This window comes from Mustelus asterias, chromosome 15 (assembly GCF_964213995.1).
Source record: "Mustelus asterias chromosome 15, sMusAst1.hap1.1, whole genome shotgun sequence".
Taxonomy (NCBI): domain Eukaryota; kingdom Metazoa; phylum Chordata; class Chondrichthyes; order Carcharhiniformes; family Triakidae; genus Mustelus; species Mustelus asterias.
In genome coordinates this window covers 40,956,314-41,174,785 of record NC_135815.1, presented here as the reverse complement: position 1 = coordinate 41,174,785, position 218,472 = coordinate 40,956,314, and the positions used below count along the sequence as shown (strand labels likewise).

General features: G+C 42.9%; 1 protein-coding gene and 1 pseudogene across 6 annotated transcripts; both read left to right on the top strand.

Moving 5' to 3' along the window:
* Nucleotides 1–10,815: 10,815 nt before the first annotated feature.
* Nucleotides 10,816–178,132, top strand: rps6kc1 (ribosomal protein S6 kinase polypeptide 1). Of its 6 annotated transcripts, none has more exons than XR_013499639.1 (17): nucleotides 10,816–11,073; nucleotides 12,101–12,136; nucleotides 17,201–17,321; nucleotides 37,900–38,015; nucleotides 46,906–46,999; nucleotides 53,023–53,070; nucleotides 76,259–76,642; nucleotides 107,931–108,055; nucleotides 119,788–119,880; nucleotides 129,387–129,434; nucleotides 134,842–134,974; nucleotides 141,669–143,414; nucleotides 143,701–143,790; nucleotides 147,478–147,611; nucleotides 170,074–170,156; nucleotides 170,253–170,348; nucleotides 175,144–175,750. XR_013499639.1 is itself a non-coding variant. In XM_078229800.1 (17 exons), the coding sequence occupies exons 1-17, from the start codon at nucleotides 10,972–10,974 to the stop codon at nucleotides 175,944–175,946; spliced, it is 3,474 nt and encodes a 1,157-aa protein (XP_078085926.1). In that variant the 5' UTR covers nucleotides 10,816–10,971; the 3' UTR covers nucleotides 175,947–178,132. The 6 variants fall into 6 exon arrangements, 5 of the variants coding, with proteins under 5 accessions (XP_078085926.1, XP_078085927.1, XP_078085930.1 ...); XM_078229800.1 differs by lacking the exon at nucleotides 147,478–147,611 and adding an exon at nucleotides 175,895–178,132 and having other exon boundaries at nucleotides 175,144–175,250; XM_078229801.1 differs by lacking the exon at nucleotides 147,478–147,611.
* A 1,042-nt stretch (nucleotides 178,133–179,174) lies between these two features.
* On the top strand, nucleotides 179,175–179,486 carry LOC144504720 (large ribosomal subunit protein eL33 pseudogene; annotated as a pseudogene).
* The last annotated feature ends 38,986 nt before the right edge of the window (nucleotides 179,487–218,472 follow it).

Here is a 218,472-nt window from a genome sequence, read left to right as displayed (position 1 = left end):
ACACTCCATGGGTAGTGCAGTGTATTTGAATACTTGCTAAATAGTCATTTACCTTTTTGACAACAGTACAATGCTGCCCTTGAAAGCATTGTCCGTGCTTTTCCAGTTTTTTCAAACATCTATGGTATCTTGCTGACTTCCCCAGATTTAATCTTCATAAAGAAGTACTTCGTTTCTGAATTGCCTTGTTGTAATTTTATGATTGTGTCTCTTGATTTGGACGCTTCTGGATGACAGCATGTCAGGATCCATGGGTAAAGCCATCATTCCCCCTTATCTACAAGCAGAAGGGGAAAAGGGATGAAATTAGACCCATTTCACTGTTGAATGATGTGGACTATAACATTTTGGCCAATCGGATCATGTCTGCTTTGGAGTTGGTGATCCATCCTGACCAGACCGGTGCAGTACGCAAGAAATAGAAGCAGGAGTAGCCCAGTAGGCCCTTCAAGTTTGCCTGGTCATTCAATACAATCATGACTGATCTATACCGGCCTCAGCTCCTTTTCTGTTCCATTTCCCCATAACCCACTATTCCTTGATCTATCCAATATTTATCCATTTCCATTTTAAATACTTCTAATAGCCCAGCCTCCACTACAGCAGGAAGATCCCTGATAGCCTTGAGCTACTAAGGGATATGATCGCCTATGTGCAGGACAGGAGGGTGGATACCTGCTCCATCAGCCAATAAGGCAGTTGACAGAATATCGCACATCTACACGATGGATGTCCTCTCCAAAATGGGGTTTGAGAAGGGAATCTGCAATTGGATCCAACTGTTCCACACAATCATCAGTAACGCAGCTTCAATCAATGTGTGGGAATCAGAAAGCTGTCAGATCAAATCTGGAGTCAGGCTGGGCTGCCCTCTTTCCTCTGTCCTCTTTGTGTTTTGCAAACAGGTCAAAGCCTCCCCGTTAATGGACAACGTCACTGTCTTCTGTACAGATCTGATCTCAGTGTGCAGGCTCATGAATGTTTGCGACCAATTTGAACAGGCATTCGAGCCAAGGTAAATCTTTGCAAGACAAAGGTCATGCTGTTTGGGAACTGGGCTGACCAATCCTTTATGCCCTTCACCATCAAGTCAGATTACCTGAAGGTGCTGGGGATATGGTTCAGAGCAGCTGAGGAATGTGTATGTTCAAATGTTCTCTAAGTGAACCAAGGTTTACGCAGATAAATTGGGAAAGTGGAGTTGAGGTTATGATTGAATGGCAGAGCAGACTCAAGGGGCTGACTGGCTTACTCCTGCTCTTGGATCTTAAGGTCTTATAAAAAGGAGAATATTATATACTGACTTTACATTCATGTTGTTGTACATTTTTCACAGGATATGTACTAGAAGAAATGCACATTGTAAGGTGTAATGTGGCTCACATGCTTTAATATTGTGTTCCTGCAATAGTTTCTAGACAGTTTTATGTTTAATTTACACAGTCAATAATCATTACAATAGAGTGGGCTAAATGAAATTACATTCTTTGACATTATTTACTCGTTCTGTGCTTTGGAATGGGCTGGTAGATGTACAAATGTTTTAAATGTCACATAAACAGAGAGGAAAATAGTATGAAAATTTGGGAAAGACTGCAATCTACATGGAAATCTACATGTATGTCAGTATCTGTGGATGTATATCAGTAGATCTAGACCTTTCCCACTGATGAGGCTTGTTTGTTTACTTACTATTCATTCAGACTTCTATCCCAACCCTCAAATTTTGACACTCTAGGTCATGCACTGGCCATGTGCATCTAGAAGATCTACATGATCTCTCTGTTACACTTTTGGAGATTGAATATAGATTGCCGTGTACCTCTACAATGCATTAGTCGTATTCACATTTAACTATGGTTCAGAATCACGAATGTGCACCTAAGAAATAAACAGGTGAATTGATGGACTCAATTCTGGATCACTTTGCACACCCAGAGACACAATGGCTGAAATAAGTCAATAACAGCAACATTTTCATATAGGTAAGATCCCAGATTACGACTTGGACTCTACCAATTTCCCTCTGATTTCCATGCCAAATATTTTAAATATCCAGACAATGTTGTAAAAGTGTGGATAAAATTTCCTAGAATTTGCAAGCATCAAATTAACTATTTCATGTATTTTCCATTAAAATATGTACACTTAAAAGACTACTTTTCTGTTAATCAGATAGTTTTTATTTTGAAGTTTATGTTAGCTAATCTTTTCTTCCCCTGAACTATATTGTAACCTGAATTACATCATCTCTTGTATGGCAGAATTGCATAGCGGGATTGTCCTCAGGGATCAGAATCTATATGTACTGAGGTCTCACATGGTGCATGATGTAATTCACCAGGTAAGTAGCTGCAGAGCACTATGACTTATATTTGACCTCCTTGTGGAAATAATTAGTATTCTCTTGACTTCACCCATTGTGACATGGCAGCATGCTCTTGTCAGGTGGTGACTATATAAGAAACTGCAGACAGAAAGTTCACCCTTCACTTTGTCAGAGTCCCTGGAGAAGCAGTTCAGTGCCCTTACCTGTCAGATTATTTTATTCATTCGAGATCATTCCCTGTTTCTTTCTGGTTGTCTCTTTTCGTTTTGTAATGCTAACGTTTCTTTTAGTTGCTCTCTTCTTTTGCATGGGACAGGGGGGACATTTTGTAAAACCTCCGCTCAGAAGATTAAATTATTATGTAGAATACATAATCATTTTGCACCACTTGTAATATCAAAGAGAAGACAGAATAATGGTGTTTTTATTTCACACATTCTTTATGTTTACTTGCCTCCAGACTGTATATCAAGAATTTCAATGATTGCAGAAAATATAAACAAATTCCTTGTCCTGCTCATTCAGAGCTGAAGCAATGAGAAAATAACATTAAGGCTTGAGGTCAGATGGATAAGCGACACCTGCCACATCTAAAGGGAAAATGTGATAACTAAGATTCACAGATAGAGCAAAATGCATACAATGCATATAGGAGCTAACTTCCTTTGTTCTGCACTATGCATTTGTTGCACAATGCAGTAAATTCAAGATTGTTGCACTGTCATGCATGGACACATCTTAAAGGGAATGTTTGTTGTGCACAGTCTATTCTTGCACTGCGCAGTATATTCCGAATTCTTAGAATTAGTGAGGCCAAGACCTCACTCTACTTTTAAAATAAATATACATGTTATTATGGCTAATTTCTAAAATTAAAAAAAAAATGGGCAAAGATTTTTCAATGACTGGGACCATGGGTGGATATGACTCAAACAAAATAAACTTTCTGGCATTCAGAGAAGCTGTGACCTTGTTATTCCTGAAGATATAACAACATGGTGAACTACAGTAGAACAAGTTTCAAGGGAATTGTACAAAGGTAATTTACACTTCCTGAGCCAGGCCTGACAAACAGTGACAGCCAGTCGGCTAGAACAAAGGACGCTTGAAATTCTTAATGGTTGAAATATTAACACTCTCAAGAATCCAAACTAAGGAATATCCATCCTTTGTCAAAACCAAGGTGGAGAAATAGGAGTCATGTCACAAGAACGCCCTAGATGGGAGGACAGTTACGCTGTCTTGCTATACTGCCAATCTGTCTGTCATTATTCCATCTAGCAAGCAGTGCTCTGGCCAGGTTTAAACAACTGGCCCCATCTACACAGTTTCTACTGGAACTTCTGAACTTCTGTAGCAACGCCTACAAATTCATCTCCACATGCATATCCCATCATGGAAGTCATATCTACTGGAAAAGTGAATTACCTAGCACTCATCTTCAGCCTGCCGACTTTTGCGAAAGAATACACCATTGAACTTTGATTCTGGTCTCTGGGCTCACACAAAACAATCATTCTTTATTCTGTGATTTGTGCCCTGTAATCCTCTTTTTCTATTCCCCCTCTTTTATTGTATGAGTGTAAAAGGAGGCTATGTTGCAAGTCCTCCTCTCATGTTTGATGTGTGCAAATAACCTAACCCTCTGAGGTTACCCTATCTTGAATTTGCTGTGGGGTTACTAATAGAAATTGGAATAGGGAAAATACACTACCATTTTATAAAGGGGAAAATAAAAATCCAAATATACCTTTCATATTTATGGACTGATGAAGAGAGGAGAAGTCAAGCCTGTTTAAATTTAACCCCTGCCTGTCTGTAACAGGGAACATTGAACACTACAACCAGCACTTCTTTTGAACTGTGGGAGGAAACCAGAGCACCCGAGGAAACCCATGCAGACATAGGGAGAACAGGCTCAGTTAGGGCGCTTGAGAGTTACAAGTTAGTCAGGAAGGACCTAAAGAAAGAGTTAAGAAGAGCCAGGAGGGGACATGAGAAGTCTTTGGTGGGTAGGATCAAGGAAAACCCTAAAGCTTTCTATAGGTATGTCAGGAGTAAAAGAATGACTAGGGTAAGATTAGGGCTAGTCAAGGACAGGAGTGGGAAGTTGTGCGTGGAGTCTGAAGAGATAGGAGAGGCACTAAATGAATATTTTTCGTCGGTATTCACACTGGAGAGGGACAGTGTTGTTGAGGGGAGTACTGAGATGCAGGCTGTTGGACTGGATGGGATTGATGTTCATAAGGAGGAGGTGTTAGCAATTCTGGAAAGGGTAAAAATAGATATGTCCCCTGGGCCAGATGGGATTTATCCTAGGATTCTCTGGGAGGCTAGAGAGGAGATTGCAGAGCCTTTGGCTTTGATCTTTGTGTCGTCATTGTCTACAGGAACAGTGCCAGAAGACTGGAGGATAGCAAATGTTGTCCCCTTGTTCAAGAAGGGGAGTAGGGACAACTCTGGTAATTATAGACCGGTGAGCCTTACTTCTGTTGTGGGCAAAGTATTGGAAAGGATTATAAGAGATAGGAATTACAATCACCTAGAAAGGAATAATTTGATTAGGGATAGTCAGCATGGTTTTGTGAAGGGTAGGTCGTGCCTCACAAACCTTATTGAGTTCTTTGAGAAGGTGACCAAAGAGGTGGGTGAGGGTAAAGCAGTTGATGTGGTGTATATGGATTTCAGCAAAGCGTTTGATAAGGTTCCCCATGGTAAGCTTTTACAGAAAATACGTTCACATGGGATTGAGGGTGATTTAGTGGTTTAGATCAGGAATTGGCTAGCTGTAAGAAAACAAAGGGTGGTGGTTGATGGGAAATCTTCATCCTGGAGTTCAGTTACTAGTGGTGTACCGCAAGGATCTGTTTTGGGGCCACTGCTGTTTGTCATTTTTATTAATGACTCGGATGAGGGCGTGGAAGGATGGATTAGTAAATTTGCGGATGACACTAAAGTCGGTGGAGTTGTAGACAGTGCGGAGGAAAGTGCCAGGTTACAGAGGGACACAGATAAGCTGCAGAGCTGGGCTGAGAGGTGGCAAATGGAGTTTATTGCGGAAAAGTGTGAGGTGATTCACTTTGGAAGGAGTAACAGGAATACAGAGTACTGGGCTAATGGTAAGATACTTGGTAGTGTGGATGAACAGAGGGATCTGGGTGTCCATGTGCATAGATCCCTGAAAGTTGGCACCCAGGTTGACAGGGTTGTTAAGAAGGCGTACGGTGTGTTAGCTTTTATTGGTAGAGGGATTGAGTTTCGGAGCCAGGAGGTCATGCTGCAACTGTACAAAACTCTGGTGCGGCCGCATTTGAAGTATTGCGTACAATTCTGGTCGCCGTATTATAGGAAAGATGTGGAAGTGTTGGAAAGGGTGCAGAGGAGATTTACCAGGATGTTGCCTGGTATGGTGGGAAAATCGTATGAGGAAAGGCTGAGGGGCTTGAGGTTGTTTTCGTTAGAGAGAAGAAGGTTAAGAGGTGACTTAATAGAGGCATACAAGATGATCAGAGGATTAGATAGGGTGGATAGTGAGAGCCTTTTTCCTCGGATGGTGTTGGCTAGCACGAGGGGACATAGCTTTAAATTGAGGGGTGAGAGATATAGGACAGATGTTAGAGGTAGGTTCTTTACTCAGAGAGTAGTAAGGGCATGGAATGCCCTGCCTGCAGCAGTGGTGGACTTGTCAACGTTGAGAGCGTTCAAGTGGTTATTGGATAAACATATGGATGATATTGGAATAGTGTAGATTAGAGGGGCTTTAGATTGGTACCACTGGTCTGTGCAACATCGAGGGCCGAAGGGCCTGTACTGCGCTGTAATGTTCTATGTTCTATTATTGTGGGTTAAAATTACACTATTGAGGCACATACAACTGTGATTCCATTGGGGAGGAAAATAATTTCAGGTGGTGTAACACATCATCTTTCAGTTCTCGTCCAAGCTACCCTCCATCTTGATTGGAAATATATCACCGTTCCTTCGCTGTCACTGATTCAAAATCCTGGAACTTCCTCCCTAACCGCACTGTGGGTGTATCTGCACCACAAGGACTTCAATGGCGCAAGAGGCTCTCACCACCACCTTCTCAAGGGCAATTAGGGATGGGCAATTAATGTTGGTCTAGCCCATGATGCCCATATCCCATGAATGAATAAAAAATGATATGGCGACTGGACTTTGTCATACTCATGTGATCTATGATGTTGGTTTTTGAAAAGAAAGGTTTTGGGCAATAGTCATTTTACACACAATATGGAACATGATGCCAGAAGGGTGTAGCTGGGATTCAGTAGATCTTGATAGCTGTAAGAGAGGCAGCAGCTGTGAAAAACAACAGAAAATGATTAAAACTTCAAACTACTGATTCCCGGCTCGGGTCACTGTCTGTGTGGAGTTTGCACATTCTCCTCGTGTCTGCGTGGGTTTCCTCCGGGTGCTCCGGTTTCCTCCCACAGTCCAAAGATGTGCGGGTTAGGTTGATTGGCCATGCTAAAATTGCCCCTTAGTGTCCTGAGATGTGTAGGTTCGAGGGATTAGTGGGTAAAATATGTAGGGATATGGGGGTAGGGCCTGGGTGGGATTGTGGTCGGTGCAGACTCGATGGGCCGAACGGCCTCTTCCTGTACTGTAGGGTTTCTATGATTCTATGATACTGCTTTGTATAGGACATCGACAGCTGGGTGAGTCATTATGACTTCAAATATTTCAGTGCTTGCTCTTGTTGAGATGAAGAGTTGGTTTGAGAGTGAATCAGAAATTCTTCAAGTCTCAATAGTAGTATTATTAGGTTTCCACAGAGTTAAGCAAGAAACCTGAACAAATAAGAGTAGCAACTCTGTTATCCATGTTTGGTGAAAAAATGCTGCAAGTTCTATTGGACCCTAGATCTCACTGAGGAGCAGAAAAGCCAGACTTGTGAAATTTTAGAGGCTTTGAAGACCAATTTGTGCTCTCTATTAATGTTATTTATGAACGCTATGACCTGAATTTTCGCTACGACAGGCTTTCTGTCATAGTGAAAACGGCAGACACACCCCAAAATCAGATGTCCTATCCTGAACAGGGCACCTTCCATTTTGGCAGGGGTGGAAATGGGCCTAGGGGGGGTTTGCACATGTGCATTTCACAGAGGTAGCTGCTGTATAAATCAATGGCCATCTCCACATAAATCGAATTTTGGTCTCACGGTTGTCTGAAACATGGCATGCTAGTAGGCCTGGTATGAGCAGGTTTGAACTTTGATAATTTCTTTGGATAACCAGGGTACTTTGAAGATGTGCAGGCACTCTTGTGGGATTTGCTTTAAAATTGTAACAGCCCCAGAATTGGCAAAAAGTCAATTCAAACTGTCTTGCTTTTACCGAAGATGCAGGAGGGTGGATCTGCTGGACTCGCAAGATAGTCTTTTTTGCTCCTACTGATTCATGAACCCAGGTACCTGAAAGAACTTTGAGAAGGTCACATTGCATTTTGTGCAAAGGAAAATACAAGATGGGCATGGCACCTTCACACAACGATAAAGCAGTTGGGAGGCATGGCCATGTACCCAGGGCACACTCTGTACAGGAAGGGCTCACTGTCCATGTGCAAAATCAATTCACATAAGGTTCTCATATCTAACAATTGCCATCAGCCAGACCCTGGTGACTAACAGTTCAGTAAAGAATCTTTCACATTGACACCACAATTACGCGACTGGAAAAATCCTATGCAAATGCCAACCCTCCAGCAAGTGCCTTCCTCTTAACTTTGACACTGTGGACGAATGTCCCCCAACAAGTGTCCTGTGATGAATGTTATACACTGGAAGGTGCAAAGGTCTTAATAATGCATGCCTATTTTTTCCCTTTATGAATGTAGCTTCGCAACATTTAACCCAGCTTTGTATCCCTGTTTAACAAACCTAACAATTTCTTAATCAGCTAATGGGAACAGTGTCCCTAGCTTTCCCACAATAAATTAAGCCAATCAGCTTGGTGTCTCTCTTCTTTACATGCAAGTGTTTTACTAGAAAGAAGCAAGCAAGACTATAAAGATGGTTGCTGGAGAGATGCCCAATAATGATTCTGAAGAATCACTCTACACTCTAGAACAGTTTGGCACTGTCAAATCTCAAGATAAAATTGGTTTGTAACTGATAGATAGAATGATGACTGCAGAAGGAGAACATCAAGTGAATGTGAAATGTCAGATAGCCACGTGCAACATCATCAGCTCCACAGACTTATGTGAAGTTGCTGAAGATGGTGACCCGAAAATGAAGCACTCGAAGGTAAAGGCCCAATAACGGCAGGGTGCTCACCCCAAGAGGACAAACTATAAGAGAGTCCAACACAATGGGGAGAAAGAAGATCTGCAGTTCCGGACACTAAACAAAATCTCTTCATCGTAACTCAAACAAGCCAAAAGCTTCGTCTGGTAACCCTTCAAAGACCAAAAGAGATTTGTTGTGTTTTGCATGAGATCAAACATTGACTATTGAACAGATCCTGACAGATAAGCATCTTGCTCAGATCAAGCAATCTGAACAACAATATACAACTGGCTTGAGACTATCAAGGACAGATCTGTTGCTGTAAGGTAGCATTGGGCATCAGAGATTAAGTGGTTGCCCAAGATGGCCTCTTGTACAAAGAAACCAAAGTCTTTATCCCTGAACAGGTGAGAAATGAGATGCTGAACTGCGTCCATGCAAACTATCAAGGAATCAAATCCAGGCTGGGAAGGCAAGAGAAATGCTACATTGGCCAAGAGCAATGGGACTAAAGACCACATCAGCCAGTGTAGTGCTTGTAATGAACATCAAACTAAGCAAGCTAAGGAGCTGCTCATCACATCCTAGTAAGAAGTCTCACAACACCAGGTTAAAGTCCAACAGGTTTATTTGGTAGCAAAAGCCACTAGCTTTTGGAGCGCTCACTGCTTCTTCGTCAGATGACGAAGGGGCAGCGAGCACTCTGAAAGCTTTGGCTTTTGCTACCAAATAAACCTGTTGGACTTTAGCCTGGTGTTTTGAGACTTCTTACTGTGTGTACCCCAGTCCAACGCCGGCATCTCCACATCATTACATCCTAGACAGGCCATAGATGAAGCTTGGCATAGACTTCATCAATCTCAGAGGAACTGCTTATTTAGGTTTTTTAGTTTATTTATCAGTGTCACAAGTAGGCTTACATTAACATTGCAATGAAGTTCCCTGTCAAAATCCCCTAGTTGTCACACTCCGGTGCCTGTTTGGGTACACTGAGGGAGAATTTAGCATGGCCAATGCACTTAACCAGCATGTCTTTCGGACCGTGGGAAGAAAATGGAGCACTGGGAGAAAACCCACACAGACACGGGGAGAACGTGCAGACTCCACACAGACAAGCCAGGAATCAAACCCGGGTCCCTATAGAACTATTTAGCCAGAAGTAGAAATAGGAGTGAGTTAGGGTGGCCCAGTGGTTAGCACTGCTGCCTCACAGTGCCAGGGACCCGGGTTCCTTTCTAGCCTTGGGTTACTGTATGGAGTTTGCACATTCCCCTCATGTCTGCATGGGTTTCCTCTCACAGTCCAAAGATGTGCAACTTAGGTTGATTGGCCATAGTACATTGCCCCTTAGTGTCCCAGGTTCGGGGGATTAGTGGGGTAAATAAGTGGAGTTACAGGGTTAGGGTCTGGGTGGGATGCTCTATTACAGAGAGCTGGTGCAGACTTGATGGGCCAAATGGCCTCCTTATCATAGAATCCCTCACTGAAGGGATTCTATGATAAGATTAAAATAAAGTGACAGCCAAATTTCACTTTGATAAAGCTCCCAAATTATTGTTAGAGCTGACAGCTGGAGAGCCAGTCAGCAAATATTCAATGTACTCAACAAAGGTTACTCCGCATGGCAATTTAGTACCTGTGTAGAGAAGTTGTCACCTCAATTGTACATGGATAAATTGAACAACCAGATCTATTGTCGCAACTGAAGACATCTACTTGCAATTGGAGAACCTGTTCCTTCACCGCAAACAGTTGATGAGGCAGATTTGATTTCGCCAACTGAACAAGGAACTGATGGATCATCAGTCCTAGAGGTCAACTGTTCCCCAACAAGTGCAATCGGTCAGCAGCAACAATTACCACAGCAGTAACCACATTCCCCAGGGAGGCAATGTCACCCCTGGGACACCAATTGAACAGCCAACAACTCACATGTGTACCATTATAAGACTTGAATGCTTTAAAGATTAAATGTGCAACGCATGCATTGGGATAAATGAAATTAGAACAGACTAGAAAGAGCACAGTTTTTTGTTCATGCAGCATAAGTTATCTTTATGGTCTTTGCATGTTGAGTAACTTGCAAATGGTAGGGCATGCAATAGTGTTCCTTTTCATGAAAAGGGAGGTGTTTGGGTGAATACCTTTGTACACTGTGGCTTGACACATTCATGTGACCTCTGGCATTATTTTATGTAATTAAAGGTTGGGGGGCCAGTGGCCATTTTACACACAACATAGGGAACAATAATATTGGAAACTGCTCTCTACATGAAATCACAGGACTAGGGACGTACAGGAAATGGGCGGCGGGGACAAGAGAGTGAGGAAATGATGTAAAAAGAGTACTTTAATACAGACGTTGCGGGCCGGGGGTTGACAGATCATGTTATCACAGAAAAACAAAGGGGAGCTGGCTCGCTTTTACACGATAACCGATCCGAAGAGACACAGGAAAGGCTACACGGTATACAAAGTGACGGCACGGGTGAGTTTCACCCTTTTGAGCACGGAGGAGCTTTTAGTGCAACCGGTTTGCCTTGGTGCTTTGTGTCTGCAGAAAGGTGTTTGCAGCTGGGGCTGGGTTGGGCTGCAGCTCGAGCCGGGGGGTCAGGCTGGGGCTGCAGCTCGAGCCAAAGGGTCAGGCTGGGCTGCAGCTCGAGCCGGGGGTCAGGCTGGGCTGCAGCTCGAGCCGGGGGGTCAGACTGGGCTGCAGCTCGAGCCGGGGGGTCAGGCTGGGGCTGCAGCTCGAGCCCGGGGGGGGGGGGGGTCAGACTGGGCTGCAGCTCGAGCCAAAGAGTCAGGCTGGGCTGCAGCTCGAGCCGTGGGTCAGGCTGGGGCTGCAGCTCGAGCCGGGGGTGCAGCTCGAGCTTACCCCGCCAGGTTCTAAAAAGGGACAATTAGAACACCGCCCCTGCGAGACCGTGCACTCTGTAAGCCGCAAGAGAGAGGGTTAACAGCAAACCCAGTCATGTCAGATTATTGCCTCACTCCCTTTTATAGAGAGAACAGCAAACCCAGGATGCCGGATTTCTGCCTCACTCTCCCCTTTTTATATCGAGAGAGAACAGCAAACCCAGTATGTCAGATTACTGCTTCACTCTCTCTCCCCTTTATATAGATTAAAAAATCTCATGGTAGTTTGTTTATGGCACCAACAATTAATGGTACAAGACATAAGGGGTTTGTGTCTGTATCAAAATGTTGGTCTCAACACTTGCTGCTGCTTATAGCATATTTGTTATTTTACATTGGTGTTTCTGTGTCACTGTAATACAGCAATTTACACCATCTACAAATGCTTCAAGCCACAAAATGCTTGTTTGATTTCTGCAGCCGGGTTACAATCAATTTTATTTCTGGATGTAATTATACAGGTTCACCCAGATGAGGTGGTGCTGTAATGCACCATATGTATTTTGAATGGATTTGCAATTGGATATTCTTAATTGATATTGAATAATTTACTGAATGTGTGCTGTTTTTCACTCATTGGTTTCTTTATTTTTAAACAGGTTGTTTCAAGAAAAAATCCAGATGAGGTCCAAGAGGTAATGAGCTATCGAACATCGACTCTGCTGCTGAGTTAGACATTGTAGTTGACAAATCTGATGTAGTTATTTTTATGGAATGAATGATTCTGCACAGAAGAGTAGAAATAACAGTTGATTTGGACATGTGAACAAGCTAAAAATAACTTGTCTTGCATTTGGGGGTGGGAATCATGAAAACATTTGGTCATGGCAGTTTGGTATTTTGTGCGTGCAGCTGTAAGGAAATCAACTATCTCCATCAACTGAATGTACAAGGGGCCATAATTTAACAGGCAACTATTTTGTGAGCCCTCCCTAAACTTGGTGCAGTACATTTAGTTTTTTTTTCCTTGTCTATGAAAGCCAATTGTTCAGAATTATTATTTTCTAAGGTATTTTTCCACTAAGAAGCAGTTAACGAACGGTGTAATGAACCTCAGTAGCAGGATATCATATACTGGCACAAACATGCAACATATCATCATTCTGTCAAAACATTCAGTATGTTTGGCCCCCAAATACATACTTTTGGATACATGTTTTTTCTTGCTATAGCCTTTTGGTAAAAGTCCGCACTTCCCACTCTTGTGGAGAAGCAAAGGTGCTTATCACTGAGCTTGAAGAAAGCTACCAATGAAGGTAATGTCTGTGGCATGGAGTTTTCCTTTCCTGGCAGTTGTTTGAATCTGGTGCTAAGGGGATTTCCATGCACCCAGCGAGAGTGATAGAATCAAGCAGGGTAAGGAGTCAATCACATCAAAGTATCCTAACAGACAGCAGGACGGAAACAGATTATCCTTCACTTTCAATTGAATTTTGCAGAGAGTGAAATAAATGAGGCAAATGCATGGTTTAAGCTGGAAGCTGAAACATCATAACTTAAAAATAAGATTTATTTTTATTATAGCGGAGAAATTCAATAGCGTACAAATATAAAATTAGTTTTTCAAGTCTAGAGATTTTCTTCCATAATAATGATGAACTTAGTGTGCCATTAAAAACCCAGTTAAACCTTATACAATTAGGTTTTTATTACAGTGAGGCAAATAACATAAAAGAACAAGTTCTCATCAGTTCAGTGATTTTTAATAGGTAACAGTTTGCAGGGATTTCAACAGCATGCAAAGCAAAATTGTAGGATCACTGTAGGCATTTCTGGATTTCCTTGTTTAGCTGCACATGTATGGACTCCCGACATTGCTGTCCGGTTCAGAGGAGTCATGATGGTGAATTTTAACCTTATCACTACTGCAAACTCTGGGCCTTGCATTTGCTACTGCTTTCCAAAAGGAAAACTGCCTAAGAGAATATTAAAGTACGTGACTCAAGTTTGTATTCACAACAGACTTTCAATATTAGCCTCGTTTCCCATATTTATTTCTTGTCAGCCTACTTGGGGATAATACTGGTACAGTTCATTCAGAAAAAATGTTCAGATCATTATATTGTTGATAAGTGTACAGGATTTTACTAAAATTGTGTAAATTCTGTTCTCAAATTATCTATGTTCTTTGTGCCCTTTAATTGATCCCTGGTGTATTGAATACCTTGTATGCTCTTGCTAAGAAATTTATTTCCATGTTTCTGCTGAAACGTTTCAAATCTGAGGTTGAATGGCTGCTGATCTCCGCAAAGAAATCAGCCAGCAAGTTTCTAATTTCCAGTTATTCATAAATTAGACTACAAAGTAGATGCAACTCCTCATATTCTTGCTGAAATTAATTGTCTCCTCTAATCTTCATCCATTTTCTTTAAACATGACCAATTTATGATCAATTTGAATACTAAAAGAAAGAAAGACTTACATTTATGCGGCACTTTTCATGCCCGCTGGGCATCTTGAAGTGCTTTACAGCCAATGAAGTACTTTTTAAAAATATAGTTGCTGTTGTGATGTGGGAAGTGAGGCAACTAATTTCACCCTCAACAAACTCCCAAATGCCCCAATGACCAGATAATCTACAGCATTCTTTAAACTTCCATGAGTTGGAACAGGTATACACTCTGCTTGCTTTGCCACAATCACAAAGCATTGATGCCAGAAACGTCTCCACTGTGGGAGTTTGTCTGGGCCCAGAAGGGCAAATAAAATTCTGTACTCTGTATTCTGTAAAATATAAGCCTGGATTCCAAGCTTGCCTGACTGCGTTTGTCAGACTTGAATTGTACTTTTATCAGGAATTTTCCCATTCCATAAAAAATAAGATTTGTACATCACTGGGGCTTAATCGTTAGGAAAGCAATGTAAATCATTAAAGGGGTAGGGGGGGCAGAAGTCAAATCTACGGAGGTGAAAAAAAAATGTAGATGGGTTACAGTGATAGATTAAACTTCACACAGAGAAATATAAAATAATGCACACTGGAAGAAAAAGTGGGGCTGTACATATCAATGGTGTTAAAATAAGAAATGTAGGCTTATTAACTGAGCCATTACTTAATCCAGTCACTATGGAACAACAAAGCAACCAGCACTGAGGACAGGTCAGAACACTCTCTGAATCCATGATGGTGCTTTGTTTAAATCCCACTTCTAGTTTTGTGTTGCTGTGCTCACCAATAAACAAAGGAAAAAGTCAAGTCTTGGATGCAGGTGACTCCGGGTTTATCAGTTTTGAGGGAAAATAAAGATAGTTTTGGACGACGTTATAAGTATACAGACCAAAATATGAATTAGGAATGGGTTAGCCCTCAAATTGGTATGATTATGGCTGATCTGATTGTAGTCTCAACAAAACTTTCCTGCCTACTCCTGATACCCTTTGACTGTCATGTCAGTGAAGAATCTTATTTTAACAATGTTCAGTGGCTGTTATGGTGGCCATGAAGGACACGGGCGAATCATCAATAGATCTCACTGTGGGTTTTGTGGAGTATGAACTCCCCTATTGAGCGAGCAGGGGGTCACCCTATGCGAAACAAACAGTAGGGGCTTAAAACTCGCTTCGTCAACCCAGACCATTATTTTGTGGGTTCCAGGGCTTGGACTTGTGAACTGTAAGCCATATATGTGGCTGTTTTACGTTTTGTGAATAAAGAGATTTATACAAGATGTACAAGATGATGGAAGAATGGCCTTGGCGAGATTATTATAATGGCCCTGTCTGCACCGCTGTCTAGGGAAGAAAGTTCCACAGACTCTCAACCCTCGAGGAGAAAATAAATCTCATCTCTGTCTTAAATGGGGAGACCCCTTATTTTTAAAATTGTGTCCTCTAGTTCAAGTCTTTCCCAAAAGAGGAAATATCCTTTCAGCATCCACCCTGTCAAGTCCCCCAGGATCTTGGTTGTTTCAATGCGATCACCTCTCAATTCTTCTAAACTCTAGTGGATACAGACCTAACTTGTCTTACCTTTCCTGAGAAGATAACCCTTTCAATGCAGCATTAGTAACCCAGAATAATAAAGATAAACCAAGACGTTCTTTCAAAGACTGATGAACTCATGGAATTGGTTTTCATGAGTGATAGCGACATGTGCTGTGTAATTGTTCAAAAAACTGCTGGATTCTGTGATAGGTTGGGGCTTTCTGATTGGTTCTGTTAGGAAAACTCTACTGTTATATTTAGAGCGAAGGAATCCTCAAATGCATAATACATTGACCTATAAGTTTTAGTTTCCTTAACGATACTTTTGGGGGTTGAGGGAATGTTTGGGTGATAGTCTGCCAAGCTTACAACCAACAGGAGGTGATGGAGAGTGCATATGCTTTGCCATTTTCTGTGTCTGCCTTGGGAGGAAATGCTGGCTTATGTTTGGTTTTGGTTCTGACAGATCTGGCTGAATTTAAACCCAGCTTGATTTGGGGGGGGGGGGGGACCTAGCTGATTATGGTTGTACAGACCCAATGCACTATGACAGCATCTTGCATATTTTATGCATGAAATTCAAGCAGTACTTCAGTTACAAAAATTTAGGTTTTTAAAAATGTTTCATGCAAAAATATTACCCGTGAGAATTTATTACAATATTTATTAGATTATTTCAAAGGCCAAGTCATATCTGTAATTCACTCTCAATCTGAAGCCACCATTCAATGAAATTGTCCTTGTACAAACTATGATGCTCAGGGTTCATTTAATTAACAAGCTGGAAGTCAAAAGTCACACTGCTTGTTTGCTTATATCTTGCAATTTAATATTGAACTACTTTGTTTGCTTCAAAATGGTTTGTATAATACGTTTAAGTTTTGAGTTGAATTTTTTTCCCAAATGCTTTGATTTTCCTATACATTATTTTTAAATCCTTTTATTTCACATACAGTAGGTATTGCAGATTTAAATCACTCATGTATGTTGTTAAAAGACAAAGACTTAAAGTTTCTAGTTTTTAGCTGATTTGTTAATCAATATAACTTATTTCCTAAAATATGTGGTGCAATTCTTGACCGAGGGACATTTTTGTCATTGAGGTTTATGGGCTGGGCACAGTAAGTTTGGAAAAACAAACCGGCTGTTTGCACTGAGGCTGATGTGCTGTCAGCTGCAGTAATCATTTTTTCTGTGCAATTTTCTTTCAGTTTCAAATGTATTCTAGTAGCACATATTGTTACATTACTAGCACCGTAAGGGTCCACTCTCAGATTTGGGGGGGGGGGCAAATATGTCATCTCAGTTTTATCACTTTCTCTCCTAAAGGCAATCATTCTGGGGTATGGTTCGGTGAGTTCTGCTAGCCACTTTTAACATATTTGTCTCGACGCTGAATGGCACTGACTATTTGATCTCGGAGGAAATCTCCACCAAGTTCTGTGTTCACCGGATCTTCACAAGTGAACTTGTTAACAGGGGTCAGTGATAACATTTGGCAGATTCTTCCCCTACACTCCAGGGGCTGAGGCCAATTGTAGTTTTAAGTCTGTTCATGATGAACTGACTTGACCACAGACCAGGGATGGAACTGACCTAGATGGCATAGTACTACATTGTCTGGTACACTTAGCCACTGTTGGGACAACTCTAGAACCATGTATTTAAAGTATTTTTTTTTCTTTCTCTGTCAATGTAGCTGCTTTAATTTACTGTGTTAAAGTGCAAATAGCCATATTGGTTTGCTAATAACTGACTTTCCCCCCTTGTTTCAGATAGTAGTTTGGAAACGTTACAGTGATTTTAAGAAACTTCACAAAGAGCTCTGGCAGCTTCATAAAACTTTATACAGGCATCCAGAATTATTTCCACCTTTTGCTAAAGGAAAAGTTTTTGGTAAGGCAGTTATATTTTATTTCTAATTGTTTCAAAAATGCAGTGCCAGAATTCTGTTTCTGCTTTTACTGCAAAAACTTACAATGTCAGCTAGAGTGATCCTTCAGTTTATAATCATAGGGAATACGTTGCTCTATATGCATAAATTACATTAGTCTTGACTACATAGAACCACTGTGTGTGCTTTTGAGTTTTGAAAATTTGTTTTGTGTGCTATGGAAATGCAGTACCGTAAGGCCTGAGGATGTGGAGTCAGGAGACAAAATAGCAAACTGGATAGAAAGCTAGCTACAAAACAATAAAGGGGGGGGGGGGGTTGTTCAAGGTAGTTGATTAAATTGGCAGAACGTGGGCAGTGGTATTCCACAGGAATCAGTACTGTTGTTTATACACAATCTGATTCTGGAATCTGAAATTCAATTTAAAAATTTGCAGACTACACTAAATTGAGGGGTGTGGTTAATACTGAAGAAGGCTGCAGCAAAATACAAGGTACTGATAGACCTGCAGATTAGGTGTATAATTGTCAAACAAAATTTAACATTGACAAGTACGAGATGGTGCGTTTTGGCAGGAAGAATAAGGAGGCCCAAAAAACCTTGGCAAATTTGTAGGGTAGAGGACAATGGGATCCAAGGATACAAATTAATAATGTAGATTAATAAAGTCATAAAAATTGCGAACAAAGCTCTGAGGGCCATAGCTAGAGGTATAGAATTCAAAAGCAGAAAAGTTACATTCAACTTGTATAGAACCTTGGTTAGACAACCCTTGAAATATTGCGCACATTTTTGGTCTCCATGTAGCAAAGCAGATATGGAAACATTGATGGCTTCACAGAAAAGATTTGAAGATGATAACAGAGCTGAGAGGTTATAGCTATCAGGAAAGACTGAACAGGGTGGGGCTTTTTGCTGAGGTTGAGGGTGACCTAACAGACATCTTTAAAATTATGAAGGGGTTTGATGGGGTAGATGTAGATAAGTTATTTCCACTTATGGGGAAGTTTAAAACTAGGGACGCGATCTTACCGGCTGTTCATGCCCCGCTGCCGCTGCAAGCGAGGAGAGAGAATTTGACGTTCAGCCAAATCTCCGTTCACTGCAGCAGGACTAGAAAATCCCGTCGGCGTGAACGGCTGGAAGATTCCGCCCTCGGGGTCAAAAATGTATAAGGTCACTCACAAATCCAATTAATAAACCCAGAGAACCTGCTTTTTGTATATAAAGAGTAGTTATAAGGTGGAACTTGTTACCTAATGGAGCAGTTGAGACAAATGTATTTGAAGGGAATCTAGCTAAGTACACTAGGGAGGAAGAAATGGAAGGATGTGCTGATGGAGTTAGGTGCAGTATGGTTGGGCCAGACTTGAGCAGAGCATACGTACTAGCATAAACCAGTTGGCCTCGTTCAGTACTGCAATTGTTCCATGCGGTGTACTGGTACTTGGGAATTGAGTGACAGAAGTTGCAGGATTGAATTTGTGTCTCGCATTCTGAACATAGTAAACATCGTATTTCAGTTGTGCCGTTGAGAGGCTGCATCAAATGCAGATTAGGCAGATTCCACGAGAGAGAGAAAAAGTAAGAAGATCAGTCACCCGAGATTTCACTTGTGCTATCTCGAGTGGGCAACTGAAGACTGGCCAAGTAACAATTTCAAATTTGATCCGAGAATTATGCATTACTTAGGACACTGAGAAAGGTGGAAAATTTTATTTTAAAACCATTCTATTAGTTGAAGTAAGTTTACAGAAAGGTTGATTTTTAAATCCACTGACCTAACTTTGTGCTGAATTGTAGTGGAAATATCTAAACCCAAGTCTAATTTCACCTTGGTAAGAATAGTACAGTGTCTATGCTGGGACAAATGCCATTTTTCACTTTTTATTGCAGTGCTAATGCCGGGATCAGGTATGACAGTTATAACATTGATGTATGCAGGATTGTTATTCCAAAAACTAACTATACCTTGACTCTAGTTTCAAGAAAAACATTGCCTCTTGCACCAGTGTGTTGCTTTTAGTTTCTTGCCCTACTCATTCTGTGACAATTATGGCATGTTTAGGTTTGCTTATTGGAACATAATTGCAGTGGATTTGTTTAGTAGCCTATGTTCACAAGAAAATTAAGACCGTTCAAACACCGTTCATACGGGCCCCGCACACCGTCAGAAGCCGATGTCTTTAATCCATTTGTTTAGATATGATTTAGGTCGTGGGCTTACGGCCGAAAGAACTGTGGTGGAATCCACCAGTTTGCCCCAGTTCTTCAGCTTTGTCTCTTTTTACTGTTGGTTTGATAACTGCAAAAAAAAAAGCTCCAAGTGAATTTTGCAGAAAGCTGTTCAATTTCTAACCGATGATTCCTTCTCTGATTCTTGGCTTCCTTAAAATTCACAGGAAATGTTTGAATACTGCTTAGTTTATTTTAATTGCTACTTCGTTCAAGAAGAAAGAATGTACTGTTGCAAGTTATAAATTGTGGGCTTACATAATGAATTAACGATTTCACATCCTGTTTACTTTTATATTGCTTATCCATCCTGAATTATCCTCTCCATCTATGGGCTAAATGCTTCAAACTTTGTTAATGTTGCTTCCTGGACAGCTATCTAATTTAGTTGAAGATATGTAATTACAGTTTTAACAACAAAGATGGCAAAACTGCTGATTTGTAGTCTGATACTTTGGATAACGTATGTAAAAAGAATTACGTTATTTATTTAAGCTACCTGAAAAAAGTACATCTGATTTTGTAATTATTCACAACATTATCAAGTAAAGCTGCTATCCTTGTGCAGCGAGACTTTCTATGGAGCCTCACTGGGGATGGGATCCTGAATTCTGAGTTCTCTTTCTGTTGAACAAATGTTAATTTAAAATGTAAAAAAAAATGGCTTCATGTGAGACATAGACAATAGGATTGCATTTTAAAAACTGTCTTTTTAATGTTCAGTTACACTAGAAAAAAATTAAGAACACTAGTTCTCCACTTGTGACGTTGCAAATGGAGAGTTCAAACCAAGTCCCAGTGTTCAGGTTGAGGATTTAGAAAGCTGAGGGATTGAAGAGCAGAGAGTGCTTATTTCCCAACTCTGTGTATCTGACTTGGGCGTGAAACTTGCCTCTGCAGTTCCCAAAAGTGCTCTTTGTTTCCTATCTTCTGTCCCCGAATTCACATTGATTTTGGTGTTACTTTGAGATGTTCATATGACGAGTATAGTGTCCTTTCAAAGTGTGATTTGCTCCTCGCCAATGCTAAACGTTTTGGGTTTCAGAGTTCAAAAATTTCCAAAGAATGAGAATCTGACCACCACCCCCCCCCCCCCTCCCCCAACAAAATATTCAGCCAGATGGTGAATGCTTGAGGTGGATTTTAAGGAGCAGCCTAAAGGAGGAAAGAGATTTGAGAGGTGGAGCAATTTAGAAAGGGGACCTTGGCAATGGCTGCCTGTAATGGTGCAATTAAAATTAGAAATGCTGAAGAGACCAGAACTGGCAGAGTGCACAGATCTTGAGTGGGCTTTAAGTCTGGAATCCAGAGCCAGGGTTTGACTCAATACCAGAATGAAGGAATCAACCTTCCATTTTTTTGGAGTTTTCTGAACTTGGAAACCCAAAAAGCTTAACATTGGCACAGAGTCAGTCAGGCTTTGACCTCCAGAACTGAGAAGGCAGACCAAGATTGTGTTGGAATAGTCAAAGACATGAACAAAGGATTCAGCAGCAGAAATGTTGAGGCAAGGCAGAGTTGAGTGATGGTATGGAGGTGAGAATAGGCCATCTTAGTGTGGTTTATGTAATTTGGGTCAATAGGTTTAGTGGTCTAGTCTCTATCAGCCAGGGAGAGAAACTGAGTTAGTGTCAAAGGGAACTCAGCTTGTAACAGGAACCAAAGACACTGGCTTCCATCTTTCCAATATTTAGTTGCAGCAAACTCCTGTTCATGCAGTTCTGGATTTTGGACTGTGGAGGGAACAAGATAGAGGAGCTGGGTATTGTCTGTCATGAAAACCTGCTTTATATCAAAAAAATGACTTTTGAATCTACCGGCTGGTGGTAAATTCTGATGGAATTTTTTTTAAGAGATTGAAGCTGCACTCCAGTGACTTGAGCTGGCAGCCTAAGGAGGCTTCTATTTCTTCAGATTTGTACTTGTTTGCTTGTACAATTATTTTTCTCTTAAGGAATCTAATGGGTATCCACACTCCCTCTTGTTGAAATGTACCCGTAAAGATTCTGAGAATTGCCACGTGAGGCAGTGGGTTCAATTTAACTCTTTTTGTGAGAAGTCATCTTGATCTAAATTTCAGAGACCTCATTTTGAGATTTCCGTTGTCTTTTCAAATGGGGGGCACAGTGGTTAACACTGCTGCCTCACAGCACCAGGAACCCAGGTTCGATTCCCGGCTTGGGTCACCGTCTGTGTGGAGTCTGCACGTTCTCCCTGTGTCTGCGTGGGTTTCCTCCGGGTGCTCCGGTTTCCTCCCACAGTCCGAAAAACGTGCTGGTTAGATGCATTGGCTATGCTAAATTCTCCCTCGGTGTACCCGAACAGGTGCCGGAGTGTGGCGACGAGGGGATTTTCACAGTAACTTCATTACAATGCTAATGTAAGCCTACTTGTGACGCTAATAAATAAACAATAAAATTATGAAATTCTTACATTGATAATCTACTGAACCCAGTAATGCAAACCTGTGTACAAATCATACAATTTGTAAACCTGTGTACAAATCATACAATTTAAAGGATTGGAAGAAATGCTGAATTATAACATATTTTAAAACAATTATTTGATCATTTGTGGGTGAGAATTGACATTTACTCAATTGAAGTTTCAAAATGGAAGGAATCTTTTGAAAAGTACTAGAGGAATAATTAGTAGCTATTAATTTCCTGCTATTAGAAGCTGAAATCAAGTTGAACATTAAGTAATTTTTAAACTAGTTTTGTGGAACTCGCTTGCGTATTCTCACTTTTATATCAAAGCTCATGGGTGCAAGGTTCACTCTAGAGACCTAAGTACATAATTTGACATTTCTGAGACATTCAAGTGAGACCCATCTTTCCTCTTGGGGACATACAAGATTCCATTACACCATGTGAAGAAGTAGAGGGATGTACTGTGTCTTGATCAGCATTTATCCCTCAACCAACATCATTGTTGGAACCACTACATTTTATAACTCATTTTGTCCATTACTTGGAGCCATACTCTGGGTTTCCCACATTACAATAGTGACTAAGCTTCAAAAGTATTTTATTTGGCTTTGAAGCCTTTGGGATGTGCCGAGGCAAACACGAATATTGCATAAATAAATGTTCTTTCTATTTAAAACAATTAATGTAGAAAATAGATTAGACATTGGCACCAACAAGTGTTAGAGCTCTGGCACCTGATGAGGTGAAAAAGACTCTGGAACATCATTGGCTTGTAAATTTCACACCTAGACCAAAGTATTTGTATAAAGATGTTTACAAGCTAATTGACAAAAAGAATGTAACATATCTGCTTTAGTGAGCCAGCACCGTGCTTAAATAAATCATTCCAGACTTTTGCAATTTATTTAAATGTTTAATTCAATTAACAGTAATTCATTTAAGAGGGCCAGTGAGAGGATAGATTCTCTCATTGCTTTATGAATTTTCACCAAGGAGACCCAATTGTTCTCTGTCTAGGTTTGCATCACCTCATATATGTGACGTTAAACCAAATCTAAATTTGCAGATCTGATTGCAAATATTGCATATGAAGTCAGTATTGGAGGGGTGGTTAAAGGCACTAGCTTTGTGGGGCGTGCTCGCTTTTCCTGTGGGGACCTGACTTCAACTTCCTCAAATATTGAGATTACTTGATGACGGAGGCTACTTCTTCATTTGGATCTATCTCGAGTTGTTCATTTGCTATGTTACAGGTCTTGAGATTGGCTTTAAGAATGCCTTTGTGTCTGAGTTTGGAATGTCCAATGGTGCAGGTTCCCATGCTCAACTGGCTGTCGAATACAACCTTTGGTATGCAGGAATCTTCCATGCGAACCATGTGACTGACCCAGCAAAACTGAGCTCTGATGAGCATGTTCTCAATACCAGACATGTGGCACATTAAACCGACCACGAAATGTTGCAGATGAATCTTGAGCAGTTGAGGTAGAAGATATCTAGCTGCTTTATGTGACTCTGGCCTGAAATTGTTTATTCCTCACAGCCATAGAGTAGTGATGTGCCAACTGCTACCTAGTAGACTTTGACCTTTGTTTCTGCAGGAAACTATGCCTGCTCCAAAGCCAGTGGTTGAGCCTGCTGAATGCTAAGCTTGCCTTTGCCAGACGTTGGACGATTTCGCCATCCAATGTGATGTTGTTGGAAAGGATAGCAGAACTTCTGAAGTGAGTTGTAAGGGGCATTGTCAATTGTGGGTGTGGTTACTGGCACAGTCAGAGAATATGGGGGGAGGGGCAGAATTCGGTTTCGTGCTGGCGTGAATTTACAGCGGAATCTTCCGCAGGTGGTTGCCATGGCGGGTTGGAAACCCTCTAAAGGATGGTGTGCACCTCATTTGCATCCCATTAATGGGATGCAGATAAAGGCCCAACTCCCATGCCAGATTCTCCGCAATGCTGGTGGAAAATACGTTTGTTCAATGTGGCGTGCAGATGTCGGGACTCATCTGGAGAATGCCTGGGGCTGCCTCCGGATGTCGGGATGGAGGCCACCTACGACCCTGGAACACTACAATAGTGAAGCAGAATTGTATCTGCAGGGGGACCTTGCAGATCAGGTGTCCTGGAGGGAGTCCATCTTCCAGCCTCAGAATATTCCTGGAGATCTATCTTCATTCTCAAGAGCTCCACCTTCTTTCTTCAAAGGGGGGTCAGTGATGTTGGGCACTTTTTCCAATATGGCGCCTGGACACTACAGTGCAGTACGCTCCATCCAGGCCTGCCCCGCCACTGAATATGGCGTAAAACACACGGATGCGTAATAAATGAGGTTGGGGCTAGAGCAATTGGCATATTTTCTCACCAGTTCCTGCAGTGGGAAATGCTCCACATTCCTGACCCTGCATGATACTTAGGGTGGAATTCTCTCAATTTGAGACTGCGACTATGGGTTCTTGGAGTTGGTGATCAAGGCCTGGTTGGTAAAAGATCTTTGTCATTTTCATACTGATTGTAAGGCTGATGTGTTCTGAGGCTTGGGCAAAGCACTAAACAAGCAGCTCGACGTCCTCTGGTGTGTGTGCTGTGAGAGCACAGTCGTCGGCAAGCAAGCACTCACTTGGTGGCTGCTCTGTGATCTTTGTGCAAACCTTCCACCTTTTCAGATTGAAGAGGTTGCTGTCTGCCCTGAACTGCACAGGCAGAAGGGAAGCAAGTCCATCTTGAACAATCATTGTGCTATTTCACTTCAATAGGAAGAATTTTTAAAATGGTTATTCCCCACAGGATTGTCCGCGTGTTTGACAGACTCTGCAGCCAGAATTATAGTGTGTCTTTTGTGCTGAGTGAGGAGCAGTTGATGTGATCAAGAGAAGTTCTGCAAACAGAATAAGGACCTTTTACGTAATGTTTGTTGACCTGACAATGGCTTTTGACACAGCACACCACAAAGGCCTGTGGAAGCTGCTGTCTAAATATGGCTGTCCTGAAAGGCTGATCAGGGCCATCTGCTCATTTTATAATGACATGATGGCCAGTGTGATGCAGAGCGGTCCCTTATCAAGATGTTTTTAGCAGCCACCAATGGCACCAACAGTGCTGCGTAATGGCTCCAGTTCTGTTTGCCATCTTGTATGCACTCAACAATCTTAATGCATTCGGAGGGACAGTAAAACACGTGATTTATGATTGGAGATTATCTTTTAAGTGAAATTATATTCCCTGCCCCTCCCAACATGTGGAGGTGGAGCTTAGCATCATGGACTACCATTGGCAGGACGCGTTTGAGAGAGAGAGTTTGACAAACATGTGGCACAAAGAGGCAAGATGGAATATTTCTGATTTCTGAAGCATCAGCAGACATAATGTTCCCTCAGTTTACTGTGACCCTGTTGCTCAGTGGAAGATCCTGGAAAGCTCATTGGTGAAAAGCCTCATTCATATCAATTACTTTGTTGTCCACCCAAATGAAATGCCTCCAGATGAGCTGCTGTCATGGAGGAGGGTGAACCCTGCCACTGGCTGCTGCCCTGCTGATATACTATCACTTACACTCATTCGTTCTGTCACTTCCAGAGACAAGCAGCTGGGAATTTCAGATTAGTAATAGAGAATGGAAAGCAGTGGGTGATGCACAATTCACGTGATTGTGAGGATAGGGTGACAGGGAAAGGCGATAATGTTATGGAAGGAATTTAAAAAGGCATTGGGCACTGATTGCAGATCTTTCGAGCATTATATCTCATGGGCCCTACTTTCAAATGAACAGTACTAATGAAACATTTGACCCTTGCCTAGGCACTGCAGAATGTTTCTCAATATCTGTAGCTGTCTGGTTTACTGAAGTTCATCAGCTATGTCAGGCTATTGGGTGTTCTTCTCACTGCAATAATCCCTCGAGAGGGTGACACCAGCAGCAAAGATGAAGTGCAGTAGTAGTGACCATGAAACAATCTTCGGTTGTCATAAAAACCCATCTGGTTCACTCATGTCCTCTAGGAAAGGAAATCTACCATCCTTACTTAGTCTGGCCTACATGTGACTCCTGACCTTCAACTATGTGCTTCAACTATGTGGTTGACTCTTAAGTGCCCTCTGAAATGGCCTAAGAAGCCATTCAGTTCAAGGGCAGTTGGAAATAGGCAACGAATGGGCCACATCCCCTGAGAGAATAAAGAAAAACCCCCCTGAAAAATAGCAAGATTCAAGGGTTAACAGACTATTCATTTTAAATGATAGTAAGGAGGTTTGCAAGTGTGGCCCTTTGGACGATTTACCTTTGCACATTATCATGCAACAGTGATATTCTGTACATGGTCTCGAAGTGAACTGTTTACATTTTGCGTGGAAAATACTCTTCCAATGTTCCATCGGCTTATTTAGCATATTGGTACTGGAAAGATAGAGAGGAGTATTCTTAATTCATCATTCAAACCGACCCCCACTCCCGTGCCAATACCAATGACATGATGTATAACCAACAGCATCTTCCCATGACATTGTAGTTTACTCTTCTTGGTTCCGCGGTGCTTCTGATAATTCAAACTATTTTTAACATTAGGTTGCTGTTTTATTTGCATTGCTTAACTCAAATTATTGGATAAATCAACATTTCTAGAGCAAATAGGCATAGGCAAGCAACCTTTACCCAGGTTGTTTCCTTTAGATGCGGCCCAATTTTGGAAGGATGAGATTTATAACTTGAGAAATGTTTAGATCAACCATATATTTAAACAACTTGCGTGCCACTGTTACTGAAGACAGTGAGGAAAATGCACAGCTGCATAAAAACTGTTGTAGGCTGCAAAGAGACATAGATAGGATGCAAAGCTGGGCTGAAAAATGGCAAATGGAGTTTAACCCTGATAAATGTGAGGTGATTCATTTTGGTAGGACAAATTTAAATGTGGATTACAGGGTCAAAGGTAGGGTTCTGAAGACTGTGGAGGAACAGAGAGATCTTGGGGTCCATATCCACAGATCTCTAAAGGTTGCCAGTCAAGTGGATAGAGCTGTGAAGAAGGCCTATAGTGTGTTAGCTTTTATTAACAGGGGGTTGGAGTTTAAGAGCCGTGGGGTTATGCTGCAACTGTACAGGACCTTGGTGAGACCACATTTGGAATATTGTGTGCAGTTCTGGTCACCTCACTATAAGAAGGATGTGGAAGCGCTGGAAAGAGTGCAGAGGAGATTTACCAGGATGCTGCCTGGTTTGGAGGGTAGGTCATATGAGGAAAGGTTGAGGGAGCTAGGGCTGTTCTCTCTGGAGCGGAGGAGGCTGAGGGGAGACTTAATAGAGGTGTATAAAATGATGAAGGGGATAGATAGAGTGAACGTTCAAAGACTATTTCCTCGAGTGGATGGAGCTATTACAAGGGGGCATAACTATAGGGTTCGTGGTGGGAGATACAGGACGGATATCAGAGGTAGGTTCTTTACGCAGAGAGTGGTTGGGGTGTGGAATGGACTGCCTGCAGTGATAGTGGAGTCAGACACTTTAGAAACATTTAAGCGGTTATTGGATAGGCACATGGAGCACACCAGGATGATAGGGAGTGGGATAGCTTGATCTTGGTTTCAGATAAAGCTCGGCACAACATCGTGGGCCGAAAGGCCTGTTCTGTGCTGTACTGTTCTATGTTCTATGCATAAAAACTCTATGGGTCTTCATAATACTTCACTAAATTTCTTGAGAAGTAGGATCCCTCTTTTCAGGGGAAGTTCTGGGAGGGCAGGACCTTTGGATGGATCTCCATACCTTTCCCCACTTCTGACACATTTTCAGAGGTTGAGGCTCATTGCATCTGTAAGGCAGGAAGATGGAGCCTGCTAGTGAGAGTAAGGAAACTTCAGAAGTGATGGAGGGAGACCCTCTAAGGATGGACCCTGAAATTCAGAAGGAAGACTTCCATTAAAGGCTTTGGCTGTGACCACAACCTTCAGTAATTCTAAGTGTATTTATTTAATGTTTATTTATTAATCACAAGTAAGGCTTACATTAATGTTGCAATGAAGTTACTGTGAAGTTCCCCTAGTTGCCACACTCCGGCGCTTGTTCGGGTCAATGCACCTAACCAGCCTGTCTCCTTGATTGGCAAGAGTAGCCAGTCCAGAGTCTTCTCCCTCCATTGAGAGAATTCTACATCATTTTTATCACTGTTCAGAGTCTTTCCATTTTGTAGCACAGCAAAGTAGTGGTGATCTGGGCAAAAAGAAGGGGGATCTGTGATTTGCATGAGGGGAAGAAATGCTCAGTTGTGTGTAGAGAAAAGGGAAATTCCTAATGTTGTGAAGTTGAGTTTGTGAAGTTGGAATTTGATGTTGGTAAAGATGTAAAGAATTGTAAAAATGTTAGAGGGGAAAAAAGATTGCGTGGTCCCGTTAAAAGCTGGTGTTTGCTTCAGTGCTTGGCGTTTTAAAATGCAGAGTACGTACAGAGTCCAAGCTGAAACATTTGTCTCAAAAAGTCAAGCAGTAGTCTTGACAAGACAACCTGTTTTTTTTTTATTTAGCCCAATCAATTTAAAGCAGGCACTCACGTACCAGGAACCTATAAAATTTGAATTTGATGATGTTGACGACATCAAACCAATCCTACTGTAGGAAAATTGATAGGTTATCACAGGTATAAAAGAGTGCAGGGGGGAAAAACAGAGAGCAACTGAAGAACTGCTACCTCTCGAGCCTCGAGAGGGAGAAAGCAGCTCTCAACTCTGCCAGCATCAGATATCTCTTAAGAGAATGCACCATCTAACTAGTGAAAGTTACCAAATCCAAAAGAACTTACAGACAGAAAATTCAACAGAAGAACTCCAAAAGATTCTGAAAGCCACAAACCTGGTTGTATTTTTGAGAGTGACAGAATTCTATGATTTTTTTTTGGTTAATGAATGAATATTGTATTTATTTGAACAGCATTCCATTAGAATCTTATTTGATTTGTTACTTGTTTGGTTAAAGTTCCCTATTAGTTAAATAAATAAATTAAGTATTCATTTTAAAGTGAGTGTCAGGCATTTCTGTTAGTTAACCACTAAACGTTACTGAAAAACAGTTCACACCTTCCCACATAGTTTTAATAGATTACGAGGTGAGGTATTCCTCTTTGGGGACTCGGCGTTACTTCACAAAAGTAACACTAAGCCATGCTAGTGTTTTTCTAATTTGCTAATTTTCTTACATTCTGTGTTGTGATCATGGATGATTTCTTATTTTCCCCTCTGAGTGTTTATGCAGATGTAGAATGAAGCTGTCAGTGAATGTGTGTATATTGGTACAATGATTGGAATTAGGAATTTGAAAATGCCATATATTATAGGCTTCTGATGGTTCAGTTGATTGAGTCATTGAATAGCTGAGCTATATAAACAAGGATTTTTCCAGATTTCCCTCCCCAGTCTGTTCTGGATTAGCTGATCTCTGTCTTGACCCTAGTAATATGAGGATTATAGTTGTCCCCAGTATTCCCAGTTTAGCTAATGGAACAGTCGTCCGTACTCCAATTCCTGACTCTTATCCAGTGAGTGGTGAAATGTTCTTCTGCATTGACTGAATTGGGCTTGACTGTGTCTCCTGTGGCTGATGTTTGCTTTCAACTCGGACATGAAGAATGATGAAGAGTCAGGATATCACAGGATATCTGGCAGTTGTGGAACCACAGGGAATCCATATGCTCATGAGCGGAATAAAATTTGTAAGAAAATAAATGTTCTATGGCACTGCCCTTTTTTTATTTTGCACCATGGTGGCTTCATTCTACTTGAGTCTTGATGGTCCTGGTTTTGCCTTGTGATATTTAGGTTTTTATCTCCTTGTTCCTATCTTAGCTCTAATATTTCTAACTTTAGGTCTGTCCTGTCATTGTTTTCCTTCATTCTCATAAGCTCATCTTCTTCAGGATAAAGATGTGGACCATTCAGCATCTGTAGCAAGGCATCTTTATATAAGGCATCTTTGTATTGCTGCTAACATGAGGCAGATGGATTCTTATTTGTATTTGATGTAAAAAATTTAATTAAAGATCTCCCCATGCGACTATATTCCTTTTTACAGACTGACACAATCAAGTGGGAGGGAGGTGACTTGCTGAGCAAAATTCAGGACTGAGAGCTTGGTGTTGCTTGAGAGTTTGCTCGTCATTTCTTTGCAGGCAATCTACCAAGAGGCATTTGTCTCTGTTTGACACTGGAAGTACTGGTGTTCAGTGCCCTATTCAGTCAAGGCCAGCCATTGGCCAAATATTGCCAGCAAGTCCCCAGTGATGGCCGTTTATACTTGGTGTTTGTTTCAGTTCTCACAAATTGGTTAGTTTGTTGCCCAAACACGATAAATGTGTAATCAGACGTGACTCCACTGTCATTATGGGGCAGATCACTGAGAAGGATAGGCGATAAATACCTGCTTTGCTATTGATGCCCACATCTGAGAGTGAATTTAAAAAAAACCAATTAAATTGTCCGTGAAAGAAGCTGTAGTTGGGCTGAACAATCATTTCTTGTTACTAGCTTTCTTGTGCTTTAAAACAAATCTTTAATTGCTTAATGGTAGAGCTGTGTTAACTTATTGGACAAACACGAGTGATTTCTATTTGTTTTTAATGACTGCTTGTAACATTTCCTTTACCTTCATCTTGTCTTTATTACATGGATTCCTTTGCTTCATTGCTTCTGTTTGTGTTTGTCTCTTCCATTGCTTTGCCTTCAGCCTGCTTGAAATCTCTGAATCTTGCTGAGCAGTTTGGAATGTGGAGACTGTGATGAATGTTTGAGTCTGTAACAAAATGGTATACGCAGCCTTACTCAAGGTGATCTTTTTTGTTTCAGTTGCCCCTTCATCATGATCCTTGTAATGACTGCTGATGCGTAAGATACAAGAGTCAGTACCCACTTGCCTGATCTCAAAATTTAATTCAAGTCAGACCAATGAGATGATAGTAGTGTTCAAAAATAAGCCAATAGAATGAATGAGGCTATGTAAAGCGCTCCAAGATCTTTTTAAAAATGTCCATTAAAAAGAAAATCTGTATTGTTCTTAAATGAAAGGATTGTATAAGTTGTACTGTTCAAAAGCATATTATAACTTCTTTCCTCTCTGCCTTCCTAATTTAGGTATAGATTTTAAAAATAGATTCTAATAGTTCTGAATTCTTGACTTTTCCTAAATGGAGGTAAAGTGTTAAAAGGTAAAAATGGTTTCAAATAACAATTTGAAGAAGTGTTCCAGCATTTTGGCACATTATTTTCTCTTACCTAATCTGCTTGTTGTTTTTTTCACCTTGAAGGATAAATAACCATGGCTTGAAGATTCAACATTCTTTTGCTAGTTTCAGTGATTTGTTGTAAATTGTGTCATTATGCTGAGTGAAGTGTACTTGAAAGCTGCAATGTTTCATTCAATCTATTGTCCTTCCACATTGACCCTGTATTGGTTTACCTGAGTTATCATTAACCAGCATCCCTACGATGCATCAAATTTTAGTATACTTCATTTAAGGTTTAAAGATGTAAAGGCCTATTTTAGCGAGGTGGTTCATGCTTTTTGTCTTTTTAATGAATCAACAGTGATTCCAATTCCAGAAATGAATAATCATTACAAAACATGCAAAACAAGCAATATATCACAGTTCATCTTCTGTTTTGTGCTAAATCGAATGTACTGTTGCAGTGAAACCACAATGCATTAATGCATTCCATCACTTGCTGCGGAACGGTAATTTTTAAAATGGATACATTTTGGGTTTGTGTAAAAACTGACTAACATGATCTGATATTGACGAACTTGACTGGTTGGAAAGGCATTGCTGGGATGAATCCATTAACCTTTGAAACCATTGATGTTGGTCTGCAAGTCAACCTTTGAAGCTGCAAAATTGCACCCAAATCTGGGTTCGACTTGTATGCCAAGTATAAAAGTGAATCATCGGCGTGGGCGTAGTGGTTGCCATTTTGAAAAGTCATCAGTAGTTTACACAAAATTTCCACCTGTCTTTGCAACGCAGCCCTTATTGCCTGTCAACGTTTAATTAGTGCTGTTGTGACCACATTTTATTTCGCCACTCTTGAGATATGGGTATAGTGCTGCTTCATGTACAGTAAAATGTGTTATCCTGACCGAGAAGACTTTGAGGGCAATATTGTGAATAACACACTCATCAGTAGCGATTAATTCCAAACCTTTCTTTAAACTAGTGCATTTGTGAGCCAAATGAAGGTCTGCATCTGATTTACATAGCTGTGTGTCATTGTTGAAATCAGTAATTTGATTCTAGAACCTGCTTGAACAACCCATTTTGTTTGTTGATTTACAGTAGTCATTTCATTTGAGTTGACTTCCCTTAAAATTGCCAGCATTGTCCTTAACAGCAATCAACTGTGTAGTTTGTGATCAGGATCTTTATTACAAGATCATAATTGACCATTTTGTGGTGGTGGGGAGGGGGGGGGGGTTGGGAAGAGAGAAATCCTGTTGCTTAGATAATTAGACATTAGAAACAGTAAGGGTTTAAGTCTTCAAACAGTTCCTCCTTTAACGCATTTTTTTTGCTGTTTTTTCCCCTTTCCTGGTTGGAGCATTTTGTGATATGCGCCACACGTAGAATTGAAACAAGATGAATGTCAGTTCAAACACAGATATTGAGCCATTTTCCATGAGCGATCTAATTTACGTAAAGAACATGTTGGCTGCGAGAAGCCAATTGCGTACGGTGCCGATCGTGAGATTTTCTTTGTGTTTAACTCCTGTTCTCTCAGAGACTAAATGCAAGGCCAGTGAGAATTAATTTGTTTAATTTTAAATCCAGAGGCGAAAGAAACTGAGTCTAGTAATGACGTGAGTTGGAGGTAACCTTATGATTCATATGACAGGTAAGATTTGGAATATCCTGAATCAGCGGAATATCCTGAATCAGCAGAATTTCCAGAATGAATGTTCACACGTGAAGCATTAGAAAGTTGTGTTGTTTGAACAAGGGAATGGCTGAACTTGAGGACCAGTTGACTATACTTGAAATATTTGTGGGGAGGAAAGATTCCTGGAAGATCCGTTCCAGAAGGTGCTCAACCCACACATAGAAATAGTGACACGGAGAAGAAATGAGTGATGCTGGAGGAGGAGGAAACGGGAGGATCCTTTCCCAGGACCCTGATTGGTAGCCCCTCCTCTGTCCAGCCATCTCTCTTGTTCCCTATGATGAGTACAAGAATGGAGATACGGTGACACGAACCATTGTATCACGAAGCAAGGTTACCCCTGAGGCAGAAATAGAGACAGAAAATGGAATAGCGAGTTGTTATGGTGAGCGATTCTATAACTGGGCGTGTAGATGGACTATTTGTTGCTGCTATGAACAAGGCTGTCTCGTGGCTTCCCCAAAATGCGAGTTTAAAGGATGGAACAAAACACTTTCCTAGGTTTCTCAAAGAGAGAGGGATACTAATAAGTAATTGTAATTTAGGAAGGATCCACTCGAGTGGGAAAGAGACTTTGTAAGAGAAATGTAGACTTTAGAGAAAGATTCATTGAGTCAGGCCCTAGACTAAAGTGCAAGACTACAAGGATAGTATCGATCCTGTTGCCACGTACTGGATATGTGAAAGAAATAAACTAGATATGGTAACATGTAAAATGAGTTAAATAGTGTATATTTATATATGACCCTTCATTGTCCGTGGGAAGTTCAAATGCTTTACAGATATTGAAATATTTTTTAAAGTTTGGTCATTGTTGAATTAAGAACATGAGTAAGTCATTCAGCTCCTCAAGCCTGCACTGCCATTCGTGAAGACGAGGCTGATTTGATCGTGGCCTCCAATCCACTTTCCTCCATGCCTCCCATAACCTTTGATTCCGTTGAGATCAAAAATCTATTCAACTCCGCTTTGAATATATTCAATAACTCAGCCTCCAATTCTCTCTGGAGAAGACAATTCCAAACACTAACCAGAGATTGCCCTGGAATTTGGCTTCCTGTACTGTGTCCTGGGCATGGTCTTCCCAGGGCAGCATTTGTCCTGGATTCCTCCTGCAGCAAGTAAAGAGACAGTGTGTCTGCGCATGTGCAATCAAGAGCCAGTCACGAGTGAGCAGCTGCGCTGACTGACTGACACTCTTTCCTGAGAATTTTCTGGCTTTCAGGTGGGGTGTTCCTGATCATAAGGTTCAGCCGTTGCAGCACTCTGCGCCGTGAGTCCAATGGTTTCCAGCAAGCCTGATGTTGGATCCAGGCAGGCCCGGGGTAGATGGAGGCTGTGGAATGGGGGATGGTGGGACTTCAACAGGTATGAGGGGAGGACGGCTCTGGGTAGCCATGCGAGGAAGGGTGGTCATGGGTGTGCTCGAGAGGGAGGGGAAGGGTGGTCCGAGTTGGCTGTCTTGGTCTTGTCAGCCATGCACATCCCCACCCTTCCCACCACCCAGTTTCTCTTGTCACTTATGCCCATCCTTTAGTCTTATCAGCATCTTGCCCGTTCCACTGGTCTCTCTCCACAGCCCCGCTCTGACAAAGGGTCCTTATTTCTTTCCCCCAGAACTAGTCATCCTCACACTAACAACCCTCTAAGAAAATCACTTCTTCCTCATCTTTGGGAGACCCTTATTTTAATACTGCACCCTCTAGTTCTTGATCTCCCCATGAGAGGGACCCATTCACTCACCATCCACACTGTTGAGCCCCTGAGAATCTTGTACGTTTCAATGAGATCACCCCAATTCTTCTAAACTCCAATGAGTAGAGGGCCAATCTGTTCAACCTTTTACCATGAGATAAACTCCTAATCTCAGGAAACAGCCTAGTGAACCTTCTCTAGCTGCACTGTGGTAACTGCAACTGTAGGGAATGCGGCAGCTTGTATGTGCACAGCAAGCTCCCACAACCAGCATTATGTAAGGACTGAATCTGTATTAGTGATGTTGATTGAGAGACAAATATTGGCAGGGGTGCTGCTCCTCTTCAGATAGTGCCATTGGATTCCGTACATCCAGTTGAGAGAGCAGACGGGGGATTTAATATCTCATCTATGGTATTGTACCTTTGACAACACAGAATTCAGTCAATGCTGTGCTCGAATGTCAGCCTCAGATGTGTGTTCAGGTCTTTTGATGTGATGCTTGAATCCACACCCTTCACTCAGGTGACAGTAGTGCCACTGAATGAGGCTCACACTCTGCTGGAAGGGTGGCTTAGAAAGGAAGGCTTCATGTCTTTTGATGATTCGAGAACGTTCTAAAGCAGGAAGAAGTGGTGCTAAAGAAAGTGACTTCATCTGAATTGACATGATGTCAATATCCACCCAGGTAGGATCGCTAGGTAGTGGGGGAGAAATGAACCAAGGTGGTGGGGGATTAAAGAGAACAGACCCAGAAAGAGGTGAAAAATAAATTGTGATAGAGGTAGAACAGATTCAGTAGTTGGATGTTACATATAGAACAAGGGATGGCGATGACTGTTTATATACTGACTCGTGCAACAGGTAGATGTGTGATTCCCAAGGATATGACCATATGTGAAAATAAAACAGACAAAACAGTTTGCAGTAGGTAAGGGGAATGGATGCCTCCAGGTTTAATTATGTAAAGTCAGAGGTCTTTGTTAGAAAAGAAGAACTTGTATTTACATGGAGCCTTTCCTGTCCTCATGATGCCCTGAGCAGCTTTACCTGAAAGGTTGGGTGGAATCTTTACTGTTTTAAGATAATTGCAGGTTGAAACTGTGTCCTGACCCAACACAGCCACTAGCACAATCTTCCAGGAGATATGTGTACATACTAGTTGCCGCATTCCCTACAGTTGCAGTTACTACATTGAAATCCAGTTAAGGATGACAGATGGGTTCCTGAGGCTGCAGGCCCAATCAGAATTTGATTTGATTTATTATTGTCACATGTATTAGTATACAGTGAAAAGTATTGTTCCTTGCGTGCTATACAGACAAAGCATACCGTACATAGACAAGGAAAGGAGTACAGAATGTAGTATTACAGTCATAGCTAGGGTGTGAAGAAAGATCAACTTAACGTTTTAAAGTTTATTTATTAGTGGCTCGAGTGGGTTTACGTTAACACTGCAATGAAGTTACTGTGAAAATCCCCTAGTCGCCACACTCCGGCGCTTGTTCGGGTACACTGAGGGATAATTTAGCATGGCCAATATGCCTAACCAGCATGTCTTTCAGACTGAGGGAAGAAACCGGAGCACCCAAAGGAAACGCGCAAACTCGGCACGGACAGTGACCCCAAGATGGGAATTGAACCCCGGTTCCTGGCCTGTGAGACAGCAGTGCTAGCCACTGTGCCGCCCAGTTAAATATAGCTTTTGGGGCTAAAGGGATCAAAGGATATGGGGGAGGGGTGGGGAGGAGGCAGGACAGGTTATTGAGTTGGATGATCAGCACTGATCATAATGAAAGGCGGAACAGGCTTGAAGGGCTGAATGGTTTTCTCCTGCTTCTATTTTCTAGGTTACTATGATTTTCATTCACTTGTTGAAAGTGTCTTGATGCCTATCCCAGGGCCAGTGTACCTGTCCTGGGAACAGTTGGGATATTCCATCATGATGTCTGGGGGTGTGGGAGGGTGAACTGCATTCTACATGAATAAGATGCAGAACCAATATTCCATTTACTTGTCCCCATAATTGATAAAGGCTTTCCATGCGCTATTGTAAATATTACAGCGATTTTCCATTTACCGCTTCTCGATGAAACTGGCCCAACATCCCTGCAAGGCTCTGATGAGATGTGCAATTTAATTAGTTGCCAGGTTATATGTTTCAAATAAATAATAGTAATCTGCAAGAAGAAAATTACATAATGTAACCCATTTTGATTAATACAATATTGGGATTATGATGATTTTTACAAAATGCATACAGTTGTGATTTGCTGTGCACTGCTCACAGCTTGTGGCATATTGGGTTTGACGCACTGTTTGGTCATGTGACCTGGCCATGTCCTTCAGAATGTGGCTATCTGTGTCTCATGGGCAAGATACTATTTGCTTAAAATTAATTGATGCCATTTTATGTTTGTGTTGACTGGACTAAAGCAACATCTGTGACTGCAATAAATCTAGCCCAAACAAAATCAACGGATGAGTTTGAATCATCTCACTCATGTTTGCATTTAAGAATGAATGCCCTTTGTAAAGTGTGTGCTGATATATGAAAAAAAAATTGTGGGCAGAATTTTATGCTGGCGGGTTTGCAGATGTTCTTTGACGGGGTGGTGGTGGTGTGGTAGTGCATGGCCTACCCATTGCCTACGTGCCTGCCCCAACCTGTCACCTGTTTATGGGAGTTGGTGGAGGTGGCAGGCCTGAATTTGGGCTATTTAATGGCCGCTTAAGTACTCCATCCCCAGCTGCTATTATACAATGCAGGGGTGACCCTTGCCCGGTGGGTAGCCTAGCAGCTTTTACTGGGCGAGCTGGTGTTGAACAATAGGATATAGGGTCTCTTTTTTGGGGTCCCTTGTGTCTATCAGATGCACTCCCTCACTAGGCCATACCCTATCCTTGATCCGTCTTCTCATTTCCACCCCCACCCCCCCAAGGCTCCCGAAGCTGCCCACTCTCTCTCTCACTGGATTGACACCCGCACCTATCTGAGGTCCAACCTCCATTAGCACCTCTCCTATGGGAACTGCCTGTAGCCCCAGCAGTAGCCAGTGCTTGAACCTCATGCTGCTGGGACTACACAACTGCTGGCTAATTAGATTGGCCAACAGCTCTCGATTTCCCACAGAGTGACGTTGACCCAGATGAGGGTGTTAGTCTCGCCCTTTGCAAATGAATGCTCCGCAAAGCCTTAGAATGGCTGTGAGGCAGCTGGCAACGGGTCTGCCCTTTCTGTTGAATATTTGATTCTATTTGAGGAAAATGAAATGTAACTAGAGAAAAGGTGATAACTGCATATTTGGTTGCAGGTCGTTTTGATGAGACTGTGATTGAAGAAAGAAGGCAATGTGCTGAAGATCTCCTGCAGTTCTCTGCTAATATCCCAGCCTTGTACAACAGTAAACAGCTCGAAGATTTCTTTAAGGTATAGGCTGTTTATGTTCTGTTTTATTTTTGAACGGGAATTTTGGGAAAGGAGAAAACAAGCTGAAACATGATGCATATTTTGTAAAAGGAGGGCCTTAAAGGAGAGTAGCGAGGTTGAAGAGACACTGGTTTAGAAGGGCATTCCAAAGAAGGGGTCCCAGGTGACTGAAGGTGTGGTGGTCAGTGATAAGCTGAAAGTAATGGTGATACTGGCCAAGGGGGAATCGAAAAAGTCAGATTCAGAAAAAGCTGTGATTGTAAGGGCTGCAGTAATCAATTGTATGGATCACCAAGGTGTACAATGCGATGATGGTCATTGGGAAACATCAGCTATATCTGCGAATAAAAATGTTTAATCCTATTTTTCATTTTGGATGTTAAAATAGATATTTGATCTTCATTTTTTAAAGTGGTCCTTCTTGTGTCTGTGCTGCTTGCACTCCAGCCTTTGATCACAATGTGAGTGTGCAGCAAATCAGGAAAGCAAACCATCTGTTCTTTTAGTGAGACTGTAGATCACGTGTGTCCCATGCTCCTGCAGCACACTGCAGACTGTGCAGCAACTTCCAGTTTCAGTCAAGGTGAGCAATGCTACTGACAGTGAAAACTGTACAATGGTTTGAGCCTTTTATTAATATTTAGCTGTTAATTTTGACACCAAACGCTCTTCTCTTTAGTGTTCAAGGAGGTGACTTCAACTAGAGGTGGTCTGTTCAAATCAAGTTGAGAACAACATTTTACTGTCCCTTTAATCTTTTTCCATACAGTCGTTCATTTTAAAGACCCCACGAGATTTATAGATCCGAGTGCATCTGGAAGGCTCCTCTATCTTAGATTTCAGGGAATAAACGTGAAGCTGTTGTTTTGAAAATAATGTAGAGGTGATGCTTTTTGCATGGATTTAATTTCCTAATTGTCTTTATTTTTAAGCAGGAGAGTCTACAGCAAGTATTAACGTACCTGTTTAAATAGCAATATTATTTTGGACCTTATTTTGGATCACGGAAGCTCTAGCTCTGAAAATGTGAAAATCCAGGCATTGCTTGCTGAACCTGTAGTATTAATCTCCCGGCCAATCCTACCTTCTAGAATTTCAGATTAGCCTATTCCTCTTAATTCAAAGCAGTTTTTTTTTTGTTGAAAAACTTCCATTGTTAAGTTTGAGTAAAATAATACAGGAAGAAGATTTAAATTCTAATGTGCAGAATTCAAATTTAGAAACTTTGAGATAACAAATAGCCTGCAAACAAGTGGCTGCAGAAACATTTCAGCCAAGGTTGTACCTTGCTGGTGGTCAATTTGCTAGCAGATCCAGACGGAGGAATGCTCTCCTTTGGTAGATTGGAGTCAAAATGATTTTCTTTCAGCTCACCATTGGGACTAAAGACCAGCTGCTTAGATAGCTCTTGGTCTTGCAACTTTGAAAGAATCCTATTTGATGAGGCAGGTGATTGAAGGTACAATGGTGGAATCTTCCAATTCCGCCGAAGTCAATGGACTTCTGAATGGCTTGCCACATTTTCTGGCCCTAGCCCTGCTGCCGCTGCAACAGGAGTGTAAAATTCCGTCCTATGTTACAAAAGTTTTTCCCCATTCTGAGTTGTATGAAGCTAGCAGCAACACTCTGGTTGTGTCATGTGTGGCCCGGCTCGGAGTAAGAAAGCAAGTATTGTAGTCCCTCAACCTGCAGATTTGCATTAATCAGGCTTTGTATTTCAGCTCTGAAGAAGGGTCATACGGACTTGAAACCTTAACTCTATTTTCTCTCTCCATAGACTGTGCCGGGCCTGTTGAGCTTTTCTGCATTTTTCTGTTTTTGTGCTTTTAATCCTTGAGGTTACAGTTAATATATACATTGTGCCAGTTATATCTGAGTTGTTTTTGTGCCTATTTTAACCCGGTTGGAACGGATTCACTTCTTTGATATTGCACCATGCATTGTGGTTGGTATGACTTGTGATGTTAGTGTACCTTTAAGAGTTTTTAAAAAATCATTTTCTCTGAAGCTCTCATTGTGGCACCGGGTTGTCTACTAAGAGCCCTTTTATTGCTCCTTCAGTGGTTTTCATGGAGGTTGTTTACTTGTATTTTGGGAATTAGTTTTATGACCCTGCATTGTCAGGAGGAAGAGTGTTTGCAGGTCAGGTGACAGGAACTCTTTCGTTTTCAGTTCTGAGCTGCAGGTTTTAGTTTTAGAAGGGACGTCAAGCGGGGAAGAAGTGTCTTTTTCTCTCTCCCTGGTTTTGGGCAATTCTGCTGGTCCGCTGTGAGTGTTCCTGGAGTAGTTGATGTTGTTGGCTCGACCAGAGTCTCTCCCTGATGTTCTGGGAAGCTGGTCTGAGTGTATGCAGAGGACAGCTAGAAGTTACAAGCTGAGAAGTCAGGGTTATCAATTTACCAACCAAAGAACTCAGTTCCAGTATCACTGAGCATTAGCCTTTGCTGTGTTAAACCTGTGGAAGGGTTTTGTTCATGGGATTGATTTCATTGGAACCTCTTAGATATATTTGTTAAGGGTTATTCATTATTGTGGTTGTTTTGTTTGTAGTTGATAAAAGTTATTGTTAATTTTCTTTCCATACATGTTAACTATATTCTTAAATAAACTTTGTTTGATTAAAGCTCCCTAGTGGGCTATTTGAAACATACCTGAGGTGAAACCTATCATGCTTATCCTAGCCAAATTCAAGGTGCAAAACCTATGATCCCGGTGGGCTCCATAAAACACTCTAGAGTTTCTGACCTGAACCATAGCAGACTTGATTTGCATTTCATGTTGAGCATTGATTTGTGATTGTTTGTTTGGTTTATTGAATATATTACAATGTTTCTGTATTCTAATCTTAGGATGTATAAGTTTAGTGGATCGCATAAAACTTGAATGTTTTTAGTCTTGTGGATATTTGAAGCAGCTATTATAAATGTGTGTTTATGGGTGATGCATGCTACATTGTTCTCATATTTGAGTCTTTTAAAATCTACTTGCTCCGTGGTGAATGTTAAAGTTCAGTGGCCTGTTTAAAGACATTCTTCATATGTCTTCCCTACTATTTAATACTTCCCAAGCCTGCTGCTCTTGCCGTTTATCATGCAGCGAGCCGTGTGTGGTGCATCAACTTGACTAGGTTCATACTTCCTCGTTTCACAGGAATTGAATTTAGCGTTAATTATAAAACTATCCCCCACCAGCCTCTCTAAGTTGAAGGAAAGACTTAGAAGAAAGAATGCCTTTAAAAGGCCACTTGACTTTAACGTGCACCACCTAGCAAGTAGATTTTAAAGGTGATTTTGCCAAGTAGTGCTCAACATGGAGGACTACAGATTCATCAGCTAAGGGAGGGTGGTGAGTGGGTGGTAATCAGCAGGAGATTTCCTTGCCCACATTTGACCTGAGGCTGTGTGAACTCGTGGGGTCTGGAGTCAATGTTGACACTCCAAAGGCTGCTCCCTCCTGATTGTATACCACCAAAAAGATGTTGCGCAGGTCATGGTGAAAGAGGAGGTAGTTCAGAAGGATTTAAAATTGATGAAAGAGGAATTGGATAGGATGTCTGTACTTAAGAGTTAAAAAGGCAGCAAGACCAGTTGAGATGCATCTAAAGATTCTGATTTTAGTTTACTTATTAGTGCTACAAGCAGGCTTACATTAACACTGCAATAAAGTTATTGTGACAATCCCCCAGTCGCCGCACTCCAGTGCCTGTTCGGGTACACTGAGGGAGAATTGATGGAAGTGAGAGAGAAATTGCAGAGGCACTGCCCATAAATTTCCTCTGTTCCTCAGACTCTGGGTGGTGAATTGCAAATGTTACATCCTTGTTCAACAGAGGGTGTAAAGATAAAGGTATTTGCTACCAAATAAACCTGTTGGACTTTAACCTGGTGTTGTGAGACTTCTTACTGTAAAGATAAACCCAGCACGACAGGCCAGTCAATTGAACCTTAATCCTGGGGAAGCTTTTAGAATGGTAATTCACGATTCCTGCTCTTCCTGGTATAAAGAACAAAGAACAAAGAACAATACAGCACAGGAACAGGCCCTTCGGCCCTCCAAGCCCGCGCCGCTCCCTGGTCCAGGATTGAATCCTGAATCCAGGATCCCCGCCCAATTTTCCAGCCTATCTACATACTAATATCCTATCCACCGAGCTGTCCCTCACAGCTACGATGCTTTGTTCATCACAACCTAGTAACTCACCCCCACCCCCCCATTCCAGATCATGTGATCTCCAGGGAGAGGCGAAAACCCAGAGTGAAAACCCCAGGGCCAATATGGGGAAAAAAAAATCTGGGAAATTCCTCTCCGACCCCCTGAGGCGATCGAAACGAGTCCAGGAGATCACACTGGCCCTGATCGGAAAATGCTTCCCAACCCTACTCATTTCCACTTCCACGAACACCATATGAATTCCCTGCCCCCGAGACAGGTTCCCAACTATCCGCAGTCTCGCTCTGTACTGGCACCAGCAAGATGATCATAGAATGAAGCCTTGAAACGAGAAACAAAGAACAATTAGCCCGTGCCGCTCCCTGGTCCAAACTAGACCACTCTTTTGTATCCCTCCATTCCCACTTCGTTCATATAGCTGTCTAGATAAGTCTTAAACGTTCCCAGTGTGTCCGCCTCCACCACCTTGCCCGGCAACCCATTCCAGGCCCCCACGACCCTCTGTGTAAAATATGTCCTTCTGATATCTGTGTTAAACCTCCCCCCCTTCACCTTGAACCTATGACCCCTCGTGAACGTCACCACCGACCCGGGGAAAAGCTTCCCACCGTTCACCCTATCTATGCCTTTCATAATTTTATACACCTCTATTAAGTCTCCCCTCATCCTCCGTCTTTCCAAGGAGAACAACCCCAGTTTCCCCAATCTCTCCTCATAACCAAGCCCCTCCATACCAGGCAACATCCTGGTAAACCTCCTCTGTACTCTCTCCAAAGCCTCCACGTCCTTCTGGTAGTGTGGCGACCAGAACTGGACGCAGTATTCCAAATGCGGCCGAACCAACGTTCTATACATCTGCAACATCAGACCCCAACTTTTATACTCTATGCCCCGTCCTATAAAGGCAAGCATGCCATATGCCTTCTTCACCACCTTCTCCACCTGTGACGTCACCTTCAAAGATCTGTGGACATGCACACCCAGGTCCCTCTGTGTCTCTACACCCTTTATGGTTCTTCCATTTATCGTGTAGCTCCTCCCTACATTATTCCCATCAAAATGCATCACTTCGCATTTATCAGGATTGAACTCCATCTGCCATTTCCTTGCCCAAATTTCCAGCCTATCTATATCCTTCTGTAGCCTCTGACAATGTTCCTCACTATCTGCAAGTCCTGCCAGTTTTGTGTCGTCCGCAAACTTACTGATCACCCCAGTTACTCCTTCTTCCAGATCATTTATATAAATCACAAACAGCAGAGGTCCCAATATACTTGAGTGTTTTTTGGCAGTGGGCGGGACTTCAGTCCACCCTTGGAAAGAGGTCACTCCTGCGAGAGCTGTCAGCCGATCTGTTTGCCCGACAGTTCTCCAACCAGTCTCGGAACAGTGCTGCAGTGGCTAGAAGAGGTACTGCGGTGCCCTGCCTGGAACCAAGTCCTGGGACCATCCTCCAGATCGGTACCAGGTGTGTGAGGTTAGGGGTTGCCCTGGGGGATCAGGAGGGGGTGATCGTGGCATTGAGAGGCAGGCCAGGTGGGAAGGGAGGGCTGGAGCTCCAAGGTCTCTGAGGGCACCCCAAATCTGAAGGGGTCTTCACATTGTTCTGTAGAGGGGGTCACATGGACTCAAAACATTAACTGTGTTTTTCTCTCCACAGATGCTGCCAGACCTGCTGAGTTTATCCAGCATTTTCTGTTTTTATTTCAGATTTCCAGCATCCACAGTATTTTGCTTTTATTTGGGAACAAGCCTGTTCAGTATAATAAATGTTAGATTTTGAGAGTAATTAGGTGTTTTTTTTCAGATGTGCGCTGTATGCTCTGCACTATTGACCAAGAGCAAGTTGATGCTTCTTTCTAAGTTACTTGCTGACAGCGACATTGTGAGAACTGGGCATCATTTTGGGAGTGCAGGGAGGACAAAGTCTATCTATTGTTAACTACTGCATAAAAAATATAACAGTTGCATCCAAATATTTTTAACGTATATGTTCTTTGTTCCTCTTCGTTAGATTGGCTGATTTTATATCAATGAATGCATCTGTTTTTATTTGAAATGCATGTTTGGCTTCTAGAATTTGGCTGGTGGCTCTGTTGATAAAATTAGGGAGTTGAATTAATACACATGAATGACTAATTGGGAGTAATTTTGACTGCAGTAGTGTAAAATGGGGGTCGCTAATCAACAACCAGTTCACATCTCTTCATTTTTAATTTATATTAACTTCAATGGAATTTCAGTGATAATGTGAAAGATTTTGAATGGGCTGCCTATAGCCTGTCATCGCTAAAGTGACTAAAATTAAAGTTGAATTCCAAAGAAGAGTCATACGGACTCAAAATGTGAACTCTGTTTCTCTCTCCACAGATCCTGCCAGACTTGCTGAGTTTTTCCTGCATTTTCTGGTGTTTAAAATCGTTTCTCCAGATGGCAATGTAACTGAAAGTGGTAAATTAACTATTTTATCCATGTGAAAAAACATATACCAAGAAACTATGTTTTTATATAACTGGCTGATCTTGCTGGTGAATAGGTCAGATAAGTTTCAAATGAAGTGCTGTGCTTTATCTCTGTCTAGTTGATGGAAAATACTTGGGTGCCACCAGGTGACTAGGGAAATTATTGCAGGCACTAAAATTTCAGTGGAATTTTCAGAATAGTGTAAAACAGTCAATCTGTTACAAATATGGGGTTCATAAGATTGTAATGTTTTGGGATTATGTCCTTAACATTGGATGAATAAAGGGCGGTCGTGTGACCTCTTCTGAGGTCTGCCTAACAACAGGTTGGTTGATGTGGCCGTTAAAGATTTAAGGGGAAGCCTTGATTATTTAGGTGTAAGGTGTTCACACTCGGAGGCAATGGCAGAAGCATCTGAGTTCTGTTGAAAGATCGTCAACCTGAAATGTTAACTCTGTTTCTCTCCACAGATGCTGCCTGACCTCCTGATTTTTTTCCCAGCTTTTTCTTTTGTTATTTTAGATTTCTAGCATCTCTAGCATTTTTGTTTTTGTGGTAGCATCTGTTTTTACAATAGTTAGACTGCTGGTTTCCAGTGCCCTCGTACATTGTCGAGAATGTAGGGTTGTAAACAGTTATGCTTTAAACTGCCCATTTTCTTCTAGGATAAAAGAGAGTTGGGATCTCAAGGATAGCTAATCAGCATTTCTTTCTGAGTACAAGGCCCATGTGATTCATGTCGCCATGGAGATGGGCTTTGAGAAAGAAAAGGTTTCTAAGATATTGCTGAAAACTCAGAGACAGTCTGTCTGCCAATATCTGAGAGAGAGAGAGAGCAGCTAGAGTCTGTTAGAGCTAGGCAACGCTGGCGCATGTGTTGGAGCATGTGCTAGAATTTAAAAGAGTACATTTATGAGTATTTATTACAAGGCTGAAGATTTTCGTACCTTGCACTAGAGGGAGAATTGCCAGGAAAAACCCTCACCACGAAGGACAGTTCTGGGGTTGAGAGTTACCAGGCTGGGAAGGGAAAAGAACAAAAGTAAACCCTCTAGCTAAGAATCACTTTGGATTGATTCTGGGAGAATTGAATGTCTACTTAAGGGGCAATTTAAAGTATAAATTGTAAGGTGGGATTTTCAGTTGTGCTAAAAATAAAATGGGGAAGTTCTGTTCGTAGTCAAACTATAAGCAGCTTACACAAATAGTATTTAGTCAATGTTGCTTCTGTTTTTCCTGTTACAGTAGAAGTCATGAAATGGGAAATCATGTCATGCCATCCTGATGGGAATCCAGGTCCATCTACAAGTTGGTGTTTAGAGGGAAGGGATGGGTATCCTTTCTGATTTTCCCTCATCTCTTTTATTGCTAATTGTTCCAAAGTTTATCCCATTATTGGTGCTTTTTTTTTGTTGCAAATATTGACATTTGAATATTGTTCAAAGGTTTTGTGTCTCTGAAATTGGGGTAGAGAGTAGTTTGAAAGTACAGATGCTGAAGGGATATATGACTGCCACTGCACAGCATTAATTGGGAACTTCGTCGACAGACCAGTTTGGGATTGAAGTTGCAATGGTTCGAATCGTTCAACTACACTAAGGGGAAGTTTATTTTTAAATGAAACTGCCCGAGGTGTAATACCTCCTCCATTTATAGCTGGAATTTTCCAGCTGTTTACGCCTGTGGAATCTTCCGGTCCCGCTGATGCACACCCCCATCACGGTGCAGTCAAAGGGAAACCCTGTTGAAAATGACGGGACTAGAAGATCCCATCGGTGGCCAGTGGCGGGCTGCCTTGCTGCTGCGAAACATGTGGCGGGGTTGCATGGAAAATCCCGCCCTCTGTGTTTGGGGTCAGGTGTGAAAATTTGCCCTGTGGGTGAACCACTGAAGGGCACCTGCATCAATGTGACCCAAGTTTGGATCAACACTTTCAGCAAAGAAGTTTATTTTAAACAATGTTAGTAATAGTAAAATAGTTGAAAATTTATGATAGGTATTAGGATTGTCTCCAATCAATCTTAGAGTTCTTTTCCGCAGCATATAAGTTTTTCATTTTCAGACATGGTGGACCCCCAACCAGTTCAGGAAGAGCACTGGTGGAGATCCTATCATCTTGGTTAGAGAGCCTCTTATGCAAGGATTTAAACTTGGTTAGAGAGCTTTTCATGCAAGGATCTAAAATGGCTTCCTGGTTGTTTAAAAAAAAGAGAGGATTTTTGTTTGGTCATATTACATTTGAAAGTTTATTTTTCAGGATGGTGAAGTTCATGATGGATCAGAACTTATCGGGCCAGTGGATCCCTCTTCAGAATCCCTGATTGATAGTCTATCAGATGGCAGCACTGAAGGTGAGCACCACTCAAAAGTTAAGACAATGTATGAATGTTTAAAAATGGAACCCTGATAACATTCATTTTTTTTACTGGTTAGGTTGCTCCACTCCTAGTACCATTGGATGGATTGTACATGGTCTGCAGCTCAATCATTGGCACTGAAAATTGCAGATGGGTTTCTGCAACTGGCAAAGGACCGTGATTTGCTTAAGTCTTTCAGCTGCTACCTGTTTTTGATGAGAGTTCTGGCCACTTATTTCGAGGCCCTTGTGAAAATCACATCGTGTGAGCCTTGCATGGCCAATTCTGGAGAACGCTGAGTGATGGCTAAAATTTATCCTGTATTTATACCTCCGACTGTATTTCAAATTCACTTTAAAGGGATTAAGTCTCTTCTGTCTGTAGGCCCATTATGTCAGCCTGTTCCTGTCCCACGGAACTCATTTCTTCCTATCTAGATTCCATTCTGTCTCCTCTTGTTCTGTCCCTTCACACCTACATTCATGATTCCTCTGATGCCCTACATCATAGCAACAATTTCCAGTTTCCTGGCCTTAATTCCCAGCTCTTCCCTATGGAAATCCAATCCTTTTACACTTCCATTCCCAACCAGGAGGGTTTAAGGGCTCAACATTTCTTTTTTGACAGGGGGGGGTGACACACGATGGTTAGCACTGCTGCCTCACGACGTTTTCCCCATGTCTGCATGGGTTTCTTCTGGGTGCTCTGGTTTCTCCCCCACAATCCAAAGACGTGTAGGTTAAGTGGATTGGCCATGCTAAATTGCCCCTTAGTGTCCCAAGATGTGCAGGTTAGGGGGATTAGTGGGGTAAATGCTTGGGGTTACGGTATAGGGCTGGGGGGATGGGCCTGGGTAGATGTCCTTCTGGAGAGACGATGCAGACTCAATGGGCCGAATGGCTTCCTTCTACACTACTTTCCTCTGTCTAGCTGAACTTGTCTCTACTCAAAAATTTCCCTTTTAACTTATCCCACGTCCTGCAAATAAAAGGTGCGGCTATAGGTACCCGCATAGGCCCCAGTTATACCTGTCCTTTTGTGGAGCATTCCTTATTCCAGTTTTACTCCTCCGGTCCCCTCCCACAATTATTTTTTCGTTACATCGATGACTGTATCCGTGCTGCTTCATGCTCTTGTCTGGACCTGGAAAATATATCGTTTTTTTTCCCCCACCCCATTCTCACCTTCACATGGTCCTTCTCTGACACTTCCTTTTCTTGACCTCCCCGTCTCCACCTCTGGTGGTAGACTGTCAACCGATATTCATTACAAGCCCACCAACTCCTACACCCTACCTCGACAACAGGTCATCACACCCTGCTTCCTGTAAGGACTACATCCTATTCGCCCAGTTTCTCCACCTCCATTGCATCTATTCCAATGATGCTACCTTCCAAAACAGCACTCCTGACATGTCTTCCTTTCTTCTGAATCGGGGGTTCTCCCCCACTGTGTTTGACAGGGTGTCCAACTGTGACTGACCCATCTCCCACACCTCTATTCGCACTCCTTCCCCTCCATCTCAGAACCACAATAGGGTTCCCCTTGTCCTCAGAGCGCTGACCCTTACTCTGTTATTAACGCATTCTGCTATCTTTTATACTGCTATCAGCACCATTAGCAGTTCCTTTCTCTTGAGTTCCATGACACCTTTGTCAAATCTCTCCCTCGTATCCTTGACCTTCCTTTTTGGTCCACCTGCTGCACTCCCTCTTAAACAGTATAAAATCCATCACATTTCTCTCTCTTTTCAGCTCTGAAAAAGAGTCATACAGATTTGAAATGTTAACTCTCTTTCTCCGTCTACAGATGCTGCCAGACCTGCTGAATTTTTCCAGCATTTTCTGTTTTTATCTCGGATTTCCAGAATCTGCAGTATTTTGCTTTCATTATTGGAATTCCTCAAGGATCTATCTTTCTGCCACATGCTGCCCCCTGGCTGATGACACCCAGCTTTACCTCACCACCACCTCTTTAGAGCCGTCCACTCCCTCTGATGCCCCCTTGCTTGTCGGACATCCAGTATGGGGTGAGCAGGAATTTTCTCCAATTAAATATTAGGAAGACTGAAGGCATTGTCTTCCCTGGCTGCTATCTGCAACTCTCTACCTGACCACTGCCTGAGGCTAGGTTAGCCTGATTACAACCTTGGTGTCCTATTTAACCCTGCGATTTGCTTTCAATACCATATCCCCTCAATCACCAAGGGTGCCCACTTTCACTTCTGCAACATTGCATGTTTCTGCCCTGACTCAGCTCATTTGCTGCTGAACCCTTCATCCATGCCTTTGTTACCTCCCAAGATCCAAAGCTCTCGGCCTGACTCATTCCTTTGGCCATCTGTAAACTTCTTACCCAAAGCTTTGATGCCTGTGTGCTGATTCACACCAATTCCTGTTCACTCATCACCCTTCTGCTCGCTAACGTACACCGCACACAGCAATGGCTCTATTTTAAAATTCATATTCTTGTTTCAGATCCCTTCATGACTTTGCTCTTTAACCTCCTGCAATGCTCCCAAACATCAGTGCTCCTCCTATTCTGGCCCCTTGCACATCCTCTATTTTCTTGGCTCCACCATTGGTGACCCTGTGAATTCCAAGCTCTGCAGTTCCTCTCTAAACCCCTCCATCTCTTCTCTCTGTTCTGATATCTCCTTATGTGACTTGGAGCCACAGGCGTTTGATAACATGCTGGAGCCAAACACGCCTGTGACAAGCTTTGGAATGTTTTACTCCTTGAATGATGCTATATAAATCCAAGTTGTTGTTGCAACATGCCAGATCAGCTAGCATCATTGGAGTGTGCAAATGAATCATTATTTCTGATGTGGGCCCTTTGTCAAACTTGTTCCTAATTACTGTTGTAGGATTAGCGTGCAAGGATTGGCACTAAATGGGCACTTTATTATGAGAAATTAGACCTTAGAGTTGACACAGGAAGGGTTAAGATGCAGCTTGCAGCAGAGCACAATGTTTCAATCTATGCTGCATCTGAACAAGGCACTCTTGACCCTGATGCCTGATCTAATAATGGGGAAAAAAAAATCCAACCCTCTATTAATGTGATGAACTAACAAACTGTGCTGTTTCCCTGCACAAAAATGTAGGATTCTTGTGAATGTTTGTAGCTTTGCAGCTGAGATTCACAGATAGAAGGACTTTACTGCCCTCGTGTGGGATGGAGAGAGAATTTTACTGCAGCAGCATAAAAATAGGCTTAATGAGGAATCGAGGGATGTTTATTCCTCCTGCTGTAAAGCAATGGCTTCCTGCAATATTTTACAATAGGTTGGTGGTGGGGCGGGGGGGGGGGGGGGGAGGTGTGGATTGTAAATGAACTGGTTGGATACAAACATAACTTCAAGTGAAACTGACTTTTTAAAATTCATTCGTGGGATAAAGGAGTTGCTGCCTGGCCAGCATTTATTGCCCAACCCTAGTTGTCCTTTTCAGAGGAGGGTAGTTGAGAGTCAACCACATTACATGTGTCTCCAGAGCCGCACTAAGCTCGACCAGGACAGCAGATTTCCTTTCCTAAAGGATATTAGTGAACTAGGTGGGTTTTTCCGACAATTGACAATGGTTTCATGGTCATCAGTAGATTCTTAATTCAGATTTTTTTTAATTGAATTCAAATTCCACCAGCTGCCGTGGCGGGTTTTGAACCCGGATCCCCAGAACATTAGCTGAGTTTCTGGATTAAATAGTCCAGCGATAATTCCACTAGGCCATCGCCTCCCCATAAATGCTCGCATTTCTCTTGTTGCAAACTATTCTGAAAAGCAAAGCTGACCCTATTTCTCTCCTTTTTCTTCTCATACTGGTCTTGATAATATTGGTAAACAAATCTTTCTCCAGACCTTCATTGTGTTGTTTTGAAATAGTGAAAGTTAAGTTTTATTTTGCGGCGTTTTTAGGCTCTGGACACCAGAGTGGTCAGGCCGCTGGTATCATTATCATCATACTCGTATCCCTTACCCTTAACCCAGAGTTGCTTGGAAATATGTTTGTGTTCATTTTAACTTGGAGATGAATAATTACTCTTTTTCTTCAAGCGGTCATCCTATTGCCCATTCTTTTGTATTTTATAAAGTGATAGGAGCTACGTTTAACTCAAATTATGCATCTCTGGAGGAAGTTATAGCCTAATTTACAATCTCTAGTGTGATTTTGGCATGTTGTGGATCTTGTACCTTTTGGAAACCGATTCTTTGAACACATTGGTGAATTATTTTTCATTGCCTTGGCCATTTCCAAATTTTTGTTAGGGCTTAGTACCATTAATTTCTAAAGACATTATCATGTGATTTCTCACCAAGCCTCTGTTTAATGGCTATTAAATATCTTGTAAAGCTTTATGGGAATCCTTTTTCCATTAATTTGCTGATTTCTGAATTTCTATCAGAAATTCTCTCCTGAAACTGAAAAGGGAGGAAACATGACCTCTGCTGACCTTTAGTGTTTTTCCCTAGCAAGACAGTTATGAGTAAGAATTCAGTGTGTGATATTGCCGACAGGCTCCGATTATACCCAGTACAGACTGGCCTATCATAATTCTTTTCAAATGTGCTATTTTATCCTGAAGTGATTCATTGTTATACTGTAATTGCATAGATTTCAACAGCCTTCATGTACTCTGATGGTGATTATGGTATATGCTACCAAATAAACCTGTTGGAATGGTATTTGCTACCAAATAAACCTGTTGGAATGGTATTTGCTACCAAATAAACCTGATAGAATGGTATTTGCTACCAAATATACCTGTTGGACTTTAACCTGGTGTTGTGAGACTTCTTACTGTGTTCACCCCAGTCCAACGCCGGCATCTCCACATCATGGTGATTCCTTAAGCCATGGGAAATTCAAGACTATTTATATACAAACATCAGCTCTCTCCAGGAAGGGTCAGTGAACAATGATCAGAAATGGAGTTGCTGGCTGATTACTCCCCTTGTCCAGTAACATTCCAGCTGAGATCAGTTAACGGTGTAGGTTTTAATGAAATAAGTGTCAGTGGTTCACATCCCCTTCAGCTTAGTGACATTCCAGGTTACTGTTGCTTCCCTGACAATAGATATGATTATCTGTGCAAAATAAAGCCAGCTTTCCAAGATTACTTTCAAAACCTTTTGCATAAAAGATTTACAGTTCATTACCTGTTGATTTTCTCTCCCCTTGCCATCCTACCCATACTTGGGTACACCTTCTCAAATAAATGGATCAAATCTCAAGCATTTAAAAATGCCCCCAATAGCTTGCTATTCAGTTTAATATGTGGACCAAAAATGAGTGACTTCAGTTCCAAGAGAGATTTTAGCACAGTCAGTGGACTGAAATGGATCCTGTATTTATCCTTCTCCCTTAACCTTATTGCTGCTATGTGCTTAGTTCGGGTCGTATCACTTGCCCCGTTGGAGTTTGTAGAGGATGTTAGACCCCAGTTGGTTTGTGAAGGGGAGAAAAAACACAAGAAAAGAAAATTACAAAGATGCTTTTCTTACCAGATATCATTACTCATCTCAAGATGACTTTCATATAATGGGCATCTGCCAGCTAGTGCTTTGGAGTAGCAGCAATCACTACTTTGCTTAAGACTGGACAATGCAAAGGCATTGTTAATAATGGCAGTGCATCATCTGTAGTTTACTATTGCAGGATGATTGTGTATTAAAACCTTGAACTGAAGAACGGTAGGATGATGGAATTGTGTTTGAGATTTGTTTGCTTTATCACACTGTTAAAATCTCATGATGATCATTGGAGAATTTGGAAAGTCTCGCATGGTAGGAGAGTGACTGGTTCAAGAGAAGCAGATGCCTGAGAACAGGCAGCTTGCTCATCCTTCGCAGGAGTACAGAATGATGAAGACCTCTTTTAGAAAAAGGGGGAAGAGAGGAATAAGAAGAAATCATGAAATATTTATCTGTGGATAGTCTTTAATGATATTTGAAATTTCATGGTCAGTAAGATTTGTATTTGAGTAAATGGCCCTTTTTTCTGTATTCCTTCTAGCTCGAAGAGACTTGAGTAGCATTGATGGTAGTCAATCAGAATGTGGAGGTAAGATACCAGAAATTGCTTTGTTTTTTGTCGACAAGCTGCCTACCTACAATTATTCTTTGACTGATCTCAGAATGTGATGACAAAGCAATTAGATCTGATGACTTTTACCGACACAGTTACATCAAGCAGAATAACACTCCTATTATAAAACCATGTATCCATTTAGTATGAACAACTCTGTGGGAGATCTGCTGGAATTTTTAAATAAGAGAATGACTAGAGGTAGGAATTAGACCCCGTGAGTTCTAATTTAAGCTGTAGTTATACTTGAATTAGTGGCTCAACAGTAATCACTGGCAGTTATGTATAATCAGCACATCCTGTTGCAGCGCAGATTCACCGTTGTTGTGTTTTATGCTGTAAGCAACCAGCGCTCTGCTTCATAGAATCCCTACAGTGCAGAAGGAGGCCATTTGGCCCATCGAGTCTGCACCGACCACAATCTTCCCTCTGGCCCTATTCCCGTAACCCCACATATTTACCCTGCTAATCCCCTGACACTAAGCTCAATTTAGCATGGCCAATCAACCTAACCCACACATCTTTGGACTATGGGAGGAAACCAGAGCACCCGGAGGAAACCCACACAGACACTGGGAGAATGTGCAAACTCCGCACAGACAGGTTCCGAGGCCGGAATTGAACCCGGGTCCCTGGCACTGTGAGGCAGCAGTGCTAACCACTGTGCCACCGTGCCGCCCCTGGACGTTTATTCTGAATCCATACATACCCTTCTAATATCAAAAACATTCTATTTAAAGTTTTAAAAGGCCACTGCAGCTCTCTTGAAATGTTAATTTCATTGTGTACTGAGTTCAACTGTAGTCAGTCTGGGCTTGGTGTTGTGAGGGACAGAGAAGTGTAAAAATGATAGGGTAATAAGATTAGAGGATTTCAACTTCCCCTATATTAATTGGGAAAGGCAAAGTGTCAAAGGCTTAGAAGGGGCAGAATTCTTAGTATGTCCAAAACTTTTTGAACAACATGTAGAAAGGTCCTGCAAGAGAGGGGGCGGTACTGGACCTAATCTCAGGGAACGACGCGAGGCAGGTGGTAGAAGTGTCAGTAGGGATGCATTTTGGTAATAGTGACCATAACTCGGTAAGATTTAAGGTGGCTATGGAAAAGGACAAAGATAGACCAGAAATAAAGGTTCTGAATGGGGTGGGGCAATTTTAATAGGATAAGATAGGATAAGTCATTCAGAATTTAATAGGATAAGTCATTCAGAAAGGAAATGAGTACAGGGCCAACAAGTTCCTCTAAAAGATGGGACCAAAAAGTCCAGAGAACTTTGACGTCAAGGGATATACAGGATTGGATAAGGGAAAAAGGGAGGCTTCTGGCAGATGCATTGATCTCTAGGGCAGATGCCCTAGAGAAATATAGCGGGGGGTGGGGGGCATGAAAAAACACTGGTGGACAAAATAAAGGAAAATTCCAATGTGTTTTAACAAAGCAAAGTACAACACAGGATCAGGCCCTTCCGCCCTCCAAGCCTGTGCCAATCACGATGCCTGCCTAAGCTAAACCCGTATGCACTACGGAGTCCATATCTTTCCATTCCCGTCCTATTCATGTATTCGTCTAGTTGCCCCTTAAATGCCACTATCGTACCTGCCCCCACCACCTCCCCAGGCAGCATATTCCAAACAGTCACCATCCTCTGGGGGGGAAAAAAAAACTTGCCTCGCACATCTCCTCTAAACTTTTCCCCACACACCTTAAACCTATGTCCCCTACTACTAGACTTTTCTACCCTAGGGAAGAGCATCTGACTGTCCACTCTGTCCATGCCACTCATAACCTTGTAAACCTCTATCAGGTCACCCCTCAACCTCCGTCATTCCAGTGAGAACAAACCCAGTTTATCCAACCTCTCCTCGTAGTTAAAACCCTCCAGACCAGGCAACATCCTGGTAAATCTCTTCTGTACCCTCTCCAAAGCATCCACACCCTTCTGGTAGTGTGGCGACCAGAATTGTACACAATCTTCTAAATGAGGCCTAACTAAGGTTAGAAATCATAGAAACCCTACAGTGCAGAAGGAGGCCATTCGGCCCATCGAGTCTGCACCGACCACAATCCCACCCAGGCCCTACCCCCACATATTTACCCGCTAATCCCTCTAACCTACGCATCTCAGGGGCAATTTTAACCTGGCCAATCAACCTAACCCGCACATCTTTGGACTGTGGGAGGAAACCGGAGCACCCGGAGGAAACCCACGCAGACACGAGGAGAATGTGCAAACTCCACACAGACAGTGACCCGAGCCGGGAATCGAACCCGGGACCCTGGAGCTGTGAAGCAGCAGTGCTAACCACTGTGCTACCGTGCCGCCCAGTTCTGTACAGCTGCAGCATGACCTGCCAATTTTTATACTCAGTGCCCTGACTGATGAAGGCAAGCATGCCGTTAGTTTTCTTGACTACCTTATCCACCTGTGTTGCCCCTTTCAGTGATTGGTGGACATGTATGCCCAGATATCTCTGTCTGTCAATACTCCAAAGGGTTCCACCACTTACTGTATAATTCCTACATGCATTGGACCTTCCAAAATGCATTATCTCACACTTGTCCGGATTAAACTCCATCTGCCATTTATCCGCCCAAGTCTCCAACCAGTCTATATCTTGTTATATCCTCTGACAATCCTCCTCACTATCCGCAACTCCACCAATTTTTGTGTTGTCTGCGAACTTACTAATCAGACCAGCTACATTCTCCTCCAAATCATTTATATATACTACGAACACCAAAGGTCCCAGAAGTGATCCCTATGGAACACCACTAGTCACAGCCTTCCATTCAGAAAAGCACCCCTCGACTGCTACCCTCTGTCTTCTATGGCCAACACAGTAAGAAGTCTCACAACATCAGGTTAAAGTCCAACAGGTTTATTTGATAACAAAAGCCACTAGCTTTCGGAGCGCTGCCCTTTCATCAGGTGAGTGGGAGTTCTATTCACAAACAGGGCATATAAAGACACAAGCTCAATTTACAAAATAATGATTGGAATGCGAGTCTTTACAAGTAATCAAGTCTTAAAGGTACAGACAATGTGAGTGGAGAGAGCGTTAAGCACAGGTTAAAGAGATCTGTATTGTCTCCAGACAGGACAGTTAGTGAGATTTTGCAAGTCGTGGGGGTTACAGATAGTGTGACATGAACCCAAGGTCCCGGTTGAGGCCGTCCTCATGTGTGCGGAACTTGGCTATCAATCTATGCTCAGCAACTCTGCGCTGTCGAGTGTCATGAAGGCCACCTTGGAGAACGCTTACCCGAAGATCAGAGGCCGAATGCCTGTGACCGCTGAAGTGTTCCCCAACAGGAAGATAACACTCTTGCCTGGTGATTGTTGAGCGGTGTTCATTCATCCGTTGTCGTAGCATCTGCATGGTCTTCCCAATGTACCATGCCTCAGGACATCCTTTCCTGCAGCGTATCAGGTAGACAATGTTGGCCGAGTTGCAAGAGTATGTACCGTGTACCTGGTGGATGGTCTCTCTCACGTGAGAACACCATCCACCAGGTACACGGTACATACTCTTGCAACTCGGCCAATGTTGTCTACCTGATACGCTGCAGGAAAGGATGTCTAGAGGCATGGTACATTGGGGAGACCATGCAGATGCTATGACAACAGATGAATGAACACTGCTCAACAATCACCAGGCAAGAGTGTTCTCTTCCTGTTGGTCACGGGCATTCGGCCTCTGATCTTCGGGTAAGCGTTCTCCAAGGCGGCCTTCATGACACACGACAGCGCAGAGTCGCTGAGCAGAGACTGATAGCCAAGTTCCGCACACATGAGGACGGCCTCAACCAGGATGTTGGGTTCATGTCACACTATTTGTAACCCCCACGACTTGCCTGGACTTGGAAAATCTCACTAACTGTCCTATCTGGAGACAATACACATCTCTTTAACCTGTGCTTAACGCTCTCTCCACTCACATGGTCTGTACCTTTAAGACTTGGTTACCTGTAAAGACTCGCACTCCAATCATTATTTTGTAAATTGAGTTTGTGTCTTTATATGCCCTGTTTGTGAATAGAACTCCCACTCACCTGGCGAAAGGGCAGCTCTCCGAAAGCTAGTGGCTTTTGCTACCAAATAAACCTGTTGGACTTTAACCTGGTGTTGTGAGACTTCTTACTGTGTTTACCCCAGTCCAACGCCGGCATCTCCACATCATGACTTCTATGGCCAAGCCAGTTCTGTATCCATCTTGCCAGTTCTTCACTGATCCCATGTGACTTCACCTTGCGTACCAGTCTACCATGCGGTACCTTGTCAAAGGCTTTACTGAAGTCCATGTAGACAACATCTATTGCCTTTCCCTCATCCATCATCTTCATCACTTCCTCGAAAAACTCGATCAAGTTAGTGAGGCACGACCTCCCCTTCACAAAACCATGCTGACTACCACTAATAAGTTCATTTGTTTCCAAATGTGAGTAAATCCTGCTGCTAAGAATCTTTTCCAATAGTTTCCCTGCCTCTGACGTATGGCTCACCGGCTTATAATTTCCTGGATTATCCCTGCTGCCCTTTTTAAACAATGGAACAACATTGGCTATCCTCCAGTCCTCTGGAACTTCACCTGTAGCCAATGAGGATGCAAAGATTTCTGTCAAGGCCCCAGCAATTTCCACCCTTGCCTCCCTCAGTATTCTGGGGTAGATCCCATCAGGCCCTGGGGACTTATCTACTTTAATGCTTTTTAAGACGCCCAATACCACCTCCTTTTTGATATCAACATGACCCAGAATATCTACACACCCTACCCTGGGCTCCTCATCCATCAAACCCCTTTCTTGTATAAGTATATTAAGAGCAAGAGGGTAACCAGGGAAAGAGTAGGGCCCATTCTGGACCAAAGTGGCAATCAGTGTGTGGAACTAAAAGACATAGGTGAGGTATTAAATTAGTGTTTTGCATACGTACTCACTATAGAAAAAGATGGCGTAAGTATAGAAAGCAATGGCATAGCTGGACAGATTAGCATTCAGAGCGGGGAGTTGTTAGTGATTTTAGCAATCTTAAAAGTGGATGAATCCCCAGGCCCAGATTAAGTGTATCCTAGGCTGCTGTATGAGGCAAGGGAGGATATTGAAAGGGTTCTGACGCTAATTTCCAAATCCTTTCTGGCCATACTAGAGATGCCAAAGGACTGTGAAACAGCTAATGTAGCTGGGTCCCTTGTTGTTTGTAACGTACATTAATGATTTAAACATGAATGTGGCAGGTATGATCAGTAAGTTCACAGATGACACGAAGGTTGATGGTGTGGTAAATAGTGAGGAGGAATGTCTTCGATCACAGGATGATATAGATGGTTTGGTCAAATGAGCAGAACAGTGGCAAATGAAATTTAACCCAGAAAAGTATGAGGTGATGCATTTTGGGAGGACTAGCCATGCAAGGGAATATACAATGAATGGTAGGATGCTAGGAAGTACAAGGGACAAGAGGGGCCTTTGGTACATTTTCAAAGATTCCTGAAGGCAGCAGGATGGGTAGATGAGGTGATTACGAAGGCATATGGGATACTTTATTAGCCAAGACACAGGCAGGAGTTCTCCAGCTGTTCACACTAGTGGGATTCTCTGGTCCCACTGTAGTGATGATGTGGAGATGCTGGCGTTGGACTGGGGTAAACACAGTAAGAAGTCTCACAACACCAGCTTAAAGTCCAACAGGTTTATTTGGTAGCAAAATCCACTAGCTTTCAGAAGGAGCAGCGCTCCGAAAGCTAGTGGATTTTGCTACCAAATAAACCTGCCCCATTGCAGTGAACAGAGATTTGGTTGAGTGCCAAATTCTCGTGTGAACGGCCGGAGAATTCCAGACACAGAAGAAAAGAGCAAAAAGATTATGATGGAGCTGTATAAAACACTGGTTAAGCCTCAGCTAGAGTACCGTGTGCAGTTCTGGTTGTCACACTATAGGAAAGATGCGATTGCACCAGAAAGCGTGCAGAGGCGATTCACCAGGATGTTTCTGCTATGAAGAGAAGCTGGTTAGACTGGGGTTGTTTTCCTTAGAGCAGTCTGAGGGTGAACTTGATTGAGGTGCAAGAAGGGCATAGATAGGGTAGATAGGAAGGAACTTTTCCCCTTAGTAAAGAGATCTGTGTGATGAAGAGAAAGGAAGGGGAGCACAGTATTGGCATCATTGGGAGAGTGGAGAATGCAAGCTGAGATATATGATTTGAGATGAGGTATATAGATTTAAGATGAGGGGCAGGAGATTTAGATGGGATTTGAGGAAAAACCCTTTCACCCAGAGGCTGGTGATAACTGGAACTCACTGACAGAAAGGGTGGTCGAGGCAGGAACTCTCACAACATTTAAGAAACATTTAGATGAGCATGTGAAACACCATAGCATTCAAGGCTACGGACCAAATGCTGGAAAATGGGTTCAGAATATCTAGGTGCTTGATGGCCCACGCAGACACGATGGGCCGAATGGCCTCTTTCTGTGCTATAACATTTTATGACTCGTGTTTGGCTTCAAGTTGCTCAGTGCCAAATTGAAATCAATTGTACACAGCTAAAGCTCAAACTCTGAAGATCAAAACCTAGTCCAACTGTGCTTCACACTTGTATCTTCCAAATTGAAAGAGAAACCACTTCCACTAAAAAAAAACTTGCACTTCCGAATTTGCTAATCACAGTTCGACATTTTGTGTGCACTTATGTGAAATATATTTTCCTGTATGGAAGGCCTATCAAAGGATCACTATGCTGTTCAACAGCAAGTTATATGGGACCTGGCAAAACATCGCTAATGGTAGGAAAAGAGTTTCAAAGAGTGAGGAGAGGAACTGGGGAGGGGTGCGGGGATGATACTGACTGAAGGAAAAGGCAAGGATGTAGGCTTCGACAGTCTTTGAAGGTAATATCAGTGTCTGCGAAGAGGCCGTTAAAGTTTAAAAAGCAATTTGAACACCCAGTGATTAGCTAGAAGAACAACACAATATTTCACATTTTTAAACAAACTTTATTGCATATTTAAAAAAAATGCAAGAACTGATAACCGTATAGCCTGTCAAGACGGTTCCCATTTTACTTCCAAAAGATGTGCGAGTTAGGTGGATTGGCCATGTTAAATTGCCCCTTAGTGTCTTGGTTCTAGCAGGGTAAATATGTGGGGTTCTGGGTTAGGGGCTGGGTGGGATTGTGGTCAGTGCAGACTTGATGGGCTGAATAGCCTCCTTCTGCACTGTAGGAATGCTATGATTTTCACCCAAGAGTTCCTTTGTACATTATGAAATCTTGAGGGTTAATTTACTTTGTAACTGTAAGACGAGATATAGCAAACAGGATGGTTTGGGGAAGAGAATTCTAAGAGGTTCAGATGCAATGGCTGAAGGCTTTGTCAGCTGTGATGAAGAGAAAGGAAGGGGAGCACAGTATTGGCATCATTGGGAGAGTGGAGAATGCAAGCTGAGATATACGATTTGAGTGTTTTGTGGATAGGGTGGGATCAAGGCATGGAGTGTTGGTATATATGGGCTTTGAAATCTCTCCATTGGGGTGGAGAGAGAATAAAATTCAATGATAAGAGAGAAATTGGACTTAGTACCAGATAGCATGCAGATGACGGAGATTGGAGAGTTAGGATGAAGCTGGGAAGAGAGACAATATTACTATCTAGCCTGGATGTGAGTAAAGAACCATTTTGTTTGTGCTTGTATGCAATAACATTTTTAAAAAATCTGGGGTTAAAATATCCTTTTTTAAAAATCTTACTATCTCTTCAGTTTTCTTATCGAAATGAATTTAAGACTATTGAATAGAAGGCATCATACGACAAACAGGTTACTTAGATTTGTCACAGGAGGATATAGAAGATTATTCAGAGAGTGCATTATATCTGTGCAATGTATGTACCTTTGTCTATTGGATAGCATGTAGATCTTACTTTTCCCAATTCCCTGAAGCACACGGTATAACGTTAGAATGCTCATCACTTCCTATAGATCCTTTGATAGGTTTGAGTTGACATCTGTAACAAATCTAAATCATTGTAATAGTTATTTATATTTTATTGCTGTCCTTTCTGTTAATTTGGACTAATCTGCAGATCACTCGCTGGTTAATGACATTACCACATAATTGACATGATAATGATTAAAATCTAGTTACACCCATTTTGATTGCAGTATTGAAATATGAATCTGTGATGAACCAAAACCTTAATTATTGTGCATTTAAGAAGTAAACTGTCCATCGCAACCGTTCACCCTGTGAATGTTAATGGTGCTCGGTTGCTTCTCCAAGTCATCAGTTTTGTTATATGAGCATCATAAAGAGCCATCTGGAATTCCTAAAATGTAATTTAGTTAAAGATAGGACAAGGCAGAAAAAATGAGGCAGCACCTGAAAGGACAAGACATGTTTCTTTATTTTTTAAATATTGTGAAACTTTAATTTTTTTTTAAAGCTTATTTATTTTAACCGTTAATTTGCTGGATTGCTGGACAAACGGCTTGGGAGCAATTAAGCATTTTTCAAATGACTGACCGTCTTCTGTATAGCTTAGAAATGACCCTGTGTAATTTTCAGTTCCTCAAAGAGGCAGTATTGTTCAGAGAGCGAGAGAGAGAGCAATACCATGGTTACCAATAATGATATGTTGTTTCCATTTGCTTCTCCTGACTTACAAATTAATTTTAATAGACTTGCTGGCATTTACACAAACCAAGTCTGCTCTGAATTCCCTATTCCAGCAAAAACATCATCTTAAATTAGGAGCTAAAATAAAGTATAAAGGTATAAAAAGTACTTGAGCGAGGACTGTGATGTTTCAGGCGGAACGGTGGCACAGTGGTTATCATTGCTGCCTCTCAGCTCCAGGGTTCCAGGTTCAATTCCGGCCTTGGGTCACTATCTGTGTGGAGTTTGCACATTCTCCCCGTGTCTGCATGGGTTTCCTCTGGGTGCTCCGGTTTCCTCCCACAGTCCAAAAATGTGCCGGTCAGGTTGATTGGCCATGCTAAATTGATCCTAGTGTCAGGGGGATTAGCAGGGTAAATGTGTGGGGTTGCAGGAATAGGGCCTGGATGGGATTGTGGTCGGTACAGACTTGATGGGCCGAATGGCCTCCTTCTGTACTGTAGGGATTCTATGATTCATTTACAAGACTCATTAGCAGATGCATCAAAGTCTGGAGAGTTATTCTTAAAGCTTGGAGGAATTAGATATGTTGGAGGAGGAAACTGCATCAGTGGTTAAAGGTTTTGGAGAAGTTTTGAGGAGAGGTTTTTTGGTTTTTAAGGTTGAAGCATATGCAGTAGTTGAGCAGAAAGGTTTAGGGGAAGAGTTACAAAGAGTAGGATCGCGATGAGTGAGGGAGGCCACAGTTGGACAACTGATGGGCATGTCTTGGAGGAGCTGCTTGATATGGTGGTCCAAAGCCGTGGAGGGATTTCTAAATGAAGTCCAGGAGTTTGAATTAATTACATCGCGGGCAGAGAGCCAATTTGAAGTCAGGGAAGACAGTGGTATGGGTAAGTGGGGCCTAATGCAGGATAGGATTGGACAAGCAGAGTTTTAGAAATTGTTAGAGTTTATGTAGGGTGGATCTTAGTTTGCCAGTGAAGAAGTGTTTGGAAGTAACAAGCATAGTTGGGGATCTCTGTGTCAGTAAAAGAAGAAACAGGTGAAATCGTGAAGTTGGAAGTGAATGTTCCTGGTTATGAATTGTTTATAGGGTTCAGAATTTAGCTTGCGATTGTTCAGGACAGTAACATTTCTCACCATTTGGTTCAGTCTGAGGTGAATATAGTCAGTATTTTAACTGGAACTGACTTCAAAGCATTAATAGATTGCCTTTCATGATCACTGAAATTCTCAAAGCACTTTAAGGCCAGTGAAGTATTTTTGAAGTATATTCACTGACATAACACAGGAAACAATAATTTGAGAAGAAGTTTTGTTCAATTCAGTGCTTAGATATTGGAGAGTCTTTGACAACATTGAGACAATTCTGGAGTTGAGAGTACTGGTTGTGATGAGGTAGAGAGAGAGGTCATCAATGGATATGAATGGAAACTGACTTCATTCTACAGATAATGTTTCTGAGGCAGAGCATATTAGCAAAAGGAGAGGATCGAGGATAGAAGCCTTTGGGTCTTTAGAAGGAGATTGTCAGAAGAAGCCATTTCTGTAGACATTTGGGACAAGTATGTATAAAAAGAAAGAAGAACTTGGCATTTATATAGCACCATTCATGGCCACCAGATGTCATAAAGCATTTTACAGCCAATGAAGTACTGTTGAATTGGAGTCAGTGTTGTAAAGTAGGAAATCCTGAAGCCAATTTTGCACGCAGGGAAGTCCCACACAGCAGTGTGATAATCACCAGCTGATCTGTTATTTTGTGATTCTGATTGAGGGATAAATATGGTTAGAGCACTATTCTTTGAAATAGCATCACGGTCAGAAGTCTTTCCCCCGCCTCCCTCCCCCAAATCCCCATCCCCAGGTGGGTTCTGAGGTGGGAGAAGCATAAAATTGTATGGATGGGATTTCCACTGTGATGAACTATCAACACCCAGAGACGGAATCTGGAATAATACGCTTTTATTAACTATAAAAGGGAACTAACTCTACAGTAAACTCTAACCGAGGGACCGGACCAGAATGAGGCGAAGGGGAGGAGCAGCCACCTTTATACCCCAGTGAACAGGGGAGGAGCCTCAGGCAGCACCAGTAGGGGTGTGTCCAGTCATCAGAACATAACAGTGGTTATCAGAACATACTGGAAATCTGCCCTCTCTGACCTGGTTGCGGTTTTGTGCAGCGGCAGGCAGGGCCTCAGATGGGAAGTTCATCTTTGCCCCAGTTAAGGCCCTTCAGCCAATTAAGATAAGGGCCTATTCCTCCCACCTCCAACTTTTAGTCTGGTGGGTGGATGATAGATCAGGAGGGGAAATCAGAAACTGAACAAAGTTCGATCTCGGGCAAGAAAGGGCAGGAGGCACCTTCATTGGAAGCCCCTTCTGACTTGGGGGTGGCTTCCCCATAAGACCCATTGATCTCCATATCACCCCCCTTGTGACCCCTCCAGGTCTTTCCTTCTAATTGGCCGGCAACTTTCCAAGGCGGGACTTACTCCCGGTGATGGGCAGAAGTCTTGCCTTCTGTCAGTCAATGCTTATTGGAGCATGAAATGGCATTGGGCCTACTGGAGTTGGCGGGGATGCATTCCCTACAGACTCCTGGGGTGGCAGGGACTGAGCTCACACCATCCTTAAAATTCTGGCCCATGCAATTTACCCAACCAGGCAGTTGGAGCCTCAGTTTAATGTCTCAGTGTCAGCCTTGCCTTTTTTGATCTGGAACCTTGTTACTCAGAAATAAGAGTGCTACCAACTGGGCCACAGCTAACAGTGGAACTGTGTAGGGCAGCCAAAGACCACATTGATGGAATGGTTTACAGTTAAATGCTGCAGAAACCTTGGGGAGGATAACAAGCTAATGCTCATAATTGCAAAGGTTGTTTTTGATGGCATTGACAAGTGTGGCCTTGGTGTTTTGAGCCAAGCAAAAGCAGGAAATCCCTTGGAGATTTGTGGTAGTGACAGTGGCTCACACAGCCATGTTAGTTGTAGTCACAAACCTAAGTGATGAATGTCCCTATGCTCCTTATACTTGGCAAGATTAGTGAGGAAACTATAACTTGGCTCGGATGTGCATCAATGATTTTTTTCTGTTGCTGTTAAAGAACCTTCATTTTATTATCAGGTGCAGCAACACGTTGAACATATTTTTGTGGAAATATATGTAAAAATTCTGTACAACGTCCATTTATCATAGAATCATAGAATTCTACAGTGCAGAAGGAGGCCATTTGGCCCATCGAGTCTGCACCAACCACAATCCCACCGAGGCCCTATCCCCATAACCCCATGCATTTACCCTAGCTAATCCCCCTGACACTAAGGGACAATTTAGCATGGCCAATCCACCTAACCCGCACATCTTTTTACTGTGGGAGGAAACCGGAACACCCGGAGGAAATCCACGGGGAGAATGTGCAAACTCCACACAGACAGTGACCCAAGCCGGGAATCGAACCCGGGTCCCTGGTGATGTGAGGCAGCAGTGCTAACCACTGTGCCACCGTGCTGCCCTTTACTTGAAAGACAGGGAATGTCATTGGAAGCAGCCAGAAAAATAAATACAGCAAATACCGGTTCTCACAAAGGCATTCAAGACCCTGCTTTTTTTAAATTATTGTCATAAGTAGGCTTACATTAACACTGCAATGAAGTTACTTTGAAAATCCCCTAATCACGGTGCCTGTTCAGGTACACTGAGGGGGAATTTAGCATGGCCAATGCACCTAACCAGCACGTCTTTCAGACTGAGGGAGGAAATTGGAGCACCCGGAGGAAACCCACGCAGGCACAGGGAAAACGTGCAGAATCCGCACAGACAGTGACCACTGTGCCACCGTGCTGCCCCAGGATTTTGCTTTTTATCACTGGGTGCTACCAAGGGCAAATGTATAAATTGTGGTTGGTGATAATAGTACTAATCCTAGGTGCACCATCCTTTCGAGAGATGTCGAGGGAAATCTTGACCAAACCATGTATGTACATTCATTTTTTCTGATCACAGGCCTGTTTCACTTATCTGAGCCTTGGTCCCTGCAGCTATTGGTTGAGGAATCCAGCTGGAATAGAAATGGGATAAACTCAGCAGCGAAAGAATTGACCATATTACAGAACCACTTGTAGCGATAGTTTATCTGGCAAATTCCACAAAACAAGATCTGCTCAAAAGCTCCAAATGGGGAAGGTACCCCATTAACATGACCTTGAGTTCAGTTCATAATGACTCGATTGCTAGAGTGGGCCTGGAGAGTGCTTTTATTGCGAGACAAATATGCATTAAGGTCAGGGACAGAGACTTTTAAGAGAACACAATTAGCTGTAGTTTCAAGAATCATTTGTGGAACAGAAATGCAATCCTCAGCTCTCGTATCTGGAATGGCAATTACTTTAAAGTCACCTTGTTCAGCCCTTTTCTCTGCTAATGACTGAGTGATGTGTGCACCTGTCTTTTCCAGATGTGTCAAAACAGTTTCTAATTCAGGGAACATCAGTGTTTATTTATCTTAACCAGTGCAGTAAGTACAGCAGGACTGAATTAATTGTGCATCTCTTCAAATGAATGTACTTTCAGCTGTAACTCTTAGCCATTCTTCCTCTCCTGCTTGCCAAAATATTTCAGCAGCTCTGTAGCTTGTAATAGTTTCAACATCCAAGTTGTTTAACTGCTAAATGGCAGAGTATTTTGCTGTTCATTATTACATCAATGTGCTTGAGAATACTGTGCAAGCATCTTCTAATGGCATCTTCTCTGCACTATTAATGAGCATATGGAGCAGAAGACCTTGACTCCTAATTACAGTCCATCTAATTGAGAGAGCAGCATGTTTCCATATTGATGGACTGAGCATGATTTGATTAACTGATGACCAATTAGTCTGCATAAATTTGAGCTGAGCTTAAATCATTTTCTGACCATCCTTAATTAGATATAGTTGAATATTGTTCAATTTTGGGGCGCTTTTTTATTTTAACACTGCCTCATTTTCCTGTGGTTATTTTCCCCAGATTCTCCCTCCCCTCCTATTCATTGCCCTCTGGTGAAATGTGCAGGAAACTGATTTTCTCTTATACATTTGTAACTAGCTGTTTGGAGGTGTTGGAGAAAAACTTGGGTTCTTCTCTGTGTCACAAAAAGAAGGAATCTTGCTTTAAGCGGATTCCTCCTTGGCCCTGACTCACCAGGAACGAGGAGTTTACAATGCAGGGGGATCATAAAGGAAATGGATTTTTTTTAAACTCGAGACTATATGGTCTCTAAAAGACTGTACCATCACGCATACCTTTAGAAAACAAGAAGTCTCTCTCAAGCACATCACTGAATGATTACTTCGGTGTAACACAGAGCCTCAGAAAAAAAATATTGAGTGGTTTGCAACTAACCACTTTGGAATGAAGTGATGTGTTTCTTAGAACCGTACCGCACCAAGGGAGGTCATTTGGTCCATGATGCTTGTGCTGGCTCTGAAAGACTTATCCAATTCATCCCACTCCTCTGCACAATTCCCTGTAGCCCTGTAATTCTTCTCCCTTTGGAGCAAAAACGCAATTTCCTTTTGAAAGATATTATTGAATCTGCTTCCACCACCATTTGCAATTGTATTCCAGATAATAACTCGTTGCATCAAAAACAAATTCTCCTCATGTCCCCTGTGGTTCTTTTGCCAACTACATCGCACTGGCTTTGCCTGGTTGCCTAACCTCCTATCATAGAAATCATAGAAACTCTACAGTACAGAAAGAGGCCATTCGGCCCATCGAGTCTGCACCGACCACAATCCCACCCAGGCCCTACCCCCATATCCCTACATTAGTTGCAAGTACATGAGTTGCATGAAGCAAGTTGCAAATAGTCTCAATATTAAGTTAGCAACTGGTAAATAAAGGAGTAGTAGTTTATTTGTTAGTCACAAGTAGGCTGACATTAACACTGTGAAGAAGTTACTATGAAAATCCCCTAGTCACCACACTCCAGCGCCTGTTGGTGAAAACTGTTTCTTTTCACACTGGCCCCTCGCTATAGTGTGGCACTACTGGGTCCACGCTATAGCATGGAACTCGGTCAAATGTGGGACCCCTATGTTTTCACATCAGTATATTTGTCCAGTGTGGCGCAAAACCACACAGGGAAGGTTCCAGTTTAGTGAGTTCTGCAGAGGCAGCTTTAAACTATTTCAGTTGACCTTTGTGCCGTTGTTAGGAAAGAAGTAAACCTCCCAGCTCTGTTGCTGCTAGCCGTCCTGTAACTCCTGCTGGATAGTTTTTTTTTTACATATAGCCTGAGTGCTAGACACTGGTAAAAGACACAGCTATGAGTGGGCCCAATGTATACACATCCTCTTGGGCTGGAAGGAAATGCTGATTGATCTTGGAGATAAAAATATGCACATACACTTATCTTTTATACCCAGCCAGATGTATTTCTGCAAAGTACGCTGGATTCTACTATAATATGGTCTCATTTACAGTGCAATTTCAAGATATGACCCCCGTGAACTGTTATGGTGGGGGTCCTAGTGTATCCAGTCTCTTAAAATGGTCATAATTTTGGACGTCGCTATTAAATCTCCACCAGCCTTCTCTACACTAAGGAGAACAACCGCTAGGCAATTCGCGAGGCTCTTCTGCTTTTTTGAACAATGTTATTTCTGGACTGCAGATTTAATAGCAATAGTGTACAACCCCATTGCTTGACAAAGCAAGTCCAGTATTGTTATATGCAAAATATTGTTTGTTTGTTATATACATAAATGATGTAGATGATGCTGTGGGGGGAATGATGAGCAAGTTTGCAGATAACACCAAGATTAGTAAGGTGGTTAATAGTGAAGAAGGTCATAGGTTACAGGAAGACAGATGGGCTGGTCAGATGAGCAAAGCAGTGACAGACAGTATTTAATCTTGATAAGTGCGAGCATTTTCACTTGGAAGAAGTAACAAGACAAGGGAGTATTTAATGAACGGCAGAATACTGGGAAGGTCAGAGGAACAAATGGATCTTGGGGTATTATTCACAGATTCCTGAAGGCAGCAGAGAAGGTGAATAGGGTGGTTAAGTGCCTTCTTATCAGTCATTGCATAGAGTATAAGAGCAAGGAGGTAATGTTGCAGCTGTACTGAACGTTGGTTAGGCCACAGCTGGAGTACTGTGTGCCGTTCTGGTCGCCTCACTACAGGAAGGATGCGATTGCACTAGATGCGGCACACAGGAGCTCACCAGGATGTTGCCTGGGATAAAGCATTTGAACTATAAGGAGAGACTGGGTGGGCTTGGATTGTTAAGGTGTATAAGATAATGAGGGGTATGGGCAGGGTGAATAGGAAGCAGCTGTTCTTCTTGCTTGAGGAGTCAATCACAAGGGGGCATAATTTTAGGGTAAGGGAAAGGTGATTCAGAGGGTGGTGGGAATTTGGAATGCACTGCCTGGGAAGGTAGTGGAGGTTGGAAACCTTACAACCTTTAAAATATGTTTGGATGAGCACTTGAAACATCATAACATTCAAGGATATGGGACAAGTGCAGGAAAATGGGATTAGAGCGACTTTGCTGGTAGTTATTGTCAGTGCAGACTCGATGGGCTGAAGAGCCTTTTTCTGCGCTGTACAACGCTATGTTTCTATAGGTGGAATTTTCCCATCCCGCCCACCACAGGAATCGTAACGGGGGTGGACCATGCAAAGATCCGTTAATCTTGGGCGGGATTTTCCGGTCTTGGGGCGAGCGCGGCCGGAAAATCCTGCCCCACGACTATAACTCAATTGCCAATTGTCCTTTGGCATTGCTGACCCCCAGTGGACCCCATCATTTTGTACTGTTACAGCAAGTTACAGTTAAAGATTGATTTGTGTGCCATAGAAGAGTGGTTCATTTTTTCTGGTGGTTGAAGGAAAGGAGTCTCTGAGCCAGCCGAGAGTGCAAGCGATAGAAAGGGAACTGCGGGAGGAAAGGGATGAGTGGGTCAAAAGGCGAGAACTCCCATTGCAAGGAAGCAACACCTAAGGTGAGGGGGGTTTGAACTCTGAGTCTGGGGATAGTGTTGGCAGAGGTTCAAGAAAGCAGTTCAGGAAAAAGGTTTAGGAGAAGGGCTGAATTGTGGCATTTGCAGAGGGATTCAGCAGTGTTCAACATGAGTTTGTTGCTGAGCTGCTGATATGGATCCGATTACAATAATGATTTTTAGTTTGAACCTTAAATTTCTTTTGGAGGCTGTGAATTGGAGGACGGGTGATGATGAATATTCTTGAAGCCCATGCAAGATTAAAAATTAATGTCTTTAATTTTTCAGCAGGAGAGTGTGACTGGTGTTAAAACAAAATCTCCTTGCATGACTTCTGATAACTTGTCAATATTAAATATATAGATTCCACGCCAAAATATGCTGCACGGGGAGCCAGTTGCACGAATGAAAGTTAATTCAAAAGGCCACCATACTCAACAGTATTTTTTGAATGAACGTTAGTGTGACAGGCTCTTTAACATTGTGAAGGCTTATCAGAACAGTCCATATATGATGTCTGAGCATGTATGTGCAGAATTTCTTTTAAGCTGAGCTCAAAGTAAAGGGCAGTCAGTAATATAACTTAGATCCACAAACATGTAATTTAGTTGCACCCTAAGGCCACATTCAATTGTTTTTGGCTCATAAATGGCTATTTATATATAATAATTTCCTATTTACTGAATGGCATTTTTCATGATATCCTCCAGTATGATATGCATGGTTGGCAGTACTAATGTTATGATGACCTATGAACTTTTGAACCCATGTGGGAAGTTTGTAATGTTAGTAATGAAATTACAGCCTTTGTAATGTGACAATTTTTGCACACTAATTACTTAATTTTCAACATATATATGAACTGCATGAAATGAGTTTGGATGCAGTGGGGCAATTAAACTTTGTCTGAGGGCAGCGCAGTACAGTATTGGATGTACCATCCAGACATTATCGACATATAAGGGATAATGTTTGTTTCCTGGATGAGGATTCCAAAACAGCCCTGGATGACTTTTTTTTTGAAAGGTATTCAAGGCGAGGGTGTTAATGTTTGTTTAATTTTTCACCAAATGCCCTGTGTGCTGGAAAGATGTCACTTTTGAATTCGGCGAGAATGGGCATAAATGAACCATTAGGAAGCATTTGAAGAAAAACCGAAAGCTTTCTGCTTTGCTCCTGCAGAAACTGCACTGTAGACAGCCTCCTTCATAGACATGTAAAGGAGGCTGTGAAGAAACTGATTTTACTAGTGTTTTGTCAAATTTGCCAAATTTATGAAAAGTTGTTACTTATGCTAAATATTGCACCCAAAAGTATACAGTTCAAATTTGACGCCTTCACCATATCCACTTGACTATCTTCTATGTGTAACCCTAACATTGAATGCTGCCAGACTTTCAACTGTGGAGGATTTCCAAAAAGCTTCTGAGAAGGTACCGCACAAAAGGCTACTTAAGAGCCCATGGTGTATATGAGCATGGATAGAGGATTGGCTAACTGATAGAAGACAAAGAGTTGGGATAAGAGGGACATTTTCAGGATGGCAACCTATAACTAGTGAAGTGCCACAGGGATCAGTGCTGGGGCCACAATTATTTATAATATATATTAATGATTTGGACGAGGGAAGAGAATGTACAATTGCCAAGTTTGCGGATGACAGAAAAATAGTTGGGAAGGCAAATGCTGAGGACAATACACAGTCTACTGGAGGATTTAGATAGATAGGTTAAGTGAGTGGGAAAAAACTTGGCAGATGGAATATAATGTAGGAAAATGGTAAGCACTTTGGTAGAAAGAATAAAGGAGGTGAATATTATTTGAATGGAGAAAGACTGCTGTGATAAGTGGCATTCCTCAGGGATCAGTGCTGAGACCTTTGCTGTTTGTAATATATTTAAATGATTTGGAGGAAAATATAACTAGTTTGATTAGTAAGTTTGCGGACGACACAAAGGTTGGTGGATTTGTGGATAGCCATGAGGACCATCGGAGGATATAGCAGGATATAGATTGGTTGGAGACTTGGGCGGAGAGATGGCAGATGGAGTTTAATTCGGACAAATGTGAGGTAATGCATTTTGGAAGGTCTAATACAGATAGGAAATATACAGTAAATGGCAGAACCCTTAAGAGTATTGATCGGCAGAGGGATCTGGGTGTACAGGTACACAGGTCACTGAAAGTGGCAATGCAGGTGGAGAAGGTAGTCAAGAAGGTATACAGCATGCTTGCCTTCATTGGCCAGAGCATTGAGTTTAAAAATTGGCAAGTCATGTTGCAGCTTTATAGAATCTTAGTTAGGTCACACTTGGAATATAGTGTTCAATTCTGGTCGCCACATTACCAGAAGGATGTGGAGGCTTTGGAGAGGGTACAGAAAAGATTTACCAGGATGTTGCCTGGTATGGAGGGCATTAACTATGAGGAGAGGTTGGAGAAATTTGGTTTGTCCTCACTGGAACGACGGAGGTTGAGGGGCGACCTGATAGAAGTCTACAAGATTATGAGAGGCATGGACAAAATGGATAGTCAGAAGCTTTTTCCCAGGATAGAAGAGTCAATTACTAGGGGGCACAGGTTTAAGGTGCGAGGGGCAAGGTTTAAAGGAGATGTACGAGGCAGATTTTTTACACAGAGGGTGGTGGGTGCCTAGAACTCATTGTCGGGGGAGGTAGTGGAAATGGATACGGTAGAGACTTTTAAGGGGCGTCTTGACAAATACATGAATAGGATGGGAATAGAGGGATATGGTCTCCGGAAGGGTAGGAGGTTTTAGTTAAGTCGGGCAGCATGGTCGGTGAAGGCTTGGAGGGCCGAAGGGCCTGTTCCTGTGCTGTAATTTTCTTTGTTCTTTGACTGCAGAAAGCTGCTGCAAGAGAGATTTGGGGGTTCTTGTGCATAAATCACAAAAAGCTAGCATGCAAGTTCAGCAGGTAATAGGATAGGCAAGTGCATTGTTGGCCTTTATTCCAAAGGGAATGGAGTATAAAAATAAGGAAATCTTGCTAAAACTATCCAAGGCGCTAGTTTGACCTGGAATACTATGAACAGTTTTAGTCCCCTTATGGAAAGATAAGCTGACATTGGAGGCAGTCCAGAGAAGGTTCACTCGGTTAGTCCCGGGCATGGAGAGATTTTCTTATGAGAAGAGGTTGAGTAGGTTTGGCCTGTATTCATTGGAGTTTAGAAGAACGAGAGCAGACCTTATTGAGATATATAAGATTTTCAGGGGGCTTTATAGGGTCGACGTTGAGATGTTCTTTCCCTTGTGGAAGAGTCTAGAATCAGAGGGCATAATCTCAGAATAAGGGGGTCACCCATTTAAGACAGAGTTGAGGAGGAATTTCTTCTGAGGGTAGTGTACCTGTGGAATTCTTTACTGCAGAGAGCTCTAGAGGCTGGGTTGTTAAGAATGTTCAAGGCTGAGAAGGACAGGTTTTTAATCAGTAAGTGAATCAAGATTTATGGGGATAAGGGGGGGAAGTGGGGTTGAGGGTCAGACATGATGTAATTGAACGGCTGAGTAGACTCAATGCGCCAAATGGCCTACATCTGCTCTTACGTCTTATGGTCTTTTGGGTACCACATCTAAACTCTATTCTGCCCTCATTCGATGTTTGTATGAAGGCTTTCAAGCACCAGTCACAGGTGAAGTGGGAACCCTTGCATTTTATCCCCTCACCCTAATAGCGAGCTCCTGAACTGAATCATCTCCATTGTCACTCTGGCATCAAATGACTAGTTCAGCATAGACTGGAGCTGGAATGTGCTGGAACTACACTGTGCAGTGTGTAGTGTTGAGCCATCATTTTATTTGAATGAAAAATGAGTTTTAATAGTTTTCGAAAATAATTCTTAACAGTTTTTATTTTAACAGTAAATTTAAATTTAAATTTGGTGCAGGCAAAGCCACATGGGTATATTTGATGGCACCCTGTGCCTGGGGAAACTCACTATGCTGAAACCACTTACCTGCTCCACTTGCTTCTCTCTGGTCAGAGTAAGTGTACTCTCTTATCCTGCCAGAAGAGTGTCAGCTACCTCCCTTTATACTGCAGTGAATAACAAACTGGGACATGTTACAGATATCACCTGCCCCAGCCTGAAAGGTTTGTGTGATTGTAGACTCATCTACTTTGTGGAAACAGACCACAGCCTAAATACTAGTCTCCAGGAACATCAAGTCTGCTTCAAACACAGTGAATGGGACAAGTCAGCTATTGCCACACACACTCAGCTTAATAACAGCCACATCGGTGATACAACTCTCAACATCCCACCCATCATGGACTGACATATAAGTTGTTTCAGGGAGGCCATAGAGATTTGACAACCAAGTATTCCCCCAAAACAGTGGCCTTCTCTTCAGTGACGTACCCTTGCTCAGGAAACACGCTATCATGCATTCTACAACGTCGACCAGTCAGCAGCAAGAGTGTTAATGCATTGACCAGTCAGCAGTAAGATTCTGCCCATGTTCCCGTTCTTCACCTGTTTCACTCACTGCTCCAGACAACAGGCAGAGTAGGCTGCCTGAAACATTGAGGCATATCAGTTCTTCCACGACTGTGCTTTTGAGAGCAAAATTCTTACATGGTGTAAATTTGCCTTCCTCAATTCTCTATTTGTGTGCATTTTTCCACTAAAAATGGAACTCGGTGGAATTGGAATTGTCTTTTTTCTTTCTTGTTGGTTTAGTTATTTCTTTACCTAACAAGTGAAGGATAAAGATGCGAGGGAAAATCATATAGCAGCACTGGCGAGTGACTGGGCTCAGGAACAAAAGAGGAGGTTGTGAGTTTGTTAGAATTGGCACTTTGGAGCTTCAAAGGACTTGCTGGGAATTTTGAGGATTGAAAGCTATGTGAAATTTTGCAAGAGGGACTGGGATTTAATTCTAGCTTGGACGGCGCTAGGATCTAACAGAAATAGGGACGAATGTGGTGTGGAGGAACTGTGGATGAAGGATGTGTGATCTCAAGACTGAGAGGGAGATTCCTAGAGTTTGAGTGAGAGTTTAGGTAGAAGTGGGAAGTTGCCAAGCAACTTGTTGCTAAACACTCACATCAGCAAAGTTCAGGGTATTAACCTGCTTTCCTCTCCCCCACAGATCTGTGTAACATTTGAAGCCATGCTTCTTACTAAATTCTTCAGTGTTCAGTAACTATTTTTTAAAAATTGACCTTGTTTGATCACTCCACTCCGAGTATACTTGTTGACCATACACAGTCTGTTACTGAGTGGCGGTCAAGAATTTGGTGCAGAAGCAGTTGTTGTGTTGGGGAATAAAATGTGATCAGACAGGTGGAGGTAGGTCGGGCTTGCCATTGGAAGGAGGCAGCTTTGTTTGGGATAGGAGGTGGCATAAAAAAGGGTAAAGGCAGAGATTGCTAAATGTCACATGAAGGAGTGCTGGGCCAGAGTCCTGATCTTCTGAATTTTAGTGGGATAGAGCTGTGGAGAACAGGCGCCAAACTTTGGCAATGGAGCTCGGTGAAATATGTATAATGCGCTAGCGGTGACCAGGAGTAAATGTTTCACACACCGGGGTGTGATGAACAGGACTTTATTTAGAAAAAAAATTGTAGATACTTAATATTTAATGCATGCAAGAAAGTATAAAATAAAATGTTTGTGGTTTACATACATGTTTTCAGGCCTCATTTCTCATTGAGATGTAACATTATCGGAAACCAGGGACAATAAATGTGTGGCAGACATATTGTATTGGGATAGCTGAGACCTTTGCCCTCTTCTTCTCAAATTTAATAAGAAGTCTCACAACATCAGGTTAATGTCCAACAGGTTTATTTGTAATCACGAGCTTTCAGAGTGCTGAGTCACCCGATGAAGAAGCAGCGCTCTGAAAGCTCGTGATTCCAAATAAACTTGTTGGACGTTAACCTGTTGTTGTGAGACTTCTTACTGTGCCTACCCCTGTCCAACGCTGGCATCTCCACATCATGGTTACCATCTCAAATTGAATGTTCAGGTTGTAACACATTTGGGAGTGGTGTGCTAAATTGTTAACTTTGGGCAAAGATAGCAGATGTTCTTTAGGTTATAATCACCGTAGCATGCAAAAATCCATGGTTGCTTATTTTACTATTCAACATTAGGGGTGGAATTTTACAGCCCCTCCTGTTGGCAGGATCTTCCATCCTGCTGAAGCCAATGGACTTTGGATGGTTCACCACATTTTCCAGCCCCGACCTTGCTGTGACAGGACTGTAAAATTCCACCCTAGAAATTCTTTGTGTCTGATGTCACCAGAAAATTGAAAGGACTAACTCTGTTTCTTCCCTTGGAGGTGTATTGTTCCACTCATGAGGAGCCTCTTGAAAAATACACTCGATGAATTGGATTTTAATTATAATCACCATTAGAGTTCTGGGTCTTTAAATCTTAGTTAAATCTTTTCCTGTTAAAGTTAATGTGGGTCAATTCCCACATGAAAATGTTTAAAATATGAAATATATTTAAAATAATGTACTTCATTCCTCAAACATATTTACTGAAACTTTTCCCCTTCCCTCATTTGCCATAGAACACGACCAACCAGGTTTATCCAGTGATAGTGACCTGCTGTCACTGACGGTGGACGAGGATTCTCTTACTGAATGTGATGATGGAATGGCATCAAATAGAAGTTCCCCAAGCAGATATACAAGACTTAGTTCCTCCCCTGAACCTACGAGATCAGCCTCCTTTCCTCGTCAGGAGAGGAGCAAAGATGGAGCAGAAGGAAGCAAAGGCTTGTGGTCACAACCACTTGGAAGTCTGAAACTTAGAACAGGGAGAGGAGGTGACTACTTGGCAAAGGCAGGAGAGCAGATAAAGCTGGCCCTCCAGAAGGAGGCAGAACAAGATTATGAAGGTGCCTTCAATTTCTACAGAAATGGGGTTGATCTGCTTCTTCAAGGAGTTCAAGGTATGTCAAGCAAAGATTATTGTCTTTTGGAGGCTTCTTGATTACAAAATACGTATATGCCATTAATATTATCTGCATACGATTTTGTTTTTATTTTGGAACTGTTTCTGTTTTCAACCAAGACAATGAATTACAGAGATCTCTTAAATGTATTAAGTGTTAACTTCGGAATATTTTAATGTGTGAATATTCATGTTCAAACTGGCCGGGATGTTAAAATGTAGCATTTTCTATTTCTGCGGTGGATGCTCTCCTAACACAATTATATCTAGAGTAAAGCACCTCTTCAGCTCCAACAAATGCCTCGGCCCTAACTAGGAAAGAGCATCTCTAATTGCATCAGTCAGCATGTGGCCTCTGTGGGCGAGATCATCAATTCTGTGTCAAATTAGGAACAATTTATTTGTGTGTCAAGCCAACTAAAACATAATTGAGATTGTCCAAAGTTATTCCACGTAGAACCCTTGGAGCTAACTGAGATAAGCCAATATGGATGAATCCTTTTTGCCTTCAACACTTCAGTTTCTTTGTACAAGTTTTTGATGCACTTGCAAACATTACCTGAACTATACCCACAAAATGACAGTCTGAATCCGGGCTCACATATTGTACAAGACCAGTATAATGCAAGAAATCAGCTGAGCATTATTATGCCTTGTTATCTCAGCCAAAATAGCCTCCTCCCATCTACTTCCACCCCTGTTGTCTCCCACCATTTGTCCTGATCCCTTGTCAGTTTGCAATTTCACTACTATCTCCGATCCCCACCTCCGTTGCTATTTTCTCAAATTTATTATTTCCATGAAACCTACCTGGTGCTTCCTAATCCCCTCCCCATTCAATTACCTCTCCTGGAGCCCCATGCTAGCAGGCATTGTTTTTGTCTCATTTTCCGAGTCAATGTTTCTCTTTTGCTTTGAAAACAAATCTTGCCATCACCATCCTCAAAAGAAATGACCTTCAACCTACTCTACAACACAAAAGTAAAATACTGTGGATTCTGGAAATTTGAAATAAAAACAGAAACATGCAGCATCTGTGGAGTGAGAAATAGAGTTAACATTTAAGACCTGTGACCTTCAGAACTAAGATAGGTTAGGAATGTAATAAGTTTTGAACAAGTGATAGGGCCCAGTGTTGGAAGAAGAGCAAAAGGGGAAGTCTGTGATAGGATGGAGGGCAGGAGAAGTTAAATGGCAAAGGGGTTATGGTTTTAAAGCCAAATGGAGGGGTAATGGGACATTAGTGTCAACAGGGCTGCATCTTTGTGGCCCAGAGAAGCGTTAAGAAAAAAGTCGAACCAGCAGTATAATCTAATTTCTACCTGTCAAATATAATGGGCCTGATTCTCCCCAAAAAATTCTAAGTGTTGAATTGGCGGGAAAACTGGTGTAAATCATGATTGTTTTTTCAGTGGGAGTTCAGATTCTAATCTCCCACACTCTGTGCACTGCAGAGGTCACAATCGTGAATATCATTAAAAGATCGGGGGGGTGGGGCCTATTCACGCTGGGGTCTGACGGTTCCAGAACTCTGTGCGTGCGCAGTGGCCCTGAATTGTCAGACTGCTGTTTGCTGGCCAGCTCAATCGCTGGCCAGCCCGGGACCCTCGCAATGCTGCCCCTCGCGACACCCAACCCTCCCCAACCCCCGTCCCAGAGCACTGCAATCTCCAGCCCCCCTCCAGCATCTCACCCAGCAGACCACCCCCCATCTCCCCCGCTCCCCAGCCTGCTCCGATCGCTGGCCTCCCTCCAGCACCAGTTGACCCCGTGCAGAGTGGCAGCAGGACCACCCACTCCCACCGATCGCCCCCTAGGCCCTGCTGCCTTGGCATTGCCTGATGCCCATTGGGCAGTGCTAAGGTGCCCCCTGGGCATGGGCACTTTGCCTCTTGGGCAGTGCGAGAGGTCACAGGCTGGTACTACCAAGGTGCCCATGCCCAGGGGACACCAACCCCTCTGCCACCCAACCCGCGGGGGGGGGGGGGGACCCCCTATTGCCCCCCCCCGTTCACTCCAGTGGGGTCTTCTGCTGGTTCCCCGAATGTGGGGAGCTACTCTAAACCCCGACGGAGTGAAATACTCCTGGTGGGGTGAGAAATGCTATCGGGTCTGGAGAATTCTGTCCCGGGCCTGATAATGGCATTTAAATTACATGAAAAATAGATTAAAATCACTTGCCTTGTCTTCCCGCTGGTTTCCAGCATGGTCCTGACTGGGCCTGCCCTCCTGCTGTGAGAGATGCACATGCATCGGGAGCGCATGCACGAATCCCGCGAAATGGCCGACACGCGCACCTCCCAACCCAACGCGTCAAAAACGTGCATGTTGGGATGGGAGAATCGAGCCCAATGATGCTGAAGTTTTTCAACAAAAACAGTTTGCGGAGTCTGGAGTGACTCATTTGCATCTAGACAAACTCATTCAAAGTCAAGCTAAAGCAAATACTTGCTTTTGAATGGTTTAATGAAAGGATAGTGAATCAAATATCCCAGGGGAATTGTTCATGAAAATGTCCTGTGAATTCTACAGGATTGCTTGACCAATTCTGGAAGAATTTTCCATCTTTCCCTAATCAGAGTTCATGAAATGGTGGATTTTACAGGCTGTACAAAAGAAACTCCATCAGTGTCTTTTTGTTCAGTAGTTCCTAAGATGGAAAATAATGCCTGGCTCCATGGCAGGTTTGGTGAAGTGAGAGGTTAACAGTTGGAGACCTGCTGCATTCCCGCCTCCGGGCCAATTGAGTTCCTTATCTGGGCAATTAAAACCCATTTAAGGATCTCGTCCTGCCACTGCTGGTATTAACCCACTAGCAGGGAGCACGACAACCAAACCCTGTTGGGGTTCCATTGCCAGCTTCTGGTAGGGGTGGGGTCCCTCGTTCAATGGCATGGTGCCCGATTGAGTGATCAGCAGTGGGAGTTGGTTTGGGGGGGGATGGGTACACTGAGAGCCTTCTGAGAGTATTGCTGACCCTCCCTCCTGTGGCCCTGGATCCCATTAACTGAGCAGGCCTTGCCAGAGGGGGCAAAGTGGGGCTCCAGCTGGCTGTCTAGCTGGTGGGCGAGATCCCTGTCACTTTCATTAATTCCAGCCCCATGGTTTTTACAAAATATTTTTTAAAAACTAATTTGTTAACACGAATATAGTAGTTCATACTTTGGCCCTGAAGATGTATGTATGTATTTGAAATTTCCAATGTTTTCAAACATCCCTAACATATTATGAACCACAATTTGCATGCTGGTTAATAAATGTTTAGTTCCTAAAAAATGGGCTCTCTGTTTATTCCATTTAAGGATTGAGACTTCCTCTTTTTAAAATAGTTTTTCTTCTTATTATTGTTTAGTGCCTGTTCTCAGTTCTAAGCAGTTTCTCGTTTCGTAGTTTTTCTACTGCTGTCCTGAAACACCAACCACTGGGAACTGCGTATAAATCTTCATATTATTTTCCCGCTCCCATTCAAAATTCTTTGATACCCAGTGCGGAAGTGCTCAGCTTTAGTTTAGTTCCTCAACTCTGATGGAAGGTTAGGGCGTAGAAAATCTTTCATGCCAGGTGAGGATAGTATTGGGTTGAATTGTAATGCTCCCGCAGTCCTTAGTATATTTAACATTTGGATAACCATAACTCACCAGCAAAACTTTGACGTAGTTTCAATTCAATGCATTATAGTGGGTTGTCTTCAGCCAGACTTAGTTGCTCGTAGGGATAGCACGTAAATACGTCACCACGTTGCTGCGATGTTGGTCATAGCTGATCAAAGAAAGCTTAAATCCACAGCGTGACAATGTACAATTACAGATGTAGCGTGTTTAACTTCATCTCAAGACTTTTTACAAGACTGAGGGAGTTGTGAGAAGGGGGCAAAACTAAAGGTGAAATCGAAGGGGGAGGTTTTCAGGAGCCATTGGAAATTAAGGAGAATTAGCAGATTTGGAGAGTTTTGAGAGAAAATTCTAGAGTGGGGGTGTTATGACAGCTGAAGACTCTGAAAAAGATGGTGGATGAAGGGGGGCTATGCACAGTAGGGTCAGACAGGGTGCGAGAGCTTTACTGTGGAATTGCAGAGTTAATGTGGATTTCAGTGGTTTCATAATAGGATTGTCGCATTTTCATGTCATGTGTTTTTAATTTTCCCAATTAAATTTTAATTGGATAAGTTTCCAATTTTTTTTGCAAAAATATATACTTTATTCATGAAATACCTGAGAGAAACATTACAAAACATTTCAAATTGTCATAACAGGAAAGTGCAATGATATTCATCCAGAGATCAAGATGTACTCTGAGGTGCTTCAGATCAGTAAGGAGAACATTACAAACATTTCAATATTTTTGTTACAGTGAGCACAATTCTTTTCAAACTATACATTGATCATGTTGCATTCTTGAGGTGTTTCAATACAGTTTACACACAGTTAGCATCAAGCACACAGTCTGAGGAGTTTCACATGGTTACCAGCCCTTTGGTGTACATTGGTTGAAAGGCCTTATATAGTGGTCTTTTCCCATTGTGTGCTCCGAAAGCTTGTGATTCCAAATAAACCTGTTGGACTTTAACCTGGTGTTGTGAGACTTCTTATTTTTCCCATTGTGCCATAAGTTTCGAACGCTCTGATTCAAGTACAAGTTGCATCAATGTATACCAAGCAAGGTGTGCAACACTACAATAGGCATGGTACTTTTCATAGACTGGTTCATAGAGTTCAAAAAGATTTATGTGCTAATGTATTTTTACACATTCAAGAAAAAAAAATGACTGGGGCACTTTTATTTTAATTGCAAATAGAATACCTGATTGTCGCCGCTGAAAGTTGATTTAAATATACTGTTGCGGTATGTAAATGAGTAGTACTTTGCCATAAATTAACCAAATGAGTCCATTTTAGAAGGAGCGCCAGGCTGTACAGTACATTTCAGAAAATGTTTTTCAATTAATAGACTAATTGTAATCATTAGTATAACTACTTGAAAGTAAATGGGAACACTTTCATAGAAATTTACTGGAGCTTTTTGTAATCCTGCGTGTAGTAATGATAGAGGGAAACATTGTTGTGTGCACTTTGTGAAACTTGAGTTGTGTGAGATCTGCATTAGTTGAACCATGGCAAGTTATGGCTGCCCTTTTTTGTACTGAATACACAGAAAATCACTACTTGCACACTGTATCAAACATTAAGCTACAGTATCATCATTTAGAAGAAAACAGCTATAATTATGATCGCATGCATGGGCTTAGTATTAAATGCGTTAATTTGGTATGACATGTTAATTACCTGCTTCTCCAGATGTTTAGTGCATTGTTGTGCACGCAGTTTACAAAATAATTACAGTAAAGTTGAATGAAAACAAAATAAGCGGGTGGTTTCTTGCCTTAATATTTTCATTCAAGTGAAACCATATGAGTCGCAGCTGCACAGACGCTAATGTAAGCGAATGGTTACAGAAACAACAAAGGTTGCCATTAGGAGGCTTTTGTCCAAATGTGTCCCCAGCTGATTTTATTCCATCATACATTTATTTCAATCCCACCACCACACACATACTCCCTGAGATCATTTCAAAAGACCTTGTTTTTGCTTCATCATGTTTGGAGTAAAATAACTAGGGTTTGTAGGGGAATAAAACAGCATAGTTTGAAACCAATATAATGCTTCTTCCTTTTGCTCTGTAAGCTAACTTATTTAGCAGGTTCCAAGTCTGCTGTGTGATCTGTGTGGAAATTGGCTTCTGTACATTTCAGGTAATGAAAGGAGTAGCTACACAAATATTCTTCATCTAGATTGTAGACAACCTTTGTGTTTTGTTCTTTGAAGGGATGTGAGCATTGCTGGCAAGGTCTAATTGCCCTTGAGAAGTTGATGGCGAGCTGCCTTCTTGAACCTCTGTAGTCCGTGTGGTATAGGTGCACCCCCAGTGCTGTGAGGGAAGGAGATCAGATTTTTGACCTAGCAAAAGAAAAGGAATGGTGGGATATTACCAAGTCGGGATGCTGTGTTACTTGGAGGGAAACTTTACTCTTTAAACAAGTAACAGCTTTTATGACTCACTGTGTCGCTTAGTTATCTGGTGATCTTGCCCAAGTGAGCATTCATGATGTCTGAGCTTAAAAGGTCAAGTTTAGCAAGTTATTTGACTATTGAGTGAATCACAGACGAGCTCAGACCCACCGTCATCGAACATACATTATGGTTCCAGCACTGGCCACTGGAAAGTGATTTGGAATAGGAGCATTAGATTGTGACCCCAAAGATGCTAAGGAAGAGTGCAGTGCTCCAAATTATTTTTCTGGCCAAGGTCATTGAATCGGCACTGACTGAGAATTGAACCTGGAGTTTCTAAACAGTATGCCTTTGTACCACATGATATGGTGCAGTATCCACAAGCCATTGGGTGCCTCTGTGTCTGTAAATGTAACATTGCCAATCCTTAATTTGCACCACAGTAATTTAGTTTGAATATCGGTAAGACTCTTAAACCTACTTATTTTCTTACAGAATCCTGTTCTCCTGAAATATATGATGAACTGAACAAGGCACCTGCATGCAAATAAACAAATGTGTCATTGCTCCTGTGACCTTCTTTCCTTATACAATTTAAAGTTCAAATATGCCATTCTATAGGCTTTTTGAATGATGCTCAATGCATCCTCAGAAAATGTTTATGGATAATATTTTTCAGTTTTTGGTTTCTAGCAAACAGTTTTCAAATAATTGCTTCAGTATTAACTACAGAGGTGTGCAACAGAAGCTTGCAGTATTTATATAGCTCCTTTCACATAGAAGCGCATCGGATATGAGGAATATGAATGTTATGACACGAGCTGGTGAGATTAGAAGGAACGTTATGACCAAGAACTTGGTCAGAGAGGTTGAGAGCCTGGAAGGCAGAGAGAGGGAAAGAAGCAGAAGAGTTAAGGCTAAACATCCAGAGTGTATGTCTAGAAGACTGAAGGCACCATTGCCATTTGCAGGGCCAAGGAGGAGATGCACAAAGGACTGGGAGTTGGAGGAATGGGGAGCTGGTTGGGACAGAGAAGACTTGTGTTATAAGGCTACTTGTGGATATGGGAGGGATAGTGCCAGGAAAGGATGTAAAGATGCAAATGTGATCAGGACAGTTTATAACTCAGCCTTAATGGAGGGAATAGGAAAGGAAAAGCTGAATGCTGAAACTTTATGGAAAATGTTTTCAAACACACAGCAGCTAATTCATCTGAAAAAAGAGGTTAGTCCCACTGGTCTCGGCTGAAATGTCAACTTGTTTTTCACTTTATGTAATGACTGGCCCATTTTATATTTTCCAGAAATTTCTGTTTTGATTATATGTGTTTATTTCGTAAGCAAGATAGATTGGATGTTTTAATCAATTGAAGGAAGGCTGAGTAACTTTTGAGTAACTGCAAGGAAAGTGAAAACTTTAATTGTAATGCTTGCATGTAAAAAATGTTTAATTTGCATATTGTTTGAAAACTATTGAATGTTTAATTGTCCCCTTTGCCTCTCTGAGTGTATCCTGCGCTCAGAGAAGGGTTTATTTTGAAATTCTATTTGACATCGGTGGCTCATTGGTAAAATACATATGAGGTTTGAATCTGAGAATGGGTTTGAGGCCTCCCAACTATGGCCTTGAGCTGAAGTTGATGCGTCCCCCCCTGCTTTGTTACTCTGATGACAAACTGGAAGTTCTCATCAAGTGCCAAGGGTAAGCACTTTTATATCCCCTTAAGGTAAGACACAGCATAGATATAGTAATGTCCAGTGTAGAGTTGATCTTTATACAGGTAATGGGGAGGAGGGGGGGAATATTTTGGTTCAGGGTGGGGTGGTGGATAAAAGTCAGAATCCTGACCCAACCATTATTGTTAAGCATTCCAAATCTAATTATAGATGGCTGGATTTCTCGAACATCCATAAACCTGACAACTACAGTGAGGAAAGGACTTCAAATCAAGGAAGCAAGCACCTTAACTCCTACCCCTGGATTTATTGTTTCTGTCTGGGCGACTCCTGTGACCAGGCACCCCTAACCTTCCACGCCAGTTCTCTAATCCTCTCATCCATCTCATTTCCTGAGACCTCTCTGATCCCTTTAGCTCTGAATTTTGTTATCCCCGTCCCAACATGGGAACTCCACTGGTCCGCTTTTGCTTAACTAAAGGCCATTAACTCAATTGATCTGATTGGCTTCTGGGTGAGGAGCCAGTTTGCGAGGAAATTCAGACTTCCTTACTCGTGGTATCTTACTGACCACACAACCCCTTCCCTCCAACTCTGCCGGGCCAGATAAATAAAAAATCCTGGCTATTGTGTCCCTCATTTGGTTGAACAAACACGTAGAAAGTGCACAGCCTTACCTTGCCAGGTTACCTCATCTTTGATGCCAAAATAGTAGGAAAGATTACAATGTCAGACTTGCATTTTCGTGATATCAGAAGCCTGTAGTTGCAATCATTCTCTACATAAAAATGAACATTTTGATTTGATTTATTATTGTCACATGTATTAGTATACAGTGAAAACTATTGTTTCTTGCGTGCTATACAGACAAAACATACCGTTCATAGAGAAGGAAATGAGAGAATGCAGAATGTAGTGTTACAGTCATAGCTAGGCTGTAGAGAAAGATCAACTTAATGCAAGGTAAGTCCATTCAAAAGCCTGACAGCAGCAGGGAAGAGGCTGTTCTTGAATCGGTTGGTATGTGACCGCAGACTTTTGTATTTCTTTCCTGAAGGAAGAAGGTGGAAGAGAGAATGTCAGGGGTGCATGGGCTCCTTAATTATGCTGGCTGCTTTGTCGAGGCAGCGGGAAATGTAGATAGAGTCAGTGGATGGGAAGCTGGTTTGCGTGATGGATTGGGCTATATTCAAGACCTTTTGTCGTTCCTTGCAGTCTTGGGCAGAGCAGGAGCCATACCAAGCTGTGATACAACCAGGAAGAATGCTTTCTATGGTGTATCTGTAAAAGTTGGTGAGAGTCGTAGCTGACATGCCAAATTTCCTTAGTCTGCTGAGAAAGTAGAGGCGTTGGTGGGCTTTCTTAACTATAGTGTTGGCATGGGGGGAGACCAGGACAGGTTTTTGGTGATCTGGACACCTTAAAAACTTGAAGCTCTCGACCCTTTCTACTTTGTCCCTGTTGATGTAGACAGGGGCATGTTCTCCTCTATGCTTCCTGAAGTCAATGACAATCTCCTTCATTTTGTTGAAATTGAGGGAGAGATTATTGTTGCCGCACCAGTTCACCAGATTCTTTATTTCATTCCTGTACTCTGTCTCATAATTGTTTGAGATCTGACCCACTACGGTGGTGTCATCAGCAAACTTGAAAATTGAATTGGAGGGGAATTTGGCCACACAGTCATAGGTGTATAAGGAGTATAGTAGGGGACCAAGAACACAGCCTTGTGGGGTACCGGTGTTGAGGATGATCGTGAAGGAGATGTTGTTGCCTATCCTTACTGATTGTGGTCTGTGAGTTAGGAAGTTCAGGATTCAATCGCAGAGGGAGGTGCCAACGCCCAGGCCGTGGAGTTTGAAGATGAGTTTCGTGGGAATAATAGTGTTGAAGGCTGAGCTGTAGTAAATAAATAGGAGTCTGACATAGGTGTCCTTGTTATCTAGGTGTTCCAGGGTTGAGTGCAGGGCCAGGGAGATGGCGTCTGCTGTGGACCTGTTGCAGCGGTAGGCAAACTGTAGTGGATCCAGGTAGTCCGTGAGGCTGGAATTGATTCGTGCCATGGCTAGCCTTTGGAAGCATTTCATAATGATGGATGGGCCGATAGTCATTAAGGCACGCTGCTTGGTTTTTCTTAGGTACCTGGATGATGGTTGTCTTCTTGAAGCAGATAGGGACCTCAGATTGTTGTCAAGAGTGTTTGAAGATGTGTGTGAATACCCCTGCCAGCTGATCCGTGTAGGATCATATCTTTGAGGTTGCATTAAGGAGGTAGAATATTCATTGGTGGATCTTTATGTAGTAGATTCCCAATGCTTTGCAACAAAGGTTATTCCTTTCAAGATTTGAGCTGTATTACTGTTAATGATATGGCAGGATAAGTTTGAGGATGGTTTCAGTGTTATAGCTAAACAAATTTTGCTACGTTGTAAAAAATGCTGATTACGTTTCTGTCTGGACCAGCGAGACTGAATTTTTCTCCTCCATGTTTGAAGGAGCTGTAGGTATATATGCTCACACGTTAAATTTGAGAAGATGGAGGTTCATTTTTATCCTCACTGTCTGGATTAAAATCTGACGGGGGAATTGTCTACTTATTGCAGAATCTTATTTTTATTGTAGATACGGCTCGGGGAGGGGGAGCGGGGGTGATGGGGGGATTTAATTGTGTTTTCAATGAATGGTAAATTGTAAGTATTATTCACACCACATTTTCTGACACAACAATATTAACCCTGTAGATAACCTTGTAACAGGATTGATTTCTTGATTGAAAGGCGTTGAGATGCAAGTTGAGTGTCGTAATTTTTGGGGATACCTTTGGGAAATTGTGAGTCTGTGCTTTCCGTGTGGATCATAGGGGAACAGACCTGCTCTTTTTGGTGTGCAACGCAAATCAAAAAATGTACCTTGACTCCTCTGACTTGGTGGGGAGAACTACAAGCAGCTTCCGCACCAGGCCACCAGTTAAACCCGCAGTCTATTTAATTGAGACCCTGCCTGCATAATGAAAGACCTCTGGCTTTGGGTGGATGTCCTTGGTGTTTGGCTAGCAGGGTAGGTTTAAATTTAGAAAGGTGAGTTCCTGGCACCTTTCTGGTGGGGTAAGACCGAGGTAATGTTGTTTAGCAGAGTGGACCACAGTGAAATAAAATCCATATTAAATGTGTAGTGGTCCATTTTGGCAGGTCAAATGGGATGAAGGAGTATAATATCAAGGGTAAGACTCTTAGCAGTGTAGAGGATCAGAAGGACCTTGGGGTCCGGGTCCATAGGACTCTTAAATCGGCCTCGCAGGTAGAGGAGGTGGTTAAGAAGGCATATGGTGTGTTGGCCTTCATCAATCGAGGGATTGAGTTTAGGAGTCAGGAGATAATGATGCAGCTTTATAAGACCCTCGTCAGACCCCACTTGGAGTACTGTGCTCAGTTCTGGTCGCCTCATTACAGGAGGGATGTGGAAATGATTGAAAGGGTGCAGAGAAGATTTACAAGAATGTTGCCTAGATTGGTTGGCATGCCTTATGAGGATAGGTTGAGGGAGCTTGGTCTTTTCTCCTTGGAGAGACGAAGGATGAGAGGTGACCTGATAGAGGTGTACAAGATGTTGAGAGGTATAGATCGGGTGGATTCTCGGAGGCTTTTTCCCAGGGCTGAAATGGCTGCTACGAGAGGACACAGGTTTAAGGTGCTGGGGAGTAGGTACAGGGGAAATGTTAGGGGGAAGTTTTTCACACAGAGGGTGGTGGGCGAGTGGAATCGGCTGCCGTCAGTGGTGGTGGAGGCGAACTCGATAAGGTCTTTTAAGAGACTTCTGGATGAGTACATGGAACTTAATAGGATTGAGGGTTATATGTAAGCTTATATATAAGCCTAGGTAGGTAGGGACATGACTGGCGCAACTTGTGGGCTGAAGGGCCTGTTTGTGCTGTATTTTTTCTATGTTCTATGTTCTATATGCTTTAGCTGTTGTCTTTCTCTGGTGATTTTGTTTTGGTACAGTTTCAGAACAGTGCTTTTTTTTGCTTTCTATTGTCTCTTTTTCTAGTTTCCTTGCAGTGCTTTGACATCAAACTGTAACAATTCAGGCTCTTATTCTCTTTAAGAGAGAAATGTCTTTTGTCATAAGCTGTGTTGTAAAATGTGTTGCAGAAATAACCTGGGAAACTGGTTATTATTTGTATCCATTATGTCCATGTTTCTATATTAAATTCATTTTATTTTTATGTAGCAAATAGTATCTGACTAATTAGAGTTGCTTGAGGAAGTAACAAGCAACATGGATATAGAGGGGAACATGTGGATGTATTGTATTAAATTTCTGGAAGACATTTGACAAAGTGCCACATTAAAGGTTATGGGCTAACATATCACATGGATAGAGGATTGTTTAGCTAACAGCAAACAGTGAGTAGGCATAATTGGGTAATTTTCAGATTGACAAGATGTAACTAGTGAAGTGCCATAGGGATCAGTGCTGGGGCGTCAACTATTGAGAATCTGTATCATTGATTCGGATGAATGTACAGTTGAAAAATTGCTGATGACACAAAGCTAGGTGGAAAGGTAAGTTGTGAAGAGGACAAGGAGTCTGCAAAGTGATATAGGTAGATTAAATGAGGTGGGCAAAAAATTGGCAGATGGGATGTGGGAAAATGTGAACTTGTCCACATTGGTAGGTAGAATAGAAAAGTAGCATGTTATCTCAAAAGGGAGAGAGATTAGAGAACTCTGGTACAGAGGGATCTGGGTGTTTTGGTACATGAATCATAGAAAATTAGTATACAGGTACAGCAAGTGATATGGAAGACAAATGTAACGTTTATCACAAGGGGAATGGAATATAAAAGTAAGGATGTTTTGTTATGGTTGTACAGAGTATTGGTGAGACCACATCTGGAGTACTGGGTACAACTTTGACCTCCTTGTTTAAGAAAGGACATAATTGCATTAGAAGCAGTTCAGAGAAGGCTCGCTTGACTGATTCCTGGGGAGGGGAGGTTATCTTCTGAGGAAAAGTTGAGCTTGTAACCAGTGGTGATTAGGAGAATGAGGGATAATCTTATTGGTGATCCTGAAGTTACTTGACAGAGTGGATGCTGAAAGGATGTTTCCACTTGTGGGAGAGACCACAACTAGGCAGCGCAATTTAAATAAAGGTGCCTCCCATTTAAGACAGAGATGAGGAGAATTATTTGAGGCCATAATCCTCAGCCATGATGTTAGTGAATGGGGGAGCAGGCTGCTGGGGCTGAATGGCCTACTTCATATGTTCGTACGTAACAGTAAGTGCTTGAATCATGGTAGGAGTTTGAGCTTCGAGAGCAACAGTAATAATTACTGAAGTTACACTTTAATCCAGTCCTTCCCAAATTTTTTTCTGGTGTGACCCCATTTTAATGCCTCTGACTTGGTGTGACCCCAGAGTGAAAATTAGGGGCACAGGGGGAGTTTGTTTTTTGTGGTGGTGATGGGTGGCTCTCAGTTGTTGAGTGGGGGTGGGGGAAGTGGGGCCAGGATAAAACAAACGAGCAAGATGGCAACCGTTATTATTCGATCATTAAAGTGCACACTAGCTTTAAACATATGAAAATAGTGTGTTTTTAAATATAAGCTACATTGTGAAATGTTACCTTGTCTGCTGTCCTAGTGAGAGACACAGACATGCATGTTGTGGTAAAATTTCTCAGTCTCGCAGTGTGGTTGATAGTGCACGTCAGATCTCTGATGTGACATCCAAGTTTAATCAATATCCAGATTTGATGAAGACCAATATGTTTTTTAAAAAACATAAGAGGTCAGATTCCCCGGGCCCCCCTCAGCGTTTTTCTCAGTGGTGGGAGGTGGTGCATTGTTTGTTCGTGTCAATGGGAATTCCCTTTGAAGCCACCCCACGTTGTCAGGAAACCAGTGGCAGAGGGTGTGCCGCTGGCAGGACCAGAGAATCCCACCAGTGTGAACGGCCAGAGAACTCCTGCTAAGGTGCGCTTAAGGCAGACACTGAGGCTGCCTCTGGGAAGCTTGTCCCCTCCTCTCCCTGCCCTGTCAACTGAAAGTGGGGAAAACAATTTGAGCATGTGTGCGATGGGACCTCAGAGCCACTCCCAGGCCTTTCCCAATGGATTTTCTGCTCCACAATCACTATAATGGCCTCAGGACCCAAGATCTCTGACCCACATTTTGGGAACCCTTATGGGCAGCACAGTGGTTAGCGCTGCTGCCTCACAGCACCAGAGACCCGGGTTCGATTCCAGCCTTGAGTGACTGTATGGAGTTTGCACATTCTCCCCATGTCTGCATGGGTTTTCTCCAGGTGCTCTGATTTCCATGGATTGACCATGCTGAATTGCCCTTCAGTGTCCCAAGATGTGTAGATTAGGGGGATTAGCAAGGTAATTGCATGAGGTTGTGGGGATGGTAGGGGGGAATGGTGGACCTGGGTAGGATGCTCTGTCAGAGAGTTGGTGCAGACTCAATGGGCTGAATGGCCTCCTTCTGCTCTGTAGGGATTCTTGTGATTCTATTCTATGATTCTTAATCACCAGCAATGGAAAAATGCTGTTGTTGGCAACCATGAGATCTTGCAAAACAGTGTTGTTTTTTGCCACATGTCTCACTGTTCAGAGAAACTGTTCAAAGGTGTGTGCATTGAGTCACATATTCCTGTGGATGGCAGTAAAGTGCCCATAATTAGTGTGTGCGTGTGCTTGACATTTGTCAACGACAGAACAGCCTGATCTTTGTTTCCAGAATTCAAACAAGTAAAAGTGACTGCTGGAGCAAAGATAACTATATTGTTGTTGATCATATTGTGCGGTGCACATGCCAGGGAATCTAATCTATTCTTCAGATCCCACTCTCAAAGCTTACCTCTTGTTTGAGTGGTGTGCCAACCTATAAAGCTTGGAAAGCAAAGCAGTCAGCTCAAGCGCTGTACAATTGAGGGAAAATAAATGTGAATTAAAGGCAATGACCAAGGCCCAGCGCTGCAAGGTAACTGAAGTTTTAATACGTTGAAATTCAGAATTCTTATTGCGTGTTTTGGTATCACATTCTGCAACTTGTTCATTTTCCTAGTAAAACAGAAGCTCTGTAGCTTCATGTGTTCATCTGTGAAAATAAGTTGTTACAATGGGAGTAAACTGGGCCTTGTAACTTTAAGCTGAAGTGATGACCTTGTATTACATCAGCTGTATAACTTGGAAATGAACATCGAGGTACATATAGGTGGAATTGCTGCAGTGGTGGATCTAACGAGGGAATGAGCACTGATGCTTAATTTCTTTCCAGGTGGGTATTGGGAGATGTATAATCTTAAGAAAAACTTGGATTATTGATATTTTTGTTGTTTTCTTTACTCCCAGTGCTTTGAAGTGTAGTGGGACTCCAAAATTGGGTTTTTAATTATGGCAATGGTGGTAACAATCAATTCTCGCAGTCAAAACCTAGTTGCATTTAAAATCCACTTAAATGTATAAGATTTGTAAATATTTTAAGTTTTTTTTGATTATAAATAGTTTGCCTAACGGCTCTGTGCCATCAGATGATCGTACTGAATGTCTGTTGTTGCCAAGCCACCCACTCTAGCAGCCAAGCTCCTGTCTCCGTGCGGCACTGTACAATAAGCTTCCCCCATATGGAGCAATTGGTGATTGTTTCTCATTGTTCGCTGCTGTGGTTATCTGGTATCACCAAAGCGTCACATACAATTGCCTTGGAAACTCATTACAGCAAATAAATTTAGTTAAGCCATGATTCGCTGATCGAGAGAGGAAGGCTCTCTCCAATGCAGTGTCTTAATTCAAAGTATTTGGTAATAGTCAAAAGTTTTTAAAAAAATAAATTACATGCCCTTATTCTGCCTCCAGATTCTCAATTCACTAGGTTTTCGAGGCAGCAGAAGAGAATCAGTGGATATTATCGTTGTCACGCATTGCATTTAACCAGACGTTTTACTTTATCCGCCCATTTGCTCTTATGCTCCACCCTCTTCAAATTAGACTGCAACAGACTCCAAGATTGTTGTTTTTTTGAGCTACTTCTGCTTAATTTCCCCACTCAAAAACTCTCAGCTGAGAGTAAGGCCAGGTTTCCCGAATATCTATTTATTGATTTCCATCCCCCCGCCCCCACCGCCCCCCCCCCGAACCCAATACGTCACTAACAATCAACAGTCTGACTTCAAAACAGAAGGTGGAGTGTTGAATTCCCAAAGCTGCCTGCCGTACCAGTTCAGTTGTCGTTCATCATCCACCCATTGAATGGCTAGATGAAATAGCGCATTCAAGTCATGGCTTCACCTGACAAGGAAACAATGCTTTCCTTTTAAGATCCTGGGGGTAGTTTTTGTTCAGGGTCTTATATCACATGGAAACATACACCACAGAAGGAGACCATTTGGTCTGTCAAGCTTGTGCCAGCTCTTTGAAAGAGCTTTCCAATGTAGTCCCACATTGCAGTTTTTTCCTTGTACCCATGAAAATTAATCTTCAAGTACATGTCCAATACCATGTCAATGCTTAAATAATTGCTATGTTTTAAAAGCACTTCCAATTCATAGGTAACACAAGGCAAACTATGTAATGTAAAGTTTTAAAGTTTTTTGCCAAACCTGTTTTGCAAAACACGTTTGTAATCAACAAGTTTATGCCAGGTGCTCTGCATTGTATATATTAACATGCTGATTAATACACTATAACTTTAAAACAGGAATGCAACATAAGAATGTGTTCTGAATATGTTCTCCAACCATACATAAGAGATCGCACTGGAGATAGTCTTTATTAAAAAAAGTTAACCACTTGAGTCTCTATCTCTGCCTCTTTCTCAATATCTGCTAATATGTAATAGGTCTAATTAATATCCACAAACATATTTTTACTTAGCCATTTGGTAGTACAGAACTTGAGTATCGCTGAAACAAGAAGACATGCTATCAAAGTTTTTCACCTTGCACTCACCAGAATAGCTGACGAGAAATTACCAGCAGTAATGGGGGAACAATTTATGCTGCATGAGGAGAGAGTGCTGATTGGCTGGCAAGTGGTCTCTGGTGGAGGCATTGCCATGGAGAATACAGAATGGAACGGTAAACTGCCCAGCTTTATCTCAACAATTGGCAGATCATATCAAACAACATCCCTTTGGGCAGCAGGCGAAGTACTGACCATACCCAACTAGCCCCTGCTTGCATACTCAAAACGTATTGTCCAGCATTAGATGTGATTCCATGATTGGACAACACTTACTAAACAATTCTGATTACACTGAAAATTTATTTAAGATCGTCATTGGTTTCGCAGTGAGGCTCACTTATGTATGCTAGAATCCACATATATTCACGCATACAGCCCTGTCTTTTGCATAGGAACATAGAATCCCTACAGTGCAGAAGAAAGCCATTCAGTCCATCGAGTCTGCACCCACTCTTTAACAGCGCATCTTACTATCTCCGTAACCCCATGCATTTACCCTGCTAATCCCCTACCTTACACATTTTTGACACTAAGCGGCAATATAACATGGCCAATCCACCTAACCTTTCCATCTTTGGACTGTGGGAGGGAACCGGAGCACCCGGTGCAAACTCCACACAGGCAGTTGCCCAAGGCTGGAATCAAACCTGGGTCTCTGGTGCTGTGAGGCAGCGGTGCTAACCACTGTGCTGCTACACGTGTCTGCACATTGTGCCTCTTTCAACTAAACAAAAGCTTAAGGAACTGTCATTCCCTGATTCGTTTCCCATGGCAATGCCATGACTAATCAGAGTGGACCCTGGCCAGTTTGAATTTGAATAAAAGTGGGCAGGTAACTATTTCAGGCTGCATTCTCCATGGCAGCACCTCTACCAATCGGAGTCCACTTGCCAACCAATCTGCACTATCTTCTCAGGCAGTATCAATTGTCATTCTGCTATTACTGTTGATAATTTCCTGCTGGCTATCCTGATGAATGCAAGATGAAAAGCTTTGGTAGCCTGTCTCTTTTTTCAGCTGTATATATATAAATTGGTAGTTTGCTGCATATTTATTCAATAATTACTTTTTTTTTCAATAATACAGCTTCTGCTTGCATCTATTTTGATACCTGCTCTAATCTCCAATGTAAGAGGATATGGAAGATGAATGAAATTGCCCCCAAACACCCCTTGCATCGTATATTTCCAGTTGAGATAGATAGCCCAAGGACTTGGGCAGTTTGTGGTCCTGAAGATGATTGGGCATTTAAAAGGGTGTGCAGTTCACATGAGCATCACTTTGTGGATGGTTGGCAACAGTGCATGCGATTAACGACAAGCTCACTGTTTTAAGATGTTATATCATGTACATAATGCAGTGAACGTGGGCAAAATTCTCATGCAACATAATGAAAGCTTATGTCACTAGTACGGTTCCTGTGATTCAATCAAGGAATCTTGCCCACAAGCACGGTAACTTTATTGTCCACCAGTATCCAATGACAAGAAACAAAACGGGTGTAAAATGGATTAAAACTCTAAAATTTCACCTCCTGTGCAGGTATTTTATACAAAATAGCTGTAACGTTTCTAAAGATTTAATGCATTGAAAACATCAGAGAACGTTGATAAAGTGCTAAAATAAGCTTTCATGTTTATAGACATCATTTCAGATCTTATAAAATACTCAAATCCAGGGCTCCCCTCAGCCCACCCCCAATTCTCCTGGACTGTCATAATTGTTGGCAAAACATTGGATTTTCCCAAAGTACGGCCAAACCGCATTTCTTCTTCCCACTTAATGACTACCTCTAGAGGGATATCTTTAGTACCATTTTGATGTGTGTTTTCTGCTTTGATAACATAATATCAGCTCATTTACATGTTTTTCACAAATAAACTAATGGATGGAGTTGTGGAGTTCAATCCCCTTGCTGTTTAATGAAAATGGAATTTGACTTTTTTAATCACTGTGAATTAGTGGTCGGAAGTTTCCCTTCCATGGCATTAACATCCTTCAGTATACACTATCTCACTATGAACAGCATCTTGGAAAATTTATTAGTACCCTTAATATTTGTATTTAATCTCATTTTTAGGGTTCACTGATGAGAACACACTCCACATTCATTGATACAGTTAGCATCAGAATTTCTCATTCAGGTTAGTAGCAGATAAACATTCCTATCTAAATTGGTTCTGAGTGTTGATTGACAAGCAAATCAAAGGATATAGGGGGTAGGCAGGATAGATTAGTCAAGATCTTCTTTCATGGTGGAGCCCTGATCCTAAATTAATATGTTCTAATGTAAGTGGGTTAAAATAATTAAGTACATGCACAGCTTAGTTTATTTTGAGTCTTGCAGTCAAAACTATAAATTTTGCAGATTAGCTCAGAAGTGTGTGTTGTGCCCAAGTCCAGTCAGTGGAGATAAAGTTTATGGATGCAAATCACTCAATTTCTCAGGTACTGTGCATGTACGGCTCTACTAACGACCCAAGGAGTTGTGTGTGATGTCACCATCATTATGACATCGTCAGAAGTATTGACTGGTGAATTTCAGCACTCAAAGGATGTGTGGATAGGAGCAGAGTCATAGCAATGATATGGAGGGGTAAAAATACACAGTGAAATGTATGCATTATACTTGAGTTTATTAATAGTGGCCAGACTATAATTGGGCTCAGTAACATTATAGGGGGAGGGGGAGGGGGGGGGGGGGGCGTGATTTTAATGGAGCTCACAAGCATGGGAAATGTGGCATGCTTAATCGGGTGGGATGCGAAATATCCTGATGGCGGGTTGAGATGCAGAGATAGTCAGTCAGCAGTTTGCATGCCATGTATACTCACTAACATGAAATGGTGTTCAATAAGGTCCTACACTTTGTTGTAGGTGCACAAGAATCTTGTGGCACCCAGTTCAGATTGTTTAAAGGTGGCCAGTTGTGTCTACAGTGAGTGTCCATTTTCATGCACAAGGCAGTAGGTGTTGAGAGGTTGGTGTTTGGGTGCAAGGAGGAGCAGGAGAGGCAAGGGCCTAGTGTCCTGTGTATGGTGGTCCTTTAAGGGGTTGTTGGGCAGGTCAAGGCAGGATTGAAAGATTGATATTGGATCTAAAGAGCTATCAATGCTGGGATCCTAAGGGTCGAATTAAGGATGCTGGGTGCTGAAGGGAGCAGTTATAATCAAAGGGGGAACGTATTTGATATGGGAGCAGGTCCAGAATCAGGGCCAGTTGTTGGGTGGGTCACTGGAATGATCAAAAGCATGGGGGAGGAGGATAACAGGAGGGTTCAGGATCAGAGTGAGCATTTGGAAGGTCATGGGCGCAATCCCAGTGGGGAGAGAGATGATATGCGAAGTAATTGGTAGTAGGGTCTAGGGGTATCAGTAGGAGGTTCAAAGTTAACCGAGGGGAGAGGATAATGTACATTGGGTGGGTTAGGGGTGATGAGGGCAAACATAAGAGTGACAGGGAGAGTGGAAGGTACAGAATCGGGTTTTAAAAGTCATGCACCATAATTTTAAGGTCTTTTTCTGAATGCAAGCTCAATTGGAAGTGGGAGGAAGGTTGTTTTGGGTGGGAGGGAATTAATGTTGCGCATAACTGACCGACTAAAGCGATTTCCTTTAGGAATGAGAACAATGTACGAGTGTGTTCCCCCATGGATTAGTGCCATCTTCACACAGTGCAATTACTGCCGTAACTATGGGCCTCATTCACCTGATGTTCTTGCAACCTCTGGAGCAGGAGGAGAGTATGGGAGCTCTTTCTGTCGAACAACTGAGGCCAACGGTAGGCTGCGCCAGAGGGGTTGGCAGGCTCAGCCGGACTCCAGCATCCAGGGAAGGCATCAGCCAGGATGGGCACTGGTGTATGAACACATCCAGAGACCAAAACCAAACTACCTCCAGATGTCAGAGCAGCAATGTCTGAAGATATCCCGGGAAATGACCGTCGAGATATGTTGGATTGTTCATCAAGATGTGGAAAACTGTTTTAGTGGGAACCCCATATCATTGTTTCTCAAAGTATAGCAGCTCTCAATTTCTATACCATCAGTGGCCTGCAGGGTGAAATTGTGACATGTGGCATCTCGCAGGCTGCCCAATTTCATTGTGCTGATGATTTTATCAACTTCACCACAGATGAAGTCAGCCAGACTGTAAAGTCAGTCACATTTGGTGTCGATGCTGGGTTTTCTCGAGTGCGAGTTGTCATTGAATGGAGCGGGGGGTGGGGGAGGGGGGGTGGTTGTGTGAAGGAGTTGATGATGTTTTGGAGCTCTGCCTCGTGAGTGTGTGTAGATGCAAGCAAGTCTGCATACTGTAGTTCAGTGACCAAGGGTGGGACGATCTTGGATCTGGCCTGCAGGTGGTGGATGTTGAACGGATTCCTATTTGTTCAGTAGTTTAGCTGCACTCCAGCAGGAAGCTTGCTGAGGGTGAAATGAAGCATTGCAGCAAGGAAGATCGAGAAGAGCATTGATGCAGTGACACAACCATGCTTGACCCTAGTCTGAAAGTGAGTTGAATCTGTGTTAGATCCTCTGGTCAGGATCATGGCTTGCAGGCAGAGGATGGTGACAAATGTTTGTGGGCAGCCAAATCTGAAGAAGATGCTCCATAATATCTTGCGATTAATAGTGTCAAAGGCCTTTCAAGTCAAACAAGAGTTGGTGGTGTTCCCTGCATTTCTCCTGTAGTTGCTGCCCGGTGAAGAGAATGTCCACTGTGCCCCTAAGTGGGTGAAATCCACACTGGGACTCTGGGAGGAGCTCTCCAGCTACAGGGGAATAGCAATTAAGGAGGACTCTTGTGATGACCTTCACTTTGGCCGACAGCAGGGAAATTCCTCTATTACTGCAGTTAGGTTTGCCACTGTTTTTTGAAGATGGTCATAATTAAGTCATCGCTGAGATCTCCAAACAGGTTCCCCTCCTTCCAGACAGGGGAAATGAGGTGATGTAATTACACCAGTAGTGCTTCACCTCCATGTTTTAGTGCTTTAGAGGGGATTCCATTTGCTCCAGGTGCCTTGTTGTTCTTTAGCTGTTGGATGGCCTTTTCTACCTCCTGTTATGTTGAGGTTGTGCTGAGATGGTGGTGTGTAGCATACTGTAGGATGGCATGGAGGAAGGACGCTTATGTTGAAGACCGAATCTCTGTTATGGAGGTCTTTGAAGTGCTTCCTCCAGCAGGCGCCCTGGGTGCCTGGGCCTAGGTGGTCTTGAGGTAAAGAAACCTCATGTGTCATGGTTGTTGGCTAACTGCTGGATCCCCTGTGCTTTCTCCACCCACCATCTGTCTAAAAGGGGGTAAAAAGGCAGAGGTACCTGGGTTTATATGTCATTGAGGTCGAAGGGCATGTTGAAAAAGCAGTTAATAAAGCATACAGTGTCTTAGACTTTATTTATAGGGGCATAGAGAACAAGAGGCAAGGAGGTTACGGTGAACTTGTTGAAACAGGAGGAGACCACTAAGTCCTTCAAGCCTGCCCCGCCATTCAGTGCGATCATTGCTGATCTATGCCGGCCTCGGTTCTTTTTCTGTGCCATTTCCCCATAGCCCACTATTCCTCGATCTATCAAATATTTATCTACTTCCACTTTGAATACTTGTAATAATCCAGCCTCCACCACCCTCTGGGATGTAGAATTCCAGTGATTCACCACCCTCTGTGAGGAGAAATTTCTATGCACCTCAGTTTTAAATGACCAGCCCTTTTTCTTGTAGCTCTGTCCCATTGTTCGAAACTCTGCCGCTCGTGAAAACATCTCACTGTCTGCCCTGTCAAACCCCCTCAGGACTTTGTTTGATAAGGTCACTCGTCAGTCTTTTAAACTCCAAGGAATACAGACTCAGACTATTTAGCCTCTCTTGATAGACAACCCCATCATCCCAGGAATTAGTCTGGTGAATCTCCTTTGGACTGCCTCCAGTGTTGCAAGATACTTTTTTAGGTAAGTGGACCAAAACGTCTATACTGTATTCCACTAAAGGCCTCACCAACACCCTGTACAATTACAACCAAACCTCCCTATTTTTAAACTCCCAACTCCTTTGCAATAAAAGCTAAAATGCTGTTTGCTGTCTTATTTACTTGTTGGACCTGTTTGCTAGCTTTTTGTGATTCATGCACCTAGATATCTTGGTTTCAGATAAAGCTCGGCACAACATTGTGGGCCGAAGGGCCTGTTCTGTGCTGTACTATTCTATGTTCTATCCCTCTGTACTTCACTCACCTAAATTATCAATTTAGATAATCTGCCTTTTGATTCCTCCTACCAAAATATATGACCTCACATTTCTCCACATTAAACTCCATTTGCCAGGTTTGTGCCCAGTCACCTAATCTATCTATTTCCCATTGCAGAATCACAGTATCCTCATCACAATATCTTTATTATTGAGGTAGGCCCTTACGCCTATCTTCGTATCATTGTCAAATTTGGAAACCTTACATTCTGTTTCTTTCTCCAGGTCATTAATGTAAATAGTGAACAATTGCGGTCCAAGAACTGATCCTTGTGGTACTCAATTAGTTGCATCTTTCCACTCTGAAAAGGACCCATTTTTTTCTAACTCTGTTTTCTATGTGGCAGACAGTTTTTAATCCATGCTAATACACTTCTTCCAATTCCATGGGCTTTTACTGTATGCACCAGCCTCTTATGCAGCACCTTGTCAAATGCTTTTTGGAAATCTAAATACATCACGTCTACACGTTCCCTCTATCTATTCTCACTGTGAGATCCTCAAAGAATTTGAGCTAATTTGTCAAACATGATTTACCTTTCATAAAACCATATTGATTAGGTTGGATTATATTCAGCTCTCCTAAATGATTAGCTATTTCCTATTTGATTATTTGACTAGCATCTTGCCAATAATAGATGTTAAACTAACTGGCTTATATTTCCCTGCCTTCTGCCTGTGACTCCCTTTTTTTGAACAAGGGAGTCACATTGGATGTCTTCCCATCTTTGGTACCCTCACAAAATTTAGCGAGTTACAAAAAATTTCAACCCATGGGCCCACTATCTCTGCAGACACTTCCATTAAAACCTTAGTGTGCAGTTCATCGGGTCCTGGCAACTTGTCTGCCTTTTTAGCCCCTCGAATTTCACTCCTACTCTATCCCTTGTGATTGGGATTTTTGGAAGTTCCATCATGTTATTTGAAATCGGCCCATCTGATATCTTAGGGATATTTGCAATGTCTTCCATGGTGAAGACTGATGCAAAAGATTTATTTAGCATATCCTCCATTTCTTTGTTTGCTGTTATCAATTCATCAGCCTTGTTCAGTAGAGGTCCCGCATTTACTTTAGCCATCCATTTCCTATTTATATATCCATAGAAACTCATTGTTTGATTTTATGCTACATGCAAGTTTTCATTCAAAATTTATTTTCTGCCGCCTTGTGAGCTTTTTAGTCTTTTGCTGTTAGATCCTAAAAACGTCCTCATTCTCTGGTCTACCATTACCCCTTGCCGCTTTGTATATCCTGCTTTTCAATTTAACATTATCCTTGATCTCCTTTGTTAACCATGGATTTTGCCTCTTTCTCGTGGAATCCATGGAATAAACTCCTGCTGAGCATTTTGGACCAGCTGTTTGAACATCTGCTCACTTACTGACCTGTATCTTACTTTATTTACCCAATTCACCTTAGAACTCCTCCTTCGTACCATTATAATTGTCCTTATTTAAGTTGAAGACACTGGTTATGGGCCTATGTTGTTCACCCTTTAACAGTATTTGGAATTCTATCATATTGTGGTCACTACCACCTAGGGGATCCTTAACCACAAAATTCTTTATAAATCCTCCTTCACACAAAACCAAATCTAAAATAGCTTGTTCCCGATCGGTTCCACAATGTACTGCTTTAAAAAGCAATCTCTGATGCCCTCCACAAATTCTTCTTCTACGCTCTTCTTCTTCTACCCTTGCTGGTTTGGTTTATCCAATCAATATGCAGATTAAAATCTCCCATGATAATTGCAGTTCCCTTCAAACATGTCCTTGATATTTCCCCATTTTTGCTCTGACGCCTTCAGAGGTCACATTTTATGGGTGTATGTACTACTCCCAACCTTGACTTCCTTCCCCTGCTATTCATGATTTCAACCCAAAACTGATTCCACTTCTCTATCCAATGCCTTTATATCACAACTCAGCACTGTTCTGAAACCTTCCTTGATTAACAATGCTACCGCACCTCCTTTCCCCTTTGGCCTGGTCTTTTGTAACATGGTATACCCTGGGATGTTGAGCACCCAGCCCTGGTCACCCTGCAACCACATTTCTGTAATAGCTAATACATCATACTCATATGTTGCAATCTGTGCGATCAACCCCCCAAGTGGGTTTCCTCCGGGTGCTCCGGTTTCCTCCCACAGTCCAAAGATGTGCGGGTTAGGTTGATTGGCCAGGTTAAAAATTGCCCTTTAGAGTCCTGAGATGCATAGGTTAGAGGGATTAGCGGGTAAAATATGTGGGGGTAGGGCCTGGGTGGGATTGTGGTCGGTGCAGACTCGATGGGCCGAATGGCCTCCTTCTGCACTGTAGGGATTCTATGATTCTATCTATGAACTCCTCTATCTTGTTGCACATGCTTCATGCATTCAGATAAAGAACATTTAGCTTTGATTTTTTTTTACAGTTGTTTACAACTCTGGATTTACTCTGTGTTGCAGATTTTTGTTTATGTTTCTTGCCCCGGCAAGTCACAAAATGACAGTCAAGTTCCCCTTCACTATCCTGTGCCACTGCTCCCTCATATTCTCTCAGCTAGAGTATTATGTCCAGTTCTGGGTGCCACAGTTCGATTCATTGATGAAGAATAATGCAGATCTGTGCTCATTTCTCAAGGAACTGTCACAATGTATACATCTTGTGCATATCACGGCTGCCAGAGCCTTTTGAAGTCCAGATTGATGGATGGATCCTCTATAATGCATTCTAGCCCCTGCATACATGGCTGATGATGCCAGCAAGGCAGTCCTAGAATGAGGCAATCAAACTTCACGATATGTACCCCAGAGGGTGTCATCAGTAGTAGTGGTCTGCTGTGCATTTCATGACTGATGCTGCAACATGAACAGATGTTGCCAGGAAAAGAGCTTGAGAAAGACCAACCCTTCTTAGATGAGGAGGATTTCTTGGAGCATGAGGCAGAGCTCACAAATCCAAATCCTTTTATGGATGCCAGAGCTGAAGAGACTTTAAAGGCATGTCAGGAACAATCTGATCTATACACGGTTTGCACGAAAGTGACGCTTCTGCATGACCACTGCCTCTTTGTATGACCTCCATTGCTTTCCTGGGGTCAAGACCTTGCCCTGCCTTTCTCCCTTGCCGCGTAACTCATGTCCTCTGCCACCCTGACTAGAATGGGGAGTGGGAGCTTTGTTCTGTATACACTAGCCAGTGAGTCGTGGTACCAAGGGCATCTCGTGGGTGCATTGACATCCATGTAACAGTTTGCCTTGCCCAATTATTCTGTTCCAGCAACTTTGCTCAAGTGCTTTGAATATACCCACCGAGAATTAAGTGGGTCAATATCCTTGGGGGTAGGGGGAAGGGGCCGGGGGGGTGGGGGGGTTGTTTAGAGTTGTGGGAGCGGATCTGATGAGCTTGCTTTTCAGAACAATGGTATGTTTATGACACAAGCACAGTACAACATCATTTACAGTAAATTAAATGTCATATAAGCACAGTATTTTAGTCCTGCTCATCCTTGAAATCATCAAGCTTTTAGTCAAAATGTTGAATATGTTCTGTTGAGGTGGGTTAGGCTACATTGATGACTTGCTAACTCGTTACCTAATTCTTTGTTAGTGTTGTATAACATTTATATACCAGTCTCAGTCTGGTGTCATTGATATCTACATGATGTCACATTCGAGATATTTGCCATAGATAATCATGTTTTTTCGGGAATTACATCAATTCTACAGTCCAATAGAATAAATATTTGTGTTAGCGAGAATACAGTCAGTATTCCTCCATGTCCTGCCCCCATTGTTGAAGAGACTAATTGCAACGTGGCAAGTTTCCATTGTAAATATTGACCGAGGAATTCATTATGGGGAAAGTTGACAGGAGGTGTTCACAAATGCAAGCTTTAAAAATATTTTACATAGAAATTACAATATCAAAACAGGCCATTTGATTAGTGTTCAGCGTCCAACCTGAAAAAATAACTAACAATTTAAAGGACGGATGAAAGTACTCTTCAGGTAAGCCAACAGCCTCAACTTGTCTTTATACAGCACCTTTAATGTAATATGATATCCCAAGGTGCTGGGACATCATAGAACAAAATATAACCAAGCCATATAGGGAGATATTGGTGGGTAGGTGTTAAGGTGTGTGTGAAGAAAGAGAGAAGTGAAGTAGAGAGGTGATGAGTTTTAGGGCCTTACACAGCTGAAGGCTTTTTGATTTGATTTATTATTGTCACATGTATTAGTATACAATGAAAGGTATTGTTTCTTGCGTGCTACACAGATAAAGCATATACCATTCATAGAGAAAGAAAGGAGAGAGTGCAGAATGTTAGACACGGCCACCAATGGTGAGCAATAAAAATTGAGGATGCTCAAGCCAGCATTAGAGTGTAGATATCTCCGGATTGTGGGGCTGGAGGTGTTTACAGAGATGGGGAGGGCAAGGCCATGGAAGGTTTTGAAAATGGGGATCAGAATTTTCAAGTTGTGATTTTGGTTAACCAGCAGTGATTGCAAGTATGATGGTTGGATGGGATTTGATGAGAGTTCACTGGACTCCAGCTTACAGAGGGTAGAATGTGGGGTGTGAGAGAAGTGCATTAGGATATTAGAGTCCAGAGATAATAAAGACATGGATTTTAGCAGCAGATGGGCTGAGGCATCGTCAGACTCGGCAGTGTTATGGAGGGAGAAATAGGTGATCTTAGTGATGGTGTGGACATGTGGTTGGAATCTCATCTTGGGGTCAAATATGGCAGCAAGCTTGTGCAAAATCTGCTTCAGCCTCTGACAGTTGGTAGGGAGAAAGGTCGAGTCAATAGCTAGGGAATGCAGTTTGTCATGGGGATCAAAGATAATGGTTTCAGTCTTCCCAATATTTAATTTCTAGAAAATTTCTGCTCATTCAGTAGTGGATATTAGACAGTAATCTCACGATTTAGCAACAGTGGAGGGGTTGAGAAAGGTGATGGTGAGGGAGAACTGGTTATCATCAGTTTAAATGTGGAACCAAATGCATTTTTAGATTAAGTTGCCGAGGGACTGCATGTAGATGAGCAAATAGGACGCCAAGGATAGACCTATTGGGGGATTCCAGAGGTGACTACAAGAGCGTAAAGAGAAACCATTGCAAGTGATTCTCTCCCTAGGATAACAATGGAACCAAATGAGAACAGTCTAACCCAGCTGGACAACAATGGAGAGACATTGAAGGAAGATAGTGTGATCAGCTGTGTCAAGTGCTTAAGACAGATTGAGAAGGACAAGGAGGGGGATAGTTCCCATTTGTCACAGTTACTTGGGGGTCATTTGTGACTTTGACAAGAGCTGTTTGGGCACTGTGGTGGAGTGAAAATGTGGTTTGAGCGATTCAAACACTGATTTGTGGGAATGATGTGCTAATTGGGGAGGTGACAATACGTTCAAGGATTTTGGAGGAAGCAAGATGGCGTGGCCATTTGCAAGTACAGAGGAGTCAAGAATGGCTTTTTTTGGATAGTTGGCTGATAGCAGCTGATTTGAAGGGGTGGGGGCTGCCTGTGGAGAGAGAGAGGGAGAACCATTCCGATCAGCTAATATTGAAGCCAGGAAGGGAAGTTAAGTGGTCAGCAGTTTCTTCAATAGTGTCGCATGCACAAAATGAACTTTGGGTATGAGGGGAGATGGGAGGGATAATAGAGAAAGATTGAAGTTCAGAGCTAGGATTGGGGAGTGGGGTGGGCGGGGGGGTAGTTATTTGGACGAAGTTTGGCCAGGTGGACTAGGAGAAGCAGAGAATGTGTCACAGGCAGTGGATGAGATGGTCTCATTCTTTTAAATAATCCATGAGTTCCTTGCACTTGTTGTTGGAGGAGATGGAAGAGCAGTTTAAGGATAACTTTTTGTAGAGAAAATAAGTCAGACATTTATATTCCAGAATGATCCTAGAATAGTGAATAAGTTTAGCAGGGGAGAGTTGGACCCACAAGTGCTTTATGTAGTCCACCCAGATTTGGTGGTGAATGACTAGACCTCATTTTTAGTTATGCCTCGGTGTTGCTCCTGGCAAACCCTTCCTGCACTCTTCCTTCAAACAGGGTTGATCCCCCTGGCTTGAGAGTAATAGTAAGTGGGATGCCTGGATTTGTGTTGCTAGATCTGTTTTATCGAGTTTAGCACAGTGGCAGTGCTGCACAACACAGAATCACAGAGAATTATTACTGAGCAGAAGCAGGCCATTCGGCCCATCACACCAGCTCTCCAAAACAGCAGTTTACCTCGTGCCGTTCTCCTGTAACCATGCACATTCTTTTTCTTCAAATATCAGTCCAATTCCACTTTGAATGCCTCAAGTGAACTTGTCTCCACCGCGCTCAGTGAGTGGTTAAAGGTCTGAAATGCACTGACTGTGTGAAAAAGCTTTGCCTCCTGTCGCTTTTCCTTCTTCTGCAAATTGCTTGAAAATCTGTGCCCCCACGCTCTTGACCCTTTCACGAGTGAGAACAGTTTCTTCCTACTTACTCTGTCCAGACCTCTCATGATTTTGAACATCTCTATAAGATCTCACCTTGGCTTTTTCTTCTTCAGGGAAAACAATTCTAACTTCTCCAGTCGATCGTCATAACTGAAGTTCCTCATCCCTGGAGCCATTCTGGTCATTAACAGGATGGAGGGTATTCTCAATGTGGAAGATTTAAGATTTTGAAAATGGACGCAGGGCCTGATTAATAAGATGCATATGTCCTAGTGGTGAATGGGGAATTGAGGGGAGACAATGGGGAGGATCTGGAGTTAAAGTCATAAGGCCTGCAGTGAGATAAAATAGACACAGGTAGATGGAGTCAGTGGGAAGCATCAGTGAACTGCTGTCTAAGTTTGGATACAGACGACAGCAATTAGAGTGGATTCACATCCCACTGCAGGGCTTGAGGCTAGAAATTAAGATTGACCCTCTAGGACTGAGGGAGTGCTGCACTCGCAGTGGTGTTATTTTTCAGATGGGCTGTAAAATCGTGGCTCCATCTACCCCCTCAGGTGGATGCAAAAGATCTCAGCACTATTTTGAAGAAGAGCAGTGGAGTGATCCCTGTTTTGTTTTGATCAATATCTATCCCTCAATCAACATCACAAAATCACATTATCTGGTTGCCATTTGTGGGATCTTGCTGTGTGCAACTTTTCTGCCATGTTTCCGACAGGACAACAGTGACCACACATCAAAAAAAGTACATTATGGGCTGCAAAGCGATTTGAGATGTCCTGTGATAAAGAAAGCTGCCATATAAATGCAAGTTTCCCTGCCTTATTTTTGTTAATTTCTGTGTTCACATAGGAACCCCACAGTGCAGAAGGAGCGAAGAAGGCCATTTGGCCCATAGAGCTTGTATCGACTCTCCAAAACAGCATTCCACCCTGCCACCACCATCACCGCCCCGCCCCCCCCATAACACCGTGCATTTACCATGGCTAATCCACTTCACCTGCACATCTTTGGACTGTAGGAGGAGACTGGAGCACCCAGAGGAAACCACCCCCCCCCCCACTCAGACGTGGGGGGAACCTGTAAACTCCACACAGTCACCCAAGGCCGGAATTGAACCCAGGTCCTTGGTGCTGTGAGGCGGCAGTGCTAACCACTGTGCCACCGTGCTGCCATCTATAATGGAAACTACCTTTACAAACTTGGCACACTGTAATTGCACTCTGTTGACAGTAAAGAACGTAATGACAAGCAGTGCAAGTTTACATAAATGTGCACTGATGAAAGATCTCTCTCTCTCTCTCTCTCTGAACCTCACATGTGCTTGCCTTTGCCATAGATTTACTGTTATCAGACAATAATTTACAGTCACCAGGACATTTCTTTTGTGCTACCTACTGTAAATTGATCTGTGCATAAATTTGCAGTCATTTAATGTGTACCCTATCACGCAGGATATATTGACTTTGTTTCAAAAACTGCTCGGCAGAGGTATTAGGCAGGAAAGAATGAATTGTGTCTATTGCCTTTTAGTAACTGCACATGAGAGAATGGTTTGAAATATTGAGTCGCAGGAGAAACAGTTGACATCTATACCAGTTGAGAACATAATTGAAAAGAGGCAGTGTAGCATAAAGAAAGTTCTACTCCAATGATTGACAGATGAAATCTTTGTATTTTGCATTAATAAACCTAAATACTGTAGCCAATATGTGGTGATGTGGCCAAAAAGTATATTGTTTTCACAGATGGTAATTACTTGTGCCATTTGTGACATTAGCTTCAATTTGAAAACTGACTACCATATAATCCAGTGTATAAGCAACTCCAGTAATTTTCAGTTGCTGTATTAATTTTAAAAATCTCCCAGACGTAGTGGCGTACAAGCTGCAACTCTCACTGTGCATTTAAGTGTCTTTAACCCGTCATCTTTTGCGTTTCTAGGCGAACCAAGCCCAAGTCGCCGCGAAGCGGTGAAAAGGAAGACTGCGGAGTATCTGATGCGTGCAGAGCAGATCTCCACTCAGTATCTCAGGCCGTCCGTGGAAAATGGTTCAGTTCATTCGACGGTATGTCCACACTTTCATTGTGTTTGGGAACAGTGTCAAAATATACAGGGGGTGATTTTCCGTCTTTTCCCGCCGGTGGGATCTTCTGGTCCCACCGATGGTGACCCCCCCCCCCCCACCCCCTCCCCCTGCTGTTGGTTTCTCTGCAGCATAGGGGTTGCAGTCAATGGAAAATCCCATTCACAGCACCTGGACCAGAAGGTCCCACCGTGGGCCAATGGCTCCCGTCGCGGGTAAGCCAGAGAATCCAATCCATGGACTTTAAAAATTCATCTTATCTATGAAAATCTATTGCCACTTCTGGCCAAGGTAATTTTCTTTCTGCAGGAACGTGCCCAGTAATTTATTTATTTTTGTGTATGACTTAACGAGTACAGTTTGTGTCGATAAAACAAAGCTTTTAAGATGTAAATTGTTAACTATTGAAACAGACGCCTGCTAAGTGATAGCTATTTTTCAAACTTTAATGTCTCCATGTTTTCAGTTCTTTTCGCCGAACCTTTCTCAGGTTATCAGCCTGCTCCGTCCCATATTTATTGGCCGAGTGGCAGGCGGGCGACCTGTTTCTCTGCCTTTGCCAACAGTGTTCTGGAGCTTGCTGTTGGGAAGGTGCCTGGGTAATTTGCCCACTGAGGATAAGCGCCAAACAGCCATTTGCAGAATTTGCCATTTTATAATTAGTGATACTGTGTTGCCAGTTTCCCATTATTATTTAGCATTTTAAAAACCATTAAAAATATAATCCTAGAGTGGAATGTAGTGAAAGTCACAATAGACCAAACTGAACTGCAAGATAAAAGGGAATATTTTATACAGTAAGCAGGAAATGTCTTTGTGTTTAGCGTTAAGTCATTATAATATGCGGACACATTATTTGACGTCCTGTATTTTAAGTCTTTTCAAGTGAGTGCTTCAGGTCTAAGCTTTGTATTTTAGAAATACCTTGTGAGAGCAGATTCTGAAATTTAATTTTGGTCTTCTTTGAGAGGATATTTATCAGGAAGTATTTACAAGAACGAACAGTGTGCTCCTTATGGAGTACACCTGATCCTCTAGCTTCACGTTAAAGGATAAACTGAGTTTCATTCCCAATTTTATCAGGAGATGGCGTCAAGGATCATTTCATACAAGAAAACACATTTTCTCCCACTTACTGCTCAGAGCTGAGGGATTTTGATGCAATACAATATCTCGGGAAAACCTCCTTTCATGATAAACATTGTACAATATTCTGAGAATTCAAATTGATAGCAATACATTTCTGTTGGGTTTTGTTTTTCAAAATATAACTTTATGAAGATTGCAGAGTGTGCAGCAGGCTGATTGGCCCCCTTTCATGCCCCTTCCCCATCGGCCCCATCCCTTTAGACCCCTGCCCGTTGGGCAGGTGCCAGGGTGGCAGTGCCAAGGTACCAGGCAGCCACTGCCCTCGGCCTCCTCGTGGGACCTCAATGGCCTCCAGTTCCACTGGTGAGGTCAACAGGACTGTTCCCCATTCGTGGGAAGCAGGTGTTTTCCTTGCCGGAGAGAACCTCTCCCAGCAAGTCTATAAAGGCAAGTGAGCCCGCACGATTGAGCACCAGGTTCACTAACCACATGCAAATTCAAATTTGAATATATTTAAATAAATTATTCAGCCTCTTGCCTACTTCTGGCGAGACCCGGACCTTGCCGAAAATCCGGCTCTCATAAAATCGTGAGAGCCGAGAAATCGGGCGTGATCCATTGATAGGCGGGGCAAGGCGGTAAAATTCCACCTTCCTGTGATTCCCAGGATCTTACATAGGCAGTGCTGGTGAATGACGTCCAATTTACGTGACGCCTTTTCTCTTCGCTTCCATGCCTCGCTAGCATCGATTGCAGTTTTTCCAAAATTCATTTTATGGGATGTCGGCATTGCTGGTTACCCATTTAGCATTTATTATCCAGCCCTAGTTGCCCTTGAGAAGGTGGTGGTGAGCTGCCTTCTTGAACCACTGCAGTTCCTGAGGTGTAGGTAAACTCACTGTTCGGGAGGGAGTTCCAGGATTTTGACGCAGTGACAGTGAAGGAACTGCAATATATTGCCCGGTCTGGATGGTGAGTGACTTGGAGGGGAACCTCCAGGTGTTGGTACTATAGACACGTAGAGCCATAGGTTCATGGCTGTGTTGATGATACTTGGTGGCCACACTGCGTGGAGCCGCTGACCGATGCTGCTTTGCTGGTTCTGGTATGGATGTTGGTCTCAACATCACCCTCCCTGGGGATGTTGCTTTCTCCGTAGGGGAAGTGGTTGACATCCTTGGATGTTCTGTTGCCTGATAGTGGTGGGAGAGCTTTTTTTGCTGAACAGCTCTCACTGCCTTGGCTTTGGTGCAGCTGATGTGCAGACCAACCTTTGTGCCACTACTGTCGAGACTAGTGGCCATGTCTTGTAGCACACTCAATTCTTTGGCAGTAGGGCGATATTGTCTGTGAAAGCCAGGTTGTCGACAATGATGGGCCTCCGTGAATTACCACAACCTGCAGGGGGATTAAACCTGTGCGGTTGACCTTTTCCTCCGCCGCACTCTGAACAGAGTTAATCAATCCCCACATAGAATTGATCTATCTTTCCTAGAAAGTATGATATTTACTGACACTACATTAGAAAGGCTTCTATTTTTATTTAGTAAGTATTTTACATCAATGTGGCATCAGTTTTCTGAAACAAGCTTTTGTTTAATGTACAAAAATCAAAACAGGAGGTGGAGGCTACTTGAACTTCAATGAGAAATTTAAACTATAATTTGTCTGATGGTGAACTATGATGAAATCAAACATGTACAGTTGTTGACGATTATTGAAAGGCAAAACGGAAACTAAAAATAAGTGCCTATTTTCAAATCCAGTTCGTTATTGTTTGTTCACTGTCCATTGTCTTTAATTTATGACAGCATTTAACTCTGGTTTGTCAGGGTATTGTGCAGAACGCGAACAATGAAACCATGCAAGTAAAGGATATAAGCACACATCTATCCTTGTATGTGTATCCAATTTTCTCTCGCTCAGGTTTGAAATCGATTGAAAATTCTGCTTACTTTTCACTTCACTTGGGCTCAACCAAGGATTCCTCAGGGTAAATCTCTCAGTATTCACAATCCATTCAAGCTGACTTTGCAAATTTTCAATCCTGTGACTGATCTTTCAAACTTTTACATATTTTCTATCCCTTTCTTCTCCACATTTTTCTTCTTGGTGCGTGTTGTTCATGTGTCTTTCAGCTGGGAGGTAAGTGAATAAAGAGCAAACTTCTGCACTAAATATCTCTTGGTCTGGAAAAGTGAGCCTGGTGTCAGGCCAGCTAATAGTGTCTTTGTTGGCTCCTTTCTAAATAAGATGATCATATGCAAAGTATCTGCCCCAGTTATCAGTCTAGTTCAGAATGATTAAGATTGTTGCTGCTTTAAACTTTCAATCAGATTGGATTCAATCCCTACCACAGTAGAGCTGCATTCTCTTAACTGTAATAACATTGAACTAATACATAAATGTATTTGTTCGATCACATGCCATGGTTAAGGTTTGCATTTGCAGCTAGGGAAATCATGATAACGTTGTTCTTTGCCATCCAGAGGCCTCATGATCCTTGTTTACTGCAAAAACATTCCTTTCCATTACCGCCTTCAATCCCTTTCTCCATCTGTCAGCATTAGTTGTCATTGCATCTTGTCCAACTGAAAGGAGGTGTAAAATCTGGAAAAATTGATTTTTCATTCCATTTTGAGACACCTTCTCAGTATTTCTTTGTTTTGGAGTTTCTCTAATTTGATTTTATGCACACATCTGCTCTCGTATGGTCTCTGTTATCTACAGTGCTGGCAATCTAGTACAGCTAATCATGTTAATTTAGTGTCTGTATTGTGCCCTGCTTGACCCAAATGTTTCCTATTCGGTAATTCTGCAAACTTTTTCCCTAAAATTGCAACTAAACAAGCAGGTACATATTTGAAAAAGATTACTATTAAAAATGCCCAGGGTCTGAGCACAGGAAAGATGAGACAAAGGTGAAGGGCAAGAGACTCAAATGCTTCACTCGCAAAGAGCACTTGTCTTTGCCTTGTAGCGAACTGAACAGCAAGGACATTCCTGACAAGAGAGAGACCAGTATTCATGTTTAGGGATATTCTTGAAGGACTACAACTACTGCTTCCACAGTATTCACATTGTTCGTTGAAACCAGACTTCTAAAAATAACTATCTTGAAATTTAATAGCAGTATCTGGGAGGAGACTTGAAATGGTAGCAACCTGACAGTCCTCTGCATTGTTTCCTGAAGCAGATACCTAATTAGTAGTCAAGATTATATTGGTGCCAGACTTCTGATTTTAAAGCCTTAGCTGGTTGTAACCAACTACATCCCCACCCGACCGCCATAGGTCAGCAAACCTGCGACAGTTTTGCCCGTATTTGTGTGGAGGGATTGGCAAAGACACCAGTTCTCTCCAAATTCTGCCAACCAGAACTGAAGATTCAAATGCATTTGCTGCTTAAGTGCTCTCAGACCTCATGCAATTTACCAGTGACCCTTGTGGCATTCTGATTGTCCGATAATTATGTTGCCCAGTAATGTAGAATGTAGAGCAGATGCAAGTTTCCCTTGTCAGTAACGGAAAAGAAAAGAAAGACATGCATGTATCCAGTGCCTTTCATGACCACTGGGCATTTCAAAGTGCTCTACAGTCAATTATGGACTGTTGCTGGAAGTGTAGTCTCTTGTAATGTAGGAAAGGCGACAACCACTTTGTGAGCTCCTGCAACAGCAATCTAGTAATGAACAGTCTGTATGTTGTGCTGCTTAAGGGCTAAATATTGGCTACAAAAGTAACTCCCTGCTGTTCTTTAAAATAGCGCCATAGGATCTTTTACATCCTGTCGAGAGGACAATTGGGACCTTGTTTTAACGTCTCATCTGAAAGACGGCAACTTCGACGGTGGTGTGTCATGTGGGGTAGACAAGTGAACTTTACGTGCAAGAGTCTTGATTCTTGGAATTTAAAGTATTCCCCTTATACTAGAATTTCATTTCTCCTTTCCTACAAGTTAGTGATGATTCTTAGCTGATCATGGCCCAGAGCAGAGAAACCTGGATTTATTTTCCTGTTGTCGTTGAAGTCCTGACTCATTGAGATTGACCGTGGAGTTTAAACTTTCAATGAGCTGATTTGTGTCGTATGCGAAAGTTTCCAACACTGAGCTCAGGGTTAGAGACGTGGGCAGATATGGGGGACTCGCTTGGATACCTGCCCTGGAAATATTATGAGCTCTGGTAGAACTCGGTGATTACCCTGCGTACCTGAAACTGAACAGCGCAAACAAGATCCGCCCTCTCCCCCAACCTGCCACCCCTACCTCTGACTCCACAAGCCGGTCCGACAACCACCCCCCACCCAGGCTCAACTATATGCTTTCATTTGCACGACTGACTCGCTCACTCACTTAGTCATTCACTCACCAACCCACTTACTAATCCACTGAAAGACTTGTGACATTTAGAAATTTCCCATAATGATGTTGTAGAAAGGGGACGTGACCTTTATTCGTTCACCCTTTCCTGCACTTGGCTGTCTTGCTCTGGAAAGGCTGTGCAGACCCACTACTGGTCAGGATTAGAAGTAAGGAGTCTAACAACATCAGGTTAAAGTCCAACAGGTTTATTTGGTCGCAAATGCCACTAGCTTTCGGAGCGCTGCTTCTTCGTCAGGTGAGTGGGAGTTCTGTTCACAAACAGGGCATATAAAGGCACAAACTCAATTTACAGAATAATGAATAATGATTGGAATGCGAGTCTTCACAGCTAATCGAGTCTTAAAGGTACAGACAATGTGAGTGGAGAGAGCATTAACACAGGTTAAAGAGATGTGTATTGTCTCCAGACAGGACAGCCAGTGAGACTTTGCAAGTCCAGGCAAGTTGTGGGAGTTACAGATAGTGTGACATGAACCCAAGATCCCGGTTGAGGCCATCCTCATGTGTGCGGAACCTGGCTATCAGTCTCTGCTCAGCGACTCTGCGTTGTTGTGTGTTGTGAAGGCCACCTTGGAGAATGCTTACCCGAATATCAGAGGCCGAATGCCCGTGACCGCTGAAGTGCTCCCCAGCAGGAAGAGAACAGTCTTGCCTGGTGATTGTCGAGCGGTGATTGTCAACCTTCAACCGATGCTATACACTAGATACATCATAGAATCATAGAATCCCTACAGTACAGAAAGAGGCCATTTGGCCCATCGAGTCTGCACCGACCACAATCCCACCCAGGCCCTATCCCCATATGCCTACATATTTTACCCGTTAATCCCTCTAATCTACGCATCCCAGGACACTAAGGGGCAATTTTAGCGTGGCCAATCAACCTAACCTGCACATCTTTGGACTGTGGGAGGAAACCGGAGCACCCGGAGGAAACCCACGCAGACACGAGGAGAATGTGCAAACTCCACACAGACAGTGACCCAAGCCGGGAATCGAACCCAGGTCCCTGGAGCTGTGAAGCAGCAGTGCTAACCACTGTGCTACCGTGCCGCCGACATCGATGACATTTTCTTCCTTTGGACTCATGGTGAACAATCACTGAAACAACTATATGATGACATCAACGAGTTCCATCCCACCATCAGACTCACCATGGACGACTCTCTGGAATCGGTTGCATTCTTGGACACACGCATCTCCATTAAGGACGGTCTCCTCAGCACCTCACTGTACCGCAAGCCCACGGATAACCTCACGATGTCCCACTTCTCCAGCTTTCCACCCTAAGCACGTTAAAGAAGCCATCCCCTACGGACAAGCCCTCCATATACACAGGATCTGCTCGGATGAGGAGGATCGCAACAGACACCTCCAGACGCTGAAAGATGCCCTCACAAGAACAGGATATGGCGCTCGACTCATCGATCGACAGTTCCAACGCGCCACAGCGAAAAACCGCACCGACCTCCTCAGAAGACAAACACGGGACACGGTGGACAGAGTACCCTTCGTCGTCCAGTACTTCCCCGGAGCGGAGAAGCTACGACATCTCCTCCGGAGCCTTCAACATGTCATTGATGAAGACGAACATCTCGCCAAGGCCATCCCCACACCCCCACTTCTTGCCTTCAAACAACCGCACAACCTCAAACAGACCATTGTCCGCAGCAAACCACCCAGCCTTCAGGAGAACAGTGACCACATCACCACACAACCCTGCCACAGCAACCTCTGCAAGACGTGCAGGATCATCGACACGGATGCCATCATCTCACATGAGAACACCATCCACCAGGTACACAGTACATACTCTTGCAACTCGGCCAACATTGTCTACCTGATACGCTGCAGGAAAGGATGTCCCGAGGCATGGTACATTGGGGAAACCATGCAGATGCTACGACAACGGATGAATGAACACCGCTCGACAATCATCAGGCAAGACTGTTCTCTTCCTGTTGGGGAGCACTTCAGCGGTCATGGGCATTCGGCCTCTGATATTCAGGTAAGCATTCTCCAAGGCGGCCTTCACAACACATGACAGCGCAGAGTCGCTGAGCAGAGACTGATAGCCAAGTTCCGCACACATGAGGACGGCCTCAACCGGGATCTTGGGTTCATGTCCAACTATCTGTAACTCCCACAACTTGCCTGGACTTGCAAAGTCTCACTGGCTGTCCTGTCTGGAGACAATACACATCTCTTTAACCTGTGCTAATGCTCTCTCCACTCACATTGTCTGTACCTTTAAGACTTGATTAGCTGTGAAGACTCGCATTCCAATCATTATTCATTATTCTGTAAATTGAGTTTGTGTCTTTATATGCCCTGTTTGTGAACAGAACTCCCACTCACCTGACGAAGGAGCAGCGCTCCGAAAGCTAGTGGTGTTTGCTACCAAATAAACCTGTTGGACTTTAACCTGGTGTTGTTAGGCTCCTTCCTGTGTTTACCCCAGTTCAACGCCGGCATCTCCACATCAGAATTAGAAGTACAGGCTGGAAATAACACAATATGGTCGGGGAGCTGAAATATTTGTGGGCAGTGGCAGTGCACACAGCATTGACACTGACTGGAGGATCCAGACCAGAAGATCCAGGTGCATAACTCTAAAGCTGAGATGTATCTCCATTTGACTTTTAATTGTGTTCAGTTTTTCTTGGACAATATGCTATGTAGTACAGTGAAAAACCTCTATTTTCCTGCTGATGGCAATTTCACTAAGGTCAAATCTTGGGTGACTTCCATTGACGAGGTTGTTTCCCTTCCCTTGTCCACCCCCTTGCTGCTGCCTTTCAGAAACAATAAGAAGTTTAACAACACCAGGTTAAAGTCCAACAGGTTTATTTGGTAGCAAAAGCCACACAAGCTTTCGGAGCTGCAAGCCCCTTCTTCAGGTGAGTGGGAATTCTGTTCACAAACAGAGCATATAAAGACACAAACTCAATTTACATGAATAATGGTTGGAATGCGAATACTTACAACTAATCAAGTCTTTAAGAAACAAAACAACGTGAGTGGAGAGAGCAACAAGACAGGCTAAAAAGATGTGTATTGTCTCCAGACAAGACAGCCAGTGAAACTCTGTGGGGGTTACAAATAGTGTGACATGAACCCAATATCCCGGTTGAGGCCGTCCTCGTGTGTGCGGAACTTGGCTATCAGTTTCTGCTCAGCGACTCTGTGCCGTCGTGTGTCGCAAAGGCCGCCTTGGAGAACGCTTACCCGAATATCAGAGGCCGAATCGTTCATATCAGCGTTCTCCAAGGCGGCCTTCGCGACACACGATGGCGCAGAGTTGCTGAGCAGAAACTGATAGCCAAGTTCCGCACACACGAGGACGGCCTCAACCGGGATATTGGGTTCATGTCACACTATTTGTAACCCCCACAGAGTTTCACTGGCTATCTTGTCTGGAGACAATACACATCTTTTTAGCCTGTCTTGATGCTCTCTCCACTCACGTTGTTTTGTTTCTTAAAGACTTGATTAGTTGTAAGTATTCGCATTCCAACCATTATTCATGTAAATTGAGTTTGTGTCTTTATATGCTCTGTTTGTGAACAGAATTCCCACTCACCTGAAGAAGGGGCTTGCAGCTCCGAAAGCTTGTGTGGCTTTTGCTACCAAATAAACCTGTTGGACTTTAACCTGGTGTTGTTAAACTTCTTACTGTGTTTACCCCAGTCCAACGCCGGTATCTCCACATCATTTCAGAAACAACTCAGCCCGCATAAAAAGTGGGTCCTAGTAACATTTATAATTTTTAAAATATTGCTGATAAAAGACATGTTACTGAAGCTTTTCGTCTTGCACCCATCAGGACAAATGCAAGAATACCAGATTTCAAACAATCGCAATAATTTATAGTACAGAACACCTCACTTAAAGTTGTGCTTGCGTTCTTGAAAGTAGTGACATTAAGTGAACCAATTTTAAGTGAATCACGTATTCCCATAGGGATCAGTGTTAAAGCTGGAGTTGGGTTCCTTTGGACATTTCTCACTCAGCAAAACCAATGTATAAGTTGAGATACTGTACCTACATGCGCAGCACTGTATTCCTCACTGAAATGTCTTGCAAAATAAAAGAAATATTGTATAAATTCAAATTGGGTAACATTTAGGTAGATAGTCAATATCTTTTCCCAAAGGTAGGGGAGTCTAAAACTATAGGGCATAGGTTTAAGGTGAGAGGGGGGAGATACAAAAGTGTCCAGAGGAGCAATTTTTTCACATACAGGGTGGTGAGTGTCTGGAGCAAGCTGCCAGAGGTAGTAGTAGAGGCAGGTACAATTTTATCTTTTAAAAAGCATTTAGATAGTTACATGGGTACGATGGGTATAGAGGGATATGGGCCAAATGCAGGCAATTGGGATTAGTTTAGGGGTTTAAAAAAAAAAGGGTGGCATGGACAAGTTGGGCCGAAGGGCCTGTTTCCATGCTGTAAACCTCTATGACTCTATTTGCAAATCTCCTTGTCGTCTTAAGATTTGAGGATGACTTGCTTCCAGTCTGGCACGATGGGTTCTGGGATGGCTGATAATCTAGCGTGCAATCTCCAGACTCTGCCATATGTGGGTCGGTGTTGCTTGGAGGCTTTTACACTCTCTCCACCACCTTGACTTAACCCCTGCGTGTTCCTATCGAAGTCTCTTTATGTTTGGTGCCTTCCCAAATGAACCTCTTCCCATTTTAGTTGGTCTCCATGAGTTGTTGGAGTCCTTTGACCTAATCAGGGAAGCTTTGAGGACATCCCTAAAGTGTTTCAGTGAGATGGCTTTGAATGATTTAGAGCCTCAGTGCTGATCCTTGCTGAAAATGGCTCTCTCATTGGTTTTAAAATGGCTTCTGCCTCACTTGCTGCAGACTTGAACAAGGGCCAGACTTGGGAGAGCTTCAAAATTATGCACATGATTGTAGAGTTGGCCTCCTTAAGGATATATCCTGTATCTTTCACTCAAATAAGCCCTGAGAGAATGAAAGCAACTACTGTATCTGTGTACAGTAACAAATACCTTTCTTGCATAGATTTCAATGTGCCTCCTGCAAAGCAGACATTCCTGAAGCTCCCAAATTAAAGTCAGCCTGCAGAGGCAAGAAACGGGCCTTCTTTTCTACAAGAGATGAAAAGCCCAGGCTTGAACATTTTGTTTTTCAAAAATAAAAACTTGGATATTCTTCATTCAGAACTTTGCCCCTGGGTTTAAAACAAAATCAAAGTTCCGTCGAGTACAAATGCTTTTCTTCACAATGGCGTCAATAAGACAGGGAACCTCACTTCAGATGACCATTAAACTGACTGACATGAGATTACGGACAGTGCATGCAAAGAGGACACCAATGAGGACATTGACACGCGATAATGCCCAATGTGTGCAATGATGATAGAACACGCAGTGATATAAACAGGCCCTGAAAAAGCAGCAACTTTAAATAGCGTTAAGCAGGGCAACAAAGCAAGGACCTGTTGTGCAGGAGAAAATGAGGAATTGAGCATTTTTGCATTTGTCCTGATGAGTGCACAATGAAAAACTTTGGTGACATGTCTTGTTTTTTCAGTATTATTTAAGTTCTACACTGCCAAGCGACGATTTTTAAAACCTTCCTTTCTTTGAGGGCTCATCCCTACTAGTGATAGGGTAAGAAGGTCTGGTTTGATATATACTTGATTTACTCTGAAGGTCCAGAGTATGGGAACTCCTGATATAAAGAGCCAATGGGTCCAACAGGCCATATACTGGGGACCCAGTGTATCCATTCTCAGTTGAATTTCAAGCTTGTTCCAGTGTAGTGCACTGACGTTATGGTAGGAGTTCAAATGAGATGGCTGCAAATTTTCAGGACCTGTGCCCTAATCTGTTACAGTTAATCGTCAGTTAATTTTATATCTGTTACATCTTGCAATTTTTTTGGGTCCTAAAGATTTTGTTGACTGGTGGTGCTAGGTTTTTTTTGCACAACAGGAGACATATTTGTTAATATTGCATTGTTGATATTTGCAAACAGCTGTCACACTCTAAACTTAAAAACGACTGTATCCTAACCAAATAAATATTTCTACGGGGATTCTCCTCTGTGCTAGACACAGGTTTGAAGCGGAAACAAATTACCTTTTGATCTTGTCCACAACTGTTCTGTGACAAATTTAGTTTTCTATAACTTGGCATTTGCTCCAGTAGGCCATCTTCCTTTAAGTGTTACTGTGATTGATGTGATACCTTTGATATCTTCTATTAGCCTCCGGGACCACTAAGTTCAAGGCCTGCTTGGAATCTGAGGAATCCTGCAGAGGAGCTGAAGGCCTTCAGAGTCCTTGGGGTGATTGACAAGGTAATTCTTCAGCATCATTTCAAGGGTTTAACCATAAATCAACCACCAGCTGAGGTTGTAGCTTTGAAGCTATTGGTTTTGACAGCTAGGAAACAAAAGAAAAATGACTTCGTTTGCCTGCATTCTACAGAAACCGAGGGAGCAAAGTGAGTTTGTTTAAGTAGGATTGTAAGATTGTGTTGGGTATATTGTTGTATTATAAATTAGCGGAGAGAATTCGATATGGCCTTTTTAAATATTGCATTGTAAGATTGAAACAACTGGTAAATGTAATGCTTTATTACAGTCAATGTGCTATATAAATACAAGTCGTTGTAAATACTAATGCTGTCTTGTAAACTTGAGCCACATCAAATACTTTTAATAGACTAACGGTTTGACAACTTGTGAACAGGACAGTAAAAACAACCGCAGGTGCAAAGTATTACAGAAGTATGTAAAATGAAGATTTTATGGGTTCAAAACCAGAGATCAAATGCTCAAAAGTGAGGAAGACCAATATAATCCAAATCAAAAATAGGGTGTTACCACTGTAAGAGGGTCGTATTTGAGCGCTATTGCAGCAAAGTCAAATTGTAAACCATTTTTATTGGGGAGAAGAATAATCTGTTGACAAAATTAGCAGAATATGATGAAATTTGCAGGTGCAAGACTTTTGGTTCAATGTTCAGAGCTCTATAGTAATGATACATTTTATAGTTATGTGATTGCCTCATTAAATGCTACGAGACCCTGAGGCTGTTTTACTCTGATAGTTGTAGGTAGGTTTCAGTTTTGTCCCACATATGCTTACTGCTACTCCATGTTTACACAATGAGGTAAGTGATGCAGAATAATAGGTGAATGCCGGTAATTCAGTCGAGTGTTATTGTGACATCCTAACCCTTAAGGGAAAAACTCATGTAGTTTTGTCAGGGTCAGTGGAAAACTAAAGTTAACCTAAACTCACTGCCCGACATTTATCGTACCTTCAGTTTGCCTGACGTTTTGTGTTGCTGCCTGCTTCATCACTGAACACGGTAGAAGCAAAGTAATTGTGGTGCAAGAAATGAAAGGACAGAGCACCATGTAACAACCTCGCCACTTATTGCACCATAATATGAACAGCTTTGTTTTCTTAAGAGTGAATTATTACCGTGATCTCTCACTTTCTCTTTCTCTCTCACCCTCCTGCATCTGCATAAATGTATGTTTATCTTAACCCTTGGGTTCATATTTGTGAAGAAAACTGGTACCCAGACGGAAATAAAGTATTATACAGAGAAAATTAATGAGACCCTCTTGACATTCCAATCATATCTTCAAAGGAGACTTTATTTAGTGACCTTGTATTAAACAGATGTGCCAAACTATATTAATTTTCTTAAGCACTTTCACAAATTATGTTATTCTTCAGAGACTGAGCAGAATCCTGAGGGGTTGTCTTAACTATCACAGTGAATCATTTTCAGCAGCTTCTTTTTCTAATCTAACACTAGGAGTGCTGAAAGTAAATTACAAGGCAAAAGCCTGATTAAATTAGCAGATGAATGTAGGCTTAGCTCTTCCCGTGTCCCCATTTGTTTCAATTTCCTCATTTTAATTTGAGACCCAGATTTCCTTTGACGAAATAGAAATTAAATTACAAGATATTTGCTTTTACATGCTGATGAATTCATGCAAATCAATGTTGCCTACATAAAAAATTTTAGTTTTTTGTTGTGGGAGCTGAACAGGTCAGACAGATATTGCAGCAGGTTTGGAGGGTGGGGAGGATTTGAGGGCCCGCCGACAATGTTGACGATATTGGGCATGTTCAGATTGGCGCGGAGATCCTGAGCTTGGGACATCTGTTGAAAGGCGTACTGTGGCTCCTCCTGGAGCTAACAATCATTGAAATCAGTGAGAAGGCCAACTCTCCTGACCCTTCATAGCTGTTAGGAACACCTTAAAATGTTGCACCTTGGGTCTAGAATCATAGAAACCCTACAGTGCAGAAACAGGCCATTCGGCCCATCGAGTCTGCACCGACCACAATCCCACCCAGGCCCTACTCCCATATCCTACACATTTACCCGCGAATCCCTCTAACCTACGCATCTCAGAACACTAAGGGGCAATTTTAGCATGGCCAATCAACCTAACCCGCACATCTTTGGACTGTGGGAGGAAACCGGGCACCCGGAGGAAACCCACGCAGACACGAGGAGAATGTGCAAACTTCACACAGACAGTGACCCAAGCCGGGAATCGAACCCAGGTCCCTGGAGCTGTGAAGCAGCAGTGCTAACCACTGTGCTACCGTGCCGCCCTAACTGGGTCTAACTGGGTTCTTCAACAGCAATGTGATTAACGAAATGTGATAAGTAACAGAACCGGCCCTAAAATAAATTTACAATCATGGAGTGCTGTTAATAGAAATAGTAGATTTTTTAAAGCTATTTTGCATAATTTATGATATTTTTAAAACTTATTTTGGCTCCTATCTTCACTTTTTTCATGATGGGTAAGGATCCTTGCCCCAGTGGACCATTTAATTGGCACGGGATAGGCCTTCTGTCCCGAATGGAGAAAGTAGTTCCACCTCTTAAGAGCTGTTGGCAATCAAGTGGTTGGCAGCTCTTTGGACCCAGCAGCGCCATCTGGAATGGTGGCCACTGCCGAAACTGCATCCAGTCCCAAAAGCAATTGTCCCTGGAGCTGGTTGGAAAGGTAAGTTAGGGGAGGATATCGCGAAGGCCACGGTGAGGCAGAGTAGGAGGGTTGGGATGGACAGATCACTGGCGGGGGGTGTGGGGAAACATTTGGGATTTTTTGATGCACCCGGGGGCACACTTACTACCAACAACCAGTGTAGTGAAAGCACCTGGCCCAATCTTTTGATCTGAATCTTGGATTGACCCAGCATCACGACAGTGTTTTGAGGGGAAGAGTGCCGAATTTGCACTTCCCCTTTGTGTGAAATAGTGCTCACTCCAAAGAGCTTCACTCTTATTTTAAGATAATGCCCCCTTTTTTGTGTATTTCGCCAATCAGAGAAAATAGTTTCTCTGCATCTACGCTCTTGAACTCATTTGTCATTTTAGACATCTCAGTTAGATTACCCCTTGACCTTTTAAACTCAAGGAAATAGACGCCTAATTGTTCCACCTGTTCCAATAACTTAAGCCTTTAGACTACAGTACCGTTCTGTGAATGTGCTGTATCTCCTCTCAAGCCAATTGGTCCTTCCTGAGTTTCAGTGCCCAAAACTAAACACAGTACTTCAGATGGAGTGTGACTAAGGCTCAATACAGCTAGAACATAGTTCCCTTCCCTTTGTATTCCAGCTCTTTGAGTTAAATGCTAACATTCTGTTAGCCTTTTGACTCTGTTTCATACCCGTGCATTAGATTATAATGATATGTGCATGTGACCACTCAAACGCTCTTGCTTCCAAGAGAGTTTGAGTGGCCACGAGGTCAAGAGTTCCAGGTCCCTCACCTTGGAAAAATATTCTGCATTGTTTTATTTAGGATCTGAAGTAGATGATCTCACCCATCCCAGTTTTGTCCCATCACTGTTGGAAATTTTGGCTAAAAAGGTCAGAGTTGGACCAGTTCCAATGAGAGGTTAAAAATCTGAACCCGTTTTCAACCTACCTGCACCCAGTTTAAATAGAGATGGGCAAGTGCCCCTGTTTATTCACCACTTTCTGACCGGCTGGACTTTGGGGTCTAGGGAAAGGAGGTGAGTTCTGCTGGGTTCAGGAATAAGTGCCTTTTTGCTTACCTGCCCAACTGGATCCAGTGCCCACGATTAGCCCCCTCGCCGTTTCCTGACCCTTCCGGTCTCCCTCTCCATCTTGTTCAAAATATTCCACAATTCAGAAAATGCAGAATCGAGGTCCTGTAATTGATCAACTGTTCTTGAAACAGATTGACATTCCCACTGCCTGCATCAGGACCCCACCGAAGGTGGCGGATAGCTGACGTACTAGAGTAAAGTTCAGGACCATTTACAGGAAACTATCCCTCATTTACTCCAGCCAGGTGCTTTTATAATCACCAAATGGATTTGGAATGGGCGCTGTAAAGATCCAGACTCGGGATGAGTGCAGCTCCAACAACACTCAAGAAATTAACACCATCCAGGACAAAGCAGCCCATAATTCGACTGACACCGTATCCACAAACCTTCAGTCCCTCCACCACTAGCGAATAGTAACAGCAGTGTGTACTATCTACAAGATGCGCTGCGGGAGTTCACCAAAGCCCCTGAGACAGCACCTTCCAAAGTGACAATCATAGCTATCTGTGCCTGTTACCGGGTGGAAAATTCCTCCTCCTCCCATTGTAGGCTCCCAATCTGACCTTCCAGTAACCACTCTTGCTCGGTGGGGTCTTCAGGCTGGGTGCTCCCTTGACCTCCCTCGCAGGGCCTTTGACTTCACCCACCCCCATCTTTAGGCTTCTGATCTCCCCAATAAGACTTCTAATCACCCCTCCTTCCTCTTTTCCTCACCCCGTCCTACGCTGGTGGCGATCTGAAGCTCACGATTCATTCCTAGTTTCTGTGAATCGTTCTCCAGGCTACCTGACTGCATTCTCTGCTGCAGGTTATCCTATCACCATTGACGGTCCAGCTTGTCAATTTGACAGGATACTGGGTGTGAAACAGAATAAAAATGTTGTAATGAGGTCTTGCTGCTAAATTGAGCAGATCCGGCGCATTCTTGACCACACTCCAGGTCCCCCCTCCCCGTGCATGTTGGGGCTTCAGTCTTTGATACATTTCAATCACATTGTAACAATTGGCTGGTACCTGGTGCCTAAGTTCTTCTCCCTCCCTTCTTAAGTAATGGCGTGTCATTGCAATTTTCAAATCCAGTTAATCCTTGAACCTACTGAACTTTGGAAACTTATGGTCGATGCATCTGCAATTTTCTAATCTATTTAGTTCTCAGGATGGAAACCTTCAGATCCAGGAGATTTGTCTATCTTTTGAGTTCCATTATTTTCCTCCTTGCCTTTTTTTGACTTTTATTAAATCCTCTAAATTCTTCCTGTTGACTTTATTTTGGGTTCCTTTGTAATGTTGGTATTTTGCCCTCAACTTCCATTGTGAAAACCGATACTAAGTACTCATTTAACAAGTCTGCAATTTCTTTATTGCCCATTATATTCCTGTAGGTCTTTCCCTTTCATAATCTGACATTAGCCTGACTGTTTATCTTATATTACAAAAATTGTTAGCTTTGATATCCTTTGCAGGCAGGGTTTTTCATATTTCTTTAGGGCGGCACGGGAGCACAGCGGTTAGCACTGCTGCTTCACAGCTCCAGGGACCTGGGTTCAATTCCCAGCTTGGGTCACTGTCTGTGTGGAGTTTGCACATTCTTCCTGTGTCTGCGTGGGTTTCCTCCGGGTGCTCCGGTTTCCTCCCACAGTCCAAAAATGTGCGGGTTAGGTTAATTGGCCATGCTAAATTGCCCTGTAGTGTCCCGGGATGCGTAGGTTAGAGGGATTAGCGGGTAAATATGTGGGGATAGGGCCTGGGTGGGATCGTGGTCGGTGCAGACTTGATGGGCCGAATGGCCTCTTTCTGCACTGTAGGGTTTCTATGATTTCTATGATTTACCATTTTTGTATCATGATGTTGCTTTTTGATAGCTCTCCCAGTTATGTGGATTTCTAACTTTTCTTGCATTCGTGTAAACCTTTCCTTTTAGTTTGATGTCTCATCTCATGTGTTGAGCATAATTGCCTAACTAAATAAATGGCACCTTTACCTTTTTAGGCGTAAGTGCTGGTTTTGTTGTTATACTAAACAACCTCATTGAATACTTCCCACTGTATCTGTAGGTTTACCCATTAATGATTCATTCCAGTTAACTTTGATAAAATAATTTCTTATCCCTTCAGTGTGTTCCATACTTAAAACTGTAAACCTGGGTTTGAGACTGCCTCTTCTCGCTCATGATCCAAATATCAATTCGATCATATTACCGTCACTATTTTCATGTACCTTTCCTGCCCGATTGTTAACCGTCTGGTTTGTTTCTCATCATTAAACCCTAATAAAAAATATAAATCTGTTCTTGTTACTGGTTTAAGATTTTTTTTGTTACATGCTTCCCCAATCTCTATATTTGTGCATTCTCCCTAATTTAGATCACTGTTGTAAGGAGGTGTGTAAACAACTCCCATCAGTTTTGCATCCTCTGCAGTTCCTTAATTTTGTCTATAGTGTTTCCAAAGCCTGACCAACCCGAGTGAAATCCTTTCTTTTGTTCTAATTGTGTGTATTTGTTTTTTAAAAAAAAATCAATATTACTACTACCCCTCTTTATCAATTTCCTTGTCCTTCCCAAAGAACTTATAACCTGGAATTTCTGGCTCACAATCATGCTAAGCTCATAGTCAGGTTTATTTGTTAATATCCAAGTCAAATATTTTCAAAAAGATAAATGTAAGGCTAAATGAATCTATTTGGAAGCTCTGCTGTTTCCTTTCTCTGTCTCGATGGTTGTTCTCTCTGCTCCCTGCCTGCTATAATATGCAATCGTCCGTTGTGTCCTAGTTGGCAATCTTCCTCAAACCTGTCCTTTTGTCCCCGAATATGCACAATCCATTCTCCTCTGCTAGAGTTTCTCCCTTCAGTCACGATGCCTCTTTACTCTGGGCACCCGTGCAATGAAGATGCCTGACAGGATTTTGGGTGACAGCAGCTGGTGGACCCCTGGGGCAGTTGTGTTTTACTGGTATTTGGTTAGGACATTGGAATTAAAGTCAGTAGCATATATAAGCAAATTTATTCAACTATAATTAATGTTGCTGCATTTTGAAAATATTTTCCGATTATAACCTACAAAGGGAGTTAGTTTATATTGGTAAGCAATAAATCCAGATGGGAAGAAGAATGTGTCCTCTTCCAGTTGATTATTTTGTTACAAGCATAGTTCCATGATAGCCTGGTGGTGAAACAGTAAGGCTGCTGTCTTTTCAATCCAAGCTGTAAGCTAACTATCATAGAAGCATGGAAAATAGGAGCAGGGGTAGGCCATTCTGCCCATCGAGCCTGCTCCGCCATTCAACATGATCATGGCTGATTCTCTATCAACGCCATACTCTCGCTCTTCCCCCAACATAACCCTACCCACCTTGCCCATATGGCTCATTTTCATGTGCATGAACAGTGATTGTTATGTGTGGAGAGTTTACAACTGAGTGTTCCTCTCCTCACTTGGCATGTGCGCACACCCCCTGGTCAGCAGCGCCACTGAATAGCCAGAGAGGCCAATGTAGTGGCCCCCATTTGTTTAATTGTAGCAGCCCTAATTGGTTCTTGATATGGCTGAGACCGGAGTTAACTGCAGTGATGAAGTGTTCTGAATTGAGGGGTTTTAATCAACCATTAAGCACTGTTAGTGGGAGTAAATTGGAAAAGTTCAGTTATGACCAGCACATGTGTTTGCATGTCAAACTGGGCACAAATTTGAACTGCTGGTCATTCCAAGCTGCTCGTGTCAGAAATGTGGGGGTTCACAGACATTTCTTTTTCAAAATCCCATTTGTTAAAAAATTCATTCATGGCATGCGAGTATCACTGACTGGGCCAACATTTATTGCCCATCCCTAATTGCCCTTGAAATGTGTGGCTTGCCTGGCCTTTTTAAGAGGGCATTTAAGAGTCAGCCACATTCCTGAAATCTGAAGTCATGTGTAGGCCAAACCAGTCAAGATTGGCAGATTTCCTTCCCTAAAGGACTTTGGTGAACCAGATGGGTTTTTACAACAAATCGATAATGGTCATCATTAGGCTTTTAATTCCAAATTTTCTATTGAGTTCAAATTTGAACCTGGGTCCCCAGAGCATTAACCTGGCTCTTTGGGTTACTAGTCTAGTGTCAATACCACTAGGTCACCGCCCTTAGTAAGGATATGCAGCCAATTTCCATGCCAGTGGGAAGGACTTGAATAATTCCATCTAAGTCCACATTCAAGGTACCCTTATACAGACTTAGAATGTTTTTTCACTGAGTAGTGCTTGAATTGAGGACAATACTGATTTTTCCACGTGGTCTATATCCTAGAAATCGGCATCTGAATTGTCTGCTGATAAATGTCATTTAAACGTAATATTCACCAAAGGAAATTCAATGATCAACAGAAATAGAGAAAAAATTGCTACAAAAGCTAATGAGGCTTTAAAATGGCCAAAATTGACAGAAAAGGAAAATTTAAAGACTGTTAAAATTTGTAACTAATCAATTCAAAAGGAAATGGTACCCAGGGTAACTGTGGCTTCTTGAGCTTTCCAGGTAACTAACTGTTCAGGAACTTTGAGTCACTGTCGTAGGAAATGCTGATGGTATCGTGGGAATTGACTAAGAAATTACTGAATCTAGATCCAAATGTATAGATCGTTAAAATGCCAAAACTGCTGAAGAATCCTCAGTGAATGAACATGGCTACTGATATCAACTTGTAGCCCAATTATATTGGAGAAACACCCACAGAGGTAGTAGTCTTCTGCAGTCTCCCAACTGTCTTAAAATAACTGAATCAATCTCAGCTTGTGTAATCTGTAAAAAATCAAAATTTCCTTCAGTACCTTCATAAAGCCACTTGTCTTTGCAATTTGATGTTAGGACATGTTCTTCAGATATTCTGGCAGGCAAAGTTAGAAAACCAACTATTAAAAATTTGCACTCAAATAACTGGTCTGTGGTACTGTGCCTCAAGTACCCACTATTGTAACTACTGCAGATACATTGGATCGAGGAAAGGAATCAATTTTCCATCATGACAGGAGGAGGGGAGGGAGAAAAGCCACTTTGCGGCAAAATGTTAACTGGTTTTGGAAAGGCGTTTGCCACCTCCCCCTCCCCCTCCCCATAGAAAGCATTTACTGTGGAAGATAAATAATTAAAATGCAAAATACTGCATTTCTGTTTACATCATAGAGCACCAGTTGGGTCAGATACAACCCAGCTGTATTCCATGCATATTCCACAGAAGTTGGCAGCAGAAATATTCATGTTTTAGTAAGTAAGTTTATGAAAGCTCAATTGCTGCAGATTTAAAGAAGTAAAAGTGATTAAATATGACATTGAACAGATGGAGACTATCTACCCGCCTGATGTATCTGGCTCTAATTATATTATCATTGGTTTCGCCTGGCTTGGAGGAGGTGTTTCCAGGGGCTGATTTACAGTCATTTATAAAACACCTGTTTGGGAAAACTATCTGCCGACGGCCAATTTAAAAAAAAAAAATTCACAGATGTGCTTTCTTCATGTCAGCACACTGTAAATATTCTCAGGCTTTATGAGGGAAGAGGAGAGGAGGCAGTGAAAACATTTGTCCAGCATTTTTCCATCGTTCCATTTTAAGGTGTTTCTTTTGGGGTTCTCTACGATCTAAGTAAATTCATTTTTAAATGCAACTTGCAAACTGGTTTGACGTTGGGATAAATGTGCATACAAATGTTCTGATCATTCTGTGTTGATGGAGACCTGATAATGTCTGCATTTGTTTCTCAAGGTTTTACTTGTGTTGGATTGCAGAACACAGGAGACCTTCATTTTAAAAGTAAGCAGCTGTTTACAATTCTTACTATTTCACGGCTCAATTATAAAAATGCAACTTTGCCATTTAGTTACTGTTAGCTGTAGGAGTATCCCCAATCAACCATCTCATTTCTGGATCCCATTCCTACCGTTGGGATGAAATGTGGAATGGGAACGCAAAAATCCCGATGGCTGGACCCAGAGAGAATTTTGTTGGAGGCAGCCATGAAACTTCATACAAATTAAATTGGCAAACAGGCTCCTAAATCTTGAGGACGAATATCCTAACCCTAAAAGTTCAGCAGACCAATGTCAGGTGGGCACTGCTGAAGATTACAGAGCGGTGCGAGGGCACGTCCACTAATTACATATGGGGGATATAAGAAGGGCCTAGGGTCATTAGACATTAGAGGGTAAACCCCTTCCCTCCCACAGTAAGGAGCACTGCCGCAGATGCAGCCATTTATTAGCTTGGCACCTTCCCCCATTGAATGGAGCATCTGACTTGGCTACCTAGCCTATTCCTGCAAATCCATCATGTTTTACGGATGACCTCTGAGCTCAAGGGGCACCCCATATGCAGGCTGGCCATCAAGGGTGCTGCCCCGCATCCATGGGCCCAAGTCTTTCTCTTGTTCCCCTGCTTGCCTCAGCTGTACTGCTGTAATATTGGAGGGAAAAGAGAGAAATTGCACCAGATCTTTCTTGTGTGGATTGCTAGTGAGAATCTGTTTGCCCAAAGACTGATGATAGTAAGGCCAGACTTGATGCACCTTTTCCATCCTGTAATCATTTGCACTTTTAAAAGTCTGGATGGAAGCATACAAAGTTGTTTCAAGTCACATTCCAGATACAAAGATACCACGGTACCATTTTGAAGAAGAGCAGGGCAATTCTCCCATTGTCCTGCCAAATGTTCACCCCCCCTTAACCAATATATGTTGATAAAGGTACTGAACTGAGCATAATTTGAATTTTGTTCTGTGTGGGTGAAGGAGGAAATGAGGCCAGCTTAATGTATTGGCCTTTCACCTGGAGAAGACAAATTTAAATTCTGCTAAGGCAGATGGAATGGAATCTGTGTTTCTATCTCTGTCTCTTTAGCTTGACAGCTGTTATCATAAATGAAAACAGTTTGGGCACTCTCAGTCCATTTTAGGCAGCAGAAAACTGCCTGTAATTCATCACCAATTGACAATAATTCAGCAATCACATACAAAGGTGCCTTAAGGATGACTGATTTCAGAAGCAGAAATCTCTCAGGCTGGTAAGGTACAGGGTGCTCTTCCCAATTTGGGTGTTATTGCAGTTCCACTTGTGCTGCATTGTTGCTCAGTGAGAGTAAAATGAGTCTTCTCCCTCTGCCTATTCTTTGTCTTGGTAACTCATTCTACATGACCTTTTATGCATTACTGAATTACCAATTTGTCAGTGAGGAAAATAAATAATGAGCTAGTCCCCTTATTGTGGATCACTTTTTAATATATAGTCAATGGAAATTCCAGTTGGCCTAGATATGTTGGTCAAATGGTTGTTAATTTTGGGAATTGGCTGATTTACTTACTATTTAGGGTAATAGTAAAATTCCAACATGTTTCCAAACCGTTTTCCTAAAGTCATAGTTATCTTTAATGATTTCTAAATGAAACCCTCCCATGTGCTTATGTAACAGTGAATATGTGTCTTTGTATATACGTATTTATACATGTAATGGTTATATATGTGTGTATGCGGGAGTGTATATATAAAAAATCTTTTTACTATTATATTCCTGCCGCGTATTTCATGACAGCGGAGTTGGCCCGCCATTGGCCAGCAGCAGGATCTTCTGGTGTCGCCGTTGTCAACAGATTGTCCTGTTAAATGCACCCCTTGCCACCAGGAAACCTGATTGGGGGGGGGCGGGGGAACAGTCAGTAGGGCCAGAAGATAAACCCCCCCCCCGGAATCGTCCATGCTCCAGGTCCCAACCCTGATCACCTCTGACCCCTCACGTTCTGATCCCCGAACCCTAATCATTCACAGTTCTGATCACTTGTGCTCCCAACCCTAAATTGCCGGTACCTTGCCTTTCTGACTCCAGGCTTCCCATCCCAAACAGATCTTGACCTGGGCTCCTGATGATTTAACCAACCACCTTCAACCCGCACCAACCCCAATCCCAAGCCCCTAACCTGATCCCAACTCCTGGCTCATGTTTTTTCAGGATCACCAACCCAATCCCACGTCCAGCCTCCTGACTCCAGGGCCTTTGCCCCAAATTGATTTCGTAGCTCCTGAGACTCCAAGGGCCAGATTCGAGACAGGTAACTCGTCAGGAAATTTCCTGACTTGGCAAACCTGCATTGGAAAATAGTACCCCAACAGAGTGGGGCCTGCCTTCCCCAGAAGCAGTTCAGGTGTGGCTGAATGCTGAGGCACGCAGGCTTGGTTTTCTGGAACTGTGCCCCAGTTGTTTGGTTACATTTGATGCCCTCTAACCATTACAGCCCATCACCCACCCATCAGCTCCCCATGCGAGCTCATGCCCCCACACCCACCCCCATTCCCCCTCTTATAGCTGCCAAGCCAACTTATCACCCTTACATGCCCACTCAGCCAGTATATTCTTTGTACAGAGCCAATGTAACAATAATATGTGTGAAACTGCTTTAAAACACCCATTCCAAATTCTTTAGAAAATTGTGTTCCTTGCAACCCTATAATCATCAGACCATTAAAAGTTTCAATAAAATAAGCTATAAGCACTTCATTCTTAATCTTGTGCAAATAAACATTGAAAAATTGACAAAAAAGTAACTTTTAACCGCATAAAAATGACAAACAAGCAAAGTCAACAGTTCTGTCCAGGTGTGTAAGTAATCTCCCACTCACATCATCATTTTATGTGGCTGGTCACTTAGCCATGCCTCATTATGTATGCTTGTATTTTTTTCCGTAAGCAATTTCACACATGCTATTGTTACTATAGGATTCACTGGTTCTGTACCGAGTGTATACAAGATGAATGAGCATGGAAAGGCCAAAGGTTAGCATGGAGGGCATGATGGGCCATTGGGGTGGGTGGGTGAGGGGGGCATGCCATTGAGTCTCGATGGAAGGGGCATGGGAACATTAATAAAACCTTTTGAACTTAACTTTCAAAATGTTCCTAAATCCAGACTATGGTTCAAAAGCTCTGAGGTCCATGAACCATGAGTCGTGGAAAAGCTGGCTACGTTATGTGGAAATTCTGGTGGTGGATGGTGTGCCCCCAGGAGATCCCCACAATGGAGTTGACCAGGTCAGGAGTGCAGAGTGTAGGCTTGCTGCCAGCACCCTTATTGCATGCCAGTGAAAATTTGGCGTGCCAAGGATCAGGGTTGAGAATCATGAAATTGGGTCCCATTCGCCATTTTAAAATGTCCCTAACCTTTGTCAGGACATAGTCAGAGGCATGAAAATCCAGGCCCTGGCTCATTGACGCAGCAAGCTGATCGGCTGCACCAACCCACACACCTCCCAACCATTGTCTCACTACCACATGGTCGACCCAAACCCAATTATCTGATGGTTCAAAGATAGATTTTACTCTAGTCTTTGCTGCTGAGCTGTTGCACCGTGTTAACTGCATTACAATCCAGTCTGAGACCCAGTATTGGAGCCACCTCAAACCTCACTGTTTAGGTAAACCCAAATATCTAGGCCATGATCTTGCTGGTAAATTTTCAGTTAATATAGAAACATAAAAGATAGAAGGAGGCCATTTGGCCCTTCGAGCCTGCTCTGCCATTCATTACGATCATGGCTGATCGCTCAACTCAGTAGCCTGATTATGCTTTCTCTCTATAACCTTTGATCCTATTTGCCCAAAGTGCTATATCTAGCCGCCTCTTGAATACATTCAATGTTTTGGCATCAACTACTTCCTGTGGTAATGAATTCCACAGACTCACCACTCTTTGGGTAAAGAAATGTCTCCTCATTCCCTTCCTAAATGGTCTATCCCGAATCCTCACTGTAACCCCTGGTTCTGGACACTCCCACCAACGGGAATATCCTTTCTGTATCTACCCTGTCTAGTCCTGCCCGAATTTTATAAGTCTCTATGAGATCCCCCTCATTCGTCTGAATCCAGCGAAAACAATCCTAACCTAGTCAATCTCTCCTCATGCATCAGTCCCGCCATCCCCGGAATCAGCCTGGTAAACCTTCACTGCACTCCCTCGAGAGCAAGAACATCCTTCCTCAGAAAAGGAGACCAAAACTGCACACACTATTCTTGCTGTGACCTCACCAAGGCCCTGTATAATTGCAACAACACATCCATGCTCCTGTACTCAAAACGTCTCGCAATGAAGGTCAACATACTATTTGCCGCCTTTACTGCCTGCTGCGCCTGCATACTTACCTTCAGCGACTGGTGCACAAGGATACCCAGGTCCCGCTGCACACTCCCCTCTCCCAATTTAATTGAGCCATCGTTAAGCAGGAATCTGGTGTTCAGTACTTCTGTGTGTTAGCGCTATATGAATCAATACAACCCATACGAACATACAAATTAGGAACAGGAATCGAACCTGCTGTCCCACGAGGCTGCTGTTTCATTCGAAATGATTATGGCTGATCTTATTATGGCCTCCACTTTCCTGTCTACCTACTGCACCCTTGGATTCTTGAGTGATAAAGCAGTCAATCTAATAACCCTGCATCTACTGTTGTCTGGGGAAGAGAACTTTCACAGCCTAACAACCCTCTGAGAGAAAAACAAAATTGCCCTTGCCTCCACCTGAAATGGAAGACCCCTTGTGTGGGATTCTCCAGCCTCCCAGCTGTGTCTTTTTCGACGGCAGGAGGCAGTGTGCCGTTCGGGGGCGGCGGGATTCTGTGGTCCAACCGCTGTGAATGAGATTTCCCGTTGAAGCCACCCCAAGCCACCAGGAAACCCGCGGGTGGGTGTGCGCTGGTGTAAACGGCCGAAGAATCCCGCCCCTTATCTTTAAACTCTGTCTCCTGGTCTAGCCTCTCCAATAAGGAGAAATGTCTTTTCAGCAGAACCTGCTTACAGTCTACAGCCTGAAAATTCACACTAACCTTTTATTAGCCTGTATGGTTTTCTATCTAAAATTCTGTTGCATTTGTTCTGAGGAAAATAACCTAAGTATTATTCTGATGACTTAGTTGTGAGAGAGAGAGAGAGACTAATAAAAACGTTGACCCGTGTAATTGATTTTAATGGCAGCTCAGTGCCATCCTCAGTGTGTTGGATAGCAGCCAAGTGCCATCAGTTAGGCCTTGGGGAGCTCGGAGCACCGAGCAGAAGATGAAGAGGACTAACTGGTTTTCTGAAGCACAGAATAGCACAAATAGATTAGTGTAGTGGATAAGTGCGGAGCACAGCATGTTCTAAAGCAGCAGAGAGTACAACTGACCTTTCTGTTCTCTGTCAGAGTCTGAGGAAAAGCAGCGAGTGCAGCAGGAAAAGAAAGACCATCATTCCCCACTGTGTGCCCAACATGGTGCAATTGAAGAAGCAAATCGTCTCTGAAGACTCCATCTTTCTTTTGCTGCAGTATGCAGAAGGTGTGTGTTCTTCTTTATTGTGCTAAATTTAACAAGATTTGTGAGCTCACTTTTAACTTGCCGTTCAGTTCAATAGATTCCTTCCAAAAAAAATCTTCCATAAGCATTTTGTGAGGAGTAAGCTACATTATTGTCACATTCTTGCAACACATTCCATCAAGGGATGATATTGCTTTTGGTAGGGAGTCCCAAGTGAGATAATACAGTTCTGTGTTCTATGGGTGAAGTGTGTAACTTAGCATACACGTTGTGGCAAGTAAGACAGATTTTTCAAATGTATGCAGTTTGATCAATCTGCCCCCAAATGCTGTGCAGACTGGGTCAATTGGAATTTTTAAGACCCGGGTTTGATAAATGTTTGAGAGTTATGGGTATTGAGGGATATGGAACAATGGCAGGTAAATGGAGTTGAGTTAAGTTTATTTGTGCATCAGCCATGGCTAATAGAACGATGGAACAGGTTCAGAGGGCCTTCCAGTCCTATGTTCAGTTATTTAATAAATCCCGCCCTTGAGCAACATTCAAATGATTTCAAGTCCTGGAAAAGCTTTACTGCCATGGGGAAAAATCATTACGTTGCTTAAACAATTCCCGTGAGAATTTTTTGTTAAATTCATTTTACGGGACAGCAGTGTCACTGGCTGGGCCAGCATTTATTGCTTGTCCTTAACTGCCCTCCATTTCAGAAGACATTTGAGAGTCAACCACAGTGCTGTGGGTCTGGAGTCACATGGAGGCTGGACCAGGTAAGGACGGCAGATTTCCTTCCCAAAAGGGCATTATTGAAGCAGATGGGTTCTTACAACAATCGACAATGGTTTCACGGTCATCATTAAACTTTTAATTCCAGACTTTTATTGAATTTAAATTTTTTACCATCTGCCTTGGCGGGATTTGAACCCGGGTCCCCAGATCTTGCTCTAGGTCTTTGGATTACTAGACTAGTGACAATACCACTGCACCACTACCTCCCCTTGAATTTATGAATTGTCAGGGGCAGGAATTTTCACTCTGTATCCCAGCCAATACTGGCTGCCCCACAGCCATTTGATGCTCCTTTGAGCCTTAATTGGATAGCAAGAGGTCTTCTACCCATCAGTCAGCGGGAAGTCCCAGCTTAGGGACTGCCCGACACTCTGATTGTCTGGCAGCCCTGTAGTCGCAGCAGCCCCAGGCTCAAGTGCTGCTGGACACTGCTGGGATTACAGACAATCCCTGAAGCAGAGATGTTAAAGGAAGCTGGTTTGTAGATAAATCTGGGGTATCGGCGGGTACTGGCTGGCAGGCTCCAGCAAGGGAGATGGTGACAAGGATGTTGGGGCTGGGTTTGAGAGGCCAGGGGTGGGGGAGGAGGAGAAGCATGCAACCTTGTGAGGAATGCCTCTGATGGCAAAGGGAACCTCCAAAGGAGTTTTCACAATGACACCCCCCCCCCCCCCCCCCCTCACCACACCATACCTTCAAACTCACCCGTGGGAGATTATAAGAAAACTGCCCCAGTTCTTTTTAAAATAAAAGTAGTTTAATGGAACCAGGTTTCCTTTTACAGTTTTTCACAGCCAAGATGGTTTCCACCTGTGCACAAAGAATGCTCGACTGATTATTTGTTGATTCAGCCACTAAATAAACCCTCATTAAAATGCAGTGAATTTCTGTCCAGATTAATCCCATAAGAAGAAAAGAAGTAGGATTTATTTTGTATTTATATGTTAATGCTAGAGGACAAGAATATTTTGCATCTTCACCATTTCAGTTAGTGCAATGGCAAAGGTTTCATTCAAGCACAATGGCATTAATCTCACTATACTATACCGAAAGCTCAACCAAGTCACAATGTGATTTATTCCACACAAGTAAACACGTGCCTTATTCAAACAGAATGTCAAAAGAACAAAATACTCCCGGATGGGATCTTGAGCACTTGTTCTCCATCCGTGAGGTTGCCAGCGGGTCACAAGATCCTGCAAAACACGGAAATCACAAATCTCGCCAGCAAGATCGCCAATTCCGATTTTCGTCACCCCTTGTCTGCGACGTCATCAGGTTCGATGACCCAAAATGGGCAAGAACCTGATTTACATTAAGACCCCCTTGCTAGATGACTCTCCCTGCCATGAGATTTTTTTCCAACAGGTTCATCCAGATGTGAATATGTCGTGGGGTCCACTGGCACAAATGTCACTATAGCATTTGGGAGATGGGGCATGGTAAGGCAGTAACCAGGCCATACGTCCTGGCACAGGTTGACATAGCACTGCCCCCTGGCCAGGTTGGCAGAGTTGGAACCTAGGGGAGCAACAGGTGTGCAGACTGATATATTTGTGGTGGGGCGGAGCAGACCCTGAGCGGTGGGGATGATCGTGGGGGAGTGACAGAAGGTGGAGGCGATACTGGCGATCAGCAATAATCGGGAGGGATGCTGGTGATTATTGAGGGGGGTGGGGGGGCGAAAGAGGGGGGCATGCCAGCCATATTCAGGAGGGAGAGGAAGGGATACTGGCAATGGAGAGGGGGGTATTTCAGCGATGATCGGGAGGGGGACGAGGGGGGTATGCCAGCGATGATCGGGAGGGGATGTTGGTGATGTTCGGTTGTTGGCGGGGGGGGCGGGGGGAGAAGATTGCTGGCTGATCATGGAGGGGCTGTGCTGGGGAAAGCCACCAGTACCTCCTTGCTGGATGGGCAGGGGGATGATTAACTTTGGTTCCTGTGAAAGGCACCTCGTCCGAGTCCCCACCACTTTTAAACTGGCAGTTAAAACGACAAGAGCTGGAGAGAACGCTGGTGAATAGAGCTGGAGAGTTCCACACCAGTTTTCCATCAGAACTGACACACTGCCAAATTACCCCTCCCAAAGTGGGAAACCGGGACGTTGAAAGGTGTTTTGTTATCCAAAGGACGTATCTTAAGTTGCGCATTCTATTACGTTCTTTGAACATAATATAAAATGTGCGTTATCATACCAATACTAATTTTCACAGCTTGGATGCTGAGAAACGTCACCACCTAATACCCCCCCCCCCTCGTCCTCCTGACTCACCATCTCCTGCAAGGAGACCCTGACCAAACCTCCAATACAGAACCATCAATGAGCAGGTACAGTGGAAATCTTGTACATTGCAGATCAACAGTATTGCATTTCTTTTGGGGGGCGGGTTTGCGTTGGGTGCAGTGGATGGTGTTTGACACCGAGTTGCACAATTTAGTACTGGTATGATACTGTACATCTTATATTGAGTTTAAATGGCATATTTAACCTTTACAATCCAATGCAAGCCATTTATGACCAATGCACTGGGTGCAACTCAAATACTGAGTAGAATCTGATGCCGGAATTTTACCGCCTCGCCCACCCGAGGCTAATGGAGAATGCTATTCTGCATCGTCGCCTGCCCTGATTCTGGGCGGGTGTGCCGGTAAAATTTCGACTTGAGAGTCTAACTCTGCTCCTTGCAGCAGTGTCACAGATAACTCTGGAAAATCTGCTGTTAATCTAGTTTTTTAGTGCAGAGTAATTTTATCACCATATTGTACACCTCGTTTAGACTTTGACCCTGAAAGGTATTTTTCTGAAGCTCTATTACAGCCTTACGTATGAAACAGAAGGTAAATAAGAATCTCTCTATTGCTTTGCAGTATCTGGACCTGTTTTCATGCATGTGTCCTCTAATACAAGCATGTAGAAGTGTTTACATGTCATGTACTTGTATTAGGCAGTACTATTTCCTTGCTCTGGCCATATTATAGAATAAAATTATTCCCGAGTTCAACAACTTGCTAACTCTATTGATGGAGTACTGGAGTGCCATTCACAGAATGCAGTTTTGAACTCTGGTCTCATTTACCATTCAGATACAAAAATATTCTTGAGCTGAATATTCCAAGGCCTAGTCTGTAATGTACAAATGTGTTAGATAAAGCACCTCATGGTAACAGAGTCCTTTTGTTAGTGGAGGAAAAACTAATGTTAAGTGCTGTCTTGTACTGTAAAGCATTTTAGGCTGGGCCATGTCACAGTGGCTCCATTAATTAGAACTTTTTCTATTCCTTTTAGCTTAATGTTGTTTTGCACTGTAACTTGCTGTAAGGGTGAGCTTCAAGCTCAAGTTTATTTATTAGTGTCACAAGTACATGAAGTTACTGTGAAAATCCCCTAATCACCACACTCAGGCGCTTGTTCGGATACACTGAGTGAGAATTTAACATGGCCAATGCACCTGACCAGCACGTCTTTCAGACTGTGGGAGGAAACTGGAGCAACCGGAGGAAACCCATGCAGACACTGAGAATGATGTGGAGATGCCGGCGTTGGACTGGGTAAACACACTAAGAGTTTTAACAACACCAGGTTAAAGTCCAACAGGTCCAAACCTGTTGGAGTTTAACCTGGTGTTGTTCAAACTCTTACACTGAGAATGTGCAGACTCTGGACAGTGACCCAAGCCGGGAATTGAACCTAGGTCTCTGGTGCTGTGAGGCAGCAGTGCTAACCACTGTGCCACCATGTGCTGATAATGAAGTGACAAAAGCAACGGGGCCACCTAGGACGTCACTGAATCATGGGGCCAACAGTATTACACCTTAAGCAATGGGATTTGTGGTGGTGACAAAGAAAGAGGAATAATGGAGCAGGAGGGAAAATTACATTCAAACCGGGCGCGGAAAGAGAAATCAAGAGATGGGGAGAAAGGATTTGATTGAGGGAGAGAGAAAAGAAAGAAAAGGAAGGTAATTTTTTAAAATGCCATTCTAAATACTTGAACAATTTCCTACCCAAAGGAATGAGACTCAAAGGATTAAATTGTTCAAGTTTTTGAGTCAGCAAAGTTGATTGGCATTGCATTAGAACAAAGAGCAAAGAAAATTACAGCACAGGAACAGGCCCTTCGGCCCCCCAAGCCTGCACCGACCATGCTGCCCGACTGAACTAAAACCCCTTACTCTTCCGGGGACCGTATCCCTCTATTCCAATCCTACTCGTGTATTTGTCAAGACACCCCTTAAAAGTCACTATTGTATCTGCTTCCGCTACTTCCCCCAGCAGCGAGTTCCAGGCACCCACCATCCTCTGTGTGAAAAACATTAATAATAATCACATTGTTAAACAATTAAACTCTTAGTTTAATTAACTATGCAGTTTGCCACAATTTGAAAATCCAGAAAGTTTGTGAAATAGGGAAATTAAGAGCTAGGCACTGTTTGTTGACAAACAGCGGAGTGATATAAAACAGCCAGCAAGTTCTGAAGATCTGCGCCTTGTGCCGTACTCCTGAATCCCCTAAACCCAGTAGCCGATTTGCACATTAATGACGGTGTGTGTTACCAAACCATCAGTTTTCCAGAAGGATCCAACCAATTGTCATTTGATACAGAACATCTTTAATAGTACCCAGTAAAAGCTCTTGCTCTAGTATATGCTGTTCTCCCAGGAGAATGTGGAGACAGGCTTTGAAGGAATAAATAGAAGTATATAAAAAAATCAAAACCAATGTCTCCTGTGATTAAAAACTACCAAATATTATAAGCACTCTGCACATGAGGACCTGGACATTTGGAGTGACATCTTTAGTTTTAGCAAAACCTTATTACAAAGGAACTGTTTGATATGCTGGAAGCTGTGATGTGCACTTGGGTTTAAAGTAGTAATTAAATCATTACAATTCAAGCACTTAGAGGAGTATTAAGTAAAGGCTGCCAGTTTGTACCTGCATTCCAATCTGGCACAGTAAACACAATCAATTGAACATGATAATAGCCCTAGATGTTCGTGTGGGCTGCCATTATTTGTGCAGATGCTCAGTATGGTTTTAGTACCTTAGTGAAGCAGATAATAATAGGCTTTACAGAACAAAATATTTTAGATACATTAACAAAATTAAAGTAAGCACATTGCTTGCACTTATATTTCATATATAAATGATTTTGATTTGTGTAAAGGTGCATGCACCTGTGATTCTTTGAAACGCTTCTGAGAATCAGCTTTTTCAATAGATTGTAATGGACGTGAGGCACAAAATATTTCCAAAAGGCTGACATTTTCAGAGCTATGGGAAAGGTGGACTGGAGGGGGGAGGGGGGGGGGGTGGTAAACGGACACTAGGTAAATTGCTCCTTCAGAGGGGGCCAGCAGAGACACAACAGGCTGAATGGCCTCCTGTGCTATAACCATTCTAAGATCCTTCCTCATTATTACAGGAGCATTTTAATGTTATATATTGAAACATTCAGATTGATTCTTTCTGCAAAGGTACAAGCTTATCCAATTGTGGATGTTAAATGTTTGTTGAGCCTGTTAACTCGTGAGGCTGTCCATTTGTTGAGAAAGTTGACAGGACTGCAGTGAGATAAGAACTTGTCTCCCGTCCCCTAGTGAAGTTTCCTCTTCCATGTGCAGCTGCAGGAATCCCCAGCTTGCTTTTCACAATGATGTGATTTGGCCCAGAGGATATGGCATGAAATGGCTTTCCCTCCAGTGATGAAACATTACAATGTTACAACCTGCATTTCACCACATTATAGGTGAAGAACTCCTGCACAGAATAGTACAAAATTAATATCTTGTTAATAACATATAGGAAACTAAAGTAAGCATGTTAGTCACTGAAGGATAGTAAATCAAGAAACCCTCTGTAAAATAAGTTGTTGTCTGAAGTTTTGTTTATTTTGCTAATTATTCTTTCTTTTATGAACCTAGGGGGTAAACTGTGGTCTTATGTAAGCAAATTTCTCCAGAAAAGGTCCGAAGAAAGTTTTGAATCTCATGACTTGGACAAGCGTGGTCCCAAATCAGTCACTGTATACGGTAGTTTTACCATGGACCAGTCAAGCACCGAAGGCATGAACAGCAGTGTAGGCTCGGTGGGGAGTGACCTTGGAAATATGCTTCAGGACCTACCTTTGAAGAGTAACCCGACTTCAAGTTCACAGGATGATAGCAGTGCCCCAGATGAAGATACTCAGGACAATTCACAGGAATTATTAGGTTCGCCATCATCGGGATCTGAAGCAGTTGAAGAAGAATGTACCAGTAGTTATCTTACATTGTGCCATGAGTACGAACAGGAGAAAAAAGAGCCTGATCGTCTGACTTCAGAAACTTTTCCAACAGTTTGTGAAGATGTACCTGGAAGTTCCACCGACCTGGGAGTGACCTCTCGGTCACATTCCCTTCTTAGTAATGACAGCCTCTGTTCCCCTGCTACAAGTCAAGAACTTCGGTTCTTCACAGAGGACATTAACACCGAGGCTTTTAGCCCAACAAAAACCTCGGAGTCTCTAAATTTGTCCAAAAATAGTCCGATGGAATTTTTCAGAATCGATAGCAAGGACAGTGCAAGTGAACTGGTAAGTCTCGACCCAGCAGAAAATGTTCAAAATGCAAAAACAGAGTCAGCACCAATTTTTAATCTGGTGTCTGAAGTGGACAATAACGAGAGCTGCTTTGACATGAGTGACATTAAGCTGGAGTCGGTCATCTTTTTGGCCCCAGATACTTGCAGCAGAAGATCCGCAAATGATTCTGTACCAGTGATCTCCTTTCAGGATGCAGCAGGTGGAGATACGAGCAGCTGTGAGGAGGGTAGGCCTGATCTATTAGTGAATTTGCCAGGTGTTTTAGAGGATGGTGAGGCAGCTGGACTACTTTTATCTGATAAATGCAGTGTGACTAACATTGATAATTCAGAGAATAGACAGTATGAGAAACCGGACGTTTTACTAATTAATTATAATGTTGATCATTGCGTGAATTCGCAAGGAGCTCTGAAACTGATTTTGCCAAAGGAAGAGGACTCTTGTGGTCCAGGCGTAGATAGTATCTCAACACAGCAGTTACAACTTTCTGAGAATGGAAAGGAACAAAACCCATACAAGCGAATTGATGCCAGTCTGCATGTTGCGAAAGAAAAAGAAGGACTTAATTCCTTGTTTTCCATCACCCATGCTGCAAATATGCCATCATGTATGACTGTTGAATCTGGTAGCACCTCAGACTTGGAACACGTTCATAGAAATCTGAGCCCCGTTCCTCACCTGCATGACCGAGTCAGCCCTTGTGGTACAGATTCAGGTGAAGATAGTTCAATTTATTCCCCAACTACAAAAGAAAAATATACAGATGGAAAAGATATTTCAGATGAAGAGCAGACACACGGAGAAGACACAGATAGCTGTGATCAAGACAGTATCCCGCACTCTGAAGACGTAAATGAAAAGGCAATGACAGAAAGCCACATTGTCACAAAAACAGATGCAGATAAGCTGATATCACACATGTTTAAAGAGCTGGAAGAAAGTTTTGCGCAAGCTTCTAATGCTCACATTCCAGAGAGCTCTATTCAATATTGGGCAGCAGAGATAGCTGTAGCCCTTGATGCACTTCATCGAGAAGGAATCATGTGCCATGATTTGAACCCAAACAACATCTTGCTGAATGACAAAGGTCAGGAACTTTTGCAAATGCATTTTTTCCCTAATATCTTTTGCTGTTGCTTACTTGCTTCCAATTAAGTGAGTAGGCGTTTTATCCTATAATTAGTATCTTCATTTCCTGTCTGAAGCCTCATTTCCAGTGCAGTGAATTCACCCACAGTAATAGCCTCTAGTGCTTAATGATGCCATTATTCTTAATGATACTGTTTTTTAGCTACAAAAGAATAATTACAGTTCACTTCTACAGAAAATGTAGGAAAAAATTGTTTTGATTTCTCATGTCATTTTGTTTTTAGGACACATTCAACTGACGTATTTTAGCAGATGGAGTGAGGTTGACGATTCCTATGACAGCAGTGCCATAGAGAAAATGTACTGCGCCCCAGGTTAGAGCACTTAGTTGCATATAAAGTACTTTGTAAACCTTCCCTTCAGTCTATTATGCAGCCCACATACCTTTCTTTATGTGTTGGTTCATTTGGTATGCAAAGCATTTCTTTGCAATTAAAAGTGTGACATGGGTAGAATTTATTATTTTTCCAAAAATCATTTGCTTCTTATTAAAATTTATATTGAATTGGGATTTTATAATTTAAACAAAACTTTGGATACTTGTAGCTTCCCTGAAAAGAAAATTTCAAGACTTATAGGAATAAAATACTATACTCTGTGTTTAAAATTAAGTTGCAGTAAACTCAGAGAAAATCAAAACAACCATTTTTCATTAATCTCTTCTGAGGCACTAATATACGTTTCTCTTGTTGCCAAGAAGCTTTATCAATTCTTCCTGTACAGCTTAAGCCTAAATGAAGCTACTTTTATGATGAAAGAAGAGGCTAATCCTAAAATCTAGGGTAATCCGTTGAGGTTGGTTGGGGCAAGGAGGGGATGATTTTGGGGAGTTGCGTTGCATGGGAAATTGTGGTATAGCGGGTGACTGTGAGCTACGACTTCAGCCATTTGGGTCTGAAGGGAATAGATTGGAAGCCAGTAGATGGATTGGAATGGGAAACAAGATTATTTTTGGGAATGTTTGGTCAATAAGCAGTTTACTGGGAGAGTGAAACAGGATTTTTCTCAACAGGTGTCATGGGGAAGGGTTACCTCCAGATTTCTGTATGTTTGGCTTGGAGATGACACTTGACTTTCGGTTTGATGGTCCTTTCATCAATCAGTCACGATGCTTTGTTTCCAATGTCATTTAAAAATGTTGAGACTAACAATTGGGGCTATTTCAACATTGGGTGATAGTGTAAAACGAGTAATATTGAAACAATAGTGAAATCAAACATTCATCGCTCCTGATTTTAATTTCTATTGACTTCAATACTAAACAAAATAGTGAGATATATGGATGGCTGATTTAGCGTTTCTATTCTACACTGTCATCTAAAGGCAAAATGACCTCCATTGTTTTTAACCTGTAATTGATGGGTGAGGTGGAAAGAGAAATTGACATTCAGAAATGCACACGAACAATAAAAAATGCAGACTAATACACATTTTGGGATTCTTTAGATAGATAAAATATATGGAACTAAAATTGAAGAGGGAGGACATATGGGACCTTAGATATAATAACATAAAATAAAAAATGAGTTAAGAGATGGATAAAGAAGAGAGAATCTTGGAAAATATAAATATCCTTGTAAAAAAGTTGTTGAATGTAAGTTGACATTTGAGAGGAGAGGATAGCGAGTTAATAGAAGATAAATGGAAATCAGTGGGGACACTTTACAAGCACTGGCTGTAGTGATTACGAAGGAGGATATTGGAGAGGAGGTAAATCCTGAATTGATTAAATGTGAGATGAGAGATAATATTCAAAAGAAAATAGAGATGTTAGTTAGTATAAAAGAGAAAAGTGCCAGGACCTGACCCAAAAATGTTGAGGAAATTATGAACAAATAATTATATTCCAGGCTTCGGTGAGTGTGGTGTGTTCTGGAAGACTGACGAGTGACCAATTTAATGCCCAGTTTCAACCCAACGAGTAGCTTAACATTTGTGGCAATGTACTCTCTAATTTGTTTTATTTATGTGCGGAATGAATTTTACATGCACCAACAGAAAGATAATCTGTGGATGTGTGCCACCAGTAGAAAAAAAAACTACATAAATATATATTTTTAAAAAGTTACTGTTGGTATGGATGAGGATGACACAGTAACATGCTAGTCCACAAATGACTAGATTTACTGAATTCAGTTTTTAAATTTGCCATGGTGGAGTCTTGACCTTTCGGTTTTAAGTTCATAACCACTACACTAACGTGCATAACAGAAGCATTTATTAATTTTTATATTGAGCTTGTATTTTAGTTATTTGACAGTAAGAGAGACAAAAGTTGAATTGGCAGCAATGGATCAAGACAAGACGAGGACTTATTGTTCCAGAAGTAGAAAGAGCTAAGTAGGCTTGGCTCTTGAATTGATAGAAAATATAGAAATGGCAACTTTTATTGTTTCAGTTTATTGAGTGTTCTCTTTAGTTAAAATTGCTCTGAATAGTGAGGGAAATAGCTCGGTCATTTCCTGACATCAGCAAACATAATCAGGCAGAGGTAAAGTGTCTCCGAATTTGGAAAGAGATTGACTCTTGTAAAGGAGGATGAAGGCTGGAGAGACAGTGTCCCTGTAAATCAAATGAATTTTGAAGGGAGAAACTATATCAGGATACTGGGGAAGAATACTTCTGGTGAAGTGAGCATGAAATCCCAGGAGGGAGAATGACTGTTGAGGGTAAATAGTTGCACTTATTCCATTTACAGTTCTTTTAAAATTAAAAACTTATGAATTGTGAATTAATAAGCCGGTTCACCATTTTTAAAGGAAACTGTTTTTCATAATGCTTACAAAAGTGAATTGCGGAGATGTAGCATTCGGAACTGTGCACAGGTTAAACTGTCCCATGAGCTAATCTCAAGAAGTTTTGCAATTTGTTTGGAGATCTGGAGTAGGAATCCAAAACTTCTCTCAAACTCCTAGAAATATCCTTTGTTATGATCCTTGGCCATGGGACATAGGGGGAAATCCAGTACAAGATCAATAATGTTTTGTTTAATTTTGAGGGTCAAGATGTTTACTAAGTGGATATAGCCACAGGATTCTGAGTTTAGAACGGACAAAAATCAACTTTAAAGTTCAGAAAGGTAAAACAATTTACAATATCTATCTTAAACTCTAACTTTCAGAGCAAGTCCAAAGATGTGCGGGTTAGGTTGATTGGCCGTGCTAGAATTGCCCCTTAGTGTCATGGGATGCGTAGGTTAGAGGGATTAGTGGGTAAATATCTGGGGGTAGGGCCTGGGTGGGATTGTGGTCGGTGCAGACTCGATGGGCCGAATGGCCTCCTTCTGCACTGTAGGGTTTCTATGTTTCTATGTAAGTATGGGATACATGCAAATTAACAGGCAAACTGCTTGAAGATACCACACTACACAATAGATGACAGATGCGACCAAAGCAGATTCTATGGATGTCTCAACACATTGTGAGACAACCAATCTCATGAGGGTTTCCAGTCTCCATGTTTGAAGATCGACTGTTGGAATTCCCTTCAAAAGTTGCTCCTACTTGGATTTCTTCAACACTGACCCATCTTGCAGGGTTTCAATCTCACCTTCCAAGATTCCTTTCCCCTGGATCTCTGAGTACACTTAAGCTTCAGCTTCCAAGCACAGTTTCAGCTTTTTGGCTACGCCAAGCAGAACACCACAGCTCCAAAAGGGTGCCTTTGCCCCAATGGCCCGCCTTTGGCTGCCTTCTTGGATCTTTAGGACTTCTCTTTTGCTCGCTCCATTCGAAGTCTGCTCCCTGCAGCTCTTCCTTGAATTTGAAGCCTATTATTCTGCTCCTTTATTGAACCTCACTTATTGGGACCTATTCATGTCCCTTGTCTTCATACCTTACCTGGTACTACCTTTGGGGACCTCTCTCTGTCCCCCTTCCTGTTTGAGACCTTCTGCCTGTTCCCCTCCCATGACTTGCTTCCTGGGATAGGACAAGATAATGGCGCTCTATCTCAGGTCATCTGACCTGCATTTTCACACCGTTCTGTTTTTTTCTGCGCAGGCGCGCAGGTCTGGTCCCTGACCTGAAGAATGTAAAAACCTCGAACTGCACATATGTGACAAGTTGCTGGCTGTCTCATGTGCAGGAGGCCCAAAGTTCATCAGGAACCAAAGTTCCCCACCTACAAACTAAAGGTAAGTATTTGTGTTTCATCACACATTGTGTCAGTTGTCTTTGGGATCAAGCTTCCTTCAGTAAATCCACAAAACCAGCTACAGCAGAATCACTAGGTTAGTGGTATTATCCACCCCAAAACTTCTCTTATTCTTTCAACTCACCTCCTGCTTGCTGCCTTCCGCCTACAGCTTGCGCCTCTCTCAACTTACCGCTTCCCACTCCACCCCTCAAGCTTACTGACTCCCTGCGGCTCGTGGCCTCCCTCTCCGGAACCTTCACTGTGAGTGTAGACTTGGGAGAGCGGCGGTGTGAGGAAGGGAACGAGAGGGACAGTAAGCAGGAGGGTTGGGGAGGAAAGCAGTGAGTGGGAAGATTGGCAAACAGGCAAGAAGGAAGACGTGTGTTGACATAACTTCAGGATTTGACGTGAATGGATTTCGAGTGATAATTCCAATTGATTAATCATGTCAGACCTGGCTCTCATCTGTTAATTTCCAGTCTTGGAGGAGTCTACCAGTTCATTGCTCAATGGCTAGAATGTCAGAAAACCTCATTTAACCATCTGCGTGACTAATAATTAAGTGCACGGCACTTGATGGACTGTTGCGTAGCTGCCAAGGGAACTCTGTGATACTTAAAACTTTTTAATCTTTGAATTAAAATTAAATTACTAAATAACTGGATGAAGAGAAAGAACAACAAACAGATATTTTAGCAAGGAAAGATATATATATATATATATATAACAGATCTGAGATAATCCTTTGAGGAGTTGGCAGATATGGATGGATAGAGGTGGTGTACATTTGTTTTCAGGAGTCTTTGTCAAGGAGTCCGTTGAAAAATGTTGGGCATGTAATTAAGCGAACAAATTAGATGAAAATCTTCTTAGAGAAGACAAAACAAAAAGTCAAAGTCAATTGCGATTAATGGAGTGTAAAATTTGGTATGTGATCTGGGGGTTATGGACCTGGTCCTGTAAGTTTCCATCCCAGTGGCTTATGTTAAAGCTAACTCTCCAAGGTTTTTATTATAGTGTATCCATTAAATTGGGATTCCACATATTTCTGGATCAATTTCAACTTTGGTGCATCTCAAAATCAGAGAAAATAGCAAAGTTGGGGATAGAAGGAGAGCAACTTGAGGATTCGGCTTGGGTCAGTAAGCACATGTGGCTGTTTTCAGTCCAGGATGAAGAGGGCTGGTCCATGACTAGAAAGATTTGAATGGGGGCAAGAAGCAGTTTTGCCTGAAAGGAGGGAATAGAAAAGTTACCATTACAAAATATCAATACCGTTACAAATACCAAAAGTTGCATTAATACCAATAAGGTCAGACGTGCTGGAAATATATTAAGAGGGGAAACCTGCCTTGGGGTGGCACGGTGGCACGGTGGCACAGTGGTTAGCACTGCTGCCTCACAGCACCAGGGATCCAGGTTCGATTCCCGGCTTGGGTGACTATGTGGAGTTTGCACGTTCTCCCCGTGTCTGCGTGGGTTTCCTTTGGGTGCTCCGGTTTCCTCCCACATTCTGAAAGAGGTGCTGGTTAGGTGCATTGACGCGAACAGGTGCCGGAGTGTGGTGACTAGGGGAATTTTAGGGGCTTTTTAATGTAAGCCTTACTTGTGACTAATAAATAAATTTTATTTTATTTTACTTTTATTTTAAACCCCCTATGAAAACTGGGAAAAGGACTAGGACTCTGAGCAAAAGACGCCCACTTTATTTTGTGAATTGCATTAGATTTTATTTTTAATACATCTAATCGTAGATGCAACTTTGGTACGCAATTGTCAGTGTTGTACACAGAAACAAATGGAATATATGTTGGAGATGTGCAGTTCAACAGAACTCACAAAAAATACAGCAAGGCTATATTTTTTGGCATGCGGATTATTATTCGTGAGTTAAACTGGTCTAATATGTTTCAACCCATAATTTTGTTGTCTTTTACCTATGTGTATCATTCCTACATTTATATCATGTGACCTCCAGCATGTGTAGTATTTTACATTTTGTTATTTCATGGCATTAGGCTGAGATGAGGAAGATTTTTAAAAAATTAGAATAGAATCATAGAACATAGAACATTACAGCGCACTACAGGCCCTTCGGCCCTCGATGTTGCGCCGACCAGTGAAACCAATCTAAAGCCCATCTAACCTACACTATTCCAATATCATCCATATGTTTATCCAATGACCATTTAAATGCCCTTAATGTTGGCGAGTCCACTACTGCTGCAGGCAGGGCATTCCATGCCCTTACTACTGAGTGAAGAACCTACCTCTGACATCTGTCCTATATCTATCACCCCTCAATTTAAAGCCTGCCCTCGTGCTAGCTATCACCATCCGAGGAAAAAGGCTCTCACTATCCACCCTATCTAATCCTCTGATCATCTTGTATGCCTCTATTAAGTCACCTCTTAACCTTCTTCTCCCTAACGAAAACAACCTCAAGTCCCCCAGCCTTTCCTCATAAGACCTTCCCACCATACCAGGCAACATCCTAGTACATCTCCTCTGCACTCTTTCCAATGCTTCCACATCCTTCCTATAATGTGGCGACCAGAACTGTACGCAATACTCCAAGTGCGGCCGCACCAGAGTTTTGTACAGCTGCAACATGACCTCATGGCTCTGAAACTCAATCCCTCTACCAATAAAAGCTAACACTCGGTTACGTCACGAAGACCATTCAACCTGTCGTATCTGTGCTGGCCCTCTGCAAGAGCAGTTCACCTAATGCCACTTCCCTGCCCTTTCCCCTGTGAATCTTTTCTCTCCAGATGCTTATCCAATTCCCTCTCAAAGCCCCAGTTGTTTCTGTCTCCATCACACTTTCGGGCAGTGTATTCCAGATCCTGACCACTAGCTGCATAAAAAGATTTGTTCCTCGTGTTGCCATTACTTCTTCTGCCAACCACCTTAAATTGGTGTCGTATAATTCTCGATCCCTCTACCAATGGGAATGTAGAAAACAGGAGCAGGAGTAGGCCATTAGACCCTTCCAGTATGCTCCACCATTCATTATGATCATGGCTGATCATCCAACTCAATAGCCTGATCCCGCCTCCCCCCATCTCCTTTAATCCCCTTCACTCCAGGAGCTGTATCTAATTCCTTCTTGAAAACATACAATATTTTGGTCTCAACTACTTTGTGGTAGCAAATTCCACAGGCGTACCCGCTCTCCGGGTGCAGAAATTTCTCATCTCATTCCTAAAAAGTTCACCCTCTTTGTCTACTTTGTCCAGACCCCTCATGATTTTGACTATCAAGTCTCTTCACAACCTTTTTTTCTCCAAGCAGGACAACCCTACCTTTGCCAATCTGTCCATGTAACTGAAATTCCTCATACCTGGAACCATTCTTGTATATCTTTTCTGCACCTTGTATTTTGAATTGGTAATGGGTTGAAAGGTTATGGGGAGAAGGCAGAAAAATGGGGATGAGGAGCAAATCAGCCATGATCGAATGGTGGAGCAGACTCGATGGGCCAAATGGCCTAATTCTGCTCCTATGTCTTATGAACTTATGAATTTATGAACCTTCTCTTAAGCCTTCACGTTTTTCCTAGAGTGTATTGCTCAGAATTGGACACAATGCTTCATTTGAGGCCGAACCTGTGTTTTATAAAGGTTCATCACAACTTCATTACTTTTGTACATACGCTTCTTTTAATAAAGCCTGTGGTCCCATACACTTTTGTAACCTCTTTCTCAACCTGCCTTGCCACCTTGAACAATTTATCCACATATACGCCCAGGTCTTCCTGTTCTTGCACTCTCTTCATTAGAATTGTGGTCTTTATTTTCTATTGTCTCTCCATGTTCGTCCTACCAAAATTTTATGCTCGTAAAAAACACTACTTTTCCTTAGGCCTTTTGTTATATTTAGAAGGACTCTATTTTCATCTGTTTAGATTTAGCATTAAAATAAAGCTCCCTCAAATTCTGAAACTAATTCTCCAGATTTAAGGTGTTGCATGCATTAATGCAATTTAATCTGTTCATTTTCTCATTGATTCTTTGTACTGATGTGTGAAATAAAATAAAACCGAGAAAACAGGATGCTATTGTTCATCATTGCTCTCATAAACTGCCCGACGTGTATTCTGAAATATTACAGGGTAAAAATGGCTTCTCTGACAATTCAGTTTTAATTTAGTTTTCACGTAGGTACCTTTGTCCTCTAGCTATCTGGAATGCACTCTAGTGAAAGATTTTTAGCCCCGGATGGGATCAAGCACAGAGACAGATAGGCACGAAAATTTACACTGCTGGCTGATGAGCCAGTTTCCCAGCACCATTCTGCCCCCATGCCATTTTCCCAGAGTTAAGATTGTGTGGGGCGTTAGAGCTACCTTCTGGCAAGTGGCAAACAGCCAACTGCTACTTAAAAAGGCCACATTTAAGGGGATAGGGTTTGCGGGGGGGGGGCACTGGCAGGGTGCGGGGTGGTGGTGGTGAGGGAGGTTGGTGGCAGTGCTCCAAGCCCTCTTCACCTAGCTGGCTTCAACTGCAGCCACAGGAGGGTTTCCCTTCCACTATAGTAGCCTATCTGCTGCTTCTATTTTGCACTGACCAATGTAAAAAGATAGCGAGAGGGCACCTCCATCTTGTGGCATCCTCTCCTCTTACCTGTAAGGACAGCCCGGTGCTGCTTCCTCAGTGCTGGAAAGTTTCCTATTGGCTCTGCAGCTTTGACAGCCCACCAGCTGTCCTTAATTGTGCAGCAGGTCCGCCCTCTGGCCACTAATTGGTAATTTGGGGAGAATCACTGCTAATGACAGTTTCTCCATATGTCAGGGTTCCGAAGCCCATGGGAAAATCCTGACCCTAGTGCCCTAGTCTTTGCTGTAATGTTTTAGTTGCTACGTGTAACCAGTTACATTACTTTGCTGATTTTGATTCCTTTCCTTCCCTTCCAATTGATTGTCACTTATTATTTTGACTCCATTAAACCCTATCCTCACTTTGCCATTTTTAATGTTAAAAGGTAGCAAGGATTCTGCTCCAGCAGGTAGGGAGGCCAAATGAAGTAAAATGATAAGAAACAATACATTGCAAAGTAACTCAGAAATAGTCGCACTGACAGTTAATTTGGGTTGTATTAATTTACATGACTAATAGGCCAATTATTCATATTTAGTGTGGAGTATTTTGTTCAACTTGCAGGTGCTACATGTTTTGAATTCCACTCGACAGTCCGACATGGTATCCGTCGCGATACTGAACGGTCAGAAGGTTAACAGCATTATTTTGTAGGAGCCACATCTCGTTCACCTGTGCACATGCAGGTGGATTGAAACTGATTCTGAGGATTTTTATGCTTTTTCTCTGACACCTGGTGAGGACAGCTAACTGGGGTCTTGCTGTCAAACATGACAAGTGTGTTAGCGTGAATCGGACTCAGCATATTTTTATGGCAAGAACTGTAATAATAGCAAGTGACCTGCAGGAGATGTCATGCACTGCTGATGAAATTCTGAGCCGCAGTGCATACAAATAGTGTCCCCTGACCAGAACAGTTGGCACGACAATCTTCAAGTAAATTATTGACTGGGCAGAAGAAGTTACAGATTGACCCGAGATTAAATACTTAAGTGCAGAAGGCCGATTACCTCCATGACTTGCCTTGATAGGAATACTGAAACATCCCAGTGCAGTATTAATTCTGGTTGCTTCAAAACTATGTTTTTTTTAAAAAAGTACTGAAATCCAGATCCATAGAAATTTGAAGGACTGGTGTTCGTACTCATCTTGTAGAATTATGCCGCGAGTGTCAAAGCTTTTGTGTATTGAAAATACTCAAAACGTCTGGAGAAAGGTAAGAAGAGTGCAAGAGACCTAAAGCTGAATTTTTCTAAGATCAGTTTTCTCTACCTCTGGATTCTGACACTAGCTTCTTGTTGTATGGAAGCTTCTAAATATGTTTTTTTTGCTCCTCCCCCTTTTAAATGATTTTTCAGATGACAGCACATCCCAGTGTCGAAGGTGACCTTGTACCCTTTTGTCCTGTACTCTGTACTATTAATAACTTGACAATGACCCATATTCACGTAACAAAAACCAGCAGATGTGCGTTATCATAAAATATGAGAATACACTGATATACTGCTCATTTCAGAGGCATCCATCCTCATAACTGGGCTCTTACCTGGTGAAGTGCTGATTAGGTACTGGATAAATATGTTTAATTTATAAATCATTATTTTGCAGACCTTTTTGCTTTAAAGAAATTGCTTTCATCTACATTTTTCCACAAGTTTAAAAAAAACCAAAACTATTTTCACTCATCTCGGGGATAGGATTCTGTTTTGTTTTTTTAAATGGTTAATCAGAAGTTCAGCTCAGTTATCCTGTTTCTTTGCAGATCAGATGGAGTGGCAGGCAGGGTACGGTTAGTGTCCTGCCTGGGAAAAGAAATCAGGTGGAAAGTAAGTAGAATTAACAGTACAGGCCCAACATGCAAAATGGCAGGTAGTAGTCACTTTGCTTAAAATGAATGAAAAATATTCTTTAAAAATCAAATCGTAGTATCAGTGATTCCACCACAAACCACAGGAACTGTAGCTTCCCACTCGTTGAGAGGCAAGAGTCATAAAGCAATTTCACACATGATCCGAGCTTTAAACCATTTCATAAGGGTGAAAGGGGAATTCCTGATAGCTATATTGTTCTATATACATTGAGTAAAATCATCTAATTAACAAAGAGATTTCCATTCTTTAGCTTAAAGCTATGTTGGTAACCAGAGTAATTGGTTCCCTTCTTCCCTTCAAATGCGACTGCTTCAACTTGCACAACTATCCCATGTTCCAACACATCATTTTGACCAAATTGGCTTTTTTTCGCTAATTCTCTCAGCTACATTGCACCAATTGTAAGTGTAATGGCCTTGCCGTTGCTCCGTTTGTGTCTGAAATGGGGCAGCATCAGTTGGGAAACGGAGGAGGATTTGGTCCCACCTTTATCCCTCTGGTTTATGAGGCAGTTTTCTGGCAGACACATTTTACAGGCTCAGGGACAGGGAGCTGCTATTCGAAGAAAGGACATTCACATTTGACGTGAAGGAGAGCAGCGGTAGGATGTAGATTGTTTTGTATCCCGTGGACACGGGGATGGTGAGTATCCAGTTTACCCAGGAAAATCTGGCTGGAGATGGCAATTTGTTAGAAAATCAAATGGTTAGAAATAAGAGTTTTATGTTTTGTGTGGTTAAAAGGTAGTGGAAGAGAGTTCAATTAAATGGGAATATTATTTGGTGGGGGAAAGCGAGAGAGCAAAGAGGTACCAACTCATTTGAATATGTTGTAGCCTTTGAATTAGGAAAAATCTTTATTCTTTGTCCCATGCCAGCAGCATGCTGGAGACCTTCCATGTTGGGATTCAAAGCTGTAAGGGAGCTGCTGATCTGCAGTCTGCTTTCTTGTCAGTACTGAATTTTTAATCACTGAAAACCATGACATTCGCATCCAGACATGGTAACGGGGCGCTTAGAAAATCATAATACGATTGGGCAGAGTCGGCATGGATTTATAAAAGGGAAATTGTGTTTGATAAATCTGTTAGTATTTTTGAGGTTGCGAAGGGGAACTAGTGGATGTGGTACAGCGCATTTAGATTTTCAAAAACAATCCTATAAGATGCCACAAAAGAATTTTCTTTATTTATTCATGGAATGTGGGCCAGCATTTGTTGTTCATACCTAATTACCCTCGAGAAGATGGTGGTGAGCCATCTTCTTGAACCACTGTAGTCCATGTGGTGAAGGTATTTCCATAGTGCTGTTCGCGAGGGAAATCCAGGATTTTTGACTCAACGATGATTAATGCACTGTGATATATTTCCAAGTCGGGATGATTTGTGACTTGAAGGGGAACTTCAGGTAGTGGTGTTCCCATGCGCCAGTTTCCCTTAATCTTCTTGATGGTTATGTGTTTGGCAGATGGTGTTGAAATAGCCTTGCCAAACTGCTATAGTGCATCCTGTAGATGGTACATATCATAAGAATGTGGTTGGATGGGTTGCCGATCTAACAGGTTGCTTAGCCTTGAATGTTTTGAGGTTTGTGAGCGTTGTTGGGGATGCACTCATCTAAGTAAGAGTAGTGCTTTCCTTCACACTCCTGAATTGTGCCATGTAGATGATGGAATGACTTTGGAAGTAGGGAGTATACCCAGTCTTTGACATACTCTTGTAGCACAGAACGTATGAGGCTGGTCCAGTTAAATATCTGATCAGTGATGACTTCCGGATGTTGATGGAGGAGCATTTGATGATGGTAATGTTGCTGAATGTCAAGAAGAAGTAGTTAGACATGGTCATTGCCTGACATTTATGTGACACCAATGTTACTTGCCACTTATAAGCCCAAGCCTGAATGCTGTCCATGTTTTGTGGCATGTGGGTACAGACAGCTTCAGTTTCTGAGGAGTTTTAAGTGGAACTAAACACTGTGCAGTCATCAGTGGACATCCTCATTTCTGACCTTATAGAATCATAGAATCCCTACAGTACAGAAGGAGGCCATTCGGCCCATTGAGTCTGCACTGACCACAATCCCACCCAGACCCCATTCCCGCAACCCCGAGCATTTACCCTGCTAACCCCCCTGACACTAGGGTCAATTTAGCATGGCCAATCAACATAACCCGCACATCTTTGGACTATGGGAGAAAACTGGAGAACCCGGAGGAAACCCACGCAGACACAGGAAGAATGTGCAAACTCCACACAGTGACCCGAGGCCGGAATTGAACCTGGGACCCTGGCGCTGTGAGGCAGTAGTGCTAACCACTGTGCCACCCATATGACAGTAAGAAGTTTAACAACACCAGGTTAAAGTCCAACAGGTTTATTTGGTAGCCATTTATTTGGTACCATCGACACCACCCATATGAAACAGACACCGTCGCGGCATTGTCATGGAACTTGGCAGCTTCCCGTCAGGGAATTGAACCCCGATCGCCGCTTGACGGAGGGGGGGGGCAGGAAACGACACTAACGAGGAAGCTGCTGATGATTGGGAATGTCATTGATGAAGTAGCTGAAAATGGTTGAGCCTAAGACACTGCCCTGATGAACTCTCTTACAGTGATGGCCTGGAGCTGAGATGATTGACCCCAACAATCATAACCATCTTCCTTTGTGCTAGATATGATTCCAGCCATTGGAGAGTTTTCTGCCTGATTCCCATTGGCATCCGTTTTGCTCAGGCTCTTTGGATGCAGTCAAATGCTGGTTCAATGTCAAGGGCAGTCACTCTTGCCTCGCCTCGAATTCAGCTTCTTTTGTCCATATTTGAACCAAGGTGTTAATGAGGTCTGTAGTTGAGTGGTCCTGATGGAACCCAAACTGAGCATTTGTGAGAAGGTGATTGATGAGTAAGTGCCACTTGATAGCACTGTTAAGACCCCTTTCATCACTTTGCTGATGATTGAGAGTAGACCAGTGGAGCTGTAATTGCTGGGGTATCTTGTCCTGCTTTTTATAGACACAACCTACATTAGAGCATAAGAAATAGGAGCAGGAGCAGACCATTCAGTTTCTTGAGCCTGCTCTGCCATTCACTAAGAATGTAGCCAATCTTCTGCTTCAACACCACATTTCTGTCTGCTCCATTGCCTCTCTGAGATGTAGAAGGGCAGTTTTCCACCTTGTCGAGACTAGAATTAGGGGGCACAGCTTAAAAATAAGGGTCTCCCATTTAAGATGAAGAGAGTTTTTTTCTCTGAAGGTTGCTAGTCTGCGGCATTTTCTTCTGCAGAGAGCAGAGAAGGCAATGTAATTGAATATTTTTAAGACTGAGTTAGATTCTCGATTGACAAGGTACTAAAAGAGTATAGGGAAAATTGAGACCACAGTCAGATCAGCCATGATCTTATCAAACGGTGAAGCAGGCTTGAGGGACTGAATGGCCTACTCCCGCTTCTAATTTGTATGCAAGAGATAGCAGTCAATATACCTTTAGATGGAGAAGGTCCTGCCTGATCAATAACCATTTCCTTGAGGGGATAGCAACTCCAATGACTTGGGTTTTGTTCGTTTGCTGTAGACATCACTGTCAAGTCTAAAATTTATTGCCCATTTCTAATTGTTCTCAACTGTGTAGCTTGCTAGGACATTTCAGAGTGGAATCAAGAGTCAGTGATGTCGCTGTTTCACATATAGGCTTGATTGGGTAAGGATTTCCTTCCACAAAGGGCATGGGTAAACCAAATGGGTTTGACGTGACAATCCAATGGTTATGTTCATCTGCCAATGGGTTTGTAGACGGCGATGACCTTCTCACCAAAGTCCCACCGCCCTGACTTCTCTGCAATTTTACGCTGGGGCAGGTGAGGCCCGGGAGCCTATCCCACCCTTGCCCCAATTGAAAGCCTTATTTGGCCAATTGTTGACTTAAGGGTTGTTCTCACCCAGAGACGAGTTCAGGAGGAAAGACTGGAACTGACACCCCACCCCCCCATCGGGCTTCACCTTTCCCGTTTGTCCCATGACCCCCAAAACTTACCTGGTCGTGAAATCCAGGGTCTTAGGCTCTGGAAACTGTTTACAGTCCCAGTCCTGCCCAATGCAGGAAACCAGCAAAGGGAATCTGTGCAGAAGCCATAAATCTTTTTTATGGCACTTGCTGCCATATTCTGATAAATAAAGAGTTTAAATGTCCCAAAGCTTCTTTGAAAATCTATGGAGAGAAGGTAAGGGTGTAAGATGGGTAAGGTGCATAGATAAGGGTGTAAGATGGGTAAGAAGATGGGCTGGGTATGGTAAGTGGAAAAGGAGGTAATGACAGATGGTTGAGCTGGCAGCTGGGTGGGGTTGAGCCAGGGGTCAAGGGTGGAATTGGCAGGTCAAGGGATACTGGGGAGGAGGGGGCTGAGTTGCTGGGGCCAGCAGAGGGGAGGTTGTATAGTTACCCAAGAGTTAAACTAGGATTTTTCCATCTAACATTTCCTGCATAACTATTCAGATAAATAAGGTAGGACCATCTGAAGTCTCTGACTCTAAACTCATGAGTTGGAGACCTTTTTTTTGGAGGGTGAAAGTAGATCAGGGAACACAGTCTTAAACGAGTGTGAAGTAACTTTGAGATTGTTATCTGAAGGTTTTCTTCAGAGTGATGAACACCTGATATTAATTTGGGAAAAGCATCATGGAGTATCCTTGATGGATGAATTCAGATGGGCTGATGGCCTCCATCATCTGTTTGTAATTCAGTAGGCATTGCAAAAGAGGAGGAAAGCAGGAATTTCTCCTCACAGGCTGATACTATTGTTACCTATTTGTTTTCTTCATATTAAATGTCCTTCAATGCACAGTAATTGTTTCCCTTTGACATTCATAGCTAAAATTGCAATAACTGAAAACTGGGACTAACACCCTTTGTATTTATCATTTTAACACATTGCTCTATAATGTGGGGATTTTAGTAATGACACCAGACCATCCTTCCTGATGTTATCATTCGTGACTATTTAAATTGAATAGTTTTTAAACAAGAGAAACTTACAATTAATAATTTTATAGTAGTTTGATTCTTTTTCTGTTTAGTGAAACTTGGCTGCTTATTTAAAACTACAAGGAAGTTGCTGTGAAGGAAGGGAGATATTTTAACACCATTGTTTAAGAACTTTAGCTTAGTTGCTTCTTTGAAATGTACTTCTATTATTCCTACTTGAATGAGACAGATTGTTAGGTGATGCATACAATAAATAATAAAGATCTCTCTTAATCTCTTAACTCCATTTAATTTAGACACTTTTGGGGAAGTGACAATATCTTATTGGGAAGTGTGTAGTTTCTTCCTTTGCATGGAAAATATTTGTCTTAAACGTCAGGTGGAACTCCTTCATTTGTAAACGGAACCTGCCTCGCCAGGCTGATAATCGCAAAATGTTTTACTTCAACAACAATCTTCCTCTTTCAGAGTTGACATTGAATGTTTTTGGCTCCTACTCAAACTTTTGTTTATATAATACACCCACTGGCAAATATATTTCAATAATGAGGCTGTGTTACTTAACCCATTCACACCTAAGAATTCCAGGAGTTTTCTAGAGCCTTAATGGGACCTTGCTTTTGGTGTTATTTTATTTCAAGAGACTTCTACATCAAAATGACACTGCTGCAGGCAAACACTTTGCTGATCAGTTAGTGTTGTTATGGAGAGTTCAATCAAAATCATGAATTCACATTTATTAAATGGTGTCTTGTCACCAGCATATTCCCAGTAATGAAAACAGTTCAAATATAAATGAAAATAATCATAATTAAAGCCGTTTTGTTAAAATCAGTAGTGATTTCTGATGGTGCTTCGCAGAGCCGTACCTGACTTTGGCAAGTTACTGAGCATCGTAGTAGAAAAGAACTGAATGCACAATCAAAATAGCATATTTACTAATATATCTGATGTTGATCACCTTTGTTGGATTTGGGGGTTTACCTGATAGATGGTTTTTCATGTCCAGGGTAAAAGGCCTTGCTCCTTATGTATGTAGGTCTGACCCTTTGCCCAAAGCATCTGATAATTCACTGTGCCTGAGGCGAACAGTAAACACTTTATGCTGCTGATAAGCCCAGCCAATGAAAGCAAGGTGCTTCACATTCTTCTGGTCTCTCCAGCTGATAGTCAATATCACGCTGGCAGACCTATTGGCCTCATTTTCATCTGCCTCCAGCCTGCCACGTTCCCAGCCACCATCATGTTTAAGGCAGTAATTCAGGTTCTGGATGAAGCTCCCGCTAAAAGCAGGTGGGGGTCTACATAAGATTCAGAAGTTGCAGAACAAAAATGTTATTGATGCTACAACTTACTTTAAATGTTCAGGTAGTGGGAGGCCTGTGCTGTGTTGTTGCCTGGCAGCAGAAGTAGGGGGCAGGGAGAGGGGAGTGTCCACTGACCAAAAGAGGCCAAGGCAGATTTTCAATACATTATCATTCTTTGAACCCTTTGCGTGCCAGGAGGAGCGGGAATGCTCCCTCTGTGCTGTTGAAGAGTTCTTGGGCTTCCCTAGCTGTGGCAGCCCCTGGTCTTCTGGGAATCCTCAGCCTTGTCACCCCTTGACCAAGCATTGTGAAGATGGAATCACCAGCACTTGCTGGTTTCTGATTGGATCACAAATATAGAATCACTATCTGTCCTGACGTTGATTGATCTGCACCATTCCCACTAGTACTTGGCTACAGCCTCTTGTGGCCAAATTCCGAGTAGTGAATCTGCCCAGGTGTCAGGTGGAAGGCTGGGAAGTTTTACTTAAATTAAACCCACCCATTAAGACCAACAGGGCCCCCAGGTCCCTGAACTGTTTGAGTGCACTACCTACTACCAGGTTCTCACACAGCCTTAAGTTAGCCAGAATTGTATTGAATAGCAGAGCAGATTGGAGGAGGCCATATGGCCTACTCCTATTCCTGTTTCTATGTTCTTCTTGCCTCCACCATTAACTAAAAGCATTTCTCTTGGAAAGACTATGTATCAGGTAAATTAACAAAATAAATTAACACCAGGAGCCAGAGCAAGCACACTGGTTTACAGAAACACTCAAACTTCTGAGGGGTATTTCTGAAATCTGTCATTCTTGGCAGGGTGTGGTGTTCAGGAAATCCTGGGCATGCAGATTATAATATTCCATCCATCAAAGCTGGGTAATCGCTAATCTTCCATCCATTCATTTTAATGGGTTGAAAATCACCAGCTACTCAACAGCACTTCCTTCAGGTGCTTCTGGGTGCCTACAGGAATGGCATCAGCAGAGTAACTAGCTGGGAGGAATTACTGAGCCTAAAGATGTGTTGGAACTGAATTAGCATTAAAGGACGCGCTTGTCACCCGTAATATTGTTCATTTAAAATGGATTGTTTTCAGAATTACTATTGAAGTATAGGTACCTGTCTTTTGGATCAACAACAGCTTGCATTTATAGAGTCTTTAATATAGCCCATAGAATCCTACAGTGCAGTAGGAGGCCATTCAGCCCATTGAGTCTGCACCGACCTCAATTCCCTCCCCCCTCCCTTGTTAGAGGTGTACAAGATTGTGACAGGTTTGGATAATTTAGGCAGGGAAAAACTATTCCCATTAGCTGAAGGTACGAGGACCAGGGAAGACAAATATAAGGTTTTGGGTGAAAGCTGGAGAGGGAATGTGAGGAAGAACTATTTTACACAGCGAGTGACAATGACCTGGAACAAACAGCCCTTGAAGCAGAGATGATTAGTGGTTTCAAAAGGAAATTGGATGGGCACTTGAAGGCCATAAGCCTGCAGGGCTACAGGGATAAAGTAGAGAAATGATACTGACTGAATTGTTCCACAGAAAGCCACCATAGTTTAGGGCTAATTGGCCTCCCTGTGCCATAAGTAACTCTCTGACATCTCAATATGCTTTACAGGAGCTTTATAAAACAAAATATGACACGTGAGTCACAAGATGGTATTAGGTCAGGTGACTAAAAACTTGGTCAAAAAGGTAGGTTTTAAGGAGTGTCTTAAAGGAGGAAATTGAAGTGGAAAGGTGTGGTGTAGGGAGGCTATTCTAGAGCTCAGGACCTCGGCAACTACTGACATGGCTTCCATCGTTGGAGTGATTAAAATCGGGGATGTTCAGGAGGCCAGAATTACTGCAGATATCTTGGAGGGTTTTGGGTAGGAGGAGGTTACAGAGCCAAGGAAGGGCGAAGCCGTGAAGGGATTTGAAAACAAGGAAGAGAAATTTTAAATCAAGACTTTATTTAAGCAGGAGACAGTGGAGGTCAGCGAGGGCAGGAGTGATAGGGGATTGAATTAAAACACAGGCAGGAAAGTTTTGAATGACCTCAAGCTTATGGAAGTAGAATGTGGGAGACCAGCCAATTGTATGTTGGAATAGTCAAGGATTGACAAAGGCGTTAACGAGTGTTTTGCAGCCTTCAGTTATGTGGACAGATTGACAAAGCTGGAACTGTTCTTCTTAAAAGAAAAGAAGGTTGAGAGGAGATTTGACAGAGGTATTCAAAGCCATGAGAGTCTGGACAGGGTAGATAGGAGCAGCTGTTCTTATTGGCAGAAGGGTCAAGAACCAGAGGATAAAGCTTTAAAGCGATTGACGAAAGAACCAGAAGTAACATGAGGAAAAGCTTTTTAAAACAGCGGGGGTTTAAGGTTTGGAATTCACTGCCTGAGTGTGGTGGAGGAGATACAATTGTCGTTTTTCAAAGGGATTGGATAATTACCTGAAGAGTAAAGATTTGCAGGGCTGTGGGGAAAAAGGCAGTGGAGCAGGACTGGCTGAGTTGTTCTCCCAGAGCTGGCATGGACATGGGCCAAATGGCCTCCTTCTGTGTTGCAACTGATTTATGCAATAAGGAGATATTAGGACAGGTGACCAAAAGCTTGGTCAAAGACGTAGGTTTTAAAGAATGGCTTAAAGGAGGACAGGGAGATAGGCAGCAGAGAGGTTTAGGGGAGGTATTGAAGAACATTAGGGCTTATATAGCTGAAACCACAGCTGCCAACTCCCATTCTCAATTTCCCTAAGATTGCAAACCCAAAAAGATGAACAATTATTTTACTTGCAATAAACTACTTTAAGCTAGGTTAAATGAAATGGTAGATGTCACCACACAAATCAATGTGTACAGACCAAAGCAACTGTTATCTTTATTTGCAATTACTAAGTAAGTATACAAGGTATAAAAATGAACAACTACTGAAAAGGCAAGACTATTGCATGAAAATGTTTTTTTGATTTGTCTATTGGGGTTTCTGATAAATGGCAAACAAAATTCTGTTTCTGAATAGTTCATTCAGTCTATATTGCTGAAAGCCACCATCCTCATTCGTGCCTGGGATTCTCCTGGTGCCGCTGAAAATGAATGGAGCTTTGGCTGGAATGCCAAATTCTCCATTCTCACTTGCAGCCATGATTGAGATCAAACAATCCCACCCATGAGCTTCGAGCAAACTTTGAGTTTATCTTACCGTGTCATGTTTGTGCAGGCAGATGCTCAATGTTTTAGAAAGGCTCTTGGTCTGTTTCAGGGTGTCTCAGGCTAAAAATTGGATTGCTCCCGTTTTCAAAGCACAAGGTAACTGGCTGGCTGGCTGAATGCTCAACAGGGTGCCCAGCAGCGTGCTTGCCCACCAACGTATGTTTCAGCCAGTCTGTACCTCATAAAGGGCAACTGTATTCATTTCACAGGAGCTAACCGCTGTCTGCGTATGGTCCAAGTGACTAGAAGGCGAAGGACACCAAATGTGGCAACAGGGAAGAAAGAAGGCTCCCTAGTTCAAAGATGTGGCACTGGGGACATGTTCAGGAGGAGCGAGATGTTGTTATCCCATGGGAGCCATGAGGCCCCTTAAGGAACACTCTCCGAAGGGCATGGGAGCTGGTCTGTGGCCAGGGAGGTCAATTCCCAGAATGTGGCCATGAGGAACTGGCACTCTTGGTGGGTATGGTCTTCTGTAGCGACTACCCCTCCTCCTTTTGTGTGTAGCTTTCCCTCTCTGCAGCCTCAACTCCATCTCCCTGAATCCTGTTGATGAAGAGGGACTGGAGCTATAGCCCCCAAAACTTAGCAGCCTTTCTATGAACAGATTGTAAAGCTCCTCTGCCGTCCCTGTCAGGATGTGACCACACTCCCTTACATAAACCTTCCAAGAGCAAAAGTAAATCTAATCTTCTCAAGCAGCTCACCCGATCGATGCCCCATCCAGCATCATAAACATTCACTGACTGACCAAGGGTTTTAAGGGAGAATTTCTCCTATCTCCAACTCTAGCAGGAACAATTCCTGAGGTGCCTTCATTTCATCAAGGAGCTTGTCACAGAACAATGCCACCTTCTTGAACATGATGTGGAGATGCCGGCGTTGGACTCGGCTGGGCACAGTAAGAAGTCTCTCAACACCAGGTTAAAGTCCAACAGGTTTATTTGGAATCACCAGCTTTCAGAGCGCTGCTCGTTCATCAGGTGAGCCCTGATGAAGGAGCAGTGCTCCGAAAGCTCATGATTCCAAATAAACCTGTTGGACTTTAACCTGGTGTTGTGAGACTTCTTCCTGTGACCTCCTTGAACAGCCTCATAAGGTGGGAACAGGGCGGCTACTGGCTGTCTCTTTTAGTTTCTATGCAACCTGATCCTTCAGGTCAAGAACAGGAGACATTGCCAACGTTTTTCACTATCCAGAGAGAAATGATGGAGGCCCTCTACGCCGAGAGGCAAGTTCATTATTTTCTCTCCAGGAAGAGCCAGCATGTGACTTCTCCAAAGTAGGATTTTCATGGTGTAGGGAACTGTCAAATCCACGTACCTGACTCTGCAGCCCCGTGTATAAACAGATGTACTGTTGCTGCAAATTCTATTCATGTGCAATTAAGATGGAGCCATGTTCAGACCATTCATATCATTGAATGCCCACTATCCTGACAGCATTAGGTGCCATCCATAAGATGCACTGCAACAACTCGCCAAGCCTGCTTTGACACATGTTTAGCTGGCAGCGGATGGTGCAGGGTATTCACTGGGTCTGCATGGACCAAGTTGATAGAACTTGTGTCAAATCAGTCTGAGAGGCTGTTTGATGCCTTGCCCATTCTGCATGCTTCTGACACATGGTCTGCCTGTGCTAGCACCCTGCAGACTGTCCTGGAAGTGATCAGAAGCTCTCTGCAAACTATTTTAAGGATCTCTGGCTCTGGTAGTGCAGTTCAGCAGCACTATGAAGTCACCCTGGCCCTTATCATTGCTAAAACTGATACTTCTCGAACCTTCTTGGAGATTTTCCGACAAATGAAATACATTTGTATGAAATTAACAAAAAGTGAACCAAAATATATTAGCATTTCTCCTATGATCACTTTGCTTTGCCCCTGGTTCTTTTTTTCTATGTAATAGAGCAAAATAATCCTTTCACTTCAAAGAAACTGTTCTGTTAGCTAAATCAAGGAAACAACCCAATTTGTTCAGCATATTAGAGACTTATGTAAATGAAACTCTATCTCATCTAATAGAGCAGTTACACCACATAGTTTGTAGTGGTGTAGAGTAGTTTCTTGCATGAAAAATGCACAGAACTTTCTTTTCCCTGGCCAAGGTGAAATGCACTACCAGAAAAATAACTTGCCTATAATTCCCAGATCACTGTCCCAGGTAATGAAGTGTGGGTAATGGGGGAAACCATTGCTGGATATGCATCACTATGTTCGCCATTGGAAAGAGTCGAATGAAACAAAGACAGTCAGTTCCTGGACAGTGGAGGAGAGGCATTGGAAGAGAATGGTGTGATTGGCTTTGTCAAGGGCTACGGAGTAGCTTAGAAAGATGAGGCAAGCTAATGCACCACAGTACAGTCAGAGAGGATGGCATTTGTGAGTTTATTTAGGGCCATTTTAAGGTTTAATTGGAGCTGAAATACATTAGATTCAAAGGTAGAGTTGTGGGAAAAATGGGTACAATTTCAGAGTCAACATTACATTCGAGGACTTGGAGAGGACAGGTAGATTTAGATGGGGTGATAGTTGTAAGAATAGCAGGATCGAAGATTTATTTTGTTGAGGGGAAGGGTATTGTTGGTAGTTTTGAAAGGAAGCCATTTACAATAACAGTATAAGAGGTCATGAAGGGACATTGAGTGCAGCTTGTTGTGAATTTAGAGAGGAAAGCAGAGGATGGGTTGTATGGAGTTGGAGAGCATAATGTGGAGATTGTGAAACACAAAGTACAGCTTTAAAAAAATTTACGGGTTGTGAGGGCCGCTAGCTAGGTCAGCATTTATTGCCCATCCCAGTTCCTTTGGGAAGGTGGTGGTGAGTTGCCTTCTTGAACTGCTGCAGTCCCTGAGGTGTGGGTACACCCACAGTGCAATGGGGAAGGAAGTTCCAAGATTTTGGCCGAGCTACAGTGATGGAACAGTGATATACTTCCAAGCCAGGATGGTGAGTGACTTGAAGGGGAGCTTCCAGGTGGTGGTGTTCCCAGGTATCTGCTGCTCTTGTCCCTCTAGATGGTAGTGGTGGTGAGTTTGGAAGGTGCTGCGTAAGAAAGCTTGGTGAGTTTGTGCACTACATTTTATAGATGGTATACACTGCTGCCATTGTTTGTCGGTGACAGAGGGATTGAATATTTGTAGAAGGGGTAGCAATCAAGCGGGCTGCTTTGTTCTGGGTGGTGTCAAGCTTCTTGAATGTTGTTGGATCTGCAGGAAAGTGGACAGTATTTCACATCACTCCATTGTAGATGGTGTACAGGCTTTGGGGAGTCGGGGGTGAGTTTCTCGCCGTGAGGTTCTTAACCTTTGATCTGCTCTTGTAGCCACAGTATTTATATAGCCAGTCCAGTTAAGTTTCTGGTCAATGGTAATCCCCAGGGTGTTGATAATAGGAGATTCAGTGACATTAATGCCATTGAATGCCATGGAGCGATGGTTAGATTCTCTCTTGTTGGGGATGGTCATTTCACACCACACAAGTGCCAGGCATGTTACTTGCCACATGTCACCCCCAAGCCTGGAAATTGTCCAGGTCTTGCTGCATTTGGACATGGACGACTTCAATATCTTGGGAGTCACAAACAGCTTGGTAGGGGCACAGCAAGTTTTGGAGCACAAGTCTTCAGCATTATTGCTGGAATATTGTCAGGGCCCATAACCTTTGCAGTATCGAATGCCTTCAGCCGTTTCTTGATATTACGTGGAGTGAATTGACTGAACACTGACATCTATGATGCTAGGGACCTTTGGAGGAGGCCGAGATGGATCATACATTTGGCACTCCTGGCTAAAGATTGTTGCGAATACTTCAGCCTTATCTTTTGCACAGATGTCCTGGGCTCTTCCATAGAATTGTAGAATCCCTACAGTGCAGAAAGATGTCATCCAGCCCATCAAGTCTGCATCGACACTCTGAAAGAGTATTCCACCCAGGCCCTCCCCTCTGCCCTATCCCTGTAACCCCGTGCATTTAGCATGGCTAATCCACCTAACCTACACATCTTTGGATACTAAAGGACAAATGAACATGGTCAATCCACCTAAGCTGCACATCTTTGGACTGTGGGAAGAAACTGGAGCACCCGGAGGAAACCCACGCAGACATGTGGAGCACATGCAAACTTCACATGGACAGTGACCCAAGACCGGAATCGAACCCTGACATACAGGCAGCAGTGCTAACCACTGTGCCTCCTCCAGTGAGTTGTTTAATTGTTCACTAACATTCAAGACTGGATATGGCAGGACTGCAGGGCTTAGATCTTTTCCGTTGTTGTGGAATTGCTTAGATCTGTCTATTACTTGCTGTTTGGCATGCAAGTAGTCCTGTGTTGTAGCTTCACCAGGTTTTTTTTGTCTTTTAGGGGTAGCTTCACCAGGTTGACACCTCATTTTTAGGTATGCCTGGTTTTGCTTACTGCTGGTATACCCTCTTGCACTCTTCATTGAACCAGGTTGATCACCTGGCTTAGTGGTAATGGCAGAGTGGGGGGTATGCTGGACCATGAGGTCACAGATTGTGGCTGAGTACAATTCTGCTACTGCTGATAGCCCACAGCACCTCATGGATGCCCAGTCTTGATTTGCTAGATTTGTTCGAAGTCTATTCCCCTTAGCATGGTGGTGGTGCCACACAACACAATGGACGGTATCCTCAAAGTGAAGATGGGACTTTGTCTCCAAAAGGACTGTGCAATGGTCACTCCTACCGATACAGTCGTGGACAGATGCATCTGTGGCAGGCAGGTTGGTGAGGATGAGGTCAAGTATGCTTTTCCCTCTTGTTGATTCCCTCACCACCTGCCACAGACTCAGTGTAGCAGCCACTTAGCAGCCTTTGGAATTTCCTTAGATTACAGGGCGATATAGACGAGATGGTCAGATGGACAGATCAGTGGCAAATGGAATTTAATCCTGAAAAGTGGAAGGTGATGCATTTTGGAAGGACCAACAAGGCAAAGAATGGTAGGACTCTAGGAGGTACAGAAGACCAGAGGGACCATGAGGTGCATGTCCATAGATCCCTGAAGGCAGCAGGACATGTAGATAAGGTGGCCAAGAAGGCATATGGGATACTTGCCTTTATTAGGCGAGGCATAGAGTATAAGAGCAAGGAGGTTATGATGGAGCTGAAGAAAACACTTATTAGGCTACAGCTAGAGTACCGAGTACAGTTCTGGTTGCCACATTACAGGTAGGATATGATTGCACTAGAGAGGGTGCAAAGGAGATTCACCCGGAAATTGGCTGAACTGGAGTGTTTCAGCTATGAAGAGAGGCTGATTAGACTGAGGGGGGAACTGATTGAGGTGTACAAAATTATAAGGTGTTTAGAAAGAGTAGATAGGAAGGAACTTTTCCCCTTAATAGAGGATCAATAATCAAGAGGCATAGGTTTAAGGAGATTTAGAGGGAATTTGAGGAAAACCTTTTTCACCCAGAGGGTGGTGGGAATCTGGAACACAATGTCTGAAAGGGTGATAGAGGCGGGAACCCTCACAACATTTAAGAAGCATTTAGATGAGCACTTGAGCTGTCATACATGGTTACAGTCTAAGCGTTGGAAGATGGGATTAGAATACATTGGTGCTTGATGATTGGTGTAGACACAATGGGTCAGAGGGCCTCTTTCCGTGCTGTAAAACATCATGACTCTAGGACTTGGCAAGCTGAGTCTGTGGTGGTGTTACTGAGCCACGCTTGGTGCTGTACATTGAAGTCGCCCAACCAGAGTATATTCTGCGCCTTGCCACCCTCAGTGATTTCTCCAAGTGGTGTTCAACATGGAGGAGTACTGAGGGGAAATGGTATGTGGTAATCAGCAGGAGATTTCCTTGCCCATGTTTGAACTGGTGCCACAAGACTTCATGGGGTTCAGAGCTGATGTTGAGGACTCCCTCCTGACTGTATACCACTGTGCAGCCGCCACCTCTTGCTGGATCTGTCCTGTCAGTGACACAGGACATATTCAGGGATGGCAGTGGTGGTGTCCAGGACATTATCTGTAAGGCATGATGCTGTGAGTATGACTGTGTCAAGCTGCTTGCGACTAGTCTGTGAGACAGATCTCCCAATTTTGGCACAAGCCCGCAGATGCTAGTAAGGCGGACTTTGCAGGGTCAACAGGGCTGCGTTTGCCATTGTCGCTTCAGGACTAAGGAGATGGGCGGTTGGAGGAGACTGGGAAGTTGGTTTTGGCTAGCCGATGAAAAGGAAGTGAGGAATGTTGCAAAGGCAGCTGAACAGATGGTCTCAGTCTTCGTGATAAAGAAGTCCATGAGGAGTTGTTGACTGTGAGGACGGTGGATGGGGCAGGGAGGGGGGTGGGTAGCCAAATCACTGCCTGCTGGAAAAATAGGACATGGCATCAGACACCATCATGGTGCAACATTTATTTTATTTGGGTAAAAGAACCTTGTAACAGTACTTAATGAGGATTTGGGCTAGAACTCTGTTAGAATACTGTACATTAACGTAAATTCTTTTCTACATTTAGAGGTCGGTGGGATAGCAGAAGAAACTGAAGCTTGTGACTGGTGGAGTCTAGGTGCAATTTTGTTTGAACTCTTCACTGGAAAAGTGAGTACAGCAGGGTTGTGAGCTGCAGTGCATATTTGAATTTTTAAGTACGTCTAAATAATATTCAATGATGGTGGCTGATTTTCTTTGTTGCAGCCTCTGTTTCAATGCCATCCAGCTGGAATAAATACACACACAGCTCTAAACATGCCAGATCACATGTCAGAGGAAGCCAGATCAGTGGTGCAGCAGGTAATCTGCTATTATAATGAAATGCTGCAGAATAGAAATGTTAACGATTTGTGCTTTAAAGGAGCAGTGCCTTTTTGTTATAGCTACATGGGGGAACTGAAGAAGATCCTTGTGTGTGGTGGTGGGGTCGGGGGTGGGGGGGGGGTGGAATTTCCTTTTATTCACATTTTGTCTTCCTCAACAGTTTTCTCCCTCAATCCACCTCCAGGCAGTGACACAAGTTGGGCTATGATACCCCAGTATCAACAGCCTTCCTTTACTTCATACATTCTTCTTGTGTGAACCTAAATGTGGAATGTGAACTGATTACTTAATGGTGAGGAGGTCACAGCCGAGCTTGATCTTTTCTGTCCCCAAGTCCGTATGTTTGTTTAAGTTAAGTTTATTAGTGTCACAAGTAGGCTTACATTAACACTGCAACTAAGTCATTGTGAAAATCCCCTAGTCGCCATACTTTGGCGTTAGGAGTTACTGGATAACAATCCGCAGTGACTTTTAATTCTCTCCACTTCATAGCCTAGAATAATTAATTGTAACACCTTTCCCCCTGCTCAAATTGAGATCAGCTGCCACTCGCAGGCTAGAGATTGGTTAGGAATTACTGAATTCCACAGTGTTATATTGTGGGGATTCTCGATTTTGGGAAGTTATTTTTGTGTAGGTGTGGGGAAGAGACACTGATCAAGCTCCCCGATGCTGACAGCAATGTACCCAAACCCCCTTCAGGATACCCTTGGAATTCAGTCATCCTTAAATCAGTTTCCAGCCATGAGAGTTTATGGCACGGTGGCACAGTGGTTAGCACTGCTGCCTCACAGCACCAGGGACCTCAGGTTCAATTCCGGCCTCGGGTCACTGTCTATGTGGAGTTTGCACAGTGTCCCTGCATGGGTTTCCTCCAGATGCTCCGGTTTCCTCCCCCAGTTCAAAGATGTGCGGGTTAGGTGGATTGGCCATGCTAAATTGCCCCTTAGTGTCAGGGGGACTAGCTAGGGTAAATACGTGGGGTTAGGGGGATGGGACCTTGGTAGGATTGTGGTCAGTGCAGACTTGATGGGCTGAATGGCCTCCTTCTGCACTGTAGGGATTCTATGATTCTATTCTATGATTTCAGCTGTGGTAATGAGGAGGGGTTTATAAAAGGTCTTAACTATTCTGGGACAAGCATTGTCTCTGGGAAGAAGGATGACGGTTCTGTTTACATATTGGCTGACTTTGATTTTGCAGCTGAGATAGATGAAGATTGGAGGATAAACTTTAATAATAACAATAGTTCCATTGCCTAAAGTTTCCTTTCCATGGAATAAGCTGTTTAAAATGGGATTGACGGCAAACCATAAGTGGTAGATTTTGTACTTGTACCCATTCAAAAGAAAGAAAAATATAACGCCTTTCAACACTTCAGGACCCTAAAGTGCTTTGTTGCAATGTAAGGAAATGAGGCAGCAAGTTGGTGCACAGCAAGATCCCACAAACAGCAATCTTGAGAATGACTAAATAAACTGTTATAGTGATGTTGGTTGAGAGATCAATGTTGACCAAGGGACGACTCCCTCACTTGCTTCAAAATCGTACCTTGGGATTTTTTACACCCACCTGAAAGCACCATTGATCAAGACTTAGCTTAACATCTCATCTAAAAGATGCCACCACTGAGTGCAGTGCTCCTTCCGTACTGAAGTGTTCGCTTAGCTTATGTGCTCAAATCATCTTAAACCCAAGACTTTCTGGTAACACTCTCATCTGTAAGTCACTGTACCATGGCTGATGCTAGAGCGAAACACGTAAATTATTGATCATAGGTCACAGAATTCTACAGTGCAGAAGGAGGCCATTCGGCCCATCGAGAATGCACTGACCACAATCCCACCAAGGCCCCATCCCCATAACCCCACGTATTTACCCTAGCTAGTCCCCCGACACCAAGGGGCAATTTAGCATGGCCAAGCCATCTAACCCGCACATCTTTGGAGTGTGGGAGGAAACCGGAGCATCTGGAGGAAACCCACGCAGACGTGGGGAGAACGGGCAAACTCCACGCAGACAGTGGCCCAAGCCGGGAATCAAACCTGGGTCCCTGGCACTGTGAGGCAGCAGTGCTCGTCATTGTGCCACCCTATTCATATGAAAGCCTCAAATATTGCCGTTCTCAATAAATTCCATTTTTCTCCACATGAGAAACTTCTGTTTGTTCTGATTTTCTGTTTTATCATTCAAATTTCAGTAGGTGGCCAGTGTTGGTCTTTTAATTATTTTGGGGACCCCCCTCACCAAAAAAAAGAGTTTCTGTTTTCTTTTCTTTTTGAAAGTTTAAAGGAAATTAAAATTGTAACTCCTGCTCAAAAGTACTGTGCATTTAAAATAAGCATGACCTTGAAGGAACAGACCCTTAGCACAATTCTGTGAAGCAGGAATGCATTCTCTCTTCTATTTATTTCCTTAGAATAGATGATTGTACTAGCGATAAATGTTAATTGACAAATAAGGCATTCTGAATGATGATCTATGATCTATTCTGCACTGTAGAATTCTATGATCTATGATACATGGTGCAGTGACTTATGCTGATCGAATACTGTATGCATAGAAGTCTGAACTGTCTTTTCCACACTTAAGCCAGGAAACAAGTTGCACTTAACCCAGCTGCTCAAGGACAGTTATAAAGATACAGAATAAAAATTTGGATCTGCCCCCTATGCTTGTATTTCTCTTTACAGACTACTCCACTTAAAATTGTCTTATTTAATGTATGGATTTAGTTTAATTGATTTCTGACTTTCATTTCCTATTCATAATACGATGTTCTCCTTAAACTCTTAGTTGGAATTCACTCATGGCTGTGGCCTCTGAATACTTGTAATGTATCAGCTAATTAGAAATGTTTGCTATTTTTTGAATAACTTCCAAGAAAAGTAAATTATTTAAGAATAATTTGCTACTATCTGCACAATTTAGCATAATAGCAAGAGTAAAATGTCTAAATCCAATGAAGGCTGGTTGTGTTAAGAGCAACCTTTGTGCTGTTGCAAATTCCTACTTGGGTCTTAAGTGGAATTGGTGATAATTTGATGCACAATGCATGGATAAGCTGGTAAAACTTTTTGTCGATAATATTGCATGTAATTGAGTATTGAAGGTGGATTTAACATGGCAGGGTTTGAAGTGTTGGTAATTATAGTAATCAAAAAAGATGATATAACCTCAGATGTAGTGATGACTGGATTTATCTGCACTGGAACGTGATACCTGGGGAAAGAAGTGCCGGTGAGAGTACAGAACAAAATGAGGTAGAAGTGGAAAGTTCAACTTTACAGAGATTTTTGCAGAAGTGCTTGGAAATGACATTGATATCAAATGACTGGAAGGTAGTCAATGCAATTCCAGTCTTTTTAAATGGATCAAAAGCATAATCCTGGGAATTCTAGACCTGTAATTCTGATATCTATGCTGAAGTCAGCTGCAGCGAAAAGAGATCAAAAGCACTTAGCTGGAGTAAGAGCAACTAATCCAAGACAACACCCAGTTACGAAAGATGGGTAATGCCGTACAAATTTATTGGATCTATCAAACGACCCAACAGAATAGGCGATGAGGGTGAACTGGCGATTATTGTTCATCTTATTCAGAAATCATTTGATAGGATCTGTCGTAGACACTGTCCTGGTGAGTGCAAGCTCGTGTGGGATCCAAGACGATAGATATAAATTGAATTATTGGTCGCTAGATAAGTGTACTGTAGATATCCATTGCTGTAATTTCATTTGGAACAGTGACAAGCCAGGTGCCTGAAGAATTGGTTTTGGAACCTTCACTATTCACTCGTGCTAGTTAAGAATGACCTCAATAGCATTATTAAAGCTGAGTAATCTAGTTATGTGAAGAAGGCTGTTCTAAGCAGAGAGAAGCTGCTCAGAGAAATCTGCAGGCATTTAGTGGCTGGGCGCATAATAGCAAATAATATTGAAAATGTGAATTAATCCATAAATGTAATTTTATTACGCAGTGGATGGAATGTGATAAATTAAGGTGCATTGCAAAAATATTTGGGTCACCAGTTGACCAATTGTGGGAAATATTTTCACACAGACATAAAACAGTGGTGGATCCTTTATATTATAACTCCATCGATACTAAATTTGCACCAGAAAGCATTATTGAAGGGCGACCTGATAGAAGTCTACAAGATTATGATGGGCTTGGACAGGGTGGATAGTCAGAAGCTTTTTACCGGGATGGAAGAGTCAAGTCAATTATTAGGGGGCATAGGTTTAAGGTGTGAGGGGCAAGGTTTAAAGGAGATGTACGAGGCATGTTTTTTTTTACACAGAGGGTGGTGGGTGCCTGGGACTCGCTGTTGGGGGAGGTAGTGGAAGCGGATACGATAGTGACTTTTAAGGGGTGTCTTGACAAATACATGAATAGGATGGGAATAGACAGATATGGTCCCTGGAAGGGAGGAGATTTTAGTTCAGACGGGCAGCATGGTCGGTGCAGGCTTGAAGGGCCGAAGGGCCTGTTTCTGTGCTGTAATTTTCTTTGTTCTTTGAGTGTATTGCCCACTCGTGACAGAGGAATTGACATGGATTCAAAGACAAGTAATAAGGATGATAGGTTTTGAATCAAGTTAATTTGGAGCTATTTGGTGAACTAAGAGAAAGGGAATTCTTTAGTTTTTTTAATCATCAAGAGGGTGAGTGTCAGGTATAGCTATAGAATGTTTATATTCAGCAGCATCTGTAACAAAATCATTTCCACTGCAGGATATGTGTGATACTTTTATCTTCCCCATCTTTAGCTTTTGCAGTATAATCCCAGTGAGAGGCTTGGTGCTGGTGTGTCAGGTTTTGAAGATATCAAATCACATCCATTCTTCTGCACAATGGACTGGTCCAGAGTAATGAGGTAAAGAACCATTGCAAAGGAAGAGTCTTCATCACTGCACTAATCAAGATTGTACTTCAGGGTGAGCACATCATGCCAAATCCCAGGAAATGAGACTGCCGTTCCCCCATTTAAGTAGTGAACTGTATAACTGCTATCGGGCAAAAGGAACACCTTGAATTTTGAAGGATTATTTTGTTATGTATAAGTGTGCATTACAGGCACCTCAGGTGCTATATTCTGGATCACGTTGCAGAATCTGGAATGACTACATTCTGTGAATAAATGTATATACAATAGGAAAATCCAGCAAAACTCGAAAAGCATTGTATCCTTTCTGTACACAATTCCTATTTATTTATAGAACATAGTTTGTGGTGCAGTAACATTTTGGATTTAGCTTGTCACTAATGAGGGTAATTTCTGCTGACTATTGTTACTAATTACTGTTCTTATTACATGAACCAATTAATTGCAGGGTATAGATTAGAACCAACTAAATAAAGTGGATTACAAATTACCTACAATGGAAATTGTTTTTTCCTAAACAATGTTTTTTTTACAATGTAATTCAAGGATGAATTCTTGATCAAAACACATTTTAGGAATCAAATCTCTGCATTATTCATTCAAGACCAAAGTACTTTGTATTTTCCCACACACAGGTCAGCAACCATGTTGAGAAAACATCACCATTCATGGAATTACTACAGCTGAGTAACATGAAGGTCTAGGACTTAAATCCATAACTACCTGTGGAGGGAGAATTGATTTTAATACATTATCAGCACATCCAGCCTATTTTCAGAAAACGTACTTCTGTAAAGTCTACACTGAAGTTAAGCCAGAATGAAATGTTGTAAGTTGGCCAAGGAGATCTCAGTCCAATACATGAATTTTACTTACAACCAAACGTTGATAATTTTATATCAGTGTGATCTTTACATTTATCAATAAAAATATTGTTTTCTAAATATTGTGTCCAACTAGGCAAGGGATGTAAAACTCATTCTGCTCGGATCTAAAAATGTGCTTTGACCCCTCAACTCTGGAAAAACATCATTGGCATTTTCTTTTGTTTAAAAATCAGGTATTCTGTGACCTTCCTGATCAAGATTACCAGTTAGTATCGTCACTACAAATTGTATTGAAGTGTACTTTCAGCACCTTTATAGCCAGTGTGAAGAAGAGATTCATCCCATCAGTCCCAGGTCCAACAAACGAGTAGATAAAAAGCAATGTCTTGTCATATTGCAGCATATATCCCAGAGCTATCAAAGGGCCTAAAAATTATTCCAATATTTACCAAAGTGACTGTACGGTTTGTGCAAAGCTAAGAAGCAAATCTTGGTACCAAAAATGGAAGAATACCAAAGTCAGTTGGAGAGGTACTGTCACATGACAAATGGGTAGCACTCTCCAGTGATAAAATAGTGATATCAGCCTTGGTTCCAGCTCCAGCTTTGTTGGATGGTTGGGTTCCTTTATTGGAATTGTCATCTCCACAGCTGCAGTTGGTGGAGCTCCAGCCAGCCATGTACTTTATGGATTAAGTTTTGTTTAAATGGGTAGAATCAGTTAAAGAAGACGCAACAGAAACGAATATTTCAATTTTGGTAACTTCAAAACCAGCAGATTTAACTTGCTTGAAAGAAATATTCTTCTGTCGCAGACTAATCATTACATTTCCATTTCAAAGGCTTCACCCCTCGACATTATCATTCAATTGCATACACCATTTATAACCTCTTCCAGAACTAGCGAATAATGGGCCACTTCTGAACGATTTTGAGCGGTCGTTTATTTGCACAGAGACAACATGTATTGCTTCCCTTAGGAATTCTGCAGTTAAGGTTTAGATGTAAAGGCATGTGCAAGTATAGATCATGTTTGTCTGTAGATGATTAATCCTTTCTTTGCCCTAGGGTATAAGAGCTTTCATTCTCCTTTGCACTCTTTACAAATATAAATGCCTTTGTTAACCTAATATGAATAGAATATCTGCAGATGAATTTAGAGGTAGAGATTATTTTGCAAAGCTGTTCAAAGATTTTGGGAAGATGAAACATTCATAATTTTAGCACCCACATTTATATTGCAGTCCGGTTGTTCATAACTCTGAATTGCCCTTCACAGAGTGGTAATAACTCAAAGATTAAATAAATGGATTTGAAAAGCGAAGAGCAGCTGGATAAATCGTTCTGCATATTCCAATATTTCAAATGCCTCACCATCTCCAGTTACTTTTGCAATTTGACCAGTGTTTTTGACTATCAACAAAGCCAGATATCCACAGAAAGATGAAATTCCACATACTATTCTTAGTTCAATTCACGTTACCTTACAATAACTTGAATTAACATCAAATGTGATCCATTTGCAGATTAATTCCTCCCCCGTTTCTATGTTGATTTCAGCAAACTGAGTCAGTTAGAAGCGTGCTCTTCTTTCCCAATTTCATTACCTTCTGTGACCTCAGGTAGCCTTCTATTTTATGTTTCAGAGCCAGCATCACTAATTACCCTATTAATGACCCATAGTCAGACGACAGCCTTGGAAGGGGTGAACATGTTAATTGACTATATTTTAAAGCGATAACTGGCCAATGTGTAATTTAATACAGACACCTCTGCCAATGAAATTATCATCTGGCTAACAAAAATCACGTCTAATTTGCAAGCTAACTTTAATTTTTGCAAGTTTCAATAATTATAACTGAGCTAGTTAAGAGTGATTAACCAATAAGTTCACATTTTGATTTGGAAACCAAATGAAGCAGCACTTTCATATCATGGAGTTTATAAGGGGAATTCGGGAGGTCCAACTATTGTTAATCTGATTTCTTCTGTCTGTTACTATTTTTATTAGCTCGTGTGCTATTTTTATGCTAATAAATAATTTGCAACAATAATTGTTTTTCTGTGGGAAACTGAGACTTTAATTTTTTTTTCGAAAACCAGAACTAGTGGTTCCTGAGAGTGAGTTAATGTCTGCAGGGAGTCCCCAACAATAAATTCCCCATACAGAAAAAATTTGAAAAATACTGATGATGAGGGAAGTACCAGGATTTTGCAGGCTGTTGATTTTCCTCTACCTCCACAGGTTTGCAAAAACAGTAAGCAAACCATGGACGGGTAATGAGTTGGTACCAGTAGATTGACACATCTCCAGGATGCAAATTTAATGCAGGGCAGATTGGTGGGATAAAGGTTTCCTTTCTTTGTAGGCTGATTGGAATCTACATCCATTGAGTTAGCAGTGTCACCCTGTTCCTAGTGCAGAGCAAGGAACTGGCCAGCAATTAATAATTTAATTCAGAATGCCAGATTTTATGGTCAGCAATGAACACCATTTGTTACACTTGCACAAGTTCTGCAGTCCTGCCACATCCAGTTGTGAATAGTGGTGGACAGTTAACTGGTGGAGGAGGCTCCACAAATATCCTCATCCTCCATGATGGAGGAGCCGAGCATGTCAGTGCAAAAGACAAGGCTGAAGCGTTTGCAAACAGCTTCAGCCAGAAGTGCCAAGTGGATGATCCATCTAGGCCTGGTCCTGAGTGCCCCAACATCACAGATACCAGTCTTCAGCTGATTCAGTACAGTCCACATGATATCAAGAAATGGTTGAAGGTAATGGATATTGCCAAGGCTACAGGCCTTGACAACTTTACGGTAGTGGTACAGAAGACTTGTGTTCCAGAATTAGCTATACCCCCAACCAAGCTATTCCAGTACAGTACCTACAATACTATCATCTACCCGACAATGTGGAAAATTGCCCAGGTATGCACTGTCCACAAAAAGCAGGGCAAATCTAACCCGGCCAATTACCACCCCATCAGTCTATACCATCATCAAACAAGTGATGGAAGGTGTCGTCAACCATTCTATCAAATAGCACTGACACGGGGTGGGTGATTCAGCTGCCCCGAGTGCTCTCGCAATGCCTGAAAGATTACAGAGCATAGCTGTGTTTACTGGCTATAAATGAAGCTTTTGAAATGAGAACACACTACTCGCCTGAAGATTGTGGGTGTTTATATACAAAATTTTATCTGGGCAAGAGATGTGCTTACGTCTACAAAACAAAGAACAACACACTCACTCCTGGTGGTAAAACAAACAAGACTCATGTTATTTGGGGTAAAGTGACCTGTACTCATGGAAACAGCAGTGTGCCAAGTTCAGCAGTAACCTGCCCGCTAATGCTATTGGGCACAGGATTCATGTGATGCTGTATCCGTCAAAGACTTAAAGCACAGCTGTACATAAATTGACAAATAGTCAAATGATCTAAAAAAAAATAACCTGCTCACTGATGATCAGCTTGGATTCTGCCAGGGTCACTCAGCTCCTGATCTCATTACTTGTTCTGAACATGGATAACAGAGCTGAACTCGAGGTGAGGTGAGAGTGACTGTCCTTGACATCAAGGAAGCATTTGATTGAATGTGGCACGAAAGAACCCTAAAAATACTGAAGTCAAAGGGAATCGGGGGAGACTCTCCACTGGTTGGGAGTCATACCTGGATGAGTGCAACTCGCAACAACTCGAGAAGCTTGACACCATTCAGTACAAAGCGTGACGTTTGATGGGCACCCCATCCACCATCGTAAACATTCACTTCCTCCACTACCAACATATTATGGCAGCAGTGTGTACCATATACAAGAGGCACTGTGACAACTCACCAAGACTCCTTTGACAGCACCATCCAAACCTGTGGTCTCTACCACCTAGAAGACAAAGGGCAACAGCTACATGGGAACAACACCACCTGCACATTCCCTCCAAGCCCTGGACGATCTGGACTTGCAACTATTTTGCTGTTTCTTTACTGTCGCTGGATCAAAGTTCTGGAACTCCCTAATAGCACTGTGGGTGTATCTACGTCACATGGACTGCAGCCGACAGAAAGGACAATAGAATTCCGCCAATTAATTCAAGTATTAAATCACCATCACCTTCTCGAGATGAGTTAGGGATGGACTACAAATGCTGACCAAGCCGGTGATGTTCACATCATGTGAAATAATGAAGAATTAAAATCTGAAGGAATTAAGCCATGCTTGAAAAAGTAAAATTTCAAAGCAGAGAGATTATTTGGCAGTAATTAATACTTCACGTTGTTAAAAATTTGTTCACATGGAAATGGCCAGGCCGTAACTTTTTCTGACAACTTTTGCAACTTCATTCAGTTTCACCTGTTTCAGTACACAATCTCTTAATAAGAAACCACTGTGTCTCAGTTTATAGAGAAGCAGGATAAAGCAGCATTGTCCTGATATCCATGGTTAACTGTTTGTGCTGCCCTTGAAATTTGATGTCCACTTTACTCTCTAACAGCGGTGAGTGCTAAAAGCTTCACTGTTATTCCTACAGCAAAGTTCGGGCTATTGGTACTAAAATTTATTAGGGTGGCACAGTGGTTAGCACTACTGCCTCACAGCTCCGAGGACCTGGGTTCGATTCCCGGCTTGAATTACTCTCTGTGTGGAGTTTGCACACACTCCCCGTGTGTGCATGGGTTTCCTCTGGGTGCTCCGGTTTCCTCCCACAGTGCAAAGATGTGCGGGTTAAGTTGATTGGCCATGCTAAATTGCCCCTTAGTGTCCCGGGATGTGTAGGTTAGAGGGATTAGCGGGGTAAATGTGTGGGGTTGTGAGGATAGGGCCTGGGGTGGGATTGTTGTCGGTGCAGACTCGGTGCCGAATGGCCTCCTTCTGCACTGTAGGGATTCTATGAAGTGGGAATGGGGAAAAGAATCAGTGGTGGGTTAGGGTGTACTCTTCTGAGTTTGAAGTTGAAGCAAATTAGTGGGACAAAGTAGAGCGAGCTTCAGTGCAGATTTGACATGCACTTTAAACTGGGGAGATTCAGTGCAAAAATAATTAACTCCAACAATACCCTTCAACTTGAAGGCTAAAATATATTAATCTGTGGAATTTGGAGAAGGAAATTATCTTATGGTTGCAATGGAAGCAGACTCATCCTATTATCAGGGCTGTTTTTATATATTTAACATTGAGATAGATTGAAGCAAGGCTTCATATAGAATAAAAATACTTGAAATAGTTGGTGGAATTTTGCAGTCCTCCTTGCCAGTGGGATCTTCTGGTCCCACCAAAGTCAATGAACGTTTGACCGTCTCGCTGTGTTTTTCAGCCCTGACCCCCACCTTTTGTGTTGAAACATCACAAGATGTCTTGCGTAAAGGAATATTACTTCATAGACAAAGGGCGGCATGCTGGCACAGTGGTTGGTACTGCTGCCTCACACCACCAGGGACCCGGGTTCAATTCCAGCCTTGGGTGTCTGTATGGAGTTTGCACATTCTCCCTGAGTCAGCGTGGGTTTCCTCTGGGTGCTCTGGTTTCCTCCCACATTCTAAAGATGTGCAGGTTAGGTGGATTGGCCATGCTAAATGTGTGAGGTCATGGGAATCGGGGGGGGGGGGCCTGGGTAAGATGCTCGTGCAGACTCGATGGGCCGAATGGTCTCCTTCTGCACTACAGGGATTCTATGGATTCTGAATGAGTGACATTCCACAAACTTGTGATTGTTCATGAGCTTCCATGAACAATATAACTGGTTGCTTGGTGACAATGGTTGAGGGGAGATTATGTTGATCAGGACAATAATATTAAAGCAAAATACTGCAGATGTTAGAAATCTGAAATAAAAAAAAACAAGGTGCTGGAAACAGCAGGTCTGGCAGCATCTGAAAAGAGAGAAACAGTGTTAATGGGTAATTATTACATCCACCCACCTCACCCCAAGGCAGGTTCTGAGTGGGGCAAGGTGTGGTCTTAGAATCTCCCTGGAAACTCACCTGCCCGAGCCCAGCCGCAAAGTCACGCTTGGGCGAGCAAGGCCTCGGTGGGAGAACCTGCCCTCTCACCTATTAAGCTTTTCTCAAATTTTAGGCTGGCAGGAGGGTGTGGGTTAGAAAAAGAGAAAAAAAATGTTACTCCATCTCAGGCGGGGAGTGAGGGGGTGGTGGAGTGGCGGCACCCTCCCCCCTCTGTGACCTTGGAGCTCTGAGTCTCCCTCCGCCACCCCCAGCCCACCCCAACACTGTGTTTGCCCCTCTTCGATTGCTCGCCATCCTTAAAACTCTAGCCAATGTGTCAAGTTGAATATGACTCTTCAGTTAAGCTGCTGCTGAATAGTTCTGGCACTTTCTGTTATTTATTATATCGATTGGGACTCTAGGTAAGTATTGCAGTAGATCTTTCACTGTCTGTCTGAACCACTAAAATAGATACCAGTGTCTGCAGCAAAAGTAAAATTATTTGGGTTGAGATTGGTATGTCGGGCTTTTGAATCTAAAACGTATAAATGAGTGATTTGACGCCTGTTGAAGACAATTTTTCTTTTCAATGTTCCCATAGAGGTGTCACTGTTAGCCCAGCCAGTTTCAAAGCCCCCTTGGGGTTTAACTGAACGTAACCTGGTTTGAAAGCAGACCCAAACCAAATCTGCCTCATTGTGTTAGTGGCAAATTCCGTTCTAACCTGACTCCTGAGAGATCAGTCAGAAATTTCCTGACCATCATTGTTTTTATTTGATGGGGTAACACAGTGGCACAGTGGCTAGCACTGCTACCTCACAGCGCCAGGGATCCAGATTCTAATCTCGGCTTGGGGCAATGTCTGTGCGGAGTGTGCACGTTATCCCTGTGTCTGCGTGGGTTTCCTTCCATGGTCCGAAAGACATGTTGGTTAGGTTCATTGGCCCTAAATTCTCCCTCCGTGTACCAACAGGTGCTGGAGTGTGGCGACTAGGGGATTTTCACAGTAATTTTTAAAAAAATACTTTTCCAATTCAATCAAATCAAATCCAATTCAGAGTCTCAACAAGTTGAGACATTTCCGATCCAGGCTGACAAGACAGGGCGAGCGACCAAACCACCCTGTCCTGGGCCTGATCTACATGAGCCAAGCTGATTGGAGGAGGGGGAGGTTCCTCCTCCAAGACTTGAGCTCATTTGCATCTTAGCCAAAAGGCCGAGATGCCGCTTTTAAAAATTGCTTCATATGAAACATATGAAGCTTCAATGTAACCTAATGACCTCAACCAAGTGCAGCATCCAATCCATACTACACTTGATCTTAGCCAAAAGGCCGAGATTCATTGCATAAACTTAAAACTCTTTCCAGGCTTTACTACAAAGTCTACTATCAGTGACTCTTTACAGAGTAACATGGACTGTAGCAATTCAAGAAGGCAGCTCACCACCTTCTAAAGGGCAACTAGGGATGGACAATAAATGCTGGCCAGCCAGCGACGCTCATGTCCCACGAATGAATTAAAAAAAATGGCCAGTACTGACATCCAGTCCCACATTAACCCTTGCTCTGCTGAACACCCACCCCTTAACAACATATATAGCAGAGGAGAAAGAAAAAATAACAATCTGCTTGAATGTCGGGCCTTTCGTGGCGACTAGGGGGTTCTCACAGTAATTTCAATGCAGTGTTAATGTAAGCCTACTTGTGACTAACAAATAAACTTTAAAATCCAGTGCAGTCTCAAACCCAGTTTAAGAAGTGCCTGCAATTAGTTTAAATGTTTAGACAGTGCAGGCACTGCCTTCTACACTGTCTAAACATTTAATATTCAATTACTCGCAAGAGGAGATTTCTGCATCTGTATAAGCAAGCGTGTGTACAGCTGTCTCCTAACCAGGCAGTGTAAATACAATCATCTCTTAATGCAACATTTCCTTATTACCGCACCAGAGTATTGGACTAGATTATATAGTCCTGTTATCAGGGATTTTTGTTTTCAACAAATTCAGAAACTCTAATGAGTTACTTATGAATTGCTTGAAAGTCAATACCTTTCATTCACAGTACTTCTCCTAAACTTAAATTCCCCTTTAACAGGAATAATAAATTATTCTTAACCAGCCAAAGCTCAACAATAGTTTTAAATAAACTTAACACAATCACCAAAAAGTTGACAGCTCAGAACAAGTGCTGCCTCTTGGGGTCCATAACATAAAAGTTGCATTCAATGTGGTTGAGTCAAAGCTAGCTACAGTTGAAGTTGCAGGCAGGTTCAACATTCCATCATTTTTACATTACAATACTGTTAAAATTTGTGGCATTTTCTCTTATTTCTTGCAGAGGAATGATGGCTATATGAACAATAATGCTTTCCTGCTGGCACCACGGTGGCACAGTGGTTAGCACTGCTGCCTCACAGCACCAGGGACCCGGGTTCGATTCCCGGCTTGGGTCACTATCTGTGTGGAGTTTGCACGTTCTCCCCGTGTCTGCATGGGTTTCCTCCGGGTGCTCCGGTTTCTTCCCACAGACCGAAAGATGGGCTGGTTAGGTACTAAATTCTCCCTCCGTGTACCCGAACAGGTGCTGGAATGTGGCAACTAGTGGATTTTCACAGTAACTTCATTGCATTGTTAATGTAAGCCTACTTGTGACTAATAAATAAATAAACTAGTACCCCTCACCCTGCCACCATTCCTCTTCACAGTTGTGACGTGGGGAGGGGTCAGAACTGGGATTGGACGGGATGGAGAGGGGGCAGAACTGGGATTGAACGGAGTGGAGATGGGGGCTGAACTCAGATTGGATGGGATGGGGAAGGGACTGAGCTGGGATTGGGTGGGATGGGGAGGGGGCTGAGCTGGGATTGGACCAGATGGAGAGGGGGCAGAGCTGGGATTGGACAGAGTGGGGAGGGGGCAGAGCTGGGATTGAAAATGAGGAACTGTGATGGAGATGTACGCTAGAAGCCTTACGTTATGCAAATCCAGTCCCATATCAATGTGGCCAACTCTTAACTGCCTTCTGAAGTACTTTAGCAGGGTCATTCAGTTGTATCAAACTGTTAGTAAAAATTCCTTCGAGATTGGTTGAATTGTTCTGAAAATGAACTGCGGCAGTTCAAGGTCGCCACCTTTCCAGGCTATCTGGGGACAGGTTGTATACAAATTCCACATTATAAATAAATTCTAAAAAATGTTTGGCATAAACATTTTCTTGCTGGACAATCCTCCTTGTTCATGGGGCTGTCCATCACCCTTGAATGGATTGCAGTGATTGTGACTGGTAGAAATGTGACTGAAAATACATCTGAAAATCAGAAGCAACCCCAAAGCTTATCTTGTCAGGAGGAGTGAAATTGCCGAGTGTATGTACGGAGTTTTAGTCCGGCACAGCTCATTGCTTGTTGTTCTGGTATACACTCGGAGCTGCTTGCTGCCAGACTCAGCATCGGTTCAGTGAACAGGAATCCACAACAAAATCTGCACCAAATGTTTGCCAATTCTGGTGCCAGATGGTCATGGTTGATAATGGAAACACTGTGCAGCAGCATCTGGATGACCCTTTCTCCTTTGTGTTTAGAGTTTAATATTGAGATGATAAAGAAAACACTTGGCACCGACACCAGCGAGCTTAACGCTGACTTAAAATTTCTAATCAATGAAATGTTAACATTTTATTTACCATCAATTTCACTTCAGCGAGCACCAAAGCCTGGTTTAACCCAGAAGATAAAGAAAAAAAGTGATCCAACGTGACAAACAATACATTAGTGTTGTGATAATGTTCAGGGAATCCTGTGGCCATTTACCCTCTAACCTCGGGAGCGATATTTCTGATTGTCTTACGCCTTCTGTTTGAGAAATTCAGCATGGGGAATGTTGATACCTAGCTTCTGTGATCATGTAGAAATGCACTTCCTCCTTCACCCCCTCAAACCGTGGTGTAGTCCACATAATGGATGGGATTTTACGGCCTTGCTCGTCCCGAAACTGTAAACTTTTAAAGTAATATTTATTTATTAATTAGTCACAAGTAGGCTTACATTAACACTGCAATGAAGTTACTGTGAAAATCCCCTAGTCGCCACACTCCAGTGCTTGTTCAGGCACGCAGAGGCAGAATTTAGCATAGCCAATGCACCTAACCAGCACGTCTTTCGGACTGTGGGAGGAAACCGGAGCACCCGGAGGAAACCCACGCAGACACGAGGAGAATGTGCAAACTCCACAAAGACAGTGAACCAAGCTGGGAATCGAACCCAGGTCCCTGGCAGCATTGCTAACCACTTTGCCACCGTGCCACCCACCATCCCGCCCGAGGTCAACGGACCTTCCCATTGTCCGCCCCTCGCCCACACCAATTCTCATGGCGGGTGAGGCAATATAATTCCGGCCAATATATCACCCTGAGTAAAATGCAACGGTTACAGATTTGCGCACTGGAGATTAAATTGAGGTGAAATAAAGTGAGGTCAAAGCAGTCAAAACCAGAAATGTTCTGAAACTCAGCATATTGTTTGTACTTGCATTTAATTTAAAACCAAAGATCATTAGATTTTAATAAAATCAATAAGGAAGCTTTATTTATAGAAGAAAGTACTTGTTCTATGTAATCCAGCCTTTACTGCTTTGCAACATCATTCTACTCCAGCACCCTTACCTCCGGTGTCCCTTGGTCCCCTCCTCATTTCTCATCTAGTGTAGCGACTAGGGGATTTTCAGAGTAACTTCATTGCAGTGTTAGTCTACTTGTGACACTAATAAATTAAACTTTAAAACTTCACATGTTGCCTCTTGGCGACATCACTCAAAGGCACGGTGTGAGTTTTCACATGTTTGCAGATGCCACCAGCTCTCGCTGTTGCTGAATTATTGGACTGCTTCACCCACATCCCGTACGGGATGAGCAGAAATTTACTTTCAGTTAAATTTGGAAAGGCTGAAGCCATTGTTTTCAGTCTCCTTTCTGAACTCCATTCCACAGAATCCCTACAGTGCAGAAGGAGACCATTTGGCCCATCGAGTCTGTACTGACTCTCTGAAAGAGCATCTTACCCAGGTGTCTCCCCCCCCCCCCCCCCCCCCCCCAACCCCGGCTCTATCCCCGTAACCTATATATTTACCATGGCTAATCTGCTTAATCTACAAGCCGTGGGACACTAATGGGGAATTGAGAATGGGCAATCTATCTAACTGCTCAGTACATAGAATCTCGACAGGCCATTTGGCCCATCGAGCCTGAACTGACAACAATCCCACCCCATCCCCATAACCCCACGTATTTACCCGGCTAATCCCCCTGACACTAAGGGGCAATTTAGCATGGCCAATCAATCTAACCCACACATCTTTGGAGTGTGGGAGGAAACGGAGCACCTGGAGGAAACCAACGCAGACACGGGGAGAAAGTGCAAACTCTACACAGTCACCCAAGGTTGGAATTGAAACCGGGTCCCTGGCACTGCGAGGCAACAGTACTAACCACTATGTCACTGTGCCTCCCTAATTATTGACGCCATTGTTGACAAGATTAAGTCAGTCTGTTTGCAACCTCGGGGTCACATCTGATCCCAAGATAGCGGCTTCCTACCTCACATTTGTGCCATCACTAAAGATTACTTATTTCCATCTTGGTAACATTGCCTGACCTTTCTCCTGTCCCAGCCCAGCTGCTGCTGAAATGCTCATTCATGCTTTCATTACGTCTAGACTTGACTATTTCATGCCCTCCTGACTGATCTCCCACATTCTACATTCTGTTATCCAAATCTCTGCCGCCTGTGTCCTCACTCACAGCAAGTCCCATTCCCCAGTCACCCCTGTGCTTGCTGACTTACATTCGTCCCTGATCAAGCAATATCTTCACATTAAAACTCTTCCCTTGTTCCAAACCCACAATTGCTGTAAAGCTGTCATCTCCTCCAACACTGCAACCCTCCGAGATATCCACGCCCCTCTAATCGTGATCCTACTTTCATTCACTCCACCATTGGTGGCAGTGCCTTCAGTTTCTTGGGTCCCAAGCTCTGAAATACCCTCTCTATACCTTTCCACATACCTTCTTCTGTTTAGACGTTCCTTACAACCTATTTCTTTGCCCAAGATTTTAGTCATCTGACCAAATATCTTCTAGGCCAGAACTTTACGTTGATTGGGTGATGCCCGATCCAGAAGTATGTAAAATTGTGCGAGAAGACATCGGACATGTGCCCTGAAGTCATTATGCCCTTGCGCGATATTTCAGTCAATGGGTGTGGGTGCAAATCTGAAGTGTGTCCACCGACGATGAAGCTGCCAATTTAAATTAAGCAGCAATTGGACTGGGATTTTACATTGCCCGCCTGCCTTTACAGTTGACAGACGGGCCGAATGGCAATGCAACCTTTACGTTTTAGCTACAACCTCGATCCAGGGCTCAAATAACATTAACAAAAGTGTGTGGCGACTGAGGTCTATGTGCGCTTGTGCTACCCAGACACTCATGGCACGGTTTTCCCACTGATATATTTTGCAAATCAGCAGCTCCTTCACACAGCTCCGCAGTGGCTGTCCCCCTGGTAGCGCTAGCCAGTACGCTCGTTCTTCTCGCCGCCCACCCTCCCCAGCAGAACTCAACATTTGTCAGAGCTCCTTACTCTCTGGGCAAGCCTTAAGTGGCCAGCCAGTATAATATTGTGTTAACAACGTGATTTCACCAACTTTGGGCGCACTCTGAACATAAACTGCAGGCCCTTGCGTTTTGTGATGCTTCTGTGAAGCATCTGGGGACATTTCATTAGGCTGGAGATGCAATCTAAACGTAGGTTGCTGTCCATGTGACTGCTTGGTTTGTGATGTTATTTCTCATGTCTTACACCAGCAATTTTAAGCCAACTCAACATACTTTAGTCGGGGAAGTGAAATCGAAAACATAAGTTAGTTACACAACTGAAAATCGAAAATCAAACAATGGTAATGTTTGTCATGTTCAGATTCAGTTGATGTGACGCTCATTGGGAGTTTCCTCAGGATTTTTCTTGCTCCTCCAGGTCAGTGAATGTGGTTTCTGCTCAACGTCTGCCAGTGAACTGGTGGCAAAGAGGAACAAATCGTCAGGAAATTCCCAACAAATGTCGATATTCTCAAGGAGCCTTTACACCAGTGGGCCTCGATTACTTTACATCAGTTTATGGATGGATTAAGTTATATGTCAGCCTTTTCAAAAATGTACGATCTAGAGGAAAATGATTGACAAGGTGTTCCAGCTGGTACATCAGGAGGGCAAGAAGGAAGATTCCAGATGCATTGGGGAGGTTTTAGTGTAAAGCTGTAATTTTTTTAATTATTCATTCGTGGGACATGGGCGTTGCTGGCTGACCAGCATTTATTGCCCATCCCTAGTTGCCCGAGGGCAGTTGAGAGTCAACCACATTGCTGTGGCTCTGGAGTCACATGTAAGCCAGACCGGGTAAGGATGGCAGATTTCCTTCCCAAAAGGACATCACTGAACTAGATGGGTTTTTCCAACAATCAACAATGGTTTCATGGTCATCAGTAGATTCTTAATTCCAGATATTTTTTATTGAATTCAAATTCTACTATCTGCTGTGGTGGGATTCAAAACCAGGTTCCCAGAACATTAGCTGAGTTTCTGGATTAATAGTCCAGCAATAATACCACTCGGCCAGCACCTCTCTGTAAAGGTTTTAAAGCTCAACAACATTGTTCAAGATATTTCATCTCAAGTGTTATAGGAATATATGACAGTGGAGGACAGCTCAGATACTCAGTAAATGATCCATACCTAATATCAAAAACATTTTCTTTAATTAAAAGTTTTCGAATATTTTTAGTTCAGAAGGTTTATCAAAATGAAAACCGTAGTCTGCTAGTTCATTTATTTATTTTTTATTCATTCATGGGATGTGGGCACTGCTGGCTAGGCCAGCATTTATTGCCCATCCCTAATTGCCCTTGAGAGGGTGGTGGTGAGCTGCCTTCTTGAATGGCTGCAGTAGTGTAGGAACGGCTCCATGTAGTGTCGAAACACCCACAGTGCTGTTAAGAAGGAACTTCCTGGATTTTGCCCCAGTGACAGTGAAGGAACGGTGATATATTTCCAAATTAGATTGGTGTGTGAATTGGGGGGAACTTGCAACTTGCCCTTGTCCTTCTAGGTAGTAGAGGTCACATGTTTGGATGGTGCTATCGAAGGAGCCTTGCTGAGTTGATGCAGTGCATCTTGTGGATGGTACACACTGCTGCAACTGTGTGCCGATGGTGGAGGGAGTGAATGTTGAAGGTGATGAATGGGGTGCCTATCAATTGGGCTGTTTTGTCCTGAATGATGTTAAGCTTTTTGAGTGTTTCAACTGCACTCACCTGGGCAAGTGGAGGGTATTCCGCCACGCTCCAGGGGTTGTATTTTACTACCCCCCACCCCCTCCCCCCCAACCCACCTCACCATTGGGTGTGTTTTGGGTGGGGATCAAGCAAAATATGGCAAGTGCTCAACACACACATTTGCACCTACCTCCTAGCTCACCCCCATAATGGGGAGGGGGGGGGGGGGTAGAGTGGGGGTGTGGCCGTGCCCTAAAATCAGCAGCCCACCCAGTATATTCAATATGTGATCAGGTGATAGCAAACACACTGCCATCAAATGTTTGGGCAGTTGGACAAGAGCAAGCAGCCCATTTTCTTCAAAGGATGCAAGGTGGTTTGCTCTTCAGGGGCTGTCCTTTGTCAATTATGGGCCCACCCTTATCCCCAACATTGAACCCTTCCCCCTCCCCCCGGCCCACCTAAACCTTCCCTGCCCAAGACCCCAAGCTTACCTGCTCTGGGGAGCCTTCTTCCTTCTCCTGCAGTCCCAGCAGTGGCCACTATGCACTCCAGTAAGGGGCAGAAGCCCCACTCGGCTCTCATTTAGCACCTTATGGCTATGGGCTAGTCAGCTCCACACCAACTCTGCTTCCGGTGAGGCAAGCTGTCTGCCACCTACCCCTTCCTGATATTATTCAGCCTCTGACTTGAGCCTTGTGGATGTTGGGCAGGTTTTGGGGAGTCAGGAGAAGAGTTATTGTCCACAGAATTCCCAGCTTCTGACCTGCTCATACAGCCACAGTGTTTATATGGACCAGTTCAATTTCTGATCAATGGTGACATGGTAACATCCCCCCCCTGCCCCTCCCTGCCCCTCCCCGCCATGATGACAATGTTTATCATTGGCTTCCAGTGAAAACAAATGGGAATTCTTTGTTTCTGACAATTTGTAAAGTTAAATCTGACATAGGTGTCTGTTTAATCATACCAAAACTGACATCTTCCAAACAATATCTGTATATTTATGTCACAAGTTGGCTTACATTTACACTGCAATGAAGCTCCTGTGAAAATCCCCTAGTTGCCACACTCTGGTGCCTGTACGGGTACACTGAGGGAGAATTTAGCATGGCCAATGCACCTAATCAGCACGTCTTTCGGACGAAACTGGAGGACCCGGAGGAAACCCACCCAGACACGGGAGGCAGACAGACCCAAGCCGGGAATCGAACCCAGGTCCCTGGCGCTGTGAGGCAGCAGTGCTAACCACTGTGCCACCGTGCCTGTTTTCTTAAATGTTTTTGCTTTGAACAAGAACGGCCTTTCAGGGAACAGGAGCAGGTCACAGTACTAATAGAATGATTAACAAGTGAAAATGTGTGGAATATATATCCTTGATTGTTGGTGTTCATGTCATGTATCTATACCAATAATGCTGCTTTTTTATACTGTCCTCAGTAATCAGGGTGAGATTTTAATGTCTTCTGTCTCTTACTTTAATGTAATATCATGTATATTTCCAATACATCTGCAGTTGTGATTATATTTCATGATCTTTCCTCTTAGTTAAGCATTGACACCATGTCTGACCACTTCTGCTATGCCTCCAAATGCCCCCCCCCCCCCCCCGCCGCCGCCTGTAATTCAGCACAAAACAAAAACAGAAAATGCTGGAAACATTCAGTGAGTCAGGCACAGCATCTGTGGAGAAGTGACCAGTTAACGTTTCAGGCATAACCCTTCATCTGCTTGCTTCTTCCCACAGATGCTCTGCCTGACATGCTCAGTGTTTCCAGTTTTCCCTGTTTCAGGTCCCCAGCATTTCCAGTGTTTTGTTTTTAATTCAGTTCAAATTATTCTTGATTTTCATTTAAGAAAGCCCTCACGAGATTTTTTTTTAAACTTTGCGCTGATTCTCCGAGATCGATATTTCTGTTGTTGTAATCTCAACAATCCTAAAAGGGGAAACATTGGTTGTTAATGCTTTAGTCTGTAAGGCTCCATATTTTAAACCACGTATTTGCCCATTAAAATGATCGGAACGGGAGAACCTTAGCTCTGTGTGAACATAACTGGCTGGTACTTTTACTGACAGTTTACCAAGATAAAATCGGCACTTTCCACATTTTACATCATGCCTTTGCTTTTTGAAAATACTGAAGTAGATTTGTTCTGTTTGGATTTTTGCAGAAATATTTTTTACTGCGCACGGCTTGTTAATATATATTTAATCTATATCGCCTTGCGTTTGTGTGACTGTAATAGCAGCAAGGCTTAATGACTCCAGCACACTCACAATGAAGCTGTTGGCAACTGGTAGTCAAGCCATATTTCTTCTCTTCGGTAGATTCAAAGTGTGCTCAGATGGTAATACAAACTTTTGAAAGTGATTATGAAGAATGTGCAACAGTTTGGGGGGTTGTTGTAAAGGTTAATTTGGTGCCACGCTGGAGACTTGTTATATTTAAACATAAACCATTTATTGTTAATCCAGAACTATGTACATTTCCAAGGTACTACCCTGCCTCCATGCTGGCTCCTTCCAGACTCCACTGCACAACTGTCTACTCTCATGTGACTTTCTGCATCAGACCATGAGCGTCCCACATTAATCCTTGCTCTGCCAAACACCTTTATACTGCAATGGCATACTACTCATGCTATTATATCTTAAAGGTGTGTACAACATGTTTTTCTTCAAAACAAACTCTCACCCTTCCAGCAAAGTGTAACTATTTACAATACAAGCTTTATTTTACTTGCCACTACTTCTCCCCACACCGCCCCCCCCCCCCCAACCCCAGATCTCTGACTTTATAAATTCAGATGGTCTTAAGGCTTGGCAATTCTTCCACATCTTGGTCCGTCACATTAGGCCAAGACGTTGTGCGATTTCAAGAAGAAATTAGATATAGCTCTTGGGATTAAAGGGATCAAGGGAAATGGGGGGGGGCGGGGAAGGCGGGATCAGGGTATTGATTTTGATGATCAGCCATGATCAAAATGCATGGTGGAGCAGGCTCAAAGGGCCGAATAGCCTACTCCTGCTTCTAGTTGCTATGTGGAGGAATGTAATCTCAGCTGCTTTGGGTTGACTGTCAGTTAGCTTTGAAATTGTAGTTCTCGTGTTCGGTTGTTTGGTTCCGGTATTTGGTTTGCTTTGTACGGATATTATATGGGTCTCTCCCATTCCTTCCGAAGGGAACATACACTCTGTTCATTCATAAAGCGGACTCTGATTTTACTTTTTCCTTGCAGTCCACGCGTTCTTGGACATTCATGTTTCAAAAGCAGAACATTTATTTCCACTCGTTGCACAATTTCAGCCAAATATTTGTTTGCTCTCTTATTTATTTAATCCTTTTTCAAGCTTATGAATCTTTCCATTCAGCTCAGCAACTCTGGTGAGTTCAGTTGTCTTTTATTGCAGCGTTATTTGCAAAATCCTTATACGCACTTAACAACTTCACCTCGGCCTTCAGTTCCTTTTGGAATCTTTCTTCCTTGGTCACTGACTGCTCCTTAGATTCTTCCAATTCACTCGCTGGATCATCAGTCTGTTTCTTAGAATTTTCCCATTCTGTTTTTAAAGTCTGGATTTGCTCTTCCATATTGCGCATTTCATGTTCTTCAGATTCGATCAAAGTTCAAGAACTTCATCAGTCTTGGCTGTTATTTCCACATTCAACCAACTGTCCTGATTCGTCAGCGATTCCTTTTCCTGTTCCAGGCCTTTTTCACAATACTTAATCTGATTCTTAAAGTTCACCAAGTTTTAACTAAAGACCTATCTTTGAGGAATTTGCTTCCACAAGCTTATCATTTAGGGCTTTCAAGTCTTGTTTTAAGTGTTCAGCTTCCTGCAAGTTACATTTCACTGGTTCTCCTCTGTTCTTGTTTTCCATTAGCAAACTCATCTTTTGCTGTTAGCACTGCTGCCTCACAGCGCCAGGGAGCTGGGTTCAATTCCCGGCCTTGGGTCACTGTCTGTGTGGAGCCTGCATGTTCTCCCCGTGTCTGCGTGGGTTTCCTCCGGGTGCTCTGGTTTCCTCCCACAGTCCAAAAGACGTGCTGGTTAGGTGCATTGGCCATGCTAAATTCTCTCTCAGTGTACCTGAAAAGGTGCCGGAGTGTGGCGACTAGGGGATTTTCACAGTAACTTCATTGCAGTGTTAACGTAAGCCTACTTGTGACAAATAAATAAAACATTTTTTTAAAAATGGAAGTTCTTTTTTAAACTGGTCAGTTTTTTCTTAGCAATTTGATTCCTGTGTGCTATTCTTCCTGCTCACGTTCAACAATTTTACTTCTGTTAATTGCTTGCCAGACTTTTCACATTGCTCTGTGCGAACTTTAACATTTCCTCGCAACTATTCAACTACTTCTTGACATTCTAGGTTCTTGATTTTCATTTCAGCCACCTCATTTTTTAACAGCTCAGGGATTCTCAGTGATTGTTCTTCTAGTTTTTTTGAGCTTCGGCATCAGATTTGCATTTTCTGATTTTTTTTTCTGTCTTTTCTTTCTGTGTCTGCAGCAGAACATTGACACTGTCCTTTCCAACAAAGTCTTAACTTGTTTCAGTTCTGTAATTGTGCTGCTCATGGCTTCATTATCCATTCTCAGTTTGGAAAGTTCCACGACTTGTTCTTTCAATTTCTCCTCTTTTCCATTCGGCTAGTTCATCAGCTCTTTGGTCTTTTTCTCGTACCTTGTGGCTTCCTCCTGGAATATGAGATATTGCTGAATCTTCTCTGCCAACTGGTTCTTCAGTTCGATCAGAGTGACGTTAAATTCATTTTGCTTCTCTTTGCAATTTTCCAGAGGAACAAACTTAGACCCTGAGGAATCCCTGTAGTGTGTGAAGGTCCTTCAGCAGCTTTCCCTTTCCTTTGCAAAGCTTGATTGCTTCATCTTAAGTTTTCTTGTAGTTCAACAGTTTCCTCAAGTTTTTTCTGCCGTTCTTCCATTCTGCTGTTTAAGACAGTCTTCATTTCTTCATGCTAGCAAAAGGGTTACGGACTCCTTTTGCACTTGATCATGAAGGACAACCAGTTGTTCTTTCAACTGTTTATTTCCTTGTTGTCCTCTTGCCAACTTACAGCAAACTTCTTGAGTGTTGCTGGAGCTGCACCCATCCAAGCAAGTGGGGAGTATTTAATCACACTCCTAACTCAGGAGTGGTTCATTGAGAACTTCAGTTTATTGTACGTTTTCAAAGATATATATTCAGCTTGAATCTTGCATTTCAAATCTTTTGAAATGCACATTTTCCTAAGGAATAGCTTCATTTACTTTTCACAGATCTGGTTTCTTTTGGGTTGCCTCAGCTTCCTTTCATTCACTGCCATTTGCTCACTCCACACTGCCACTTGCTGTTGCAATTTGGATAATGTGTCAGCAGTTTCCAAATGCTCTATTTTTAAGCCTTCATTCTCCTGCATTAAACTCTTTGGCTCATGCACTTCATTGCACTGACATAGTCTGTGACCATCTTGTGGTTTGCTTAAGTATTGTCCCACTTGGCCTGGGGGTCTTCGATTTCCCTCAGCCTGGGGTTTCTTGTCTCCTTCACTCTGGTGTCTCCTTGCCCCTTCAGCACTTTATTAAGGGTATTCTAGACCTTCCTTTGAGGTCTGCTCTTTCCACAGCTTGGAGTTTAAGTATGTCAAAGCCTTTTTAATATCTCATCAAATGTGGTTAAAGATTCATCTATATCTTGTTTTATAGTTACTTCATCCACGCATATGCCAAACAATTATAGAAACATATTAACTTGTACTTCTTCTGGTTCCTTACCTAATCCTGATGTGCTGCTATAATTGAATCGTTTTCTTCTCCAGCGCCAATTTTGGGTCTGGTTTATCCCTTACCTTAGCCAAAACGGGTCTGGCGGGTTTAATTTGCTACCCATGGCCGCTTTTAATTTTGTTTCTATAATTACTGCTTTAAATGTTGTTATCCTTTTAAGAATGTCTATGCAGGAGCTGTTTCTTCAATATGGTTTCACAGCTGTGGATATTTGTTTACCTGATCTTCCTGTGTTTTGTTGAGTTCGGAGGGCTTCCTCTTCAATCCTGGACTATTTTTTTAAAAAACTTTTAAAACTAAAGCAATTTGCTCCTGTGGACTGTGAAAATTGATTTCAGGGTGATTTTAAAAAAAAACTCAGCTGTGTTTAAAAATAAACCTGTTTTTATTGCAATCCAAGACAGCTTGTGTTATGGTGACAGCAGGCACTGCAGCTTTCCTCCAACTGCCCTCCGGATGTGCTGACCCCGATGGCTGCCTATTTTAAAAGATAAGTTGCTTTTTTTAAAACTATATTTTGCTCACACTTCTTGTGATTTGGCCAGGTCTCTGAACTTTGCCTTCACTTATTTTCTTCTCTTCAGTTACACAATGGATTCTTCTCTGTTTCAACCATTTTCCTTCTTGTTGAGATTTGCTCAGTCTTTTTTTGTGAACCGGCCAACTTCCTTAACTCTGCTTCTTTGATTCTCCTGTGCCCTACTGGAATCCTCAGTCTCCATGCCTGTAAACTGAGATTTTATTGAGGTGATCTTGTGTCTTTAACGTAGGCACACTTCTCTCAGATCAAGCTTCAGTTTCTTTAGCGTTTCAGACCAGGGTCCTTCTCCAGCTGCTTTGAAGTTCTGGGTTCATTCATTAGCTGCCACCATGTTGCAAAGCTTTATTTGGAGTCTCACGAAGAGGTCTGGAGAATTGTACGTTTATATTGTTATCGTTAAACCGTAACTATGTACACATCCCAGGTTCTGCTGTGCATTTTTGCTGTCTCCAGGCTGGGGCAGCATGGTGGCTAGCACTGCTGCCTCACAGCACCACGGACCCAGGTTTGATTCCTAGCTTGGGTCAATGTCTGTGCGGAGTCTGCACATTCTCCCCGTGTCTGCGTGGGTTTCCTCTGGGTGCTCCGGTTTCCTCCCACAGTCCGAAAGACGTGCTGGTTAGGTGCATTGGCTCTGCTAAATTCTCCCTCAGTGTACCCGAACAGGCGCAAGAGTGTGGCGACTAGGGGACTTTCACAGTAACTTCATTACAGTAAGCCTACTTATGACATTAATAGGTAAACTTAAAACTCCTTCCAGACTCTACTACAAAGTCTACTATTAGTGACTCTACAGCATACCATGAGCGGTACTGTCCTCCATTCCCACATTAACCCTTGCTCTGCTGAACACCCTTATACTACAATGGCATTCTGTCACCCCTTAACAATATATACAACAGAGGAGAAAGAAAATAAGAAAGAAGAAAAACAATTTGCTTGAATGTAGGGCCTTTTGTGACCTCAGGATGTCCCAAAGTACTTTACAAACAATGAAGTGCTTGTTAAGTGTAGTCACTGTTGCAATGGGTTGCTGATTATTTTTAAGCATTACTGGAATGTAACAGCCACACAGATGTGAGCTACCTTACTGTTGTACAAGCTCCCATTTGTAGACGAGTACAAGCTAAATAATAATTGGAACCAATTATGTACCAACTTTAGGCCCCTAATTATCTCTATGTTGACTCTGACGCAGATCACACTTATTCTTTGACTCTGAACCATTTTGCTGTGGGCACTCAGCCCTTTCTGTATACTGAATAAACAAACAATTTCACTTCAGAGTTGCACATGCAACTGGGTAACAATCATTTTAATTTGTCACTGTATGTTTGAATCACAAATACGAGGACAGTTGGGAAAGATTCAAAGGCAATTTTTTTCCCCAGATCTTTGCTCCAAATGTTGGAAAATGTAAGTATTCTCACAGCTCAGACTGATCTTGCCAAGGGACATTCAAATTTCCCTAGGCAACAAGGGGGCACGGATGTATCTATCCCTTTTCTGCACTACACGAGAAATGGAAGCATATTTACTGATACACCAATAGCTGTTAGATGTAAACTCAGCTTCCTTCATATTTAACAGCCCTTTCGCCAATTACGGGAAATTAACGTTTATTTTAAGATGCTCCCTCTCCATTAAACCCGGTAAATATCAATCCTGTACATTTTTGTCACTAACAGAAACAGTGTGCTTTTCAAAATTTTGTATTGCATTTATGCCTCTTTGTGTGTAAACTTTTTTAAAAAAAATGTATGGCTATTCTAATTCAAAATTGGCAAAAGAAATTGTCACAGAATTAACCGAGATATCCCACTTGGAAGACTTTCAAGTTTCTCTCGTCATAAGACAGCAGTGCAAACACAATGCTGAACTAAATGTTGGTGCTGGACTAAAGGGAAACGTGCCTCCAGGGATCTGATTTCATCGACTGGGCCCAATTCGCTAATCCAGTGTTGAGATGACAGAGTTGATGAAAATCATGGCTCGACTCCACCAGTACTATTTTTCACCTCAGGATCTGTAGGTATAAAAACATAAAATACAAACAAGTTAAGGCCACTTGACTAATTGGTCAGTAAATGGGGCAGTGCCATCTGTATCTCAGCAGATAGGGATTGTGTACTCTGCTGGGGCACCTTTCTGAGGAGGAAGAGCGGGACAGCAGAGAGAGTCAAGGTCAGATGTCCAGAGGCAGCATTGCAGGGACAGCTTGGGGGAGGAACGGTACATGAAAAGGGGTTGCAAGGCCAGCAGGAAGGGCAAGGAGGATGGGCCCACAGAAGATGCCACTATTAGAATCATAGAAACCCTGCAGTGCAGAAAGAGGCCATTTGGCCTATCGAGTCTGCACCGACCACAATCCCATCCAGGCCCTACTCCCATATCCCTACATATTTACCCGCTAATCCCTCTAACCTACGCATCTCAGGACACTAAGGGGCAATTTTAGCATGGCCAATCAACCTAACCCGCACATCTTTGGACTGTGGGAGGAAACCGGAGCACCCGGAGGAAACCCACCTGCTGCCAGAGTGTACAGGCAGTGATCCAACCACCTCAGCATGTCTGAGGTCCAGTGCCACAGGAGGCTCTGCCTCAAAGGGCCATCGGGACATCATTATGCAGCATGATTGGGCAGGAGATTGCCTCACAACTGTGTGGGTGGACACCCAATACCAGTGGCTCTGAAAGTAACAGTTGCCCTTAATTTTTATGCATCCGGATCTTTCCAAGGCTCAGTGGAGGATCTGAGCGGGGTGTCCCAATCAGATGTCCACAGCTGCATCAAGCTCATAACTAACACTCTGTCCTCACATTCATCCATTACTGGATGGACAAAGCCAGCCAGGCTGAGCGCGCCAGAGACATCGCAGCTATCACAGAATTCTCCCACATCCAGGGTGCCATAGACTGCACTCATGTGGCCACCAAGGTGCCGGCAGGTCAGCCAAGCATCTTTGTAAAAATGAAGGGTTATCACTCCATGGACGTCCCAATAGTCTGTGACCACAGGACCCAGATTCAACAAGGTGCCCTGGCAGCTCCCATGATGCATATATGGTTGGTTTAGCTGGAAGCTGGGTGGCTGGTTCATGATGCAGAGCGATTCCAGCAGCGTGAGTTCAGTTCCTGTACCGGCTGAGGTTATTGATGAAGGCCCCGCCTTCTCAACCTTGCCCCTTGCCTGAGGCGTGGCGATCCTCAGGTTAAATCACCACCAATCAGCTCTCCCCCTCAAAGGGGAGGGCAACCATTGGTCATCCAGGACTGTGGCGACTTTAGCTTTTTTACTGAGGCACTCCCAGGTGCCAAGGCTGTTCGTGGCTCCAGCTCTGCTGGATGGTTGGTTGCTGGGTGACAAAGGATATCCATTGAAAGGGAGGCTCATGATGCTGTTCTAGCACCCAGGAGGGGAAAGAGAGGTACAACTGCAGTCATGTCCCCACAAGGGCGGTGGTGGAGGATGACTGAAGATGAGGTTCTGCTACATGGATTGTTTTGAAGGGGTCCCTGCACTATCCTCCAGAGTGAGTGTCACTTATTGTCATGGTATACTGTGCTCTGCACAACCTGGCATTGGCAAGGGGGTCGAGAATGAGGTCACTGAAGCAGCTCCACACTCCTCAGAGGAAGGCTCCGCAGCTGGGTCTGATGAGGAACTCGGACAGACAGAGGGTGCGAACAGGAGGCAGCCTTGCTGAACATTCAGAGAGGCAGAGACATCATGGAGGCATTGTTTCAACCAATGCATTCAGCCAGGGTGCCGAGGCTTGGCTTCCATCTCAGTCTATGGACACTGTGTCCGTAACACATTATTAAACAGACAATGCCATGACCCCAGTGTCACCTCACAACCTCTGTTGTAAAGCTTGCAGCTCCTGCTGTTCAACCTAAGGCACTGATGAGGCCTGAACCTATCAAAAACATAAAGGACATTCAAATCATTGTTTAACGTCAAACGTTTAATAGAAAAATTGCCACAATGTTCTTTGCAGATAGGAACACAAAACACAAGTGCTGAGCCAGGAAAGGAAGAAAGGACTAGAAGAGATGACCAAAAGTTTGATAGAGGAGAAATGGCTTGAGAGTTTGAGAGGAGGGGAAAGGGACAGATTTTGATTTTTGATTTGATTTGCTTTATTATTGTCACGTGTATTAACATACAGTGAAAAGTATTGTTTCTTGCGCACTATACAGACAGAGCATACCATTCATAGAGAAAGAAATGAGAGAGTGCAGAATATAGTGTTACAGTCATAGCTAGCGTGCAGAGAAAGATCAACTTAATGCGAGGGAGGTCCAATCAAAAGTCTGACCGCAGCAGGGAAGAAGCTGTTCTTGAGTTGGTTAGTATGTGACCTCAGACTTTTGTATCTTTTTCCCGACTGAAGAAGGTGGAAGAGAGAATGTCCAGGGTGCGTGGGGTCCTTAATTATGCTGGCTGCTTTGCCGAGGAAGCGGGAAGTGTAGACAGTGTCAATGGATGGGAGGCTGGTTTGCATGATGGATTGGGCTACATTCACGATCTTTTGTAGTTTCTTGTGGTCTTGGGCAGGGCAAGAGACATACCAAGCTGTGATACAACCAGAAAGAATGCTTTCTATGGTGCATCTGTAAAAGTTGGTGAGGGTCGTAGCTGACATGCCAAATCTCCTTAGTCTCCTGAGAAAGTAGAGGCGTTGGTGGGCTTTCTTAACTATAGTGTCAGAATGGAGGGACCAGGAGAGGTTGTTGGTGATTTGAACACCTAAAAACTTGACCCTTTCTACTTCAGATAGGTGGGTTTAGAAAGGGAATTCCAGGGTAGGACATAGCTGGCAGCATGTTCAATCAGCTATTACCGGCCAGGGTGTCCAGGAGAAGCTGGTATCTGAGCGACAACATGTCCAGGTTGAGGTATATCCTGAGCTAGTTGAGAAAAGGATTTAAAAACAAGGATGAGACTTTTAAACTTAAGATGTTTTGGGACAGTTGGGATGCCAGTGATTAGCGACTGATGAGTGTGGCAGAAATTGAAGTTGATTTGAGTGTAGAGGGTGGGAGGCCGGTAATGAGAACATTGGAGTGCTTCAGCCTGCTTTCTACCTCACCTATTGAAAATGCTGATTGTTCAACGTGTGCAGAACATCCACAAACGTAAAGCTCAATCAGATGTCTTGCTTTTTTCTAAGGAGCATATCAGGCAACACTGCTATCTACACTTTTCACTAATAAGCACTTGCATTTCACAGATGGCATTTTCATGGTCTAGTCTCAGAACAAACTTATTCCTTGGAGCATTTGATCATCCATTCTACACTTACCCTTATCCCATCCCTAGCCACATATTTGTCCAGCTGTCCTTTAAAAGACTCCATTGCCACAGCAATCGCTTTTTATAGAAACATATTCCAAACAGCTATACACTGTGGGAAGGAGATTTCTTGACTCGGCCTCACTTGGGATTTGTTAGCACTGTGTTTATATCCCCTACTTCTGTAATCATCATAGTGTAAATAAATTATTCACATCATTCTTGCCTTTTATTCTGTGAATTATAAACTGGAGGCATGGTCATTGCTATTCTTTGAAATGTATTAGTGCCTTATGAAGCTAAAGTGCCAATAGTTACCCACAATGATCCAGATTCCAACTTTTACCAATGAGTTATATAGCATTAAAATTATTGCTATTGATTTGGTTTAGTGAACAGCCAATAATCACACACCAAAAATGATATCTCTTCCACCTTTATCAAAGGATATCCATTCATTCTGCCAATAATTTGGGTGGAATTTAATGCCTACCCATGTGACAAGTTTGGAAGTGTGGGGGGCATTTAATCAGGTGGGAGATTCCACTACCTTCCCACTACTGCCTTGATATGCCCATGGTGGGAAGCTCTGTGGACAACCTTCTCGCCCTGTTGTCAACTGAGGCTCTTAAATGGGCCTTTAATGCTCTCTTAATGTCCTCATTGTCGGACAGCTTAACGCCTAGTCAAGGGAGCCTGCATCTGAAAACCAGCCCCCTGTTTCTGCTGTGGGCCTCTCTCCACCTCACCCGGGACCCCCATCCCACCATCACTCACCTGTGCTGGGGCAGTGGGTGGGTGTAGTAGCAGCAGCAGTCCCCAGTGGCGTAGTCAATCACTGAAGAGCTGCCAGCCTCTGATTGGCTGGGAAAACGCCCTGGTAATCCCAAGGAAGGCCCACCACTGCCCAGTTAGGTGCCTGATTGACACGATACAGTGGAGGGCCTTCCTGAAAAGGGTAATTCAGGGCTCTCCTCGGCTCTCCAGCTGATGGGCTAAACCACGCCCCCCCCCGCCCCCCCCCCCCCCGCCGCCTTTCTTCGCCGTCATTAATTACTACCCTTGGTGTTTGTTGTTTCACTATGCATTACTCTGTATTTAATCACAAAATACCTACTTGCTATTCCTTAGTCCTGATCCCTTTATGTGCTGTAAGTTTTCTCTACATCAGCCACTTGGCCATGTCAGTTGCAGTCAGAATAGCAACAGAACAGCAATTGTTAATAGCAAATCTTCTATTTGTTTTGAATAGTGTGAGCAGGGAAGGGTCATCGAGTCATAGAGGTTTACAGCATGGAAACAGGCCCTTCGGCCCAACTTGTCCATGCCGTCCTTTTTTTTTAAACCACTAAGCTAGTCCCAATTGCCCGCGCTTGGTCCATATTCCTCTATACCCATCGTACCCATGTAACTGTTTAAATGCTTTTTAAAAGACAAAATTTTACCCGCCTCTACTACTACCTCTGGCAGCTTGTTCCAGACACTCATCACCCTCTCTGTGAAAAAATTGCCCCTCTGGACACTTTCGTCCTGTCCCAAACTGGAGATCAGTAATGTCCAGAATGAACTCTTGCTGATCTCCAGTCTCAGGAAGAAGCTGCTTACTCAAGATGGCTGCCGGGTTTGAAGCTCCCTCACTGAGTTCCCCTCATTGCAAACCCATCCATTGCCATTCTTCCTCACTCCCAGCCTCCTCTCTGCTGGTGCTTCTAATATTGGTTCCCGTCCCTTAGGCAAACCCTCGGGGTTGAGGATGGTTTGTTTTCACTCCATTTCGATGGGCTCTGAGACGGCCGTTAAGTCCGATGTGTGATCTGTCGACTCTGCCACATGAGGAGCAGGTGGTGCTCGAAAGGAGGAGTAGGTGAGGTGTTTGGAGGTTTGTGCATTCCCTCTGTCACCTCCTCTGCATTCTCCCAACAAACACTGAGTATATTTTAGCTCAATCTACAGGTTTAACTGAGCTGTACAAGGTACGCTGTGCACCCCTTCACACAGTTTGTTCTGTGTTTTTATCTGAGTTTTTTACAATGCTGGCATTCCGCTAATGTTTGATTATGCCAGACACTTCCGCTGACCGGATATTCCTATTCAGACGGAGTACTCTCAGCTCTTGTGGATTTGCAGTGCCATTTAGTCTCATCAAGTTTAGAACAACCTGAGTAGAGTGCCCAATCCGCCACATGTTCCTGTTACTTACCCAGTTTTGACATTGTACTCCAGTTCACTCCTGGCTTCTCAAGTTTACTCTCGTGCTGCTCTGGATCCTTCTGGGTTCAGTCACATTTGGCTTTTGCTGTTCTGTCATTTCATTGCCATTTCTTGCCCAGCCTTACTCCTATCCGGACTTTGCCTATTTGCCTACCTGATGTGTTCTATGCTGGATGAACTCTGATCCCTTCCTGCTGTTCCTGACCTCTGAGTTGCTGTTATCCGCTTGACTCCCATGGCTGCCGACGACTGTGCTGCACTTTTTCTTTCACTGGACTGGGTCACGTCAGCTCCTCAAACTTCTCTTCCCTACTGGCCAATTTACAGATCATAGAATCCCTACAGTGCAGAAGAAGGCCTTTGGCCCATCGAGGCTGTACGGATTACAATCCCATCCAGCCCCTATTCCCGTCACTCCGCACACTTACCCTGCTAATTCCCCTGACACTAGGGTTAATTTAGCACGGCCAATCAACCTAACCCACACATCTTTGGACTGTGGGAGGAAACCGGAGCACCCGGAGGAAACCCACGCAGACATGGGGAGAAAGTGCAACCTCCACACAGACAGTAAACAAGGCCAAGGCTGGAATCAAACCCTGGCGCTGTGAGGCAACAGTGCTAACTGCTGTGCCACTGTGCCACTGTGCCACTGTGATGCTGCACTCATCCAAACAAATATGGGCAGCACGGTGGCACAATGGTTAGCACTGCTGCCTCATAGCACCAGGGACCCGGGTTTGATTCCCGGCTTGGGTCACTATCTGTGCAGAGTCTGCACGTTCTCCCCGTGTCTGTGTGGGTTTCCTCTGGGTGCTCTGGTTTCCTCCCACAGTCTGAAAGATGTGCTGGTTAGGTGCATTGGCCATGCTAAATTCTCCCTCAGTGTACCCGAACAGGCACCGGAGTGTGATGACTAGGAGATTTTCACAGTAACTTCATTGCAGTGTTAATGTAAGCCTACTTGTGACAAATAAATATAAAAATTAGAACATTTCACTGTACTCCTGTGTGGTAATGTGCCCCCTTTAAGGGGGTGTTACCTGAGGGCCACATGACCAGGCTGAACCCTATGGAATGTCAAGGCGGGAATCTGAGCCATTTAAGTTCAAGGGGGCGTATCCCGAGTCAGGGAGGATCCTCAGTTGGAGCCAGGGAGGAGAGTTGTATAGTCACATAGTGATTCTGTCTGACCCTATTAGTATAAATATTTATTCATTCATTGGCAGTAAAGCATTTGTTAGTTAAGCCTCATTGAGTCACCCTCGATTTTATTACACTGGCGATGAGGAAAAACTTTCAAAGTCCTTGGGGATCGCAGTGCACAGCTGGAGGGGGGAGAGAGTGGAGCGTCAGAAATACAAAGAAGCAAGTTACAGATGCACATTAAGATGCCTTTGATTGGGAAAATCGAATCATTTGACCCTGAAGTGGAAAACTGGGGACAGTATACTGAAAGGCTGCGTTACTTCAATGTAGCAAATGAAAAAACAGCTGAAGAAAAGTGAAAGGTTATTTTGCTCACAAGTGTGTGGCCCACAAAGCTTACAGCTTAGTGAGAAGTTTAACATTGCCTGATAGTTGAATTAGTTAAAAATTATTTCAACCCTCAATCAATGTGTTGAGGTACAAATTTTGTTTAACAGTCGGGAGCCGGGGAGACTGTCTCAGGCTTCGGGGCCAGATTGAGAGAATTAGCAGAGCACTGTGAATTCAGCCTAGCTTTAGGAGAGATGTTAAGAGACCGTTTGATCTGTGGCATAAACAGCCTCATCAAACAGAAGAAGTTCCACTCAGACTGAAATTGCTTCAGAAAACACTGTCCAACTGGTCCAGGTGACTGAATGCGCTTTGTCGGTGGGGGGGGGGGGGGGGGAGTGAATGTTTGTGGGTACAGTGCCAATCAAATGGGCTGCTTTGTCCTGGATGGTGTCAATCTTCTTGTGTGTTTTTGGAGCTGCACTCATTAAGGCAGGCAGAGTATTTCATCACACTCCTGACTTGTACATTGTAGATGATGGGCAGGCTTTGGGGATGCAGAAAACGAGATACTCGCCTCAGACATTTTTCAAAGTTCATTCATTGGCTGTGAGTGTTTCTGGCTAGGCCAGCATTTACTGCCCACCCCTACTTACTCTTGAGAAGGTGGTGGTGAGCTGTCTTCTTGAACTGCTGCAGTTCACATGTTGTAGGTACACCCACAGTGCTGACAGGGAGGAAAGGTTCCTGGATTTTGACCCCGTGACAGTGATATAGTTCCAAATCAAGATTGTGAATGGTTTGGAGGGGAAATTCCAGGTGGTGGTGTTCCCATGTGTCGACTGCCTTTGTCCTTCCAGGTTGTACCAGCTGTGGGTTTGGAAGGTGCTGTCTAAGGAATCTTGGTGGGTTCCTGCAGTGCATCTTGTAGCTGGTGCATACAGCTGCCACTCTGCGTTAGTGACGGAGGGAGTGAATGTTTGCAGATGGGATGCCTATCAAGCAGGCTGCTTTTTCCTGGACGTTGTTGAGTTTCTTGAGTTTGGTTGGAGCTGCATCCATCCAGACAAGTGGAGAGTATTCCATCACATTCCTGGCATGTGCCTTATAGATGGTGGACAGGCTCCGGGGAATCAGGTAAGTTACTCACTGCAGGACTCATCGAGTCTGACCTGCTCTTGTAGCCATTGGGAAAGGGTGCACCTATGGCATCAGTGCCACCTGTCTTCAGCACCCCTGCAGTAGGTCTGTTAGAGTGACCCCAGTGCCCTGACTCACCGAGCTTCGAGGTTCCCCAATGCCTCACACGTAAAATTCTCATCCTCAAATTTGAATCCCACTGTGGTTTGCCCCTTCCTATCTATAGAACTTCCCCTAATGCGAATACTCCATCTGCCTGAACTCTCTGTTTCTTTGACTCTCATCTCTTGTCCATCCCCTCTCCCTTCTATCCACTGCTGGCACTCACATTTCAGCTGCTTAGCCACCACCTCTGGGATTCTCTTCCCAAGACCGTCCACTTCCATGTCTCTGTGCCTTTACGCCCAGCTTTAAATAGCCATTGTATTGAGTATCTTTGTATCGAGTTCACCTCTTCCTATTGTCTGCTTCATCTCAACATCCATTTTGTTCCCTTGTCCAACAGGAGAGGCGCCATGTCAATAGAAGTCGTCACTGTTCCTCCGTTACCGTACCAAAACTGGAGAGGACTTGAGAAAGGTCTTCAAGATTAAGAGGGGCTTTGATAAAAGTAATTGAGAAGAGAAGGCACGGATTTAAGAACATCAGGAAAATAGTTCAAGGAGAGGCTAGCATGTGGCGCAGGATATTCTTAAAATAGAGTTCACAAATTCTCTGAAATGAGAATTAAATAGTTACTTGATAAAAGGAATACAAAACCTCTGGGGAATGGATGAGAGTCTAGGATCAGATTAATGGGCTCAAGGCGAAGGACAGTGCTGCAGACTTGTTGAACGGATTCTTTCTGTAGCTCTAATGCTCTCTGATTCTGTGAAATCTTTGCCGATTACTTCTCATGGCCCTGTGTGCTTTAGATGAACATCAATGGAAGCCAGTAAAATGTGATCTACATTACGTTGAAATGTTCACAGCAATCATCTAAAAGAAGGTGTTATTTTGTTCACTTTGCTATTCAGAAAAAGTTCTTTGTAACTCGCAGTTTCTGTTCTGCATTGCACTGTGTGTGTCAGATATGCCTGAGGCTTCTAATGTCTTTAAAAAGCTGTCACTGAGAACAGTGGATTAATTCATGTCCTCTGAGGTTTCACATTTTGGCGCAGAGAAAACATTGCAACAGCTTGCTCAAAAGGTGACATTTCACAGTATGCAAAGTAATAAAAAGTCTTTGGGGATTGGAGAACTTACAAAAAGCCTCATGCCTCTTGACTTTGTTGCCAGTGGTAAGACAGATGTGGCTTACAGACTCAATTCAGTGAAGAGTGAGAAATCTTTTAAAAGGGATATTTCATGCAAAAGCAATGGAGCCCATTTGAACGGCAAACAACAATCTGCTTAATATTTGTCCAAAGGAAATCACTCATTCAATCATGCAAAAAATAACTTTGGACGGTTTTAAAAAGCACAGCTAACATTAATATTACAATGAATGTTAGCTCGCCAAAAAGTGCGCATCTCTTTATAAAGTAATGGTTGCTATTTTCCCTTTGTTCAGCACAGATGCAAATCTGGAGACAAAGACGATGTGAGTCATGCCGGTATGCAAAGTAACCATTTCCATGACGGTGTCTGCACTATTCAGTTCTGTCATTCTGATTACACTGCAGTGGGTATGTTGCAGCTGTGGTATTGTTGCACTGCTGACTCTTGGTGCCAACCGTGAGAGCATCAATGCTAAAAAGTTGTGATCTTAACCTGCGCCCATTATTATTTTTTAAATTTATACTTTTGGTTGCAAGCAGAAAGATGTGTTCTGGGGTAACTTGTCTGTTAACCCCACAAATTGCACATAGAGGGTGCCTATTTCTTGATGGAATAAATCCTTTGCAAGACTGAATAAATACTATGGTTTGGAACCTGTTGTGGTTGCCTGCCCTAATCCCGACAATAACTTAAGGTAGTGATCCAAGGCCCATCATGGAAACATTTCATTCACCAGCTCTAAAGTCTCTGCAAGCTAACAAGGCTGAAAATGACAAAGTATTCGTTCCTTCGCTTTGCAGGAGTACAGTCTAACATTTTAAATGCACATTTTCTTTTCCTGGGCTCACACATGCAATTTGTGTAAAATACATCGATTCAACTTTTCAAAATGTTCTTTTAGGACGAGCCCCATTTCAGAGTGGCACAGTGGTTAGCACTGCTGCCTCACAGCACCAAGGATCTGGGTTCAATTCAGGCCTCAGATCACTCTGTGTGGAGTTTGCACGTTCTCCCCTGGGGTTTCCTCCGGGTGCTCTGGTTTCGTCCCACAGTCCAAAGATGTGCAAGTTAGGTGAATTAGCCATTTTAAATTGCCCCTTAGTATCAGAGGGATTAGCAGGGTAAATACATGGGGTTACAGGAATAGGGCCTGGGTGGGATTGTTGTCGGTGCAGGCTCGACAGGCCTTCTTCTGCATTGTAGAGATTCTACGATTCTACTATTATTTCATTTAATATACCCTCCTTTTTTCCCCTTTCTGATTACTCCCATCTATTGATCTTCCTGTAGTTCATGGGTGGGATAGTGATATGTGAACAGATGCTGTGGCTATATCTCCAAAGACCATGGCCGGAACGCTACCACCTCGCCCTCCACAGAATCAGAGCGGGCGAGGGTCCAACAATGGAAATCTCCGTTAACCTTGGGTAGGAATTTCCAGTCTTGCCCGAGCGAGGCTGTCAAATCCCGCCCTATATCCCAGATTTCAGAAGCTACATTGGATTTGTAGTATTCATTCTCCACTTCCTTGGCCCCATTTGGACTGGAGCTTATTAAATATTTGGCTTGTGGATTGAAGTGGTAAGACTGAAAAGTGAACGGGTAAAGCTTACTCTGTAGCACCAACTATAACATTTTGAGAGCAGGAAACTTTCAGGCTGCCAGATCATGGAGTTAATCTTGGAATAAGTTAGAGCCTTTAACAGCAGTTTTCTCATTTCTGACAAGTTAATATATCTATTCTTGCTGGTTACGTTGAGATGGTTTATACAAAACCAAAACAGAAAATCCACTGCCTCCACAAAACCGGTTTCTTTTGGACGGATCTAAACCTCAGTTACTTATCCAGCATTTCTGAAACCGTTGCCTCCATGAGTGCAACTTAGTGCCTCTTGAGCTTGGTTTATCATTCTTTTCAGCAGCCTCTACTGATAATTGAGTCTACAAGTCTATTTTGTATAAGAAGATTCCCTTCTGAGTCCTAAGGGGGCGGGGAGGGGGCTGAAATTCAAATTTGGCAGGGGAACAAAACATTGATTTCAATGGAAATGTAAATCAGGAGAGACGTACAATGGGCTTTGCACAATTGCAATAATGCCCGCTTTACACAATTGCAAAAAGTGAAAATTATCCCCTATTCCTCTGTTGTCAGGCACTGCAGTCTCTAGCCTGACTGCATGGCGTTGCAGATTCCGGTCAGATTGCTGGGCGGACAGTGTAATATTACATTCCCAGCTGTCCAGTAGACCCCTACACTCCAGGATGCAGACATTACGAAATTCAGTGCATCAGTGCCTTCTAACAGAAATCTCTAAAACAATAATCAGACCAGCACCAACTGGGTATGATATGTTTGGAGAGGGTACAGCACTGTAATAGTTTTCTTTGTGATGACATACCCACCTCACAGGGAGGAATTGACAAACTCAGCGTCTTCCTTGTTGAGTTAGATTCTCAAAGCACTGTATTAGGAGGAACCGCACAGAATGTTGAAAACAAATCAGATAATGTCTTTGTGAACATATTCTCCAAAATAAAAGTAATTATGGTCTGTTAAAACTATACAATGGAATGAAGTCCTCGAATGACCTAAGCCCGTTGGTTTTTCAAAGGGAAAGTTTCTCATTGAAACCCATTTTTATTCCTCCAAATCCTGAACTTACTTCTCCCACTGACTGACATTTTTATTCAGAAGATGGCTAAAGCCTTGAGACTTCACTGTCCTTTAGTAACAAGTCTTGAATATTCAGAACTCTGCTTCATTGTGCCCTTAGGAAAACTATTAATAAATATCTCCCTTCTTGTCTGTCTTTTCTATGTGCATGTTAATCAGGCAATAATGAACATCTCATTACTTGTCACTATTTACCATATCATATCTCACATGGAAATTATGAAACACATCTTTAACTATTTACTAGACATTGGATCTATTTACGAGATCATGGTTTGGTAAATGTTATAATGTAATCTTAATACATCTAAAGGAAATAAGTGAAACAAGGAAGAACTGTTGTTAATTCTGCTTTCACTGTGTACAGAAGAAACAATAAGTGAGTATTGTATCTTCCAGACTTCACTAGGCTTAATCAAGTTTCATTGCGGAGGATAAGTAAGTTCCACATTTTGATTCAGATTGCACCTTTATCTTACGTTCATTGTGTAGTTCCACTTCCTTTTATTGTATGAAAGGTACTGTCTTCATGAAAAAGTGGGAAGGAACTTGAATCAAAGAGGATGCACTAAATTACATGGCATTATGTTATTTCTGTTACAATAAGATTGCACGAAACTGACGCAAGAAAGAACTTTCGTTTCTATAACTTCTTCAATGACCTCAGGGCCTCCCAAAGAGTTTCACAAACAATGCTGTACTGCAGAAAAGCACACATAAAATTTGTCCTCAGTAAGGTCCTGTAAAAGGCAATGAGTTAAAATGGCACAAAGGTGGAGAAATTGGACTTGCAGGTGCACACCTGCTAGGCCTCAGGCTTTGGCTACAGCGGCTCACTGAGCAGCCAGGAAGCTATGAAATAGTACCACTGCTGAAGCTCCAAGAGATATTTGTTAAAATATACATTTTTTCATGCCAGCATTTATTGCCCATCCCAAATTGCCCTTGAGAAGCTGGTGGTGGGCTTCTTTCTTGAACCACTGCAGTCCATGTGGTGTAGATATACCCACTATGCTGTTAAGGAGGGAGTTCCAGGATTTTGACTTGGCGATAGTGAAGGAACAATGATACATTTCCAAGTCAGGATAATGTGTGACTTGGGGAGGTATTTTTAGATGGCGGTGTTCCCATGTACATGCTGTCATTATAGGTAGTGGAAGTCACAAGTTTGGAAGATGCTGCCAGACAAGGCTTTACAAGTTGCTGTATTGTATCTTGTATAGAGTAAATACTGCTGCTATGTAGCCTTGGTGGTGGAGGGATTGAATGTTTAAAGTGGTGAATGGGGTGCCCATAAAATGGGCTGCTTTGCCTGGATGGTGTCGAGCTTCTTGAATGTCGTTGGAGCTGCAATTATCCAGGCAAGTAGTGAGTATTCCATCACACTCTTGACTGTATTCCTGTCCTAATCACTTAGAAGTCGGAAAAAACAGCCCTGTGAATTCAACTGTCACTTATGACTTTTGATCTGGTTGTTTTTTTAACTGTAAGACTTGAAGATCTAGGTCCTCAGGCTCCTAGCGAAGGGTAGATGTCTTTCTCCTGACTCCATCAGGTCAACATTTTTCAGGCCAAATGTACTACTTGTTCTCTGTTACTTGTTGCACGTCTATCCTGCTCATTGCTCACCATGATGTGGAGATGCCGGCGTTGGACTGAGGTAAACACAGTAAGAAGTCTCACAACGCCAGGTTAAAGTCCAACAGGTTTATTTGGTAGCAAAATCCACTCGCTTTCGGAGCGCTGCTCCTTCGTCAGGTAAGTGGGAGTTCTATTCACAAACAGGGCATATAAAGACACAAACTCAATTTACAATATAATGGTTGGAATGCGAGTCTTTACAGGTGAACAAGTCTCAAAGGTACAGACAATGTGAGTGGAGAGAGCGTTAAGCACAGGTTAAAGAGGTGTGTATTGTCTCCAGACAGGACAGTTAGTGAGATTTTGCAAGCTCAGGCAAGTCATGGGGGTTACAGATAGTGTGACATGAACCCAAGATCCCGGTTGAGGCCGTCCTCATGTGTGCGGAATTTGGCTATCACTCTCTGCTCAGCGACTCTGCGCTGTCGTGTGTCGTGAAGGCTGCCTTGGAGAAAGCTTACCCGAAGATCAGAGTAACTATATGATGACATCAACAAGTTCCATCCCACCATCAGACTCACCATGGACGACTCTCCGGAATCAGTTGCATTCTTGGACACACGCATCTCCATTAAGGACAGTCACCTCAGCACCTCACTGTACCGCAAGCCCCCGGATAACCTCACGATGCTCCACTTCTCCAGCTTCCACCCTAAACACGTTAAAGAAGCCATCCCCTACGGACAAGCCCTCCATATACACAGGATCTGCTCAGATGAGGAGGATCGCAACAGACACCTCCAGACGCTGAAAGATGCCCTCACAAGAACAGGATATGGCGCTCGACTCATCAATTGACAGTTCCGACGTGCCACAGCGAAAAACCGCACCGACCTCCTCAGAAGACAAACACGTGAGACAGCGGACAGAGTACCCTTCGTTGTCCAGTACTTCCCCGGAGCGGAGAAGCTACGACATCTTCTCCGGACCCTTCAACATGTCATTGATGAAGGCGAACATCTCGCCAAGGCCATCCCCACGCCCCCACTTCTTACCTTCGAACAACCACGCAACCTCAAACAGACCATTGTCCGCAGCAAACTACCCAGCCTTCAGGAGAACAGTGACCACGACACCTCACAACCCTACCACTGCAACCTCTGCAAGACGTGCCGGATCATCGACACGGATGCCATCATCTCATCAGCCAGAGAACACCAACCACCAGGTACACGGTACATACTCTTGTACCTCGGCCAACATTGTCTACCTGATACGCTGCAGGAAAGGATGTCCCGAGGCATGGTACATTGGGGAGACCATGTAGACGCTACGACAGCGGATAAATGAACACCGCTCGACAATCACCAGGCAAGAGTGTTCTCTTCCTGTTGGGGAACACTTCAGCGGTCACGGGCATTCGGCCTCTGATCTTCGGGTAAGCATTCTCCAAGGCGGCCTTCATGACACACGACAGCGCAGAGTTGCTGAGCATAGACTGATAGCCAAGTTCCGCACACATGAGGACGGCCTCATCCGGAATCTTGGGTTCATGTCACACTATCTGTAACCCCCATGACTTGCCTGGGCTTGCAAAATCTCACTAACTGTCCTGTCTGGAGACAATAGACATCTCTTTAACCTGTGCTTAATGCTCTCTCCACTCACATTGTCTGTACCTTTGAGACTTGATTACTTGTAGACTCGCATTCCAATCATTATTTTGTAAATTGAGTTTGTGTCTTTATATGCCCTGTTTGTGAACAGAACTCCCACTCACCTGACGAAGGAGAGCAAGCGCTCCGAAAGCGAGTGGATTTTGCTACCAAATAGACCTGTTGGACTTTAACCTGGTGTTGTGAGACTTCTTACATTGCTCACCACCACAGGAGAATGTCTCTGAACTGATGCTTAATTAAGAGAGGATGAATTGACAGAAAAGTTGTTGTGGAGAGGAGCTCAACAGCCCAGTAACAGAAGGACCGGGTTCCTCCAGTGCTCTTCTTACTGCTGAGGCACACCTCGGAGGGTGGATAAAGAAGCAAGCTGGGCTAGATAAGCAGTAAAATAGCCACATCACTCTCAGAATAAGGTACAAATTCAAACATCAACAGTGTGGACAGACAGATTTGCCCTACAAAACCCGAAGAGACATGATAATGACTTTGGGAGAAATCTTCAGCTAACTCCCTCTATGCTGCCTTTCGTGTTTCCCACTGCCTCTTCAGTATTCCTGTCCAAGAATTTCACGTCTTTCTTCTCATGTGGCGTGGACGGTCAGATGATGAGGGGATCCCACTGGTAGCTCTTCTCTGGCAGTAGGTTTCTTGCCTGCTGAGAACAACCTAGAGATTCCGTGAAGGCATTCCACACAGCCCAGATGTCTGTGAACATTCCTTAACGCACATGAAACCAGTTACAAGAAATGAGTAATATCATATTGACCAGGTGAGTTGCACTGCTTTTTGCAACAGTAGAAATTGAGTTGCGCCAATGGTATGGAGAGGTAGTTGGCCCAGAATTTTGTCAGGCAAGCTTTCTACACACTTACTGGAGTTGTGATTGGTGTAAAGCTCTTGTACATCGGAAATAATCTACTGGGGTCCATGATAATTGGAGTGCAGTCTTTATAATGCTGGTTCTAGCCTGGGGAGCAGCAGGTAAGTGAGGACCAGCGCTTGGCTCACTCACGTGACTGTCAGCCAGATGGACTAGATGCCCCATGACCCTTTGTTTGTATCTACAAGAATGTGTAACATAGGAAAATCAGGCAGAGACAGGCAATGGAGACAATAAGACATAACACAGAGACAAAATGGTGTCACCATTTTACTGACTCTAACTTGCTAACTCTGCATGATGAAATAGAACACAGAAGAGATCAACTGTTGGGTGTCTATTGAAGGAAACCTACCAAAGAAAACTCACTCACACCATGCAAAGAGAATTGCTTATAAGAACACCGGGATTAATACCCTGACGTGAATATTGGTCCAGGTCACCATACGAATCGATTAGCCTTTCACCTTGACTCCTTGTCAAGGAACTGTCCAGGGTTTACTATCCACTCTCTGCCCAGGAGTTGGTGATATCTAAAATTGGCTCACTGAACTGTCCTACATGAAACAGGGTCAGATAATATTAGCATTTACAATACCAATCTCCCATCAGGATCCGCACATGCACTGAACGAATTCATTAACCTCTTTTTTACCAATTATCAAAGAGGTCAGACAACAAAGTCAGAAATTAATAATATATTATTAATCCTAGAATAATAGCAAACAGTGCTTAAATTTAAACATTGACTATGTAAATAATTAGTAGATAGTGTTAATTAATGACATAAATAACAGAAGTTACAAAGGGTGTTCTGCATGTCACAGTAATTCAGTATGAACTGCTTGCTGATTATAGACTTGCATTTGAGATCAGTGTGAGATTGATGGGATTAATTTAGGGACAGACTCTTTTGATAGTTGAAAAGTTAACAGCAGGAGAGGACTGCAGACCAGTAATGGAAAAAGGTAAATGTCTTGACCTAGGCACGCAAGGTAACACACTAACCTTCTCATTTCTTCCTTAGGCACAGAAATACTATAAATGTGACCACTATACAATTAGAGTCATAGAGGTTTACAGCATGGAAACAGGCCCTTCGGCCCAACTTGTCCATGCTGCACAGTTTTTATCACTAAGCTAGTCCCAATTGCCCACATTTGGCCCATATCCCTCTATACCAATCTTACCCATTGAACTGTCTAAACGCTTTTTAAAAGACAAAATTGTACCCGCCTCTACTACTACCTCTGGCAGCTCGTTCCAGATACTCACCACCCTCTGTGTGAAAAAATTGTCCCTTTGGACCCTTTTGTATCTCTCCCCTCTCACCTTAAACCTATGCCCTCTAGTTTTAGACCCCCCTACTTTTGGGAAAAGATGTTGTCTATCTAGCTGATCTATGCCCTCATTATTTTATAGACCCCTAAGCCTTCTATGCTCCAGGAAAAATGTTCCAATCTGTCCAGCCTCTCCTTATAACTCAAACCATCAAGTCCCAGTAGCATCCAAGGTCATCCCTTAATCTCTTATAATCTAGCTACCCAACTTCCTTTCCATCAATTACTTAAGTACATAACCATAAAGTCTATTTGTCCATTTTAACAGGAGAATACCACTTTATTTTTTACTTCAGCTTTCCCAGATCACTTGGCGCACACTCCTCAGTTGCTTGTCTTTAGCCTTACTCAAACTTTACAGAATCACGGAATGATAATAGCCCAGAAGGAATCCATTCAGCCCATTCAGTCTGTGCTGGCTCTCCGAAGAAGTAATTCACCTAATGTCACTGCCCCACCTTTTCCCTGTAGCGTTGAATGTTGCATCATAGGAGGATGCAAACTAAAGTTGGTGAGTATTGCCTCCTTGGGTTCAGGAAGAGAGGTAAGGGTGTGGGAGTTTGTAACTATAAACCTCTTCAGAAGGATGCCGTGATCACAAAACTGTCACTAACGGTCCAGACGCTATGCTACTGACTTCATTATCTCCCACATGTGGGTGGCATGGTGACACAGTGGTTAGCACTGCTGCCTTGCAGCACCGGGGACCTGAGTTCGATTCCCGGCTTGGGTCACTATCTGTGCGGAGTCTGCACGTTCTCCCTGTGTCTGCGTGGGTTGCCTCTGGGTGCTCTGGTTTCCTCCCATAGTCTGAAAGACGTGCTGGTTAGGTGCATTGGCCATGCTAAATTCTCCCTCAGTGTACCCGAACAGGCGCCGGAGTGTGGCAACTAGGGGATTTTCATAGTAACTTCATTAAAGTGTTAATGTAAGCCTACTTGTGACTCATAAATAAACTTTAAACCAAGAGCAGAGTGCCTCCCAATGAGCTCCATGGCTTGCTCCAAGTAGGGAATGAGGTGTATCACATTACCCTGTTCCCTGCAGTGTCCTGTCTCTCCAGAGCATTGGGAGGCATTTTATCCTGCAACACGTTTGAATTCAGAAGTGTGAAGTGATTCATTTTGGTAGGAAGAACTTGAAGAGACATTGGGCAAGGTTCTCCGGCCGTTCACACCAGCCGGATTCTCCAGTCCCGCTGCAGTGAACGGGGATTTGGCTGAGTGCCAAATTCTTCCTCCTCGCTGACAGCGGCGGTGGGGCATGAACCGCCAGAGAATTCCAGCCAGTATAAAATGGCAATTCTAAAGGGATGCAGGAGCAGAGGGACCTGGGTACATATGTGTATAAATCACTGAAGCTAGCAGGACAGGTTGAAGAGTGGTAAGTAAAGCATACAACATCCTGGGCTTTAATAATTGGGGCATAGAAATAAAAAGCAAGGAATTTATGTTAAACTTATATAGAAACTTATATAGAACTTATATAGAACTTCCCCTGTAGACTAGTGGTGTGCCGCAGGGATCGGTGTTGGGTCCATTGTTGTTTGTCATCTATATCAATGATCTGGATGATAATGTGGTCAATTGGATCAGCAAGTTTGCTGATGATACAAAGATTGGAGGTGTAGTGGACAGTGAGGAAGGTTTTCAAAGCTTGCAGAGGGATTTGGACCAACTAGAAAAATGGGCTGAAAAATGGCAAATGGAATTTAACGCAGACAAGTGTGAGGTATTGCACTTTGGAAGGACAAATCAAAGTAGAACGTACAGGGTAAATGGTAGGACTCTGAAGAGTGCAGTTGAACAGAGGGATCTGGGAATACAGGTACAGTATTCCCTAAAAGTGACGTCACAGGTGGATAGGGTCGTAAAGAGTGCCTTTGGTACATTGGCCTTTATAAATCGGAGTATCGAGTATAAAAGTTGGAGTGTTATGGTAAGGTTATATAAGGCATTGGTGAGGCCGAATTTGGAGTATTGTGTACAGTTTTGGTCACCTAGTTACAGGAAGGATGTAAATAAGATTGAAAGAGTGCAGAGAAGGTTCACAAGGATGTTGCCGGGACTTGAGAAGCTGAGTTACAGAGAGAGATTGAATAGGTTGGGACTTTATTCCCTGGAGCGTAGAAGATTGAGGGGAGATTTGATAGAGGTGTATAAGATTTTGATGGGTATAGATAGAGTGAATGCAAGCAGGCTTTTTCCGCTGAGGCTCGGGGAGAAAAAAACCAGAGGGCATG

Coding starts and splice junctions, on each gene's coding strand:
- rps6kc1 (XM_078229800.1), top strand. CDS start 10,972: ATGTTATCACAGAAAAACAAAGGGGAGCTGGCTCGCTTTTACACGATA. Junction 143,415..143,700: donor CATCTTGCTGAATGACAAAG/GTCAGGAACTTT, acceptor TTTTGTTTTTAG/GACACATTCAACTGACGTAT. Junction 143,791..170,073: donor GAAAATGTACTGCGCCCCAG/GTTAGAGCACTT, acceptor TTCTACATTTAG/AGGTCGGTGGGATAGCAGAA.